Raw genomic sequence first — 267,740 nt, 5'->3', positions numbered from 1 at the left:
ACAAGGTAGATTTCATTCTAATGTTATAGATGAGGACACCTGATCGGGATCCAGTTTTGCTGAGGAGCAGAGCCAGAAGTGCAACTTTAGTATTCTGATTGGTCTTATCAGAAGAGAGGCTAAGAAGGAAATGTGTCTAAAAAATGGGTGGGATTGCACTTCCAAATGCAACTATACCATCTCATTGGCTTAAGACAAAAACACTTCTTTCCTGCTCATCTTTTCCAAAGTAGAGGCTGACTTTCCAAGGTGATTCCTCCCCTCCTCGTGACGCAAGAACTTACCTCTTCCTTCCGAAAGCTTCTTTCTCCTGGGTCTCCAGGGTTGTAATGGTTAATCTTGACTATCAACTTGATTGAGAAATACTTAGGTTGGTAAAGATGCCATTAGTTAGAGCATCAGTTGAGTGCTGGGAAAGGACAACACTCTGAAAGGTGGGGCCTGGACTGAGAAGGTCGGTAGTGAGTATGGGGAAGCTTCAGTGTCTTGCTCTGGCCTTTTCCTCTCCCCCTCCCTCCCTCCCCCACCCTCTGCTTCCTGGCTTCTGTCCTGTGAGCTGTTAACCCTCTGCTCTGCTGTGCACTCTTTGCTGTGGATTTATACGTCTGAAACTGGGAGCTAATTGTTTTCTTCCTTAAGTTCCTCCTGTCACATATTTTGGTTACGGCTTTACAAAAGGAACTGACATGGTCATTAAACATAGGCAGCAGCGTGGATGGAATCAGATGACAGGAGTCCTTCTCCATCACAGCTCATGAGTCCTGACTTTCTCATGGCCCTGCTTGACTGCAAGCAAACAGAGATGTATACGTTCCCTATGCCCAAGACTCTCTATTATACAAAAAGTAGTAGGGTGTGTATAGGACTTGCAGAATTAGGATGAGGTCCCCCAAGAACACTCAGAAAAACAGTTTAAAGAAGTAAACATAGAGCCGGGCGTGGTGGCGCACGCCTTTAATCCCAGAACTTGGGAGGCAGGGCCAGCCTGGTCTACAAAGTGAGTTCCAGGACAGCCAGGGCTACACAGAGAAACCCTGTCGTGAAAAACCAACCAACCAAACAAACAAACAAACAAAACCAAAAAGAAATAAACACAGAACACCTGATCTTTTTGAAAGCCTCTTGCTATGTTCTCCCACATCAATTTTTTTATTAGTTTACCTTGACAACAGTGTGCAAGGTGCCACCCATGATGTAAACCTGTTCTATGATTTAGGAAGTGGAAGCTTGTAATGTCTGTCGCGTGACTAACTTGCTCCAGAGGTCACACTAATAAATGAAGGAAATCCAATGCCCTGCCTTTTCTTTTCTCTGTGTCTCTTTTTTTTTTTTGTAGTGTGTGTGTGTGTGTGTGTGTGTGTGTGTGTGTGTGTGTGTGTATGTGTGCTTGTACACATGTGCATTATGTGCATGGCATTGTGTGCACTTGTTTTGGCAATAGGTTCTCTTCTACAATGTAGGTTCTGGAGTGCCCGCTCAGTTTCTTTACCCGCTGAGACATCTCACTGGCCCTTTACCCACCACTGATTTTGTAAGATGACCCTTTTTTGCATATCTCAGGAGTTTACTTATATAAGTGGAGGGGACAGCTAACAGAGAAGGATACACAGAGTATTGCAATTCAACTTGCTTCCTTCTACTTCTTAAACTGCATGATGAACACACAGAAGCCTGGGTGTAGCTTTTTAAACTCTTCATGCCTTAAACATTTCAAGGCACTTTTTAAAGGGGATAGAGGAGGAATTGAGTTTGAGTTGTACTTGATTCTTATGTTGGAAAGAATCCTTCTACTAAGATGTCAGCAAAAGATGGGTATGTAGGTATTATTGGTATTTATTGCACATATTATGTCCTAGATGACTTTAAATAACTTATTTACATGTATTTTTTTACCTTACCTAACAGCCTTAATACATAGTAATATCTTTCATGTCAGATGGAGAAGATGAGTCAAATTTTCAGATGAGGGTGAAAATCTTTTGGGCATCTGTTGCAGTGTGCCAGTTACAATCCGTAGATATTTGCATCCAGTTAAACTGACAACTCAAAATAGCTCTCCCGTGACAATGTTGGAGAATGGGCTCGTGCAGATGGCAGCAATTGTGAAGAAATGTTTCATGCATGAGACGACTCTTTTGCACTGGTGCGAGGAAGGGCTACGTGATTAATGTAAGGTTCTGCCTATTGAGAAAACTTCTTTGCGAGGAAGGGCGGGGTAGGGCTTGACCGCTGCAGCGTGGAGGACCACAGACAGGGGGCGGCCTCTCCCGCGGGGCCTCTTTGTCACGGGGCGCACTCCCCTCCCCTTGCTGCTCCTGGGGAGCTGAGAAGGCGGAAGCAGCGGCGGCCGCGGCTGGGGCTGAGGCTCCGGCCGTCGGCGGACGCAGCAGCCGCGGCCCACGAACCGGGAGTTTGGCGTCGGAGCCACTTGGTCTCGGAATGCCGTGTATGTAGGCGACGCGGCGCAGCCCGGGGGAGCCTTCCCAGTTGGTTGTGAAGTCGCAGCGTATACGATCGGTGAGTGAGAGGCTTCGAACTAGAGTTCCGGCGGCCGCGGGCCCGGGAGAGTCGCCCCCGGTTCCCCACGGAACAGGGACCTGTCGCCGCGAGCCCTCGCTTCCCACAGACAGGACTGGCCATCCCCACGTCCTCCCTTGGGTCCGGAACTCCGCCCCCTGTCCCCTCTCGTCTGGGTAGCCCTGGGACCCCCTGTCTCAGCACAAAGCCACCTCTGTCCCTGTCGCCTGACAGGTACAGGATGCGCCCGCAGTCCTCCCACGAGCCGGAGGCGCCCTCCGTGCCCTCCCCGGGACTGCGGGTCTCCCCTGCTCTAGCCCCACAGGTCCTGAACCCGCCCCTGGTTTAGGAGCCTCTCCTGGCGTTTCTGTCGCCTTCCGGCACGGCATCCCTCTCCCCAGCCCTTCTCTTCCTCACCTGGTGTTTTCCCCTTTCCGGGGAAGGAAATCGCCTGCTGGGTTTTCCCGTCCCTTCCAGCTTAAATTAAAAAGAAAAGAAAAGAAAAAATCCCTTCAAACTCCCAGAGTGCAGGGGGAAAACTTTTTGTGTGCCCTTTTAAATTCGAGAGCGGTTCTAACCTAAGCAGCAAGTTTAAAAAAAAAAAAAAAAAAAGTACGCTGACACCAGTGACCTCCCCACCCCTGCGCTCTCTGGATTGTTCCAGACGCCGTGTTGCTAAAGCTGTTCCTAGTATTTGGCTTCAGGGGAACTCCGGATGAGACTTAGATTGTCTTTGTGTGTGAACAGAAAGCACCTACCGCTTGGATGTATAGGATTTGCTTGTTTTCTGAGAGTAGTCGGCTAGCCTGCGACACACGTCTAGAAACGAGAACAACTTGTCACAGCCGAAGTATATATAGGCTTTGAGACTTGAGCTGCTGGCATTTTATACCTCCTTTGAGGATGCCGGGGTGGGGAGAGCTCTCTTTGGTTTTTGAGGTGGAGGGTAAAGAGGTGTCATGTGACTCGAGGAAAGTGTTTGAACCAGTGGCTTAGCCACATGATGGATACAAGAATCATATTTGCGTTTCAGCCTTGATGCCCTGTATATACTATTTCAGTATTATAGCCCTGTTTTTCTTGATATCTGCTCCTCGTCGATTTTGGTCACTTGACTTGTATAAGAGAGGGTCCAAATTCTTGGGTTTTAGAGAAGCAAACAATCTCTGAGTAAGGAAAAGATCCTTGAATTTGAGTTCAAAGGTAAATTACATCAATCGAATGTTTGTATTATTTCTTAACCATTGTAACACATTTTCGGGTCTTTGTATTTTAAGAATGGATTTTTAAGTATTTGGTAAATAGTTGCTGTTAGTAAAGTTTGGGTTTCTTTATTATTATTATTATTATTACATAATTATTTAGTGTGTGTGTGTGTGTGTGTGTGTGTGTGTGTGTAGGCCTTCTTCCATAGGCTTGCCTATGGAGGTCACAGGACGATCGGTGGGCCCCATCTAGTGAGCCCGTTATAGTAAAGAATTAAAGGTAACTTGTCAGTATTGTATTTTCTCCTACATAGTTTTGATTTATGAGTTATATGTTATTTATATATGCACTCCAGCTGACTTAGAATGTGTAGGCAGGGCATTTGACAGCATTGTCTCTGAATTATAAACTCTACCTAGATAGAGATCTGTAGATAGAAGCCAAGGCTTCTGACAAGGCTGATTTTCTTTTTAATGCACTGTGTAGTTGAGATAGGTTGGTAACGGTTACCTCCACGGCGTTTCGTTAAAGCCTGCCTTACTAGATTGTAAGGGGCAAACAACTGCAGTCATGAAGGACCAGATTAAAGAAAGACTTGAATTTCATTCTGCCCCTTCTGTTCATGGAGAGAGCCACCTAAACAAGCTCTTTTTTAAAAAGCTGTGAGAAATATTTATACCAAAACATATGAACTTATTTTAGTGACTTTGGATCCCAATTTTGTAGCATCTCATAAAGGGACTCCCCAGAGCATAATGTTTCTACACACACTGTTCTTACCTTATGTCCTTACCTCTGTAACTGTGTCCGCTCAGTCCTCCTTCTTCTCGTTAATGAAGACAGCCAATAAGACCTCAGAGAAAGGCGGGACTTAGTGAGCTCTTCCCCAACCCCTGAAGATGTTCCCCAACTTGGCAGTATTAAGGAGAGAATCTTTATCCTTTCAATTGATTTATTTATGTTTATTTGTGTAGGGGTGTGTGTGTGTGTGTGTGTGTGTGTGTGTGTGTGTGTATGCCTCATGAGTGTAGCCCACGAAAACCAGAAGGTGTCAGATCCCTTGGAGCTGAAGGGATAGTTGGTAATAAGCCTTCTGACATGGATGCTTTCATGGAAACTTGGGTCTTCTGGAAGAGCTACAGTTGTTCTTAGCTGCTGGGGTGTCTCAGCAGCTCCCAAGGAGGGATCCTGAGCAGGTAATGATAGCTACTGAGAGAGCTAAGAATACAGTAGGCGTGTGAGTCCCAGAAGACAGCGGTCCCCGTCACACCTTCCTGTGATCTTGCCACTCCTTGGTCCATGAATGCTTGTATAGGTTTTGGGTTGGCTTTGTTTGTTTTTGAGACAGGGTTTCTCTGTGTAGCCCTGGCTGTCCTGGAACCTCTCTATAGACCAGGCTGACCTCAAACTCAGAAATTTGACTGCCTCTGTCTCTCCAGTGCTGGGATTAAACTTGTGAGCCACCACTGCCTCCTGCTTGTCTATGTTTTTTCAGAGTGCACTTACAGCCCGGTATGGTAGCTCACGCCTTTAATCCCAGCACTGGAGGCAGAAGCAAGTGGATCTCTCTGAGTTTGAGGCTAGCCTGGTGTACAGAATGAGTTCCAGGACAGCTAGGACTGCACAGAGAAACCCTGTTGGGGAAGGAGAGGGTAAGTGCACTCCTTCAGTGGAAATTGTTGCTGTTAGGCATGTTTTCCTAGAAATATGTGGTTCATAAAAGTTCTCTTTAAATCAGATGACAGTCAAATCTTGACCTGAACAGCAAGAAAGCAGTATAGAGACTGTCTGTAAGCTGAATTTTAAATTAACCATTTGGCAGGAAAGGAAGACAGAAAGTTCATTCATGCTGTCATATGGCCAACACATATGAATATGTGCTGTGCAGCTTAGTTACAAATGTAAATGTCTCAGAAGTAGCTTTACTAAGCAAAACAAAATAGTTACAAAGTTAAGAGTTTAACTGTATTGTTATCAAAGTTATATTAAATGGACATTCTTATATATGCACTGTGGGAGTGAAGATTAGAAAGTCTTTGATATACATTGGCTAAGCAACATCATGTATCAGAAATCTTTAGAATTTACATGCCCTTTCACCCAGCAATTCTGTGTCTATGACTAGAAACCATGGGTAAGGAAACAGATACAAGAGTGTGCATGAAAAGGAACATAACAAAGGATATAATCCATAACTCTATGGCATAACTCTATTTTGTCCTCAGATATGAAGGCAGTAAAGAGGATTCTACACTCAAGTCTTTGGATGAGTGTATGCCCATGCAATGCCCAGTTCTGCTGTATGTCACGGTCTCTCATTCCTTCCTGTCCCCGAGTGTGAAGCAGCCTTTCCTAGAAGCTCACATTAGAAATGGCAAGGCTTTGGGAGATAATTTCAACTTTTAAAACTTACATCAAAAATAAAGTTAAAATAGTGTGAAATCACTGGTGAGTCATTGGAGTTATATCAACTCAATATAATAATGCTGGACAACATTTAAAAGAAATAAATCTTAGATTTTTTTTTTTTTTTGTCAAAACCCAGATACACACAATGTGGTGCCTAGGTGCCTAGGCTCTGCGGTCAGGTAGACTTTGGGTTTGATGGAACTCTGTTACTGTGCTGATGACCTCTGGCATGTTTTAAGCTCCATGGTTTTCACTCTGCTAAGTGAGAACTGTACTGGGTAAAATGTCTGAAAATAATAACTTGTTCTGATTGTCAGGTACAGCTCTCAGTGCTGAGTGCCTATTAACATATGTAATCCTTGCAGGAACTCTCAGGTGGAACAAGAGAGGAAACTAACGCAGAAAAGGATTATGCACTCTGTCCAAGTACTGACCAAGTGACTGAGAAAGGCCTACCAGGCTGTCCAGCCTAGCCTGAGCTCTGTGCTGCGCCACAGTACTGCCCATGCAGCCAGAGCACTGCCACCTTTAGGCTTTGGTTTTGTGGTTTTGTTTGTTTGTTTGTTTAAGATTTATTTTATTTTTAATTATTTGTATGTGTGTTTACATACATGTGAGTTCAGGTGCTTATAAATGCCAGTTCCCTTTGAGTCAGAGTCACAAGTGGCTGTTAGCCACCCAACATGGATGAAGGTATGAAACTCAGGTCTCCTGGAAGAGCAGGAGCTCTTAACCACTGAGCCAACCTTCAGCCCCTTCTGCTTCTTTGTAGGTGCCTATCAGATAGGGATCGAAAGACTTGCAGCTTATAGGAAGGTGTACGTTGTTAGTGGTGGAGAGCCATGAGCACCCATCTTTATTTCCAGTTCAGGAGATTGAACCTAGAGCCTCACATTGCAGGCGAGGCCTACCTCTGGGCCGTTTCACTAGCCTCCTTTTGACTGTTTTGAAGCAGGGTCTCACTATGTTGTCTAGGCTTGTCTAGAATTCTCTGTTCCCCTGGCTCAGGTTCCCTAGAAGTTGGGATAATAGACCTGTCCCCACTAGACCCAACTAAGAATTTCTTTCTTTTTATTATTATTGTTAGGGGGTTTTGTTATTTAATACATTTATGTATTGCTGGGTGAGAGGGGGGTAGATGTCATATGTATGGAGGTCCGAGGACAACTTGTGGGTTCCAGGGATTGAACTCAGGTGGTCAGGTTTCGAGGCAAGCATCTTTACCCACTGAGCCATCTCAGGGATCTGGTAGCTGCTGTTTAATCCTCCATTTGGCATAGTGGAAGAAAGAATTTTTGTATAGACAGGCATGGAGGTAATTGTCTGCCATATTGACTAGAGGTTTGAATTCTGCTTCAAGAATTAGAGTTTATGTTAGGGATTTTCCTCAAAGATAATTAGCTAAGCTAAAGACATGGTTGGTCACGTATGTAAGATAGCAGTTTAGAATTTGAAGGCATCCATCTGCCCCTGGCTTTCCATAGGCAAAGAGACCTCACATGTTTTTCCAGTCATTAGTAATACAACATCTGACCTGGCTGAAGGCAGAGGGAGACAAGCGTACACTTTTAAATTCCGCTCTTTCTATAGAATAGAAATCACCTGACTGGGCATTTAGAAATCCACATGGCATTTTAGATACAGAAAAAGTAAGTTGCCAGTGGTTCCAGCTAGTTGCCCGGGTCACATTCCCACAACTGACTGGTGTGTGGTCACTTGGCTCCCTGCCGTCTGTACCGGTCCCTTCAGTTCAGAGCCCCTAAAGGACCTTCAGTGATATAAAGAACTGGCTCAGGGCTGGAGAGGTAGCTCAGCAGCTAAAGGCTCAGCTTGCAGCCACATCTCAGTAGATGTCTAGTAAACATCGACTGTTGTGTGGAAAATCTTTGGCTAAGGGCTGGGCAGGACAGTAATCTCAGTCCCTGTAAACCGATGACAGAGGAAGGTATTATATTTGAAGTGCTTCACTGTTCAACCTTCTGTTGCTGCAATAGACCACAAACTTTCCTTGAAGGATCTACGTAGTCATCTTTGTAGTCTGCATAGGTGATTCATAAACATCTTGAAGGAGGGAAAGAGATAATTTACCATGAAGTTGTAGTCATGCAATAAAGCTCAAAACACTTAAAGCTATTTTGTAAATAACATTGAAACATGATGGTGAACTATGAGGTGGCTATATTAAACGGTATATTTGCATGCTAAAGCGTTTTGTCATTGTTTTTCTTGTTGCTGTGTTTGAAGATCGACTGACAACAAAGCTACTATGAGTCTCTTAAACTGTGAGAACAGCTGCGGGTCCAGCCAGTCGTCCAGTGACTGCTGCGCTGCCATGGCCGCCTCCTGCAGCGCTGCAGTGAAAGATGACAGCGTGAGTGCCAACACCGGGAACCTCTCCAGCTCCTTCATGGAGGAGATCCAGGGCTACGATGTGGAGTTTGACCCACCTCTGGAGAGCAAGTATGAGTGCCCCATCTGCTTGATGGCTTTACGGGAAGCAGTGCAAACACCATGTGGCCACAGGTTCTGCAAAGCCTGCATCATCAAATCCATAAGGTATTTGATTTTAAGAAAGCATGGTGCCCTACAGCAACCAAATGTAAAGAGCATGTTAGAAACAGGCCATCCCAAGAATAGGCAGACAGAAAACACTGGTCAGGAACACAGCAGAATGGACAGAAACCTGAGGCAGTTGGGGTCCTATCCCAGTTTGTACTACCGGTATGAACTGAGGCTTCTGTGTCTTCCCACCCAGCCTCCAGGAAAACTGCAAAGTACATAGCGACTTCTGCCTCAAGCAGTTCTATTGCAGACTAGGAGAGGATTCTATGTTTCATGAAAGTAATATTTCTAATTTGCCTTAAACTCGGCTACTGGTGCAGTGGTTCTCAGCCTATATGATTGCAACCCCTTTGGAAGCCAGACAACCCTTTCAGAGGGGTTGCAGATCAGATATTCTGCATGTCAGATATTTACATTATAGTTCATAACAATAGCAAAATTACAGTTTTGAAGTAGCACCAGAAGTAATTTTGTGGGCACGGGGGTCACCAGAACACAAGGAACTGACTGTATTAAAGAGTCTCAGCATTAGGGAGGTTGAGAACCACTCTCTGAGAAGCCCAACCAGATGAGGAATGCTGATTCTGTGAGCGATTATATATTCTTTTATTAGATGTGGTAAATTCTGTTGCCTCCTGTCTGTGAGAAACTGTAAAATGACCAGCATTTCCATAATCTAATCCCTTTTTTCTGCTACGACCTCACCCTCCTCACCCAGCCATACATTAGTGTGCTGCCTGACATCAGCTCTCACAGGCCTCCCTCCTCCTAGCCTTGCCCTCTTCCAGTCGCATTACAGAAGCCAGATTGGCCCTGGTGTACAAGGCAAATGTCATCTCCTTGGCTCAGAACAGCCTTCATGGATTATCTGAGAGTAAAATCCATGCGTTTCATTTTCTGCCCTCTCCCAGGGCTCATGCTCCTTCCATCCCTTTCTTCGTGCTGCCCATTGTACACGTTGGGCACAGGGCTACCTTGTGAGCTGGAACACACTGATAGGTGTCCTGGCTACTCTGTACCATGGCAAGTCACAACCCTACCTGCCTTCCAGCACACCACATCTTCCTTACCACATTATACTTTTCTCATGTTCCCCCTGGCACTTTTGCCCTTAGATACCTTGTAATCAATGTGTTTTGTTTGCCTGTACAACTGGAAAGTAGATCCTTAGGTTGTTATATTGGTTTTCTCTAGTTACAAGATCAGCCCCTTCCCCACAGTAGGCGCTTACTAAGTGACTGTTTTAAGTGGATTAAACTATACAAGAGAAAAAGATCGTCCTTTGGGTCAACTAGGTCTCACCTCCTAGGCTCTGTTACCTCCACACTGACCAACAGTCTGTGATCCACAAATGGATTAATCCACTGAGGAGGTCAGAGCCCTCGTGTAGTGCCAATCACATCTCCAACCTCTGCTTCGAGCATTGCTGCATTAGAAAACAAAGTGAAATGATCCCTAAGTAGGCTAAGGCCATCTTGGGCTGCTCGGTGGTCTATACATTTTTATCTCTCAATTTCTGTACCTGAAATTCAGGTGACCATATCCATACCTGGAGCTTGAATTAAATATAGGGGAGCAACACATCTCTTCAGTTAAGGAGAAATGTATTCCCATTAAATTAGTAAGAGCTTTAGGAGATAGGGTTATTTATTTGTGTGTTTGTTTTCCAGCCATGGCACTGTTAATATTTGAGGCCAGATAATCCTTTATTGTGGCAGAATGTCCTCTCCCTGTTAGGCCATTGGTTGTGTCCTGCTATGTGTTCACTTCAGTCCAGCATGTGAGGTCTTGGTGTCTCCTGGGGCAGATCAGGCTTTAGGCTCATCCTCCTGTATATGTTTTTTAAATTAGGTGAAAATGATAGCACATGTGACATGCTGATTTCTTATAGGTAGAACTGTGCACTGTTTTACCGAGTGTCCAGGAAAGTGGCTGGTTACTTTAGAAGTCTTTGTAGCAAAAGATTTCGGAAGTTGTAGGACAGTGATATGAAAGAGACAAATTCCACAAAAGGATGTCTGAGGCTTTATTGCCCCGTTTTCTTCAAAGTTAGAAGTGGCTGTGTATTACCACCTCAGTGCCCTTAAGAACAGCTTCTAAAAAGGCATCATTCACTGCCATTCAAGAAATCAAAACAGCTCTTTGTCTAATTTCATTTTCTTGGATTATTTAAAGCTATGGGTGATAGCTGTAGGCTTCCTTTATAAAGTTCTTACTTTCTCTTAGATGTGGATGTTTTACAGATATGCTCCTGACTTTCCGTGTTTTAAAAGAATCTGATGGTTTATTATGTTTCTGTTTTCAGACTGAATATGTAGACCGGGTCGTCCAGGAGCTCCCTGGGTAGCCCAGGCTGGCCCTGAGTGCACAGAGATCCCACCCCTGGCATGCATTCTATAGTCTTAGGCAGGCCCTGGAAAGATAAATCTCTGTACTTCACTTTGATTGGTTCTGTGCTGCTTGAGAGCAGACGCCATGTCCTGTTGGAGCAGCAAAAGCAGTGTTGAACGAATGTTTCTTCACTTCATTTTTATGTCAACCAAACTATTTTATTCAATGTTTTGTGCATTGTCTAACTGGAGCCGATGTCACAATCTACAACCTGTTGGCTTCCTCAGATAGGCAGCGTGGTGCTAGCTTATATTTATTTCACAAATGAATTCATCAACTTTACTTTAGTGAGAATCCTGGCCACACAGAAATATTATGGGAATGTGCTTTTGCTTTAATCCCCGGTCTGGGGTTTGGGGGAGACTTGGGACTGTCCACAGCAGCTGACTGTGATTTGCCTCCTGCTCTAGCAGAGGCGTGCTTTTGCCAACTGCAGATACTTTCTGCGATTGTGTGACATTGGGCACGCTGGGGACTTTTTCAGAGGATATATGGGAGAGGTAGAGCGGGTGGTGGTTGGTCGTTCATGGGGATTGGTTGCAGTTTGTTAATGGTTGTGCTCAAAGAAGAAACAAAAGGAAAGAAATTAGATTCAGGGGTCACTCCCCCCCTTTCCTCTCCTTCACCTTGACTTTGTAAAATCCTGAGTTTTTCCTCCTGTCCTCGTGTTCCCAGAATGACGACTCTGTGACTCAAATATATTTATAGATACCTCAGCCATAAGCTTTGGCTGTTCCCCGTTTAGATCATAACTTAATATCCCATTTATTCTAATCTAAGTTCTGCCACATGGCTTGTTACCTCTGCTCACTTCCCATGCTTCTGACCTCGTCCATGTTCCAGGGCCAGTCCTCCCATGCTTGGCTCTATCCCAGAATCCTTTCTACCTAGTGGATGCCCACCTTCAGTTCTACCCTTTCCTATTGGTCCTAGGGTTTTTATTAACAAGTGATGCAACCATACAGTACACAAGAGATTTTTCTCTGCGCCTCCCTATCCTTTCTCTCCTATCTAGTAAGAGGGGGTAAAACAGGGATAAAGGTTGGAAAAAAGGAGAACCTACAGAGTAGCAAAGGCCAGCTACACTCTATAGTCCGCATCATTCTGGTGTTACTGTGCCACGTAATGCATTCTGTTGTTTCAGATGGAGAGCCAGCTAGTTTCCATGTGGACGATTCAGGCTACTAACTCTAAGTTCCCTAATTCTTTTAGGGATGCAGGTCACAAGTGCCCAGTTGACAATGAAATACTGCTGGAAAATCAACTGTTTCCTGACAATTTTGCAAAGCGAGAGATTCTTTCCCTGACGGTAAAGTGCCCAAATAAAGGCTGTTTGCAAAAGATGGAACTGAGACATCTCGAGGTATTAAGGGTATTTTCTAGCTGTTGTCGCAATGTCGTCTCTAGAGCATAAAGCCTTTGTTCTGTTACCTGTGTTTTGTAGACTATAGGAATTGGCTAACAGGTTCTTGCCAAATACTAACAATCTTTTCATCATTAAATGCAAAAACTTAGGGAAAAAAATTTTTTTTCTGTTTCAACTTTGTCCCAGCAATAAAAATAAGTCTTGTGTTCTTGTAAGCTTTCAGATCAGGCCATCTACAGTGTAACTGTTGAAGAGTTCCTTAATTGCAAGAATTATATTTTATTCCCATAACTTTATTTCTCTAATTTTGAATTTTTTTTAAATAAAAATGTCTTCTAGCCATCATCTCAGCATCTTGTTTCTTTCTGTTTCTGTGTTATGCAGGAAGTATGACAACCTCACACTTTCTGTGTTTCTAAACTGCACATAGTACTATTCACTAAATATTTATATAGTTAAAACTAACTGAAGCAATGAGATAATTTTCTTTTTAATTAAGGTAAATCAATTCTTTGTTGTTGTTTTTTTAACCAGAAATCAAATATGGATAATATTCTATTTGAAATAAATGTTTAGGGCATATTTGAAGTCCATTACTCTTATTTAGCTCTTTCTCTTTTATAAAAAAAAAAGATTTGTTCATTTGTGTGCACGTGCACTTATGTGCATGTTTGCGTGTGTGCAGTGCCAGTGGAGGCCAGAAGAGGTACTGGAAGCCCTGCAGTTACAGACAGTTGTTAACAGCCCAGTGTGGGTGCTGAGAACAAAATTCCGATCCTCTTGGAGAGCAAGAGTCACTTTTAGTCACTGAGCCATCTCTTCAACCCTTTTTGTGGGAGTGACCTTTTCAGCACAGTTTAAAATCTAACTTCTTTCTAAAACTTCCCTAACTGGAAGTATAAATTTGACACTTCACATTCTTTTTGATAAACTTGACATCCACAATAATTAATTGAAAATTTTCATTAAGACCTTCAGACTGTGTATGGCTAGAGAACGTGGGCTTCAGTTCCTGTTCTTACTTGGTTTCTGTTGCTGTGATTACTCTGACTGAAAGCAGTTTAGGGTAGGAAAGGGTTTGCTTGACTTAGAATTCCAGATCATAACCTGTTATTGAGGAAGTCTGCTGGCTAGCTTACAGGCCTTTGCTCAGCCAGCTTTCTTATCTAGCCCAGGACCACCTGTCCAAGGAATGGTGCCATCCTCAGTGGGCTGGGTCCTCCCACATCAGTTAATAGTCAAGACAGTCCCTCAAGTGAGATTTTGTTCTTGAGATGACTTAAGTTATATCTACTTGACAGTTAAAACTAATTCTGAAAGAAAAAAATGTTTTATTAGAAGAGATTACCTTTAGAAAAAATTTTTAGGGTTTTCAAATGCTAATCAATTATTATGCTTTATACAGGATCATCAAGTACATTGTGAATTTGCTCTAGTGAATTGTCCCCAGTGCCAACGTCCTTTCCAAAAGTGCCAGGTTAATACACACATTATTGAGGATTGTCCCAGGAGGCAGGTTTCTTGTGTAAACTGTGCTGTGTCCATGGCATATGAAGAGAAAGAGGTATGTGCTAATTTAAATCTGTTCATTGCTTTTTAAGTGCATACTTGAAAGAGTTAGCAGTACATAAGGATGTAACTACAAAAATGAATTTATATTATCAGTTTTTAAAAACTAACTTTTAAGAAAGGAATGCAGTTTCAAGGCACTCACAGTCCGTAAGTGTGGAGTTGGTATTTGCATAGCCTTACAAAGCATTTTACTCGTTACTGAGAGTAAACGGTGAACACAGCTGCCAGCAAAGGCAGCTGCTGGCTTACTTCCCTGTCTGAACTTTAATGAAGGATTCGTCATAGACAAACAAGTAGTGTGATTGCTGTGTAAGATTTCCACAGACTTGTTTCACAAAGAGTGTGAGCTTTTGCATCTGTAAGAAAGACTTCATTAAATACAGCAAAGTGTGTTCCACTGGTGCCAAGTCGGTGCTCCGTTCACTCCTCAGTATAGAACAGTATGGTTCCCCGGCAGCCTCGTGCTGGTGGAGCGGTTTTCATTCTCCTGGGATGGAAGGAGGCCAATCGGTTTCATCCTAACAGTGTTGGGTTGGGCTGACATCGAAATCCTTGCACTCGGTTATTTCCTTAAAATTTTATCCTTCTAAATTGTTCCTCGGGAAATTGAGCGTTTTCTATTTCGTATGCTGATAAAATAGTCAAAATTCAGCCAACTTGCTACTAAATATGTAAAATCTCATTCATAATTGGAACAAATTGGTGCCTTTCTCAACCTGAACACAGTGGGTGAACTTGTGAGGAAAGTTACCGATTTCTCAGCATATCAAGTAGACCAACGTTACTGGGTTCTAGAAAATGGGGCTCACCCTTCTGAGAACTCAGGCACCAAAGCCTGTTTGTTCTTTTGCTCTAACTCACTGAAAACAATTGTAATTAACTTGTTGTGCTGCTGCTAAAACTGATGCCTTTGGAGAATCCCAACATCAGCAAGTGCACTGTGTGCTAACCAGGGGTACTGCTGTGAGGTAACAAGGACCGAGCTAACTCTGTTGTGTACGCTGACACATTCTTTGAAGACCTCTGAAGACTGAGTCTCACTAGCAAAAGCCTCACATTTTAACCATACATAAGCAAAGGCCCTTCCTTCACTTGCTCATGGTGAAAAAATGACTATCTATAAAAATCAGTCTTTTTACTTTTTCAGATTTTCTCATACATTTCTTAATTCCCTCTTACAACTTAGATCCATGATCAAAGCTGTCCTCTGGCAAATATCATCTGTGAATACTGTGGTACAATCCTCATCAGAGAACAGGTAGGAATGAATCTCTTTTGCAAATCACCATTTCCTTAAGTGCTTAAACAACTGCTAAGTTTTTTAAATTGACAATTTAAATTAATAAGGTAAAATTAGTACATGTCTAGGTAATCTGCTGTTCAAAATATTATAATAATATATACTCCCTTGGTTGGGAAGCCAGGTGGTATATGCCTTTAATCTCAGCACTCAGGAGATAGGTAGATCTCTTTTGAGTTCAAGGCCAGCCTTGACCACATAATAAGTTCCAGGACTACACAGAGAGACCCTTCTCCTCCCTGCCCCACTAAAAAGGATTCCATTGGAACTCAGGGGAGTAGAGAATTGACCTAGTGTGCCCAGGGCTTGTGTGATCCCTGGCACAAACAAAGAAATGAGCAAAAAAACCTGAACCAAACAGATAATTTTAAGATCAAAATATTCAAGGTAAAGACCCCAACTTGAAGACAAAACAGACTTAGAGAGGAATGTATTTCTACACTGAAATGAGGGCCTCCTTGTCAGAGACTGGCTGAGAACAAGGAAGCAGGAGAAACTTCATCTGCTCAGTAGCTCGGCTGGCTCCTGGAGTGTGCAGAGGCCTTCCAGGACCTGTAGCATCCCCGAGCCATGGTGAGCATCATCGAAGGCAGTGATTGTAATTGGAAAGAAAAGGCTCTTAGAATTATTAATCAAAAAAGAATTCCATCCAGTTGCTATCTGTTAATGTTTAGGGAGTTTACCCACAACGGATGAATATTAATCTGTGTGTGCCCAGACAAGTCTGTAAGTGAGGAAACTCACTGACCATCTTACTTGTAGGAAGAAGCAGCAGGACCTGCCACTTGACTGTATCCCTGTATCTGACAGAAGCCATAAATGAAACATCAGAAAAGTTGTACTTTGATCCTTGCTGTGCCATTAACCCCATCTCGACCCCCAACTATGGCTCAATTTCAGATATTAGAATGGCTACTCCAGCTTGTTTCTTCATACCATTTGCTTGGAAAATTGTTTTCCAGCCTTTCATTCTGAGGTAGTGTCTATCTTTTTCTCTGAGATGAGTTTCCTGTAAGCAGCAAAATGTTGGGTCTTGTTTGTGTAGCCAGTTTGTTAGTCTATGTCTTTTTATCGGGGAGTTGAGTCCATTGATATTAAGAGATATTAAGGAAAAGTAATTGTTGTTTCCTGTTATTTTTGTTGTTAAAGTTGGCATTCTGTTCTTGTGGCTGTCTTCTTTTAGGTTTGTTGAGGGATTACCTTCTTGTTGTTTCTAGGGCGTGGTTCCTGTCCTTGTATTGGTTTTTTTCTGTTATTATCCTTTGAAGGGCTGGATTCGTGGAGAGATAATGTGTGAATTTGGTTTTGTCGTGGAATACTTTGGTTTCTCCATCTATGTTAATTGAGAGTTTGGCTGGGTATAGTAGCCTGGGCTGGAATTTGTGTTCTTCTAGTGTCTGTATAACATCCGTCCAGGATCTTCTGGCTTTCATAGTCTCTGGTGAAAAATCTGGTGTAATTCTGATAGGCTTGCCTTTATATGTTACTTGGCCTTTTTCTCTTACTGCTTTTAGTATTCTATCTTTATTTAGAGCATTTGTTGTTCTGATTATTATGTGTCGGGAGGTATTTCTTTTCTGGTCCAGTCTATTTGGAGTTCTGTAGGCTTCTTGTATGTTCATGGGCATCTCTTTCTTTAGATTTGGGAAGTTTTCTTCTATAATTTTGTTGAAGATGTTTGCTGGTCCTTTGAGTTGAAAATCTTCATTCTCATCCACTCCTATTATCCGTAGGTTTGGTCTTCTCATTGTGTCCTGTATTTCTTGGATGTTTTGAGTTAGGATCTTTTTGCATTTTACATTTTCCTTGATTGTTGTGCCGATGTTCTCTATGGAATCTTCTGCACCTGAGATTCTCTCTTCCATCTCTTGTATTCTGTTGCTGATGCTCGTATCTATGGTTCCAGATTTCTTTCCTAGGGTTTCTATCTCCAGTGTTGCCTCATTTTGGGTTTTCTTTATTGTGTCTACTTCCCTTTTTAGGTCTAGTATGGTTTTGTTCATTTCCATCATCTGTTTGGATGTGTTTTCCTGTTTTTCTTTAAGGACTTCTACCTGTTTGATTATGTTATCCTGTTTTTCTTTAACGATTTGTAACTCTTTAGCAGTGTTCTCCTGCAATTCTTTAAGGGATTTTTGTGCTTCCTCTTTACTGTCTTCTACCTGTTTACCAGTGTTCCTTTGTATTTCTCTAAGTATGTTATTAAAGTCCTTCTTGAAGTCCTCTACCATCATCAGGAGATATGCTTTTAGATCCGTGTCTAGCTTTTCCGGTGTGTTGGGGTGCCCTGGACTGGGCGAAGTGGGAGTGTTGGGTTCTGATGATGGTGAGTGGTCTTGGTTTCTGTTAGTAAGATTATTACGTTTACCTTTCGCCATCTGGTAATCTCTGGGGTTAGTTGTTGTCGTTGTCAGTGTTTAAAGATTGGAGGAGAAGCTGTGTTCCACTCACCAGCAGTCTCAAAATCCTGTGGCGGGGGTCGTGGGTAGCTGGCGGGTGTCAGCCGACCCTGCGCTCTAGCTACCCCGGTGCTGTTCAGGCCGGAAGAGGCCTGTGGCCCTACTCAGGCCGGTTTTCTGTTTCCCTAACTAATGCAGTCTCAGGTCCCGCGCGCAATTTGATTGGAGCAGAAGCTGTGTTCCACTCACCAGAAGTCTTAAGATCCTGTGGCGGGTGTTGTGGGTAGCTGGCGAGTGTCAGCCGACCCTGCGCCCTAGCTACCCCGGTGCTTTTCTCTATGGCTCAATTTCTAGTGAAACTTGGGCCTACTTTTTCTGGGCAGGCTTCTTCCTTCCCTCTTTCTGTCCTTCCTCTCCTTGCTCCTTCTCCTTCCTCTACCCTATCTTTTCTTTTTTTTTTTTCCTTTCTTTTCTTTTTCCTTTCTGTGCTGGGGCTTTACATCCAGCTTCACACAGGCTAGGCAAGTGCACTCTCCCAGCAAGCTGCCTGTCCAACCCCATGATACCTTTTCTGTCTTTGGTTGGTTGATTTGTTTTTGTTTTTGTTTTTGTTGTTTTGTTGTGTTGTTGTTGTTGGTTGTTGTTGTTGTTGTTGCTGTTGTTGTTGTTGTTGTTGTTTTGAAACAGGGTCTCTCCATTTAGCCTTAGCTTGCCTGGAACTCACTGTGTAGATCAGGCTGTTCTTGAATTTATGGGAATCTACCAGCCTCTGCCTCTGAGTGCTAGGATTAAAGGCTATGCCATCATACCTGGCTCCCTTGGTACCATTTTTAAAATATGGCCTCCTTTAATGTGTCTCACCTGAAAGAAGATATCTTTGAGCCCTCGAATCAAAGTCCCATGGTGCATATGAATGTCCTAGCAGATGCTCTAAAGAACGTCCGCAGTGCCGAGAAGAGAGCCAGATACCAGGTCCTCTGGCTGTGCTCCAAAGCCATTCATTGTTCACTTCCTAACCATGATAATGAAACATGGCTACACTGGCAAATCTGAAAGCATTGATGATCACAGAGCTGGGAAAGTCGTTGTGACCGCCCAGGCGAGTGTGGCATGATGATCAACTCTAGATTTGACAGCTCAAAGGATAGAAAATGACAGAACAATCTGTTCCCATCCTGTCAGTGTGGCTTCATTGTACTGACAACTTCACTTGGCATCGTGGACCACAAAACAAAACAAACAAACACACAGGAGTAGAAAATCCTGGGGTTCTTTTTCTAGAGATGTTAAACACTTAATAAAAGCCTCCATGGTCTGTGCTCAGGGTCAGTCCTTTTGAACCTTTCCAGCAGAATAGCAAATATCTGGCAGTGTGGATTGTGCTGACTAGTGACATGTCTCTTAAATCAACTAGGACAGTCCTGTGACCAAACCTTCACTTGAATTGAGACTGAGGCTGGTGTGCTGTATCCAGTCCAGGATGTGTGTGTCTCTACCATATAATGACCAAGTTCCCCAGCAGAACCAAAATATGCTAGGGTTTCAGAGATAAGATGATTTGTAGAAGGTTGTCAGATGAGAAGTAATGGATCTATTCAGTGGTTTTAATGAATATATGACTCATCCCTTATTAAATGGTAGAGACCACAGAGAGGGCTTTGGGTTTACCGCAGTAATTGTCAGGGTGTTTTCTTGAAAAATGCCACAAGAGGGCACCAGTTCCCTACAGTAGAAACAAATCCATTTTAAGAAATGAAGTTTAGTAAATTAGGGGATAATATTGTAAGATGTTAATATTTAATTTCTCACAGAATTGTGAAGAAGCCATATATAGTTTTGCTTAGTATAAGTTAAATTTACTTTTAAATGTACTGACATTATCTAGAACATGATATGCAGGAGAAGACATTTTTCAGCCTTCCTTTTGATTTTCAGATGCCTAATCATTATGATCTGGACTGCCCAACAGCTCCAATCCCTTGCACATTCAGTGTTTTTGGCTGTCATGAAAAGGTACGTTTTCTTTGAATGCTAGAATATGAATTTTAAAATGTATACTCAGATCTATGGCCTACTGAAGAATACTAACGAATTTTAAGTTTTTATAAAACATTTATATAAACACCGTTGGTGTAAATTACTATGAATATTGATACTATTACATACAGATACTTAGCAATGACTAAAGTATTTAAGCATGCCTGAATGAACATGTCTAAATTAAATGTCTTTTTTTTTTCATTTCTCGTGTGTGTGTGTGTGTGTGTGTGTGTGTGTGTGTGTGTGTGTGCTCACGTGTGCATGAGTGTACATCAGTATGTATGGAGGTCTGTGTGTCCCATGCATGCATGTGGAGGTCAAAGGACAGCTTATAGGAGTTGCCTTTCTCCTTCTACCATGTGATTCCCTGGTAACAAAGGGCTATCAGTCATGGTGGCATTATCCATTGTGCCATTTTAACAGCTCTGGACTGAATCTTAACAGGTGGGAAGAACAATGTTCAGGGCAGCCCTGGACCATGGTTCCGTAGTTGCTAGCACCTGCCTCTATCAGTGGCCAGTGCCTCACAGTGGCCTGGAACTCTAGCCCCAGAGGATCCTCTGGCCTCTGTCGTACCTGCATTTCCGTGTACATTCCCAAACACAGACACACATGCACACTGATAGTTTAAAATAAAAATAAAATTTTACAAAAAAAAAAATCCAAGAAGACAAGGGAAAGGGCTGCAGAGATGGCTCAGCGGTTATGAGCACTGACTGCTCTTCCAGAGGTTATGAGTTCAATTCCCAGCAACCACATGGTGGCTCACAACCATCTGTATCAGGATCCGATTGCTCACTTCTGGTGTGTCTAAAGACAGTGACAGTGGACTCATATAAATAAAACAAACAAATAAATCTTTTTTAAAAAAGACAAGGGAGAATGAGTATGGTGATTTATTAAAGTATTTTTTGTTGTTACTGTTCTGCAGTTTTCTTTTTTTTTTGTTTGTTTTTTTGTTTGTTTTTTTGGTTTTTGGGTTTTTTGTTTTGTTGTTGTTGTTGTTGTTGTTATTCAGTCCAACAATAACATGGACGACTGAAGTAGAATAAGGAAAGGGAGTATCGGAGTTTCACTAACAGTCCCCAAAATAAGGGCAGCATGAAAGTGAGGGGAGAGAGATGTAGGAGCCCAGACATATTAACAGGGAAGTCTAATAGGAAATAAGTAGATAAAGATAGGCAGAGAAAAGGCGAGACATCCAGAATGACTGGAGCCTTAGTCACTGGCTCAGAGGGAAAGACTTCAATAAAAGCAGGGAACACAGGTGGACACTGACAAAGAAAGAGATGGTGTTTCAATGGAATTGAGTCTCCTCAGTGCTGGCACATTCGAGTGGGGATGGCCCACGTGTGGCTTGGAACACTACTTCAGGAGAGTAAGAGAGGGCAAAGTGGTATTTACAGGGTGGGTGTTATAGGAAAGAGAAGCAAACAGTATTCAGAACAAGTGATGCAATGAGCGGGAAGCCCCACCCCTGTCCCCAGGGTAGCCTCAAAAGAGGGTCACCCTGTGACGTGTCCGAAAGCTCCATGTGTGTTGGTCTCGTTCTCTCTGGGGTTGCAATTACATGTTTGCTTCTCCACTCTCCTTTTAATACATACCTCACAGTTTTAAAAACTAAAATAGAATGGTAACTCATATTTAAATGTTACAAGGAAATTCTGTATTGTGTACATAGGGGGAAAACGTGACGTGTATCAAAATATTAGTAAAGACAGATAGTAGGTAGCCTGTTTTCTTTTTACTCACCTGTATTTTCTGTTTCTGTAATATAATTATGATTATCATAGAGCATTTGGGACTTGGTGATCTTAGAATACTGTGACTATGGCAGTTAGCAAGAAGTCAGCACCATAAGTGCGAGCTGAAGACTTGACAGGCAGGCTTGGGTGGTTTAAACGAAAGTGAAGACAATGATATTGGCTAAGGGAAGCATGACCCGTAGAGGTTTGCCTTGTTTGTCGAATGCAAAGATTCTATCCACTGTAATCTGAGGAGGGAAACATTAGAGGAAGAAGGAGCTTGCGGAAAAGAGACCTGGGTGTTTGTTGTCTGAGTCAGCAAAGAAAGGGGGGTGGTGTAGATGCTGCTTTGACAGGTAGGAGGGAGAATCATCAGAGTGACAGCTCAGAGTGTTCATCAGTTGGCACAATGAAATAAGAGGAGTATTTCATTGGATCAGGAGACAACAGAGAAGTGAGAACAATTTGAGGGAAATTGTGGTGCTCCTTTTCCAACCTCTTGCTGACTGGCCTGGTCCTTTTCCTCGTCCTCGGTGACGTCCCTAGCTTACGGCTTGTGCTTCTTCATTTCAGATGCAGAGGAATCACTTGGCACGACACTTGCAAGAGAATACCCAGTTGCACATGAGACTGTTGGCCCAGGCTGTTCATAATGTTAACCTTGCTTTGCGTCCGTGCGATGCCGCCTCTCCATCCCGGGGATGTCGTCCAGAGGACCCAAATTATGAGGAAACTATCAAACAGTTGGAGAGTCGCCTAGTAAGACAGGACCATCAGATCCGGGAGCTGACTGCCAAAATGGAAACTCAGAGTATGTACGTGGGCGAGCTCAAACGGACCATTCGGACCCTGGAGGACAAGGTTGCCGAAATGGAAGCACAGCAGTGTAACGGGATCTACATTTGGAAGATTGGCAACTTTGGGATGCACTTGAAATCCCAAGAAGAGGAAAGACCTGTTGTCATCCATAGCCCTGGATTCTACACAGGCAGACCTGGGTACAAGCTGTGCATGCGCCTGCACCTTCAGTTACCAACAGCTCAGCGCTGTGCAAACTATATATCCCTTTTTGTCCACACAATGCAAGGAGAATATGACAGCCACCTCCCCTGGCCCTTCCAGGGTACAATACGCCTTACAATTCTTGACCAGTCTGAAGCAGTTATAAGGCAAAACCACGAAGAGGTCATGGACGCTAAACCAGAACTGCTTGCCTTTCAGCGACCCACAATCCCACGGAACCCCAAAGGTTTTGGCTATGTAACCTTTATGCACCTGGAAGCCTTAAGACAGGGAACCTTCATTAAGGACGATACATTACTAGTGCGCTGTGAAGTCTCTACCCGCTTTGACATGGGTGGCCTTCGGAAGGAGGGTTTCCAGCCACGAAGTACTGATGCAGGGGTGTAGCGTCCATGTACTTGTGTTCAAAAACTAGGAACTATATGGGAAAACCATGCCTTCCATGCCTGGCCCCAGTAAGCAATGCTCAAACAAGCAGTGGGAGAGGTGTAAGCCTAGCAGCAGATGTCATCAGTGAGGTCACGAGCCACTTCTTACTGTTAACAAATACCTGAGGCAGTTCCCATGGGAACCTACATGTCCCCTGTATCTTCAAAGCCTCAACATTTGAAGGGCCTGTGGCTCGTCTGTCTGTCAGGGTACCCCTTCTCTGTGCTTCCATGGGCTTTTTTGTCCATGTACTTTACTGTAAAAAAGGCCAGACAGTGTGCTGCAGCTCAATCGTTTAATAAGACCGGTGCCTTAAAAACTTGAGGGGTTTTTAGGACACTGATTACTATATTAAACATGAGAATCACCACTGCCTGTGCTGGTGCCAGTAGAGAAGTTACCGCTCTGGTGTTAAGTTCTCATTTAGTTGACTCCTGTGAATTTCAGAGGCTTTAACCATGATCCCTGGAAGGCTTAAGTTCTCAAGTACTCCCTCCTCTATAGTTCACTAAGGATCCAGGGACTGGTCTAACCCTTACTTACTTAGTGTGAATGTATTGTCCACTGAACACCAAGCATCCCCCACTACTTTCCTGTTTTGAAATATGCTCCAGGCAGCCTCTTACCAGTCTGTAATACCGCGGTCATGTGCTTGCCAACTGCTGAGTGTTACTGCCATGGGACCTTTCTTGTCTGTCCAGTGCAGCTTGGTTTCCATAGCCTGTTGTACATCTTCTGTTGCTTGCAAACACAAAATCACCAGCCCGAGCGAGTGATTTAGCTCACTAGCCATTAAATGGCATCTCGTGGATGATGACAGCAACTCGCCAGGAGACTTGAGCCCTCTTAACTACCTTTTGATTTAGCTTATAAGATTAATTGAAATAAAATTGATTTTTCTCAAGGGGTTGGAGAATTGGCTCAGTGGTTAAGAGCCTTGGCTGCTCTTCCAGAGGACCCCCAGTCTGTAACTCCAGTTCCAGGGCATCTGACACCCTCATACAGACACTCATGCAGGCAAAACACCAGTGCACATAAAACTAACTAACTAACTAAATAAATAAATATTGATTTCCTCAAAACAGAATTTATTGGAACTTGGGGAATTGTAGGTACCTGAGAGATGCCTAAACCAAGGTTGGCTATCACGGTTGTGTGGACACTCAGCTTGAGTGGTGGCTTTGTCCAGCTCAGTAGAGGTTCTGATGTGTGACCCTAATGTGGAGAGGTGACAGTTGTGCTGCTGTGTATTTGTTAATGTCCTGTACATATACAATACTTTGGAGTCCAGTTCTCAGGGAGTCCTCCGACTAGTTAGAGCCTTTGTAAGGAAGCAGAGGGGGTCCTCTACTGCTGTTTACACAAGATCAGCTAAGTGTTCTGGTAATAAGAAAGGCATTCGTGTCTTCAGCTGAACCAGAGACCCGAGCAGTGCTCAGACCTGCCCTGTTTCCAGAGAACGCTCAGAGCCCTCCACCAAGGAGTCTGGTTCTCAGCTGTAGCCAGCAAGGGCCTCTTTGACCTCTTCATTTTTCCCCTGCTTCTGTCCTACCCATAAAGGTGAGGGGAAGACCTTGTCCCCTACCATTATCACAAGCTCATCACAGGTCTCTTCTGTTGGATCCAGGAAATGTGTGTCCCTTAGCTGTGCCTCCAGCAACCCTGAGCCGCTTGTAGCTGCTTCTGCCTAAGGAGCACTGCATGGTCTTATACTGTAGTTTGTTTCCCAGTGGAGAAATAAATGTGGGCTTGTTTGTTGTTTCTTTAAAGCAAGCAGTAGCTGTGTCTATATTTATTTAGAAATTGCCTGAAGAAGATTACTCAACTATTTGAAGACTTATTTTCTATATGCCTTTCTTAATTTTTTTATGTTATATGTCACCACAAAAATATCAACTCCCCAACCCCCTCTCCGTTTTTTGAAAAATGAAATGACATTTAAGAACTTCCTAATCAGATTTCTCTTTTTAAAATATCTGTATTAGAAGAACAGTCGTTTCCTGCCGTGGTTTTAAAAAAACTCTAACATCTTTTAAGGTTATTTTGCATAAGTTAAACTGTTCCCAGCTTTAAATTGTTCTTCCTATAGGGCAAGTTGGACTAGGTGCTTCTAGTATCCGAGTTGAGAAGCCCAGTGCTGAGCCACAATACTCACTAAAAGGCTTTCCCCGTAGAGGTGTGACTGCCCCTACTGCTAACATGGATGGTTCACTGCAGTTTAATGTCCATCCGCTAGAATACACCTTAGGTAGTTTTAGAACTTGCAGCATTTGGTGTTTGTAATAAGCCAACCAGTTACTTTATGTTACTCAATTGCCACGAATGCAGAGTAAAAATAATCAAGCTGACATTCAAGGTCAACACTTAGTAAGGTCAACTCAGGATCGAGTCTTAGCCTCGAAAGCTGCTTTCTTTACTTCACCACTTCCCCAACTCCTGAACATTCTCTTTGTACCAGTGGGCCTATAAGAATCCGTATAGTCCAGAGTGCATTGGCCATCTTTTCTTACCAATCTAGAACACTGCTGAATTTAAAGTTGTTTCTTCTTAGGAAAATGCCCAACTTACTATTGAAGATTTTTCCCCAAGTCATATATTTCCCTCTTAGAAATCAGGCCAGATGGTAGTTCTAGTTTGGAAGTTAGTTACAGTCCTTTGGCTGTTACCATCTCTAGCCATTCTGCTTTCTTCTAGAGAATGAAGAGGAGAAAAGTGCATTAAAGTACAAAAGGTGTTCTCTCACTCTCGGAAGATCAACTGACAGGTGTTGGATGGTCTCCAACAAGTAAATTTTGTGACCAGTATAAAGTTGAATTTGTACCAATATCAAACAAAGTCTGACCAATGTAAATTATGTGTACAATTAGACTATCTTCTCCTTAAGGAGAAGTTGCTTATTTCTGCTTTATCTAGAGTTTCCTTCATTCTCATGTGACTGGAAAACGTTTTAACTTTAACTATCGGGGTTATTCTTACTTAAGACTTTGAAGTGCTTTTCTCTCTCTTTCTGTCGTTAACACACATCTTTTCCGACTTGACTCAAATTCTCGCCATTGTCTTAACGTAAAATGTTGTTACATTTTTTTATGGGGTGTTTGGTGATTCGTTTGCTGGCTGCCTTGAGGGAGTGAACAGGGCGCGGTCAAGAGTCACTTGGTTGTCTGTTGAAATACTCTTTAAATGTCAGCATTCTCAGGGTAACTGTCATTTGTTTCAACGTTGATGTGATTGTCTGGGAAATGGATTGTTGCTTCCCAATTCCCAGAATCCAGAAAAATGAAACCAGATGTGATCAACCTGAACTTGGGACACTCGGTCACAAGCCTTGAAGTCACTCAAAAAGGACTAACTAAGCTAGTTATTTCTCTGTGCGTCCTCTGTGCCTTTGATGTTTTAAACTGCTCAACCCCACCCCCCAAAATAAAAATAAATAAATAAATAATAAAAGAAAAGAATTGTAGTTTTTCACATTGTGGAATGTGGAGAGGAACTCCTTTTCCTGTCCTGTGTATCCTCAGCGGAGCCCAGCCCTGCCTGACACAGAAGAAAAGGGTGGCCTGTTGGTCACCTGCCATTCAGAATGTAGCCCCATCTGACTCCTAAAACCCCAATTTCCTTCAGTGCAGGCTCCAGAAGAGGGCAGAGACCCCATTCTGGTCACTGCTGAACCCCTGTTTTTAGCATACTGTGCATGGGCCTGGCCAGAAGTCACAAGCTGTAATGGGAGCCAGGGTGGAAGCTGACTGGCTGCTGGGTAGCCTACTTGTGATGTAAGTCAGTTGGTAAAGTGAGAGTGTTCTTCTTTCTGCTTTTCTCCCGGGACTTTACTATTGCAGTTCTCAAACATGGAAGTGAGTTTAAAGCCCAGTGAACACCTACCACCTAGGACCTTAAGTGACATTAGGTTTGCTCTGATTTAATGCTACTATAATGTAAATTCTAATTTCTCTTTAAGACTGTTCAATCCTGAAATAATTAAACCACTTGAAGTTGTATAAAGTTCTCCTTGGAAACTTGTGATATTTTATTGTAATTTATCTTGTAGCTTCTGCTTTATGCCAACTTAAAATTTGTGGAAATGTCGTGAGGAACTTTAGTCTTACTTCTTTGTCTACAGGAGTGTTTTTATAAAGGATTTATTTGCAAGTTTCTGGTTATGTAGAATGTTACTTTATTACTTGAGATAATTCCATGGGTAAAGGTATAATTTGAGACACATTTTGCTAAATATATGATTTCAGGATTATGTTCCCTGGGAACTGAAAATGACTGATTTAACATATAGCTACTAAATTTGGAATCAGGATTGTTGCAAGGGTCTCTGTAGCCTCTATAGCCAGCAAAGTGGTAATCCTCGGGAGGCAAGAAAGCAGTTCAGTTCAGTGCAACAAAGTACTTGTTGTTGCTTCCAAGTTCAGGAGTCTGACCCTGAATGGTTTATTTTTGGCATATTTAAGCCCAGCTCACCTTGGTGAAAACTTTTTTGGTGATAATTAACCCCAGCCTGTGTATATTACAATAAAGCATACATAAATCTCTTTGAGGAGCCAAGTGAGCTAAGGAAAGATTAGATATGAACACATCAAAGCTGTATGACATGCGGGTAACACCTTCTATAATGGGTTCTATAAAGGGAGAGGGTCAGATGTGCTCAGGTACCCAAGCTAGAACAGTTTTCTCTTCCCAGCCTTCTCAATGGATAACAGGTTACACATTCCTTCTCTGGAAAGAGCATCCCTGTATCCTAACATCCCATGTCCCCTGGTGCTGATCTGTGAACACAAGGACCTCCATGCTTCCTACAGACTTTATTGCTGACTGACCACTTAAGTTCAATTTTATTTCTGATCGTTTAGCTACCTGTAAAGTGGGATCTAGGATTTGAAATTTAGATATTATGAAGTATTTAACATTATTAATGCTTAGGTCTAATTTTGGAGGTATTTTATAGACTTAGGGAGACTGCTTATTTTATAACTATGAAAAATGGTATAATAAAATCTGACTTCAAAAAAAATCAAAATGCAGTGGTCAGATGGTCACAAGCACACTGTGCTCAGACTTCTCCTGCCGTGGAATTGGTAAGGGGTCTTTCTAATACTTCTGGACTTGGAGAAAATGCACTGGGTTGGGGGGGGGTTGTAAAAGTGAGAAACAAATGGTAATAATCTTAGGTTTCAATTGAGTAGGTTTGTTTAGAGACAGATTGAAACAGTTGTCAAATTCAGTGCCACACACTCAACCACACGTGCCATGGGATGCTGTGCCAAGCAAGCCCTGCCTGGCTCCCACCAGCTCCCTTGAGCCAGTGCAGCAGAGGGCAGAACTGACACAGAGGGAAGGTCTGAGCTTACTGTGCTGAGCAGGCTCTCTGCACTCCAGCTAATAGACATGGATGACATCTTTCCAAACTCAGGTCACAAATGTGCACTCACACTCATCTCACAAAAGCACCCGGAGTTCTGACTCTCATTTGTGTCTTAGCTATAAAACTATGACCAAGGCAACATGCCTTGAGCTTTATGAATATAGATACAGACCGACATACCTCTTCCCCCACTCCTTTACTTTCTTATCAGCTTGTATAATGCACAGTATCTTTACAAATGAATACCTAATTGAAATGATGTATATATGCAAATATCACAATGGTTCTAATAAAATAACTAGATTAATGTGCCTTAGGATTACTCTGGGGTGCTGGGCCTTGCTATAACAAGAAGAAAACAAATACCAGGTGCTAGTTTCTATTTGAAATTAAAAAAAAAAATCATGAATACCTTGGCCCTTAGGAGACAGTAGATGAGGACTCACTGTTGTTCCTAATTTTGGCAATGATTTCTGGCCTGAAGCTTCAAGTCTGACACACAAGCCCAGAGAAAGTTTTCTATAGCTGCTGTAGGCCCAGTGAAAAGCAGGTGACCACATGAATTTATTTCTAACAAAAATTGACAGGGGTCTCCATTCTCCCCATTTCCAATCCAATCCTGTGGGCTCAATCTGCCCTCCTCTTAGCAACCCCCACTAATGCTTTGTTTCTATGTATGGATGTTTACTGACATTCATGGCTGCGTATCTTGTGTGTGCCAGGTACCCTAGGAGGCCAAAAGAGTGCATTGGATCCCCTGGGACTGGAGCTACAGTTGACTGTAAGCTCTGGATTATGAGGCTGTTGTTTGTTTTTAAAGCTGCTTCTGTTACCGGGTTATTAAAAATGTTGTTAGAAGCCTTTCTATGTAAAACAAACATAGGATCCCTGAGTACAAAGTGAAAGCTGGTAAAGCATTTAATTGCTTTAAAAGATGCCACCGTAATTCTAAATTCCAAACACTGTTAATCATAGAATCACCTTTTAAAAAGACTTTTTAGCATTCCACTTCTATTTTTAGGTAAACTGTATATTCTATTGTACTGGCTGGTTTTGTGTGTCAACTTGACACAGCTGGAGTTATCACAGAGAAAGGAGCTTCAGTTGAGGAAATGCCTCCATGAGATCCAACTGTAAGGCATTTTCTCAATTAGTGATCAAGGGGGAAAGGCCCCTTGTGGGCGGTGCCATCTCTGGGCTGGTAGTCTTGGTTCTATAAGAGAGCAGGCTGAGCAAGCCAGGGGAAGCAAGCCAATAAAGAACATCCCTCCATGGCCTCTGCATCAGCTCCTGCTTCCTGACCTGTTTGACTTCCAGTCCTGACTTCCTTGATGATAAACAGCAGTATGGAATTGTAAGCTGAATAAACCCTTTCCTCACCAACTTGCTTCTTGGTCATGGATGTTTGTGCAGGAATAGAAACTCTGACTAAGACATCTATGAACGACTGTTTCCATATTTCTATTGAATTTTTTTGTTTGCATGTATCTATTCATGTGTATGCATGCCCGTATGTACATGTTAAAGATAGACATGCATAGATGACCATGCTGGAGTTACATCTGCAACATATATGCAGGTAGAGGCTGGAAGTCAGTTTCCAGTGCCTTCCTCAATGATCTCCTCCTTTATTTTTTGAGACAAGGTCTCTCCCTGAATCTGAAGCTCACAGGTTTGGCTAGATTGGTTCATGAGCTGGGGGGGGGGGTCTACTTTTCTTGCTGTCATCCCCCGCAATGCTGGAGGTACAGCCAGCCCCATGCCTGGCTTGCTTACATGGGTGCTGGGGCTTGAACTCGGGTCCTCATGCTTGTGCTGCAGGCTCTTTACCCAGCTGAGCCATCTTCCCAGCCGATTTCTATACTTTGTATACTAGGACTTGCATGGGTAAGAGTACCTCACAGTGTTACACAGTCTTACAAAAATAGTCTGTGAGTGTGCTTTCTCCACAGTGCCTGAGGCAGCCAGAGGGAAAAAGGTTTACTATGTCTCATGGTGTGGGACGATTCAGTCCATGGCTAAAGTTGTTGCTTTGGGCCTCTGGCTGCACAAGGGTCTGTGGTGGACCGGCACACATGCTAGAAAGGAGCAAAGGAGCAAGGTGGGCCTCAGAGTCCCCTCCATGTGCATACCTCTAATGCCACCTTCCTCCAACAGTCCCCACCTTTTGTTTGTTTTTTGTTTTGTTGCTGTTTTTTTTTCTTTTTTCTTTTTTTTAAAGATTTATTTATTTATTATATGTAAGTACACTGTAGCTGTCCTCAGATACTCCAGAAGAGGGCATTAGATTTCGTTACAGATGGTTGTGAACCACCATGTGGTTGCTGGGATTTGAACTCGGGACCTTTGGAAGAGCAATCGGCACTCTTAACCACTGAGCCATCTCGCCAGCCCCTGCTGTTTTTTTTCAAGGACAGGGTTTCTCTGTGCAGCCCTGACTGTTCTGGAACTCACTCTGTAGACTAGGCTGGTCTCGAACTCACAGACCTCTCTCTGCCTCCTGCATGCTAGGGTTAATGATGTGCCACCTTACTGCCCAGCAAGTCCTCACCTCTTAAAAATTCCATTCTCTCCAAATTTTGCTCAGGCTGAAGCACATGTCCTTTAGGGGACATTTTCAGATCCAAACTATAGCAGTCAAGGTAGAAAATTTTACATTTAATACAAAACTAGGTCTGATCACAGATTTCATACCACCAAAGCTAAATAATAAATCCACACTAAAAGGCAGATTTCCAAATCCTGAAAAATAATAACGATATGCTCATATTAATACCAAATGGGCGTGCATTAATCTTACAAAATCTGGCTGCTTCTTGTCTTTTAGCTAAGATCGCATGCAGTAAAACATTTTATGAAGCCTTAATGAGGGGACCAACGGATGTTACAACTTGTTCAAGGGAGAAGGCAAATGACAGACACACCACGTACTGGGATAGACCTGTAAACAGAGCAAGACTGGGTTCCTCTGGAGTGCGGGGAGGTAAGAGATGAGCAGAGCTTTGCTTTGCATTCAGCTATCTACCAGGCAGTCTTGTTTCGCAAGTCTCCTCAGAACTGCAGAACCCCAAAGCTATGATGTACTCAACTGAACGATGCCGAGTTCTCTGAGGCAATTCTCCCCACACCCTGTGCTAAAAGCTCAAGGAAATATATGTGCTGTAAGTAAATAAACCTGGGCCTGGTCTTAGAGCTACTCAGGGTGTAGATACGGGTTCAAAGCCTGCCAATGAGATGGTAAACCTGACATCCCAAGACATAGTAGAAGGAGAGAACTGACTCCTGCAAGATGTCCTCTGACCTCCACACATGCAGGCAGCCAGACACAATAAGTGTATTTCAAGATAGACTTTAAGATGAGGGCTATGGCACTTTTCTTACAGGTTTGAGGCTGGAGATTCAATTCCCAGAACTGAAAAAAAAAAAAAAATTTAAGGTTCCCTTTCAGCCTGTTATCATACTCCTCTGTCACTTAGCACCTGCAAAATTCCAGACTAGAAGATCACCTGACAAGACGGCAGAGCAAACCCAATGAACAAACAACGTAGAAGGTGCTGAGAGGCAGCTGCTCTTCCAGAGGACCCACCTTCAAGTCCTAGTACCCACGTGACCACTAGCAAACATCTGTAACTCCAGTTCCAAGGAATCTGATGCCCTCTCCCAGTTTTCGTGGGCAATGAGCACACATGTGGTTCAGATATAGTTGCAAGCAACATGCCCATAAAAATAAAATAAAAATGTATTACTCTTTTAAAAAAAAAGAAGAACAAGAACAATGCAGCAGTAGGTGGCAGCAGAACTCTACTCCTGGAGAATAGAGCCTTTCCAAAAAAAAAAAAAAAAAAAAAAAAGTGTGAAATAGGATTAGTCAGGGGGCCCTGTATCTTTAATTGCTCCGTACATTTTCCTGAGGTTGTACCTGAGAAGTTGTATTGGACTCATTTCTTGAAGGTGGAAGTCCTCGATTTTTGCTTTAAGGCCAGTGAAAGCTATGAGGTATTTTCTCCAACCATTGGAGAGCCTTATCCAATCATATCCACCAATAGGTTGCCAAATAGCTTCAAGTTAGAAATACTTGGGAAGTTATTAGATCATACCATACACTGACATTTCTGAAAGTCAATTACATTATGAGTTAAATTTTAGCTGTTCCATGTAATTCAACTTATACATACAGATTCATGGTCACCCCCAATCCCTGTTTTATCGCAGCTGATGGTGGGTTCACACTTAAGATCTGCTTTGTACAAGTTAGGAAAATGGACTATCTGGCTTTAGTCCATTCTGAGGTCCCAGTGTTTAGCTGCAGTTATCTCTGTCCCCTCTGAGCGAGAACCAATATGGCAGTAGCATCTTTGCCCATCCAGTTCACTGTGGCTTTCTCAAGGTGTTTGAGCAAAGGACCTCCCCCAAGGTGCTCATTCATTAAAATGCCTGTTAAGCAATAGGGTGTAGCTTAGTGATTAAGTGCTAGCCTAGCATGTACAGGGCTCTGGATTCTGTCACCAGCACTTAAGATAAAAAGAGAAGTAAGAGGAGAATGGAGGAGGTGAGAGGGTAGAGGAGAAGAAAGAGGAGTGTGAAGAAGAAGACCACCTATGGCCAAACCTGTAGCAAACAGGCTGAGTTAGACTCCAAGGGGCTCGGGCAAAGAAATCTTCATTCTAAGGATGCTCACGGGCATCTGCAGCAGGAGTAGGTAGTCACTAGCAATGGGAGGAGGGGTGAGTACAAACACATCAGCATCAAATGGGATTGTTAAAAGCAGGACTCTCGAGAAAAGCACCGGGGTAGCTAGGGCGCAGGGTCGGCTGACACTCGCCAGCTACCCACAACACCCGCCACAGGATCTTAAGACTTCTGGTGAGTGGAACACAGCTTCTGCTCCAATCCAATTGCGCGCGGGACCTGAGACTGCATTAGTTAGGGAAGCAGAAACCGGCCTGAGTAGGGCCACAAGCCTCATCCGGACGGATCAGCACCAGGGTAGCTAGAGCGCAGGGTCGGCTGACACCCGCCAGCTACCCACGACCCCCGCCACAGGATTTTGAGACTGATGGTGAGTGGAACACAGCTTCTGCTCCAGTCCAATCACGCGGGACCTGAGACGGCTTTGGTTGGGGAGGGAGAAATCTGGCCTACATAGGGCCACAAGCCTCTTCCGGTCAGAAAAGCACCGGAGTAGCTAGGGCGCAGGGTCGGCTGACACTCGCCAGCTACCCACAACACCCGCCACAGGATCTTAAGACTTCTGGCGAGTGGAACACAGCTTCGCTCCAATCCAATTGCGCGCGGGACCTGAGACTGCATTAATTAGGGAAGCAGAAACCGGCCTGAGTAGGGCCACAGGCCTCTTCCGGCCTGAACAGCACCGGGGTAGCTAGAGCGCAGGGTCGGCTGACACCCGCCAGCTACCCACGACCCCCGCCACAGGATTTTGAGACTGCTGGTGAGTGGAACACAGCTTCTTCTCCAATCTTTAAACAGTGACAACGATAACAACTAACCCCAGAGATTACCAGATGGCGAAAGGTAAACGTAATAATCTTACTAACAGAAACCAAGACCACTCACCATCATCAGAACACAGCACTCCCACTTCGCCCAGTCCAGGGCACCCCAACACACCGGAAAAGCTAGACACGGATCTAAAAGCATATCTCCTGATGATGGTAGAGGACTTCAAGAAGGACTTTAATAACACACTTAAAGAAATACAAAGGAACACTGGTAAACAGGTAGAAGACAGTAAAGAGGAAGCACAAAAATCCCTTAAAGAATTGCAGGAGAACACTGCTAAAGAGTTACAAATCCTTAAAGAAAAACAGGATAACATAATCAAACAGGTAGAAGTCCTTACAGAACAACAGGAAAACACATCCAAACAGATGATGGAAATGAACAAAACCATACTAGACCTAAAAAGGGAAGTAGACACAATAAAGAAAACCCAAAATGAGGCAACACTGGAGATAGAAACCCTAGGAAAGAAATCTGGAACCATAGATACGAGCATCAGCAACAGAATACAAGAGATGAAAGAGAGAATCTCAGGTGCAGAAGATTCCATAGAGAACATCGGCACAACAATCAAGGAAAATGTAAAACGCAAAAAGATCCTAACTCAAAACATCCAAGAAATACAGGACACAATGAGAAGACCAAACCTACGGATAATAGGAGTGGATGAGAATGAAGATTTTCAACTCAAAGGACCAGCAAACATCTTCAACAAAATTATAGAAGAAAACTTCCCAAATCTAAAGAAAGAGATGCCCATGAACATACAAGAAGCCTACAGAACTCCAAATAGACTGGACCAGAAAAGAAATACCTCCCGACACATAATAATCAGAACAACAAATGCTCTAAATAAAGATAGAATACTAAAAGCAGTAAGAGAAAAAGGCCAAGTAACATATAAAGGCAAGCCTATCAGAATTACACCAGATTTTTCACCAGAGACTATGAAAGCCAGAAGATCCTGGACGGATGTTATACAGACACTAAAAGAACACAAATTCCAGCCCAGGCTACTATACCCAGCCAAACTCTCAATTAACATAGATGGAGAAACCAAAGTATTCCACGACAAAACCAAATTCACACATTATCTCTCCACGAATCCAGCCCTTCAAAGGATAATAACAGAAAAAAACCAATACAAGGACAGGAACCACGCCCTAGAAACAACAAGAAGGTAATCCCTCAACAAACCTAAAAGAAGACAGCCACAAGAACAGAATGCCAACTTTAACAACAAAAATAACAGGAAACAACAATTACTTTTCCTTAATATCTCTTAATATCAATGGACTCAACTCCCCGATAAAAAGACATAGACTAACAAACTGGCTACACAAACAAGACCCAACATTTTGCTGCTTACAGGAAACTCATCTCAGAGAAAAAGATAGACACTACCTCAGAATGAAAGGCTGGAAAACAATTTTCCAAGCAAATGGTATGAAGAAACAAGCTGGAGTAGCCATTCTAATATCTGATAAGATTGACTTCCAACCCAAAGTCATTAAAAAAGACAGGGAGGGACACTTCATACTCATCAAAGGTAAAATCCTCCAAGAGGAACTATCAATCCTGAATATCTATGCTCCAAAAACAAAGGCAGCCACATTCATTAAAGAAACTTTAGTAAATCTCAAAGCACACATTGCACCTCATACAATAATAGTGGGAGACTTCAACACACCACTTTCACCAATGGACAGATCATGGAAACAGAAACTAAACAGGGACACAGAGAAACTAAGAGAAAATATAAATCAAATGGATCTGGCAGATATCTACAGAACATTCTATCCTAAAACAAAAGGATATACCTTCTTCTCAGCACCTCATGGTACCTTCTCCAAAATTGACCACATAATTGGTCACAAAACAGGCCTCAACAGATACAAAAATATTGAAATTATCCCATGCATCCTATCAGATCACCATGGACTAAGGCTGATCTTCAATAACAAAATAAATAATAGAAAGCCAACCTTCACATGGAAACTGAACAACACTCTTCTCAATGATACCTTGGTCAAGGAAGGAATAAAGAAAGAAATTAAGGACTTTTTAGAGTTCAATGAAAATGAAGCCACAACATACCCAAACTTATGGGACGCAATGAAAGCATTTCTAAGAGGAAAACTCATAGCTCTGAGTGCCTCCAAAAGGAAACTAGAGAGAGCACACATTAGCAGCTTGACAACATACTTAAAAGCACTAGAACAAAAGGAAGCAAATTCACCCAAGAGGAGTATATGGCAGGAAATAATCAAACTCAGGGGCGAAATCAACCAAGTGGAAACAAGAAAAACTATTCAAAGAATCAACCAATCAAGGAGCTGGTTCTTTGAGAAAATCAACAAGATAGATAAACCCTTAGCCAGACTCACTAAAGGGCACAGGGAAAGCATCCTAATTAACAAAATCAGAAATGAAAAAGGAGACATAACAACAGATCCTGAAGACATCCAAAACACCATCAGATCCTTCTACCAAAGGCTATACTCAACAAAACTGGAGAACCTGGATGAAATGGAGAAGTTCCTAGACAGACACCAGATACCAAAGTTGAATCAAGATCAGGTTAATGATCTAAACAGCCCTATATCCCCCAAAGAAATAGAAGCAGTCATCAATAGTCTCCCAACTAAAAAAAGCCCAGGACCAGATGGGTTTAGTGCAGAGTTCTATCAGACCTTCAAAGAAGATCTAATCCCAGTTCTTCACAAACTATTCCACAAAATAGAAACAGAAGGTACTCTACCCAACTCCATCTATGAAGCCACAATTACTCTGATACCTAAACCACAAAAAGACCCAACAAAGATAGAAAACTTCAGACCAATATCCCTTATGAATATTGATGCAAAAATCCTCAATAAAGTTCTTGCTAACCGAATCCAAGAACACATCAAAACGATCATCCATCCTGACCAAGTAGGTTTCATCCCAGGGATGCAGGGATGGTTCAATATACGGAAATCCATCAACGTAATCCAGTATATAAACAAACTCAAAGACAAAAACCACATGGTCATCTCGTTAGATGCGGAAAAAGCATTTGACAAGATCCAACACCCATTCATGATAAAAGTCTTGGAAAGATCAGGAATTCAAGGCCCATACCTAAACATGATAAAAGCAATCTACAGCAAACCAGTAGCCAACATCAAAGTAAATGGTCAGAAGCTTGAAGCAATCCCTCTAAAATCAGGGACTAGACAAGGCTGTCCACTTTCTCCATACCTATTCAACATTGTACTTGAAGTCCTAGCCAGAGCAATTCGACAACAAAAGGAGATCAAAGGGATACAAATTGGAAAAGATGAAGTCAAAATATCACTTTTTGCAGATGATATGATAGTATATATAAGTGACCCTAAAAATTCCACCAGAGAACTCCTAAGCCTGATAAACAGCTTCGGTGAAGTAGCTGGATATAAAATTAACTCAAACAAATCAATGGCTTTTCTCTACACAAAGAATAAACAGGCTGAGAAAGAAATTAGGGAAACAACACCCTTCTCAATAGTCACAAATAATATAAAATATCTTGGCGTGACTCTAACTAAGGAAGTGAAAGATCTGTATAATAAAAACTTCAAGTCTCTGAAGAAAGAAATTCTAGAAGATCTCAGAAGATGGAAAGATCTCCCATGCTCATGGATTGGCAGGATCAACATTGTAAAAATGGCTATCTTGCCAAAAGCAATCTACAGATTCAATGCAATCCCCATCAAAATTCCAAATCAATTCTTCAACGAATTAGAAAGTGGAATCTGCAAATTCATCTGGAATAACAAAAAACCTAGGATAGCAAAAACTCTTCTCAAGGATAAAAGAACCTCTGGTGGAATCACCATGCCGGACCTAAAGTTCTACTACAGAGCAATTGTGATAAAAACAGCATGGTACTGGTATAGTGACAGACAAATAGACCAATGGAATAGAATTGAAGACCCAGAAATGAACCCACACACCTACGGTCACTTGATCTTCGACAAGGGAGCTAAAAACATCCAGTTGAAGAAAGACAGCATTTTCAACAAATGGTGCTGGCACAACTGGTTGTTAACATGTGGAAGAATGCGAATCGATCCATTCCTATCTCCTTGTACTAAGGTCAAGTCTAAGTGGATCAAGGAACTTCACATAAAACCAGAGACACTGAAACTTATAGAGGAGAAAGTGGGGAAAAGCCTTGAAGATATGGGCACAGGGGAAAAATTCCTGAATAGAACAGTAATGGCTTGTGCTGTAAGATCGAGAATTGACAAGTGGGACCTCATGAAACTACAAAGCTTCTGCAAGGCTAAAGACACCATCAATAAGACAAAAAAAACACCAACAGATTGGGAAAGGATCTTCACCTATCCTAAATCAGATAAGGGACTAATATCCAATATATATAAAGAACTCAAGAAGGTGGACTCCAGAAAGTCAAATAACCCCATTAAAAATGGGGCTCAGAACTGAACAAAGAATTCTCACCTGAGGAATACCGAATGGCAGAGAAGCACCTGAAAAAATGTTCAACATCCTTAATCATCAGGGAAATGCAAATCAAAGCAACCCTGAGATTCCACCTCACACCAGTCAGAATGGCTAAGATCAAAAATTCAGGTGACAGCAGATGCTGGCGAGGATGTGGAGAAAGAGGAACACTCCTCCATTGTTGGTGGGATTGCAAGCTTGTACAACCACTCTGGAAATCAGTCTGGCGGTTCCTCAGAAAATTGGACATAGTACTACCGGAGGATCCAGCAATACCTCTCCTGGGCATATATCCAGAAGATGTCCCAACCAGTAAAAAGGACACATGCTCCACTATGTTCATAGCAGCCCTATTTATAATAGCCAGAAGCTGGAAAGAACCCAGATGTCCCTCAACAGAGGAATGGATACAGAAATTATGGTACATTTACACAATGGAGTACTACTCAGCTATTAAAAAGAATGAATTTATGAAATTCCTAGCCAAATGGATGGACCTTGAGGGCATCATCTTGAGTGAAGTAACACAATCACAAAAGAACTCACACAATATGTATTCACTGATAAGTGGATATTAGCCCAAAACTTAGGATACCCAAGATATAAGATACAATTTGCTAAACGCATGAAACTCAAGAAGAATGAAGACCAAAGTGTGGACACTGTGCCCCTTCTTAGAATTGGGAACAAAACACCCAGGGAAGGAGTTACAGAGACAAAGTTCGTAGCTGTGATGAAAGGATGGACCATTTAGAGACTACGGTATCCAGGGATCCATCCCATAATCAGCTTCTAAACGCTGACACCATTGCATACACTAGCAAGATTTTGCTGAAAGGACCCAAATATAGCTGTCTCTTGTGAGACGATCCGGGGGCCTAGCAAACACAGGAGTGGATGTTCACAGTCAGCTATTGGATGTATCACAGGGCTCCCAATGGAGAAGCTAGAGAAAGTACCCAAGGAGCTAAAGGGATCTGCAACCCTATTGTTGGAACAACATGATGTACTAACCAGAACCCCGGAGCTCTTGTCTCTAGCTGCATATGTATCGAAAGATGGCCTAGTCGGCCATCAATGGAAAGAGAGGCCCATTGGACTTGCAAACTTTATATGCCCCAATATAGGGGAATGCCAGGGCCAAAAGAATGGGAATGGGTGGGTAGGGAAGTGGGGGGCGCTATGGGGGACTTTTGGGATAGCATTGGAAATGTAATTGAGGAAAATATGTAATAAAAATATTAAAAATTTAAAAAAAAGCAGGACTCTCATACCAGTGTAGACACTGGAGCGTGTGCTCTGTGCTCTGTTCGTTAATTTGTGAATGAGCCATAAGGCAAAGCCGATTCAATGAGTGCTTGGGTAGAGAGGCTTACAGAACTCGGCAGGAGAAGCATGCTCAAAACAAATGAGAATACCAAAGTGAGATTACCTGGTTACAGATGAAAATGGCAATGTCCCTGGAGGCTGTTGGGGGAGGGAGAATATAACAAAATTTGACCCAAACTAACTAACACACAACTTCACAGTGTCCAGGCTCTAAAACAGAAACTAGAGAATCCAAGACATGAAATCCTAGAAAATGAAAACATTCTTGGGAAGATCTGTTAAATATTGGAAGAAGAGGCTATTTGAATTTAGCCTAATTTTTTTTAGTTTTAACTTATTCTGTTTGTGATTTTGTTTGTTTGTTTTGTTGGGTTTTTTTGTTTTGTTGTTGGAGACAGGGTTTCTCTGTGCAGCCCTTGTTGCTCTGGAATTCACTATGTTGATCAGGCTGGCCTCAAACTCAGAGATCCACCTGTCTCTGCCTCCTTAGTGCTGGGATTAAAGATGTGTGCCACTCCGGCCTTTGTGTGTGAGTGTGTGTGTGTGTGTGTGTGTGTGTGTGTGTGTGTGTGTGTGGTGGAAAGACAGCCAATTATGAAATGGCCTCCACACCTCTGGGTGAGAATTCAGGTTGGAGCAGTTATATTCAAAAACAAGAACCAATGGCTTAAGGCAGAGGAGGTACTAAGGGAGATTCAGTTTATGTCTGACCTCCTTGGATGTATGGGAACACGACAGTCACTTCTTCCTACTATTTAACTAAGCGACTTTTCATCTTTTCCTTCAAAACTAGTCATTCATAACAGCATCTCTTAGAAGTTTATCATAAAAGCTCAGTAAGCTCTCACATCCTATTCTTTGCTCTTAATTGGAAAATTCAAATACGTTGTTTAAACATCAAAATTATCCCCTGCTTTCTGTGACACAATATCCACCTGGGGAGTTAAAAACTATGGTCATCAAGAAATATGAGCGAGAAAGGCTAGATGTCCCAACTCTATACTCTTGCTCTGTGTATCAGGGGTGGGGGCCATGTATGTGCAGGTGAATGTGTGAGGGAGCCAGAAAGCATACTCTGAGGTCATTCTTCGGGCACCATCCACCTTGGTTTGGGACAGGGTCTCTTACCAGCCTGAAGTTCACCAAGTGGACTAGACTGGCAGACCAGGGAGCTCCAGGGATCCTCCTGATTCAGCTTGCCCGGACTCAGCCTGCAAGTGCATGCCCCCAAGTCTACAGACGAAGCATCCCGGCCCCTCATGCTGGTTTGTAACCTTTTGAGTCTGGAGTGAGGAGATGAGAAATGAAATCCCTGCCTGGAATGAATGCTGGAATTTGGCAGCTTCTGTATTTCAGTTACTTCTTATTTCAAATGAGATCAACATGTAGTGATACCTTTTATAGAGTGGGATTTCCAGCATGTCCTTTGATTCCTCCTCCTCCTCCTCCTCCTCCTCCTCCTCCTCCTCCTCCTCCTCCTCCTCCTCCTCCTCTTCTTCTTCTTCTTCTTCTTCTTCTTCTTCTTCTTCTTCTTCTTCTTCTTCTTCTTCTTCTTCTTCTTCTTCTTCTTCTTCTTCCATCTCCTCCTCCTTCTCCTCCTCCTCCTCCTCCTCCTCCTCCTTCTTCTTTAAGATTTATTTATTTATTATATGTAAGCACACTACAGTATAGCTGTCTTCAGACACCCCAGAAAAGGGCATCAGATCACATTATGGATGGTTGTGAGCCACCATGTAATTGCTGGGATTTAAACTAAGGACCTTCAGAAGAGCAGTCAGTGCTCTTAACCTCTGGCCCATAACTCCATACCCACTTTGATTCTTCTTTTGTAACTGTTTTCCTCTCTTTAAAAACAAGGCTTTGGGGCTGGTGAGATGGCTCAGTGGGTAAGAGCACCCGACTGCTCTTCCGAAGGTCCGGAGTTCAAATCCCAGCAACCACATGGTGGCTCACAACCATCCGTAATGAGATCTGACTCCCTCTTCTGGAGTGTCTGAAGACAGCTACAGTGTACTTACATATAATAAATAAAATTAATCTTTTTAAAAAAAAAACAAGGCTTTGTCTTTGTCTTGTCATTAAATTATCTTAAAAAGTCTTATTTTGGTGTCACATCAAACTCTGTGCCTCATGCATGCCAAGCTTGTACACTCTCACTGACTAAACTAACTGTAAAATGAGTTAATAAACTCATTCCACAAGACAAATTTATCATTCCTTCATTCATCTTTGTAGTAGCATCTCATTTAGTGACTCTTTAAATTTTGAAAACAAATCATTGGGCTAAAATAATTTTATTGAAGTATGTTCTATATTCATATATTTCTCCAATGGTCAGATGTCTGTATGCCAACAATCCTAACAGTATCATTCACAAGTAAAACAGGGGTTAAAAAAAAAGTCCAAAGTCCCACACTGGATGCATAGAACATTATGTATGCAATGGAATATCCTTCAACCTCAAAGATGAATAATTTTAAAAAATCTACAGTATGGAGATATCTTAAAGATGTTTTAAGTAAAATAAACCAGTCACAAAAGGATGAGAACTGAAAACTGAAGGATCCTACTTACAGGAATTATGAAGAATCATTCCCAAAAGTAGATTCCTACCTGCTAAGAGGAGAGGCAACCGGAGTCGGTGCAACAGGGGTAGGGAGATCCGGATGGGAGAACAGCGAAGCTCTGGCATGTTCTGGAAGTGGTTGTCTGGAGATTCATGACAATGTGGTTTGCCTAATGCCACAGAACTATAGGATTAAAACTGACTACAATGGAGTTAGACGTGATGGCATATGTCTGTCATCCCAGCACCCAGAAGGATGAGGAAGAAAAATCATGTGTGAGCCAAGCTTGATCCACACAGTGAGCCTCAAGCCAGCCTGGCTGCATAGTATGTGTACCAATTGTTTCATAACACTGCTTCAACATACACAGGTAAGGAGCCTCTGTGTGTGTGTATGTGTGTGTGTGTGTGTGTGTGTACTTTTCATTTCTCTTAAGTAGAAACCTAGAAATAAAATTGCCAAGTTATATAATAGCTCTTAAGTTTAAACTTCTGGGAAACTGCCAAATGCAACAAAGTGACTGCACTATTTCAAACTTTGGCCAAAGGTGAACCAGGGTTCTCATTATGTCACATCCTCCCAATGCTTGCTACTGTCTGTCTTGTTTGCTACAGCCAGCTGTTCTAGTAAGCATGGTGTCTTGCGGTTTAAAATTCACAGTTCACCCATACCCAGTCAAGTCGATCTTCATTTCACCGCATGCTTGTCGACTGTTCACATGTCTTCTTGGATGAACTTTTTATTCACACCTGCTTTTGGCCCACTGAATTCATGGTCTGCTTTCTAAGAATCCTTTGTAAGACTTGTGGCAAGGCCTTGACAGATACATATTTTGCAAATATTTCCTTTCACTCTGTTGTCTTGGTGGTGATTTTTGAACTGTGGAGTTTCTTCTTAATTATTTTAATGAAATCTAACGTTGTTGTTGGTGGTGGTGGTTTGCGTTTTGTTGTTGTTTGGTTTGAGTTGTTTGTTTTTTTGTTTGTTTTTGGAGGTTTTTTGGTTTTCTTTCTTTTTTTTTGAAGACAGGGTTTCTCTGTGTATCCCTGGCTGTCCTGGGATTCCTGTAAATCAGGCTGGCTTCTGCCTGCCTTTGCCTCTCTAGTGCTAGGATTAAAGATGTGAACCACCACCACAAGGCTGCCTTGCACATTTGTAAAAACAACACATCAAGAAGAAACAATTCACTATAAATACAAAGATTTTTCACCTCTTGGTTCTGTTCCATTGGCCTACGTGTCTTTCCAGGAGTAGCATATTGTCTTGATACTATGACTTTAAGCACAGAAGCTCAGACAAAGTCTGATTTGAATTGTGCCTTGTGTGTACCTTTGTCTAGCTATGTAATGTTAGGAAGCGGGGCTTTCACTGGTTCATCTAGTAAGACTGAGATAACTAAAATTTACTTCATAAAATTGCCCAGAAGACCTAGACAAAACAACTTATGTCTAATACTTGCAATGGCCCTTGACCTATAGCTGATGACTAATAAATGCTAATTTCCTGTATTATGATTCATATCTTCCTTTTGAATTATCATTATGAAATTTGCATTCTTCTAATTGGCAGCAAGTTTCTCATGATAAGTGTTATTTTTTGCATCCTATATATTTTTCCATTTTTTTTCTTTTGCTATCAGTCTGTTTTTGAGTATTCAAAGTGTATCTCTTGCTGGACATGGTGGCATACACTTTTAGTCCCAGCACTCAGGAAGCAAAGGCAGGTGTATCTTTGTAAGTTTAAGGTCAGCCTGGACTATATAGTGAACTCCAGGACAGCCAAAGCTGCATAGTAAAACTCTGTCCCAAAATAAGTAAATAAACAAATAATAAATTGTATATTTCTACAGATAGCATGCCATTATTTATCTCTTCCCTGACCATTTTTGGTTTTTTTTAATCAACTTGTTGAGTACATTTATATTTAGTGTGATATTAATGTAGCTGTGTTTAACTCTAGAATCTTGTTTTGACCATGTTCCTTATCTTAGAGTGAGACTCAATCCAGTGCTGATAATGTGTGCCAAAACCCCCAACCTTGGAAGGGCCTGAACCTCCTCACTAGTTTGTAGGAACTGGAGTGAGTTCATCTGCTAATTATGGTAGCTGCTGTTTTCCTTTCAGCTAGATCTGACAATTTGGGGCATGCTGCTATCTTCCTAGTGCTACGATAAAACACCCAAGATGAAAGTTCAAGTTTGGATACTTCAGGATTCGGTACTCGCCCTTGTTGTTTTGGATCCTGTGCTGAGTACTACACCACGGTGTAGGTACATGATGGGAACAAAGTTTCTCACTTAATGGTGGCTTGGAAACAATAAGAAAGATCAAAGAGGCTGGAGTCCAGTTTCCCATTCAAAGAGCATAACCCTCAGTGATCCAACTTCCTTCTGCTAGATCTCACCTGCTAGTGGTTCCCTGGCTCTGAACAGATCCTCGGGCAAGTCAGCATTAGCCTTTGGGAGACACTTGGCAGACACATTAACCATAACATGCCCTAGGAATCGGCCAACAATTCAAGGGAGACTTGTCCATGGATTTTAGTCATCCATCTCTATCATTTTCCCTGCAGCCTTTCCCCAGTCCAGAACCTGCTGCTACCCCATAAGTTTGTTGGGGTGGGGTGGGGGTGGGGGGGCAGGGCAGGTGGAGAACCAGGCTGAGTTTGTCTCACATTTGCTTTCGTGAAGTGACCAGATCTTCTCAGATCCCACCTGAACTGATTTCTTCAAACATTTGCTTTATGTACATATTTTTTTCATCACTAGTTTTTTCATTATTTGGCAAAGAAACTAAGGAGCTAATGAGAGGATAGCAGCTTTTCCCCCATGCCAAGACTGAAAAGCCTTATGCTGGTTTTGTTTTGGTTTGGTTTGGTTTTGGTTTTTTTTCGAGACAGGGTTTCTCTGTGTAGCCCTGGCTGTCCTGGAACTCACTCTGTAAACCAGGCTGGCCTCAAACTCAGAAATCCACCTGCCTCTGCCTCCCGAGTGCTGGGATTAAAGGTGTGCACCACCACTGCCCGGCCCTAGAATTCTTTTCAAAGGTCAGTAGACTGAGCCCAGAGAAGCCAAACAAATTAAAAATCCTTCCTAATGAGTGACTTGTGAGAAAGGCATTCTGAAGAGCTGCTCTCCACAGAACAAGGCCTACAAGAATATTTCTAAACTATGAAGCCAACAATTAAGAAGCCATAAATAGGACCTGTTGTTTCTTAGGAGCAGATGGAAGTCACCCGTGCTTCAAGAATGTCACCTGCAATTCAACAAGAGCTGTCACCAAGATTACTTCAGACGATAACGGGGTCCTCAGTGAGGGTAAAGTGAGTGTCTCATCTCTGTTCACACCTAAGTGAGTTACCCTGGTTACCTGGAACCACTATTGGATTCCGTAGGGAATGTATTTTCAATCCTGGTTCTTGAGTCAGGAGCTAATGGGGATAGAAGCCACTTCTGTTATGTTATGATCTCTCTCTCTCTCTCTCACTCTCTCTCTCTCTCTCTCTCTCTCTCTCTCTCTCTCTCTCTGTGTGTGTGTATACCATGTGGGTGGGTGCTCACAGAGGCCAGAAGGTATGAGATCTCCGTGGAGCTTGAGTTAAGAGTTGGCTGAAGCTCCTTGACATGGGTGTTCTGGGCCTCCCTGAAAAAGAAGGGAGAACTCTTAACTGCTGTGCCATCTCACTGACCTACATCTGTTACTTTAGCCCAGAGTTTAATGTAAGCTGTTATTAGGCTTTGAGAAACTAAAATAGCAAAGAGAGAATGTGGTGGGCTCACACAAGTGGCAACTGAAAGACATCAACCACCACCCTCACAATGAGGCAAACAAGAGAATCACTGAGACTACACAGGTTAGAGAGGGACCCTGAGAGCTGGACTTTAGACTCTGCAGAGGAGCCCAGGCCAGTGGGCACTGGTATGTCTGCAGGGCGGTGCTAAGGCAGGTTCTGAGAATGTGGGAAAACTGCTAACAGGAATTCACCACTGCTGCTGGAGTCAACTGTCCCTGCTAGGTTACACTAACAAAGACAGGATTCACCCAGCCTACCCTCCAGCCCCCAGTGGTGACAGCATCTATAGGGGTCCAACTGACAGCTGAAATCCTGTTTTTGCAGAATCCTGGCAGGCAGAGGCAGGCAGATCTGTGAGTTCGAGGCCAGTCTGGTCTATTGAGCAAGTTCCAGGACAGCCAGGGCTACCCAGAGAAACCCTGTCTTGAAAAGCCAAAGAAAAGAAAAAGAGAAGAGAGAACTCTAGCATGGATTAGTATTTTAGGTTAGGAAGGGACTTAGATGTAGCGGATATTTTCGACACAAGTTGACATTTAAGAACTAATGCCTATTTGTGACAGTTTTGTAAATCCACTTTGACTATGAAATTGAGAATTGACTCAGACTTGGGATGTTTTATGGTGATATCCAAGTTTACATAGAGTAGAATAAACTCATTTAATGAAACTTCCACTTTTCCTCATAAGTTCAATTTATCAGCTTCCATGGCACAGGATGCTTTTGCTTACAGCTAGAAAAACAGACATATTTAAAAGAGGTAGATTAAAACTGTACATTCCCTTAAACGTGCGTGAGGTGCTGGGCTGCGTTCATAAATGGCATTAAGCATTATTCAAAGTCTGCTTGGAAGTTACTGCTAAAATCTGCTAGGTTTATAAATAGAATAATCAACTCTGTCATCCAAATGTGAAAGCCTAAAAAGGGTCTTTGCATTGGCTTATTCACTCTAATGGCAAATAATATAATTTGTTACATTCATAATTATCACATTTACTAAATATTAAGTTTTAAAGCCACACTTAAACAAATAATATGGAAGGGAAAGAAATAAAAAAAATGCCCGTTATTCTGTGTCTGAAATCCCTTGTTCTCCTTGTCCAACTCTCTTTTCTGTGTCCCCTGGAACCACCAGTTCTCAGCTTCCCTAGGAACCATGAAACCATCGCTCACCTCATAGCAGGAGCTGGTAAACTCCTGGCTTGGCGATTCTTCACTTTCTCTCAATCCAGCATGCCTCCTAGAGCAGGAAGCTACAACACTAGATTTAAGGCTTGGGTTCCAACCACTCCAGTCTCCAAAGAAGTAGGTACCTTGGTTATTTTTCCATCATTGTATTCCTAGAACCAAGTAAAACATTTTACAGTAAAAGCATCCCCAAAGCATGATGGGTAACTCAGCAGGCAAATGGATGTGTACAATGGTATACCATCAAACCATGGTAAGCCAATGAGTAAAAACGAATACATTTGTGTTAATCCTGTAGTTCTCTAAGATCGAAGTCTGACCAGTTCTCACTGGCTAGAACCAAGGTGTCAGGGCTGTGTTTCCGTCTGGGAACTCCCAGGGATAATGTTTCCTTGGCTATGCAGCTTCCACAGGTTGTCCACCTTCCTCTGCCTATGGCTATCTCACCTCACCACTGAGGTAGAATGCCCAATGACCATGTACCAGCAAAACTACAGCGTAATTAATCAGCGGAGACAGCACCCCTCAGACACGTTGATTAAGCCTTCCAAGGCCTCAAACTAACCGCCTTGCTAAAAAGTATTTATGCAAAGAGTAAAACATTATAAATGTCTTCTGTCAAGCAGAATCAGAAAGAAATATGTGAGGAACCCATGATAAATATAATACAGTGAGCATCCCTTCTGGGTCAAACACTCTAGGAGGAAAGACTGGGCAGGTTTTTTTCTTTCTTTCTTTCTCTCTCTCTCTCTCTCTCTCTCTCTCTCTCTCTCTCTCTCTCTCTCTCTCTCTCTCTGTTTGGTTTTAGGGTTTGGAGACAGGGTCTCTGTGTAACCTTGACTGTCCTGCAACTTGCTGTATAGACTAGGCTGGCTTCCAACTCACAGAGATCTACTTGCCTCTGCCTCCCAAGTGCTTGGACCAAAGGTATGTGCCACCACCACCCAGCTTAGGGTAGTTTAAGATTGTGTTTTAAAAGAGGCCTTGAAGGGCTATTTTAGTGTTTTCTTATCTCAGCCGCAGATCAGATGCTTTGCCATGACAGAAAGAACTGGCCTAACCAGTTCAAGGATGGCCAATGAAACCAAGGGCCTGACTCTGGAGGGGAGACCATGGGACAAAGGAACAGGTAGCACACAGGCAGTGTGAGAAGTTTTGAGGGCAGAAGGCACCATGGCCAGCTTTACTGTGCTTGCAAATTCAACCAAAACACACTTGAAGCATTCTGGACAGCAGCACCCGTGACATAAACAATGTTTATTGTATCTATTTTGAAAACAGACGACCAGAAATGAGTTTAGTTTGTGAGTTCCTGCAGAGCCCAGAGCTGGGATTGTTCCCTGTCACTCACATTCAGCTTAGGGAAACCCTTGGCGTTCAATAGCAAGATGAGGCTCCACGGTACCAGGGGAATGAAATTTGGTTAAAACTGCTACAGGAGACACTCTTGCAATAGGCCTGATGGCTTAAATGCCCCAAAATGTCCATAAAATGTTTATGTGTATAATCTGGGAGATTTCTGTAATAATACCAGATGTGTCCAAAGAGAAACTTGTAAACTGTGTAAAGTCAGTAGCAATGAAGTTCTACAGCCTGGACACTTTCAACACAAGAGCTCGTGTATTAAACTGACAACTTCTGTCCTTGACAGAGACATAGAAGATAAGGAAAAAGGCATTTACAAAGTATGCATTGTTAATCTTATCAACAAAAAAAGCAAACCCAAACATGACTAATTACTTTGCCTCGATCAATAAATAATCTCAAGTGTGTGCTTGGTGTACTAACAAGAACCTAGCCATCAGTTAAATAAACTGCAATGCTCTGCCTGCTGACATGTTAATAACTTTATGGAGTTTAAAAAATTATTGTGTGTGTATGTGTGTGCGCCAGAGTGCACTGTCTAGTGCTGTGTTCATGCACACACACTATGTGCACTCAGATGCCCTCAGAGGAGAACAACATCAGAGTCTCTGGGTCTCGAGTTATAGGCATGTGGCTGTGAGCTGCCTGATGGGCTAGGAACTAAATCACATCTTTTGGCCTTCTGCAAGAGCAGCAAGTGCTTTTGAGCACCAAACCACTTCTCCAGCCCCCACCTTGTAGATGTTAGACACCACATACAGAGAGATTACTTTTTGTTTGAAATTCTCAAAGGAATCTGAACATTTCTTCTTGTGTATGTGGAGTGTGTGTGTGTGTGTGTGTGTGTGCACATGTATGGGTACACGTGTGTATGCAAGTGCATGGGCACGGTGTGTGCACATATGCAGACATTTCTCTTTCATCATTATCTCTGGGATGGACAAAATTAAAACTTTTTTTAAAATACAATTTCTAAAGTAGAACTCATCAACAGCACAACTGTAGTCATATTTCAGATCTTTGCCTAAAGGGAGATACCATCAAGGCTTAGAAGAGCTTGAAGCGCCTCTTCTCATGTTAACACCTTTTTTTTTTTCTTTTTTTTTTTTATTACGTATTTTCCTCAATTACATTTCCAATGCTATTCCAAAAGTCCCCCATACCCCCCCACTTCCCTACCCACCCATTCCCATTCTTTTGGCCCTGGCATTTCCCTGTATTGGGGCATATAAAGTTTGCAAGTCCAATGGGCCTCTCTTTCCAGTGATGGCCGACTAGGCCATCTTTCAATACATATGCAGCTAGAGACAAGAGCTCCGGGGTTCTGGTTAGTTCATCATGTTGTTCCAACTATAGGGTTGCAGATCCCTTTAGCTCCTTGGGTACTTTCTCTAGCTTCTCCATTTTTTTTTTTAAGATTTATTTCATATATGTGAGTACACTACTATTGTCTTCAGACACACCAGAAGAGGGCATCAGATCCCATTACAGATGGTTGGGAACCACCATGTGGTTTTTGGGAATCGAACTCAGGACCCGTGGAAGAGCAGTCAGGGCTCTTAACTCCTGAGCCATCTCTCCAGCCCCCTGTTGACGCCTTATGTATTGAGATTTCATCAACAAAAATTTCAAAGGCTAACCAGATCCTGATAGGCCAGCATACACCACAAACAGGGTCGGGAGAGACCTTCTATATTTTTCTGAGCTTCAATTAGCAAGACCAACCGATTAAGAGGAAGCCAGGGACTTAGCATAGACAAAAAGTTCCCTTTCCCCAGCCTGGAGGGAGCAGTAGTGAGAACCTAGCATAGTAATAAAGTCTGATGCTTCAAATAACAACATGAGACAGATGTGACAGGGATCCCAGACACTTCTGGGTACTTCTGTAATCTCAGGGAATAAACATCCCTCCAAATAAAACATGCCCACGTCCCTCTCTGTCTACTGTAAAGCAGACACAGTCCAGCCGGCCACAACACTTCCCTGCTCATGAGACAGTCTCCTGAGGCCAGCACAAACCTTCCCTAGAGGCCAAGACACTTACAACACAGGCCATTCCAGACACAGTGCTGGCTCCTCCAGAGCTGAGGTATGTGAGTCCTGCCCACTACTGATCCTTTTGTTTGGAGCTAAGCAGTAGCCTTTTGAAGGGGTCCACTTGTGTTTAGTCTGCAAACACACTCACTGGAAATGAACAGTGCAAGATCTTATGTGCAAATATTTGCAAACCTTTTTTTTTTTTTTGAGCAATACACATTTTATAAATTCAAGTGAAATCCAGGTACAGGTCTAGGTCAGTTGCTATCAGCCACCCTCTCATATACACAACAGAAACATGGCTGGTTCCTGAAACTGGAGTGACAGTAAGGCACCAGTGACTGAGAAGGTTCACTCCCAGAGTCTGGGAGGAAGCCTGAGACAGATGTGCTGAGAGGCGCAATGCAAGACAAAACTCTGCCAGCTTTGTAGGTTCTCCTAAGCCAAAGCTCATGATGTAGACAGCACATGACAACTGAACATACATAAGAGTGAACCCTCATCCACGGAGTAGCACAAGGATTTCCCAGTAACTCTGCAATTAAAGTGATGAGGGACCAGGACCAGGGGTGATATGGGCTGCAGTTGACTTCCATGCTATACAGAACCTCTACTGTTCTTTCCACCCATTGGCTTCTGCCCCCTAAGATCATAACGAGAACCGCAGAGGCTGGCACGTTTCAAATGCTTGTGTGTCATCCAACCTTCAGCTACAACGCCAGAACATTATAAACTAGGAGCATCAGCCAGTCCAATAATATGGGGAAGGCCCAAAGATAAGGATCCAGGTGAGTCAGGCAAGGCTGGAAGTCAGGAAAACAGTGGTATGAGGAGCCAGTCATAGACACCAGAGTGGGGAGGCCGACAGATGTTTCCCAAAGGCATGAAGACTTGGCTTGTGCCCTAAAGTAAATAAGGCAATATTGCCCAATGCAAGAGCCCCCTTGGTGATCCATGGAGGAGGAGAGGTGCCCTCATCCTAGCTACAAAGTAGGAACGGGTCCCTGGAGGTGGCGGCTCAGCTGAGGGAAGCACAGTTCAGCTCTGAGTCCTCCTGGCTGCCACTCGCCACGTCTTCTAGTTCCAGTTCATCGGGGCTGTCGAGGATGCTGGGTTCACTGGAGCACTGGCGGTGTGGTGGGGGGAAGCTGGGTGGCAGGAGCAGGTGTTTGTCCTCGCCGCCAGCCTCCTCCCCCAACCCTGAGTGCATCATGGTGGCCATCGCCAGCAGCTGGATGTCTGAGTGGGCGTTGGCCACTGTGTGCCGCCGGACACTGCCACACTTCTCCAGGTACGCCTCCCCTTCCTGTTCTGTTAGAGGGGTCAAGACCATCTCGTTCAGTGGCCGGCCAACCGTGGTCATCAGAGAGGCATAGTTCAGGACAGTCACCTTGGGCCGGACCCTGGAATGCCTCCTGGCTGCAAAAGAAAAAGCAGTAAAAGCTGTGATTTGGGGGACTGGTGGTAACAGTGACCAGAAACTTCCCCTGGAAGAGGGAGGGAGTAGCATCTGGGAACAGCTTTAGGTGGAGCCCTACTGAGTGCAATGGAGAACAGGGCCATCCAAATGTCATGCAGTTTTACCTGTTTACAGCAGATCCAGGTCATTCAGAAGCCTATAGTAAATGCTCACCTAAAACTTTCCTGGATGGAATGAACGTGCAAAGCCCCACACCCCATTTCTTGGTGCGGTCTGAGCTTCACTGAATTGGCCTTTAATCCACCATCTTCTCATAAGACATACACATTAGCCAGGGCTTCAGAAAGCTACTCAGGAGGGCTGGGGAGGGTACCTCAGTCACTAAAGTGGTTGTATTGCAAGCCCCAGGATCTAAGTCTGATCCCAGGAACAAGCAAGCTCAGGCCAGCTGCAGTGGTGTGAGCTTACAAATCTAGAGCTGGAGAGTTAGAAACAGGCAGAACCTTGGCTCTGGATGGCCAGCCTGCCTACCCTACTTGGCAAGTTCCAGGTTAGTGAGGGACCCTTCTTAAAAAACAAAACAAAGGAACTCAAACCAGAAACCAAATAAAAAAAAAAAAACCCAAGGACTGGGGAGACAAACAGTTAGTGGATAAAACAGTTGATGCACTGGTGTAAGGACCAGAGTTTGCATGAGTTAGAACCCTTGTGAATGCCAGGTGAGTATGGTGGCTACCCTGTAATTCCAGCACTCAGAAGGCAGAAATAGGAGATCCCGGGGGGGCAAGCTACCTAGCTAGACTACTCTGGATCAGTGAGATCTGGGTTCAACTGAGAGAGACCCTGTTTCCATGAATAAATTAGAGACCACTCAGGAAAACTCCCAGTGTCAACCTTGGGTCTACAACTGCTCCTGTTTTAGCTGTGTTCCAGAAACTGCTGAAGTTTCATATGTATGAGGCTCTAGAGTACCAGGCTGTTGTCCTAACTACTCAGGAGGCTGAGGCAGGAGGATCTCAAGTTAAAGGCCTGCCTAGGTGACAGAGCAGCCTGAGCAAGTAAGACTCTGTCTCAAAATAAAAAGTATAGAGAGGCCAGTGGTTTAGCTCAATGGTAGAGCGTCTACCTAGCATGTACGATGACCTAGGTTCAAATCTCATGACCACAAAAGAATTTAAAATGCTTAGCACGCATTCTGGACTCTTGCTAAAAGCTGAATCTAAATCACAGCATATTGATAAATTTACCCAAGGTCACACAGCTAGAACACTGTCAGGCTTGGACTCAGGTGAGTTCTCTATCGTTCCAGACTTTGCTTTTCCTAGCTGTCCATACAAAGCTTACCAAAAACCACTATAGACAACCTTGAGGAAAGGACAAGCCAGTGGAGTTCACAGGAAGGAAAAAGTATCTATGACAATCAGGAAACCTGCCAATGATGTACAATGGAGATAAGCCTTCAGGACGGCAGGAGGCCTTGAAGAGAATGGAGGAGGATAGCATGCTGAGTGGTGAGAACAGCTTGAGCAAACCTTGCAGGAACTCAATGTATAGGATCAATGAATTGTGCCTATCCAGGAAGGTAAGTGTGTGCTCACATGGCCCCGTGGTGTCAGACAGAAGCATCTGTGACACATGCGAGAGGCTGTGGAGAGGGCAGGATAGGGTGTGCTTCAGTAAAAGGTCTTACCAGGAGGTGGAGCATGGGCTACTGCCAGAGACACAAGCAAGAAAAGCCAGGGAGGGTGCCGAGACACAGGACAAAAGGGAAGAGCAATATCGGAGTAAAGAACAGGGGTGGCGGACAGGAGCAAGAATGGCAATGATGAAAGTGAAGATGACAATGGGGAAGCAGTTACTAAAACTACAGAGCTCCCGGGATGGGCGGAGAAGGAACGGGACTCAGGGTGATGTGATCCAGCACCCTGTGAACTCAGAGAATAAAAGGACCACCATGTCCCTCCGGTGCTCAACAAGAAGCTGGCTGAGGTCCTAAAGAGGGAATGAGGTACGGAATGGCAACGGACAATAAGAAGGAATTTATGCACAATACTTGTACCCTCAGAGACACACATTTCTATAGTGTTCTCACATCATAAAAATGGATACTTCTAAAATGGAAGTACTGGAATCCCTCACAGCAGCAAGGACCTAGCTAAGGGACCATGCTCCAAACAATGCCCCTAGGAACAACTTACTTCTCATACTACTTTTACAACCAAGCACCATGGATCAGCTATAGGGAAACTTCAGTCAGCCTAGCAGAAGCTGAGCCCATCACATTGAGAGGACACATATTAGAAGCCAGTCTCTGCACCTGAGGGAAAGCAGCCATCTGCAGGGTGGAGTGTGTGCAGAGACAGAGCTGGAGAGAAGGGAGGAGCTTTCCCATTTCAGTGTGAACATTCACTCCCAGGAGAAGAGGCATACAGAATGCACCATCACTGGTAAGAGACTGAGAATTTATACATGACTAAAACTGGGGCAGACAGATTCGCTAGGGTGGGCGGTCCAGGAAGAAAACAGAGTTGGAGCAGGGGCTGGGCCTGGGGAGGACACAGGAAAAGTTGAGAGAATGCAGACTTAATTTGTGTAGCTGAGACACATAAATTGGCTCTCTGGCTGAGAGATTTTCATGGGCCTCAACTTGCTGGAAGGAGCCCAGGAGAGGTGTCTCTGAGGGTTTCCTGGGCTCCATCCATCATTCACTGAGATCAACTGCGTGAAGGGCTCTACAGGCAGTCAATTAACAAAAGGCCACTTGGACTGTGACTGAAAAGAGCTGAGAATTGAAGCCAGGGTCAGACTGGACCAGCGCTGTATGTGTGCGCATGCTTAAGTACGTACGTACATACATGCATGCTCGGAACTATACCTGCCTTAGCCTTCAGCAAACAATTCTAGAGCTACACTATGTAAAATGCACTTGACTATTGAGAAGAAGAGAAGCATGGACTTGATGGGGGTGGGGAAGTCTGGGTCTACACACGTAGGCCTGTGCAGAGAGTGGAGGGTAGAGCCCAGCTGAGGCTCTGTGCTGGGTGCCCAGCTGGGTACTGTACCCCAAAGGAGATGCTTCACCAACCCGGTCTCTCTTGTTGTTCTGCAGATGATGAACATGAAGTCTACAGTCACAATTACTTACAAAGCCAAGACTCACATCTGGGACCCACAGCAGACCTCCTGCTTTTAGAGTAGCAGGAAAGGCACATTCAAGAGAAACTTCTGGTCAAGAGGAGAATGTCTCTGACCTACTGGGAGACCCAACGTTTCAGTGGGGCAGGATCTATGCCTTGGCCACGGAACTACAGCCGGGAAAGCAGGGTCACCTTTAAGCCATGTTAAAGAGACAGACAGAACTATTATTCCTTTAGTGAGCTACTATATTTTCCTACCTAGAAGCCCCTCCCCTGACACAATGCCTGAAGTTCAGCCTGGTCTGCCTACGGTTCTGAGAAAGCTGTAATTTTCCTGGTTTGTTTGTTTGGTTTGTTTTTTGATCTTTTATTCACTTTCTTTTCGATGCTGACTTAAACACACGGATACTTTTCCCGACACCGCAGGTTTCCTTACTCTTGTCCTTGCCACATGGCTGCTTGCTACCACAGGATGCACCCCCATTCCAGTAACTCAAACCGTATGCCCAGTCCTCTCAGACTTTTTCTCCTCCGGGCAGCTGCTGAAATTTATACCTTGCCTGTCCTGGTGTTTTTTCTTTTGTTTTTAATATTTTTATCTTCTTTGAAATTCCATATTCTGTGTTTTGATCATATTCACCTCCAGCCCCTTTCCCTAATTCATGCCAGACCCATCCCTTACCCTCCTACAACCCCACTAACACGGCTTTCAATCTTTTGTTTTGGTGGGTCCCCCCCACTCCATCCCCCAGGACAGGGTTTCTCTGTGTAGCCCTGGCTGTCCTGGAACTCACTCTGTAGACTGGGCTAGCCTTGAACTCAGAGCTCCATTTATGCTGCCTCCAGAATGCTGGGATTAAAGGCGTGGACCACACCACTGCTGCTAAGTCAAAGGACTTTCCCCCTAATAGAAATTTTTCATTTCAGCTCCAATAAAATTGTCCTTCAACTTCCTCTTAAAATTATTTTATTAATAAGACTAAGAACCCCAAGATGCAACCTTGGTTTCCCTGATATCAATGTGAAAAATGTCAGAGCAGAGGTACCAAGAGTATCCTGGAAATCGAGAGAACCGTGTGTGTGTGTGTGTGTGTGTGTGTGTGTGTGTGTGTGTGTGTGTGTGTCTGTGTAAGAGACATATATCTCACATGTACACATACATGTGTGTGGACATGCTTATGCAGGCTCTCTCAACCACTTCTCCACCTTAGACTTTTGAGACTGGCTCTCACCCTGAACCTGGGCCCCACCAATTCAGCAAGCTCCAGGGATCTCATTCCTGGGGTTAAAGTTATACCACCATGCCCAGCATGGATTCTGGGGTTAGGTTTCAGTCCTTACCCTTGGCAAGCACTTTACTCACTGAAGTATCTTCGTAGCTCCTAGAGAGAGGTCTTGAAGAAAGAGCACTTCAGATGGCCGCACAACTAGGGACTGGTTTATAGACTCAAGACACACAGACCTCTCTAGGGTCTGAGTACAAAGAAGCATGTCTCCCCTGGCTTGCACAGTTCGGGGAGGAGGGCAAACAAATCCCACAGCTTGACAAGGGTTTGAATCCAGGGAAAGATGAGTAGGTAATCCTCACACCTGGAGGAAGAGGGGGACAAGCTACTCCCAAGGGGTCCATGATGCGTGGCACTGCCTGCTTGGCCCCATCCTCAATGTTCTTTCTTCTTCACTGCTCCCAGAAGAAGGCCAGAGCTGGTGTTCAAGCCTCAGGCTGCTCCAAGAAGTTAGGTAGCTAACACCAGACTACACAGCTGAGGCCTGATCCTTGTAGTCACTGAGGCCCCACACTTTCCATGTAGCCTCCTCTCTTGCCCTGAAGGGACTTGCAAGCGAGGCCTACAGTTAGCACTCACTACCTTTCAACTCTCAGGAAGAATGTTTTGGTCCTAAACTTGCTGCTGGCAAAGCCAAGATCACACGGACCCCATGGTCTGCCAAGTCTGCTGGCAGACAGTGCTTCCTTGATGAGCTGCCAGTCACCAGAGCTAATCCTCAGAGAAGTCAGCTGAAGGGTGAATCCCTCAATCAACCCCACTGGGCTCCTTGGGAAGCCTGCAAGCCAAAGGCTGAGACCTGAGGACCATGGCCCCAGGGGAAATGGGGTCTCCCACGGAGGCACCCACTGAGATTGTCTTCCTAGGAACTCCTGAGACATCTACAGTCTGGGCTTTCCTTGTAAAGCGGCACTTTTGCAGAGGGAGGCTGGCCTGCTACCTCATCTTCCATAACTTTCTTTTGAAAGCCTTTTCCTCACAGGTCCCTAACCACGTCAGGCATTAATTTCTGTGGAAACCAGCAATGGCAGTTTCTTTTAGACTCCTAGAGAGGCAAAGCTTGGGTGGAGCAGTCCTTTGTTTGGGGACTGGCTTCCCAGAAAGCCTTTGATCTCCTAGGCTCCCAGAATGCCCCTGCCGTTTCGGGCCCACACGGCCTTTGTCATGCAGAGAAGGTAGTGTCCAGCTGTGGGGCGGGATAGGCAGAGGGCCCCAGGGATATAAAGGAATGAGGCTGTGGAGGACAGGGAGGGCTTTTTTTAGGGGAGGAATCCAGCCTCGGAATGTTTGCTGCAGGGGAGAGGTCCTGAGAGCCCCAGAAAATCCCAAGTAGCTCAGGAATTTGGGTAACTTGAAAGGTAGCACTTGGGACTGGCCTCCTGCACTGTGTGTGTGTGTGTTGTTGTTGTTGTTGTTGTTGCTTTTCTTTTAGACTCACTGCTACCTTCCTTACTTGATACTTCCATTGTCCTATTGTACTATGAAAAGAAAAAGTGGGGCTTTGGAGGGGAGGGCTTGCACGCATGTATGAACACACACGTGCGCACACACACAAACACACTCCATTTGGACCCTTGGATAGGATCACTTATCTATTGTTCTAAAGCAAGTCCAGGTCGGGCAAGACATTGCCTCGGTATCTCTGGAGTCCAGGATTCAGGGCACACAGCAGGGATATAGGGCAAGTATTGGCTTACAGACAATTCTGCTAGGTTCCGCCCAACAACTGCCTAGCAATAGCTTTGGTCATCAACCGAAGCCATTACTACCTGTGCCTCAGCCAGGGGCAAGCCTGGTATGGCAGCATACAAGAACTGCTCACTACCCCAGACACCTTCCTCCTCCTCCCTCACATCTTCTTCCGCCCCATCTCCCCCTCTGCTCCCACGTGTTTCCAGGTAGCCTCTCTTTCTCTCTTTCTGTTCTTCTCTATCACCCCTGCTCCCCCTCCCCCCCCTCGATAACCTAGGTACCTGCTCCCCCCTCCCCCATAAGCTTTCTTTATCCTAGGTCTGTCACATGGTGCGATTTCCCAGGGTGACACTTTGGCAGGGGCCTGCCTGGTACTCCCTCACTCCTACTGCATTATCTCACAATTTATATTTCATAACAGCAAGTCTCTACCTTTCTTGCCTGCAAAACTGGGGCACTTCTCAGGCACCCCAAGAGTGAGGGTGGCACCACCCTCCTTGGGCCATGTACATCTGCCAACGCCTGGACAGGAGTGTGCAACATGGCTGTTGGCTGAGTGGCCTTTCAGATGATGGTCCGGCTGCCTTGGCAATCTCGTGCTGGTCTCAGGGGAGACACAGCACAGCTCTGCCTCAGCTAAAGCATCTCTCATGATCCCACTGCAACTCTTAAAATTTTTTTCATTGACCATTCTTAAAAAGTTATGTGTGTCTATGTGTGTCTATGTGCAGGTATGTGCACACATGTGCACCTATTCACATGAAGGGTTAGAGGTATTGTAATCTCCCTGGAGTTGGAGTTACAGGGGCTTGGATTAGGTTCTAGAAACCGGACGTGGATCTTCTCTAAGAGCAATATGTTTGTAACCTTTAAGCCATTTTCTCCAAGATCCCAATTATTGTCTTAATCCCCCCTGCCCCAGACTTAGTGAATGCTACTTTCACATACATACTTATATTATGTATATGAGTGTTCTATTTTCACATACACCAGAAGAGAGCACTGGGTCACAGAAGGTTGTAAGCCACCATGTGCTTGCTGGGAATCAAACTCAGTACTTCTGGAAGAGCAGCCAGTGCTCTCAACTACTGAGCCATCTCTCCAGTTTATGAATGCTTTAGAAGTCTCTATCCCCAAAGGGTAAGGAGGTCTCCTCGGCTTTTAACATGTAGAGGTCTGGACAAATGTCTGGCCTGGGACACCTCTTGGACTAAGGATCACCTATGCCACTATCCCTTAATGACCTCACACCCTCAATGCTGACAGTTTGGGCATGAAGGATGGTGGACTGTCCAGGACAGCTGCAGAAGAGCTTAGCTTTCAGATTCTAACTAAAAGGGCCCAATGACTGCACACCCAGCACAGTGCACACAATTTGGCCAGGGCCTGCACTGCTTCTTGCTGCTGGTAACTCTGCACCTCTGAAATTCCTTTAGTTTCTTGAGAGGTCCATCTCAAGAGAGCTCTCCACAACCCTGGAAGTCCTCCCAATGGTCCTTCCTGACTGGGTAGCCCACCACCCGCTTTGTTTATTCAGCTAATTCTGCCCATTTTACATTTCCCCAAACAGACCCCACTTCCTGCAGGGAGCCTTCCCCAGTGTCCTGGGTGGGTAGGCCCTGCACTTCTCCCTTAGAGCATCTGTGTAATTTCGCTCCTCACTGGACTGTGGGCAGGGGCACACCTCATTTACCTGCAGCAGCATGCAAGGTGCCTGGCAGAGAGTCTGAAAACATACTGTCTGTGAAATGAAAGGATAATGATCTAAAAACTGCTTAAAAGAGAATGATGGCCACCCTTCTGTCCCTTTCAGGACAACCTTTCAAAAACAAGGACTGGGCTGGCAGAATGACTCAGGAGATAAAGGTGCCAGTCACCTACCCTGTCAACCTGAGTTCAAACCCTAGAACATACATGATCGAGGGAGAAAATGGCCTCCTGTATACTGTTCTCTTAGCTCCATACTTGAGTTGAGACATGGATGGGTGGACATTTGTGTGCAGGTGTGCACACACACACATTAACACACTAAATAAATAAATATTTAATTAATTTAATTTTTAAAAAAACGACACTATCCTCAATAAAAGTCTCAGGCCTCACCTTAATCTGACAACAACAGCGTGTATTGTTTTTATTTGGGTTGGAGACAGCGATAGCTCCTCTTAGAATTCTCACATCTACTCTGACAGAGTTTCTCTGGATAGTCCTGGTTGTCCTGGAACTCAGTCTGTTGTTCGGGCTGTCCTTGAATTTAAGAGATCTGCCTTCCTCTGCCTCTAGAGTGCTAGGATTAAGGACATGAAGTGGGACCTAAAGAGATGGGTTTTCAGTTAAGAGCACTGTCTGTTGGACCGTGAACGCAGCCTGTTTTGGTTGAACAAAGCTTGCTCTGGAAACCCAGTAGAAAACTCTACAAGGGAGGGAACAGTGAGCCACGTTCCAGAGATAAGTGCCTCTCCACAGAGCCCCCAACTCCATAATTCTGTGACTATCAGTCACACAGACAAAGTCCCAAGCTCTTGGCATTCTGGGTAGACTCCACCCTCACAGTTACCTGACAATAGCCAGGTCTGCTCCTCCCCACAGTTACCCTGCAACTGCAAGATAGCCCAGCCCACTATAAAAGGGGATGCTTGGCCCCTCCTCTCTCTCTCTCTCTCTCTCTCTCTCTCTCTCTCTCTCTCTCTCTCTCTCCCTCCCTCCCTCCCTCCCTCCCTCCCTCCCTCCCTCTCCTTAAGCTCTCACCTTTCTTACTCTCTAGCTCTCCTTTTCCCCCTCCCCTCCCCCCTTCTTTCCATGTGGCCATAGACGGCATCTCTCTTTCTTTTTACCTTCTTTTTTGCTCTCCTCCTTTCTATAATAAAACTCTAAAATCATAGACTGTCTCTGTTCATCAAGGCCCACTGTGCTTGAACAATGGAATAGGCTTTCCCCTAAAGAGCTGTGTCTAACCTCCTATTGGAAGACCTTCCTGCACTCCGGACCAAGGACTCTGACCCTCATGGGAACCACCTAGCACCTCCTCTCCCCTTGCCCTCTCCTCGCTTCGACCCTGGGGATGCCTGAGCTATCCTGGGGCCTCCACTTTGTTCTCAGCTCTTCTGAGACATACAGCAGTGTCTGGGATGTCTGAGACTGAGAACCTGTTATCTCTGGCTTCTGTAAGGCCCAGAGACCTCGGACTGCTCCCTGTCCACCCACCTCGGACTGGGTCCGTGGCTTCCCACAGCCAGACACCCACTTGGGGCAGTCCTCCAAGTCTGCCCACCCAGGGACACATGTTCTCTCCCACCCCCTTAATTCTCTCACACCCACTGCCCCACAACTGTCTGCTCTTCCAGAGAACCCAGATTCAATTCGCAGCAGCACAGGATGGCTGAGAACCGCCCATAACTCCTGTTCCAGGGAAATCAAAGCCCTTTTCTGGCCTCTTCAGGCACCAGACACACAAGCACGCGTGCACACACACAGGCAAAACACCCATACACACACAAAACAATAAAATAATTTTGAAAACATGAAGATTAGTGAACTAAAGGCAATGAAGAAGCAGGTTCAAGCTGGAGGATCAGAGATTGAAGGTCATCCTTGGCTACATAGTAAGGTTGAGGTCAGCTTGGACTACATGAGATCCTGGCTCAAAATCCCTGTTCTTTGTTAAAGACATTACATAAACAGGAGTTCAAAGCCAACTATTTGAAAACCACTTGTTCCCTGGATGTCTCTCCTGTATGCGAGACCATATATTTCAACACACTTGTTTGGTTTTCTCATTAATCTGTTGCAGGGATCTGTCCCAACTACAAGCTTATGGGGATTGAAGTAAAGTTTTGTTGTTGTTGTTGTTTTGTTTTTTATCTTCCCCTATGTTGGAATTAGGCCCTGACTATGTTGGAGTTCTTGGCATAACACCACTAACCTACTGGCATCCTGATATCTCCCTGGGTCCCCATCCCTGAAATGACATGAGGCCAGAGAGTAATAAAGAAGGGAGGGTCCATGGAGACAGAGGCAATACAGCATCCAGCTTAAATAAGAGACAGAGGGCAGGCAGGAGACTGCCTTCCTTCAATAGCTTTCAGATTTATGTGATGGGAGTGTGGAAGAGATCAGAGAATGAGCCAGTGAGACCTGGGAGGCAGCTGAATGGAGCCAGCCTCCTCCAGTCTGTGGCTGCTGTGGTAAAGCTAGTATCTCCAGAGAACAGGACCAGGGCCAGGAGAGCAGCCATTGGTAGGCTCAGCCTTCTACACAAAGAGGCCCAGGAAGGGCAGGCAGCATGCTCTCTAGAAACTGTTCCTTGTCCCCGTGGCTTTGAAGCTCAACTACAAATCCATCACAGTGGGATGAGGGCCAAGCAAGTGTAACCCAGGTGATATTTCTCATTCTGCACCTTTCTGTGAGTGCAAGCTGCCCTGGCTCTGGAGTACACCAGCCCCCACTGGTCTAACAAGCATGTTCAAACACCCACTCTATTGTGGCATGGCTGGATATCAGGGCCCAGTGTAAATGCTGAAGACAGAAACAAGCAAATGTTTGCCTGGTATGGTCTTACATCTTAGGCAGTAACTGGAGAATCTTTATCAAAAGTCTTTCATGAGGCTGTTTCTACCAAGGCCATGTTTTTGTTGGGAACTATTCTATAGTATATTGTACTATGACATCAGATGTTTCTACTGAGACTGTCTAGTGCTCTCACTGGGAGAAGGAGAAGATCTGATTCACCTCTAGATTCTATACAGAGACTAAGGCACTGCCTGGTTCTGTAGTACCATTACAGCCACCAAAACAGGAGAGCCAGGCAGAATCTATTCCCAAATCCAAGAGCCCTGTCCCTTGCAGTGAAAGACCTTATAGTACTTACAGAAGTAGAGTGGGGACAGTAGATGAAAGATCTGACTACAAAAGTGACATGATGGCTTCACATGGTGGCTACTGTCAAGGGAAGAAATATCATGGGTGGGTTTCCACTCAAATGAGTAACAGATGTTGGATTGGCTAGTTTTATGTCAACTTAACACAAGTCATCTGAGAGGAGGGAACTTCAATTGAAAAAAAGGCTTCCATAAGATCTGGCAGTAGGAAAGACTATATGGTGTTTTCTTAATTAGTGATTGATGGGGGGAGGACTCAGATCATTGTGTGTGGTTTCATCCCTGCACTGGTAGTCCTGGATTCTACATGAAAGCAGACTGAGCAAGCTATGGGGAGCAGCAAGTCAGTAAACAGTACCTCTCTACGGTCTCTACTCAGCTCCTGTCTCCAGGTTCCTGTCCTGTTTGGGTTCCTGCCCTCATTGCTTTTGATATTGGACTATTATATAGAACTTTGAGTGACATAAACCATTTCCTTCCCAAGTTGCTTTTGGTCATGGTGTTTCATTATAGTAACAGTAAGCCCAACTAAGGCAGGATTTATACGAAAATACAGTTTCTGGTATTAGATACAGAAGAACTAATGAGAAAGATCAAAGCCATTGCTCAAAGGAGTGGATGAGACAGGCATTACTACAGAGGTTGGAACCAGTCTCTGAGGAAGATTGGTAGAAGGGCAGGGTTGCTGCCACATGGCCTCAGAACATCTGTAACTAACAAACCAAGATTTACACTGGCATTCACTAGAACGAAGCTCTGGGCAGACAATTGGTGCTTGGAACCTCATTATAGGCATCATTATTCCCAAGCCTCTAGACTTCAGAGCTAAGTGCTTCTTACCTAGTGAGTATGTGGGGCCTGAGCAGCTGCGGTCCCTGCTGATGCTGAGAAAGGGAGACACCACTTGCTTCACCAGCTCCTCCAGCTGCAAGTAGCCCTCACTTGGGCCTGTGGGCTCGTGAACACTCTACAAATGAACACCCAAGACAGATAAAGGTCAGTGTAGTGTCAACACCTGCTAATGACCCCCCTCTGTGTAGAGGGCAGTGTGGCCACAGTCAGCCTCCCTGTGGTTAGAATGAAGGATACAGGTCAGAAGCACTGGGCACTTGTCCCAAGTCAATAGATGAAAATGAGAGAGCCAATAGATAACAGGAAATGGAGAGGAGGCAGGAGATGGGAGAAAGGATAAATGCAAGATTTGGAGCTGTGTGGCTCTCCTAGGGACATGGGGACATGGTTTACACTGAGCCTTTCAGAGGGAGCAGCCCTCATTCCTCAGGCCCTCTGCCAGGTTGCCTAGCAAAACACAAACGACAGGTTTTCCTGGTCCTGTACAAAATGAAGATGCAGTGCCCTGAACTGAAAATCAGTAAGAATATTGAACAGGAGATGAGCATCTATTAACGGACACTGAGAGACGAGTGTATCTCTGAGTTTAAGGCCAGCTTGGTCTACAGAGCAAGTTCTAGGACAGCCAGGGCTATATAAAGAACCCTGTCTTGAAAAACAATACATACATACCTGCATACATACATACATACATACATACATACATACATACATATGACGTTTAAGAAGCAAATCCAGAAACTGGGCCTTTTAAGAACAAAATCTGGCCAGACAGTGGTGGCACATGCCTTTAGTCCCAGCACTTGGAAGGTAGACACAGGTGGATCTCTGAGTTCAAGGCCAGCCTGGTCTACAGGGTGAGTTCCAGCACAGCCAGGGCTACACAGAGAAACCCTGTCTCAAAAAACCAAAAACAAAACAACAACAACAAAAAAAGAACAAAGTCTGGGTTCACCCAGGACAGTGTAAGTGGCATAGTCCCAATTCTCACTCTAAAGGTGAAGGGTGGTAAAGCCCAATGATTATCCCACCCCCAGAAGAGCTCACCTACAGCATGTAGGCATTTCACAAAAGCACTGAATATGAACAAACACACAGGCCTCCCAACAACCAAGGACAGGTCTCTCTTCCAGTGGCTACAAATAAAACCCAGGAGACTTAAGAAAGTTGCCTAATATAACACAGCCAATAGATGACAGAAACAAACAAACAAATCCTCCACTGGACTGGAACCCAAGCTGTCTGGCTATGAGCCCATGTGATCACTACTTGTTACCAGGTTAGGGAACAGAGAAAATGCACAGAAAAGTCCAGGACAGGAGAAAGAAGGCCTAGAAAGTGGTTCTAGGTGTGTCTCTGCAGTACAGCACAGTAGGTGTCCTCAAACTTGCATGTGAGGTAAAAACCCTGGGTAAAAGCCAGGTGGCAAAGACTCAGAGACCAGAAAGGACAAAGGCCTGGGCAGGGAAAAAGGGAGACATGACAGCCAAAACTGGAGGGGAGTTGTAATAAATCTGCTTTCTAGAAAACCAGCAGGCTCCTTGTGAACTGTTTCTCACTGCAGGGGGCTTGAAAGTATGCCCTCCTGTCGAGGGGTAGCAAAGACCCAGAGACCAGAAAGGAATAAGGGCCTGAGAGGGAAAAGAGACTTCAGAGGACTCTGTGCTTACCCAGAAAGAGCATCTCCTCAAATTTGCAAAAGAGATCCTGAATAGTTTTGCCTTAAAAAGCTAAAGCTCACCACAGCCCTTCCAGTTGTCTGCTGAGTGAAGCAGGTGGGGCCAACTCCTGCAGATTAGGGATCCATGGTGAGATGTGGTTCCCAAGTAAATGGGCTTTTCCTTGGTCCTTTTCTGCTATACCAAAGGAGGCACAGATGCCTGGGTGTTGGATGGTTTAAGGAAACAAGAAGCCTGAAAAGAGGCTACAGATTATATGCAAATTTGACAAACTATAAGCAGGGTTTGCAGTCTGAGACTGAAAAGGGAAAAGAGACAGATGTGGAGAGAGTGACTATCTATTGGGATGAGCTTGACTGTGGTGCTAGAAACAGGCATGGCGATTCTCCACCCCCTTCTGTCCCAGCTCTACCCTCCCTCCCTCCCTGAGCTCTGGTAGCAGAATGCTTAGTATTGGAAAGGCAGGGGGGGGGGGAGGAAGGAAGACTGAGAGGTAGAGAGAGCAAAAAAAGACAAGGACTGGTTGACTGACCCAGCTCACACAGTTCAGTTTATACTCCTGAGTGAGTTAGCCAACTAACTCTCTGACCTTCCAATACTCTGACGTGGGAAGAACAGGAAGATCCACAGTGGGGACTGTTTCATGGCCCAGTTTTCCAGAACCTCAACACAGCCATGGAACTTCTCAGGCTATATTCCACACTTCTAAAGGAAGAAGCCATCATGGGACTCAGGCCAGGGATCTTGGATTCTTCCTAACTGGTTCCATCACTTTCTGAGCCATGCTCAATGAACATCTACTTTGATGACTGAGGGTGCTGAGGGCACAGCATAGGGAAGAAGTTTAAGATTTGCTCTGACTTCTCTGGACAACAGTGTTTAGAGTAGAGAGAAAAATGAGCACCAAGACCCTAGCCCTGCAGGGACCAGGAAGGCCCCAGCACAGGTCAGCATTAGAGAGTCAGGTTCTAATGTCTGATGGAGGGATGAAGGGGCTTTAGGCCCAGGAATACACTTGAGCAGATTCCCTAAGATCAGCTGCAAAGAACTGCATTACACACCGTGGTGGGGAAAGGGGACAGGCTAGAGTAGATGGATGTTCTGGGACATCTTCAGAGGCTTTAAGTGGGGTGATGTCATGTATTGTTGGGTTGTTCCACACAAACCCCAGAACCTCAAAAGGCTTTTGTTACAGAAACAGGTCCTCCTGCTCCACTTTCAGATGGGGAGGGTCCTCAAAAGGCAGCCATGACCATACATGGAAAAAGATGTATGGTAGTTAAACTTGACTGTCACTATGGAAACACCCCTTGGGCAGCATATCTAGGTTAGGTTAGGTTAATAGGGGTGGGAAGACCCACCCACCTCACGCACAGAGCCATTGCCTGGGCTGTGGTCTCAGGCTGCATAGAAAGAGGAAGCCAGCTGAACACCAGCATTCATCTCTCTCTACTTGCTGATACAGATACAAGATATAGTGTGGCCAGCTGCCTCACCTTCCCGTTACTGTGCCTTCTCCGCAACGATGACTGTAAGCTTAAGTAAGCAGTTCCCCTTCTAAGTTGTGTTTGTCAGGTATTTTGACACAGCTGAAGAGGAAGTAAGTAATACTGGATGGCGTTATAAATCAAAACAGAAACAGAAAGTGGAGTCCAGCCTCCTAACCTCAATCCTAGAATCCTCAGGGGCTCCTATTTGGGAGCTAAGCTCCATATTTGGGAGCTAAGCCCTGAATTCAGCATTTCAGATGTAAGCTGCGGACGCTTTGGCATGCCCATCCTCCTTTCTACAAAAAGGCTAGCTCTAGAAGGATACCCACCCTTATCTCTAAGATGACCCTGCCACCTTTCTTATTACAGGAAAGGGGAATAATCAGAGGATAGTCCCAAGAGAGTCAAAAGCACAGCAGAAGGGGGAGGGGGTTGGCGGCCGGGGGGGGGGGGAAGATGGGGCTGGTGATATCTCATTAGTCAACAAGAGCCTGATGGAGGAACCTGAGACTGTACACCCATCCATGGGAAAGAGCTCCCTGGGGCATGTTGGTTCCATCTGACCACATTCAAGGTCACAGTTGATTGGGCAAACCGGATATCCAAGCCCAACATGTGCCAACCAGATAGATCCCTCCCTACAGAAGGGAGCAGGATGCTCACAGTTCTGCATCTGAAAATCTTACTACCTCCTACCAGCTGAGAAATTTCACTCAACTGCATAAGCGTCCTGTTTTTGTTTCCTCGTCTGGAGCATGGGAATAACAACAACGCTGACCTCATAAAAGGGCTTATTTGGACTGTTTAAGAAAAACAGAACATTTATAGTCCTTGTGCCTGCACCTGGCAAACAACCAGAGCCGGAGAAGTGTTAGCTCATCTTCCTGTTGCTGATTTAAGACTGGGATGAGAAGACAGGATGGAGCCATCTGGGTAGTGTCTCCCTGGAAACAAACACCATGGCATGTCACATCTAATCTGGTCCAAATAATTCCACACACAGAGAAAAGACGAAGTCCAAGAGCATCCAGGCAAGGCCACAAGAGACAGCATCAGAGAAAAATCAGGAAGAATGATACAGACACAGACCAAGAAGTGACCAGAGCTCGGGGACCTGGCATGGTCTTGCTTTTTCATGAAGCCCATCTAGAAGTTCTAGTTCTCTCTTGACTCAACGACAGCAGATACTTTGTCATTGTTTTCAATCCTTGGCTCCTTGGCATAGTTTAAGGGCTGACAAGAATGTCTACCCTTCACTAGTTGGCACCACAATAAATGGTTACTTTTGTGCTCAAGACTCTGGGCTGGGTGCTGAAGGTACAAGCAGGAGAAGAAATTTAGTATCTATCTTGGCTGTCCCAGACAACGGTGTTCAGGGCAGAGGGAATGTGGGTACCCAAATCCCACCCGAGGGATGGAGAAAGCCACAGCTCCCAGGAAATCAGGCTCCAGGTGTTTTGTTCTTCCCTGACTCCAAGACTAGCCCTGAGTAGAGCAATAGGGCCCTGACAGGTGCACAGCAAAGGTACACGAACTGGTGAACCAAGAAACATGGACAAACAAACAGAAGAATGCACAACTCTGCCGCATGGCTCTGCCACACCGCTCTGTGGTTCCACCTCCTCCCCACCTCCATCAGGGCAGGATCCTGGATCCTTTGGCTGATTGCTGCCACAAGGGACAGGGCCCCTCAGAGCTCACCTGCAGAATGAGCAGCATTTGTATAACAGAAGAAGGCAACTTGGACTGTGCCAACAGCAGCACGTCACCCAGCTTCACCTTCAGCAAGACCAGGTCCCGGAAGCCCAGAAGGGAGATCTGGCGGATGGTCAGTTCCTGTCCCTGGGGGAAGAAGACAGGTGAAGGGGTAAGAGGTGAGTGCCTGCTGGATCCCCACCAGCCTCAAGGAGTCCAGGGCAAGTGTACACAGTGCACTTGGGATGGATTGAGCAGGCATGGGCAAGGCTCCAGAAGACCAGGCTCCAGTTTCCTCTGGCATTAAGACAAGGTGTGGCTCAACATGCCTAATTAATCTGAAGACAATAAAATACCCATATAATAGGGACCATGGTGTCAGGAGATTCTAGTGGGTGGGAATCAGTGAGAGAAAGGAAGGTGGGAAAAGAGAGAGAAAGATCACTGCTCTCTCCTCCCCAACGCCGCTTCCTCAATTTCATCTGTTAAACATTTAAGTGCTCATCCCATGTCAGGCAATTGACCCTACATGGTTACGGAAGATGTTAGATTCTCACATAACCACAAGTAACTAATGAAGAAAAGTAGTGGGGAGCATGTGAAAGGAGTAAGAAGGAGGAGTGTGACTATTCCAGTGGTTGGGGCACTGGGTGGGGGCAGGGGAGGGCCAATAGTTACAAGAGTTTGCATTTGGTAGGCTCTGTGCCCTAGGCAGGACCCTAAGCATTTCGATATAAAGAGTGAGTATAATCTCCACACAGTATGCTGTGGTTTGTGTGTGTCCTTCTCATACTCATTTACTGGAACCCTGGGATTTAGAAAGACCGCTTCACATTTTTTGAAGATTTATTTGCATTTATGCATAAATGTGTGAAGCAGGGAAAAAGCAATTTATACCTCAATGTTTTACATCTTTCTTTCTATGCCATTAAGATGATTACAAATTACAAATGAAAAGTAGTGTTGAGCTGGGGAGATGGCTCAGCGATTAAGAGCACTGACTGTTCTTCCGAAGGTCCTGAGTTCAAATTCCAGCAACCACATAGTGGTTCACAACCATCTGAAATGAGTTCTGATGCCCTCTTCTGGAATGTCTGAAGACAGCTACAGTGTACTTACATATAATAAATAAATATATCTTTAAAAAGAAAAAAGAAAAGTGGTGTTACTTGATCTTTGTTAGGTCTCAGAGAGTACATATGTGCAGAAATAGCCATCATGCCTTAGCTCAGGCTGGACCAGAGAAGGATCTCTGACTGTCAGATAAAAGCCAGAATTCCTTAGGAACTTATGAGATGGGTTCCCACCCATCAAAAGGGACATATGACTCTCCATTGACAGGTACCTGTGGCTGGCCTCAGTCCCTATTCACAAGTACTTGTTATAGCTCAAGGCCAAGCCACACTAGCCACCAGCCTGTTCCAGATCTTTTTTTTTTTTAAAGATGCATTTATTTTAATTTATATGAGTACACTGTAGCTGTCTTCAGACATACCACAAGAGGGTATCAGATCCCATTACAGATGGTTGTGAGCCAGCATGTGGTTGCTGGAAATTTGAACTCAGGACCTCTGGAAGAGCAGTCAGTGCTCTTAACCGCTGAGCCATCTCTCCAGCCCTGTTCCAGATGTTTTTATAACAGCACCCCACCCCCATTCTCTCCTAGTCTCTTCCTCACAATTCTGTTTCTTGCTATTCTACTTGCTTCCATAGTCCTGGCTGTGTCCAGTTTGCTTTTTGTTCTCCCTTGGCTCTGGCCTCTGCCAGATGCCTCTGGACGTTCTCTCTGCTCCTCTTACCTGTGGAGCAGCCACCACAGTGGTTTCTTTACAGCACCCCGCATGTACAGTCTTATTCTCTCAAAATCTAAAACATTGGGAAGCTGGTATTACCCATGCTTGCCAGCTAGATAGCTAGTAGGGCAAGACCCAGATTCGTTGCTCTGTTTAGGCCAGGCTACTTAGTCATACAGGATGCTGGGGGCTGACAGAAACTATCCAAGTTGTGTCTATGCCCCTTATGTGGTATCAGTAGTAGAAGTGTTTAATTTAAATCATATAAGGCAGAAAACGTGGAGGCAGGAAAGGGCAGGCAGATTTTTTGAAACTAGTCTGAATGTCAATATGGAGGGAAGAAGAGAGAGCAAGGAGTAGGAAGGCAATTGCAGACACCCCCCCCACACACACACACACACACCAGTCACTGCATTACAACTTTGTATTACTGGTTTTTCTGGGAAGTCCCCAGAGGCTCCCCAGGCACTGGAGGCCTCTCCACTTTGTTTTGGATTTCACTTCTAAATCATTAAGTAATTAACATTTCTAGGCTAATATCCAAGCAGTTAAGACACAGTCAGGACAAGCAGATGCCACCTTCTGTAGCATTCTTGGTATCCATACAAGAAACCACTCTTCAAGCTGGGCAGTGGTGGCGCACGCCTTTAGTCCCAGCACTCGGGAGGCAGAGGCAGGAGGGATTCTGAGTTCAAGGCCAGCCTGCTCTACAGAGTGAGTTCCAGGACAGCTAGGGCTACACAGAGAAACCCTGTCTCTGAGAAGAAAAAAAAAAAAAACAAAAAAACAAAAACAAAAACAAACAAACAAAAAACGGAGGGGTGAAAAAAACAAAAGAAACTACTCTTCAAAAAAAATTCATCTTCTGAATTTTTCTAGACAGCCTCTACCTCTATAAACTTGCACACAGAACCTTTAAACACACAGAGGCCACACTCTTCATGCCTTTACTTAGCTTAGTGTAACTTTGCAAATCATCTTTGCGAATCAGTGTACCATGCTTCTCCCCTGCCCCGTACTACATTAAGGACACTTCGTATTCTGATATGTGAATACACTCTAACTGCCACAGCATCAACTAAAATGCCCCTCCCCCTTTTAACCACACCAATGCTGCAATAAACATGTTCATCCATGATTCTCGGGACACTTTTGTCAGTGTATGCAGATCGACATCAGTCTTCGAAAGAAAACGTACACTATCAACATCTGCCCTTACACTGGGATGTGGAGATGGCTCATTACAGTGAGAGCTGAGCAAGCACGAAGGCCTGAGGATGATGGAATCCACATTTAAAAACCAGATGAAGTCTGTCATCTTAGCACTGGATAGGCAGAGCTAGGGATTCCAGGTCAGTCAACCTAGCCAAGTCAGTAAGACCTTGTCTCAAAAAATATGCAGTCAAGAAGGGCACCTGACATTGGCCACACACACACTTACTTTAAGGATCCTGCCACATTCCCCTCTCAAAAGAATGCGCTGACTCATCTGTATCTGAGAGCACACTCTCTCAGACATTGGAGAGTATAGAAATGACTGTTTAAGTGGGCAAACACGGTAGACATTCAAGAGCAACCTATTCCAAACCCACCGGTACGATCAGGCCAGGGAGGCTGGGAACAGATCCAAAAAATTAGGGCAACTTCTCAAATCAACCTGTTTCTCTATTGCTACTCCATCCCTTCCCACTCCATCTCCTTTCCAGAATGTTCTCAGCAGTTCCTCTTCACACAAGCACCTGCAGTCACTTGGGAGAGGGCTAGGCAGGAGGGTCACAGCACTCTCCTGGAAAAGATGAAAGACTTCGCCTTCCAGTCTTCCAAGCTAAGGTTAAACAATACATGCTCAGGAAAGAAGAGACTCTGCTTAGTAAATGGCCAGAGGGCTGTATAGCATCAGTACCATCTACCTCCCTTGTGGAAATGTGAGTCCAAGCAATCCTAGACCAGAGTGGGAGACGCAACGTACCTCAAAACTGTCCTCAGTATCCCATACTTGTATATGGGCATGATACACATAATGTGGACCTTACATGGATGGTCCCAGCAGCCACACAGGCCTTTTCATGTACAAATGCTGGCCTCCCATGCTGTCAGGAAAAGCACTCAATGGAAGAGATGAGGTACCCAGTTTATATTAACAGAAACAAGCCAATCACTGTTTGGCTACCATTCATGACCATTAACCAGGAACCTGCTGTGGCTTCACTTCATAGTGGATCAGAGAAAGGACACCTACTCATCCAAAAGTAAAAGCAAGTCTATCTCCTTGTAACCTCTGTCCTTGAAACAGAAAAATCACCTCCACATTACCCAACATGCAGGCTGCCCACATAGCGTGCCTTCTGCCCATTTGTTCCAGATCTCCTCACCCCCTTTGAATATTCCACCTAATACTTTGAATCCGGGTCTCTCCCTCTCCATCTTGTCTAGCAAATAAAATGAATCAGCACAGATAGAAGCCCTTCAAGGTCAACAGGGAAGAGAGTGGCCAGGTGGGTGGGCCGCTTAGTTGGGGGGGGTGCAAGGAGTGGGATGAGCAGCCATGCCATGCACAGCCGATCGTACCACTTCTTAAGAGAATCCAAACAGAGCCATCCTAGGTCTCTATGACTGTGTTCCTGCCTGGCTCTGAGTCCCCTCAGTGCCCATCCTGACTCATACCCCACATTCCACGGCCATTGTCACATCCTGGCAGCTGCCGCACAAATGACCCTCACCTGTGTGTGCATCCTCTTCCTTTGGGTTAAAGAGATCGAACAAAAGATGCTGTGTTTTAGAGAGAGAGAGAGAGAGAGAGAGAGAGAGAGAGAGAGAGAGAGAGAGAGAGAGAGAGAGAACAAGAACGAACTAGGATATGTTTGGTAGAAACATGATTATGGCAAGGTGGGAGGGGATGCCTCTGAGGACTCATGCTGAGGCATCCCTTTCCCCAGAGGTACCAGTCATACAATGGATACAGTATGGAATAGAGTTTATTTAGGACATGGGGAGGGGGGTTGAAGAGGAAGTAGAGATAGAGATAGGCAGAGAAAGACAGATAGAGGGAGAAGAACAGAGATGAGGAGAGGAGAGGAGAGGAGAGGAGAGGAGAGGAGAGGAGAGGAGAGGAGAGGAGAGGAGAGGAGAGGAGAGGAGAGGAGAGGAGAGGAGAGGAGAGGAGAGGAGAGGAGAGGAGAGGAGAGGAGAGGAGAGGAGAGGAGAGGAGAGGAGAGGAGAGGAGAGGAGAGGAGAGGAGAGGAGGACAAGGAGAAGGAGCAGAGAGAGTAAGAAGGTGAGGAAGGGGCAAACAGACCCTTTTATAGTAACCCAGGCATTACTTGACTGTTGCCAGGTAACTGTGGGGCGCAGCCTAGAAGGAATGCTATCACAGATGCTGGCTAAATTCTTTTCTCATATGTCCGTATATCAAAATGCATTATTTGTCATTTATATAAAATTCAATGTTAAGGTAACACCTAGTATTTTTATTTGCTACATCAGCGAACCCTACCCTCAGGTCTGTCTTTCTGAGGACCTGCTGCTTGCTAAGGGGGGACAACTGCAAGTGAGAAGGAATCTGTGGACACACTGGTTCAGACTGAGCATGATGAGGGGAGCGGACTGCAGCCAGGCTTCTGTATTATAGGAAAGGCAAGTCTGCAATGGGAAGCGACATCACTGAGCAACATTTAAATGTTGGGTATGGAGTGCTCCTTTGAAACACCATCAATGAAGTGCAAACAATGGGGGGGGGGTGCTTCGCTGGGGAATAAGGAAATTCCAACCATTGTTGGTGGCTCTGCCTACTACACTCACACTTCAACAAGGCAGACCAGGAAAAGCCTTAACCCCAGGGGGATGAGAGGAATGTGAGCAAGCTGCAGGTATGTGCAAGCAATTTGGAGAGGAATAGCTCACCAGTTAAGCTAGGTTGGCTGGATAGCAAGACTCAGAGATCTGCCTGTCTCCCCCAACCACCATTGTGCAGCCACACCAACTACTAAACAGGAGACGAGGTTCTCAGCTCAGAGCCTCACACTTCCATGGCAAGCAAGAGTCTTCCCCCAAAATCTCACACTCTAGAAAAACACTTATTATTTTTATTACTTTAAATTGCATCTATATGTTTGTTTCTTTGTGTGAGTTTGTACATATGAGTGTAGGGGCCCATGGCGTCTGGAAGAGGGCATTGGATCCCCTGGAATGGGAGTTACAGGCAGTTGTGAACCACCCACTTGTGGGTGTTAGGAATCACAGCCAGAACCTCTGCAAGAACAGTGCAAACTCTTAACTGCTATGCTCTCTCGCCAGCGCTAAATCTCTGTCCCATGTTTTGCAGGGACTGATGTGCGTCAAGTTAAATACCCTTGACAAGCCCACACTCTAGAGCTCCAGCCTGCACATCCTCCTACCCAACTCGATTACATCATGTAGCTCTCTCTGGGTGAGAGTCCATCAGAGACCAAGGAACATCATTCTTTCCCAGGGCTTCAGGACAAGAGCAACTTGCTTGAAATGTGTTTCAAGGGTCCCAGCAGGAGGGGGAGGAAGGAGGGAGCAGCAACAGAGGGTAATAGGGGTGCAAACCATGAACGTGCACCAGACACACACGTGAAGCTATCCTGATGAATCAACACTTTCTGATCAGTGTGCTTTAAATAAATAAGGTATTTTAAAACTGCACTTCAAAGAGAAAGCCGGTGGAAAGGACAGGTGGGCTGAGAAGGAAAGAGAAGGAAAAAGAAAACTCACCTTGTTCAGTGTGTGTGTGTGTGTGTGTGTGTGTGTGTGTGTGATTTCAAAACCATGAAGGTAACAAGAACCTACAAATTGCTGGTAATATATAAGACCCTCTTTCACTTGAAGTTAGAGGTTAAACATAGACACAGAATGCTCAGAAGACCTCTGGAGCCCTTACTAACAAAGATGCCCCACCTCCAGACTATCCCCCTCTTAGCAAGAGGCTGATCACCTAGGTCAGTGGAGAAGACAGTCTGTTGCACTCCAGTGATACTGACCTGAACCGGATAAAATATTGCCTGCAGGGTAGGGAGAGTCTCGGTGAAGAAGTGGTCCCAGACTTCAGCCAGAACCTCAATCCGATTGTCACCTACACACAGGAGAGAAGACAGGAGAAAGAAGAGAACATGCCATTACTCACAGAACAGGCCACAGGACAGCTCCGCCTCAAATGTAAAGTCTAGTACACTAGGGAACTTGTAGTTGAGAGCTCGTAGCACCGAGGGAGCACAGCCACAGTGCTACAGGGTCTTTCTACCCTCGAACTCAGAAAAGAGAGATCACATGATAAACATTATCCATGAGTAAGCCCTCCTACCCCATCTTACAGACTCAGAGACACCAAGTAACCAGACCAAGAGTACAGAGAAAGTCAAAGATGGGGTCCCTGACCTCACATTCTTTACCTGCTTCTTCTGACGATTGTTTGCACAGCAGTACACTGATCCGTTTGCACAATTATACACAGCTGTGTCTGTCTGCATAGTTAGATACTGCTTGGTTTGCACAGATATACAACGGTCTGTGTACACGATTACAGACCGCTCTGTTTGACCAGTTATACACTTTTCTGTTTGCACCACTACACACCTGCTCTGTTTGCAGTTATATACGGCTCCGTCTGCAGTTACCCCCTGCTCTGTCTGCACAGTTGTTAGTCCCTGCTCCACTTGCACTCTTGTCATACACAGTTTGCAGTTATATACTCTGGCCTGATCCTGGGCTTGAACTGACAGGCAAGAAGTAGAAAGGAGATCTCCAGCATCACTTTCACCCACTGTTGCAGCTGGGAGGCACCTTCTGATTGTGCCTGCTCACCCTCGCACCAGGAAGCCAAAGGCCACCCACAGGCTACAGTACACAGGTCACCTCATGCCACTGAAGGGACCCGAGAGGGAGAGAGCCTGGTTGAGGTGGCAGCTGCTTAATGACCTAGATGTCAGAGCTGATGGGCTACTACTGTCTGCTCATCTTGAGCAGAGAAACTGGGTCAGCCAAGACAAGACACCAAGAGCCGTGTTTGGCAAAACACCATTAGTTCCGTGGAACAAATCTTGATAGACTCATTTAGTGTCTTCCGTCTATTAATTTAATGGCCAATAAAAGCAATGGCTGGGGAGAAAGCTCAGAACAAGGGCAAAGCTAGTCGCTAACAGCTGCTGGAAGGTCAGGGTGGATGCAGACTTGTGGCATCCTCTGCTTTCCCTGGCAAAGCACTAATCAAATATTGCTAGAATTGTCTTCCAATAGAGCTTGAGAGTCTGAAAGAGGTCTGTCCATGTGTGGAGCACCAAGCCAGACACATCAACAAACCACTATGGAAAAGCCTTCATGGCAAAAAAATGGCAAGGGCCAACTGTGCAGGCTGTTGCAGGTGCCAGGTCTATCAGCAGCAGGAGGCACCATCTGACCCAAAGGGGTGACATTACAGAGCAAGCCTTTCTATTAAGTAGGAACACTTTCCGTTTTCTCTAAGAGAAAGGACACTTCTACAAGATGGGCCACACAGCCAAGAGGATCTGTCTCCTTTTCCTGGGTCTTCATCCTCAGCTAGACCTCCCTTGGGCTTTGGAGTGTGGCTAACCAGGCTTGAGCTCTGCCCCTCAGACTCACCACGCTTCCTCACAGCACAGAGCCTCTGCCTATAAAAATTCTTCTGCCCAGACTTCTCTTGCCCACCTCCTCGGTGAACTTGCCTGTTGATCTCATAGATTCAGCTCAGATTTAATTCTTATAGGAACCTTCCTCCAGCCAACTAAAGCCCACCCTGAATACGTTAGCAATCCTAACCTTGGCTACACACCCCAAATCACTAACATACTCACACATGACTGACATATTTTAATATATGATAATTTGATTCATATCTGTTCCCATTTCCAGTTTAGCTTCCCCAGAACCTACAAAGGACCTGACATTCAATTACTGACTGATCAGCCACACAGAATCATCTTTCAATGTAAGTGATACTCATTCACTCACGGGTTGAGATAGGGACATTCGGTTTCCTAAATCCAAAATGAACCCCAAAGTGGGGTAAAGGCTGTTCTGACTGCTTTGTTGATAGCCCTTATCTGAAGCTTCCTACGGTGAAGGGAAGGAGGAAGAATCCTGTGGGGCAGCGCTGTGCCTGCTTCTGTGCTAAGACAGAGGCCTCATGAGTGTATAAAAGAGTCCTTCCACCATGGAGCTGGGAGGTACCTTCTGGAAGGTTGGATCTGACTGATGGCTGCAAAGATCAGAGAGGAAAGAAGGCTCCAGAAAGTCTTCTGTGAGAGCAGCAGACACAGACCAACAAAGGAAGAAAGAGGTAGCTTCATTTTCAGAAGTCAGAATCAGCTCCCTGCAAAGGTGAAGGGGTTTGAATGGAAGGTTCTAGATGTCTGTCATCAAATCTTCCCTTTGCTACTTGTCAGTGGCACACAGGATGCTATAAAAACATCCTGAGAAAGACGGTCAGTGCAACTGTAGAAAACAACATGGCGGTCCCTGCCCAGCAGTGGCTGTCACATACAGCTGAAGACAGCAACAACCCCGAGTGGGAGCAGGCATGAGGCTAGGGTGCCTTCACTAAGCAATGGCATGCACAGGGCATCTGGTTATTCCCAAACAAGAACCCCTTCAACCAAACAAAACCTTTCTTGAAGTTCTAATGCATGGAACCAAAGAGTAGCATTACTCTGTTTGAAGATGAGGACACTTCTCAAATGTCCTCCTAAGCTTGCTCAGTGTGCAGAAGGGGCTCCAACAACACAAACCTGACACTCAGGAGCCTCATGGAAACGCCTGCACTGCGTCACTGGTTCCCTGGCCATGCTTTGGGTTTATAGGCACAAAATCTTGGATGATCTTCAAGTCATCCCATTGACTCTCCATCTGTGGGTTTCCACTCAAGTCCATCTCTAATTGAGGGTCACTTGTATCCACACTTCCACCTTCCTGATTCAAGGACATCTCAATCTCACTCAGCACCTATTTCCTAGGGCTGGTTTTACACATTTCCAGGAGCTCCAATAACTCCCCAGAACTGACATACAAGATATACAGACTGACACACAAGCGGTAGAGCCAGGAACAAATGCTTCTTGCCCCTTCCTTGACTGGAGGGCCACCTTCCAATACCTGTGAACTAACCTGATTCCCAGATTCAAAGAACCACTAACTTCGTAGTCAAAACAAGTCACCACTGATGGATGAATGGATAAAGAAAACATTATCTAGCTATATACTGGAGTAATTGGCCTTAAAAAACCTATGTGACTTCTGACATGTGCCAACACACATGAACTGAGAGGTCATTATGTCCAATGAAAGAAGACACTTAACAAAAACACGATTCCTGTATTATCCCTATTAGTCAAAACCATGGAAGCAAGGTGTTAACAGTGGTTGTGAGAACACAAGTGTGCCAAGGTATGGCGTTTCCAGGTTCAGGGCAAAGAACTGGAAGCCATGACAGAGAGGAGAAAAGTCAGGGCTGTGAACTGTGACCGGGTGACAGGCAGAAATCATACATCATTTATTATAACTTCAAATGAGATCTTTAATTTATTTTTATTTATTTATTTGTGTGTGTGTATGTGTGTGTGTGTGTTTGTACATGTATGTGAGTACATGTGTACCACATGCAGGTGCCCAAGGAAGCTAGAAGAAGGAGAAGAGCGAGTCAGATCCCCTAGTGCTGGAACTATAGGCAATAGTGAACATCCACCTGATATGGGTACTAGGAACTGGACCTAGGTCCTCTGCAAGAGCAGCAAGCCCTCTTACTTGATGAAACATAACTTCAGCCCCAATATCAAAGAATGTAAAGCCTTGACTTAGTGGGTATTTATAGACTTAGAGAAACAAAAATTACAGTCTTTTTATGGTCCAGAGAAAAAAGTGTGCGTGTGTGTGTGTGTGTGTGTGTGTGTCCATTTCTACCATTGGTTATTTCCAAAGGTTGGGGGGGGGGATGGCATTTACTTCAAGACAAACACCAGAACTTTCTAGCATCTATCTCTTATTTTTCTTCCAACTTTGTCTTTCCAGGTGCCATAATATGGCGTCATTCTCAGGAAATAGGAGAAAATGTTGTTCACTGGACATAATGCTCTTCAAGTTTTTGAAGTCATATACTCTAGTATATGGTTAGATACAGCCCTATGAAGTCCATGTCTGGGCATCCTTCTGGCCTATCATGAGGGTATTTAGCTAGAGCACAAAGAAATGGTAGCTAGCCACCTGTGTGCAGAGTATGGTGTCATAGGTACGTTTTACTCGCAAGTCCTCACCCCATTTCATTCTTTTAACATTAGACTCTGAACTGGGGATGTAGCTCAGTTAATAAAGTACTTGCTTAGTACGCACAAAGCCCTGGGGTTTAATCTCTAACAGCATAAACCAAGCGTAGTGGTGCATATTCTAGTCCTAGAACTTGGGAGGTGGAGGCAGGAGGATCAAGCAGAAGTTCTAGGTCATCTTCCACTATGTGGTAAATTTGAGGCCAGCCTGGGATACAAGAGGAGAGAGAGAAAGACAGACAGCAAGAGAGAGAGAGACAGAGAGAGAGAGAGACAGAGAGAGAGACAGAGACAGAGACAGACAGAGAGAGACAGAGAGAGACAGAGACAGAGACAGACAGAGAGACAGAGAGAGACAGAGACAGACAGACAGACAGACAGATAGAGAGATTGGGAGGGAGAAATGTGCCAAGATTCACTAGAGAACCAGAGAACAAGCTAGCCAAGTCCCTAGAAACCCTCAGTGGAATGGAAGGGGTGGTCCACTCTTTCCTTTGAGACTACCACCTGACCTTTCTCTCCAGTCACTTTCTTTCTATCCAGTCACTTGGATTACAGACAGACCAAGAAATTTTCTTCATCTGTCAGATCACATAGCATTGAGAGCCTGTTTGTCTACTGTTCCCCAAATTGGGAGCACCTCTATCTAGTATGATCCCAAGAAATATTGCAATGGTGGATAGAAAACAGCTTGGAACAGACCAGATGGACCAGAAGCATCTGTGGTAGAGCAACTGCCCCTTTCCCTTCAAAGGGCACCCCCAGGATGCATCAGTGGGAAACCCCTTACCTGGGTCTCCACTATCACCCCCTTCCCAGCCCATTTTTGCAAAAGCAGTCTGTGCTGCCCTGACAGGGCAGCTGGTTCAAACCCCTGAAGGCGGCAAGAGGCAGGGGTGACTCACTCACTGGGAATCTGCTGCTTTTGGACAGATGTGGCTCAACCCTGCCAACACCAGAGTCTGAGGCAGAGCCCCATGCACCAGCTCCTCCTCGCCCTGTACTTGCCTTCACACAGCTTGATCTTCTCCTCCACAAAGGACAGTCCTTTTGCAAGAAGCTGGTTCTGCCAAGAGAGAACAAAGATCACTAGAGCTGGGTGACTCTGATCCAGGAGACTGGACTAGAGGCAAGCTACACTAGAGGGCATTTTTCCAACTCTTCCAATTCCCACTCACAGCGCAGACTTTTCAGGCCCCTTGTGCTAGTCAGGTTTCTAGGTGTAAGAAGCCCTTTGTCCTGGGAGAACAAGAATCTCAGAGGAAGATTGTGAGACACCACACAGCCCAAGGGTAGTAAGCCAAAAGGCCAAACGCAATCACCACCCCACTCACCTCTCAAACTAAGAGATGCAGAAGGGACCCAGTCCAATTCACTGTTAAGTCAAAAGCCCTTGAGGCTCTTGATGACTTAAACTCATATGGAGAGCCTAGACAAATGGGAAACTAAACAGAGTGAGGTATTGGGGCATTTGGACCTTTTTTTTTTCTTTTTAAGAATAAATTTGGAGCCAGACATGGTAGTGCAAGCCCAGAATTCTTGAGGCAGAGCCAAGTGGATCTACATAAGTTTAAGGCTAGCCTGCTCTACATAGTGAGTTTCAGATCAGCCAGGGCTACAAAGAAAGACCTCCATCCCAAAACAAACAAATTCAAGCAGCTGGGAAGGTGGCTCAGTGACTCTGGTCTTCCAGCGCTCCCATCAGGTGGCTTGCAATTGCCTGTATCTCTAGCCCCAGTAGGGTTCAACTTCTCCTGCTCTTGTTGACCACATACCTACACACACACACACACACACACACACACACACACACACACACACACTCATAATTAAAAAAATACAAATTTTAAAAAGAATAAATCTATGGTTCCCCATACTTGATACAACAGAAAGAGATCAAATGCCAACTTTTAGGCAGCCTTGATTGTGTGTCCATCAACAGGGTGCATGGGAGAGTTGTAGAGAGTCAGGCTAAGTTCTCTCCGGTTGGTTACAACTAGCAATGAATGAGTATCCCGCATCTATCAGGGAATTTGAATCCTTCATCGCTTACCAATGGCTGCCAGCTCATAGAAGGTAAGACATTCTTCCCAGTTGCAGAATCTAAGCTCTTTTCCACTCTACTCTGAAGCATCTCACTAAGACCTCCACCTTTTGTGTGTGTGTGTGTGTGTGTGTGTGTGTGTGTGTGTGTGCGTCCCTAACACACAAAACCACCCTATGTGAGCTACAGAAACTCTGAGATCACTGATGGCCTGGTACCTCTCTCTGAGCTTTCAATCGATTTCAATTTAAGACCATTTGTGTTTACTGTTTGCAGTCACGCATCTGTGTCTGTCTGGATGGGAATAAGAACACACAAATGCAGTTCTCACAGAGGCCAGAGGCATCGGATCCCCTGGAGCTGGAGTTACAAGCAGCTGTGTGTCACCCAGTGTGGGTGGCAGGAACTGAACCTGGGTCTTCTGCAGGAGCAGTGCACACTCTAAAACCGCTGAGCCATCTCTCCAGCCTCACATTTAAAAACGTTAACAGACATGTAACACAGTTGTGTATTTGTGACACTTCAATGCATGCGTGTCATGTGTAGCAACGAAATCACAGTACGTGGCATATCTCAGATGTTTAACATGTCTTTGCTGGGGAACATTTAAATTCTCATTATTATGATACCACTGGCATATCATTAAGTTCTTACAAAAGCTAATGATTATAGACACATACCACCATACATATCCTTAGTAATCAGTGACAGCGGTGGCAAGAGCTTAACATCTTCCCAGGAGTGAGAAGTAAAGAAAGTCAGTGACAGCAGGACTTTAATGGATATACTGAGGGTTTCTGGGGGCATGTGTGTTTGTGTGTTTGTGTGTATGTGTCTTCTTCCTTGCCTCTGTGAGTGCATGATGTCAGAGTAGCCTCTTCTCCATTTATTCTTTGGAGACAGGGTCTCTCACTGAACCTGAAGAACACTATTTCAACAATAGTCTTATTTAGCCAACAAGCCCCTAGCATCCTCCTGCCTCTGCCTTCCCAGCACTGGGGTTATAACATGCAACTAGGCCTGGCTTTTTCATGGGTATTGGGAATCCAATCTGACTGAGGTCCTCATGCTTGCACAACAAGATGTCTCTCCTACCTCTGTACCAAGAAAGTTATCAAAAGCGCTAGCACATTTCTGGGATAGGCACACATGATCCAGATTCTAAAATCCCACCAGGATTCAGATATGACCCAATTTTAAAGTGTAATTGGCCACTGTTTGATTTCAAGATGGCAGATGGAACTCAAATTAGAGTCAGAATAACACCATACTGAAGCATGCCAATTTTGTTGGAGGGGAAAAAAAAACTACTATGGACTGTAGAGGAAATTACAACACAGCCCCAACCTATTCTCCAGCTCTGGCCCAGAATGCATCCCGCCTCTGGGTCAGAAAGCAAGAACACAGTCCAGTGTCAGCTGATCTAGACCTCCTGGCAGCCAAGACGGATGAGAAAGATTGCTCAGATGAGGGGAAAGGACAGTAGTCACGCCACCTGAGCACAAATCCCACTGTGACCTTAGAGCAGTGATTCCCAACCTTCCTAATGCTGTGACCCTTTAATATAATTCCTCATGTCATGGTGACCCTCAACCATGCAATTATTTCATTGCTACTTCATAACTGTTATGAGTCATAATATAAATATCTACTATGCAGGATAGCTGATGTAGGACTGCCAATGGTGTCACACCTATAGTTTGAGAACCACGGCTTTAGAATATCTGCCCAAGCACTTCCTTTGAGCCAGACGAGGCTCTCAGAAAGGTCATCTCTGCACTGCTAAAGACTCCTGAATGTCAACACTGGTACCCCGGACTTCTTTCTCATCACCCTAATTATATACACTAAGGGGGGCCATGACAAACTAGGGTGCTAAAAGAAACTAAGAAAACAAAACCAAAAATCATTCCATGTTATGATATGAATTAATAAATACTTCCAGGGCTATGGACATACCTCAGTAGTTATGTACTTACCAGGCAAGCATGAGGACCTAAGTTCAAATATCCAGCATCCAGGTGGCAGGAAAGTGATAGTAAGTATTGATAGCCCCGGTGCTGGAAGAGGGTTGGGGCAGGAGGTTCCCCCTGAGGTTGTAATCTACCAGCCCAGCTCCAGGTTCAGTGAGACACTCAGCCACAAAGGATTAAGGTGAGGAACGAGAGACAGGGCATCTGATATCCGCCTCTGACCTCAACATGCACACGGACACAGGGACACACACATCCATGAATACTTGGACATAGCACACACACACACACACACACACACACACACACGCATGCATGCACAAACAAACAACACTAACTATGTCCATTAGGCTTTTAGATCCTGGAAGACAAGGACCACTTCTTACTTTAGTTCCCTACTCCAGCAGGATTCTGGGTATAGCTGGTGTTCTGCAAATCTTTGTTGAACTTAAAATCAGCTGCCTATTTTGGTGACAAGAATTATATTGTATTTTTAAGGAGTCAAGATAAGAATCAGAATGTTTTTAAGGGGGGTGGAGGAGGTGACATAGGGTCCCTAAATCTGTTCCCACTTTCTTCATTTGGTAAAAATTCCTTTGTCCAAATCAGAAGGAATAGATTCCAACGGATGGCCCAGAGCCTCCTTCCTGGCCTTTGGTCTTCTCCCTTCAAGGAGATATTAGAAGGAAAAATATGTGTTTCCAAGGAAAAGGAGTTATTTCTGGCTTAGGAGGGGAAATGACACAGAAAAATTCTTTCTAAGGCTCTCATGATACAGAGCACAGAAATTCTGTAGCTTGGATCAAAATAAACAAAAGTGTGGGGTCTGAAGGAGTCATTCGGGCCATATAGTCCTTGTCCCCACTTGGAGCCTGTGGTCCCCAGAGTCTGCTCACACACAGATTTGCTGATATTTAAGGGGCTCCATTTTCCAAGAAGCTCAAACTCCTTGAAAAGCTGCCACAAATGCTTTGATCTTCCAGGGACTGAGGTTAGGGTAGAGTTTCCTACCCCAGATTCCAGCCCACAAGAATGCAGCTCAGATGCCACTAGGAATCCTCCCCTCAGCGCCTGCAGAGCACTCCAGGATTCTCAGGACCCCCCAGCACCTAGCTTCTCCCCACCCCTAGAACGGGTACCTTGTCCTGAATTTCATTCACAAACACCCACACCACACCACACACACACACACACACACACACACACACACACACATACATACAACTCAGCCACAGCTGTATTCTTTGCTCAGATGCCAGGACAGCTCCTGTCCCCACCCCTCGCCTAGAACACCATAGGTCAAGACAGAATTTTCCCTCCAGAGAATCGCAGCCATACAGGCTCATGCATCTCTTAAGGTCTAGCATTTGAGGGGTCCTGAAGTTAGAATTTATTACTCTGCAGTTGCCCCCCCAGCCATCCCCCATGTGTGTGTGTGTGTGTGTGTGTGTGTATGTGTGTATGTGTGTGTAAGGAAGGTATGGCCAGATACTATAACATAAAACACAGGGAGTTTGGAGCCACTACCTCCCAGACAGAATGTGCACGCTTCATGCCCACGCCCACACGCACACCCTGACCTATTACTGCCACCCATCCTACAGTGTAGAAACCTGACTTGTGGTAACAGGGGTTACCTGACTTGTGTATGCAGCCGTGGCAGACCTGTGGGAAGGAGATGGAAGCCCACACCCCATTACAGCCACATGGCCTACAGATTTTGAAGATCACACCACTGCCATCCACTCTACCTAGGAAGATGCCAATTTGCCATCTATGGGACTTAGGCTTGCTCAAAGGTTCTGAGAGACAGAAACCAAGGAAAGGAGAGATCGGAAGTAAGAAGGAAAGGGGGGAGGAAAAAAGCAAAGGGGGTCAGGAATGAGAGAGAGGGGTACGTTTTAGCTCAGGTATTCCCTACTATTTTTCTAAGCATCTGTTCTTCCTGTTTCTCACCTCAAAGAATTCTCATCCCCGCCAAGTGCCTGGATCTAAAAGGTTCTGACAGACATTTGCTGCTAAATGACAGTGGCGACAGAGTTGGAGACTCTGCTTTTCTCATGACCCCTCCTAGCTCAATGGCTCTCTCTACCACCTCCCCGGCCAGCCTCAGATCACAAACCACCAGTTTATTAAATAGTAGCTCCTTAGGAAATGACTGGGGACTTGGCAACGGGCCGGTTGTTACTTAACACATCCTTCTGCCACACCATCAGCGAACTTGGCTATGGACAAAACAACACATTAATGAAGTGGCAGAAGGATCCGGAAGTAGAAAGAGCTGACATTTCCCCCTTAAGACACAGAGAAATGGGCTGCAAACAGAAAAATGAAGCTTGGGAAAAAACTCTCGACGAGGATGTTTGGAGGATAGTCACTAGCAGCTGACTGGGGAAAAGATCAGCTTACCCTGGGCAGCATGGGGCAGAATGAAGGTGCTGAGGAGAGCAGAGAAGAGGATAGGTGGGGGGAGGGGGGGAGGGGAGTTTACAGCTCGCCAACCATTATGTTACCTATCAAGCAGAGGACCTCCCAACCCAGTCAGAGGGACCCAGGGAAAAAAGTAATCAAGTAAGCTATGGGGGATAATGCCAGCCCCAGTTTCCCAGGAGGAAGAACCCCATGCCAAATAGACGGTGGCCTGCATGTATCACCATTCCTGGCTTCTAGAGTGGTAGGGATTGATCACACCTCCTCATGGATGCTTGCCCGGCACTCTGGCAGCTGAACCTTCATTATAACTCTCAGAGGGGGCAGAGGGGGCTTGCCATACTAAACAAAAATTCGCAACACCCTTTGCTTCCCATGACAATTGGATTGCTGACCGCGACTACTTATTGTACTCCCGCATGTGCAGCACCACAGTTCGCTGTGGCCCCGCTTTGCCTCCTCAATAACCCTGGCTCATACCAGTCCCTATCTGATCTCTACTAAATCCCTTGATTCCAATCGTAGCAGCCTCCTAACATATATTCTCACACAGAACAACAAGCCTACATGACAAAGAAACCCTGCTCCCATGGAGCTAAGATGGGTGATAAAGCCCTCTTAGCATTTTGTACCTATGCACAAATCCAGTGAAGCTAACAGCCCATTACCTCAGCACACCTAAGGGTTTTCATCTTTATCTAAAACCTATTAAGACTTGAAGTTATCAATTTCAAGATTCATTTTTCCACTTGTTTCATAAAGTATGAGAAAAAAATTATAAAGATAAACAAACAATTGCACAAAATTCATGTAACCACTTGGGAAACGGGGCAAGAAAGCTTCAGAAATCCCTGGCTGGCTGGATACTCTCTACCTAGTTAGCTCTATCTCAGAAGAGGTCAGAGTGGCCACCAGGAACTTCTAGGCCACTCCTTGTATACAGGCTTCACCTTGCCTTTGTCCTGAATACCATTCAAACCTCAATCCTAGTGACCTTTTTTTTTTTTTTTTTTTGGTTTTTCGAGACAGGGTTTCTCTGTATAGCCCTGGCTGTCCTGGAACTCACTTTGTAGACCAGGCTGGCCTCGAACTCAGAAATCCGCCTGCCTCTGCCTCCCAAGTGCTAGGATTAAAGGCGTGCGCCTCCACCGCCCGGCCCTAGTGACCTTCTTACCTAAAGAGAACGCAATCCTCACCCACCCTCCCTATCAGGCGCCATTGTGCCCCACGCTGAACCTACAGAGAATGCATGGAAGTCCCCTCCTTCCCAGCTGCCCACCTCACAGTCTCCATTTCTTTCTAGGAAATATGGCTTACTACAGAAGTCTTCTGAGAGGGATCAAAAATGGAAATCGTACCTTATCTTCCTCATCTGGTTTGGATTTGAAAATCGCAAGAGATATTCTCCTCACCCTGGCCCATCTTCATAATTATTTATCTTACTCATTTATATTTATTTATTCTGGATCTGATCTGAAGACCCTGACATGCATGATATCCATCGTCAGTCAGTGCCACAGCTTTAAACTCCATTCTGTCTGGGACCCCTAGCCCTGGGTCTCCTCTCTCGGCTACTGCCAAGAGCACGTTTCCCTGGCACAACGATGATCAGTCTCCTGGGGCTCTTGCAACCATCAGATAAACAAATTATGAACATACCTTTAAGTTCACAAACATGTGTACGCCAATTCACATGTGCATGTATGTATGTGCATGCACACACAGGCACACACACACACAAACATAGCCAGGCATCTATGACCTATTGACAACTGCTTTGTCCCTGTCCCCTGCTCCCCTAACAGTCCCTTGCTCAGAGCCCTTGACTTTAGTTTCTCTATGAAGCAATCCAAAAGAAATGGAACTTTCTGAGCTCGGGGCGAGACTTGTAGCAAACAGAGCAACCCACAGATGCAGAACTGAGAAACGGAGGTATTCGTCACCCCGCTCCCCCATACTTTGAACCACAGAGATACCTTACTAAGGAATCCAAGAATGCAGATCATTTTATAATATCCATTTTCAAACACGCCAGAGAACCAATTATCCCTCCAGGCCGTCACTGGGATAGAGTTCTACCCCGAAACCTCAATTTTCCTCTCAGGCACAATTCAAAACAGACAGCGGGGAGGGGGAAGAGAGTCAATGCTGGAAATGTCAAAGATTTTTCTGGCCACTGTCTCTCAGAAATCTATTCAGGTTCCTGCCGCCCAAACAGGCTGTCTTCTCTGTGTGCAGAGCAGAGATAAGCCGAATTTTTTTACCTGCTGTCTCTGCCCTCACCCCAGGTCATTTTCATTATTCTTCACTGTGGATGTTCTTTCTTTAAAATTGTAAAATAAAAATGCTTACTTGCTCTAAGGTAGAGACCCAGACAGCAAGAGCTCTGGCTATGACTCTGCAAGTGGCAAGCTCTCACCAGGAGAGGAGGGTCCCACAAAAGGGCAAAGCCAACTTTCAAAAGCAGGTTTGGGGGTGGGGAGGGTCATGCAGACCACACGCTGAGGTGGGGGGTGGGCATCGAGCAGACCTCACGCTGAGAGAGCTTGTTTACATTCTTCTGAAACAACGGGGGTTGAGGGACTTTCCTGATTGTCCTAGGGCTCGGCTTCTCAAGGCTCGCCCTCCCGTGCTTAGCTCCAGATCCTTTGTTTGAGCCTCTTGGGGCTTTGCCCCTGGAATGTTGTGAAGCTTCCCTGATCCCAGTGACTCCTTGTTGCGTGGAGATTTCTTGTGCAGATTTGAAAACCTCAGCAGTACCCATCCCCAGTCTTCCCACTTGAATGTCTCCTGAACTACCTTCACCACGGTGGCCACAGGCAGGAACACCTGCATTGTTATCCTTTATGAACATTTTTTTTCTTTAAGCTGCTTGTCAAAATTGTCACTGCGTGCTAAAAGAAACCGGTAGCAGCACCCCTTACCACTAGTGGAAAACTCGCTCAGAAATTAACTAACATCAAGGTTAGCTCCCTTTTTCTTAACTAAGGAGGCTGCCAAGTCCTGGAGAAGATGGCATAGACTTTCTCTGGCATGACAATAAGGGATAAAGCAAACATTTTCTAAGCCCACCTCTGATGTTATTCTCTGCCACATCTAGGCCCCTAAATGTCCCTTCTGATATGTATTGTTGACAACCCTAAAACGTTGACAGAGGTAAACGGAAGGAAAGTAAATGCTTAAAAACATTGGGGGGAGGGGTGGGGCTGGAAACAAACACCCACAACTTAAAAAAAAAAACAAACTGCATTATAAGTGTGTCTAGACGAGGCTTTTTCCAGTTTAGCACCCTAAATAAGAAAAATCCCGAATTCAAAGTTCTGAAAAAGCATTCCCCACACCACACCCCGAGAAAAAGACGTGGTGTTCACCAAGCAGCTTCTCTGGTTAGGTTCCTGGTAGGAAATGGCATGTGGTTATTAGTTTTGAAGTATCTGGCATCTTTGTAAGCAGTATTAGCCACCTCCCAAAACCTCAGGGCTTCCCATGTGCACAAGTCCCCACCAGACACACCCTTCCTACCGGCCTAGGGGTAGCCCCCAAGGCCAAACAACAGCTGGCATTTAAAACTTGACTGAAACCACAGGGACCCCATCTCTTTCAAATGTCAAGGCAGAAGGCAGCCCAGCCCGGCAGGCTCCTTTCTTCAGGACATATGAAGAAAAAAAAAACTATTTTCAGTAGCCTGCCTTCAAACCAATCAATAGAGACCACAGGGGAGCAGAGTGAGGTAGAGGCTGACCTTTGAGTGAAGGGCAAATAAGATGATTCACAGTTAGGACTCACTATCACATTCTAAGTTTTCATCCCCCCTCCCCCCAGCCCCCTTAACAGCTCCATGCAGCAGAGGGTAACCTGACTGAATTTCAGGTTTCCACTGGGTCCTGATCTAACTAGATTTAGGGTTACTGTTTCTCTCTCTCTCTCTCTCTCTCTCTCTCTCTCTCTCTCTCTCTCTCTCTGTGTGTGTGTGTCTGTCTATGCATGTGTGTGCAAGAGTGCACACACGTGAAAATACACACGTGTATATGAGCTTGCGTTTAGCTGACTGACATCTGTCATCCTTTAATAGTGGACATAAGAGTTGAATACTGCCGGGCGTGGTGGCACACTCCTTTAATCCCAGCACTCGGGAGGCAGAGGCAGGCGGATTTCTGAGTTCGAGGCCAGCCTGGTCTACAGAGTGAGTTCCAGGACAGCCAAGGCTACACAGAGAAACCCTGTCTCGAAAAGAACAACAACAAAAAAAAAGAGTTGAATACTTCCTGATACTGAGTCAATAAACAAAATGATGTCCCACTTTCTAACTGCAAAAATCTCTCCAAACAGTCTTAAAATTGTGCTCTACTTGGACACAAAATAACACAAAACAAACTACCACCAAAAGCCTATGTGTTTTTAACGTTCCTTTCCCATTCGAATGGATGGGGTTGTGCCTCAGCATAAGAAATAAGAACCAGGATAAATTTAACAAACACTTACTCTCTTATTGTGCTAGCCCGTAAGGCTTTGTAAATAAAAATGCATTTAGTTCCTACAGCAACCCTATATGGGTAGGTCCTAAAGGTTAGGTCCTGGTTTTGTAGAAGAGGAAACTGAAAGAGAGAGAAATGGCAACTTGCTCCCAGCAACACACTCAGTAAATGGCCGTGCTGGTTCCTGAACCTGGGTAGCCTGTAGCAAGGTCCATGATCATCACCACCATGTTATGTTGCCATGTTACATGCTATGTTTTGTTACATGCTACAACTAGCATTGTGTTCTCCACCGCTGTTATTTCATGTAGACCGCATAATAGGGTAAACTATATTTTTGTCTTCATCTTACAAACAAGAAAACTGAGCCAGTCAGAAATAAAGCAGCTTGCCCAGACCCACCTAGCAAATGAGTGAAAAGCAGGAGCTGACGTCATGGGAGGGCCACATAGCCGGCTACTCACTATCAACATCTCTGCTCAGAGGTAACGAAGCAGCTTATGTCTATGACTTAGAAACTGTCCTTTGCAAACACACACACACACAGGGGAGCAGACAGACAGACACACCCACACATACCTGGGACTTTGGATTTCTTAGCCCCACAACAATGCATAGGCAGAAGGGAAGTCTGCCTGTCATACCAATCCTGTTGTCAACAGAACAGACCAGGAGGCCTAGTGACAAGAAATAAACTGTTCACAGGGCACATAACCCAACTAGACACCACACATAGGCAGGCGGGATCTAGGGCAGTGGTGGAAGTCACGGTCCTCTGGTGGAAATCTATGTCTTCAGGAATATCAAGTGGATTCTGCCTTTTCCTGCCTGTGTCCCAGGGCTGGACAGTGCAGTTCTCCAGGGACTGCGTGATGTGGAATACACAATCCAGAGTAAGCAGCAGGGAGGAGAAAAGAGCCTTCTAGAAAGCAGGCCATGTGCCGCTCTTCTGGTTTATTCTGGAAACTTTTTTTTTTATGAAAAAAAGAAAAATTGTTTTTCTGTAAGTTAATTAAAGACGTATTTTAGAGCTTCCGAGGCACAATTTCTCATATGATAAGGACGGACAGATGGAACCCAAAGGAGCAATAGTCTCTAACAGTATAAATGAGTCCTGAGACTCAAAAGCCCGAGACTGCAAGGGATCTAACTGAGCTCCACTAACATCAGGGGCCAAGTGGGTGCAGCAGCTCCTGCAGCCCATGTAACTCTAGGCCCTGAAGGAGCAGGCACTGAGCATGGATGCCCCTCCCTGTGGGTAGGTGAACTGCAATGTAGAATAATGGGCGCTGGGACCTTCCAAGCTTACCTGGAAATAGTCAGTAATGAATGATCCAAGTTCACTCTTCAGCAGCCGCCTGGGGAGAGAGAAACACAGAATCAGACTCAGGCAGCTATTGATGCCATCATAGCTGCTGCTGATGGAGTCCAAAGAATAATGATAACAGACTCATCATGGAAGACAATGTGTGTACCATTAGCACAGGGCGGGGGGGGGGGGGGAACCGAGGCTGGAGGAAGGAATGCTCTCTGCTAGGTCCTGGTAGAGCCTTCCACCCCTGTGTTACTGCAGTGATAACATTTATAAGCATTTTTAAGTCTAAAACACATTTTTTTATACATTTCCCATCCAAAGATTTCAAGTATATGCAGGGTGGTATAATCGTTACAACTTTCATAGATATAGAAATCATGCCCACCTCCATTTATCCATTAGCCAAGAGTCAAGGTTCAAATCTGGACCTTCTCTGTGAACTGAACACCTTTTCCTACAATTCCATTATCTCCTGTCCTCTAAGTCCATCAGAGACACCTAGACTTGAAATCCACGTTCAGGATATGTTGGAATGGTCTTACCTCATCCTGAATGTACTGGGTCAATCTATAAAAGGGACCACAGTAAGGAGAATTGGGTTTCTGGTTACCTAGGCAACACATTCACTGAGTTGCCCGATATGTTCCCACAAATTGTTCTAGCATCAGCACAGACCAGGGTGAAAAGGACAGACAAGGTCTCTGCTCTCATGACTCCCACTCTCAGGTGGGGGAATGTAGATATTAATAAATGCATTCAGAAGGCAATATGAAAGCATCCTAAGGGGGCTGGTGAGAGGGCTCAGTGGGTAAGAGCACCCAGCTGCTCTTCCAAAGATCGGGAGTTCAAATCCCAGGAACCCCATGGTGGCTCTCAACCATCCCTAACAAGATCTGGCTCCCTCTTCTGGAGTGTCTGAAGACAGCTACAGTGTACTTACACATAATAAATAAATAAATCTTTAAAAGAAAGAAAGCATCCTAAGTGCTAAAAATATAAATGAATACATAGAGATCTGGACCCAGATTTCTTCCCCTGTGAAAAAAAAAGTGGGCCCCCTCCCTACTGATCCATCTCCCTACTGATCCATCTTGGATCTGATCCAGACAAGGTGAGAAAAAGCACAAAACAAGAAAAACAGGCTCCTGGAAGCCAGTGAGTTCTCTAGGGAACAAAATCTCCCCGACTCGAATGTTCTCATCGCCTCTCCCACCTGCTATGGTTATTAAGGAGCAAATGCTCACATTTCTGACAATCTTGCTGGGTATTAACTTCCCCCAAAGCTTGCTCACACATGTAACTGACGAATCAGCAGGCAATGACAGCAATATGCCATTATGTGCATGAATCAGGAACAAGAATTTGGGGACAGAAGAAACGCTCAGGTTTGAAATTTCCAGAAAAGTGTGGGAAGATGAAAAACACATGAAAAATACCTCCCTTTTCCCACAGCACCCCCTCCATTAGCGAACAGATGAAGCATTTTGAGATTCAATGTAACGACTGGCAATCTAAGAACCACTCACTCTATCAGTCCATCCCAGGGGTCTCTGAGTTGTGGACAAGTCTGATGAGAGATGGAAATGTACCAAAAGCTATTGGGCGGGGAATGAAGAAATGGCTCAGCCACTAAGAGCACTTGCTGCTCTTGCAGAGGACCCAGGTTCTATTCCTAGGACCCACACGGAGGTTCACAATAATCTTATTTTATACCCAGTCTTACGGATGCTGCAGCTGCAGCTCGCAGGAGAGGGCCCTTTGTCTAAGGCCTGCCCAGGTCACCTGGTACAGGAGAGAGTCTATCACCTTAGATTATAAATGTACAACTATCTGTGACTCCAGTTCCAGAGGCTCCTATGCCATCTTCTGATCTCCATGGTACTAGGCATGTATTGGGGGAGAATACAGAACTGAGCTGTTAGTACCACAACCATGGAAGTTTCAAACCAAATGAAGCAAGGAGTCTACTTATGACCAAGAAGCAAAAATGCCTCCTGACAGCCTCTGTGTCTGCTAGCAAGTCTCAAGACCCTGGGTGAAGAAGCCACACTTGTGAAGAAGAGCCAAGTCCTATCAGATAGAGCATGCCACACAACGCTGAGGGACTAACATAACACTGTGACCAAACGGCATGTTGTGGAATCAATGTCTGTGATTGTTAACCTTCATCATCAACTTTATGGACTATCAGTTCATCATAGAAACATGCCTCCAAGTATTTCCAGAGAGTCTTAACAGAGCAGAGAAAACCAGGTTACTAGTGACCACACCCCAAAGGAAAAAAAAAAAAACGATTCTCTCCTCTGTCACTAGCTGTCATAGCTCCTCTGATGTGGGAGTGGTGAGGAGTAGGTCTTAAGAGCCCTTTCCCCATCTGTGTTGGAATTGTGACTGGCTTGAACATGTGTGAGTCTTGTGCTGGCAATCTCTGCTTCTGGGAATTCTGGAGGCACCCTGAGTTTTAGACACACGGAACACTTTCAAAATAAACACAGAAAAACACAAGGCTCTGTCTGTGATCTCCTCTCCTTCCCCAGGGAACAGATTTGAGGACCCTGAAGCTTTGACTAGAAATTAAGGAGGGCCAGGCAACACCTTGGCAAACTGGATTCCCTGAAGTTAGATGGACTCACAGTCATACAAACATACTGTCTCATTACCCTAGTCTAATCTAGTCTGTGGTCCTTGGGAAGAAACCCCCATGAAGGGGCTTCTACTGGAGACATAGGCATGGCTCTGTATGACGAAGGCAATCCCCCACGATGGTCCTTGAAAAAGAACATAGTCCTTGCTTGTCCTAACTGCTTTATTCACGTCAGATGAGGATGCATACGACTTACTCAGGGTGAACCAGAGATTAAATACCTTTTGCAGGAAGCACATTGGCTAAATACTTGGGGCTTGTCTAGATACCACATTAGCATGGAGAACTCTAAGCTCTATGTTGTCATGGTCCTCTTAGTGGGGTGTTATGGTCATGTGCCCCAGGACAGGAACGTGGTCGGGAGCTAGTTCCAACTCCTGCCATTCTCAATTACTCATTTTATTGGTGTTAGCATTCTGTCTAAGCTCCGCCCCACAGTTACCTGGAAACAGCCGGGTATGCCTGACTCACTATAAAAGGGGCTGCTTGCTCCCTCCTGCTCCTTCTCTTGCTCTTGCCTTCCTGCTCCTTCTCTGTCCCCTCACCCCTTTCCCCCTCTCTCTACGTGCTCATGTTACCTCTCTCTCTCTCTCTCTCTCTCTCCCTCTACTACCCTCTTGACTCCCCTCCCCATGCCCTGAATAGACTCTATTCTATACTATACAGTTAGGTGGATGGTCCCTCAGCAAGGCCTCAAAGATGTACCCCTTCCCCCATACCTGACTATACCTCCACCGAACATACCCCTCCTCTCTTTATCTTTTTATAAACACATCAATCAGTGTTCTGAACTATTCTACTTCCTTACCAGTTCTTCTGTCAGCTGGCATGGCCCACTGCCCCAGTCTGAAACCCAAGAAAGGACTGTGGAAGTTAAGTTCCAAGCAAGAGTGTAATATCAGGAAGCAGGCAGGCATAGGGGTGACAGAATCCTAAAAGTTTGAGAACCTGAGCTTCCATCCCTCCCTGGGCTGATAACCTGAGGACCGCTGATCCAAGGGGACTCAGATGAGGAAGAGGAGGTGAGGAAATGGGGCAGGGCCAAGGGATGGGAGCAGCGATGGCTGGTCAGCCTGTGGGTAGACCACAGCCGAGTCAGGTTACACAGCTGCCTCTACACTGTCTACTCTGCTTGTCCTTGTCTATCAAGGAAAGGGCAGCTCCTAAAAAAAAAAAAAAAAAAAAAAGCTCTACTCACATGTCAGCCAAACTGAGAGTTAAGAGGTCTCCCATAGCCGGGCGTGGTGGTGCATGCCTTTAATCCCAGCACTCGGGAGGCAGAGGCAGGCGGATTTCTGAGTTCGAGGCCAGCCTGGTCTACAAAGTGAGCTCCAGGACAGCCAGAGCTACACAGAGAAACCCTGTCTCGAAAAACAAACAAACAAAAAAAACCAAAGAGGTCTCCCATATTTCCACCTCGGTCTATGGCCATCCTGACAATAAAGACATTTGAAAGAGACACTTGTATCCTTCCCATAACCCATCAGACTACGAAGACAATAGTCCTTAAGGAACTGGAATTTCCCCAGGAATCCCATGCTCAAATGAGGAAAATACAGAACCCAGGTGCCAGTCAAAGGGGACATTTGTCTTCCAGAAAGAGATTTCATGTAGTCTGCCAATTGTCAGAGTATCTTATAGTCCAGTCTGGATCGGAGACAATGGTGGGTTGTGATAATCAGGACCACATCTTGACCAAGACTGCTTAGTTATGCATACTTCTTGCCTTTATTTAAGCCTAAATTCTTATGCCAGGGACCCCAAAGATGCACCACTAGATCCTTTTGCTCTCCTTTCAGCATCACTATATTGAATCAATCTTTTTTTTTTTCTCCCTGCATTTCACCATTGCCTGTTTTTAAATTACCTATTGAGGATATGTGGCAGAGTCTAGCTTCTTAGGGCAGCCAGAGCCCAGACTCTGACCCTGACTCAAATGACACTGCCATCCCCAGGGGAATCTAGTAGATGCTGCCCCTCTTATGGCTATACTCTGTGTCCCTTCTCCGCTGAAACGGAAAAGAGAAACTGGCAAGGAGAATAGAAAGCCCACTAATCAACTATTCGATTTATATAATAATTTACTAGAAACCTGATATGTGTTAGATATGATACCAGGAGAGGAAAAGGAGAGGAAACCGAACTCAGGCAAAGGTCTTCTCCTCCCTGACCATTCATACAAAAGCTGAGATTTCTTTTCTTTCCTTTTCTTTTTTTTTCTTTTTTCTTTTTTTTTTTTTTTTTTTTTTTTTTGGTTTTTCGAGACAGGGTTTCTCTGTGTAGCCCTGGCTGTTCTGAAACTTGCTCTGTAGACCAGGATGGCCTCGAACTCAGAAATCTGCCTGCCTCTGCCTCCCGAGTGCTGGGATTAAAGGCGTGCACCATCACGCCCCGCTTAAAAGCTGAGATTTCCTAAGAATGACACTGGGCACCCGAGTTGGAGACTAGAACTAGACTAAAAAAAAAAAAAAAAAAAACAGGTGGCATATACTTGTAACCCCAGAGCTGAGGAAATGGGAACAGGGAAGAATCCTGTGGCTTGCTGGCCAGATCTGGTGAGGCCAAGTCACTGATACTCAGAAAACAGGATGGATGGCTCCTAAGAAATGACACCCAAGGTCCACATGTATGTATACATGCGCCTGCATACATATAAGCAGAGACACACACACATATACACAAATACATATGCACACAGACACATATACAGAGACACACAGATATACAGAAGCCCACGAACATATACACATATACATATACACTCAGACATGAAATATACATACAAGCACACTACACATACTCTCACACACAGGGACACACACACAAATATACACACCATACACATAGGACACACCTAAACACACCACACACATACAGAGAAATGTACACACAAAAACACATATACACACAGACAAGACATACAGAGACATACACACCACATACAAACACAAGTCATACACACCACACACACACACACACACACACACAGTCCCACACATACAATCAAGGCATCAGAGATACTGGTCTAAATCAGTCAAAGGTAATTCCCCTCCTACCCTCACTATCTGGCTCACAGTGTTTATCTGATCTAGTTCATGGGTAACGCATAGAAAGAAGAGAAAATTAGGCAGAAGATGGCTGGATTCATGAGATGGTACCCAACAGTTCCTAAGTTGCAAAAGGGATAAACCTCTGGGTTGCTAGTACCTAAACATGGGTTCCTGTGCAGCTCAGAAGCCTAGAATCCTGGGAACCTACCTTCTATTTTCCCCAGTTTGGCCTCAGATTCCTTCCCTGACAACAGCTTTTACTTGCTGTTTACTTGCTGGAACAAATTAAAATAATAAGGAATAAGCACGAACTGTACCTGGGACAGTGTCTCATTTTCTAAGTCAATTTACTATTCACAAGTGTCAGGCCCTGATATGCACAGCATTTGTATTTCTGTGGTTTAGCCTGAGCAGTATCTGCAGAGGAGCAGAAACAGCCCTGCTTCTAACCAGGATGACCTAAGAGACTGCAGCTCATTAAGTCTGGAAGCAGCTGCCTGGGTCTGAGTACTGATGGCCAATTCCCTGATACTGAGCAGGGAGCAGGCAAAGCAAATGCGTGTGACCTCAGTCCTCTGAAAATCTGTGGATAGTGAGACACCCACAGGATAGGATGGCTGCGAGAGGCAGTCGAGTTTGTCTTTTGTAGGTGGACTTCTGACTTGTGGTAAGGCTTGCAAGGGTTGGCCATAAGGATTCTCCAAGGTCTGGCTGACTCTGAAGCCTACAGCTCTGCAACTCCATCCTTCTCCTCCTTGACTCCTTCCCAGGACAGTAGAAAGGCCTTGCCCAACCTCAGATGTAGGCCCTGGGAAACATGTGAGTGGAGCAGCAGTGGTAGGTTAAGAGCATAGCCCTCAAAGAGTTAAAGGGTAGACAAGGCAAGGGGGAAAGGGCTGCTGAGGCTGGAGGCTGATGTGGAAGGGCATGTGGTCCAGGCCACACCCACAGTTTCACATTCCCAGGTCCCTGGCTTCTTCTGACAACAGACTTCTGCCCACAGCCACGCCACCACAAGCAGCTGAGTTAGAAGGAAGTTAGGGAGCCAAAAGCAATGGGAAGGAAATGTTTATGTGGGACATGTGAGCCCAGTGAAAGCAGAAATAGCATGAAGTTCAGTGAGAAGGCAGAAGGAGCTATAACTGGGAAAAAGAGGGAACAAGGTACTGGGCTCTACTGTCTCACCCTGAAACCTGCCCACCCTGACCAGCTGAGCTGCCGCCCCAGTTCACAGGACTTCCTGTGATGACATAGTCCAGGGTTTCTCAACCCCATGCGTCGAGACCTCTTTGGGGATCATGTATCGGATAATCCTGCATAGCAGATATTTACACTCTAATTCATAACACCAGCAAAAGTACAGTTATGAAGTAGCAACAGAACCACTTTACAGTTAAGTTACCATATGGCTAAAGGTTGCCACAACCTGAGGAACTGTATTAAAGGGTTGCAGTAATAAGAAGGTTGACCTAGACCCTGGATCTCCTCCTCATCCCACGCTGCCAACACAGTCTTCACTCTTGTTGGCCTGAAAGTAAAGCAGGCTGCTCCAAAGTCGGGTTCCAGCCAGCACAGGCACAGGGCAGAAGGGACTGTCAGAAGCTACCTGACTCACCAACCACCAATCCTCCCTGCATGTAGGGGTGAAGGGCTGAGGGGTGGAGGAACAGACAACCAAGCCCTTCTGTTTGTCAGCTTGCTTTAATTGCCTCCCCGGGTTAACATTAGAGATGAGCAGGCCACTTTGGGCAGGTGCCACCATTCAGCTAGGATGAGGTCAAGAGAGCAATACCAATTCTTAAATGGTTGGCTACCCCAAGTTCTCCCTAGCCCCTTTGTGGGTCCTGCCTCAACTGCTTCAAAAATCCAGGAACAGCAAGGTCCTCCAGGCAGGCTTCAAGCCAGGTGTAATAGCTGTACTCAGCCAACCTGACTGTTCTTCCTCTGAAGATCCTACCTAGCACCCACAACAAGCCTTGTTTGGAGGCAACAGCCTTTTAAGACATAGCATACAAAAGCTCGCCTTTCAAAGTCCTTTGACCTATTCCACTGGGATGCACTGGAGTCAGTGTCCTTGAATGGGGCACATCACTACCAGTTTCTACCCCAATGGGTATCAGTGAGAACACTGAAGAAAAGAAAGACACTCAATAATGGGCACAAGCTAAGTTCCTAGTTATGAGATACATGCTGTGTGGAGCAGCTTGCACACACTCCAGTACTCCAACAGCCTCTCAGGTGGGAATCTTCCATGTTGCCCTCCTCTGCCCATGGAGGCAGTACTCTATGTCTACAAAGGAAGAAAATAAGCTGGGGAGGGAGGGAGTATGGCTGTTGGGAACAAGGGGGGGGGGCACAATTCCTCTAAAATCAGCAAGCAAGTCTTAGGACCCCTGACTGGCCTAAGCCTGGGATGTGGATCTTATATTGCCAGACAGGAACTTTCCAGACAGTCTAGAGAGACCTTGAATTTTAGAGAAGAGGGGTAGATTTCTAAACAATTTTTAGACCAATTTGGTCTCCAGTTGCCACTTATTGTTAAGGATCTTCTGGCCCCCAAGGACAAGTTTCTCAACTACAGCACAAGGTGTGAGATCAGGCAGAACCAGATGAGCTCAAAAGGCAGATCTCAGGGGCCTGACCTGGTGGTACACTTGTCATCAGTCAAGTCATAAAGGACTTGAGAGGCAGAGCCAGGAGGATCTCTGGTAGTCTAAGACCAGCCTGGTCTTCAAGGTGAGTTCCACATTAGCTGGGGTTATAGAATGAGACACATCTCAAAAAGAAAGAGGAGAGGAGGGGAGGGGAGGGGAGGGGAGGGGAGGGGAGGGGAGGGGAGGGGAGGGGAGGGGAGGGGAGGGGAGGGAGGAAGACAAGGCAAGAAAACCTTGGTTCCACCCAAACTAGGGTTTTCTTTTTAAAGACATCATCCCACCAACCACACCTACTTCAAGATCTGTTAGTGAGGCCATACCCAGGTGTATCCAGCCAGAATGTGGCCAGTGACAACACTACAGGACTCTAGTGTCTTCTGACAACATGGCAAGCTGGGTTAAAAGTCCCAACACTTCATGCTGAGATGGCCCCAGCGAGCTAGTCTACCTCTGTGAACCTGTACTTTCACCCACATACACCAGGGAGACGGCATCCAACCTGTGAGCATGACGCTTGTACAAGGGTGAGTCCACACACACAGCCCAGCAGGGCCTGGCACATTCTGCTCAGCAGGTACTTGCTACAGCCACTGCCCCGAGGAATTGCTTCACACTGTCGGCGTTGGTTTCATTCACCACCCTTCGGTGGGACTTAGGATCCCCCTCTTCTCAGCCCCCTGCTTTTCCCAGCTGTGGTTCCCACTACAGCCAGCAAGCTCAGACAGATGGAACCCTCTAAGGTGGATTACCCTCTGGGATCTGAGCACTGGAGTCCTCAGATGGAAGTCTCAGCTCAGACTGGCCAAAGATCAACAGTCACCGGAGCCTCTTCTCCTTAAACATCTCTGGGGCTCCTCTCTTTATGCCATTACCTTCCTCCCCAAGAACAGAAGTGGTGTGACTGGAGAGAGGAGGAATGCACATGTCCCGCCTCAGGCCAGCTGCAGATAACTTGTCACCAGCTTCCAAAAGCCTTACCTGTGAATGTTTATTTTTGCAGACTAAGAGTCTTCCCTGGGAGCTGAGGATATCGGGTAAGAAACGGAAAGTTACATCCTTGCTGCCCTGTGTACCAGACTGCCAACTCCTTCAGTTTCAGTTTAGGGATCAATCCCATCTCCAGTCTAACGATGTGCCCATTTGCTGCCACCACATAAAACATCAGGCAATGTCTCCCTGCCCAGCTCTTCTTTAATACAAGCTCAGATCCACCTGTCTCAATGGATGCCCGGGAACATGTTGAGGACCAAGCAAGAGCCCACCAACAACAAACGATAAGTGAGTAACAGCACCAATAGTCCCTTGTGGGAAGCCACATACACCATTACAAGGGGGCACTGGCTACCTCTGGCCACCACCCATAAGTTTGGGTAAACAATCAATGTGCGCATGTGCAGTAGAGTTTTTTGCTGAGTCACTGCCTGGTCCAGGGCATGTAAATGAGGTACTGAATGCATAACCAATCGGGTGTGGACATGTAAATGAGGTACTGAAAGCATAACCAATCAGGTGTAGACACACCTCTCCTAGGCCTATATAAGCAGCGCCAGTTCTGGGGCTGAGGGGTCTTTTCGCCTCTGCAATCAAGCTCTCCCAATAAACGTGTGCAGAAGGATCCTGTTGTGGCATCTTTCTTGCAGGCGAGTCTGGTGCTCACAGTCCCTCTGCCTACGCACCCCAACCCAGGTTCTCATGAGAAACAGGAAATGGTGATCTTTATTTTCTCACTGTTCCCGCTCTTGCTAGCCACATAACAGTATAGTTTCCTAAGGAAGAATTCGATCCACATCAGGACTTGGCCATGCCTGTCAGGGGTGAACGTGGAATATTAAAACACCGTATCCAAGCTCCAGAGAATTTAGACAGCAAGGCATGCAACCTGAGCCAGCACCGTGGACAGTGAAGACTGGCAATCTGGCCAAAATCATTCTCTTCAGAAAGGTCACCTCCTTGCCTTTGGAGATATTGTGTCATGTTCTGCTTCCTAAGGCAGTTGCAAATAGAAAAGATTCTGATTTATGGTTTTCATATTGACAAAACAGGTGCCTTGTCTTTCATATGGAGGAAAACTGGCCACTCTGTTTTGGATGGACTTGCTCCTAAGGTCTGGAAATACTTGTCTATGAATTCAATATTATGTTTTAGAACTCGGCCACACTTGGAGCAAAGTTCTTCCCTGTACAACTTCAAAGGCTATCCGCAAAGACAGTCTTTTCAATGACACGTCTTAAAAGAAAAGGCCAACATTTGCAGTGACTGAACTGTAAGGCCCGGTTACACAAGTGCACCTGCTTTCTGCCCATCCTACTTTCAAGCATCCATTTCTCCCAGGTACATCCTAATTACATCACTAGAAAGAGAGTCATGAGAGCTGTCAGTCAAGTGCCGTTGCACACACACGAGGACCTGAGTCAGATCCCAAGACCCATGGAAGAGCTGAGCATGGTGGCCTGGATCTGTAATGCCAGCACTGGGATCAGGGCAGTTTCCTAGATTTCATTGGTACCCAGCTTATTCAAATAGATGTCCTGGGTTCAGTGCCCCCCCGCCTCCCCCTTCCCCTGCAACAACAACAACAACAACAAAAGGTGAAAACCCTAACATGTGTGTGTGTGTGTGTGTGTGTGTTTATCTGTGTGTCTGTGTCTATGATAGACCACATGCATGTAGGCACCCAAGGAGACCAGAAATAAAATTAATAAGATGGAAAGCAGTTAAGGAAGACATTTGATTTCAACCTGTGCCCACACCTCAAACGTACATACAGACATAGACAGCAACAGACAGACAGACACCACACACACACACACACACACAAAATGGCAGTGGGGCGGGGAAGATGGGAAGGTAGAGGAGAAAAAAGGAAGGGGGCCAAGCCTGGCTGGGATCAGTCTCAGGGGAGAGGATTTAGGACTTGGTGACTTGGGTGATCATCAAAAAGTTTTTTACTGCTTGGCTGAATAGAATGGAGAACCAAGAGAGTCATTTCCTCTTCAACTTGGTCTCCACAGAAAGAAGAAATAGCTGGCTGTCCTTGTAAGAACTCAGCCTCACCCAACCTTCAGTTCCAAGCACACACTCTTTGAGCAGCCCATCCAGCTCTCAAGTTCAAAGTGAGATTACCTCATATCCAAAACACTAGGGAGATGTCATGCTGGTTCTGTCCCCAGGACAATTCATCATTTGGCCCTGTGGGTTTGGTCACAGCATTTAACCTTTTATTATTACTCTTAAGCACTCATCACAATAGTATAGAGAAAGTCTAACATTCATTGAACATTTCTTTTGTATCAGACTTTTGGCTAAGGACACTTAAGCAAGATGAGGTTGATACTATTATTACCCACATTTAATGAAAGGGAAAAACAGACAGAAAAATTTAGCAAATTCCTCAAGCTGACAGGGCCTAACTAGTCTGGATTCCCCAGGCTCTGAATCCAGTAGTGTCTGGCCCTCTTACACTGAAGCATTCTATTGAGCCTAGAAAGGATAGACCACATAGTAGGGCTGATAGAATTAACTGAAGAGTGAGCCTGGGGACAACTCAGCCTTCCCTCCTAACACATCCTCTATGCAACATTCCTGTATTGTCCACCTTTATGCCCCCTACCATGTTAAAAGTACAGATCTATCCTGCAAACAGGACTTAGGAGAAGGACAGTCAAAGGTTGCGACAGTCAGACTGTGGGGAAAGCAGCACTTCCACTTCAGTACTGAGGTCACTGGGCAGCTGTGTGTGTCTACATACGCTTACCAGTGTGGAAGCACGTTGCCTGGCTTGCTTTATGGAATTTGAGGTGGCCAGGTGTGGTCTTTTGAATGAAAATGAACTCCATAGGTTTGTATGTTTGAATGCTTGGTCCCCCAGTTAGGAGGCATGGCCTTGTTGGAGTTCTGCCACTGGGAGGAGGTGTGCTTTGAAGTTGCAAAAATCCACTCCAGGCCAGTGCCTCTCCACCTGTTACTTGTGAATCAGGAAGCAAAGCTCTCAGCTACTGCTCCCATGCCATGCCTGTCTGCTTCCCATCGTGATGTCCCAGGACCAACCTTCTGAATTTTTAAGCAATGTTCCCGCCACCCAAATATTTTTCTTTATAAACATTGCCTTGATCATGGTGTCTGTTCACAGCAACAGGACCATAACTAAGATACAAGGTCACATACCCAGATGTACTCTATGCCTCTGTGTTAGGGAATCCTGTCTCCACTCCAGCCACTAAGTTAAAAGAAGCCAAAAAGCAAAAATGTCAGAGGCAAACAGAAGCCAAGCTCTGCTTTCTAAAAGCTACAGCTTATTCCAGGCTCAAATCACACCTGGGCTGTTGTTCCAAACCTCAACCTCTGTAGTTCCTACCAGGCTAAAGATAGAGGTACCTTCAATGGTACCCCTAAACTGTATAGAATATCTGTAGGGATCCTATTTCTTGGGGTGGGGGGAAGAACACAATAATTGATGGACTTACTAAGGACTTTTGGGTAAAAATAAAAAGGGAACATAAGTTCTCCCAATAAGACTTCTCCTAGACACCACAACATGGTACAGAGCAAGGTTTGGCTGTGTGCTGAACTATGCATCACTCCCTAATTCCTATGTCTAAACCCTGCCCCTCAGCATGATGGTATGATGGGGCCTTCGGGGATGCTGAGCTCCAGATGGCTTTTAAGAGTATAGTCCTCAAGGTAAAGTGGCATCCTTCTAAGGGACCCCAGAAAGCTGGCTTTCTACCTCTGAACATACAAAGAAGAGGTCATGTGAACTCATAGTGAGGGGGTGACCCCAAGCTAGCCAACATCAGAAGCCCAGCTGGTCAGCACCTTGAAATTCTGGGCTCCAGAACATAAAGAGATAAATTTCTGTTGTTAACGCCACTCTGCCTGTGGTGCTTAGTACAGCAACCCAAGTGGACCAGTGTGGATTTTCAGATGCAGGTGTTCAGACACGAGTTCAAATCCGGATCCACCTGTAAAGTTGTGCAACTGTGGGCAGGTCATGTGTTTCCTCTCATGTGTGGTTTTCTTATTTGTAAACTACATGATAAAGAGACACCACATACTGCCTTAACAGAAATGCCATTCCATAGATACTATGGCCCTTCTTTAGTGTGGCTTTTTGACCAGACTTGGAACCTGAGTGTTTTGTTTGCTCTGCACTGAAACTTGGACACATTTACATTTTTTAAGCTAACATTTGAAAGTCAGGTATACCAATAATTAAAAAAAAAAGAAAAAAGAAAAAAAGAAAAGATAATTTAAAACTTTTTCAAATGTAAAAGAGCTGGGCACTGGGCACTGTGGCTCCTGCCTTGAATTCCACTACTCAAGATGCAGAGGCAGGAAGCTCAAGATGTCAGCTTGGTCTGCAGTATGAGTTCTAGGAAAGCTAGGGTTACACGGTGAGAGTCTCAAATAATTTTTAAAAGAAACAAAAATATGAAAAAGTTTGAAATAAAAATCTTAACTGCAGGAGCATCACTACATGCTGGAGCCAGCCTCCCATTTGAAAGACCCCTTGGCAGGCAGGTGACATCAGGGCTGGCTCCCACCTTCCTAGCTGCCCACTAAGATCTTTGAAGTACAATGTCAGGATCTGTCTCCTGAGGTGAGAAACAATTAGCACATTCTGAATCCACTGACTTATTTATTTATACTTCTACTGGGGGCTGAGGAACCTCAGGAAGAGGCCAGGAACCCAGTGCTTGGAATAAGCTGGGCTCTTTCTTGCTAGTCTGTGGCTGGTGACCCAGCTTTGGCCCTGACACATACCTTCTCGGGACCTCACTTTCCTCCCCTGTAAAATGAGGCTTTGGGCTAGCCAGTCTCCTTTGTCTCTTTCCACATTTATGTAATTGTGACATGAAATTCAATGCATAGGAGAAATGTAACACAGATGTTTGCTTATGTGCTGTACAGGTTTTAATGAAAACAGAGCTCTTAAACACCCAGCTGACCTTAACACAGACCTTAATTCAACATAAACAAGGCCTGAACAATGGCCTTGTTTGTTGTTCTGCCCACTGCAGGGCTGGTCTTTAGCCTAGAGATTCTGTATTTAACATACCCACAGAGGAATTAAAAGGCTAGCTAATTCAACCTCCTAACCCTAGCTGAGCCCAAGGCTGTCATTTCACCAAGACACAAATCCAACTGTATTACCACCCCTCCTCCTGCACCCTCTGTATTTAGCTTTCTTTCCGTTCCTTGCTTATTGCAAGCATAGAACCTGTGCATTTTCTGATTCTTCCACCTGAAGTCCCCTTCCCCCCAAGGAATCCCTGTTGACCCTCAGATCATAGCATAAGCATCACCTCTGCTGTCCCTTGACTTCTTGACAAAACCAAGTCCTATTAGCACACTTTATCATATCAACTATGTTGTGGCTGGTTGAATAATGAGCAACTTCCCATCTGACTATACATTCCAGAGAGTGAGCTGGGCATGTGGCTCAGTTGACAGAATGTTTGTCTGTCCACTATGCAACAGGCCCTGTGCTTCATCCCCAGCATCTTACAAGCCAAGGATGGTAGCCGACACTTGTAATCCCAGCACTCTGGAGATAGAGACAGGAGGATCGGGCATTCAAGGCCATCCTCAGTTACACAGTAAGTACAGGGTCATCGTAGGCTTGTCTCAAAAATAAACAGACAAACAGACAATAACAACAACAACAACAACCAAGAATGCAAGGTTCACGTATGTCTTCTACTCCAACACTTGGCTATCAAGGAGATACTCTAATAACAATAGCAATAAGTCTCAACTAATCTGGCTCTAAGCACTAAATCATATTACCTAATACAATGCTTAATGGTTAGACAGAGCTCAATACATGCTTATAGAATTTGTACCAGCCCTCATCTATCAACCTGTACCCCTAGCACAAGCGCATTAGATACATAAGCATAGGCAACATTTCAGAATGAGAAGTCTAGATGGTGAAGGTCTCAGAACACAGCAACCACAAGAGCACTTTAACAGCAAACAAAGGAGCAACAAGGACCAAGCAGAGCTGTGGGGATGGGAGGTTGGGAGAACCCTAATGGGAAAACAGCACTGGTTTTGGCCAGCCAAGTACCTGATGCTTTCGTTCAGTGCATACAGCTCATTGCTCTGCAAGCCGCCCCCTTTGAAAACGTTGATCACAGCCGTCTGCACACTGCAGAGAGACAGAAACACATCCCAGTTAGGTGATCTGCCTCCAGGGGCCATATTTTCAAACAGCCCACAGGGAAGGCCATAGAAAGGGCTGGGAAGCCTAAGGCATACACACAGCTCTCTTCTCTCCCTCTCCTTAATGTCCCACAAGTACAAAGTACTGAGGAGGGTGAGGCAAAAGAATTCAAAGCTCACTGAGAACTGCCATCACTGGATTCTGCAAGCATCCAAAAAGCATTCATTGCCAGCAGGAGCTGACCCTGCCTGGGTTCTTATAACTGAGAAGCCACCTTCTCAAACAGAAACGATAACTGCCTTTCTAATAGAATTTTCCGTGGTCCCTTTATTTCACCCCAGAGAGGGATGTATACTAGCATAGAGTGTCATCTTTTAAAGGGCCACAGTCAGGGCTCAACTCCACATTCTGAAGGACCGAAGCCAGAACCATCAGCAGAAGGGCTTATTATAATCTTGTCTGTGCTGAGGAATTTTACAAAGGACAATGGTCCTCAGAATGTAGCTATCCTGAGCTGAGTGTGCCCGACGGCCAGTCACCGAAAAGGCACCCCAGAACGTTCAGAAATGCTTTCATTTATCCAGAGTCCAACACAGATTTGAAAACAAATAGCCCCCCGACTTATAAGGCAGTAGCGATTTGCTGATCTGCTCGGGGCTTGGTTAACAAAATCAGCTGGACAACTTCCTGAGTTACATCTCCTCCCCGACACACCAGAGGCTCAGGTGAAAGAGATTGTGGCATATGCCCCTCATTGAGTTCTGCACAGAAGCCACCCAAGCTCCCTAAAGGGAAACGGGTGATGTGAGGTCACTGAAAAGACTACTCCCTTAGATACTCACCCAGTGTAGGCTGTTCAGGGGCATGACCAGTAACTGTAAATTCTAACGCCATGATCCCAGGCTGGTAAAACTGACTCTGACAGGCCAGAAATCACAATGAGCTACTTTCTCCATACGAAAACAGGGGCACTTGTCCCATTCATCATCAGTACCATGATCAGACGTCATGAGCAACGCTCTCAGAGGCAGCAGATGCTCAGCCCACTCCCAGATCACCCCAAGCCCCTCCCTGGTGGTGTTGGTCCCACAAGCCCTTACCTGTTCCAGGCAGAGTTGGAACTTAGCTGCAGAGCCTGCCGGGCAGCCTGGAAGCGGGGCAGCTCGCTCAGCACAGGGGAGCTCATAAAGCGTGGTCTAGGCCGGCGGAAGGAGCCCATCTTGTGGAACTCAATGGGCAGGAGGGGAGCGAGGCCGCAGGTCATAAGTCCAGGTGAGGATGGAGCTGTGTCTTCAAGACCAGAAGCTTCTGGCCACCCACAGGAAAGGCGTCTCTCAACGCTGCTGCTGGGGTGTCTGAAAACCCTACTCAGCCAAGCCCTGAAATGAGAGACAGCCTTGATTGAGAACCTGGCTGAAAACACGTAACCAAGGGATGCTGGCTAGACTCTCTAGCTAAATGATCCTAAAAATCAATGAAGAAAGAGACACAGCAAGAGCCTCCATTGTGACTGAGGCTCCTGTCTCTCTGTCTGTCCATCTGTCTGTCTGTCCATCCGTCCGTCCATGTGTATGTGTGTATGTGTGTGTGTGTGTGTGTGTGTTAAGCATGGGACCTAGGGCTTAGTGTATGGTGGCCAGCACTCTACGTCTGAGCTGCACACATCAAGCCCCAGCAGAAAGCTAGCCTTTGTGAATACCTCAAGAAGGCAAAACCTCCTTTTCCTTGACAATAAAGACTGTCCACCCTCTGTCCTACCAGCCGAGTCCCAGAAGCATTTCACCATCTCTTCCCTACCCGCTTTGTGTTCATTCAGTCTGTCAGGACATATTTACTGTTTAGCATGGATTAACCATTGTAATGTGTCAAGCACTTAAAGTGTCTGTGGCCCAGACCCTGCCTTCCAGGGACTCAGACTCTATGGAGAAAGATGACTGAGTATCCCAGAACTATTCAACAAACACTTACTGAGCCTATATGCTCCAAGCACTGAGGTACTGGGAGATGATAAGAAGATGGCCACATGTCACTGTCACATGTGTCCCACTTAACTGCCCCAGGCTTCATGTCTTGCTTCTTCCTTTCCCAGGTTTCTGAGCTAAGTTTTGTTCTCCTTTACCAAATCATATTCCTTTTGCCCTATGCATTTCTAAATCCAACTGATTCTGCAAGGTTGGGTCCAATAAATTTGCTCCTAAGAAGGATAAGGTACAGGCTGATAATCTCAGCTACTTGGAAGGCTAAAGCAGGAGAAATGTGAAATCAAAGGCATTCCTAGGATACACAGCATTGAGTTCAGGGTCAACCTGGAAAACTTAATGAGACCCCCTACTCATAAGAAGAAGTAAAAAAAAAATTATATATATATATATAGTGTCCACAAGACGGCTCAGAAGGTAAAGGTGCCAGCCACGGAGGATGATAACCCAGAGTTCAAGCCTTATGATAAAAGGAAAGCCAACTTTGAAAGTTGTCCTCTGACTTCCCCAAGCTCACTACTATGCCCATGCGCACATGCACATACATATACTTTAAGTGAATAAATCTTTGTTTTAAGTAAAAAAAAAAAAAGGAGTCTGGAAATATAACTCCATAGCAGAGCAATTGCCTGGCATGCCTTAAGCTCTTCAGGTCCAAAGTCCAGCTATACACACACACACACACACACACACACACACACACACACATCTTTTTCCTTGTGGCAAATCACAAGGTGCTTTATAACTACTGGTGGACATCAATGGCTTAGTGATGGACTTTGGTTCTGAGTTTCAAGAATTAACTCGGCTCCTTCCAAGTTGTGTGACTTCAGACACACACTGTATGATGTTCTCAGATGCGAATGTACCAACCTCACAGGACAGGGGAAGGATGAAATGAGATTGGCTAACATGCTCAGCAGAGCTCCTGGGCCTCGGGAACTGCTAGCTCCCTCCCATGCTCTTGGCATGCTTGGACCAAACGTTGCAATCCTCGGTAGATTTGTCTGAAGAGTGGCTGTTTTTGCCTTTCTGATTCTTCTGGCCAAGCTAACTCAGATAAATCAGACAAGAGACCAATGAGGGAAGAAAAGGGTCAGCCTGCAAGCTGGCAAGAAAAGTCCTGCAGCAGTTAAGGGACAGGAGAGGGACACCATAGCCAGTACCATGACAGTGACAATGTACCTTGACAGGGGGCTGTGGGGGAGGTACTGGTGGCTAAGTGTTGGCAATGGGCCTATTCACAGTGGCTTCCTAAGACCAACCTTCAGGAGAAGGATGGCTAGTTCCCTTTTGTAACTTTGTAACAGGAGTAGAAGCAGGGTCCCTTGTCATTGCACAGTCTGCCTGGAAACCCTGTGCACTGAGCGAATCCACAGTTATCAGAATTGACCAGTAAGTGTTACAGAAACCTGTTATGTTCCAGAGGTTACAACAGGTTCCCAAACACCTCAGAATCTGGGAAGATCTGTGCATGCCAGTGATGAGGGAAAGGCAAAATAAAACCATGCATCCCTCAGAATGCCGACACCGGCTGGAGGAGGTTTCCCTTGTCAGGAAAGCTCTCTCTATTTAGACAGGATGCATCCCTGGGCCCAGCTTTGAAAGGCCTGTGAGGTGCAGCTCACTGTGTAATTACCAGATATTAACTCACTTTTGAGGACCTTAACCGGAGGCAACGAAGCTACCACCCACTCGGGTGCACTAGCTCAGGGAAGCAGAAAACTTCAGAAGCCACACTGTCAGGGGATGCACGCATGCATCTCCTAGGAACTGAGATTCCAGAGGATGAAAGGAGGCTCCTGCCCTTCCATGCCTCAGCTACAGCTCCTAGGTCTTCCATCTCCAGCTATCTGAGCATCATACACACACACACACACACACACACACAAACACACACACACACAAACACACACACACACATACACACACACACACAAACAAACACACACACACACACAAACACACACACACACAAACACACACACACATACACACACACACATACACACAAACACACACACACACACAAACACACACACATACAAACACACACACACACAAACACACACACACACAAATACACACACACATACACACAAACACACACACACAAACACACACACACATACACACACAAACACACACACACACCCCTAAGGCAGCCCTGGTCACACGGGACAGCTCCAGGAGTATGACCCTTATAAAACAAGAGTAATTTTCAGCCCAAAGGACAATGCTCACAGTGCCCATCCCCAAAGTCAAGGGCCACACACAGCAAGGGGCTCCTTCTGACTTGTTTTTCAGTCCCCAAACTCTTCAAATGATGACAGGATGAAGAGAGTATGTGGTCCACACCACCGCTGCTTGTCACAGAGCTAACAACCGCATGGAGACCATGAGAGGACTCTATGGGATGTGCTGACAAGGGCCTGAAGAGAGGATGATTGGCATACCCTGCATACACCTGCTATGGCTCTGGACCTTCAGGCATAGGCTTGTCCTGACCCAGAAATGACAAGTCAGAAATGTCAGGACAGATGGGGCCTGAAAGTACAGCCGTTTAGAACAAATGTGGAGCAAACGAGCACAAAGACGTATCCAAAGTCTCCAACATAGGATCAAGGACGAACTAGACCATCCATTCCCCAATGTCAGACCTGAGACATTCTGCAGCTCCAAGGAGTCACTCACCATGGAACACTCAAGCCTCAGCTCACTGTTCAAGACAAAGGTGGAGTTAACCATGAATGAAACACAGGCAGCTGCCTGAGAGGACGCTGGGCAATGAAACCAAGGTGATTTATTCAGCCATCCCAAAATGCCACCTAAGTTAGAGAAGTTAGGTAACCAACCTGAGGGCACACAGCTAGCTAGAGGCAAGTCACTGATAGGTGACAAGGTCAGCCTGCCTTCCCAGCCCCTTACCACTTTCCACTTTCCTCCTGAACTGGGTGAGACAGGACCCTAGAATCAAAGCCACTGAGTTTGAAATGTCAGTCGCTGGCCTTCAAATGAAAATCTAAATCTCATGCCCCTGAGATAAGTAAACTAGCAAAATCAACTCCACAGCCATCCATGATCGGGACAGGAGGAACAGAGAAAGAGAAAGGACACCAGAAGGAAATGCAGGCTGTGCCAGTGAGTCAGATAGCCACCCCTACCCTCTGTATGAACTTGGACAAGGTACTTGACTTCTGCAGTTTGATATTTCTCCCCAGGAAAGGGTACGCCAACAGTGAGCCCTTTAATGAGTGAGCAGTTGTAAAGCACTCACTGGAAAGGATGGTCTGGGATACACCAAGATCAAGGTCTCAGCACAAAGGAGATGCATTTGCAGCCGAGGAACAGAGGAGTGCTTCTGGATAGAGAGGAGACAGATGTGGCCGGTAGACAAAAGGCAGTTTATAAAGGGAAAGGGGGAACCCTGTATTTAGGACGAGTTGGTTTGTCTTGATTGGGCATGTTAATTAGGGCAGTCGGGGAGGGGGCTATTGATTTCTGAACTTCAATACTTGGGTAGCTGGGCCTTAGTGGTCACCCTCAGGAGGAAGAAGTGTCCAAATAAATACATGAACTTGGTGGCTAGCTTTAGGGATATAATCTAATGGTTTAGCAAGGTAAAGGGAATGGGAACAGAGGTAAAAGGCAAAACCTGCTGAAGCCACGTTCGCCATGCTGGGGCCTGTCTGAGCCCTTACCCACGCAGAACAGTACCCGACAAGTGGCGAGTGAGACTCAGGAGGACTGACCAAATCAATGAAAGAACATCGCTTGGCACCCTTTCTAGATTGTTCCACCCACACGGTAGTGGGAGGACAACAGTGCTTCCCTCAGTCTCTAGAGGTGTCCCCCAGCAGCTGCAACGCATCGCCCCCAGTCAGGACCCTGACCCTGTCACAGACATGGACTCTGTCTCTCAGGCCTCTGGTAACTCACAGCTTCAGATACCGAGGTGGTACCAAATTCACACATCCCCTGCTTCTAAGTCTCACCCAACCCTGGGATGGGGATCCACGTACCCTTTCCTGGGGAGAAATATCAAACTGCAGAGGTCAAGTACCTTGTCCAAGTTCATACAGAGGGTAGGGGTGGCTGTCTGACTCACTGGCACAGCCTGCATTTCTTCTGGTGTCCTTTCTCTTTCTCTGTTCCTCCTGTCCCGATCATGGATGGCTGTGGAGTTGATTTTGCTAGTTTACTTATCTCAGGGGCATGAGATTTAGATTTTCATTTGAAGGCCAGCGACTGACATTTCAAACTCAGTGGCTTTGATTCTAGGGTCCTGTCTCACCCAGTTCAGTCAGAAGAGAACCTTCCTAGCCCGAACTAGCACTGTATAAGCCAGTGCGATCGTGCCTGTCTGAAGTCCCAGTGGTCCAGAGGTGGAAACAGGAGGATCAATAGTGCATAGGGAGATCAAGGGCAGCCTGGGCTACAGGACACTCTTTTCTATAAACAAGTAAATACATATATGTACAAATAAACATATCACACCCAACCACAGGAAGCAGACAGAGCAGGGAGTCCACTTTTAGTAAAGAAACTGAGGCAGAGTGACTCACCCTTAACAAGAATTGAGCCAGGACTAGGTGGCTTTAATTATCTGGTCAAGAAAGGCTCTACTTTTTTGTTTTTAAAGATTTATTTTATTTATATGAGTACACTGTCACTGTCTCAGACACACCAGAAGAAGGCATGGGATCCCATCACAACTATCTAGTTGTGAGCCACCATGTGGTTGCTGGGAATTGAACTCAGGACCTCTGGAAGAACAGTCAGTGCTCTTAACCACTGAGCCACCTCTCCGAAAAGCTCTACTTTCAAGCCTGGCTCCATAATGTACCACCCCAGGTATTTGGTTTAGTCTCTTTTTCTCAACGATTTCAAAATGCTCTCACTCTAATTTACACTTGACAAGTGTGTATGCACATAAGCACACACTTCAATCTGACAGGGAACTGCCATCAGCTGGAGGAAAATGGCGTTGCCTCGGAAGGCCATGCTCGCACCTTCTGGATAACGGTGTATTTGCTTCCGTGGGATGAAAAATATTCACAGTGTTTTCAACAGAAGGGGCAAGGCCTGCGAAATTGAGGCAAGCTCCCCGAAAGCTGAAAGTACTACACATATTGATGCTACCCATGATGTTGTCCATAGTCATAGCCATTCAACACTTAATATGCGGTTTGTGCGACTGAGGGGTGATGTCTCATTTTATTTAACTTTGTGTCTGTGTGAACAAGATTACATGTGCACAGCTGTAGAAGTATGCTCCAGCTGCAGATGGTCAATCCACAGACACTTATTCTCTGCATGATGACCAGTGTCAGTTTCTGCATGAATCCATCTGCTGGGCAAAAGTGTTTCTCTGATGAGGACTCACTAATCTCCAGTTAAAGATATACATCTCTAGAAGGCACTTGGATACTATGTCTGCTCAGCAAAAACTCATAGAGGTTCATCCTTGAGGCCTAACAGCTCCCCAGCCATGGGCTTTGGGCCAGGTCTATGGTATTAGACATGTGTTTGATCCTGTGGAGTAAGCCTTAAGTTCAATCCGAGAGCAGTTTGTTACTCCTAAACATTCATGCCATGGGTGTGTTAACACATGGTCATATCTTGCCAAGACAGCCATTGTGCCTCACAGTGGTCACAGCTGCTGATGGCTTTCTCTCTCAGCAGCTTACACACCACCTCAGTTTTCATACCAAGAGACCAGCCTTTCATTGGCCAGACTTGGTTCACTCAGCTAGACTGGTTGACCAGTAAGACCCAGGGATCTGTCTGTCTTTGCCTTCCCAACACTGGAATTACAAGCACACATCAGCACACTTGGCTTCTTTACATGGGTTCTCAGGAGCAAACTCAAGTCTTTATGCTTGTGTGGCAAGCACTTTATCAACAGACAATTCTCTAGCCCTCACTTCATTTTTGATAGCCATACTTTTTAAAACAAGGATGAATGAGTAATTCTTTCTTCCTCCCAGTACACTACTGTGGTGGTCTCATTTCATTTTGTGTTGGTCTGCTTTACTAGCAGAATGGCAGCTGAACCACCCACTTAGGAAATTATTTAGCCACTCTCCTATGGAAGGACATTTAGGAGGACTCCAGGATTCTGGATGAATTCATTTGTAGGTCTTGGGGTCATGCGTTTCTGATGGCTGGATCTGACAGTTATTAGTCAGCTTCTCTCTGTGGTTTTAATATCCACCCCCACACCAGTGCAGAAATAGCACACAGGAAAAGGCTAAGGGGAGATGTGTCTGGGTCCATGGGATAAACCACCACAAGACTATGTCACTCTAGGCTATTGAGGATCTGTCATGGTGGTTCCTCCTGTCACTCAGAGGTAGGCACAAAGAATGACTGAGGTGAGGATACCCTCTAGACAAAACCTCACACAGCCCAGGTTGGCTTTGCATACACTATATAGCTGAGGATGACCTTGAACTTATGAGTCACTTCCCAAGTGCTGGGGTTGCAGGCCTGTGCCACCACGACAGGTTGATTTTTAAGGTCTTAATCCCTAGAGGTCATAAGTATTCTTCATACAGCAGAAGCTATGATGAAGTTAAGCTCTTAAGAGCAAGGGATTCTCCAGGATTGTGGGTTCTACATGGAATTCATGCAGCCTCAACAGTGGGGTGAAGAAGACAAAGAAAGAACAGACAGCACAGCAGATGGGAAGACAGAGGCAAAGACTGCAGTGATGGTGCCACAAGTCAAGGAATGCCAGGAGTCTCAGAATCAGGAAGAGGAAAGAAACCAGCAGTCTCCCAGAGCTTCCACAAGGATATGGCCCCAAATACAACTTGATTCTGGACCTTAGTTCTCCAGAACTATAGGTAAATAAATTTCTGTTGTTTTAAGCCACAAGGGTTGTGGTAACTTGTTACAGCAGACACTAGAACCTAATGCTTACTGCATGCATAGCCTTAGACTCTCTGAACTACAGTGTCCACATCAAAAATCAGGAATATCAAGGAGAGTTTCCTTGGTGAGGTGTTGTGAAGACCAGAGAGATTGACTAGGAGGTACATGACATGGTTCTTATCACTGTCCAGGGAATGGGCCAGGTAGGGAGGAGCCCAGGTTAAGAAACACAAAGGGTCCAGGAGGACTCTTGGCACAATGACTCGGGACTGGTATGAGGATTAGGTGTGGTGACAAGACAGATATACAAGAAGTGTCTGGTAGGTGGTATTGTTTATTTGTGCCACCTTTGCCACCATCACCACCTCTCTATAAACCTGCTCAATCTGATATAACAAAACACCACAGTCCAGGAGGCTCACACCACACCCATGGACTTTCTTATAGCTCTAGAGGTTGGAACTCCAAGACCTAGGAGTCAGTGGGGTTGGTCTTGCCTCTTGCTCTGGCTTACAGATAAATGTCCTCCAAGTTCTCATATCCTGAGTCTCCATGTGCCTGAATGGCTTCTTTTATGGGATGCTAATAAATTGGGTTATTGTTCCCTCAAACAGCTTTGTTTTAACTTAGTCACCCTCTTTACACACACCTGGAGGTACGCAGGCTATAGCTTCAACATGGAGACTTAAAAAGGAAGACACCAGTCTATAGCACCGCCACCATCACAGAGAGCTCAGGTCTAGTCTCTCTACATTTCTCTTCTGAAGGATCAAGTTACCTAAATTGTCATTTAACAGTGCTTTAAATGGGCAGGCTTAAGTGCTGAATGGTCCACTTCAGTTCTCTGGACATCTGAGGTACTGAGTCCACAAAGCACTGTGAGGGTCACAGAGCCTCTAGGAGGCATCACTGGCCTGGCTCCACATAGTTCCTCTGGCAAGCTCTTCACCCAAGTCCCATGATGGGATTCTTGGAAGGCAATTTGTTGTCCCTCTTTGTTCCCACAGTTGGCAAGGGACAAGAAAAGGCTATAGAGGGCACACAGAAGCAGAGTCTAAGCATGGGGATGGGGAGGGGTTCAAAGACAAGGGTGGGGATGAGGATGGGGCTGGGGCTCAGGGATGGGTTTGAAGAATGAAAGGAAGGGTAGGGATGGAATGGAGATAGGGATGGGGATGAGGACAGGATCTAAGAATGGGGATGGAAAGATGGAACATGAAGCCAAGGATGAGGACAGGGCCTGGGGACAAGGGCCAGTGGCAGGGAGTGATATCGAGACTGTGCCCACCACTACAAAGGCAAAAGAAGATAAACGTGCAAATGAAATCCACTAAGGCTCCAGCCTGGCCTCTGAAAAAGGAAGTAGAGTTGTGACACAGCAGCTTAAAATAAAGAAGTGTGTAGCTGGTAATGACTGGAGGCTTCCAGGAAAAAGCCACTTTGAGTGTAAATAACAAAGTCAAAGACAGAGCCACCCAGTCTGATGTAACCTCCTGGAACAAAAGGAGAATCCAGTCCCCAGGAAGACAGAAACAGCCCATTTCACATGCTCCCCAGAGCCCAGCAGCCCCTGACTTGCATCCTGAACACAAGAGCCAGTGTCTCCCAGCAATGCAGGGACTTCCCGAGCCTCAGCCCCTCATTCACAGTCATGGTTACTCAGCTGACCCATCCTCTGACTGCAGGAGAGCTGCCTTTGTAAGGATGATGCGAATGGCTGAGCTAGTGACTGGGGCCTGCCAGACACAGGCACTTGCCATGCCTACATCCTCCTCTCAAAGACAGACGGAGGAAGAGTGACCTGCAGGCAGGATCTGTTGTGCAGGTCAGGGTTTTGTCAATTGGATATAAGCTAGTGTCCTCCGTGAAGAGGGAATGCCAATTGAGGAATCACCCCCATCCCCTTGGCTTGTAGGCACATCTGCAATTGGTTGATGATTGATTGGGAGGGGCCATACCACCATGGGTAGCGACATCCCCTCCTCAGCCAGATTGCCTTAGGGTATATAAAGCAAACAAAACTAGCAATACAGGAGGAGCGAGCCCCAAGTGAGCAGTACTCCTCTGTGGTCCCCTTCAGTTCGTGCCTCCAGGTTTCTGCTGAGTTCCTGCATGACGGACTGTAAGCTCTATGATGAAATAAACTCTTTCTTTCCTTCCTACGGTGCTTTTGGTCATGGCCTTTATCACAGCAACAGGTGGCCAGCTACCACACCTCTACTCACATGGGCTCAAATAGAAATGTTTTTGTGTAGCAACCCAAAGATGGGGAAAGCCCTTGCTCTGGCTCGAGTGACCAGGAATCAGGTTTAGTTACTATGCCCATCACACAGAGAAAGCTGTGGGGGTACACAGTGACAAATCTATCTAAGATCACACACGTATGAGTGTGATGAGACAAGAATCCAACGGAAAAGAGTCCACAGCATACATGCCATTCATGTCACCTCACTCTAGACCAACCTCTAACACTCTTGACTCCAGCCACTGCATGCCAAATAACACTGGCCTGTGCTATTTCGCATTCCCACAGGCTGGGCCCTCTGCATAAAATATCTCCCACCCTGTTCTCCAGGCTCAAACCTGTCATCTGTCTTTTAGTCAGGAAAGCCCTCTTCTCCCCTTCACCCCTTGACTAATTGTCATCACTGCTGAAGATCCTCCTCCTGTGTTCTTATCATAATCAGCCTTGTGAGCACATGCAAAAATTTTTCTTTGTGAAGGTCCATGTTCTCAGGTACTCTGTGGTACCCCACTCACTGCATATGTTATGTAGTGATGCTATAGATAGATAGATGCTATCCAGGGAGGTTTGGAAATGAGGCTGACCACAGAGCTGTGCATAGATCAGTCAGCCATTGCCATAAAACAGCCTGGAGGTCTGCTTTATGTTTTTCAATAGAGCTTAAATGGACTCTAGAACCCTGGGCCAGACACCAAGAATGCTGGTTCCCCTTAGAGCTGTGACTGAGTGGCAGGCACACCAATGAAGTCTGTTTTGTGCAGGCCTTTCTGTGCTTTCTGAATTGAAATGTGAATTGGGATTATATATTCAAATAAACAAAGACATCAACAGTGACTCCTATACCCCAGAAAAAAGACGAACCAGGAAGAAAGGGTATCTTCTGATTTGTTCAAAGACAGTGCTCAGAAGGTGGTTAGGATCAGAACATAGCTTTGATCAAGATGGTGCAGGACTACAATCACAGTCCATTTATTTGTTCATGTGCTTGCTCACTTCAGTTTATTCACAGGCAGTCTACAGCAGGGCTGCTGTGGGTAGGAACCTGGGGGCCAGGAGTAAACGCTGATAGAAAGGGGAAATGAAAGATGAAGTCATTTCTCCCACACCAACCCCACACTGCTGTTGTTTTGTTTTGTTTTGTTTTGTTTTTGCAACATGTATCACAAAGTGACTCAACAGGACTCAGCAGGCTCTGGCCAGGACATTGAGTAAGGGGGCAACCAACTTGTCTTAGCAAACAGCACCTACCCAGGTCAATAAAGCCAGTCACTGCACAACCCAACCAGCTTGACATTGGGATATTAGCCCAGTTTTAGCTTCCTTTTCCAAGAAAAGGCTTTGTGTGTGTGTGTGTGTGTGTGTGTGTGTGTGTGTGTGTGTGTGTGTGTGTGTGATACTTACATGGCTATGTGGATGTACACACATACACACGCAAGCAGAGGAAATCAACTGCTGATGTCTGCTTCTATGCCTCTCCACCTTGTTCCTTTAAGACAGAATCCCTCATTGAGCTGGAAGCTTGCTATTCTGGGATCTGCCTGTCTCTTTCTTACAATGCCTGAGTTAAAGACATCGGCAGCCATGTCTGGCTTTTTAATATAACTGCTGAAGATTTGAACTTGGGTCCTCGTGTTTGCACTGATCCATCTCCCCAGACCTCAGATTTTCTTAAATGTGATTAAAAAAAAAATCAAACTGCTGATTACTAATTCAAAAATACCCAGCTAGCTGGGCCCTTTAGAGACCAAACATAAAGGTTTCTATTTTATCCCTTCATAGTCTATGGCCCCCAGCATTCTCTGACCAGGACAAGCCACTTCTCTTCTAATGGTCTGTTTGTTGACTGTTCATAAGGGTTTGAAAAACAATCCTTTCACTAGCCAGCTTTTCCTCTGTCTGGCCAGCTGCATGGTCACCTACTTGTTGACCCTACTCAGAAGCGTCAGCAGCAGGTTTTCTAAGAGATCCCCTCAAGAGCTTGACCCCCACAACACTGCACAGTCCTCAGTCAACCTCAGCTCATCATTGACTATGGCCCACCACTTCATCAAAGTTCACCTGTTAATTCCATTCCTATGTCTGAGCTCACCATCACTCCATAGTCTACTCCTCCACTGAAAGAAATCATCCTGTGATTTGCAAAGATACAAGGAGACAGGGTGAGCCCACAGGGCTCCAGCTATATCAGAGACACACAGCAAAGCAAAACTCCCCCAAGTCGACACAGAAACCAAATCCCCACTCCAGGGATGTTCCCAGGCCCGTCAGATGAAATGAAAATCAGGTCAGGAAGAAGCTGCTATTTAATAGAGTGGGATTGTTTTTTGTTTGTTTGTTTGTTTGTTTGTTTTTATTTTTTAATAGGTATTTTCTTCATTTACATTTCCAATGCTATCACAAAAGTCCCCCATACCCTCCCCCCCCCACTCTCCTACCTACCCTTCTTGGCCCTGGCGTTCCCCTGTACTGAGGCACATAAAGTTTGCAAGACCGATGGGCCTCTCTTTCCAATGATGGCCGACTAGGCCTTCTTCTGATACATATGAAGTTAGAAAAACGAGCTCTGGGGGGTACTGGTTAGTTCATATTTTTGTTCCACCCATAGGGTTGCAGACCCCTTTAGCTCCTTGGGTACTTTCTGTAGCTCCTCCATTGGGGGCCCTGTAATTCATCCAATAGCTGACTGTGAGCATCCACTTCTGTGTTTGCTAGGCCCCGGCATAGCCTCCCAAGAGACAGCTATATCTGGGTCCTTTCAGCAAAATCTTGCTAGTGTATGCAATGGTGTCAGTGTTTGGAGGCTGATTATGGGATGGATCCCCGGGTATGGCAGTCTCTAGATGGTCCATCCTTTCGTCTCAACTCCAAACTTTGTCTCTGTAACTTCTTCCATGGGTGTTTTGTTCCCAGTTCTAAGGGGCAAAGTGTCTACATTTTGGTCTTCGTTCTTCTTGAGTTTCATGTGTTTCGTAGCTTATATCTTGTATCTTGGGTATTCTAAGTTTCTGGGCTAATATCCACTTATCAGTGAGTACATATCATGTGAGTTCTTTTGTGATTGGGTTACCTCACTCAGGATGATGCCCTCCAGGTCCATCCATTTGCCTAGGAATTTCATAAGTTCATTCTTTTTAATAGATGAGTAGTACTCCATTGTGTAAATGTACCACATTTTCTGTATCCATTCCTCTGTTGAGGAACATCTGGGTTCTTTCCAGCTTCTGGCTATTATAAATAAGGCTGCTATGAACATAGTGGAACATGTTTCTTCCTTACTAGTTGGAACATCTTCTGGATATATGCCTAGGAGAGGTGTTGCTGGATCCTCCAGTAGTACTATGTCCAATTTTCTGAGGAACCGCCAGACTGATTTCCAGAGTGGTTGTACAAGCTTGCAATCCCACCAACAATGGAGGAGTGTTCCTCTTTCTCCACATCTTCGCCAGCATTTGCTGTCACCTGAGTATTTGATCTTAGCCATTCTGACTGGTGTGAGGTGGAATCTCAGGGTTGCTTTGATTTGCATTTCCCTGACGATTATGGATGTTGAACATTTTTTCAGGTGCTTCTCTGCCATTCGGTATTCCTCAGGTGAGAATTCTTTGTTTAGCTCTGAGCCCCATTTTTAATGGGGTTATTTGATTTTCTGGAGTCCACCTTCTTGAGTTCTTTATATATATTGGATATTAGTCCCCTATCTGATTTAGGATAGGTAAAGATCCTTTCCCAATCTGTTGGTGGCCTTTTTGTCTTATTGACGACGGTGTCTTTTGCCTTACAGAAGCTATGCAATTTTATGAGGTCCCACTTGTCAATTCTCGATCTTACAGCACAAGCCATTGCTGTTCTATTCAGGAATTTTTCCCCTGTGCACATATCTTCGAGGCTTTTCCCCACTTTCTCCTCTATAAGTTTCAGTGTCTCTGGTTTTATGTGAAGTTCCTTGATCCACTTAGATTTGACCTTAGTACAAGGAGATAGGAATGGATCAATTCGCATTCTTCTACATGATAACCGCCAGTTGTGCCAGCACCATTTGTTGTCCGTTGTTGGTGGTACACACCTTTTATCCCAGCACTTTGGGAGGCAGAGACAGGTAGATCTCTGAGATCGAGGCCAGCCTGATACAGAGTGAGTTCCAGGACAGCCAGGGCTATACAGATAAACCCTGTCTCAAATGAACAAACAAACAAACAAGAAAAAAAATGACAATTTAAATAAAGAGTGGAATTGTTTCATCAAATAAAATGCCTATCATGGCAAGTTTATTGTCATTATTGCTATTGGTTAGATTAACATTAACTATCACTAAAGTCTGGTTGTGATGGGCCAGGTCTCACTTTACATTTATTATTGTCAATAATTTCCACCAAAATCCAAAGGCTACCTTTAGTAGAATATTGACTGTTTTTTAATTCCTAGGTTGTAGATGGAGACTGAGACACTGGGAGTCACTTGCCCAAAAGCAGAAACCTAGCAAAAGTGTCCCAAAGAGATCTGACAGGACCCAACAGTCTGGGCTCCCAAACCCTCTGCTTTATACAGGCGTGTGTTGGCTTCAAAGGCTGCCAAGAAGCTGAACACCACCCTTCACTTCCGCCTGTGAGCATCACAAGGCTTTGAACATCACCTGGACAACTCTCATAGGAGAAGACCTGCTTCTCTAGACCATGCTTGGCAAGCTACCATCCTTGTATCTATTGTTCTTTCTGAGTATGACCAATCCTTTAAGGCAAAGGCTCCACCTGTGTCTTATACTGTAACCTGATACCAAGCAACAGCATTGGTACTCAGAAAGTACCTACTAGGAATGTTTAAATGAGGGAGGTGAAAAGGAGCTATCTAAGTCCCCAGGAAGAGAACCCTTCTCTCTTCAGAGGGGCCAGAAAATTCTCTTCACTTGGTGATCCATCTAAGCATTAACATCCACAGTGACGTGGGAGATCAGGACCACATGGGCAAGACAGACACTGGCTCCTACAAATGACATGGAAAGGGCCCGATTGGAAAGATGAGCAACTTTCTCAGCACTCCCTGGGATCCAAACAGAGAATCTACAAGTCCAAATTTGGACACTCTTCTACATCAGGAGAGGTCACTCTGTACAGGACTCAGGACCCTGGTAATTTAGTTTCACCTACAAGTGAAACTAATCTATATGAGGTTACTATTTGGAGCAGAAACCCACTGTATAATTACCACACACCCCCACCCCCTTCTTTGGTGCAAGTTAAGTGAAACTCTGGGAAATACCACACTTCTGTATGCTCACCTTGACAGCCACACTTAAACATCGAGTCTCTTGGTATGCACATGGCTTGGGTGTGAATGTCATCCCCAGTAATTCTGCATTGTCTATCCCATCCAGAGTAATTCTGCATTGTCTATCCTATCCACGGTAATTCTACATTGTCTATCCCATCAATGGTAATTCTGCATTGTCTATCCCACAGCAAGCCAGAAAGTCTAGACACCGGCAGTGACGGAGACACACCATTATGGAACAAATTACATTTCTGACACATAATATATATAAAACACTGACGGGCGAAGGAGCAGTCAAATACTACTGCCTGGCAGCCAAAGGCACTTTGATGTGCTGGGAAATATGTCCCACGTTAAGTGTGCTGTTTCTTAAAAACATCTGTCCTCTCTTGGAGATAAAATGCTTCTCCTTAAAAAATGAAGAGTGGTCTCAATGAAAAGAAGCAGAGTGGTTTCAATGCAGTCATTTCGTGGAAGGCAAAGTCTATATATCTCAACTGCATTCCAGTGTATGCCAAGACCTAAGTGAGGGGTGGGGGAGGGGTGAGGGGAGGTGGGAGGAGGGAAGCCATGGAGCAATAAAGAAGACTAAAGAAACTACCTGCAGTGAACCCAGGGTCTGTTAGGACACACCTAAAGATAATACTATCATTGTAGCAGGCCACCAAGGCTACGACTGAAGATGGTCATGTCAAATAACCAGAGGCAGGATGCTAGATTGCATTCAGAAATGGCCCATCGAAGGTCAACAGAAAGCTACAGGTTTTCCATCCATGCCCATGACACTGGAGCATGGGAACTAGGAGTGGGAAAGACTTTGAAAAGGGAAAACAGACTTTAGTAAGTAGGAGCTTTCTTTGTTGCTTTGTTTGTTTATTTGTTTGAAACAGGGTTTCTTTGTATAGCCCTGGCTGTTCTGAAACTCATTATGTATGTTGATCAGGCTGGCTTTGAACTACCAATTGCTGGGATTAAAAGCATTTGCCACCACTGCTCAAAAAGCGATGTCTTCTCTGCAAAATGAGGGTAGAATGACACTATGGCATCCAACGCCTATTCTGCTGGCTATAAAGACAATTCGTACAGGGAGCGTAGGAATAAGAAGAAAAATAAGAGAATATTTGGTCATGATTAATGAAAACGATAGGACACACACACACATACATACACAAAGGGCAAACTCAGTAATGGTCAAAGCCAGGAATGCAGGTAAGAGTAAAGAGGAGTACAGGACTGTGACAAAATAAAGAACATCCCCCCATCCCCCTTCTCAATGCTTTTTTTGAGACAGGGTTGCAATATGTGGTCTAGGCTGACTCTGGACTCATGATCCTCTTGGCCCTGCCTCCGGAATGCTGTGTGGTACACTGTATACCACTACACACACCCTTTCCAGAAAAGCTGGAAAGTTCATGTGTCAACTCTCTCAGTTCTTTTAAAAAAGAAAGAAATTATGCAAGCAAAATTAAAAGAAGAAGAAGAAGAAGAAGAAGAAGAAGAAGAAGAAGAAGAAGAAGAAGAAGAAGAAGAAGAAGAAGAAGAAGAAGGAGAGGAGAGGAGAGGAGAGGAGAGGAGAGGAGAGGAGAGGAGAGGAGAGGAGAGGAGAGGAGAGGAGAGGAGAGGAGAGGAGAGGAGAGGAGAGGAGAGGAGAGGAGAGGAGAGGAGAGGAGAGGAGAGGAGAGGAGAGGAGAGGAGAGGAGAGGAGAGGAGAGGAGAGGAGAGGAGAGGAGAGGAGAGGAGAGGAGAGGAGAGGAGAGGAGAGGAGAGGAGAGGAGAGGAGAGGAGAGGAGAGGAGAGGAGAGGAGAGGAGAGAAAAGAAAAGAAAAGAAAAGAAAAGAAAAGAAAAGAAAAGAAAAGAAAAGAAAAGAAAAGAAAAGAAAAGAAAAGAAAAGAAGAAAGAAATCTGAAGCAAAAGCCTGGGCCACTGAGCAGCAGTTTGAGACCAGTGTATTTTGAGCGTGTAGAGAAAAGTGTATCCAGTTCCTAACAGCTTAAAGGGATGGTGCAGAGAAATCCTGTGTCGGGTGCCGAGCTAGGCCTGAAAGAAAATGCACAGTACTGAGTAAAACAACTACAGCAAGACAGCAACTGAAGCAAAGGAACTCCAAGAGACGGGAGCATTACCACACCAGCTCACATCTGCACAACGCAGCGGTACCTAAAACCTCATTTCAGGTTATCCTGTGTGATCCTCCCAACAACCCAAAAAGGAGTAGGGAGGCTCTGAGCCTTTCAGCAACACCCCTGTGATCCCAGTACTGCCACATCATAGCTCAGTCCTAACATCTGCACCATCCAGAAGAGAACTACACAGTCTCCATTCCTTTTTAAAGAATACAGATGCCCCCCTCCTCTACAAGGAGTGTATTCCAGTACCCCAATGGATGCCTCAAACTCCAAAGAGGGATAAACCTTATGTATTCCATGTTTTTTCCCAGGCACACATACCTATTGTCTTAACTTCTCTTCCTATTGTTGTGATAAAGCAACTTGTGGAAGAAAGTGTTTATTCTAAGCAAATGTATAACCCATCATGATGGGGATGCCAAGGCACCAGGAGCCTGATGCACTGACCACAATGTCTCCACAGAGATACATGACAGTGCAGGAACAGAGAGTGCTTAGATATAGCTCAGGATCCCAGCAAGGGAATGGTGCCACCCATAGTGGGCAGATCACTCCACCTCAATGAATACAATCAAGGAAATCCCTCACAGGCATGGTGATTCTAGATTCTGTCACACTCAAGACACTAACTTATACCTATAACAGTTTAATTATAAAGTGAATAAAAAGATTGATAAAAACAGAACAATAACATACTGCATTAAAGATTTGCAGTTAGTGTACATTATTAGTAAAGTAAGAGTTACTTGTACACAAGCTTGTAACACTGTAACAATGGATCTGATATACCTTTGACACCTTCTAAATCACTAACTGGCAGCTAGGACATGCAAGGTACATGCTGGACAAAGGCATAATTCACCCAAGCAGAACGTGGTGGAACAGCAAGACTTCAACATATTTCTCAGAATAGGGGGGATGTAATTTTAAACATGAATTGCTTATTTTTGGAATTCCCCAGCTTACATTTTCATATTAGGGTTGCTTATAGTTAACTGAAACCATGAATGGCACCACAAATAAAAGGTGACAGAGCAGATAGATTCCTGGACTCTTTCCTGGGGCATCTGATACATTAGCGCTGAGGCTTGGTCCTGGTTTCTGTCAGATATCTCGGGTATACATGTAGCATTGATAAGATGGGACTAGGCCAACATTTTAAACCAAACAGACAGCCACCTGCTTCCCTAGGGAGCTGTCAGCATGTACTATGGATTGTTACCATTGTGGGGAACAGGGCAGAGGACAGCATAGGTATCTAGTGAATAGAGGCCACTCACATCCCATAGCACAAGAACTCTGCAGCTCAAAATGTCAGTAGAGCCAAAGAGGAGAAACTTTGTATCTTAGTCAGGGTTTCTATTCCTGCACAAACATCATGACCAAGAAGCAAGTTGGGGAGGAAAGGGTTTATTCAGCTTACACTTCCATACTGCTGTTCATCACCAAGGAAGTCAGGACTGGAACTCAAGCAGGTCAGGAAGCAGGAGCTGATGTAGAGGCCATGGAGGGATGTTCTTTACTGGCTTGCTTCCCCTGGCTTGTTCAGCCTCTCTCTTATAGAACCCAAGACTGCCAGCCCAGAGATGGTCCCACCCATAAGGGACCTTTCCCCCTTGGTCACTAATTGAGAAAATGCCTTACAGTTGTATCTCATGGAGGCATTTCCTCAACTGAAGCTCCTTTCTCTGTGATAACTCCAGCTGTGTCAAGTTGACACAAAACTAGCCAGTACACCTTGTTTCAAACCCCAGAGTCTAGGTACCAACACTATGTTCTGAGGTACTACATGATTGACAACATCCTGGAGAAGGGTATCAGACCAGGGTCCCACGAAGACCCACCAGATCCACAGATTGTAGTTTCAAAGGATTTTCTTGTGATCCCGCCATGTAACAACTTCCTGTGTATTAAAACATCCCATCAAGGAGAGGGGCTCACTAAGATGCCAGAAATAAGCAACTCCCAAGACTTAGTAAGTTACTGAAAGTCATTAGCACCCACTCCAACAAACTTAGATTGCCAAGAAAGACTGCTAAGAGTAAGAGACAGCCCACCCTGTCAAGCTGCCTGTCATGAAGAGAACATCAAGGTTTCCTGTGTTGGGGCAGGGCAGGCTTTGGGGGATGCAGCTGTCTTTGAGTCTTCCGTGCAGTAAGGAACCCTAATAAACTCACTGGTTCACCACCCTGGACTTTAGAGAGGTCATTACTCTGATTACCTGACTCTGTCATTGGTTCCCTCTGCAGGGTGAATAGGCATCTGTTCACATCTTCCCAGGAACAGTACCACATATCAGACCTGGGCATACGCGTTGAACCTCATCCTTGGCCATCTCCGGATGACCCTCTGTAACAGGTTGGTTTAGCAGGTTTGCAGACAGGAAAGGTGAAGTCTAGAACTATGGAGAAGATATGTCCCTGGCCAGAGTTCTCTCAAGGCATAACCTCCGTCAGTCTCCCAAGCTCAGTTCTCCAACCTGTGTGGGTCTCCCCAATACCAGTAACAACGAAGGTAACAGCTGCATTGAGACTGACCTTCAGCAGGTGTGTGTGTGTGTGTGTGTGTGTAAAAGGTCATGCCATGTGAGTTTTTCTGATAGGTGAAGGGTTTTTTTTAATCATCTCAAACACCAAGATTACCAAGTCCACCCACTAATTTTGCCTGCAGATATCACAAAGAAAATAGCCACAGGGCTCCATGTGGGTTGCAGGGAGACTGAAGCCTGATGCTTCAGAGCTAAAAGATTGCAGAAGTCTACTTGGTCTCCCGGAGACATCCGGGAAAGGAGGATGAGTCAGCTCCAAAGGATTTATGTAGCCCTCAACAGCAAATATGAAAGGGCTTACCCTGAGGAGTTACGCTGCTGAGGTCAGGAGCAGGTTGTGACAGGGTCTGAGGCAGCTTAGAGCCGGCTAATACAGACATATCTCAGAATGTTCCAGGCCCTGTTTAAACTGACACATACCCCAGTGCTCTGAACAAAGGCGCCCAACAAAGTCCTCTCCTTAATCCTTGAATTTGTAAGCAACCCAACTCCCTCCTCAAAACCAAGAACTCAGCCAGTGGCAAAGAGGACCAGCAAGGTTGGAAAAAGTTCTGTAAAGTAAGAAGAGGAGGGAGAAATAGGAGGTATTGCGGAACCTGAGCCTGATACGCGTGTGAGATTCTGCTACTGACACCTCAGAAGCGAGGAAGGAGCCTCAGAGCACAGACAAAGGCGTGAGTAAATACGCAGTTCCATGGAACGCATAATTATGCACAGAGCATATTGCACACATAATTATGCTGGGCAGCAGTTGGGCTAGTGTTTACCAAGTCGTCCATAGACCATGGCCAAGAGAGGAAGATGGATCAAGACAGTTCAGCACTCTCCAACACCCTTCTAGCTTATCTTGGGGAGCTGGGCTCTCCACAAGCTTCAGAATGTAGCTGAACTTGGCCATGAACTTGTGAGTTTTTAAATGAAGCCAGTTTGTAATGATGTCATGCATTATCCACTATGGAAATTTAAGACCTGGATGGAGTGATAGACATATATAGAGAATATGTCTATGCACTTAAATGTACTATATAAAAGTGTCTAAAATTCTAAAATATGTTACAGCAATACTGTATTTTTTTAAGCCTGCTTCAATTTAATAGTGTGTTTAAATTCTTAGTTAATGGTAATTAGAGACCCAGCAGCATTTCTTTAAACTCTGCTAGACAGACATTAATCCAATTTGGTAATCACTAACCTCTGGGCTTTTTCCCTCTTTTTCTCCGAAATGAAATCCAGGCATTGATCTACAAAGGCTATAAACTGGCAAAGCATAAGAAAAGAATATTTAAAGAGAGACTAAGTGACTGTTACCTCAAAGGGCCAAGTCCAATTAAAACGGAAACAGGTCTCCAGGGCTCCCTCACTTCTATAAACTGGCAGGGAATAACTAAAGGCACTCCCAGGAGGTGGGGGAATTACCTTCCCACTACCCTCCCACCTGAGACCCACATCAGCATGTCCACTGTATTAGTCAGGGTTCGCTAGAGTCACAGAACTTACGGAATATCTCTCTGTATTGAGGGAATTTATTGTGATTACTTAACAATCTGTAGTCCAACTAATCCAACAATGGTCAGCTGTGAATGGGAAGTCCAAGGATCTAGTAGTTGCTCAGTCCCACAAGGCTAGTTGCTTCAGCTGGTCTTCTGTAGAAGTAGATTCCCACAGATGTGCTGGCAAGTAAATGCAAGCAGGTGAAGAAGAGTGGGTCTGCCTTCCTCCAGTGTCCTTATGTGGGCCTCCAGCAAGTGTGGCCCAGATTAAAGGTGTGTAGAACCACTGCCTGGATCTGGGATTTGCATTGTCCCAAGCTGACTTGAATTCAGAGATCTCCTCCTTGCCTCAGGCTCCTGGGATTAAAGGCATGTACTACCTTTGCCTGAACCTAAGCTTTTCATAGCCACGATGCCTTAAGATCTCCATGCCAATACCCAGGTCAGAAATTTGTGTCTTCCAGCCTCAAGATCTGGATCACAGCTGTGCCCTCCAGATCTGGATTGTAGTTCATTCCAGATGTAGTCAAATTGACAACCAGGACTAGCCATCGCATTCGCCAAGTCTTATTTGGCTGTGTGACTGAGGGCCACACCTTCCCTATATAGTCATTCTCTATATCCACTCTACATCCCTTTCATTCCATGGAACTGTCGTTTCCCCCTTTGTAGGGCCCCCATGCTGCTGGAACACTGACTCCTGACTCGGGAACATCCATGGAAACCACTAGAACCATCTTGAGAAACTTGGGAGTCTGCCAAAATGTGAATTATCTCAAGTTGATCTCTGATGGTTTGTCTTTGTCTTGAGTCATCTATGTCCCAGGTCCCCTCTTGACTCCAGGGTGGAATCTTCCCTTATAAAAGTCATGCCCTCTGCTTACTAGGTAACCACTGTTTCCAGATTCTGCACCCACATCCTAGATAAGATACACAAAATATCTTGCCTTCAAATTTCAGCCACAGAGGTACTGATTTACTCTGCGGTGTTAGTAAGTGAGCATCATCTAAAAGCATTGCCTCTAACTTGTTTACAGTCTGCCCAGAGGCAGGTATCTCTACAGACCACGCCCTTCATGACAGGCATTGTAAGTGTGCAATTACAGAGACTCACATGCTAGTTCAATCCTATGCTGGTTTGGTTCTGCAAAAAAAACAAAACAAAAAAAAAAAGGGCTAAAGAGAGAACATCTGCAATTGAGAAAAGGCTGTGCATTTGTTTTACCTGGTAAAGGACTGTAATCAAAGCAAGGCCATAGGGGCACACATTCATATGACTACTAGGACAGAGAAATGTGTCCAGGGTGGAAGGATCACAACTCTTGTGCTGAGTTGCCCCTTCTCTAGATGAGTGGATGAAGCGTTGAACATACACTAAGTTAATGAGTAAGCTGAAGTGGGAACACTCAGGTAAGGCCCATCAGTGTGAGGTTCTCAGGTAGTCATTGCAATGGTATTCGTCAACAAGATAAAGAGCTTTTTTAGTAATTGTGCTGCTCTATGCCGTTTGGAAAACAAGGACTACAAAGATGACGATGATGATGATGACGACGATGCAACATGTGAACCATGGAGATGGCTCCATTGGTAAAGTGTTTGCCGCACAAGCTTAGGACCTGAGTTCGGATCCCAGGTCTCCTGTAAAAAGCCAAACTCGAAAACTTGCTGGAATCCCAGCAATGGTGCAGGTGTGCACAGGAGAGCCCAAGGACTTGCTGTCCAGCCAATTAGCAGAATCAGTGAGTGGCCCTGGCTCCAAAACTACAAATCTACTTCTACTGAGGAAGGCAATGACATTGACCTCTGGACTCAACACGCACAGAGACACACACACATGTAACCAACTATATGATTATCCAGTGAATATCTGAGAAATCCAGCAGAAAGGGAGGATATCTCCAACCTCCATACCTAGAGTGGCAATCGATTGCGACCTAGTCTGACCCCTATCCCCTGTGCATGTAACTTAAAACGGACTACTTACATTGTTTGAGCTTCAGTGTGCTCTCTTATTCAGTGGGCACACAGTAGTGCTTCACCAACATTTTGGTGAGGGTCAGGAAATATCACCAGTCTCGGTGCAAAATGTCATCATAAAGTGAGAAGAGATGTTTACAATTTCCCCTGTTTTCAGAAGCAGGTTTTTCTGCTTTGAAGAGACTGCTATAAAAGCACACCCACTGAAATAAATGCATACCCATGCCCCTCCAGATCCGGAAGAAATGAGCTTCAAGGCTTTGGAAACCAGCTAGACTCAGGTTAGACCTTACTGTAAGCAGGCTCATTTCTACTTCCAGCTTTCTTGTACACATTTATAGGTCCAGCTGTTAGAAGTGTGGTTAAAACACTAGAAAAAGTGGTGGAGGAACCACACTCTCCACAGTACCAGGGCCCTTTCTGGAGCTCAGTACTAGAATGTGGCCTCTTCTGCTCCAGTTCCACCTGGCAGACCAACTTATCCTCCTTAGCTGTATAAGGAATCTCATTGGGGACTAATTTTAAAATGAAGCTAAAGTCATTTCCCTCCTAACTCACTTGCAGCTTCGTGTTAGCAGTAACAGCACTTTCTACCACCAAAGCGTCTTAGCAGAATTAGCAATGACATTTTGAAGTACGTGGGGAAAGTATTAGTTCTAATGAATGGTCAAAAGAGCAGTCTCGAAGGCTGTTCGATGCCATGCTGGAAGCTGGCAGAGGCTTGGGGTTGGGGGAAGCTGATGGGATAGAAGGCGATTGTCCAGGACCACTGTAGTCCTTATCTGAATTTGCATGGGCAAGAATTCCAAAACTCCACCCAAGTTAGGGATGCCTGGAGACTTTTTTCCATGTGGGTCTCCGCAGCAGACTTGTAGCTGAGCCGCCGCGCGTAAGCATCTCGTCTTGTGGGGCGCGACGCAGCGCAGTAATTGAAACCTTGCACACCGCAGGATTGCAGTGGCGTCTATAAATACTCTCCACTTTACTGCTGACAAGCAAAACGCGGGCTTCTGGCACCGCGGAGGAAGAGGCGGCGGTGGCATGTGATCCCCGGCAGGGCGCGGGTAGGAATCGGGGAAACCCCTACTGCCAACGAGGGCAGCACCCCAAAATCTATTCCTGGAGGATCCTTTGTAAGCACACCTAGTCCTTGTCGCTATCCAGGCACGAACTCTGGGAACCGTAAGTCTGGTCGCGAGGTGCGGATCCCACAGCGCCCCCTGCGCGTAAAAACGCGCAGTGCGCACACGAGGCGCGCAGAGGAAATCCCGGCCCAACGCCCGGCGGGCGCGAAAGTCGAAGCGGAAAGGGGACACCGTGGGCGCCTGGCGCAGAGTCGCAGTGAACTGTCCCGAGCTTCTCACCACCAGGGGCTAGGTCTCCCTCGGGCTGTCCCCTGGCTACAGTAGCCTGCCCAGCGCTCCGGGCCAACTGGCCTCCCTCTACTACCTCGGCTCCCACGCCTCCCTTCAAGAAAGAAGGGGACGGCTGAGAGGATGGGTTTCTCAGGCGAGTAGCCTCCTAAGCACTCATGAACTCTGTAGATCTGCCCCTCTGGCCGTGGGAGGATGGTACAGATACATTCTTTTTCTGCCTTCTAGCTTACTAGGGTTCCACGCTTAGCAGGATTCCCCCAAAAAGGGTTCACAGCGCTTCCTCTCCCACCGTGACCCACTACACTCAGGGAGGCCTGCCCCTTCCCTTACCCACCTCTTGGTAGTCTACCTCCCCGCCTACAGCATCCGATGCGGAGGTTCCTTAACCACGCGGAGTCTCCCCTCAGTCTCGCTGTCCCCGTGCCCCCACTCCCACCCCCAGATCACGCCAGGCGAGTTATTTTCCGAGCCTGCAAAGTTGCAGAATGATGACTTCAGGCCCTCCAGGGACTTCCCCACTCACCCCCTTGGGGTCCCCGGCGTGAGTCACCCCGAGCCGAGCCGCGCACACCCACCGCTCGCCTCCGTCTCGGAGTCTGAGCGCTCAGGAAAAAGTTTCCGGTGTTCCAGGGAAAGTTTTCTCGCTGGAGAGAAACAAGCGATTCGGCTGGTTCTCGCCTCGCTCGCTCGCCCTCCCCAGGTCCTCTCCCAGCTCTGCCCTACGCCGGGTCGCGTCCTGCCCAGGTTTCTCTCTGCCGTAGCTCTCAGAGTCAGGCTGGTGACTGTTTCCCTCCTCTCTCAACTTACGGCCGCCTCCTCTCCTCCTCCTCCCCCTCCTCCTCCCACTTTTCCTGTCCGGTGCACATCGCTGTGGTTTCTCTCCAATGCCCCCGCCTCGCTTCACCCCCATCCCACGCCTCCTCCCCAACAACAAGGGTAGGCGGAAGACCCTGCGCTTAAATCCAATTCAACAATTTCAGGAAATCCAAGCTCGTGGTCCTAAAAAGCAGGGGAGGATGCTGCAAATCAGGGGAACTCTGCACTACCTTTCGCTAAGCCAAGAAGAGTTTGGTCTCCCACTGTTAAACCCAGGATAAGAAACGTCTCCAGGAGTCCAGAGGTGTTCGTGCGACCAGATACAAAAGGACCGGAGTTCTGCGGAACATTTCTGAGGCTGAGAGAGGTTTTGTTGCTGCTTTGGAGCGCGCACGCGCGAATGCGTTTTAAGGAAAGATTTTTCAAACCGATTCCACACTTGTTTGCGTTCCTTAGCGTTGTAAAACGAATTTAAGGATCTGGGATTCAATTTTCAGGAGAAGGTTTCACGAACATGACATATCAGAATTGAAACCACAGAAAACCAACCAGTTCGAAAAATTTAAAAATGTAAAATAACTTTGGAAATTCCTTGTTGTTGCTCGGAAGGTGCTAAGAATTTGAGCTGGTGGTGGAGCAATCACGATCCTAGCACAGCGGTGTTTAACTTGGTCGAGACTCCTTTGTGTGTGTGTGTGGGGGGGGGTGCCACATATTAGATATCTTGTATATCAGATATATACACAATGCATAACAGAATTACAGTTAAGGGGTAGCAACAAAATAATTTTATGGTTGAGGGCGGGGGGGGGGGTCACCACAACATGAGGATCTGTATTAAAGAGTCACGGCCTTTGGAAGGCTTAGAATCCCTGTAGCACTTTGGAGGTAGAGGAAAGAAGACCAAGAGTTTAGGTCATCGTGCTCTACACAATGAGTTCAATTTTTCATCCTAGGTTGTATGAACCCATCTCAAAAAACAAAACAAAACAAAACAAAACCTTTTTCTTTAACATTTCTTTTTCTTTCTTTCTTCCTTCTGTTCTTTCTTTCTTTCTTTCTTTCTTTCTTTCTTTCTTTCTTTCTTTCTTTCTTTCTTTCTTTCTTTCTAAAGATTTATTTATTTTGTATATGTGAGCTGTCCTCAGACACCAGAAGAGGGCATCGGATCCCATTACAGATGGTTGTGAGCCACCATGTGGTTACTGGGAATTGAACTCAGGACTTTTGGAAGAGCAGTTAGTGCTCTTAACCACTGAGCCATCTCCCATCTCTCCAGCCCACTTTTTTTTTTTTTTTTTTTTTTTTAATGCAGCTGTTTGTAGGACTCCCTGCTTGCCTAATTTTACCCTGTGGTTGAGAAGGAACTACTTTTAAAGCTCTGTCCGACCTCATATCAACATGCAAACTTTAAAACCACAGTGACATTTGATGAAAGAAAAGATATATTGCCCTTTTTTGGTTAAGACTAAGCATAATTTGAGCTTGGTCTTGTCAGTGTAACACTATGACACTTGTGTGCTAAGGTGGGGGTGGGAGGTGTAGGTGAACCTTTGAGCCCCTTACCTGTTCAGGAATAGTAGAATAACCAGGATTATAGAAAGCCCTTAAATCTTACCCTAAGAGTCCCTGCTGTAGCTGGGGAGGGCACACAGTCTAGCTCGTGGCACAGAAAGCAAGCCTTGGGGAGCCTGGGCAGTGATCAAGAAGTGAAAGCTGGCCTAGCCACCTAGGTGTCACAGGCCTTGAAGTCCAGCACTCAGGGAAGTGGATTGCTGCAAGTTCAATGTCAGCCTGCTCTCTACATTTCAAATTTCAGGACTGCCAAGGCTACATAGAGAGATCCTGCCTCCGAAGAAAGAGAAGAAGAAAGAGAAAGAAAGAGGAGGAGGAAGCCGAAAAGCCCGCAGACAAGGCTGGGTATGTACAGCACCTCCTTCCTAGCTTCCGGGTTTCAGCCAATTCCAGAAGAGTTGCCAGGCCTCAGTTTACTCTCTTGAAGTGAGAGTAAAAACAATACGCATCTGGGGTCATGGATAAGGAGGTAAGGAATTCACACTGAGGACTGCACAGAAGCTCACAGGAACTCACAAGACAGAATACTGTCACTGCTGTTATCCCTGCAGTAGGGAAAGTGTAGTGCCCAGGCATTTCCCTTGCTAGGGCTCCTCCCCTACAGTTCTTTGTTCAAGGAGACCTACTTTATTCTGTCTGCCTGTAAACACAGCACTTGCAGTAGCCAGAGAATCCCAAGTTCCAGGTCAGCCTAGGCTATGCAGGGAAATCCTGTCTCGAAATACAATAAATTTGCAGTTCATGCCTTCCTCCCAACACCCTTCACCATACCCCTATTTCCCTTTAGCACCCCCCATTATCATGTAATATTATTACATGTTATATAAATTAATTTTCCTCGATTTACTCTCTCCCCTCCCACCTACACACACATAGAGCCATCTAAAAGCCATTCATTCCCTTTGTGCAATGAGTGATATTGTCCAAGTTACTAGACCAGCACCAGGCACATAGTATGTCCATGGTAGAGACTTTAGGAATAAATTCCATGACTAAACTCATTCCACACTAACTGCCTATGATGAGTGGGGCACTGTACAATAAGGGAGAAATTACTCAACCTGTCCAAGGATGGGAGGAGTCATTCTTCCCATGGAAGAAATACTTCCCTGGGGAGTATTCTTGGTGAAGGAGAAAGGGGGTAGGGGACAGGGGGAAGTATCCAAACAGCTGGAGCAAACTTTAAAGAGGCTTTAACTTCAAGGTTTGCTGATTTAATTTTGTTTGTCTGCTTGCTTGCTTGCTTGTTGAGATAGGGCTCTAAAAGCCCAGGCTGGCATCCTATACCCTTAGCTCAGGATGATTTTGGACTCCAGATTCCCCTCCCTCTATCTCCTGAGTTCTGGAATTACAGGTGATCGCCACCACAGCCAATTTAGTATTGTGAACAAAACCTTCTTCAAACTGGAAGCCATATTTTGATGTAAATCGGGACTTCTCAAATGCCAGTCTCCCAGGCTTGTCACTTTGCAAATTAAAAAACAAACAGCCAGGCAGTGGTGGCACATGCCTTTACTCTCAGCACTTGGGAGGCAGAGGCAGGCAGACTTGGGAGTTCGAGGCCAGCCTGGTCTACAGAGTGAGTTCCAGGACAGCCAGGGCAACATAGAGAAACCCTGTCTTGAAAAACCAAACCAACCAAACAGACAAAACTGTCCAGTGAGCACTGTCTCTTCTTACCAAGAAACAGAGTCCTGTTTGGGAACATTCAACACAGATCATGCCATTTAAACATTCCCTCACTGGGGAGAAAATGCTTGCTAGCTCTTTATTAAGCATGTCACTCTAGAGCCTGCCATGTCCAGTCTTTGAAATGAAACTTGGCCCAAACCAGGCTTCAGCAAAATGGGTAACTCTTAGGCAGCCCTTTATGACTAAGAGTGGGAACCCGACTTGCCAAGTCAAGCCATAGATTTGTCCTTTGGCACACTCTGTCCCAAGATGCATTGACTAAATCATGTTCCATTTTCAGGACTAGAAGTAGAGAAAGAAATAGAAAGAGAGGAAGCAGGAGGCAGAAGGGAGGATGAGGAAGAAAAGGTAAAAGCATGTGTCTGCAGGGGGACGAGTTAGATGCAAATCATTTGAACTTCATGCTGTTCCATGTTCTTGAATCAGAAAACTTCATGTTAAAAACAGAGATTCTCAGCCTGCCATGAAGGACCTTGGAGCAGTGGTGTGAGCCTTCCTGTGGGCCTGCAGGACCACATGACCAGCTCTGCAGTGCTTTTCTCCCTGTTTGCCACAGTCCCAGCCACTCCCTGCTTCTCTGGTTCCTGGTCTGCTTTATCAATTCTCCACCCCACCTCACTCCCACCCCACCCTCACCCCCACCCATCACTGTAGCTTGAAAGGGATGCCTGCCTGTGCTAGGAGGGAACAGAGCTCTGAGCACACAGTTATTATGCAACAGAGTATCATGGGCATCAAATATTTTCCCTCAGCAAGACGTCCCACTGATTTCAGACAAAAATTTACTTTGAGTGACATCATTTGAGCACTACTAAGGTAAAGGCTGCTACTGTCTTGTTAGGGTTTTACTGCTGTGAACAGACTCCATGACCAAGGCAAGTCTTACAAAGGACAACATTGAATTGGGGCTGGCTTACAGGTTCAGAGGTTGAGTCCATTATCATCAAGGTGGGAGCATGGCAGCATTTAGGCAGATATGGTGCTGGCAGAGCTGAGAGTTCTATATCTCCATTTGAAGGCTGCTAGTGGAAGACTGGCTTCCAGGCAGGGTGAGGATCTTATAGCCCATAGGCACAGTGACTCACCTACCCCAATGGGGCAACACCTCATAATAGTGTCACTCCCTGGACCAAGCATATACAAACCATCATATATACACTTCTTCCAACGAGGCCACACCTCTTAAAAGTGCCATTCCTATGGGACCCATTTTCATTCAAACCCCCCTCACTGAACACTTCAGCTCAGCCTTTCAGCTGGGGTGGCAGGCAGTGAGCTTTAGGAATGAATCTCCCAGTCTCTTATATCACAGTACTAACAATTTCAGGCACAGACTGCCCAAATCCAGCTTTTTACATGCTCTCTGATCCCTCAGACAAGTGCTTTATGGACTAAACTCCCCAGCCTCCCTCCATTCCCTTTTTATGTAGAGGAAGGAGACTCTAAAAATCCCAGATCCTTTGGCACAGAGGTTATGAGAACCCAGGTAGGTCTCTGAGCCGTGTGCACGCTGGAACACCATTTTCAGGCCTCAAAGCTCCAGTCATAAAAGAAGTTAATGTGGTTATTCATGATAAGTCCCAGCCTGGCTAGAGAACTCGTGTAAGCACGCAGACATCCTCAGCTCTCTCCAGCCATAAAAGCAGGGCCATTTAAGTAATGCGCATCTGACTTGATTGCAAGGTATAAAATCAGCGACCTTTGGTACAGAGGGAAGGTTTAGCACACAGACTCTTCTCCATCCTGCTGGCAGCCAGCAGAAAATGCAGTACCTTGAAGTGGGTTTGGGGGAAGAGCAGGGAAGGTTTACATGACACAAACAAAGAACAAAAATTCCCTTCTACCCTTTTCTTAATAGCAACGGAGAACTTCTTTATTGGCTTTTAACTTCCTTTTTTTCTTTCTTTTTTCTTTTGGTATTGAAGAGAGTCCCTGTTCCCATCTAAAGCACCTGGAAATTAATTAAATCTGAGACTACTTTGAAAAGTAGATATTACAGATAGGAAGCAAGTTGGAGATCCAACATGATTAGTCCCATGGTTAAAGATTTCAATTATTCCTTTGCAGTCCCAACACTATTGGTTGGCCAACACATTGTCTGGTCATTGATTTGTATTAAGTACTAGAGGTGCAGGCAGGAACAAACAGGCATGGCTCCTACCCTCCAGGAGCAGGAGACAAACATACAAGAAGGGCACCACTTTGTTATTAGTTCATTTTTTCCCTTGCTGTAATAGAAACCTGACCAAAACAACGAGAGGGAGGAAGGGTTTATTTTGGCTTACAGTTTCAGGGGTATCAGTCCTTCATGAGGGGTGGGGGTTGAGGCATGGTGGCTGGAGTAGCAGAGGCTTCTCACACATTGGACTGAATCCTCAGTCTCCCCTATAGGAAGCCACTTTCACCAGACATGTCTCCCTCCTCAGAGGCTCTACAATTTCCCAAGATAGGACCACAAGTTGGGAGATAAAATGTGCAAGCACAATAGACCGTGGGGGATACTACCCATTCAGACTGTGACGAGTCTCAATACTGGTGAGCTTCGTGAAAAGGAGAACAGGGCACTAGTGACAAGGCAAGAAAGAAGTGCTTCATTTACTGCAGATGATCTCTCAGAGAAGATAACTGGAGTCAGACTAAATGACGAGGTGCACTCCTGGGAACATAGATGCCTCGAGTCAGGTAAGAGTTTGGCAAGTCAAGGAACATGGAAGAACACCCACATGTTTGAAACATAACAAACATGTGAAGAAGAGGGAGAGTGACTTCTGGACCAAGATCAAGGTCACATCACCTAGGACCTGGTGGTCACCAGTCACTACTGGAAGTCATGTAACTGTTTTTATGACAAATAGCACTGTAGTTTGGACCTTGAGTGTCCTGCAAAGGACCGGTTGTTAAAATCTTGGTTCTCAGTGTGGTGCTATCAAGAAAATGGGTGAGGAAGAGGATAATGTGCCCTTGAAGGGAACTCCAGTCCTTTCTTTCTCTGTTCACACAACCAGGCCAACCAACCAAACCAGGAGCCAAAGCAACCCAGCATCATAAACTGATCATCTTAGGTGTATGCTATTGTGACACAAAGCTGACTGACACAGGTGGAACTCCACAACAAGGCAACATCTGCCCATGTGTTAATCTAACAACACTTTTCCTGAAGAAACACAACACACATGTTCACTCATTCTGCATTAGAAAGAATCTCACTGGGGCTGGAGACACAACTTGTGGTAGTTTGAAAAAAAAAATGACTTCCATGGGTTCCTAGGAGGTGGCACTACTAGAAGGTGTGGCCTTGCTGGAATAAGTGTAATTCAGTCTTTTTAAGCTGCATGTGGACCAAGATGTAGAACTCTCAGCTCCTTCTCCAGCACCATGTCTGCCTAGAAGCCACCATGCTTCCTGTTATAATGAGAGTGGACCTCTGAAACTGTAAGCCAGCCCCAATTAAATGTTTTCCTTTATAAGAGTTGCTACTGTCATGGTGTCTTTCTCAGCAATAGAAACCCCAAATAAGCCATGGCTTGACTGTGAAGAACACTGCTGCTCTTATAGATGACCTGGGTTCAGTTCCCAGCACCCTTTTGGCACACACTGTAATTCCAGTTCCAGGGAATCTGATGACCTCTTTTGACATTCCTGGACACCAGTCACTAACGTGTATGTGTGTGTGTGTGTGTGTGTGTGTGTGTGTGTGTGTGTGTGTGTGTGTGTGTAGGCAACTATTCACATACATAAAATCAAAATTATCAATCTTATTTATTAAAGACAAGGTTGATATAGCCCTGGCTATCCTGGAACTTGATATACAGACCAGGCTGACCTGAAGCTCATTGCAAACCCCCTTCCTGAGCCTTCTGAGTGCTGGAATTAAAGGCATGTGCTACCATGCCAAGCAATTTTTTTTTTAAAGGAAATTCTCATCCAGCTAGAGATAAGATTGAGCAAGTAAGGGGGAGATAAAGATCTCACCAGATGGCAAGATGAACTAGAAAAAGAACAGCGGTGATCAGCAGGGTCACTTAGACTTTAAATTTTAGACTTAAAGAATTAAAACTAAAATTCTGTTTGTGGAGCTGGTGAGGTGGCTCAGTGGTTTAAGGCCCTTCTTTGCTTCTGAGCCTGATGACCTGAGTTGGATCCCTGGGACCCACATAGTGTAAGCAAGGAACAATACCTGAGAATTATTCTCTGACCTTCACACTCGAGCACACACACACACACACACATAGAGAGATAGAGTCAGAAAGACAGAGACAGACAGACAGACACATAGAGAGAGATAGAATCAGAAAGACAGAGACAGACAGGCAGACAGAGGCAGAAAGAGAACAAATAAATACAATTTAAAAAATTTAAGTATGAGGTGTGGTGGTACATGCTCTTAACCCCAGGACATGCAAGGCAGCATTAGCAGGATTTTAAGTTTCAGGCCAGCCTATACTATACAGTCTTGTCACAAACAAACAAACAAACCACATCAGAAACAGAAACTTGAGTCCACACATGGTTTAAAATGATTGACCTCTCCTGGTTGATCCACCAGCCCCCAGCAAAACCTGTTCAACCATGTGATGCATTCTTTGTTCCCTGGCAACCCTTGCTACTCTTGACCACTCTACTCCTTATGGCCTTTCTCCCTTTTTCCCTTACTGCAAAAGCAATAAGGCCACATCAGGGTTTCTTGGTCCCCTGAATGATATCACCAACTTATTGTCTCTCTCCCTTTTCCTGGCCCCATCATTTTCTCAAGAGCCTTCTGCCCCATTCTCTGGGTCCAATCCTTCATCACCAGCAAAATTCTAGAAACTCCAGCTTCTTATTGGCCTGTATGCCCAAACTTAGGAGCATTTAATATTTTGATCTCAGGACACTTGTAGTCATTTTTAAAAAGTGATTCAGGATCCTAAAGAGCTTTATTTGTCTAGCGTCTGTCCATACTTCCGATATGCAAAATTACAAGTTAAAATGAAAAATTTAATATAATCGAATCACTATGTATTTTATGAAAGATAAGATTGTTCAGAATGATAACATACTGGGAAGGAAGAAACCGTTGCATCTCTGTGAGACTCTTTTCTATCCAGTTGAATAGAGGACAATAGGAGTCTGCTATCTTTGCATTCAGTCTAGTCTTAGCTGTCCTGGACTCACTCTATAGGCCAACTGGACCTTGAGCTCAGATATACACCTGCCTCTGCCTCCTGAGTGCTGGAATTAAAGGCGTGCTTCACCTCTACCGAGCCTCCCATTCCGCCTTTTGCACTGACACATATACATTGCCTCCAGAATAGCAGCACACTTATAAAAACGTTGCAGTAAAGAAGGTAAATAGTACCATAGGATTTCTATGAAAGTGGTGTTATCTCATGGAGCTCTGGCAGGATCCTGGGGATGACCTTGGATCTTGGAACACCTGGAGAATGACAGTCCTGATTGGAATGTAGGCTGTTCCCTGTTTCCCCACAAATCCTCCGAACAGTATAGGTTGCTCTCCAGTGTTCTTTGAACTGCTGAGCTGGGGGTGAGAATGTTTGTTTTCCTTGTTATTCACGTTCCTGCCAGACTACAATCTCTCCCTCAGGATGGGTGCAACATCATCAGGTCTTTCTGTTCATGGCCTCTTCTCTCTGTGGTCTCTGTTGACTCCAGGGTCATCCCCATCTTTCCTCCAGTCTTTCACTTCTAGCTTATGGTCACTCTCCTAGCAATGGCTCATGCCACACTTCTTGATAATTTTCATATCCATAGAAAGGATCTCTGTGAAGCCATGGCAGATCAGATCCTTGTTTCCCAATGACCTTGCCCTCTCCTCTACAGCCATGGTTACTCTCACGGTCAGCCTTGACCTTGTTGCTTCCTGTGGACTCCCTCTCCCCCTCTAACCATCACATCCCATCTTCTCAGCAAGAATTATAACATTCTAACTCCACTGGGGCCTCGGTTGTAACTAATAGCTTTCCTTTCTGTTTTAGTGATGCCCCAGTGAAACTTACTGAACATATGTGAAGTGTTCGCAATGGCGCTTGGCGCTTGACACATAACATTGTATTTTTTAAAAGCAAAGGTAAATCTTAGATGTGGCATGCAAAGTGAGAAGAGAATTTAGAGACAGTGTCTCCAACTCATTATGTAGCCAAGGATGGCCCTGACTCCTCATCTTCATGCCTTTACCTCCTAAGTGCTGGCATTACAGATATTTTCAGTTTTAGGTGAGCCAGGGATCACCAAACCTAGGGCTTTGTACCTGCTAGTCAAGCAATCTGCCATCTGAGCTACATCCCTGGCCCCAAATAAGAAAAGTTTTTTAATTTATTGTTTGTGCTTATTTCCCTTGGTAAATAATCACAGTTCTTTCATGACCCAGTCCAACATCTGTTTATTTTAGCTTTTCTTCGCAATTGCTGCCAAATGTTGAGCTTCTGAATAATAATGAAGCTTAAGGAGACTTCAGTAAGTCAGCCAGGAAAAAAAAATATACATATTATACATAATATATATACATACAAAAATGTATATACATATATATGTAGGCTGGGTGTGGTGGTGTATTCCTTCCATCACAGTACTTGGGAGGCAAAGGCAGGTAGATCTCGTTAACTATGAGACCACACTGGTCTACATAATGAGTTCCAGGCTAGCTAGGGATACATTATAATAAGTCTTTGTCTCATAAAACAGTCATCATCAAAGTAAGTCAAGGCATTCATATCTTCCCCACTTCCAAAACTCACATAACTATAACATGAATAATGACATACAATAATGATCAGTTATAGACAAAAGCAGATGGACCAAACCAGAGGTCGTTCATGTTTGCCCATCCCTGTCCTGGAGGGAAGAGGGGCATAAAGGAGGAAGAAAGCAGAGAGAGAAGAGAGAAAGGAGTTCTGTGGCTCCTGAGGTAGAATTTTGGCCAGACGATTTCCTCTAAGTGAGTCAGAAGCCTGAGAAAAACTCCCCTAAGGAGACTGGGGAGATGGCTCGGTGGATAAGGCACTTGCCGTGGATCCCCTGAACTCACATAAGAACCAAGCGTGTGCAGGGGCTCCTCTGTAGTCCCAGTGCTCTGGAGGCAAAAACAAATGACCCCCACAGCAGCATGGCTGTCTACACGAGCAGGAATCAGGGAGCCCCAGGTTCATCAAGAGGCCTGGCCTCAAAATAGAGGTTAAAGAGGATATCCAGCGTGAACTTTGGGCCTTTACACACACATGCTGTCATGTACACACACCACACACACACACACACACACACTCCCTGAAGGCAACCTGGTCCACTTTCTTTAGTATTAAAGCTTCTTAGGCCTCTTTCTTCAAGATCAAAGTCCCATACACTGCCCTATTGCCACCATTTACTATGCCAGGTTCATCTGGTACAAAGTGCAATTATGGGATTAAGTTCTCCAGAGACTGGCATAGAAACCAGATCACTAATGAACATAGAACCTGTAAAGTCTTTCAGGACTTTGCCCAGAATTCCATTGATAAGTTATGTCTATTTATTTATTTATTTATTTATTTATTTATTTATTTATTTATTTATTTTTCCAGAGACAGGGTTTCTCTGTGCAGCCCTGGCTATGCTGGGATTCACTCTGAAAACCACGTGCCCCTGCCTCCTGAGAGCTAAGATTAAAGGCATGTGTTACCACATCTGGCTGATAAGTTATCTCTTCAGGTAAAATATGTTATTTATAGGAAATACATGGATTTTTCTTTGGTCTTTTGCTTCCTTAAGAAAACAATTCCTTGTGTGTGTAATATATACTCCCTGCCCCTCCTTTTCTCCCTTCCCTCTTCCCTCTCCCCTCTTCTCTCTCCTTTACCCCACATACACACAACTATGAAACTATATGTAACAAGTGTAGTTGGTACTAATCAGATACGCGCAATATGTCAACCCTGTTGAGGGACTTTGCTAGCATAGCTTTGACCCCTGGACAAGCTGAAAACGGCTGTTATTACTCCCATTGCACAGAAAATCACCTCGAACTTTAAAAAAAAATGGTTGAGACCTTTCACAAGCTCTCACAGACTATTAGAAACAGAAATAGCCATGAATTACATTATTTTATTTACTGTTGCTCAGTCTTTCCCAACTCCTGTCATCTTTACTTTGCAATTTCAGAAGAGGCAGTCATAGAACTGCCTGGGAAAAAGAAGTGTTCTCAGCCGATGCATCCATTCCGACTGTTGTGGGCAATGAGGGAAATTGTGAGGAACAGAAAATGAAAGCCATCAGAGCAAACATACTGTTGTCCCCAAGAACCAACTGGGTCTGCCTGAGCTATCGTGTCCAGCCCAGTCAAAGTGAGCCATGCCAGACAGGGTGCACAGCCGCTGCACAAAGAGTTCTCTGTTTATTCTCCACATGATCCAGTCATCCTTCAGTCCCAGCAGGAACCTAGACCAGCTCCTCACTCAACATTTCCTCCTAGGGACTGCACTTGGGCCACCTCGAAACAGTATTTCACACCCTGTCACCAAGGAAGTCTAGAAAGCCCTCTTAGACATCTGTTTCTGAGAAAGGGCAATACTGCAAGATTCTGCCACTATTACTGGAATAAGATACTCAAATGATTCTCAGAAATCCTGACTACAGCTGCTGATGTAACTCAGTCGGTGCGGTGCTTGTCTAGGATGTATGAAGACTGGTTCAATCCCCAGCACTGACCGAACCCAGTGTGATGGTGCACCTCTGCAATCCCAAAACCAGGAAGGTGGAGGTAGGAGAGGGTCATCCTTGTATACATGGCCAGTTGCAGCGCAGCCTTGATTATAAGAAAGCTGGGAGGGAGAGAGGGAGGAAGGGAGGGAGGGGGAAGGGGAAGAGAAGGGGGAGGAGAGAGACCCTGCATACAGTATATTAATTAGTAATTAATTACTAATTAATATTAGTATATTAAGACCTCAGAGGTAGTCTTCAGAAAAGGAACATTCAACAGTTTAATTTCTGCACATGGAACACTCTTAACAGCTTCACCCTGCAGAGCATAGCCGGGGATGTGTTGCCCAAGACAAGAGAATCCTGTCAGTCAAATGTGCTTTGCGAAGGGCTGAGGATGGTTTCAAGATCGAGGAGAGATCTTAATTGAGTCTACTTGGTAGCCCCTGCTTTCTGAAGTTTAATTTCTTGGATGACTAGTCTGCTGATAGTATCAGAAATTTACAGAGGGGGAAAAAAACAGTCCTGCTTCACTTTCCAGTGCAGAAGCAGAAGGAGTAACCTTGAACAATCTGGCCCCTTGTCCTGCTCAGGCGCCTCCTCCTGAGAACCCACCAGCTTCCTTCTGATAAAGCCCAAGTCCTACTGTGATGTGAGCTAAGGACATCTGAATGTACATGAGATGGTAGCCTCAGCCCAGCATCCCACCCCACCCCACCCCACTCCACCCTACTCTGTGCCTCCACAGTCAGTAACTGTGGAGTCCTCAAGGCCTGTCTGTGTTACACACACAACGTGAAACTGCCAAATGGAGGAGAGCCAGAGGTAAGTGCTCAGGGAGATCAGATTTATAAAGTAAGGAGGAGAGGAAGAAGGAAGTTAACTATGGTTTGCACACCTCAGCTTGCCCAACATCGCACCTCTAGCAAGAAGCACCAGGCCTCTGACACAGACCATCTAAGCGCTTTGGCACCTCAGCAAGCTGCCAGGACTTGTGGTAATGAGCAGAAGCCCTCCGCTGGTTTCACCTTCTCAGGGCATTGACTCTGGTCAGATTTGAGTTTGCATCAAGCACTGTGGTATAAGCCTATAATCCCAGCACTCTGGAGGTGGAGGCCAGAGGCCCAAGAATTCAAGTTCATTCTGGGCTTCCTATTGAGCCAGAGGCCAGCTTGGACTACAAGGAATCCCCCTTTCAGACAGCCCAGACTGTAGCTTGCATAATAAAATTGTGTGTGCAGATGACACCCCCTTTCTTTGTGCTTGATAGTAACAAGAGCTAAAATGTATTGAGCACTTAACACGTGTCACACTCCAAGGACTTCACAGAACTCGTTCCTCACAGCTCTATCCCCAGGAGCAAACACAATTACATCTTTACAGGCCAGAAAACTGTGTGTGATGGAAAATAGTTGCTTTAGTCTCTAATTCAGTGGTGGATGCAAATTTGAGCTGATGCGATTTAACCCCAAACTTCAGAGATAATCTAGAGACGCAAAGAACAGAGACAATGGGCCGGAGAGATGGTTCAGTAGGTAAGATGCTTGCCGTGAAAACTTGAGGCCTTGAGTTCAGATCTCCAGCCCTCACATAAAAGCAGGGTGCTACGGTGTCCAACTACAATGCCAGCATTAGGGAAGTAGAGACAGACAGACCCATGGGGCTCACTGGCGAGCCTGTTCTAGCCACATGGGTGAGCTATAGTTTCAGCGAGGTCTCAAAAGAGAAAGGTGGAGAAATAACTGAGAAGACAACGAATGTCACTCTGACTTCTACACACACATGAACACATACATACATGCATCCATAACCACAAATACATTAAAAGGAGTAAAGTGGAGCAATGAATGAAGACACCCAGCACTGGGCATCATGTGCACGTGCACATATGTACATACATGGCCACACACAAACACATGCACACACACACACACACACACATAAAGAACTCAGGCAGGCAGCACTCATACTTGGAAGGTTAGACATATATAGCTTATTAATTTGACCTGCCTTAGCCTGCCGTTATGTGTGTTATGCAGAATTCCAAGCTCATTACAAATAGTCACTCAATTCTTCTGTCATCAGGATGCAGCTTTGAGGCCACTTGTTTCTATGACTTTTCTCACTTCATAATGAACAAACTGAGTCTCAGAGGTACAGAGAGTTAACTCTCTTTGAGATTGAAAACCCAAGAATTCTGCCTCTCTAATCTGTGGAATTAGCCACTACCAACAAGAACATGACTGTGCCTTATTTGAAATCAAATAACCAGGCTAGAGAGATGGCTCAGTGGCTAAGAGAGCTGGCTTTTCTTCCAGAGGTCCCAAGTTCAAGTCCCAGCAAGGACATGGTGGCTCAAAACCATCTGTAATGGAATCTGATTCCCTCTTCTGGTGTGCATGCAAACAGAACAGTATGTATACATAAAATAAAGAAATTATTTTAAAAAATAAGATTAAATAACCTCCAGAGGCCAGTGGCTGAAAAGGAACGCAGGGACATCCGTATTCCTGGAAGTTCACAAGCTTCCTGGAAGTTCACAGGTCAAAGGTGAGCTGATCACTGTTCAGTGTAGAATTCCCAGCTGGATGGGATCCTGTTGGCCCTTCTGCAAGTTTATAGCCAATTGGGTAGTTTTGGTTTCTGTTTGCTGGAGGTTGGTTTCCTTCAGTCTAGCTGGTATAAAATTTTGCTGTCAGCGAAGAGGATCAGGAAAGTGGGAAAAGGCTGACTGTAATGGAACTGACTTCCTCTGCCCAGTGCACTTGACAGAGGTAGGCTCAATGCTGATCTAGGAGCTAAGACCCTCCCTCCTTTGCGGGAGATGTCTCTCACATCAAAGCCTCATTCTTTCAAAACTCCAACAGAAGGCCCAGGAAAAGGGGAAGCAGAAAAGACTGGTTGCCAGCAGGGGCCAAGGTTCAAAGGAAGCAGTGGGAAGCCTCCACCCCAGCAAGAGCAGGAATCAGTATCCGCTCATCCAGCCTGGCTGAGGAGTCCAACCCCAGAGACTGGGGCCCTGATGAGGCTGAGTTCCAGCGTGTGACTGTGATGTGTGTGCCCTATGTATAAGCTACATGATTCAGCACAGAAATATAAGTAAAGGTCCCTGGAAGAAACCTGTCCTGGTCCACAAACGTTTTAATTTTTCTGTTTGCTGACATGCCAGACACGTGATAATTGCGTTCCATGCACTCTTTCTGCTCTCCCTGCTTATCTTTGTCATGTGATCTGTCTGCTGGTTGAGGTGGGTGTTGCCAGTCACCAGACCCTAGGTACATTATGTAATCTCTTGGGCCTGGAACACTTTATTCTCTTATCTACTCCCTTCCTTAAAAAAATACTCCTTTTCTTAGGCTGGAGAGAGAGTTCAGCTGCTAAAGTTCTTGCCCTGTAAGCACAAGGTACTGAGTTCAATCCCCAGAACTCAGGTGAAAAATTCAGGCTTGGTAGCCCTTCCTCATGTCCTTAGTACTGAGGAGGTGGAGCAGGGGGATCCCTTGGGGCTTGCTGGCCAGCCGGCCTAGCCTAATAATAAAGTCCAAGGACAAGGAGAGATCCTGTCCCCAAATGTATGATGGACAGAACCTAAGGAACAACATCCAAGGTTGACCTCTGAGTTTCAAGTGAGCATACACACACACACACACACACACACACACACACACACACACACACACACACACACACACACACACACACTTACTTGAAGAGCTATAAAAGCATTGTCCCCATCTCCCCTTCATCCCAGGCAGCCCTGCACTAAACACAACCTCTCCCTTCAGTATCTCCCCCAGCCTGTAGCAATCATCAGGTTGCCGCTTTGTCTCCACTCCTCTCACCTCACCACATAGTAATTCATCTCTGGCTCACACTTCCAAAACAGAGCCTGGGACAAGACAGAGAACACATCCAGCCTTTACAGTGTAAAGGAGGAGACCAAAGATGCAGAAGGGAAGATGGGTGGAGAGGAGGAGGGAGATGGACAGGATTGATATGAAACCACAGGTATGGCTTGAGACATGCTAGAAAAACAGATTATCTGGAATACAGCCATTCTTTTTGTCCAGCATCTTGGAATCGTGGCTCTCACCCCCCCTCCCGCCACCCCCCACCCCACCCCCGTACCTCCTTCTTTCTTTTCCCAGAGTGACATGTGAGACCATGAACAGCCAGGCACCTTACCATTCCTTTACAAGATGAAGTTTTAAAAAACATGTGGGAGGAAGCCACACTAGAACTGTGGAGCTGAAAGTGGAGGAGAGGGGCCCCCAAAGGGAAGGGAGGGATCGGTTTCAGTGAGTCAGAGTAAAGGAGTGAGAACCAGCTCTTTGCATTCCCACCCTGCCCTCCCCTGTGCCTTTCTTGAGCAAGCCCTCCCTCAAGCTGGAGCTGGTGGCTTCTAATGCCTGGGGTGAGAATTTCTGGTGACTCCTCAACTGGTTTGCAGGCTGACAGAATGCCAGTGACAACTTGCCTCTGCACCCCCACTTTAGGTGCCTCTTTCCTGTGACTTCAGTCCAGTGACTTTGAATTTGGTAATAGCCCAGCCAGTAAAAGGACCTCGGCAGGCACTTCATCCTCCTCTGCTCTGTGTGTCGCCCCCCCCCCCCCCCCGCCTGTTCCCTTGGGAAATGTACAGCTGATTTTTGTGAGAAGCCACGGTGGCCACTCCAGCAGCACTGCCATCTTGGAAAGCTCCAAATGCCACATAGATTCCAGAACCTGCTGTCCTCAGACATCTCCAGAGGAGAAAATGAAGCAGATGCACGTGTGTGTGTGTGTGTGTGTGTGTGTGTGTATGTGTGTGTGTTAATTCTCAACAACGGACAGCCTGCTGAGTTCAAGGTTATGGTAAAGATAGCTTCTGTTGGTGTATCTACAAAAATGAACAAATATGATCACACTGTTTCCTCTTGATTAGTCTCATGATGGATTGTTTCCTCTAGCAAAAATAACTCCTTAAAAATCATGACGATTTCTGAAGGCTTTAGTTTTTCCAGATTGTGTCTGTTGCTACTTAATATATCAGAAATCGACAGGAACAACAAACTTATTTATCTGGTGCTAAAGTGCAAACCCAGGGCCTCAGCAGTGCCAAATACATGTCCTATCACAGCTACACCAGGACTGATACAGAAAACCATTTGATGGTAATTTATTAATTTACTTAAAATAATAGAAGAATCCATTCCAGAGTGTCATAAATAATACTTTTATGAGAATGTAATTACACTTTCCAAAACTAAAATATGAAGCAGGCGCGCGCGTACATGTGTGTTTGTGTGTGTGTGTGTGTGTGTGTGTGTGTTAATTCTCAACAACGGACAGCCTGCTGAGTTCAAGGTTATGGTAAAGATAGCTTCTGTTGGTGTATCTAAAAAAGATTTCTGCAAATCTTTTTAATGTCCAACTTGGGAAAAGACTGCTAGATTTCACATTTCCAGAGACAGAAACAGAGAAGACAGAGACAGAGAAAGGCTGACAGAGAGAGAGATAGGCATAGATGCAGACAGACAGACAGACGGACGGACGGACAGACAACAGAGAGACAGAGACAGACACACACAGACACACAACAGAGAGACTGAGACAGACAGGCACACACACAGACACACAGACACATGGAGGGTGGGGGGCAACTGTACCACTATGAACCAGTGTCTAGAGAGGTACCATGCACACAGGAGGACAGAGCATAGTTTGGACCTGACGGACAGCTTGGTGAGACAGCACTTGCTGTGCAAGGATGAGGACCTGAGTTTGGGTCTCAGCACCCATGTGAAAACCTGGCTGCAGCTACATGAATGCCTATCACCCCAGTGCTGTGGAAGGATTGCTGAAGCTTTCCAGCTGCCAGCCTAGCTCCAGGTTCCGTGAGAGACCCTGTCTCAAGGAAAAAGCCAGAGTGTGAGCAACCTCTTCTGGCCTTAGCATGCATGCTCCATACATATATACCACACATATATACATAAGCACAACCTATGTGGTTTTCCCCTAGAGTGCCCAATAGTAAGTCCTTTGACCTTCTTCAGCCTGTCAGTCCCCAGTAACCACATCCCCCCACACCCCTCAAGCTATGTTCCAAATGGCTACACCCAAGATAATCAGATACTTGTCACGGACTCTTGCTCTGTGTTTTGATTGTGGGCACAGGCTTTGATCAACACAACAGATATCTGAGCTCCTCATTTTCCTGTTTGGTGCCTTCCCATAGCAGGCACTCCACCAGGTATGGCCAATCTGCAGCCTGGGGTCTGCTTGTAGCCATACGGAGCCAAGGATAGCTACAAATGGGGCCCAACACACACAGACATAAAACAAAATCATAAACTTACTTAAAACAGACTCAGATTTTTCTTTTTTTGCAGTTTTTCTTTTGTATCTTGATTGCTCCATTCTTGAGATAGAACTTTGTAGATGAAAATCTCAACAACAACAACAAAATCCCAACAGAACAAAACAAAACAAAACAAAACAAAAAGCCACTGGACATACATGTAAGTATAGGATGAGTTGAATTTGACAGCTCTGGGAGTCAGGGGAAATTCTACTTTAATTGCTGACAGTGGACCACTAGTGACACAGATCATTACCAGATTCTCCTTCATGAGAACTGGACATGGAGGGAGATCAGAAATCCCACTAACAACAGGCAGACATGTGTGGTCAAAGAAGAGCCATGTGCTGCTCTGCAGTAACAAGCTGTGGTAGGTCGTGATTGCTCTGAGCTGGGATGTGGATGTGGCTGATAAAGGACATGAGATTCAGGGTTGGAGAGATGCCTCAGTGTTTATAAGCACTTGTTCTCGAAGAGGACTTGGGTTTAGTTCCTAGTATCCACATGGAGGCTCACAACCAATTGTAACTCCAGTTCTGGGGGATCTGATGTCCTCTGGGAGCGCCAGGCAGGCCCATGATGCACATACATAGCACGTTGACAAACACTCAGACACACAACATTTAAAAAAATTAAATGGCATAAATTTAAAAACAAGCTTTTATATTAGATTTATTTTTATAGAAAGGAGGCACACAGCCTAGCATCCTTAGGGTGCTGAGAAGACATTCTGCAGAGGTCTGTTTTCTTTTTCCACCTGTGGATCCCAAGGATCTAACTTCGGTTATCAGGTTGGCAGAAGGGTATCTTTCCTTGCTGATCCATCTCACCAGTTCCAAGGATATGTATAAAATTGAGAACAACAACCTTAGACTTCAGACAGCAAATCAACAAAATTTAATAAACACACACACTTACAAATACAATACAGATTGCTAATTTTTGATCAAATCATCTCTCTTCCCAGCATCAGGGGACATCACTGTGGCCTCTCTCTCATACTAAGCCAAAACCACACACTAAGGAGCAGTAAATTCCTTTCTGTCCACATCTGAAGTTGGGACTATGGCAACTGACAAGGGTGTCATTGATCCTGGGGTCAAATCTGTCCATTCTACCTGGAAACATGCTCAGAGACATGAAGTGACTTATCCGTCCAAGAGCAGTAGCATTGGTATCAAACCTAACAGAAGAAACGGACCAGCCACATCAGGAGAATATATACTCCAGAGCATTATAGGTCCAGACCACTGGAGATTCAGTCACTGGCCTCAGAATAGCTGACCCTTGACTTATTGCACTTGATCTTAGCCAAAAGGCCAAGAAGCGATGACCCTTGACTTATTGGAAGTCATGTCAAACCACAGAATAAGCCCTTCTGTGAATGTGCTGAACACCATCCCACCCCATGTTCCTGAGTATATGCATCCTACCCCAGCCTCCTGAGTTACCTTTCCTCCCTTTCAGCATATGCATCCTCTTCTCCCGGACAGAAGCTTCCTTCCTTATTCCCAACATATGTCCTGTCCCACAGGAAAGGGAAGACACAAACCTTGCAACTGGTTTCTTACTGTTGTGATTCTATTTGTTTCTAATTGGCTTTTGCCAGACTCCCAGCAGAGATATATACTCTGCATTTCTACTCATCACCGCCCCCCACCCCGCCCCATTGACTCCTGTAAACCCTTGCAGCCTGGTTGCCATCCCAGCGCTCTGCAGAAACCACCCACTCAAGGGTCAATGGTGCACTTGTCAAATGGCTCTCCCTTCATTGAAATTCTTGCTGTCCATGCCCAGGCTTCTGTAATCATGAGAGAGCCATTGTAATAACACAGACGCTCTTTTACTAAAAAATAGGTCAGGTATTTGAAGCTGTTAATAACTGCAGCTGAAAACAGGGTCTCTGGAGCCAAGCTGCCTAGTTCAAACCTTGATGCCCAACTGTGCTAGAAGCAAGCTAAACCCTGGATCCTGTATCTATAAAGCAGAAGCCTAACAACAGCTACCTCATTGGCCTTGGTGAAGGCCCTGCAATAGTCCTGTAACTGTCTTGTGTATAGCAGTGTTTTCACATGCCGTAAGACTGCCCCTTTGCTCTGCCTGGTAAGAGTCATAATGGTAGCCATGTCTTGGCTGCTGCTGTGTGCCAGCTCATTTCTAACTACTTGCCATAGCAGCACTGCTGCCACCATCCAATGCTTTGCCTCACAGGCACATGCAGCATTCTGCATTTCTCACTTTCATTATGAGAGTGCATCTCTTTTAACTAGCACGCTCCTCTCACTGCCTCTGTGTGCATAGGAAATAACAGGCACAGAAGCATTTATGACACCTTGAAGCTAACTGCAGCTACAACCCGTAGGCTGTTACTAAGGAACGGCCAGGTGACCCAAACTAAGGATATTTCCCTAATGCCTTGCCATAACCCTTGGATGGGCTTTTGCTGAAAGTAGGATTTTGCTCCTACATATGTTACAGTATGTGTGTGTGTGGGGGGGGGGATGTTTGACTAAAGAACATTCTGTAGGCCTGTGGGGTGTGGGGCAGATCCCTGGAGATGCAAAGGCTTTCCTGGTGTCTTAGTACCAGGTCTCCAGAAAAATCATGGGTAACTACTGTTCTGGTCTCCATTATACAGACAAAATAAGGGCAAAATGGGATCTGCCCAGGCCACAGTAGGCTTCCAGCACTGTGTACCTGCTACAAAGCCCTCATCCTATTTGATCTGATTCAAATACTTTGCAGAGCAAATGTACATGTCTGCCTACCTTCTGTGACATTTTCTGCTAATTTTTACAACACTTTTATGGTTATATGTGTTATTATTTTTTTAGCTTTTTATATTTATTTTTTACATTATTTTTATATGTGATATTAAAGTGTTTGACTATTAGAGAATATTCAGAAAAATAAAATGAGAAATGAGGACTATCCCTAATCGCATCACCCATGGTCTGGTAACATCAAATGAAAGAAAATGCCTGCCTAGCCTAAACAGCCAAATCCTGTGAATATTCTCATGTTGAAATGCACTCATTTTTACAGGAGATATTTACTAAGTGCCTACTGTGTGCAGACCTGAATACAAATGCACAAATAAAGCAAAAAAAAAAAAAAAAAAGACAAAACAGAACGGAATTAACAAAAATCCCTGTCTGGGACTGGAGACATGGCTCAGCAGCTGAGAAAACTGGCTGCTATTTCAAGGAACACTGGTTCGGTTCCCAGCACCCACATGGCAGCTCACAAACATCTGTAACTCCATTTTTAGGGGATCTAATGCCCTTTTCTGGCCTCCAAAGTCACCAGACGTGCACATGATGCACAGATATACATGCAGACAAATCATCCTTACATATAATTTTTTAGAAAGTAATTGAAAAAAAAATTCTCGGTCTATATTCAAGTGGGGAAGACAAGCTAGAAACTAAGTAACCAAGGGGAGTGTTGGAAGGTATTTGTTATTGGGAGAAAGAGAATTGTGCTCTGGGGGTGGGGACTTGGAGTGTGAGGAGAGGGATTTATCATTGTTAACACGTGGTCCCAGCATGCCCCATTGAAAAGCATTACATGAAGACATGGGGGTTTGAAAATCCAGGGAAAGGATATTCTGGATGGTGCCTGGGGTGGAAAAGCCCTGGCTGGGTGGCAGAAGTTCAGAAAGGCAGTGAGGGCTAAACAGACATAGGACACTGAAAAATGAGACTAGAGAAAGAAAGGCACCCAGGCATTGGGAGGATAGAGGGCCACGCCCCTGGGGCCTCACGAGAGCTCTGAGCTGGGAAGATAAGGGATAGGCAGAGAGACAGGGAGAGGCCCAGAGAAGCTACTGCAATCATCCAACAAGGATGCAGGTGGCATGGAGCAGGTCGTTAGAGGCAGAGGCATGAAATTCAGCCAGGCTCGGGCCCTTCTTAAAGGAAGAATATGCCTTCCCTGTGCCCCTGGTTTGGATAAGGAGAGGGAAAGAAGGTGCCCAGGCATTCGCTGCAAACAACCAGAAATAAGAAGCCATCATCACTGAGGTAGAGAAGATGACTGGAGGTAGAGTTAAGAGATGATTCGAAGCCGTGGTCCTTCTGATTGCCTGTGCGTTCTGGCACGGTAACGCTGGTAGGAGATTGCCATATGCATCAGAAGCCAAAGTGTGATAGTTAATGACCTTTCTCCCTTTACAAAATTAAGCCAAGTAGGGGCTTTCGCTTCCTGCCTTCTTGTAAGTATTTATTAATGTTGAGACAGAGCTTCCCTCTCTAAAGGCCTGTTTATCTTTACACTTCCCACCTGCTATCCAGTTAGTAAGTTCTCTGAAAGCTGTGATTCATCTTTGTGTAGTAAAAAGGCAAAGAACATTATTTTAAAAGTTAACTGGTCACAGCCATTCCTGCACTATGTGCCCATGGTGGGGGGTGCCCATGGCAGCGGTCAGAGGCCTGGGGAGACAGGATGATCTTTTGTTTGAAAAAGCGGGTTGAGAAAGCTTTGGGTACAAAGGATCTTTTTGGGGAAAGAGGGTCAGAAATAAAGGAAGGTAACTGGCCATCAGAATACAATGACAAAGCTGTTCTGTCTTTTGAATCTCACCTTGAACCACAGTCATATTGAAAGGATCTCCAAGTCACAAAAGAGATAGAAAGAAGTGTTTTTGAAGATAGGAGCCACCATGCACCCAGCAGCACAGATCCAAGGTAGAGAGGCTAAGGAAGGAAGCTTTTGTACTGCCTCAACCATGCCTACTGTGTACCAGTCCTGGTTCTGATGCCTTGCAAGTACCAAGTTACTTAGTCTCCATGATAGCACAACTAACAGGCATTATCTGTTACTTCCTTTTTATGGATGAGAATTCCCTCAGCTCAGAGAGGCTGCATGACCGATCAGCTTAGCATCTCAGAGCTCAGAGCAGAAGGCTAGTGTGTGCTCTCACCCCACGAGTCATTGTGTTGACTCTGTGATGGTACTGTTAGTCTACAACAGTCTGGGAAATAGAACTGAGAGATATTCGAGTTCATACTTTCACTCAGGAGATAGAGTGCTGGAGAGAGCTGGGTGTGGCCTGTAGCATCCACATACCTGTGATGGAGAAAAGCCAGCCTCGGAGTTCAGAACAGAGATGGCGCTGCTGCTCTGCCTCCTTGAATCCTCTGTGGGGCTTTTCCTGGTTACTAGAGTGTGCACGGAAACCTGGAAGCTATTGGGACGCTCTGGCCAAATGTGTGCACTTGGTGCAGATTACATTTGTTTGTTTGTTTAAAGAGAGCTTTTAAAATGTTAGGAACTGACGCCCAAGAAATAGTTCAGCAGTTAGGAGCATTTGCTGCTCTTGCAGAGGATCAGAGCGTTCAGTTCCCAGAACCCACACTGGGTGCCTATCAACTGTCTATAACTGTAGCTGCATTAAGTCCAACATCTTCTAGCTTCCACACATGCGTGGCACACACACACATACATTCACACACACACACACACACGAACATGAACACACAATAAATCGATTTTAAAAGTTAGGAAGCAGTGAGCTCTGGCCGATTGCCCTTGCCACTAAGCAGACACAGAGGAAACCACTCAGACTTGCTCGTATCACTACCCCCCAGCGCCTCACCTCGCCCCCACACCCACGGAAGGCAGACACGCTCATTATTCCTGTTTCGGAAAGAGCTGGTACCTCGGGGTTCCGGAGAAAGAACACTCAGCTTGCCTTCGCTCCCATGAACAATTGAGCAGAAGGAAGCAGGACATTCAAGCCTGGACTTCCCCACAGGAAACCCCTGCCTCCTGCTTCCCTTCTCCGTGGCCCTGGTGGAGTTCCAGGTGAGCTACAGCCTGCTTGATAAGCAGACTCCAAGGAGGGCCGGCGAACTCCGACGGACCTAAAAACATTTCTTTTAACCTTTTGCATTTAAAACAATACTCTTTAAAATTATTTTTATCATTTTATGTGTGCGGTTGTTTTGTCTACACATGTGTCTATGTACCTTGGTTGTGTCTGGTGCCTTAGGAGGGCATCGGATCCCCAGGATTGGAGTTACCAACGGTTGTGAGGCACCGTGTGGGTTCTGGGACTCAAACCTAGGTCCTCTGGGAAAACGGTCAGTGGTCTTAACCACTAAGCCATCTCTCCAGCCTCAACGTGTTACAGTTAGAATAGCAATTTTTTAAATCTCCCATTCATCGTGAAGGGTCATATTACCTTAAACATACTCTGTGTGGAATGGGGGGGGGGGGATTGGAAAGTATTAGTTCTTAAATACCCAGGTGCACATGAGTCACTTTAACTTTTCCCTGTACCCCACCATCCCCACAGAAGGAACAGCTACTCTACCTTATGTGGGAGTTACTATTAGTAGCATTAAATGCTTTTGAACAGGGTTTTAGTATGTGGCCCAGGCTGGCCTTGAACTCTCAATTATCCTGCCTTCCACATACTGGAATTAAAAATATGTGTCACTCCTTGATTTAAATGTCATTTCTGTGTGAGGATACCTAGCACTATAGTGACAACCTGATCTTGAATTTAGCACTCACTATTAACTTTTAATTGGTTACATACACAAAAACGTACCAGACCAAAATTTGAATTTGCTAATGAATAGGTCAGCTCAGGAACTTTAGAAAATTCCCCTCCCCTCCTGGAAGAGAAAGGTCATAGAGCACACAGGCGCCCCTCCCCTCCTGAAGGGAGGGGCTAATTACATCCCTCAGACCATAGGGGGACTGGGGAACCTACCACCATCAGCCACCTACAGACAAGGGAAGTCCTTGCCACCTCATTCCCTAAAGACCAATCAGTTTAAAGGTCACACTGCTCTGCCAATCACATTGTGTCTAATGGCTGCTGCTCTGAAAACTGTGTGAAAACTCGCCAAATAGGCTGCGTGGGGTTGTTCTCTCTCTCCTTCATGTGCAGGGTGACCCCAGCATGCTGGAATATTAAAATTCCTCTTGCTTTTACATTGATCCCCAGCTCCATGTTGTTTACTCAGGGGGTCTCCGGTAAGTTAAAGCTCATTCAGAGACTTACACTAAGACAGTACTTGCAGCTGGAGCCATGATGAACACAAATACAACCATTTAGGGTGCAAATTGCTTTGCACCAGTCAATGCACAAGGTGGATAGAAGTGTCTGGAAGTTTGAAGAGAAGACTTCCAGGTGGACGGAAGAGGTGGGGATCCGAGGTGGCTGGAGAGCGGGGAAGGTTTACAGCTGCAGACAGGTGAGGCAGAGAACTCCAGGCTCTGTGTCTTACACCATCCATAATCTTAGTCTGCTCTTTACTTGACAGTAAACAGAGAGCACCGTGTATCGCCTCCACCATCAGAAGCAGGAGACTAGAGAAGAGCTGAGCCTAGAGAAAGTCAAGTCATCATTTTGGTTATATGCAAACCCACAAGGCAAAGTGTTGTGGAGATAATATGAGAGACCTGCTCAACACAGGTTAAGAGGAAAGGGAAAAAAGAAATGTAATGGTTCTAACCCCAGTAAGAGCCATGCCAACCAGGGCCAACATTGACAAGACATTTATTTATCGTGGCAGGTACCATGGGAAGAACCGACTCACATGATTCTCACAGCGACCTAAAGAAAGAGATACTTACTCTTATTTGTATGCTTTTGAGTTTAGGATCCAACCTTGCTCCACCAGGACACTAAGTAGGACCTCTACCACTGAGCTACCTCTCCAGCCAATGTTATCATCATCACCACCACCACCATCAACATCATCACCATCACCATCATCGCCATTCTCTTCCTCTTCCTCCTCCTCCTCCTCACCATACTATGATGAAAGGAGAATGGAATGAATAGAGGGAGTCATAAACTCTCTTCAGCGTTTCAAATTTAGTCTCGTGTGCCACAAAGCAAAGACTCTGAGCCGTGGCGGGACTTTTCCCTCCTCAGTCCCTGGCCCTGCAGAGAACGGCTTTCTAGAATATTCTAGGAAAGGGGTATATGCATGACCTCACCCTTCCTGTCATGGCTTGGTGGCTCCTTAATAAGACAGGTGGATGGCAGGACTTGAGATGTATCCTGAAGCTGGGATGTGCCTGCTTTCTGCTCTACAGCACTGGGGTTAGGAGAGCAGCCGTCCTCACTTCTCCAGGCTAAGCAAGAACCACTCCTCCTGTCCAGACATCCCTTCACCTTTAGAGTTTCTGTCTTAGGAAATCATCTCGGCTGTCCATGTTTGCCTCACACTCCAGGAACCTCGAATAAGAGACCTAGGTGTGGTTTGATAGGAGGTAATCAATCAGTGGGGATGTCCCTCACCAGTGATATGAAAGTCACTCTCGCTTGTCTTACTGTATTGCTGTGTGATAAAGTGCTATGACCCAAAGCCACTTATAGAAGGAGTGTGTTTTGACTTACAGTTCTAGGGGAGTGGGGATCACCGTGGGGGAGGAGGAGTGTGGAAGCATAATACCAAGCAATAGACAAGGTGCTTGGAGTGTTCTACCACAACCACAAAGTAGAGAGCCACCTGGGAGCAGGGACACAGCCAGTCCCCAGGGACATACTTCCTCTGACTGAAACTTCCCCAGTGCCAGCATCTGAGGAGCAGGTTTCCAATACTAAAGCCTATGGGGCACATTTCTCATTTAAGTCACCACAATTACCGTCTTTTGAAACTGGGTCAGGATTGTCGCAGTGGCTAGGTTCTCTGGAGTTTGTGGTGAACAAAACCTCCTTAAACCCATTCCACACTTTCCCATCCCACTGGCAAAGGAATTTCGCTACAGCTGGCAACCCCAAATGCTCAATTACATCATTTTAGGAAATCAAAGAGTTTACAAAAGCAATGTATAGGTCCCATTTCCCATCAAAGAGCGCAGGGATTCAAAAAGAGAATAATCATCCCGTTCCCCCACTCCCACCCCCATTTCCCCACAAAGTAGTAGGTGTGAACAACTTGAACCCTTTCCTAAACACATAGACAATACACACATGTCTTTTGAAGCCTTTCCTAAATACATAGACAATACACACAGGTCTTTCAAAGCTGTGCCAAGTGCAAGCAAACCATACACAGCCTGTGGGCTGAATCTGACCTGCTGACTGCTTTTATCAATAAAGCTTTATTGGACCACAGCCACATCTATTCTCCTGTATACTGGCAATAGCTGCCTTTCTACTAGAGGCACAGAGACGAATCATTGTGACATGGGCCATGTGTCATACAAAGCCTAAAATAGTTATGAGTCAGCCATTTGCAGAAAGTGCTTGTCTCTTCCTGACCTGAGCCTTCCTTGCTCTCCCAACTCAGGTTTTCATCTAAGAAAACGCCATGACGGACAGCCTTTTAGTCACTAAGTATAGGCCTGACTTTCTTCTTTTGTCTCTACCCCTTCCCTTTACCCCCTTCTTCTCCCTTTCTCTTTCTTTCTTTATTATTTTTGTTCAAGAGATAGTGTTGCTGTGCATGTAAACCAGGTGGGTGCTAAACTCTGGTATCCTCCTGCCTCAGCCATCCGAGTGCTGTGATTACAGGAATGTATCGCTCTGCTTAGCTTAGCTCTCATCTTCTTTTAAAAAGCTAGCTACTTCCCCAGCCCGCACCCTCAAGTGGGAAACAGTAACTGTGGCCAAGCCTGATTGACCCCCAGGGACTCACAGGGTGGCTTGAGAGAACCAACCCCTGCAAGATGTCCTCTAACCTTTACACAGACACACACACACACACACACACACACACACACACACACACAAATGAATAAATGGAATACTAGTAGAATGATGTTGAAGCCATCCACCTATCATTTCACAACATAAGAGAATATTCCTAGTTCTCTGGTTTCAGCACCAGTGACCACCAGAGTGTTTTCTGGCTTCGGCCCTTGCAGACAATGCAGTGATAAGCATTTATCTAGAGAAACTGGATATGTAAGGGAATCCAAGGGGCTCTCAAGAGAGATATAGCCTCACCGAACACATGAAACTCCCACCATAAACTTCTTGAAGCAGCAGTCTGAGTCAGCCCTGCTGTGAGGAATTAGACTTTGAGGAAACAAAGCATGCCTCTAAGCAATGCCTGTGTTCTCATAGTCACGTGATGCTTCCTGGACGTCTCCTGTGGGTTGAGCTTTTGTTGGGCATGACTTGTTAGATGATCCATTCATGTCTTCTAAGAAACCGTCCAAACACTCCCAAGTGCCAACCATATCCAGACATACTACCACTAGCAGAGTAAGAGGTCTCTTGGAACAGAGCAGAAAGAGTTAGGAAAGGAATTTTCACAGATACTTATTCCTGTGGGTCAGAGTCCAAAGCCATAGCTCATCCCCCTGGAGGAAATACATCTGCGTTTCCCTAGGAATGCTGGTTAAACCCAGCTGCGCACAGAAGGCTACCAGTGGCTTACCATCTCCAGGTTATCAATCAGGCTTGAGGCCCACACTGCCCCTCCTTACCAAGCTTCCCTGGGCTCTTGTGGGAAGACACAGTCCATTCTCTGTGATTCATTAACACTCCCCTCCTCCTGCCGCTGACCTTGTGCCTGTCATTCCAAAGGTCTTCCGTGGGCTGGCAGTCACGTGCTCCCCTCTTCCTCCTGTCATCCTGTTTGGGAAGATAAACTCATTTCTGAGCTATCAGCCCACCTCTTACTGGGCAAAGATCAACAGCATGGGCCCCACCAGCCCTCCTTCCCGCTGCTGCTGTTCTCCCCATGACCTGATTTTCTAGCCTCCTGTGCAAGCCCACAAGGGAAAGACCATTTTATCTCCAGCACTTTGCCACCTGGAAACAAACATTCCAGAACATTCCTGAAAGCCACAGATCTTTGCAAACTGGGTTTTCCTTTCTGGACACTGCCAGTTGACCATGTTATTGCTAAATTTTAACAACGTAAATTTGATAAAACAAAAAACCAACCAACCAAACAAACAAAAACAAAAAAACCCTACAAAGGGTTTTTAACAGGAAAGGAGACTCTCTTTTGGTATTTGTGCTGCCCCCTACTGGATAGAAATAAGTAAATCTGCTGGTCTGTCTGCTCTTGGTCAAAATGTTCATTGTTTTAATTTAGGTTGACTTTAAATATCAGTCTTGGAAAGTAACACTCATCTTTGTTATTTATAAAGGCAGAGCATACTACGGTCTATTTTAGGCCTCCCCACATCCATTAAATTGATCTTGACCTTTGATCCAGTAATTTCCTTTCCAGAAATCTACCCTGATGAAATAAGAAAAGTAAACAAGAGAGTACTCTCAGAGTTGGCTGTACGGTTATTATTCACAGTAGCCAAGAATCAGAAGGAAGTTAAATATCCAACAATCGATGGTTCAGGATAGCTGTAGGCAGGCTAGCAGGTCCTTAAAAGCAATGCTACTGATGCTGAAGGCATTCATATCAGTGATAAGTCGGCAAGACTACCACACAACTGTATGATGTCATCTAAATAAGCATGTGAATAAGTTTGGAAGTGATGTGGCAAAGCCTCCTGTGGTTTCTTAGAATGATAACATTAAGCTCTTTTATACACTCATATATTTTCAAATTTTCCTGCCAACAGGAAACTTGTTTTGGCGTGGCAGGAGAACAAGGCTTTAGAGTCAAACAGCATTCTCCATCTTCATTCTGTGTACCAGGACAACTAACTCCAGCTGTGCAGACAGACCTGGTCTGTCAGCATTAAGTGGCAATCATAATAGGACCCATGTCTCTGTCAGAACCATACACATCACCCAGGAGAACTGCTCTTGGGCTCTTTTTGAGAAGCAGTGGATGTCACTCTCAAACTGGATAGAGTAGGCAAGCTGTTCCCCCACGACCTAAAACCAAGTCTCCATCCACTCTTCTGTGACATGCAGATTAGCAGAAATTATGTGGTTTCTACAAGTTGTCTTGCACGCTTTGGGAAGTCCTTGCTCTCTGCTTTTTCAGCTGCTAAACCAGCCGCTTTGCATCTTTTGCTCTCCATATTGAAACCACATTTCAGAGGCAGGTTTGTGGGTACTACTTAAAGCAGTGAAGAAATTATCCAACTAGCCACCAAAAGGGCTGAGAGTTCTTATACATATTTCACACTGAGTGGACTCAACAACAGCAGGACATTTTGGCGAGTATCTGATCTTGACTATCATTTATGGAGCATGATGGAGACCACTCTAACATTCATTAACACGCTATGGGTCTCACCAGAGAAAACTGATTAGCAAAGCATTCGATGTCTCTCAAAGGTGAAGGTATCTGAAGCATTTAAAATGACTTATTTGCAATGAGATTTCCCAGATAGAAAGCTGGCTGAAGGCTGGTTAGCTTGGGAGCGCTCCATGGGGTCCAACTTCAAATAATAAAACCTACATAAATATCTTACAGTGTGCGCTTGCGTGCTTCAGGGAGATTCCAGACCTGTAAAGCAAGAAAGACAGCCCCAGCAAACACCACGGTATGAGGTCTGAGCCCTTAAGGATTTTGAGCTGTAGTTTTCTGCCTCCTTTACATTGCTTCCTTCTCTCTCTTTCTTCTTTTGTCCTGTCCTCTGTCTTTTCCTTCCCTCTCTCTTCCTCTTTTTTCTTTTTCTCTTCTTTCCTGTTGAAACAACTGGGAATGGTGTTCTGACATAATTTGATTAACTCTGAGCCCAATTATTCAGCTGGCCATTGACTGCCCAGCCAGGAAGACTCGCGTGGGGTCTTTTTCTTTCCGTACATTAGCCCTTCACTTAACCTTATGAGTTTTGATTTCGAGCTTCAAAAGACTTTTAGTGGCTGAGATGGCTCAGTGGGGCAAGGTGCACACCACGAAGTCTGACAACCTGAGTTGGATCCCTAGAACCCACGGGAAGAAGAGGAGGAGCCGGTCAGGAGGAGCAGGTCCTACTGGCTGTTCGTTCTCTAAGCGTGATGAATGTACTCCCCTACACACACACCATAAAAATATAAATGTAAAAAGGGGGGCCTCCTCTTTCACAAAACAATGCCCTGTATTGAAACAACGGTGTTCTTGTTTTCAACTCAGTAATGCACTTCCTGGAATCCACTCATCTGTTCTGAAGGAGTTTTCATCAGTGTGGGGCATGCAGTGCCTGGCTGGTATCTAAAAGCACTTGCCAGCTTTTACACAGAGATGATGGGGGGAGGGGTGAAGTTGCAGAGTTACCCGATCCTGGAGGAAGAGTTCTATGAATTGCATTTTCTATTCCATACTGAAGTGTGGCCTTGTTTAACAGGTGAACGGGAGAGTGGGTCTTCACAAACAGAGCCCTCGTAGGAAAAACTGGGTGCTGTCCCAGAGGCTCGCAGGCTGGAGGAAGCACTCCACTTCACTGTCCCCTCTAGATCTGCTCCTTGGGAATTCCACACAGAGGCCCGCTTTGGTAATCGGAGAGTTCTCCATTTATGAAGGTTTTTTATCAGGGAAATCAAAACAGGAAGTATTTGACTCAGATGACAGCATTCAGAAATCACCATTCTTCTCATTCTGCAGAGAAACATAGATCCAGGCAGGGAGCTGGGGACTGCCAGTGTGAGGTAGCACTGTACCCTTTAACCGTGCCCAAGGCTAGATCTATTTTATTGTTGTTGTTGTTGTTACTATTACTATTTTAGGTTTTTGTTTTTGTCTTGTCTTGTTTTTGAGACAAGTTTTCTCTGTGTAGCCCTGACTATCTTGGAACTTGCTCTGTAGACCAGGCTGGCCTCACATTCAGAGATCCACCTGCCTCTACCTCGTGAGCACTGGAATTAAAGGCGTGCACCACCCTGCCCAGCTTCATTGGAGATTTTAAAAAGCCATTTCCTCAGATTGGACCCTGGGTTTCTCCAGCAATCATGTGCTATAATGGCATCCCTCCCGCTTCCCATGGGGGCAGGACTTACCCTTTCATCGTTCCCACTCCTTCTTGGTTCTGTCCCCTGTCTGCATTTTCAGACAGAAGTAACTAACTTACTTGCACAGGAGAATAGCAATGGCCGCAAGAGTGGGATTGGTGCTTATGGCGAATGCTCTGTGAATGGGAGTGGCCGAGGATTCACAGGGAGACTTGTTCATAGTCATTTGGCCAGATTCTGACTCCGGAGCTTGGGGAGGTTTTAACGACCTCTCATTCTGACCACATGTCCCAGTTGGGTCCAGAAGTCCCAGCTTCGGCCCATTTAAGTCACCTCAGGCCCTGTGGTAGGGTCTTAAAACCACCTTAACCACTCACTGTCACATGCATGGCTCTAGAAACCAGAAAGTGGAAATGCTCAATGAGCATCTTCAATTATTGGCTTGCGGGTACCACGCCACACACCTGCAGCTGCCATAACTCTTTCTGCCTCTAAACCATAGAGGTTTCCCCGTACAACTCTCCCCTGAGTACCAGAGTATAAAAATGGCTCAGTTTCCCAAGGCTATTGAGCAAAATAACCCGAACAAATTAATTTCTCTTGGTAGGACAGGTTCCATTTGTCAAACTATGAACTGGGTAGCCCGGGTGGAGGGGCGCTCAGGTAGCCTGGTGACCAGTGCGGATGTGCTATATATAAAGATGTTGAGTGTCTTGGTTCCTGTTAGTGGCTCAGCCCACCTCTTCAAATGATTTGAGTCCTCAGTCCAAGCTTTGCACGTGTTTACAGGCTGATGTTTTAAGTAAAAGTCAGACGCAGTCCAAACAGAATTAAGTTCTCTGTTTTCCAAGAGAGATAAGCCTGTTTATTCACCAGAGCCAGTTCTGAGGTCCCCAAAGGCACTGCCAAGCCTCACTTGGTCCTCTTGCTCTTCCACTCTCAATTCAAGTTCAACTTTGTTCAGAGCAAGAAAAAAAAAAAAAACATTTTTTTTTTCCTGCTGTCATGCTGTTTGCCTCAGAAAGGAGCTGTGCTGGTTGGAGTTTTCAATGTGTGGGCCTTAGGTGGCAGAACGCATCAGGACAGGTCTCCTATTTGTTCTTTGTCCTTTTAAAGCAGGGGCACACACATTAAGGCCTGCAAAGGGAGGTGTTTATATAAGACTTTAAAGCAGACTCAGAAGCCAGAATGCTAGCTATTGAGACCCAGCACCAACTATTAATGTGGTCCTTAATTTCCTGGGGAGAATAACAGTGCCTCTTCCACTGTGACACACAGCGTTAAACACAAGTACACTCTGTACCATTATTGTCATTTGAGGCAAGCGAGTAAGGAAAACTAACGTGGCTGCCAGTGTTCCGGTCATGGGAGCTAAGAAACTGTGTTGACCCACATAGAACAGGTTGTACTTGAACTTGGCATGGGCAGGCAGACTCACGATTCCCAGATCCCCTCGTGTTTCCAGAGCAGCCCCAAATTCAGATTCTGCAACAGGTTTCAGTCTGTAAATACTGACAATAAACTGAAACACATTATCAAGCCACGCGTTGGACTAAACACAGCATCTGAATGGGGTGTGCAGCCCGATGCTGTGCCTTCAGCCTTGGCTTAGTTACTCCATCCTGCCACCCAGGAGTGTTGGATAGGAATGAGCTCTGCAACCCCCAGATAAACAAAGCCACCTAGTGAATTTTCCTTCCTTCCTTCCTTCCTTCCTTCCTTCCTTCCTTCCTTCCTTCCTTCCTTCCTTCCTCCTTCCCTCCCTCCTCTCTCCCTCCCTCCCCCCTCCCTCCCTCCTCCCTCCCTTCCTTCCTTCCTTTTTATTATTTCAAGTTTCTCGAAGCAGGGTTTCTCTCTGTAGCCCTTCGTGTCCAAGAAGTTGCTCTTAACCAAGCTGGCCTCAAACTCAGAGATCCTGCTTCTTTGGCCTCCCCAGTGCTGGAATTAAAGATACACCCCCTTCCCTGGTGAAGTTCATTCCAGTTATGGCTCAGGTAGGGTTTTATTATTAAAAGGGAGTTGAGGACAGAAGTTGATAGCTGAGCTGCTAACGAGGCTAACAGTGGCTAGCAGTGGCCAGGATCGAGGACATCCCATCCCAAGACAGCTTCATGTTGGGGTGGGGCGGCAGGCATACTCCATAGGATTGATAGCAGCAGATCGTTGAACTGAGACCACTCTTGGTTTCTAGTCGCTCATTTAACATGGTAAGCGCTGAGCGCAGGATCAGTCCTGGCTCCATCCCTCCCTGGCTGTGTGACTTTGGGTAAGCTGTTTGCTCTCCCTGTACCATTTAGAGTTGTACACGTGAATGTGCTTTCAGGCAAAAGTGCTGTGGGTGCAGGGCTCTGATGTCATCACCACAAGAGGGGGGAGAAGCTCCACATTTTCAGCCGCAATGAAGGACTAAAAGGGACGGATTTCAGAGCTGCAGGTACTGACAGCAGTTTAGAAAGCAGTGTGGGGTGCTTGAGGGAAAAGAGCCATCAATGCTTGGCAAATGACTGGGTAGTCCCACCTTCTTTATCTTTAACAAAACACATAATATAGGGAGCTAGCAAGATGGCTCAGTGGGTAATGGCACCCGCCTCCATTTGGCAGATCAAGTTCAATGCTTGGGACCCATATGATTGAAGGCGAGAACCAACTACTACAAGTTGTCCTCTGGCACAAAATAAATAAATGAATATTTTAAAGTGTCTACTATATTGGCCTCCAAAGAAACCAACCCTGTTGGTTGAATGTGTCCATCTGACAGGTGGATGTACAAACTCGAACGCCATGGCTGGAACATTGGCAGCCATCTCAGAGTGTGAGGCAAGACTCTTCTTTCTCCTGAGTCTGACTAGGGTTATTTATAGGAGCATAGGTGAGGGGTTATCTGCGTGTCTCAGTAAGTGACTGGTGGCTATACCACAGATGACAATGTTCTTCTCTCCCTCAGCAACCATTAACTTCAGGGAGGCTCAGGGTCCTTGGAAGCCCCTCCCTAGTCCAGGACAGAATATTAGCAGGCCCATTCTTGTGGTCACAGTTGATGTTCAGGAGTACATCAAGCGTGTCCAGCCAGGAAGACATCATTCCACAGCACTCCTTTCCCTCTGGCTCTTTCTTTCTGCACTTTCTTCCAAGATGTTCTCTGGGAACTGGAGAAGCTGATGTAGATGTCCAATTTACACCTGAGCACTTGACAGGCACTTTTTTTTCAGCACTCTGTCCAGTTCTACGTCTCTCCAGTAACCCCTGCCCACTACAGACAAAGCTTCTGTCACCACAGCTAACAGCAGCAGTAGTCCGTAAGCATAACCATTTAGAAGCCAATTTGATGAGCACATTATACCCATTTATCAAAACATGGGGCCAGCAAGATGGCTTAGTGGGTAAAAGTGTTGGCTATGCAAATCTGGTGACCTGAATTTGATCCTAGGAACCCAAGTATAAGAGAGCCAACTCCACAAAACTGTATTCTGACTTCCACCTGTGTGCCCTGACATGTACGCCTTCATATCACACCCACATGCTCATGTGTACTCTTGTTTGCTTCACACGCACACACACACACATATACACACACTCAGAAACACACTCAAACACATACACACACACTCACGCACATACTCAGCCATGTACACACACAGACACATGCACACACACTCAGGCACATACACAAACTCAGACATATGCATGCATACACACACACACACACACACACACACACACACGGTTTTCTTTTCTTTTCTTTTCTTTTCTTTTCTTTTCTTTTTTTTTAAAGACATATCTTCCTTACTAGGGCCAATGACTTCTCTAGCCACAACTTTTAACCATTTGCAGAACTAGATGTGAATTCCCTCCTGTGACACGGGCCTCGAATACAATCAGGAAGTGCTTTGTTACCCTTGTGGCAGCCGCATCACTATTGTACTTGTGGGCATCTTGTGCCTGTCAAGTTGGTAGCAGACAGGGTCCATAGCTCAAGAACACTGGAGGACAATGCTTCCGGCAAGCCTCCTAGCACCTTACAGCACATGCTTTTCTAGTTTTTAAAAAAATATGTTTAAAAAACATACAAACATTGTCTTAATCCATTTACAAAATACCTTAGACTGAGTAATTTGTAAATGGTAGGCATGGGTCGTTCACACTGGAGCGTGGAAGTTCAAGGTCAAGGAGCCAGCAGATGCAGTGATGTGCATGTGTGCATGTGTGTGTGTGTGTCTGTGTGTCTGTGTGAAGCAAGCTCCTTCCAGCTCCTTGATAGGAACTCAAATCTACTCATTTAATTTCCAATCATTCAATCACCCACAAATCCCAGGTCTTAATACTGTCACTCTGGAGATCAGAATTTAACACGTCAATAGGGGGAGGGGGTGTGGGCATCAACCTTCAGGATGGAGCCCGGATAGTGTATGGATAATGTATGTCATGTCCATGGATATCCTGCTCCTCTCAAAAAAGGCCAGGCCCACTGACTTGGTCCAAAATTGAGTCAGTTCAAGCTGGACCACAAAAGGATGTCAGTCTCCCCATCCACCAAATTCCTGTGCTCTGCTGGCCTTGTGGAGCCCTCGCCCCTGTTTATCTGTGCTGGCCATAAACCTCATCCTTCTCACCTTCTCCTCTACCCTGAGCTCCCAGGCCCCGCTCCCTCCCTCCTCACAGCTACTCAACCTCCTCATACCTTGAATGGTGTTTCCACATCTGGCTTCCCTCACCCTGGCCATCTCTAGTCTGCTGCTTCTTCTCTCCGATCTGGACTCTTCTAGACTCTTCTAGCTGTTCTTTCTCCCATACCCATAATAAAAACATTTCACCCCAAATCACACAGCAGCCATTTTGGTGGTTTCTTTACTGCCCCCTAGCTTAAAACACATTTTGATAATACTGAGAAAAGTTATACTTTAAAAAAAAAGAAATCTGTCTTAAACTGACAGGTGAGGTGATTGTGGATGGAGCAGAGACTACTACACAACACAGTGAGATATTTTAAAATGAGAGTTCCTGGGTTAGATTGCTGGATGCTATTACTTATAAGTTCTATGTCCTTGGCCAAGTCACTTGCCTTCTCGGTGCCTTGGTTTCTTCCTTGCTGGTGTAATAGTTTCCATATTCAGGTTGCTGCTAAGGGTCTGCAGGTGTTGCCTCTGTGCTGCAGTGTGCCGGGGATACACTGATGGGTGGAAGCACTGGGAGCACATGAGTTTGCCTAGTGAGCAAAAAGACTTACAAGAAAGTAATGAGGTTGCTGGGTAGCACGGTGAAGCATGGCTTGTGGGAAAACCTCAGTGATGGGTGAGCAAGAGGGTTTTACCCAGGGTTAGTTCATAAATATTTATGCTTGTAATATATTTATAACAACTTAGAAAAATACAATTCCCCCATGGGTGACATTAAAATCTATCCATTTAAAAAACATTCCTTTAGTCCCTCCTAGGTGTTATCTTAAGCATCTCAGAGAGCAGAATACGAAAGTTCCCAACCTGCATAGTTTGTCCTGTAAATACTTTTGTTTAAAATAGAATCTGTCTTATTAAGTAAACCACGTGGGTGGCTAGGGCAAAGTACATGAAAGAAGCCATGAATGGACTGGATTGTCATCACCCAGTTCCCAAGGGAGGATGCAGGCTACAGCTCTCTTCATGAACTGAGACTTCCTCCCTCCTTCCCTCCCTCCCTCCCTCCTTCCCTCTCTCCCTCCCTTCCTGCCTGCCTACCTGCCTCCCTCCCTTCCTTCCTTCCTTCCTTCCTTCCTTCCTTCCTTCCTTCCTTCCTTCCTCCCTCCCTCCCTCCCTCCCTCCCTCCCTCCCTCCCTCCCTTCCTTCCTTCCTTCCTTCCTTCCTTCCTTCCTTCCTTCCTTCCTTCCTTCCTTCTTCTCTGGTGCATTGACCTTTTCTCCTGTTCACATTTCCAGTCTTCTATTTATTACTTCAACAAAAATTTTAAAAATATATTCCTTTTTAAACTTACAAGAACCCACTGATGATAGAATTCAATGACGCAATGTTTCATAAATCAAGGACACTTTGTATAAAGAATAAAAGCATAGAGAAACACTTTCATGTTTGTTTATGGTACAGTTGGCTGAGCAGGTATTGCCCAGTAGAGAACCTAGGCTTTTTTAATCTGTTAATATCCTATAATTATCCCACCAAAGCACTGCTGTTAAATAATGGCCTGCTTTGTATTTGCATTCAAAATCAGTACTGTACACTGGAGAATGACCAGCAGATCAAGGCTGCCTGTCCTGTCCATTAAAGGAACAATGTAAGCATGTCATAGCATGTAGCTGCTGTCCCCTGGGCCACCTGCTACACACACACACACACACACACACACACACACACACACACACACATCCTGTTCCAACCCAGAGTAATTCCAGTCCTCCTCAAAGAGAAACAGTAGATGATGAACTTTCCAGTACCTTCTATGCCCATGATCCTTATTCACTTCTCACCCCAGCACTGAAGCAGTATTTCCAGGAAGATTTCAGCTCCTCACCTAGGTGATGCCTTAAACGAAGATCCAGGATGGAGGACAAATGATGAAATGAAATAGGAAGCTGCTGAGCATGTCTCTCAGTGAGTGCTTGCTTGGGATGCACCATCACATGAACAATATTCAAGTTTTACATATGCAAAACCAGAATCCATTTAAAATGTACTCATTGGGGCTAAAGAAATGGCACTTGTTCTTTCAGAGGATCCAAATTCAGCTCCCAGCACCCACATCAAGAGGCTTACAACTACCTTCAACTTTACTTCCAGAGGTTATGATGACTCCTTCTGGTCTCTAAGGCACTATGCACATGTTTGGTGCACATACATACATGCATGCACTTACACGCACACATAAAAACATCTTTAAAATGTATTGATTGGTATGATCTGACTTTTCTATGTAAACCCTTCTAAAGACTACGACGACCAAGGTGCAAAAAACATTTCTGTTGCTCCCATCACTATCACCACCATCAACTACTCTGTCACTATTAGCTTCTCTTCACTTCCTAGTACTTTAAATTGAGTCATACAGCATGTACTCTTGTGTGTCTGGAGTTTTTCACCATGTATAATTATTTTGACATCCATTTATGTTGCTGTATCAAGTTTATTCCTTTTTATGATCACGTTGAATGTATAAATTCACCAACGCTGCTTAACAAGTTCACCTGTTGATAGACATTTGATACGGAGCATGGTTTGCTGATTAGGGCTAGTGTGAGCCAAACTGCTACAAACACTTTCAGAGACGTTTGCATCTCAGGAGGTAAATGGCCAGTTGCTTAGTGAGAGTCTGTGGAGCACGAGTAAGCATTAGGTACTTATGTGACTCTCAGGGTGCGTTCCTATGCCAGTGATCCACATCTTCAGAGATCTGCAACTGTCAGTCCTTTGAATTTTAGATATTTTAATGGGTTTCCACTTTTATACAAGGAGGAGGAAAACCTTGTATATTGTGCTTAGTTTGGCTTTTCTACTGCTCTCAGACAAAGCTGACTGATCTTCTGAATAACCAAAGCAAGACAGGAAGGAGGAGAAAGCACAGCTAGAGACATCTATGGTTCCAATACAAGGTGATTATAGTGGAGGGGCGGGGAGTGGATAGAAGGGCATGGAACTTGGATACAATGGCTTTAGGACTCATTAATGGTTCAGTTATGGTAGGTTAAGAAAAATCACTCAGGCTACAACATCATAGGAGCTGGGCTCAGACTCAAGTCTACTTAATGCCTGAGATGTCTTTCTAAGTCACATGTAGAACTGATGAGCACATAGGCTCCATGGCTTCTATGTTTGTTACCGGAGGACATTCTCATTTGGAGTGAGGAGGAGGTAGGTATCTTGAGGGGCTCTTTGTAACATTGTTACAGTTTTTGTTGTTATTACCAAATGGTGATTGTTATCTATTTCTATATGTAGTTCTCTTAACTTTAAGTCAATGGAAGAGAAAAAACAAAAACAAACAAAATAAGCCTATGTATATTGTATTTTGTATTATTTCTGCCACAAAATAGCTAACAATAGCAATGTAAGGAATGAAGGCGGGAAGGAAGGAGTTATTTGGCTCAAATTTTGAGGATGCCCTCCATCACAGTTCTGGAAGTCATGGTAGTCAGAGTGTGTGGTACTCAAGCACATTGTATCTGGCCAGAAAATGGAGAAATGAATTCTGGGGCTCACTAGGCTTTCCATTTCCCTTTTTATTCAGTCTAAGACTCCAGCCCATGAGATGGTGCCATCCACATTCACAGTGGATCTTCCTGCCTTGCTTAAATCTGTCTGGGAAAACCTTTAGACACACCCAGAGGTGACTAAGTGATGCTATATCCAATCAAGATGACAAAGAAGATTAACTGTCATGTCACCCTCATCATCTTCACACCTAAATATACTACTTTTTAGTCCATAACTTTCTACCCCTGACCTTCAAAAGCCTATGGCAGTCTCAGAATGCAAAATGTGTTTTATTTATTGGAGTACGCAACATCTTAATAGTCCCAACACTAATCAAAAGTCCAAGAAACTCTACGAAAAATAATAAAGTTTTGTATTTCCAATGTACAACTGCACAGAATAAACAGTCCCATTTCAAAAGGCACAGACCAGGTCAGAGCCAGGAAAGCTCAGACCAAAGTAAAACCAAAACCCCAAAGGGGAAACATCAAATCCTTCAGTTAGAGGCCTAGCATCTGGGGTTTGCAGTGTCATCTGCAATGTCATTGCAGTGTCTGGTAGAAACAGTGTTGGGTGTTTTCCCCATTTCTGGTCCAGTTCTGCCTCCTGCAGTGTTAGGAGCCATTTTGCCTCCTTCTGTGAAAGTCTGCCGATCAGGCAGAGTGAAGGCAGGTCAGGGTCTGAAGGCAGATTTCCTGGCCTGCTGACACATGGAATGATAAGAGGAGCTACACTAGGAGCTCAAGGTAAGGGGCTGAATGTTCTATTAATCTTGGTGGAAGGAACAGGGAGGCCTCCAGATGGGAACAGATATCCTGCATAGGTAAGCCATTGTATCTGCTAGCTTGTGACTTTGTTTCCCACGATACTGTAACGTGTATATAAAAGCAATGAGAAATATATCCGGGACTGACGTGGTATAGACTTCCAACCCTCCCAATTTCTAACTTTTGTCTCTGACTCTTCTTTTCCGTCTTCCCTATAATCATCCTCATGTCCCTCCTCAGAGGACTGTCCAACATCTCACCGGCAGGACCAGTACCCTGCAGTACATCTAGCATCTCTCCTGAGCTTTGCCTGCAGGTTTCCCACACAGACATCCCATGTTCCTGGTGTCTCCAACATTCTGGGTCCTCCATAGCAACCCCAGCCACATCTTCACTGTCAGCTTCATTCACGGTCTGTCAGACCCTCCTTGCATGGAATCCAGCCCTGAGACACATTCTCTGGCTTAGCTTGTTTCCAGAACTCTGCTGTTAACCTCCAGAACCCCATATGTAGCTCCTGTGTTTTGCATCCTGCAAAACCACGAGGACAACATTGCCCCATTCTGCCAGCTTGAGGCATCATCTGGCCCTCTTCTACCACAGTTCTGGGTGCCTGGTTAGCTAAACTGTGGAACTCCTTCTGTAGGCAGCTGTTTTCAAGCAGGGCGTCCCCTTGACTGACATTCCCAGTTCAGCCTTTCTCTGTTCAAGTTAATCTACAGTTTTATAACTGGAGTCCTCGATGGGCAGAGTCTTGCCTGTAAGGCATCTTTCCTAGTGTCCCTGTGAAAAGTATCCCCTTACAGCAATAGGACAGTGGCTAAAAGAGGTAGCTCAAAATTTTGTTTTGATCTTTTGTCACCCTTCTGGTTGATATCAAGTATAAATATTTTGTGCATGCTAAATTTTCCTCCATAATGAGCCATACTTATTTTATAAAGAGATTCTTTAAAAAGTTTACTTTTCAAGACTGGAGAGATGGCTCAATGGTTAAGAGCACATTGCTTTCCCAAAGGATTTAAACTCAGATACCTGCACCGGCATCAGGTAGCTCACAACTGCCTGTAACTCTAGCTTTAAGGGATTTGACACACTCTTCTGGCCTCAACGGGCACCCACGTTTACATCTGTAAATATAGACACGCAAACACATGAATGAATTAAAAATTACTTGTCATTCCTAAAACTCAACTACCCAGAAAAGCCAATCTGCCTACAACTACCTATTGCATAAATCTCAGAAACCTCTGGGCTAAGAGTCTTCCACCTGCTCTTGTGGCCACAGCTGTATATTATTCGCTTTGTTTGAAGGTGATAGAAAACTCTCAGTGTGTATCCATTTGCAAAACACAGCTTGTAGGAAGACAAAACTGCAATCACATAGAGCAGAGTTTAGGATGGAAGTCAAGGAACCCACTCATGTCAATTCCTTAATCTTGTCAAACTGCAGTTTCTCAGTCTGGGAAATGGGAATTTTTTTTCTTGGTTGTAGTACAAGGAAGAATAGGGCAAAATATGAGGGTAAAGGGACTTAGAACATGTACTTTTGAAGGATAATTTTCCTAGCAAGTCTTACCAGCTCACAAGCAGAGCCTCCCAGGAGAACCCAGCAGCTGTAAATCCTCTTCACAGAGGGTTTGCAGTCAGGCTGTAGCTACTGCTGCTACTTAAGAGGCAGCAAGTTAAGATCTCATCTAAATGTAGCTGTCTTGTCTTCCACTTAGTGTTTGAGCACCATTGTGTCAAAGATTAAAAGGAAAGAGGCAGAATGGTGGGATGCAGGATTAACTCAAAAAAAAAAAATCAATAGCGCACCTGTATACAAATAACAGCCTGAAAAAGAAATCAGGGGAAATACCTTTTACAATGGCCTCCAATACTATAAAATATCTTTGGATAACTCTAACTAAGCAAGTGAAAGACAAGAACATCAAGTCTGAAGAAAAAAATTTAGGAAGGTATCAGAAGATGGAAAGATCTTCCTTGCTCATGGATCAGTAGGATTAACATAGTAAAAATGGCCATCTTACCAAAAGCAATCTATAGATTTAATGCAATTCCCATCAAAGTCCCAACACAGTTTTTCACAGAACTTGAAAGGACAGTTTTCAGCTTCACATGGAAACACACACACACACAAACCCAGGATAGCTAAAATAATCGTAAATAATAAAATAACCATTGGCGGTATCACCATCCTTGATTTCAAGATGTAATATCAAGTTATTGTAATTAAAAACTTCATGGTATTGGCATAAAAACAGATTCATTGTTCAGTGGAATTGAACTGAAGACCAGACATAAATTCAAATGTATGTGGCCATTCAATTTTTGATAAAGACAGTAATACACACTGGAAAAAAATACAGCATCTTCAACAAATGGTGCTGGTCTAACTGGATGCTGGCATGTAGAAGAATGCAAACAGATCTATATTCATCACCTTGCATATAACTCAACTTCAGGTAGAGCAAAGACCGCAACATAATACCAGTCAACCTGAAACTAACAGAAATGAAAGTGGAGAATATCCCTGTATGGCACAAAACTTTCTAAACAGAACACCAATAGCACAGGCACTAAGATCAACAACTGATGAGTGGGGCCTCATGAAGTGAAAAGCTTCTGTAAGACAAAGAACATAATCAATTTGACAGAGCAGCAGCCTACAGAATGGTAAATATTTTAACTAATGCAACATCTGATAGAGGAGTAATATCCAAAATATATAAAGAACTTAAAGAGAATAGACTTTTTTTTAAAACCCCAATAGTCTAATTTAAAAATATGTTGCAGACCTAAACCGAGAATTCTTGATAGAGGAATCTCAAATGCTGAAAAACTCTTAAAGAAACGTTAAGCATCCTTAGCCATTAGGGAAATGCAAATCAAAACTACTTGAAGATTCCATCTTACACCTGTAAGAATGGCTAGGATCAAAAGCACAGTAACAGTTCATGCTAGTGAGATTGTGTGGTGCAAGGAGAATATTTCTCCAGTGCTGGTAGGAGTGCAAGTTTGTACAACCACTATAGGAATCAATATGGAAGTTCCTCAGAAAATTGGGAATAGATCTACCTGAAGACTCAGCTATACCATTGTTGGACATATACTCGAATAATGTTCCATCCTACCACAAGAACACTTGCTCAACCACGTTCATTGTGGCTTTATTCAGAATATCCAGATATTGGAAACAACCTAGATGTCCTCAACAGAAAGATAGATAAAGAAAATGTGGTGCATTTATACAATGGAATATTACTGTCATTAAAAAGAATGAAATCATAAAATTTGCAAGAAATGTATATATCTGAAAAAAATCACCCTGAGTGAGGTAACCCAGACCCAGAAAGACAAATATGCTATGTATGTAGTGAAAGCAGAGAAGGGGGTTTATTCAATATATCTAAATTGAGAAGAGAAACAAAGAGACCAAGGGACACTTCCCCAGAATCACTTATAAGTGAACATTAGCCATTAAATAAATGATAACCAATCTACAATCCATAGACTCAGAGAGGTTAGGTAAAGATGATGGGTTGGGGGTGGGGAGTAGAACAGATATTACATATGGAATTGGGGTGGCTGGGGACATGAGTGGGGAGATCAGGTGGTGGTTGGGGAGAAAATTCAGGGAGAGATGGCTGGAATTGGGGTCATTTGGGGAGTATCCTCTGAAATTCACATTGAAAAGTAGATCTCAAAGCCTTAAGGGCTACAGCATTTAGGGAATAGTTTGGCCACAAGATCTCCAGCCTCATGAATGGAACTACAGACTTTCTATGAGGGCTGAAGGGAACTACTCCTTCAGTGTGAGGGTGAAGCATTCAATATGCCATCCTGAAGCACAGATAAGCCCTTATCAGACACCAAGCCTGATGATACCTTGATCTTAGACTTTCCAGTCTCCAGAACTGTAAGGAATTACATTTCTTTTTTTTTTTTTTTTTGAGGATAATTTATTTATTTATTTATTTTTTTTTTTTTTGATTTTTAATATTTTTATTACATATTTTCCTCAATTACATTTCCAATGCTATCCCAAAAGTCCCCCATAGCGCCCCCCACTTCCCTACCCACCCATTCCCATTCTTTTGGCCCTGGCATTCCCCTATATTGGGGCATATAAAGTTTGCAAGTCCAAAGGGCCTCTCTTTCCATTGATGGCCGACTAGGCCATCTTTCGATACATATGCAGCTAGAGACAAGAGCTCCGGGGTTCTGGTTAGTACATCATGTTGTTCCAACAATAGGGTTGCAGATCCCTTTAGCTCCTTGGGTACTTTCTCTAGCTTCTCCATTGGGAGCCCTGTGATACATCCAATAGCTGACTGTGAACATCCACTCCTGTGTTTGCTAGGCCCCCGGATCGTCTCACAAGAGACAGCTATATTTGGGTCCTTTCAGCAAAATCTTGCTAGTGTATGCAATGGTGTCAGCGTTTAGAAGCTGATTATGGGATGGATCCCTGGATACGGCAGTCTCTAAATGGTCCATCCTTTCATCACAGCTACGAACTTTGTCTCTGTAACTCCTTCCCTGGGTGTTTTGTTCCCAATTCTAAGAAGGTGCACAGTGTTCACACTTTGGTCTTCATTCTTCTTGAGTTTCATGCGTTTATCAAATTGTATCTTATATCTTGGGTATCCTAAGTTTTGGGCTAATATCCACTTATCAATGAATACATATTGTGTGAGTTCTTTTGTGATTGTGTTACTTCACTCAAGATGATGCCCTCCAGGTCCATCCATTTGGCTAGGAATTTCATAAATTCATTCTTTTTAATAGCTGAGTAGTACTCCATTGTGTAAATGTACCATAATTTCTGTATCCATTCCTCTGTTGAGGGACATCTGGGTTCTTTCCAGCTTCTGGCTATTATAAATAGGGCTGCTATGAACATAGTGGAGCATGTGTCCTTTTTACCGGTTGGGACATCTTCTGGATATATGCCCAGGAGAGGTATTGCTGGATCCTCCGGTAGTACTATGTCCAATTTTTTGAGGAACCGCCAGACTGATTTCCAGAGTGGTTGTACAAGCTTGCAATCCCACCAACAATGGAGGAGTGTTCCTCTTTCTCCACATCCTCGCCAGCATCTGCTGTCACCTGAATTTTTGATCTTAGCCATTCTGACTGGTGTGAGGTGGAATCTCAGGGTTGTTTTGATTTGCATTTCCCTGATGATTAAGGATGTTGAACATTTTTTCAGGTGTTTCTCTGCCATTCGGTATTCCTCAGGTGAGAATTCTTTGTTCAGTTCTGAGCCCCATTTTTTAATGGGGTTATTTGACTTTCTGGAGTCCACCTTCTTGAGTTCTTTATATATATTGGATATTAGTCCCTTATCTGATTTAGGATAGGTGAAGATCCTTTCCCAATCTGTTGGTGGTTTTTTTGTCTTATTGATGGTGTCTTTAGCCTTGCAGAAGCTTTGTAGTTTCATGAGGTCCCACTTGTCAATTCTCGATCTTACAGTACAAGCCATTACTGTTCTATTCAGGAATTTTTCCCCTATGCCCATATCTTCAAGGCTTTTCCCCACTTTCTCCTCTATAAGTTTCAGTGTCTCTGGTTTTATGTGAAGTTCCTTGATCCACTTAGACTTGACCTTAGTACAAGGAGATAGGAATGGATCGATTCGCATTCTTCTACATGTTAACAACCAGTTGTGCCAGCACCATTTGTTGAAAATGCTGTCTTTCTTCCACTGGATGTTTTTAGCTCCCTTGTCGAAGATCAAGTGACCATAGGTGTGTGGGTTCATTTCTGGGTCTTCAATTCTATTCCATTGGTCTATTTGTCTGTCACTATACCAGTACCATGCAGTTTTTATCACAATTGCTCTGTAGTAGAGCTTTAGGTCCAGCATGGTGATTCCACCAGAGGTTCTTTTATCCTTGAGAAGAGTTTTTGCTATCCTAGGTTTTTTGTTATTCCAGATGAATTTGCAGATTGCACTTTCTAATTCGTTGAAGAATTGATTTGGAATTTTGATGGGGATTGCATTGAATCTGTAGATTGCTTTTGGCAAGATAGCCATTTTTACAATGTTGATCCTGCCAATCCATGAGCATGGGAGATCTTTCCATCTTCTGAGATCTTCTATAATTTCTTTCTTCAGAGACTTGAAGTTTTTATTATACAGATCTTTCACTTCCTTAGTTAGAGTCACGCCAAGATATTTTATATTATTTGTGACTATTGAGAAGGGTGTTGTTTCCCTAATTTCTTTCTCAGCCTGTTTCTTCTTTGTGTAGAGAAAGGCCATTGATTTGTTTGAGTTAATTTTATATCCAGCTACTTCACCGAAGCTGATTATCAGGCTTAGGAGTTCTCTGGTGGAATTTTTAGGGTCACTTAGATATACTATCATATCATCTGCAAAAAGTGATATTTTGACTTCATCTTTTCCAATTTGTATCCCTTTGATCTCCTTTTGTTGTCGAATTGCTCTGGCTAGGACTTCAAGTACAATGTTGAATAGGTATGGAGAAAGTGGACAGCCTTGTCTAGTCCCTGATTTTAGAGGGATTGCTTCAAGCTTCTCACCATTTACTTTGATGTTGGCTACTGGTTTGCTGTAGATTGCTTTTATCATGTTTAGGTATGGGCCTTGAATTCCTGATCTTTCCAAGACTTTTATCATGAATGGGTGTTGGATCTTGTCAAATGCTTTTTCCGCATCTAACGAGATGACCATGTGGTTTTTGTCTTTGAGTTTGTTTATATACTGGATTACGTTGATGGATTTCCGTATATTGAACCATCCCTGCATCCCTGGGATGAAACCTACTTGGTCAGGATGGATGATTGTTTTGATGTGTTCTTGGATTCGGTTAGCAAGAACTTTATTGAGGATTTTTGCATCAATATTCATAAGGGATATTGGTCTGAAGTTTTCTATCTTTGTTGGGTCTTTTTGTGGTTTAGGTATCAGAGTAAATGTGGCTTCATAGAATGAGTTGGGTAGAGTACCTTCTGTTTCTATTTTGTGGAATAGTTTGTGAAGAACTGGGATTAGATCTTCTTTGAATGTCTGATAGAACTCAGCACTAAACCCATCTGGTCCTGGGCTTTTTTTAGTTGGGAGACTATTAATGACTGCTTCTATTTCTTTGGGGGATATAGGGCTGTTTAGATCATTAACCTAATCTTGATTCAACTTTGGTACCTGGTATCTGTCTAGGAACTTCTCCATTTCATCCAGGTTCTCCAGTTTTGTTGAGTATAGCCTTTGGTAGAAGGATCTGATGGTGTTTTGGATGTCTTCAGGATCTGTTGTTATGTCTCCTTTTTCATTTCTGATTTTGTTAATTAGGATGCTTTCCCTGTGCCCTCTAGTGAGTCTGGCTAAGGGTTTATCTATCTTGTTGATTTTCTCAAAGAACCAGCTCCTTGATTGGTTGATTCTTTGAATAGTTTTTCTTGTTTCCACTTGGTTGATTTCACCCCTGAGTTTGATTATTTCCTGCCGTCTACTCCTCTTGGGTGAATTTGCTTCCTTTTGTTCTAGTGCTTTTAGATGTGTTGTCAAGCTGCTAATGTGTGCTCTCTCTAGTTTCCTTTTGGCGGCACTCAGAGCTATGAGTTTTCCTCTTAGAAATGCTTTCATTGCGTCCCATAAGTTTGGGTATGTTGTGGCTTCATTTTCATTGAACTCTAAAAAGTCCTTAATTTCTTTCTTTATTCCTTCCTTGACCAAGGTATCATTGAGAAGAGTGTTGTTCAGTTTCCACGTGAAGGTTGGCTTTCTATTATTTATTTTGTTATTGAAGATCAGCCTTAGGCCATGGTGATCTGATAGGATGCATGGGACAATTTCAATATTTTTGTATCTGTTGAGGCCTGCTTTGTGACCAATTATGTGCTCAATTTTGGAGAAGGTACCATGAGGTGCTGAGAAGAAGGTATATCCTTTTGTTTTAGGATAGAATGTTCTGTAGATATCTGCCAGATCCATTTGATTCATAATTTCTCTTAGTTTCTCTGTGTCCCTGTTTAGTTTCTGTTTCCATGATCTGTCCATTGGTGAAAGTGGTGTGTTGAAGTCTCCCACTATTATTGTATGAGGTGCAATGTGTGCTTTGAGATTTACTAAAGTTTCTTTAATGAATGTGGCTCCCTTTGTATTTGGAGCATAGATATTCAGGATTGATAGTTCCTCTTGGAGGATTTTACCTTTGATGAGTATGAAGTGTCCCTCCCTGTCTTTTTTAATGACTTTGGGTTGGAAGTCAATCTTATCAGATATTAGAATGGCTACTCCAGCTTGTTTCTTCATGCCATTTGCTTGGAAAATTGTTTTCCAGCCTTTCATTCTGTGGTAGTGTCTATCCTTTTCTCTGAGATGAGTTTCCTGTAAGCAGCAAAATGTTGGGTCTTGTTTGTGTAGCCAGTTTGTTAGTCTATGTCTTTTTATCGGGGAGTTGAGTCCATTGATATTAAGAGATATTAAGGAAAAGTAATTGTTGTTTCCTGTTATTTTTGTTGTTAAAGTTGGCATTTTGTTCTTGTGGCTGTCTTCTTTTAGGTTTGTTGAGGGATTACCTTCTTGTTGTTTCTAGGGCGTGGTTCCCGTCCTTGTATTGGTTTTTTTCTGTTATTATCCTTTGAAGGGCTGGATTCGTGGAGAGATAATGTGTGAATTTGGTTTTGTCGTGGAATACTTTGGTTTCTCCATCTATGTTAATTGAGAGTTTGGCTGGGTATAGTAGCCTGGGCTGGAATTTGTGTTCTTTTAGTGTCTGTATAACATCCGTCCAGGATCTTCTGGCTTTCATAGTCTCTGGTGAAAAATCTGGTGTAATTCTGATAGGCTTGCCTTTATATGTTACTTGGCCTTTTTCTCTTACTGCTTTTAGTATTCTATCTTTATTTAGAGCATTTGTTGTTCTGATTATAATGTGTCGGGAGGTATTTCTTTTCTGGTCCAGTCTATTTGGAGTTCTGTAGGCTTCTTGTATGTTCATGGGCATCTCTTTCTTTAGATTTGGGAAGTTTTCTTCTATAATTTTGTTGAAGATGTTTGCTGGTCCTTTGAGTTGAAAATCTTCATTCTCATCCACTCCTATTATCCGTAGGTTTGGTCTTCTCATTGTGTCCTGTATTTCTTGGATGTTTTGAGTTAGGATCTTTTTGCATTTTACATTTTCCTTGATTGTTGTGCCGATGTTCTCTATGGAATCTTCTGCACCTGAGATTCTCTCTTCCATCTCTTGTATTCTGTTGCTGATGCTCGTATCTATGGTTCCAGATTTCTTTCCTAGGGTTTCTATCTCCAGTTAGAGATTGCCTCATTTTGGGTTTTCTTTATTGTGTCTACTTCCCTTTTTAGGTCTAGTATGGTTTTGTTCATTTCCATCATCTGTTTGGATGTGTTTTCCTGTTTTTCTGTAAGGACTTCTACCTGTTTGATTATGTTATCCTGTTTTTCTTTAAGGATTTGTAACTCTTTAGCAGTGTTCTCCTGCAATTCTTTAAGGGATTTTTGTGCTTCCTCTTTATTGTCTTCTGCCTGTTTAGCAGTGTTCTCCTGCATTTCTTTAAGTGTGTTATTAAAGTCCTTCTTGAAGTCCTCTATCATCATCAGGAGATATGCTTTTAAATCCGTGTCTAGCTTTTCCGGTGTGTTGGGGTGCCCTGGACTGGGCGAAGTGGGGGTGCTGGGTTCTGATGATGGTGAGTGGTCTTGGTTTCTGTTAGTAAGATTATTACGTTTACCTTTCGCCATCTGGTAATCTCTGGGGTTAGTTGTTATCGTTGTCACTGTTTAAAGATTGGAGCAGAAGCTGTGTTCCACTCACCAGCAGTCCCAAAATCCTGCGGCGGGGGTCATGGGTAGCTGGCGGGTGTCAGGCAACCCTGCTCTCCTGCTACCCCGGCGCTGATCCGGCCGGATGAGGCCTGTGGCCCTACTCAGGCTGGTTTCTGCTTCCCTAACTAATGCAGTCTCAGGTCCCACGCAATTGGATTGGAGCAGAAGCTGTGCTCCACTCACCAGAAGTCTTAAGATCCTGTGGCAGGTGTTGTGGGTAGCTGGCGAGTGTCAGCCGACCCTGCGCCCCAGCTGCCCCGGTGCTTTTCTGACCGGAAGAGGGTTGTGTCCCTATGTAGGCCGGATTTCTCTCTCCCCAACCAGAGCAGTCTCAGGTCCCGCGTGATTGGACTGGAGCAGAAGCTGTGTTCCACTCACCAGCATTCCCAAAATCCTGCGGCGGGGGTCGTGGGTAGCTGGCGGGTGTCAGGCAACCCTGCGCTCCCACTACCCCGGTGCTGATCCGGCCGGATGAGGCCTGTGGCCCTACTCAGGCCGGTTTCTGCTTCCCTAACTAGTGCAGTCTCAGGTCCCGCGCAATTGGATTGGAGCAGAAGCTGTGCTCCACTCACCAGAAGTCTTAAGATCCTGTGGCGGGTGTTGTGGGTAGCTGGCGAGTGTCAGCCGACCCTGCGCCCCAGCTGCCCCGGTGCTTTTCTGACCGGAAGAGGGTTGTGTCCCTATGTAGGCCGGATTTCTCTCTCCCCAACCAGAGCAGTCTCAGGTCCCGCGTGATTGGACTGGAGCAGAAGCTGTGTTCCACTCACCAGCAGTCCCAAAATCCTGCGGCGGGGGTCGTGGGTAGCTGGCGGGTGTCAGGCAACCCTGCTCTCCTGCTACCCCGGTGCTGATCCGGCCGGATGAGGCCTGTGGCCCTACTCAGGCCGGTTTCTGCTTCCCTAACTAGTGCAGTCTCAGGTCCCGCGCAATTGGATTGGAGCAGAAGCTGTGCTCCACTCACCAGAAGTCTTAAGATCCTGTGGCGGGTGTTGTGGGTAGCTGGCGAGTGTCAGCCGACCCTGCGCCCCAGCTGCCCCGGTGCTTTTCTGACCGGAAGAGGGTTGTGGCCCTATGTATGCCAGATTTCTCTCTCCCCAACCAGAGCAGTCTCAGGTCCCGCGTGATTGGACTGGAGCAGAAGCTGTGTTCCACTCACCAGCAGTCCCAAAATCCTGCGGCGGGGGTCGTGGGTAGCTGGCGGGTGTCAGGCAACCCTGCTCTCCCGCTACCCTGGCGCTGATCCGCCGGATGAGGCCTGTGGCCCTACTCAGGCTGGTTTCTGCTTCCCTAACTAATGCAGTCTCAGGTCCCGAGCACTTGGATTGGAGCAGAAGCTGTGCTCCACTCACCAGAAGTCTTAAGATCCTGTGGCGGGTGTTGTGGGTAGCTGGCGAGTGTCAGCCGACCCTGCGCCCCAGCTGCCCCGGTGCTTTTCAAGGAATTACATTTCTGTTATTAATAAATCACCCAGGCTCAAATGGCTGTGCAGGAAAGACTGGAGCCCAGACAACTAGGAATTAATGACAGGCAGGACCACACCTTCATGAGGATGCTTAGGTATATGTGCTTCTTGCCTTCTCTCTACATTTAAACCTCATGTCACGACCCCAAAGATGAACCTGGGGAGGTGTCCCTGGTCTCTTTGTTTCTCTACTCAGTGTAGATATATTGAATAAATCCCCGTCTCTGCTTTCACTGCTGTCTGTTTAATTGGCTTGTTCAGCATGGGTAGCTAAAGCCAGCTTGTTAGGAACACCAGAGCCTAGGCTCTGATCCTAACAACTCCGCCAACACAGGCTCCTAAGGAAGCTAAGCAAGGAGAACACCATGAGTTTGAGGCTAACCTCTGCTATGTAGTGAGTTCAAGGCCCCCCTAAGATATAGTGTGATACCCTATCTAAACAAACAAACAAAAAAATCCTTGAAGTAAAAATATCACTTAGCCTCATGTGTCTTGTTATAGCAACAGCAATGAACCATGACACCTGGTTCTCCCATCTGAAGATGCTAAATTAAAGAGCTGACTTTTCTATGACAGCAGATTATAGCGCTGCATAGCTTTGATATTTATAAAGCAATTCCCTCAAGCAAACCATTCATCTGATTTTAGTTTCTATTCCTGCTTCCAAATTGATGTTCCAGTGACTGTTTCCTCAGAGAGTCCTGGATAGCACAGGCCCCAAACACTGGAAATCGTTGTGCCAGCACATCTTACTCATGTACACAGATGAATAGAGTTCTGCTTTTACTAGTTCCAGGATAATTAAGGCTACCCAAAGAAACCCCGTCTCAGAAGAAAACTACAAAAGGGGGCGGCTACTAGAATTTGTAGGGTTCCACATTTATCTTCTCGCCTTGTGGAAACACACTTGGTATTTGATATTCTATACCACATAGGAAGCATCATCACACAGGAAGAAATGCTTAATGCCCTCTGTGCCACATATGGCTTGTTACATGTTATTAGCTGGTAGATTTCAGAGATTCTCTAAGGTCCCCAGGAGGCTCCCAATGTCCTTGATACCCTGGCACTTGGTCTGGTGTGATGCTATTAGTTGTAGTTTTATATAATATCTTTATATTTCATATGTCAGGACTAGAGAGACGGTCCAGCTACGTTTCCAGAGGATCCAAGTTCAATTCCTAGTTTCCACAACTCTCTGCATGACTCCAGTTCCAGGGCATCTGATGCCCCTTTCTGGCTTCTGAGGGCACCAAGAACATACATGGTGCACAGAATTACATGCAGGAAAAACATCCAAAACCAGAAAAGGAAGTCACTTAAAATAAATAAATGCATCTCATATGTCTCAGAGAGAGAGGCAAGTTCCTTTCTGTAGTGCATATATGTATATCATATATGTTTATGCCTATAAGATCTCTAACCATGTTACCTCCTGCCTCATGTCATCCACAGTAGTTACACATAGATGCTCTTCTGAACACTCTTCCAAACAGCCTCAAGATGAAGTGATACACCTCATTAATTCTTTGGGAACGTCATACGTGTGCACAGGTGCATTTCGATCATATCCACCCTGTGCTTTGAAACCCATGGGAGGGACTATGACACTCAGGATGGGTTTCTGATGGCATTGCCTAAATAAGTTTAAGACTGAGTCAGCATGCTGAGAGAGAATTTTCTAGAACAAATGGAGTCATAAAACTACTAACCCAAGAAGAAACCCAAGAATTAATTCTGCAGTCTAAACGAAGTGATGAAGAACAGTCATGATTTTTATGGCCTGTGTTTGGAACAATTGTTTCTCTTTTAATGTCATACTTTGTGGATATAATGAGTATTCTTCCTCTTTTTCCCTTAAATTTTGTAACTTATACTTTTGTAAACCAAAACAGCAGATCCATGTCTACATGCCTATAGCATCCTTCCAGAGCCCAGAGACTATTACTGAGTCTCCTGTTTGCATAGTAATTTGTACAAGCTCTGTAAGACTCCGTCCCCTGGAAAGAGGGCATATCTGAAAATACTGACAATATTGCAAAGCTCCCAGTGATTTGTCATATTGGAGGATGGTGTATTCAGAGTCACATTCATGTAGCTAAGTCTCGTCTTTATGGAGCTAGTGCCTAGAAAGTCCTCTTGAAAAATAGCCTAGTTCCAGGATTACAAGGTGCTCTGCCTTCCAGATGAGTGATAACCTGTAATTTTTTTGACAGTCGCTACCTTCTGGGGAAGGAGAATCAGTTTTGAAGGTGTGGCCCCTGGTGGCCCCACACCTCAGAGCATATGAGCAGCACAAACCAGACAAACCAAAAAGAAAAGGGACACAAAGGTGGGAAAGGGAACAGAGCTGAGACTAGTAATGGGGGGAGCAGGGTGGCTATGATGAAGCTGTGTTTTACATATCTTAAATGGTCAGTTTCTGACAGTCTTAACAGGCTTAGATATGAATATTTAAAAACATATATGATATATAAAAATACATACATTATTCCAATATACATTCTGCATGCATCCCATATATACGTATACACACATATGTTCGTGTATATACACACCTTATAATACAGTTTATATTTTTTATATTTTTAGAGCTTGTTTGCGTGTTTGTTTTTGTCTTTTAGCTAGGTGTTGCTGTGTAGAACAGACTTGCCTCTAACTCAGAACCTTCCTTCTTCAGTCACCCAAGTTCTGTAATTACATGTGTTTTCTACCTAACCTGGTTCTCAGTTTAAGATATTCTCAGGACTTCAGCTGTGATGGTAAATCTGATTATGAGCTTGAGGAGATTTGGAAACAGACTCCTAGGCTGTCTGTAAAGGAACTTCTAGATTGGGCTAATTGAGGCAGAAAGACCCAGGCTCAAAGTTGATGACATCATACTGTGGGCTGAAGTGATGAACTGCATTTTTTTAAAAAGCTAGCTGAACACTAGTGCATGTTCTCTGCTTATGAACCATGGACACAATGTGACCTTTTACTTCGTATATTCCTGCTACCATTGATGAACTGTTTCCACAAACTGTGAGCCAAAATAGACACTTCTTACCTTCCTAAAGCTGTTTTTGGCAAGTATGTTGTCATAGCAACAACAAAAGTATCAAAAACCTCAATAAAAGTCAACTTCAACTAAATCTCTAGGTTCAAGTTGATTCTGATAGCAAATTTGGTTCTTGGCCTCCTAATCCCAGAAGGATTTTAAAGTCTGATCTGAGACTCCTTTAAAAAGTTCCAGTTAAGGCAAACTTTAAAAGGCTTATGTGATCAATTACCATTTTTACTACACTTATCCAAATGTTCCGGCTAAATTTAATGAGGCTGTAGAATTCCTTTGTAAGCAAGAGTAATCTAACTTTAATTGTCTTTGATCAGAATGGGAGCAATTATGGACTAAAATGTTATGTTTGGTGGAAAACTCTAACCCACCCTCGTAGGTTATTAGATGCTAAGCCATATTCATGATCTTTAAGCTATGTCTGCCTCTTTGTAAATTGAAGACTTCCATCTAATAGTCTATTGGTAATTAACGTTCCCAATATTTCTCCCATCAGTGGAAACGAAAACTCCCCTTTCCCAGAGCCCCAGTAGCTAATAGTGGACAATTTGATATAACTTTAAATGAACTATCACAAAAAAAGTTTGGGGCATGCCAAAAGTTCACCATAACGAACCTAGTATATTGTGTTCTATCTACATCGGAGACACACTATCCTCACTCCACCATCTAGAAATACTTCAAGCCCAACATCTGGAAATCTCTTTGGCTGGCTGCATTATGGATTTCAATGTCCTTACTGAAATACTCAACTCCCTATGCGCTCCATAGAAAGACCTAACTTCCAAACCCATTATTGCCATCTGCAGCATTGCCTTCAGACCACGAGCACAGTTACGCACCTTTCCCAAACAGGGGGTTGGTTTTCTGGGCTCTGGAGCAATCAAGTAACTTGGCCCCTTACTGGGAAAATTCCGATGAAGCAAGTGCAGAGATCCAGCGAACACCAACATAAGGAGTCTTTCCCGATGAACACCCTTTAACTGTGTGAGAGCAGAGCTTCCCAAAGGTACTCAACAATCGTGAACTCTCTAAGAGACCTTTGTTTTTTGCTACAGCGGAAGACTAAGTTCTGTCGCTGGACATGAAAAACTGGCTCAGTGGAAGAAATCAGGTAAACAGATATTGTCACACACTGAAGTGGTTTGAAAAAAAAAAAAAAAAAAAAAGGTCCCTTGGGCTCATAGAGAGTGGCACTGTTAGGAGGCGTGGCCCTTATTAGGAGGCGTGACCGTGTTGGAGGAAGTGTGTTTCATCATTTCCTGATGTCTTTCTTTTCATAGCATAAAGCCCTCACTCAGGCACAAATCATCATGCTGTCTCATTTCTATCATGCTGGCCTATAATCTTTCCATAGGTCGTTTGATTTTAAGCATCCTTTACTGCGCTCATTCTGCTGGCATGTTACAGAAGACCCCACTTCTAACCACTTCCTTGGGGCACATTTTTTCATGACATTTCACATAAGTGAGGAAATCTTGCCAATCTCCCTCCCCACCTCTCTGTATAAGCCTATGTACACGTGTACTCGTGTGTACTTGTGAATGTGAAGACTAGAAGATAGAAAATAGCCTCCAGCTGTTGTTACTCAGTTACTGTGCTCCTTGCTTATTGTAACAGGGTCTCCAGCTGTTGTTACTCACTGTGCCCCTTGCTTATTGAAACAGGGTCTCTGCCTGTTGTTACTCAGTTACTGTGCCCCTTGCTTATTGAAACAGGGTCTCTGCCTGCTGTTACTCAGTTACTGTCCCCCTTGCTTATTGGTAACAGGGTTTCTCATAGTCTGAGGTTTACCTAATTGCTAAGCTGGCTGGTGGGAGAGCCCAGGGATGCACCTGCCTCTGCCTCCTGCTTTGGGATTACAAGTGTGTGTATGCCACAGCACTCTGCCTTTCATCTGGGTTTTGGGAACGCTGATCCTCATGCTTGTAGGGCAAGGCCTTTACTAACTCTGTCCTCAGATCACTAACCTGTGTCTTCTCAGCTTAGTTTAAAGCCTTCTAGTTACCTAATGTAAGAGCTTGAGGGAAATTTTTCCCTCTTCTCAGGATAAGTGAATCAGTCTATCCCACAGGCAATATGAAATCAATAGCTACCTGTAGTCTAATGATTCTTTTTTTTTTGTCCACTGGTCTCAGCCAAGTGACTAAGTAAACATGGAAGAAATGATTGTTCCCACCCACTTTGGCTTGCCTGGGAGATTTCCTATCACCTTGCTCCTCCCTCTCCCCAGCCTCTGCAGGAGTCTGCCAGATGCCATAAGCTGGCTTTAGTTTCCCTACCCCTAGCTAGGCCTGACATTTCATTGGGTCCTTAAGAATGGTTTAGATTTCTAAGATAGCTGTGACCTTTCCAGGGGCCATTTAACAGTTGGTTCAAGAGTTTAGCAATCTTGCAATGGAGCTTCTGCCAAGATAACTTTCCTTGTGAGCATGGTGGAGATGTAAGAGGAACATGTTGAAGATACCATAGGGTAGCAGCCTGCCAAGTGAAGAATACAGGGTCTCCTGAGAGACAAATGATTGACCAAAGGCCTTCAATCAACTGCATGGGGGATATAAGAGTATTAAGCAGGGAGGGGAGGCAGAGGGATGGGACTTCAGGAGGCTCTAATTCAATGCTGATTTCTTTCTTAATTCCAATAAACTGAATGGTTAAACTCAGTGGTGAGTGTGAATGGAATGTGATATAGATATGAAAGATTCAGTTAGAAACGCATCACAAATTGGTTGTATGTGACTAACTTTATAATAACAACCACATCGTTCTCCAAAGAAGTCATGCTATTTTTCTTCCCACTAGCAAATAATTTGAAATATTACATCAAGAGTAATAAAAGATGTGTTTTACCTTGAAGGAAGGAAGGAAGGAAGGAATGAGGAAGGAAAGGAGGGAGAGATGGAGGGAGGAAGGGAGAGGAGAGAAGAAGGGAGGGAAGGAGAGAAGAAAGGTGAGAGGAGAGAGGAAGGGCAGGTCTGCACTTTTGCAAGTCTCATTTGACCCACAGAAAATCTTTCTAATCAATGACTTTGGAAACATAGAAAGAGCAATAAATGCATGGTTTTTTTCTTCAGGGGGACTTCTAATGTTAATACATGAGAAACAATCTTAATGTCCATCAAAAATGAATTTAACTTATAGTGAAAAGATACTTTGGTGTATTATACCAACATGGAAGATAGTGTTGAATATTTACTATTCAAGAAGCACAAAATAATTAGCTTACTATATTAGAATTTTATTAAAATTAAGAGAATATAAATAATAATATTCAAAAGTCAGGAATATTTTTTCTCTAAATAATGAAATAAGTATGAATAGCTTAAGATTCTTAATGTTTAATACCATTGTACAAGTTTAGAAAGGACTGGTTCTTCTCCTAGAAATTTTTTGTTACTTTTTTTTGTTCTCTAGAGTTTTCTATTTCCATGATAACATGCTACAAGCAAAGAGTTCTGCTGTGATTGTGATGGTTGATATAGTAAACTTGACAGGCTGTAGATCACCTAGGAGACCAGCCTCAGGCATGCTGGTGAGAGATCTAGTTTAGTTAACTGAGGAAGGAAGACCCACCACAACAGTAGGCAACACCGTTCCATGGACTGCAATCTCAGATGGAACCAGACCGAGACAGAGAGCTGAGTGTTAGCATTCCTAACTATGGGGGGAGTTACACAGGCTCCTGCCTCTGCCACTCGCCTGACAGAATAGACTGTGTAGTTCTCCACTGTAAGACAAGAGGAATGTTCTCCCCTTGCTTTGCTTTAGTCATGGGCTTTGTTGCAGCAAGAGACAGCGTGGCTTTTTATGTGTGCCTCTGACCAGACTGAGACACAGAGCACTGCATGTATCAGAGTTCCCTTCTCACTCTTTCCTGGTGGGCTCTCACTGACCATCTTACAAGTAACTATAATTTTGGCACACACAAATATTCAAACATTTATGCTTCTTTTTAGCACCATATAAATGAAATTATTCAATACATACATTTTTGTATGTGGTTTTATAATCAAATACAATATCAGATTCATTTATATTCTTGTATGTGTTTATTTTTTTCTATAAACGAATTCCACTACAAAAATATACAATAGTGTGTTTATCTATTATTTTGTTGCTTGGGTATTTGGACTATTTCAAGTTACTGGCAATTAGAAATAATGCTATAAACATTTTAAAATCTTTTTGTTGACATATCTACTTAGCTCTCCTTGGTTAAATAACTGGCTAACTTTATAATAACAACCACATCGTTCTCCAAAGAAGTCATGCTATTTTTATTCTCACTAACAATGTGCCAGACTCTCAGCTACACCCCACATAGTCAACACATAAAACTCTTTTACATTTTAGTCTTAGTAACTTTGAGGACACAGTCTCCAAACACTCAACTAACTGGCAGCTAACAACATTGAATACCCCAGGAGCATTTTCATTTCAGATGACATACTCTGAGGTCAAAATGGTGTCAGCAGAAACAGGGACTACTGGTTCCTAACACTGGGAGAATAAAGTTGGCTTTTTTCTGTTCATGTCATGGCACGCATAGCAAATGATCACAGAGCCCACAGAAGAATCTTAAATTGAGTTGACTACTGTTGCAATTGGAGGCAGACGGCTAACCACGGCCAGAATGACTACCAGGCAGAAGGAACCAACATTTCAGGATAATGATAACCCTGATGTCCTTAGTGGCTGGGCTAGAAAGCTCTGAGCAGGTATAAGGGGTTGTTAAGGGAAGCAGGACCATAGGTAGGACTTGAAATTGATGATGTCAGAGACCACTTCCTACCAGCCCAACCCTTGTCTTGTCTCGTCTCCTTGCTTTGGACCTTTCTTCTCTTTAGGCTGGGGATAGTAGCCACACTAAATCCTCAAGTTCCATAAACATCTTAACATGAGAATGAGTTTTATATTATATTAGGTTATATTGGTTACATATATAGTAGAAAACTTCCACATGCTGGGTAGCTTTTAAAAATAGAAATTTAGCCTCTTATGACTCTACAAACTAGCAGGCTCAAGTCAAGGTGTTGCCAGCGATACATTCTCTAGGGCTGGAGAGGAAAATCTCTCCATCTCTCTTAGCTTTTGTGTTTTGGGCAACCATTGCAGCTACTTTTGTAGGGGCTTGTAGCATCATGGAAGCTAGCCTCCATCCTCAAGGGGCATTTTTCTCATGTATTTCTTCTCCTCATTCTCTAAGGACATATCAGAATATGTCATAATATCTCTAGTCATATCAGAATAGGGTCCACTGTTATGTAACAATATCCTCTGAGAGAAAACTTTCCACATTAGAGAAGCTCCTTAAGCCTCAGGGTGTTCTAAAGCAGTAGCTCTCAGCCTAGGGATCTCGACACCTTTGGGGTCTCGTATCAGATAGCTTGCGTATCAGATATTTCGATTATGATCGTAACAGTATCAAAATTACAGTTACAAGGTAGCAATACAATAGTTTTATGTTCGTGGGGTCACTACAACAGGAGGAGCTGTTGTATTAAGGGGTTGCAGCAATAGGGGGATGAAGCATCCCATCCTGCAGGGAAGCTACCGTAGTCAGGGTTGCTGATGCTGTGATAAGACATTATGACCAAGGCAACTTGGGGAGGAAAGGGTTTATTCCAGCTTACACTTATAGGCAGCAGTCTGTCACTGAGGGAAGTCAGGGCAGGAGGTCAAACAGGGCAGGAGCCTGGAGGCAGGAACTGATGCAGAAGTCATGGAGGAGTGCTGCTTACTGGCTTGTTCAACCTGCTTTCTTGCCTTTCTCTCTCTCTCTCTCTCTCTCTCTCTCTCTCTCTCTCTCTCTCTCTCTCTCTCTCTCTCTCTCTCTCTCTCCCCTCTTCCCTCCCTCCCTCCCTCTCTCTCTCCCTCCTTGCTCTCTTCTCTTTTCTTTTCTTCTCTTCTCTTCTCTTCTCCTCTCCTCTCCTCTCCTCTCCTCTCCTCTCCTCCTCTCCTCTCCTCTCCTCTCCTCTCCTCTCCTCTCCTCTCCTCTCCTCTCCTCTCCTCTCCTCTCCTCTCCTCTCCTCTCCTCTCCTCTCCTCTCTTTTCTTTTCTTTTCTTTTCTTTTCTTTCTGGCTCACAAATTGTTAAGGAACTTCAAGCCTCTCACCTAGCCAGGAAGAGGCCTGAGTCATAGAAAGGAATCCAATTAACTAAGTTTCTTTCCCTCTGCTGCTATCAGCAGGAGTTAATTGCTCGAAGCCAACAGCTTTTGGCTCTGGAACAGCAAGAAAGAGTTAAACTGCCAAAAGTCAATAACTTTTAGCCTGAATCCATACCCTTCACTGCTCTCCATGGGGAGCTGGATGTTGGGTTACCTCCATAACCCCAGCAATTCTTTCCTCCCCAGGAGTATATAATCCAGAAAGACAGCTGATAAACACTATCAGAAAAGCTGGGCCACCTGAAAAAGGCAGAGACAGGCTGAACTTTCTGGAAGAGTTGATATGTGCATTGAGTTCCACGATTAGCTCTTGTGAGCCATTACCCATGTTGAGGTAGGCTTCTAATGACATCTTTGAGTCATTTCTCCTCCTGGAAATAAGCCCTCACCCATTCTCCTGGAAATAACCACAATATAACTCATTGATTTAATAAGTTGACTTTGGTAGTATCTTCACTTTGATCTGATGTGAATATCGCAAACCCCCCACCCTCAATATATTAGTCAACCTCTTCGTGTTACTACAATGAAATACCTGAGGCAATTAATTTACCGAGAAAGATTTTATTTTGGCTCATGATTCTGGAGGGTCCAGTCCAACTCTAGGCATCTTCATGTATTTGGTTCACACTAGTAGAAGCCAAACAAGGTGCTTGGATCATGAACCATAAAGCAGGGAAAATACCAGAAGAGGAGGAGAGCAGTCTCATAATCCTGATTGAAGGTACACCCACAATTACATAAGGATGCATCTTGTATAGTCTGGAGAATGATCTGGAATATGTGTGATTTTTGTTTTGAAAGGTTGAGTTTAAGTATATAGCAAGCAAAGGTAAATAATAATGACTTGTTGAAAGAAGCTGGAGCCAGGTAGCAAAAATGATCAAACTAGGTGCTCACAATATCTAGCAGAGATGACTGGAGTCCACCTGAGATCAAACAAAAGGCAACATGATCAAATCAGGAGCTTAGCAATACCCAGAAGAATTCAACTTTGAAAGACCCATTGCTGCAGCCAGCTAGAGGTATTGAGAGTCCTGAACCTTCAGAGTGAGACTTGCAAATAAAATAACAAATAGCAACATATAGGTAACGTTATGAAGTCATCACTAGCAGTTATTGACTAGAAACCTACTGGGGAAGCCAAGGCAATCAGCTGGAGTTCCTGATGATCCAGACAGTTTTGGGCAGAGGGTCCTCTATGTCCTCTTTATGGATAAGTTTCCAGATTTCCCTCTCCTCTGTAGGCATTTTGATATTATATGGTAAACAACGGTAACTGTGGTTAGAAATAATTCATCTCTTAGCTGTTCTCAATAATACAACTCTTTCTCTTTCTTTTTCTTTTTTGTTGTTTGTTTGTTTGTTTGTTTGTTTGTTTCTGTTGTTGATGTTGTTTTCAAGACAGGGTTTCTCTTTGTCTGCCCTAGAACTCACTATGAAGACCAGGCTAGCTTTGAACTCACAGAGATCCCCCTTCCTCTGTGTCCCAAGTACCAGGATTAAAGGTGTGCACCAACACTGACTGGCTACAACTGTTTCTTAAATTTATTTTTATATGTGTATATATCTGTGCCTTAGTGTACATATGTGCACCATGCATGCTTATGTATCTTTGGAGGCCAGAAAATGGCGATGGATCCCCTGGCATTGGAGTTACAGGCAGCTTGAAGCCATCTGAAATGGATGCTGGGAACTGAACCCCAGTCCTCTGGAAGAGCAGCAAGTATCCTTATCTGCTGAGCCTTCTCACTGGCTTCCAACACTTCCATTTTAAATATACTTAGCTGCTTCCTAGCCTTATTCCTTGTTATGAGTTAGGGAACCATCCTGCCTTGGGATGGGGAGGTTTGAGGAAGACAAAGGAGGATCCACTGGCTCCCAGAGTCTACTTTCCATAAGGTGCAATACTACATGGTGATTTACCAATAGAATGTACATTAAAAACCTTCTGCTAGTCCCCACTTCCTAAGGGTTCCATCACTTTCCAACAGCACTTCCGTTGACACCAAGCCTTCATTCAACACAGGGGCCTTTGGGAAGCACTACTGGCATACATACACTGACCAAGTGTGACCTCATGCTAATCAGTCTGGTTTACAGCCCCAGAGACTCTCTCTCCAAAGAAGACTCCATTCACAGATACCAAGGGTTAGAACTTCAATCCATTTATTGGTAGAGGGGCACAATTTAACCTATAAGAGGAGGCTACTCTATCTCTTCAATTTCTAATGTCAGGGCAATGTCTAATCTAAGCTGCACGCCCATTGCTTTGGCTTCCCACCATGTAACAGTAAGCTCAGGCTGGGTCACATACTCGAGAGAATGAAGAATCCAGAGATGGAGGGTGGTAGGCAATGAAGGTCAAGTATTCAAAACTCGCATGAAATAGAGAAGGAATTCTTCAAAGAGTCCAAGAGTCCAGTTTATAGCATACTCAAGTATGGCAGTCAGCTGAAAATAGTATCTGCCACAATTCCAAAGCAGAAGTTAAATTATTGTATTGTGTTTTGTTTTATTTTTAGTGTTACATTATTATGAACTTGCTTTTAGGGTTCATTATATGAGGTATATTGGTACAGAAATCTTAGTGACAGATGCCCAAACTACTATAAAAACATCTGCTTTTAAAAATTACTAGGTGTTAGAACACAGTTTGTCCTTTAAGAGCACTCTCTGCTCTTCCAGAGGACCTGAGTTCAGTTCCCAGTACTTACATCATCTAGTTCCCAACTGCCTGTAACTCCAGCTCCAGTGATCTGGTACCTCTGGCCTCCAAAGGTACCTGCTCTCTTATGCTCAAACCCACATGCAGATGTACACATCTATATATAAGTTAAAAAAAAAACCTTTAAAAGATATTCGTAGGATAAACTTTTCAGACACATAAAAGGCTTCCTGACTCTTGAAAGAATTTCAATATTCCTTTATAATATCTGAGGCAAAAATCAGCATAAACTCATTTTAGAAGTATTTGGGATGGAACTGAAGAAATGTCTCAGTGGTTAAGAGTGCTTCCTGCTCTTCAAAAGGACCTGAGTTCAGTTTCCAACAGTCTGCACCTCACGGCGAATGCACTTGCATGCTTTTTTTAAGGTTTATTTTTATTATTTTTAATTATGGATAAATGTGTGTCTCTGCATATGGGTTTGGGCACATGAGGGCAGGTACCTTTGGAGGCTAGAGGTATCAGATCTGTTTGAGCTGGAGTTACAGTACCATTCCTAGTACCTTGAAATGAACCGGGAGTTGGAGAAAGGACTTAACATAAAATGAGGTCATACGGGTGGGTCTGAGCCCAATGTGACAGGTGTGAACATAAGGAGAGATTATGACAGGCACAGATTAAGGGAAGACAGCCATCTATAAGCCAAGAAGGGAGGTCTTGGAAGAAACCAGCCCTGCCAATCCTTGAGCTCAAATGTGTAGATTATCATTAGAAAAAATATTTCTTTGTTTAAATGTTCCCACCCCTAGGCCCTACTTGCCAAACGTATATTACTTTGTTGTGACAAGCTGAGTGAGCAAATATGAATCTGAACATTTAGAAAACTAATATGGAGGTGTCAGGCAAAGGTCAGGCAAAGGCTTTGGTCACCACCCAGTCACTGAATTTCGCTGGAACATGCCTCTAGCATCCTGGAGCAGCCAGCCTTACAGACTGGTATAGCTTATCTTAGGCATATTGGTGACAACTTCTGTGGGTGCAAGTTTTCAAGACTTGGCTCCAACCACTCATGTCAATTTGGGCTTGGAAAAACATTTGTTTGAGGCTTCAGGGAAATAAACATTCTTACATTTTGGGCAATCCCATTGAGAGAGAAAGCTTTGACTCTTTATATAGGATATAGAAGAAGAGAAAGACCCTGGATGGGCTGACAACCACCTTGTGTTTGTGCGCCAAGATGATTTACTGTGAAATGGTCTCATGAAAGAGTAAGGAAACAATCTTCATAGACATTGGTGGACTCCACACTTAGATATCTGTGTAACTACATTAGCCAGTCAAGGCCTTTTCTTAAGTAAGCCTGTTACTATGCCAGGAAATATTCAACTGTAATGGTTAAGAACTTAAGTTGGCATTTTTTTACTTTTGTAACAAATATAGAAGAGCAGCTAAAAAGCAACCAATAACATAAAACCACCCAAAATCATTTTTCTTAATTCTATAGGAACAATAAGAGAGATCAAATTTATCTAAAATAAAACTCCCTCGATTATAACAAACTATAGTATGAACAGGACCATATGGCAAGCCCTATACTGAACATGTTATATGCAGTATCACATGGGAATCCCATAAAAAGGAATTTGGAATACTCCTATTTTACAGATAGGGAAACCTCAGAGGTTCCAAGGGTTTAAATGCTCTGTTCAATCTTGCACAGTAAGAACAAAGCAAAACAAAACTGGAGTCCTGCTATCCCAGAGTCCAAAGCCAGCCTCAGCACCAGTCCAGACACAAAGCTGAGATTCTAATCCCTATACCACTTTGCAAGGGAGGAGGACTGATCCAGGATGAGGAAACGGACACTCACAGAACATACAGATCACAGCAAGCAAGACCGTACAGCTAGTGATTATGCAAAAAGGTGAACTGCCGGGCACTGGGTGTTGCGTCTCGAGATTAACTGGCAAGATGATGGATATCTGGAAGGGAATGCCAGAGCTTGGCACTCAAGAGGCCTAAATTACTAGGTTCTCATTTTCTTTTTGTTTCTGAAGAATGAAAACCTAGAGGAGCTTTGGAGCGCATCCAAGTCAAAACAGCAAGTGATTGGCAGCAGTGTGAGGAGGACACCGGTCTTCTGCCCACTCGTGGCTTTTTCTCAGGTGCACAGCCCTGTGGTTGGTGAGCCATGTGTAGAGCTGGGCTGCTGCAGGTGTGTGGCTTGGGAATCTTCCCTGTCCTCATGGAGACCCAGCACCCAGAGCCTGTGCACCTCATTTTCCTCAGAGGAAAAAAACTCTCCTCTCCTGCCAGTGGCTGGGGGCAGGGGAACAGGTTTCCTCTCCTGGACATGTGACATGCTACACCAATTTAACTCTCTTCCCAGAGAATCTGAGTTGTGGCTATTTTGGTATTGAATTTGTCATTTTCATTACAGAGACTGCTTTAACCTCCTTTTTCACAACATAAGACCCTTTATCAACAGGAACCTTGAGCCAAATACACTAAAATGCACTCAGTTAGACTTTGGCTCCTAAACTTCTTTCGGTACACGCACTTTCCCTGATGGTTCGATTTTTCTTGTGAGATTTATGATTTTTGTTTTAGTTTGCTTGATTTTGTTTGTTTGTTTGTTTGAGGCAAGGTTTCTCTATATAATAGCTCTCTCTGTCCTGTGTAGACAACTGTCCTACAAAATGTGTCCTCACTGTGTAGACCAGATTGGCCTTGAACACATAGAAATCCACTTGCCTTTGCTGCCTAGTGTTGGGGTTGAAGGCGCGCAAAGCCATGCCTGGCTCTTCCTGTGGAACGTGAGGACCTTTGTCTACTGCTTCCTCAGCACACCAGCCAGCCCGCTCGTCCTATGGGAGGAGCTGTCACTATTCTTCCATTCTCCTTAGTGTGGTTGGGGAGAACTGGCTCTACCTCCATGCTGGATCCTGACCATACACTGCATTAGTCTACATCAGACTATTTACTGTGAGACTGGATAAGGTGTTGCCACAAGACCTAGCTTGGACCAATGAGAAGCTGCTATTGTATAGTCCTTTTTTTCTCTGGTAAGAAAACGCCATCTTGGACTTTGCCATGAAGGCATAGCACCTAGAGCAGTGTCCAGTATCCAGTAGTATCCAGCACTCTGGTTATGCTAATGGGGATACACTAACATTCCCTAGAAGACAGAAGAAAGAAGGGTCGGGAGATCCTCACTTGAGATCTCTGCTTTGTTCCTCTGCTCCTATCCAGGCAGTGCAAGTGATCTTGGGAGATGCTGCTAGTAATATTCAGGAAGTGAAAGGTTAATTAAAAGCAGGACTCAGGGATGCAGCTTCTATGAGGTCATCATCCCTGATGACAGGGAACGTGGTGATGCAGATGTCTTGCGATCACCTGTACTTTCGTAAATAATGCCTCATTTGTGGTTTGAAGGGAAGCCCAGTGAGTTCCTCGCTCTCACCAGGTTAGACTTCGGGGAAATCCTACTTTGGCTTGTGACTGCTGCCCATTTAAGGTGAGTAGGCATTTTAAAGCACACATTTACGTATGCAGCTGAGGTTTTATTCCCCCCTAGAAGGACAATAATTAGACTGTAAGGTAGTCACTAACAGTCTGGGCTCCATAAGAAGTATTTTGGAGACCAAAAAAAAAAAAGAGAGAGAAAAAAAAACCAATTACATTCTGTAGCCAAATGCCACAGAGCCAGGCTATTAGATCCTGACCTAAAAAGATTTCTCTGGCACCTCGTCCAGCCACTCTGTGCTCTAGCACAGGAGCCTCGAACACATGGCAGTTCAGAAAACTAGGTATACTTCAAGTTCTGGGAAGTTGGGGTCCCTTCCAGATGAGCCTAACCTGATGGGACAAGGCCCTCTTGTGCTAATTAGTCATTCTTTCCCTTCGACTCCCAAGAGTGAATTCCCAGGTTCACCATGCCAGAGTGAGAGGGCATAATAGACTCAAACAAGCCTCTAAAGGCCATTGAGCTAACATCTGTAGTTCTAGCAAAACTATCTGTGAAGATAAATTAAAGTCAAGAACTATAATTTTGGAGATTTAACCCAGCCAGTCGACCTGCTTAGCTATTGGGTCCCTTCATTCTGGGCCTCTAGTCAAACAGAACACTACGGTGAAAGATGCACGTGAAAATGCCTGCACACCTAACGTGGATGGAAAAAGAAAGTAAGAGACAGAGAGGGGGGCTTAGGAAAAGACAGAGCCCTCAAGGACAAGCAGCCAGTGACTCACTTCCTGTCAGGCCCCACCTGCCAGGCCCCATCTCCAGCTGGATCCTCAGAGCACACAACCCCCCTTTGGTGGGTACTTCCCACCCAAACTGACAAATGTGCCTGTGAATTGAGACCAACATACTCATTAAAGCTAAAGAGAGTCAAATAATAAGTAGAGACAGGCAGTAATTCAAGTTCACTTATTCTCCTACTTGGTCTTACCAGAAGTTCAAATCACATTCCCCACAATCGTATTATAACATAAAACACTAAGTATCAGTTTGCTTGCTTAACTGTGTTTTGGCCTGGATTCCTGGGGATATTAAGTCTCTATTTTCTGAGCTACTTAAGTTAGAAATGTCAATTTTGTTGATTTTATTCGTGCTTTATGTCATATTTAGATGTGTTTTAAAAGGTTTCAGTGAAACTATTACAAATAAAATAAAATAAACTGAAATCCAGCCATAGTGTTACAGATCTAGGGCATTTTGCTATCGAGAGTTTCACTCCACTAATTAGGAAGGTACAGCACTCCCATCAGGCCAAAATGATTTCAAAGAATGGCCTTCATCCATGCACACTTCAAGAACAAGAACCAAGATGTCTCAGCGGGGCTTATTTGCTTCGAAGTGAAGCATGCACCTTTAGGAGAAAATCCTATTCTAACACATCTTCAATGTGTCTTTTGTTTTATGTCTGTTTAAGCTTTGGAGAAAACTGGTCATTTCCAGAGGCCTTCCATTCAGCATCTTTATATTACACATGCTGACCATGTCCTGTCCACTGTATTAACTTTTCAAAATATGACCATGAACCAAGAATGCTACAAAATGCACCTGTCATCTTTCCACCTTGAACTCTGACCTTAAACTAAGTATGATCAGAAATGTACCTTTCATTATATAGGGTCTCTAAATAAAATCTCCACACTCCCCTCATCTGGAGAGAACAAGACTTTTGGAATCACTCCATTGTGCATTCAGGAAGCTTCACTCCAGTCTTTCATCTCCTGGTCGTGCTCTCTGGCTCTGCACTCAGAGAGACCCACTCTGTTCATTACAGTGACACCATTTGAGCTGCCAGAAAAGGCCTCATCTGAGGGCAGCACCCATTCCGGACATCTCCATTATGGGAGCTAAAACCTTCCTCTGATGCTTGGAGTGTTCATGTCAGGATTTCACTTTCTTACAAGCAGGAGCTCCCAGCTTGATATAATGGAGCCTCCCAGCATGACCTAAACGGAACTCTCCAAGATTTCGATCCTTTTAGGCTGGACTAGTTCCATCATCTTGATATAAGAAACATCCTTTCACAGTGCTTGCTGCTGATTCTAAAATGCTTTCCTTCTCTTTATTTTATTTATTATTTAAATTATTTAAAATAAATTTATTATTTATTTTAGGTGTCAACTAGATACAAGCTAGAGTCACGACAGAGAACAGTGCCGCTGAGAAAGTGCCTCCATGAGATCCAGCTGTGAGGCATTCTCTCAATTAGTGATCAATTCCAGGAGGGCCCAGCCCCTGGCAGGTGGTGCTATCCCTGGGTTGGTGGTCCTGGGTTCTAAAAGAAAGCAGACTGAACAAGGCACGGGAAGCAGCCCAGTAAGCAACAGCCTCCATCAACTCCTGCCTCCAGGTCCCAGCCCTGCTGAGTTCCTGTCTTAACTTCCTCCAATGATGGATTGTGATCTGGAAATGTAAGCCAAATAAACCCGTTCCTCTCTAACTTGCTTTTTGCTCATGGTGTTTCACACAGCAATAAGATGTTGACTAAGACAATTGCATAGAGTACCTTAGAGTGAATGGTCCATTTTACTCCCCTTCAGGAGGGGGAAATAGTGGATATTAAATGTCTCTGTTATCAAAACAGCCTTGTTATTTTACCATTAGGGCCTTCCAACGAAATAACTGGGGGCAAAGGTGTCAAGATATGTAGCTCTTCTTAGGAAAAGGCCCCACCGATGACATCATTTGCTTTATTTGAGCTTCTGATAGTTGTTGCTACAGCTGAAATCTTCCCTCTGCCTTCTTCCTTGCTTTCTTGTCTTTTGAAGCTCTTCTGTGACTCACTTCCTCACAATTTCTCTCCATTTCCCTGGATATTCTGGAGTCTTCACTGGCTCTGTTCCACAGCTATCAAATCACTATCTCATACCAGGTAATTTCCCTTCTGAAATCCTGTTCTCTTGCAGGCTTGTGCCCTCATAGACATTCATCTTCTCTTTTGTATAACCACCCTCAAACAAAGAGAATCGCACCCAAGCATATATGATCATGCGACAGCAGCTATGTACATCCATCCTCACGTGCGGAAAATGAACTAGATTGAAGCCGCTGGAGTTTCATGGGTTTGAGAAACCTCCATAGCAAAAGGAATTTATTAGCCCAGTGGTTCTCAGATGGTGTCTATGAGTGCCAAGTAGTATAAAGCATTAGGATCTAAGTGCTAGCTCATTATTTATATGAGTCACTGACTTCAAAAATGAAAGCAAAAATAGATACGTAGAACTATTTTTAAACCAAGGGCATTTCTTCACCAATAAATATTTGTGAGAGCAAAAGTTCTCAGATTACATAACAAACATCTCCAAGTCAGTATGAAAGGCTCCATTTGATGGGGCGCTGTATGAATGAGAGCATTCAAACTTTGGTTAAGTATACGAAAACCCACATGAACTCATAACTCACTAAAAAGATGCTAGTTAAAACCACCAGAAAGCAGAAAAGCAAGCAACTGGAATTGACAAAGCACTGTTCAAGAAAAACACAGACAGCTAAATCCGTTTTCTAAAACCAATGAATGTTTACTAAGCGTTTTGTTATCTCCTATACATGCACAGCCCAGAGCTGAATGCGCGCATGCGCACATCCTACGCCACAAACCCAATCATAGGTACTTTGTGAAATCAGCTCACTCTGAGTATGGACCAAGTTTTTGAGTGGTTTTAAATCTTTATGAAATGTGATAAATTGTCTCAAATCTTTGTATTTCCTTTCAATTTTTTGAATGCATTTAAGTACACACCTACCATTTATATTAAATAGCTTACTCCCAAAGTTCACCCAGCCCTCCTGACTCTGGGGTAGGTCCAATCATTCCAGTTGCATAGATGACTTAGTAAGACAGGCTAACTTGTCAAAGAACACATTTAAATCAAGAGAAGAGATTCACACGTGACCCTGGTCGGTTTCCATCTCTTCCCATCCGTCAGACCTCTTCGTCAGCTGCTTACCTTCTGTGTTGCTTATTTCTTTCATGGCTGAGGCAAAACCCCCAATAAAAGAAACTTAAATCAGGAAGGACTTTTGTCCCATGGTTTGGGGGATGCAATCCATCATGGGAGAGAAGCCATGAAGACATGCAATCCAGGGTGGCAGGGGTGTGCAGCAGGGACACACCACCTCCTCATATCTCGGGGAAACAGAAAATGGAGAATGGAGGGGGAGTAGGGCTGTGCTGTAAAATTCCTGCTTCTAGTAACTCACTTCCTTCAGCCAAACAGTGTCTCCTAAAGCTTCAACAATTTTCCAAAAAGAGCACCACCATCTGGTTCAAACTCATAAATACTTCATATTCAAACCACTGGGCTCAACATGGCTGTGGCACACAAGAGCTCCCTGTATCATTGTTACCCACAAAGACCTGTGCAACATCAAGACAATTAAGCATTCCACTATAAATCCTTTGCCAGCAATCCCCTAAAAGGGCCGAGAAGAGACATATCTCATCATGCCCTGGTCCTGAGCAGCAAGCTCCCTGGCCATCCTTAGCTTCATCTCCAAAGGGAGGCATCTGGATACTCCAAGTCCTGGTACCTTCCGAAGGGCTCCACGTTGCTTTCTGCTTCTCATAGGCCTATCCCTTTACTTTGGGGGTTAATTCTACATGGTCTTGTTTGAAGCAGAGCAACTGTAGTCATCTCCACGGACTACATATGTGTCTAATTACCACCAGGCATAATATTGATTTTGCATAGCCTTTATAACATCACATTAAGTTTGTTGCAAGCTTTATTTGATCTTGGCATTAAACTCTGCTCATGCATTCGCAGTCCATCTTCGTAACTAGTTGCTTGTGGAATATGGCCAATTGCTAACAATTTACACAAAATCAAAGGGAACACTGGCCAGAAGTGCTGGGCTATTAGCTCATACCCCAAATTAATTCTGAATGTGTAGCTGATGAAAGGAAACCACTACAAAGCTAAAAGGCCCCAAAGAAGTTGCAATTTCCTAAGCCAAATATCAAGAGGGAGCCATTAGTACATTTATGGATTGTGCAGTAATTTTCAACCTCTAAAGCTAACGCTATTAGCCTAAATTAAATGATTTCTGTCTTGACCAAAGCTTTCAAGAAAAAAAATAACATTAGGATTGCTTAAATATATCTGAACCTTGCAAACTCAATTTTATACTGGGAAAGATAGCAAATATACTTTCATATCCTAATAGCTCAATTCAAGGCATGAGCTTTTAGTAATGGTTTCTAAAAACTTGTAGTTGGACTTGCTGTGTTTTTACATGTATTATCTCACTTAATTTTCTCACACACCGTACGTAAACGCAACTCTCCACATTTCATAATGGGGGAAGCTAATATAGAGAATGATTAAGTAAGCTGAAAAAATTTCCACCATCATTTGTGACTCTGGGTGTTCCATAGGATTCTATACACACACCCCATACAAAGGTTTTAGTACTCACTTTGTATTAAGAGAAACCCCACTGGGGCTGGAGAGATGGCTCAGTGGTTAAGAGCACTGGCTGCTCTCCCAGAGGACCAAAGTTCAGTTCCCAGCACCAAAATGGCAGCTCAAAACTGTCTAGCTCCTGTTCCAGGGGATCCAACACCCTCATATAGACATATAAAGTCAAAATACTATTGTACATAAAAATAAATAAATAAATAAATAAATAAATAAATAAATAAATAAATAGAAGCCCCACTATGTGTGGCATGGGGATATCTAGTCATTCACAAAGCATGCACTAAGGTTCTCTTACACACTGTTTCCCAGGCACTGGCTTCCCCAGAACTCTGATAGTGCCGCCATTACCTCTGTTCCTCAGACAGCTTACCTGAGACTGAGGAGATTGAGAAAATAACATGCCCCAGGCCCTGGAGTTAACAAGCAATAGAGTGGGTGTTTTCATTGTTGGTCTTGGGACCCCTCAGGAAAGGGCCCTACAGAAACACTGGTGGACTGAGTCACACATGTCGGGCTGGCAAGTGTTTGATGTAGTGAGACTGTGGGAGGAAACTGGACCAGGGCCCAGTGACCCTGCTTACTGAAACGAGTGAGGAATTTGAATTTCCCAAGAGGTAGAGAAAGAACAGGACTAGCTGCTGGTATAAGGAAAAGGGCATGGAGGGAAATCCTCAGAGCATTGCCAAGTGGAACTTCGGAGAGAATAAACCCCGAGAAATGTCAAAGCAGTTTGCTATGGGGTGTGTGTTTGTGTGTGTGTGTGCATGTGTACTCATTATAAACACACAACCTCCATCTTTCTCAGAGTTCACCAGAGCACTGTAAGCAGAGTCTACCCAGCCTGCAGATATGTAAGGAGGTTCTTTTACAGCAGGTCACTGCACAACCCTGGGTCTGGATTGTAACCAGGAAAAACAAGAGGCTACTCTCTCGGGCATGGGAGCCACCAGCTTTCCCATCTTGGACCTCTCATCCCAAGTTTTATAAGTAATTCACAAGGAATTACTTCGATGACCTCATGCTAATCACATGTTTCCACTGAGCTATGCATTCTTGCGTACCAGGGACTTTAAAAGCACCAGAAAAGGAGTTATTAGTAGTTATTTGAGACAGAGTTTCTACACTGCTCGTTAGGAAGGTTATCTCTCCTTTTTAACACATTCAATCCCTACTACAACCTGGCCAATCAAGTGTAGCGTCACCAGCATTTTCAGTGGGAGACAGACTGAAGCCGAGAGAAGGCATGTAACTGGTCAAACCACACAGGTGCTGGTAAGAAGCTCAGCTGGCTTTAAACCCAGGTCATACGGCTCCAGAGACCCAAATCCAGACTTCACACTCAGCTGCACCATGCAGGGATCTGCTATGGCAGGGACTGCAGAGCCCTTTATCCCCCCTACTCCAGTTCTAACATGACAGTACCTACACTGTTTAATTTTTCCTCGAAGCAGATGCAACTGGCAAGGCAATCAGGTCAATGGGGCTATTCAGGCGGCAGCCTGGCTGTGGCTGCACTGTGACTTGGAACCTTTTTTCCTGTGTTCATACAGGAAAAGACCTTAGTGATAAATTCAGACCATATGGCTCCTAGGTCCCTCACTACTATCCCCTACTTGTCCACGTGGATGGGTAGGCTCAACTGCTGTTCACTTACCTGGTGGTTCAGGACAAACTACTTGGTGGTACAATAAAGCAATATATGTCTGTCCAGAACATAGACCAAGACAGAAAATATTTGAGACAGCCTTCACTGCTTCCCACTTTGGTTGTGACCTCTTAGCTCAAGTGATCCTTCTAGTTTCGCCTCTTGATTAGCAGGGGTTACAAACGCTCTCTTCTCTCCTTTCCCCCTCCCCCTCCTCCTCTTCCTCTTCTCCCTCTTCTTCCTCTTTCTCCTCTTTTAGTCTTATTGTTCTGGCTTGGTTTGGGGTATTGAATCCAGGGTACACTCTAGACCATCTATACCTAGTTTTGTATTAAACACTTTAAAAACTCAAAACAGGCTGAACTATTTGGACTCCAAATGTTGGCGCAAGTTGAAATTTCTTCCTCCAGGCAGAGTAAACCACATCACATTAGCAATGGAGAATCCTTAATAACTTGGCTGACATCTACTTTACTTTTAGTTGCTTCAAACAAGATTTACTCATCACAAATGAAACTCCAGGAAGCTTCTGATTAGGGTACAGTAAGGTCCACTGCTTCTTTCTACAACTTACAATCCCGTGTGACTGGAGCAGGCAGAGGGCTTCTCTATTAGAAGAACCATTAGCTTTTAGAGCTATTTTGAAACCACATTAAGCCATTTACTTAGCATTCCCATAGGGAATAAACACTGTGTGAGGGGGATGGTCTGAGAACACAGTTGCACAGACACATCTGGAATAGCCTCTGGAACCCTAGGGGACCCATCTGCCAGGAGAGCGGTGCCTCAGAGATGTCCAGGCAGGGCTGTTGTGTGATGCTATGGAAGCACAGCTACCATGTGGAACACCAAAGACAGAGAGGCTTGTGTTGTTCTGCTCTGCTGGGAAGCATAGAATTGGTACTTCCTTAAGTACAGTGAGCCAGAGTCTGTGCTCCTGACTGCAAGCATTGCTGCTAGAGGAGTGAAAGAAAGCACTAAAGGTGCTTTGGCATCTAGAGTAGACCAGATCCTGACCCACCTACTGAGACACGCTTCATGAGAGTGAGGTGGGAACTGTCACTCCTGTTTCATAGGTGTGGGAATGAAGGTGCACAGTCGTGAGGCTCACCTAGGTACTGAAGGTCAAAGACAGGACTTGAATGTAAGTTGATTCTGTCTCAGAGCAGTGATCTTAACCATCCCCCGTCCTGCCTCCCAATGAAATGGCAAAGAAGAGCAGGCCCAGCAGACTTTACAGCACTGCAGCTGGCTAACACCTCAGCAGCCACATTTCCAACCACCTGCTCAGAGGAAAACACATCTGCTGCAGGAGATGTGAAGAACCAAGGATGTGCTTACTCTCCTGCCAGGCTGAGTGCTCTGCTTCTCTCACTTGTACTTTCCTGTCTCCTCCTCTGATCTCTCCTCTCCTCCCCAAAAGTCCAGATAACGGTCATCCCACTGAGTTATGGTGTGCACAGGGCCATTTATCCTTTCTACAACTTCCTCTCTTTGGGTTGTGTGTGTGTGTGTGTGTGTGTGTACATGTAGGGAATATAAATTAAAGTTTCTAGAAAATGGTATCTAATGAAAACTTTCTCTCTAGATTTGGGGGAGGGAAAGAATATGATAAAAAATACATTGCATTAAATTCTCAAAGGATAAATAAATAAAATTATTTGTTAAAGATAAATTTTCTCCCATCAGGCCCCTGTCGACCTTATTGCCATCCTTTATCCTGATTAGTGCATGCCATGGCCACTGTTCTATTGCTGTGAAGAGACACCATGACCAAGACAACTTTTACAAAAGCAAGTATTTGACTAGGGGCTGGCTTACTGTTTCAGAGGCTTAGTCCATTATCATCATGGCAGAAATCAGACAGACATGGTGCTGAAGCTGTAGCTGAGAGCTATATCCTGGGTAGGCAGAGAGGAGAGGGAAAGAGGGAGGGAGAGAGAGGGAGGGAGAGTGAGAGGGGGAGGGGAAAGAGGAGGGGGAAGGGGGAATCTGGAGAGAGAAAGCCCGCTCCCAGCAACTTACTTCTCCAACAAGGCCACACCTCCTGTTTCTTCTAATCCTTTCAAAGAGTCCCACTCCCTAGTGGTTAAGCATTCAAATATATGTGGGCTGTTTTTACTCAAAGCACAACAGTCCTGTCGTATTTCCTTTTAGATTTCATTGTCTGTGTGACCTGGTGAAGCATGCAGTCTTTCCCCCCCCCCTCCTGCCCAGTCTCATGGCATCTTTTCAAGAGGAATCATCTGGGAGACCATATCCCTTCTCCTTCTATACCTGATAGCATCCCATTTTGTGGCTGCACTATATTTAATCGGCCCCTTATCAATGAACACAGATTATTTCTAATCTCTTGCTACGCTTAAGCTGACAATTTAATTTTATGTCTGTGCCTTAATTGGCTTTAACGCAGAGAGAAGAAAGAAGATACCATCGCAGAATTCCAACACGACCTTCCACTAAATACTATCTAAAAAAGGGAAAAATAAATAAAACACTCAAAAGTCTCCCTGCAAAAATAATCTAAGTTTTACTTACTTAGTAAATCTTACTAAGCAAGATTAATCTTCCTAGGGGAACTGTTAAGCCCACTCACCCTACCTGAGAACCCTTTTCTCCTCAGACCAGAAAATAAAAACAGGCTAAGCTAAGTCATCTCTCTGGCTGTGTTATATCTTAGAACCATTTTAAAAGTAACAGACCTCTTCAACTTTTCATTGTACTTTCAGTGGATTCATTAAGGTAACTCAAAAGTTAACCTTGCACAGCTTAGCAACCCAAGGGCAAGCAAGGGGGCTTCCCTTCCTAGGCTGGGGCTGTAAAGAGCCAAACAACAAGCTCTCTGCTAAGATATTTGTGTCCCGACCCCTGCTCCATGCCAACAGAGGCATTCCTCACACCAGTGCTAGATTTGTGTATTTCTTTTCTGTAACTTCTTTAGGGTTCTTACTAGAGAGCTATGCTAATCAGCCACTACTTTACATGAAACTAACACCAAGCAATGAAGTAGGAAATACCCCTGACTTCTGACATCTTTGCCTTGTCCAAATTTAGTTACTGTTCTCAACTCTTTCCTCTGCATGTTCAGTAAGTAATCCCACCATTTGCATCATCTCGGCCAATGACTGAACAAAGATGGTTTAAACAAATAAGCCAGATTCCACCTCACTTGGTTGAGATAACCTAAGAAACACATTTTCGATTGTTTTCCAAAGTTCTCCAGCAGGACTATGCATATTCTGGTAATGCACTTGGACAGTGTAGCAATCCCTGGCTTCTCCGGACGTTGGTGCTTGTAGAGAGGATAGCTTATGTATTGTGTGGATGCATCATCTGACAATTAAAAAGCCCATTGCAGGCAAGAAATAAAGGTAGGACATCTGGGAGGCAGAAAGGATTCTGGGATAGAGCCAGGTGGGGGAGACTTGCAGGGAAGATGTGATGAGATGGATATAGAGTCCCAGAGCATAAGTAACCAGCCATGCGGCAGAAGGTAGGCTAGAATAAATGAGCTATTTTGTGCATATATCCTGAAGTCAGAGAAGTACTTGAACACATTCTAATGTACCTGAGCCCAGTAATAACTGTGCATGGGTAACTGTCATACACTTATATCTTGACCAAGTCACAGTAACTAGAAAGTCAAATCCCTTTGAGATGTCAGCCTGTGATATCTCATTAATTAAAAAAGCCAATGACAACTTCTGACTATGGTAAAGAATAGTAGTATAGAAGAGGAGATGATGGTATAGATGGTATACAGATGTAGGTTTGTAGGTCATATAGTTAGATCCGCCTCTAAAGAGCAATCTCTATTCACCAAGGTCACTATACTCAGGCATGTGGACTATACTTCCATAAAACATAATGTCCACAGAAGTATTCTCAACCATCCACTGAAGAAGCTGGAGTAGAAATAATCACGTTTGTCTTCTTCTTGAGTTGGAAAACTCTGAAATGTGCGCTCCCCAGTGGCTCTCAGGGTTTCAGAAGTTAAACGACAATCACCATTACAGGGATAATTTTCCTGATAACACCACTTTTATGGGCCAGTTTTCCTTGCCTTCTCGGTTTCCTGGTTTAGTAATAGAACTTCTCTTCCTGGTGCCCTGTGTGGACTAGACACATGGGAGCTGCGTAAAGATGTGCCGCCAAGTTATGATCAAAGGATGAAGTGTTAGCAAGTGATTGTCTTTATTGTATGCTGTCGAGGACTTGTGCACTGGCCAAGCCTCGGCTGAAGAGTAGTTTGGGTCCAGTGCGCAGCCCACATCAAGCCATACAAGGACAATCTTCTGAGGTTGCTTTCAGATCTGGGTGCAAATATCTAGCTCTGCTCAAACACTGACACGGAGGCAAAGAGCCACACACAACTCAAGGATAACTGGATGGCTGAACACTGATGCTTACGAGACGGTAGAAATAAGCCAGGCATGGTGGTGCATGCCTTTAATCCCAGCACTTGGGAGGCAGAGGCAAGCAGATTTCTGAGTTCGAGGCCAGCCTGGTCTACAGAGTGAGTTCCAGGACAGCCAGGGCTACACAGAGAAACCCTGTCTCGAAAAAAACAAAAACAAAACAAAACAAAAAGACTGTAGAAATAACAATATAAGGATAGCTGAGTTGTTGGGTGTAGTTGAATCTTCTCATCCTTATATTGAGCCTAATGGTATATATGTGTGTGCATGTGTGTGGGTGTACCCACACACACGAGTCTGTAACTATGGCTTTCCAATTACAATAAGTAACAAAGACCTAAGGGGCAGAGAAGGTGGAACCTTTTCTTCACCACTGCCACCTCCTACATCTTCATTCTATCAGGGTTTGTTTGTTTTTTGTTTTTTGTTTTATCCAAAGCAGGCTGAAGAGAACCCTAAGGGTGCCTAGTAGGAACTTGGCAGGTTCAGCCAATAGTGAAAGACTTGGTTCTAAATGGTGATTGTTTATATTGTAGTCAATAGTCAGTTTTCCATGTTAACGTTGTTTGAAAAGAAAGCACAGTTAGTAAACTAGGGATAGACATGATCCTCTTATTCTTACATCAACCTCCAACTTGCAGATAAGGACAGTGAGGTTCAAAGACACAGACTAGATACAAGCTAGATTGCTGTGTGCAACTGTGGTCCAGTCCCATGCCACACCCATCACCCTTTCCTCTACATTCGCCTGCGTGTGAGGGGTGATGATGAAATGCATGGTTTAGCAATGTCTTGGCCATGAAGTTTGTTTGGGTCACAAGGGGTCACAGAACAGTTTATAACAAGTGTAGGGTTTGGGTTCTTTCAGGAAACTCACCAAGTCCATTCCCATGATGAGCTCTAGTCAAGGCAGCTGCCCTAAGAGCTGCTTTAATGGGACATATCCTCATAGCTTGCTCTCCATGTCTTCACATTTGAGCAATGCTCCCAAACATCCGTCTCCTATTGTTCCAATGATGTTATGAAGAAAGAAAGAAAAAAGAGAGAAAATGAAAGAGAGAGAAGAAGAAAAAGAAGAAGAAGAAGAAGAAGAGGAAGAGGAAGAGGAGGAGGAGGAGGAGACAGAGGAGAAGGAGATGGAGGAGAAGGAGAAGGAGGAGAAGAGAAGAGAAAAGGAAAGGAAGCCCATCCTTTGTCGTCTAAGAAAACAAGCACTGGGCTGGAGAGGTGGCTTAATGGATTAAACTTTTGCTATGCACAAGCATGATGGCCAGAGTCTGGATCCCCAGAACCCATGTAAAAAGGACGGCGTGAATCCGTAATCCCAGTTTCTCTGTGGCAAGATTGACAGTGAGACCGGAGAAGCCTTAGGACCTCCCAGAGAGTGTGGCACACCAAGTACCTGCCTCAAACAGGGTGGAAGGTGGAAATTAACATCAAAAGTTGTCCTCTGACTTCCACAATTATGGCATAGTATTCTTACTCCAAAACACACACACACACACACACACACACACACACACACCCCAAAGAGAGGTACTGTGTCTTGCTTGAAGGTCTGTAGGTGAGCTAGGACAATCCTCCTACACATTGGGCTCGGTTCTGCCTCCTATAACTGATTCTGGGGTTGAGGGAGAAAGGGCTGTAGCCACTGGCAGCATATTCTTCCCTCTGCAGGTATACACAGCCAAGCACACTGCAGAAGCAATACTTTGCCCTTGTCATATGCTATCACATCCACCGGCAAAGGAAGTCTAAGGTTGAGTCCAAGCTTCAGACTGTCCCACAGTGCCGAAAGTGAATGAAGATTTTTTCTGGCTGACACCCCTGTCTCTCATGTCAGGTTAAGTATGTGCTTCCCTGAGAGAAGGCGAGGTGTGCCTTTCCAGAGTCCTTCAACCCCAATCCCCAATTAATTCTCCCAGTGAATCCTGCAAGGTGCCACAGACCTATCATCCCTATGGGACTTCTCCTGAGAGACTTCAGAGAGTGAAGGCATCCCAGCCTAGAGGTCCTCAAGAAGGAATTATTCAGCTGATATAGGGATACTTAAAAAGCACTTTGTTCCTATTATTTACCCAAACCAAGTCTTCAACACCCTGCTTTGTAAAGATTCCAAGCTCTCCATTCTAGTTGTTAGCTTTCTCAGCATCATGGCCTTAAGGGAGGAAGGTTTACTTTGGTTTTTCATTTCAGCCCATAGCCACTTGCGCCTGTAAACTTGGACACTTCGTGGTAGGCAGAAACAGCTCACTGGGCATATTAACCACACTGAAGGGTAGGTACCACACCTAAGAGTAGATGGCTAACACAAAGCTAACTCAATCTTATATTGCTTTTGTAAGTATTTTTTGTCTTATTGTTCTTTTGCTTTTTATGTTATGTTTTCTGATTTTGTTTTTATGGTGTGTGTGTGTGTGTGTGTGTGTGTGTGCGCGCGCGCGCGCGCGCGCGCGAGTGCGCATGCACGTATTTCTTGTGTTTTTTGTTTGTTTGTTTGTTTTATTCTGTTTTTTTCCCCTTGGTTGTTGTTGTTGAGAAGACAGAGAAAGGAGGGTATGGAATTGGACAAATGGGAAGGAAGAGAAAATCTGGGAGGACTTAGGAGATGGGAAACTGATCAGAATACAGTGTATTTCCATTAAAAACATATTTTTAAAAGGAATACTGGTTAGTACAGTTTTTTAAAGAAAGAAACACTCTGTTCTGTCATTCTTGGTTTGTAGTAAAGGTGTCCGCAGCCACCTACAAGTAGCGTGTATTCTAGTTAGTCGGTTAGTAGCCTGACTCCACTCACTCGGCTTTTGCGCTAGCACCCGTGCTGCAGAACTGCTTTGAGGGGCAGATGGCACTGCGGAGGAAGTCTCTTCGACCTGACAGGGCATGGCAGCTGCGCAGAGTGCAGTGCCACACGGGCGTGATTTGTATTACAGGAAATTTGGGAACTTTCAAGAAAATACAGGTCAGAGACTGTGGCTACGTTTCCCCCCATCTTTAGTTTGTCACCCCCTAGCGGCTGTTTCTAAAATTCATTCTATTCAAGTTGGGAATCAGCTTGCACCAATGAAGGCTTTTATGCTAACTGCTACCAAACCCGCCATCTATGGGGACCCCAGGAGGAAGATGGGTAGGGCGCTTTTATTTTAAAGCATTACACAAATCTATACGTGTTTTTTTTAATATATATATATGAAAAAAGGTACAAGAGAAAGGAAAGACAGTCTACGGCTTCCATTGCCCTAAGGAACCATGTGTGGTCTCCCAACAGTTTGGTACTGGCTGCTTCTGAGAAGAAAAAGAAGCTGATAAACAGCCAAGTTCCCATCAGTAGCATCTCATACCACCTTGGAGAAGAACCTGGTGAAGTTTTTACAGGAAAGGGCACAGTAACTTGGTACAATTTTTGAAAAGAATAATATACCTACCCTTTGGATAAGCAAAGGGTCCTGCTTGGAAGGAGGGGCAAAAATAACAACAAAGTATAATACCAAATATTTATGAAGAGGCTACATACAGTGAAGCCCATTACTTGTATGGTAACTTAATAAAATTAACCTAGAGACGAGCTTATAGGACCCTGAGTCCTGGAGAGTATGTACACACAGCTTAGAGGCTGCAAGAAGCTTTCTGCAGTCTTTATGTCTGCCCTTCAGGAGATAGTTAAAGCAACCTTTTAAAAAGAGAATAGGTTTGTTGAGGTATAATTCACTTGGTGCCCTGGTCTGTTGGGGTTCTATAACTGTCACCATCAACTGAAAGTGAAGATGAATCTCCTGGGGCTGGAGTTACAGTAAGTCATGAGTTGCTACAAACTTGTGCTGGGAACCAAATTCAGGACCTCTGGCAGAACAGACAACAAAACCACTGAGCCATCTCTCCAGCCTTGCTCATGACAATTTACAGCAGCTTCGTATGCTTGTCTGCAGGGTTTATCAAAGATGGGGAAGGTCACATGAGATGAGCGTCAAGAAGACACACTGCTAGTAAAAAACCAGACTCAGAGCCACACATGCATCATGAATGTATTCACCTTAGTGAATGTATCGGTTGGAAGACTGCACACCAAATTGTCACAAACTGCCTCCATGGACACAGGCACACATGTTGCACACACACACAAACACACACAGAGAGAGAGACAGAGACAGAGAGACAGAGAGGGGGGATTCACTTGCACACATGAATAAAAATAAAATCCTAAAATTAAGTTAAAATTTGTTGTCTCATGTATGGATATATCACCAATCCTTCACACAGAGTGTGGCATAGAATAGTACCTAACCAAATATTTGTTGTTTAATGAACAGTCTATTCTGAGAAAGGCATGGTGGGAGGGTATTATAAGAGGAGTTGGGTGTTCTATTCTGCAGACTGTGTTCTCTATGCACAAAACCACACAGTGCTTGCTTGTCTTTTCTTCTCTCTCTCTCTTCTCTCTCTCTCTCTCTCTCTCTCTCTCTCTCTCTCTCTCTCTAATACAGAAAAATAATCAGGAATTCTTTTGGCCTTAAAAAACCAAAAAGAATTATAAAAGGAAACCCTCAAGAGACAGTTGATGTGAAACAAAAAAGTGGCCTTAGCGGCTTGCAAGGGTGCTACTGATTCTTCTGGACTATGGGTCGCTACAGGTCGGATGGGTGCAATTGGCTCCTTGTACAGCTCTATATCTGAAGACTGATCATTTGCCAGGAACGAATCCTAGCCACTGGAACCCCCACCTGATCAATAAACCACTCTGTGAAGAAACAGGAATTCAATGTCAAGATCCTTGCACGGAATCTTGTTTTCATGCCTGAGAAGATCCTACAAATCAATAGGCATTAGACGACATGGCTATGTTCTTTTCTTTCTATCGTTTTTTCAATATTTGCTTAATTCCTCATCCCTGTTAAGCGTTCTGAAGAGGCCCACGGATCAAGGGCTTCTGGTGAGCACACACAGATGTGTGATCATGTCATCTAAGGCTAAGGCCGTGCTTGCCATGTTGAGAGACCATTAAGAGAAGGGACCAGGAACCATGGTTTGACTATGTTGCCAATCAACGGAGGGTACAGGGATGACCTACATACTATAGCAGCTGCAGATTACAGGGTGCAGAGAGCGCAAATGACAAGTTGCATCAAAAGTGACGGTTAGCAGAGGCCAGGACAAGAGGAATGTGCGTTGGCTTCACAACAGCCCACCCCACACAGTGGGAGCGCACACTAAGGGTCTGTTAGTGCTTTCCTAAGTTTTTAGTGAATAGAACATTTCCACGCTCCTTTATTCTGTCCTGTTTCTCAGGCTCATGTGATGCAAGCTTGGATTTTCAGTAGGGAACAAATTGACCTCTTTTTTGACTTTCCCCAAAATGACAGCTCAGTCACAAATACCTGTTGAGATTGGTCCCCTCTCCTTTGCCTCCATCTCTACTGCTACTACCCTAGTTCAAGACTCCACTGCCTGCTGCCTGGACCTATATAACTGTTCCATAAGAAGGCTTCTTGCCTGAAATTGTTGACCAAGTTCACATATGGAAAGATGAGTGGATTTGAGCAATGCTGTGATGTGATGGTCAGGGGGGCATAGGTCTTGAAGTCAGGCTACCTCAGTTTGAATCCTGTGTCCTTCAGATCTATGGTGACCTTGGACTGCTACTTGATACTTCTGAGCCTGGTTTGCTTATGTCTCAAAGAAAAAAAGCTAATGTGCACATAATTGATAAGGGCAAAGCCAAAACGAAACGAAGTAGTATAGATTAAGTGTTTGGAACAGGAGCGACTGGGCCCTTGTAGCCTCATATCAGTTAGCTGGCCTCTTCCAGAAACACACCCCTCCTCTTTACAATGTGCTGAGAATAAAGTCCAGATGACTCCCTCCAACACACACACACATGTACATACACTCACATGCACACACACACATATCCATACACACACACACACACACAGACATGTACATACACTCACATGCACACGCACATATGCACACACACACACACATGCACATACACTCACATACACACACACACACACCTACAAGCCCCATGGGACCTCATCTTCCTGCCTGTCACCTTTCAGTGACTAAGCCCCTGTTTCCCATTCCACATTGTCCTTGAATGTACGCTTGTTTCTCTAGGAAGATGAGCCCTCAGTCTGCAGACACTGCTCTTTTTGCCTGGAACTGTCTCTCAGTTTTCCGGATCCACTGCTACCTGTCCCTTGAGTCTTAGGTGGTATTTCTTTGGGATGTTCATGTCACTTGTGTCAATCAGTGCCCCTGCAGAAACATCCTTTCCCATCCCATCAGGAAATGTCCTTGACACTTTGAAATTTAAGTTTTCAGTGTGAACTTAAACGTGCTGCTCGCCCAGCAATTGAGATTGGTTTTCATTTCTTTTTTTTAAATCTCCATCTCTTTCTGTAAATACTATTCCCATGTAAATTACAAAAAACATGCATTTCCCTCATCAGTCTTCAAACTTATACTCCCCAAAAGACATAAGTGAAGAGTTGTTCTCCCAGCTAAAGGCAGTATTATTACCGTACTTTAAAATAACCGACTCTGTGGTATCACTCAACTTGGTCGTCTTTCATATTCCTCCAATTGTTCCCCAACATCCCTTCAATCTCTGTGCTACTCTTCCTGTGTGCTGGATCAGCTCTGAGAGGCATGGATACTTTGTATTTTTCATGCCCAGCACATAACTCTGTGTTCATTTCCTGAAAGAGTAATTACCATGCTTCAGTTTGTCCCACTAGGAAGGATCCTCTCTTTATTCCATTCACACACACAATCACACATAGACACATGCGCATGCACACATTCATGCACACACACATTCGTGGACACACACATTCATGCACACACACACACACACACATGCATAGATGCACATGGAAGAACTTGAGCCAGTGCATGTACTTTCCATGGGCTTCCGGGGCTTCCTCTGCCCCTCGCTTGGCTGATCTCATTGATACCCACACTCTGTCCCAACCCCTTTGGCTTTGTTTCTGCCTCTCACAGCTTTTGCTCACCGTCCACAGCCTTGACCTCTCATTTTTCGGTATGACCCTTCTTTGCCTCAGGTTGACCTTTCCAATAGGAAATCCATTCATTTTGGGGGGTTTTGTTTTTTCTGTTTGAAGCCATCTGCGTTCATACCTAGACCAGCTTCCGGTATTAACCTGGTGGCTTCCATGTTCTTCCTGCTTCGTCTTATAACCCCTGATGTCCACTGAGTCTCAAAACAAGTCACACCATGTATCTCTGTGCCTCCATTCCTGTCACCTGAGATGCCCTCCTTTCTGCACCAACATTCCCCTGAAAACCCAGACGCTAGCTCATAAGCCATTAGCCAACTACCTGCTTTTTCCTGGTGAGGGTTCACAAAAGCCTCTGACAAAATGCATCCTCTCCCTCTTCCCTGTCCCTGCTAGCTGCAGATCCAGCCGGTCTAGGTCCTGTTGCTTGGATCTCGGCTTCAGCCCAGCCCAACCCAGCCCCACACTGCCATTAGATAATCCCCTGGGCATTATGGCTGCTGTGGCATAATGGTTTCCAAATAATAGAGCCATTCATGGTCTCTCTTTCCCTAGAGGGGCAGGGGCGAGAAGATTCTTAGTCTTTTTTTTTCTAACTTCCCAGTACTGCCCCCCTTCCCAGTCCCACCTTGAAGAGTTCTCCACCCCCCCACCCCCCGACCCCCGCCCAGTCCCTTTTGCCTCTGAGAGAGAGCACCTACCAGTACCCTCCCCACCCTGGGGCATCAAGTATCTACAGGACTAGGCACATCCTCTCCCACTGAGGACAGACAAGGCAGTCCTCTGCTACATATGTGCTGGGGACCTTGGACCAGCCAGTGCATTTGCTTGGTGGCTCAGTCTCTGAGAGCTCCCAAGGGTCCAAGTTAGTTGACACTGTTGGTCTTCCTGTAGGCATGCCATCCCCTTTAGTTGGACTCAATGCAGGTGACCTTAGCAGAAATGCCCAGTAGCGGGGACATGGAACCTGAAGAGACCACCTCCCAGACACAATCCCCAGGGGAGGAATGAGGACACCAACTCACCTAAAAGACTTTTGACCCAAAATTGCTCCTGTCTAAAAGAAACACAGGGACAAAAATGGAGCAGAGACTGCAGCATTAGCTGACCAGTGACAGGCCCAACTTGGGATCCATCCCATGGGCAAGCGCCAACCCCTGACACTATTAGTGATGCTATGTTGTGCTTTCAGACAGGAGCCTAATGTGGTTGTCCTGAGAGGCACCACTCAGCAGCTGACTGACACAGATGCAGATGCGCACAGCCAAGCAGTAGACAGAGGTCAGGGACCCCTATGGAAGAGCCTTTTTATTTTTAAAATGACAGAATTTTTGTTCATTGTTTTTGTTCCTTTGTTTGTTTTTTAAATTATTATTTTTAAGTAAAGAGTTTCATATTTTGAAGGTGTCTAGGTAATGATCTTCTAAGAAACCTTGGGATAACATGGCCCCTCTGCCCCTTTAGGGTTCTGAGTAAATGTCACTGCTTTTACATGCTTCTACAAAGAGACACTCCACTCCTGTTCATTATCCCACCTTTTAACTTACACTGTGTCGAGAAGAAAAGAGTTTTCAAAAATCAAAGACATCTCCTTGGAACAAGAAACTCGTCTTGTATTGTGCCCAAAGATGCTCTTGATGCACCTGTCATGATTGTCACCAGCCCTACATCACAGGCAGTAATGACCTTTACCTTGGAGAATGTTCAGCAAAGGAGGACGCTTATGCACTGCACCTGTAACTGTGACAGGCACAAAAAAAAAAAAAAAAAAAAAAAAAAAAGCTTCAAGACTCCCAGATGCTGACAGCCCAGAGAAGGGTAGATGGATGGGAGCTAAATCTGGACTCTTAGCTTCCCTCCTCCACTTAGCAGAACACCCCATCTTGGGTGAATTCTTTAACCTTTCCTAGCTCCAGGTGCTTCTCCCATCTGTGGATAATAATATCCTAGGGTTCTTTGTGAAAGCAAAATGAGGTGTTGTTTGGGTAGCAGGATGTAAAAGCTATTTTGGTCTCAGTTTGAACTGAATAGCCAGCACATTCCAAAGCGAGCTGTGATGCCATGCTGGGGTGCAGGAGGAAGGACAGCAGAGGCGTGGAACTTGTCTCCTCTTTCTCTTATGACCTCCAGCACACGGGGGGACGCTGGACAAGGGAACTGCTAGAGAGAACAGGAGGAGTCTGGGAGAAAGCAATGAATATGCTCCAGCTCCACTGTTCACTCTTTTCTTTGCTCCCAGAGAGTGGCTCAGAGGAGCACAGTGGCCCAGGACCCACGACGTTACCACGTGCTTTAGAAACCCCAAGTCAAAGAAGCCCAGAGAGAAGGCAAACAACCAGAATAATGAGGAGCAGTCGGATTTGGGCTTGCTAGGGTAAATTATAATTATCTTTCCATAAGTCTGAGATATGCCATGGGTAACCTGAGGACTCTGTAGTTTCTTGTTTATTTGCCTGAGACAGGCTGGCCTTCGATTCAAAGCAATCATCCCTCTCAAGTGCTTTGAGCATAGTAGAAATTCTTCTATCTGCTAGATGTTGAATGTATGTCTTCCAACTTCACAAGCTGAAGTCTCTGTCCCCAGTGCCTCAGGATATGGCTGTATATGGAAACAGGACTTCTTTTTTTTAATATATTTTTTTAAATTTATTTACTTATTTTATGTATGAGTTCACTGTAGCTGTCTTCAGACACACCAGAAGAGGGTATCAGATCCCATTTACAGAAGGTTGTGAGCCACCATGTGGTTGCTAGGAACTGAACTCAGGACCTCTAGAAGAGCAGTCGGTGCTCTTAACCGCTGAGCCATCTCTCTAGCCCGAAAGAGGACTTCTAAAAAGCTGATTGTGTGCCAAAAGGATAGCTCAGTGGGCAATCATACTCCTGCCAGTCCTGATGACCTGGCTCTTATCCTAGGAACCCACCCGATGAAAGAAGAAAACTGACTTTCACAAGTTGTCTGCTGGCCTCCACACATGCACTGTAGCGCGCATGGAACACACACACTAAATCAATACTTAAAAAGTTGATTATGTTAAACTACAAGGTCCTTACTAGTAGATCAATGGTTCTAAACTTTCCCAATGCTGCAACCCTTTAATACAACTCCTCATGTTGTGGTGACCCCGAACCATTGACTTTTTTGGTTCCTACTTCATAACTATAATTTTGCTACTATATGAAGAGTAATGTAAATATCTGTGTTTTCCAGTGGTCTTAGGTGACACCCGAGAAAAGGTCATTTGACACCCCCCTCCCCCGGAGTGTTGTGACCCACAGGTTGAGAACTGCTGTGTAGATACTAAACCAGTGTGCATCAGGGATACGCACACACAGAAGAAAGGCAAAAGGAGAATACAGCAGGAAGGTAGGCATCTGCGAGGCGGGGAGAGCAGCCGTGGTCCCCAAGCTTACCCCTTGGTCTTGAACTTCTAGTCTCTAAAGCCCCATGTTGTGGAGCATTTATGGCAGAACCTCCTGATGCTGAAGAGAAGAGGGAGATTTAGGCAGCCACTTCCTGGAGGGTTTAGAGATCCTCAGAGTTCACGAAGGTGGAAAACTCTCTGAAATGCCCACAGTTGTGCTAAGAGATAAAGCCTACAGTCCAGCCAGTGTCACTGTCTAGAGCTTAAGTGTCCTCTAAAGACCATATATTCGAGGCTTAGTCACCAGCCTGAAGTGGTATTGGAATTGAGATGGAGGCTTTGAGATGTTGAGCCTTTCAAGGAAACTGGGTCTTCAGAATTGTTCCCTCAATGGAAATTCTGGACCTTAGCTTCTCCCTCTCTTATTGTGGATGGTTTTAATATCACTGCACCACACCTTAGAACCACCTAAAGTAAAGAGCCTCACCTAAAAAACTATCCTGATAGCCTTGACTGAGCTGCGAGGGCCCACCCTGATGGTGGTAGCAGCCCAGATTAAAAGGTATTTCAGGAGGAATGTTGACTTGCCTTTTGCTAGATTGACCTTGCCTCTAGCCTCGGGTTGAGTTGTCCTGTTGTTTAGGCTGCTGCTAATTCCTTCACCAGCAGCAGAAGCAGCCTGGCATAGGGCCCAGATGGAAATTCTGGACTTCCAGCACCAGATTAGAATTACTGAGGCACCCACCATATGGAATAAGAGGCAGCGGTTGTGGGATGACTCGACTGTTGAGGCACCAGTTTCAAGTGTCTGCTCCATTTCCCCAGATTCTGGAAGTTAGACAAAAGCCAGGATTCCTCATTCTTTAGGAATTTGTGAAGCTGATTCCCCACTACCAAAAGAAGCCATTTCCCTATCAGTGGTGGAAGGGACAAATGACTGTCTGTGGTACCTGATAGCATACCAAGGCACATGCTGGCCTCATGTTCCCTCAGTATCACAAGTACTTATTACACCTTTCAGAGTCCATAGCTAGCACGCTAGCTCTTCTCACCTCCTCCCCAGGCCTAAGCTTCTCCAGCTCATGGGTGTCGGTCCCCACAGCTCCCCATTCTCCTTGTAACCCTCCTATCAAAATAAGCTCTCTGTTTTCCCCGCAGTTCTTTATGTCTTCCTTGCTCAGTCTCCCTCTCTGTCTGTCTCTCCCTCCCCTCTCTCAGCTCTCCCACACTCTCCCTCTCCCCCTTATGTTAAATTACAAGGTCCTTAGTAGTAGATCAATGGTTCTGAACCTTTCCAATTCTGCAACACTTTAATACAATGTCTCATGTGTGGTAACCCCTAAACCATAATGGTTTTGGTTGCTACTTCATAACTAAAGTGTTCTCTCTCTCTCTCTCTCTCTCTCTCTCTCTCTCTCTCTCTCTCTCTCTCTCTCTCTCTCTCTCTCTCTCATCTACAATAAAAATCTTCCCTTTAACCATACCATGGAGTGGTCATATCAAGTTATACATCAAGGACCTGACAACTACTGGGTTCTCAGTGATTTGGCTGTTGTTACTATTTTCAAGCTGCCTTAACAAATTCTGATATATATTCTGTATATACACACACAGACACACACACACAGACATACACACACAGACATACACACACACACAGACACAAACACAGACAGACAGACACACACACACAGACACACAGAGACACACACACAGAGACACACACAGACACACACACACCACAGAGACTAGTCTCCAGTTATTTTCCTCCAGGGAACCCCAACTAAATATCTCTTCTCCCTTTTTTCTAGCTCCTGTGAAGTGAACAGATTTCTGTCATGAGGAACCCCATGAAAGTAAGAGCCAAAATGAAACTTTGTCCCTTAAATGTTGATTTCTTCAGGAATTTTGCAAAAGTGATAGAAAGTTAACTAACATACCATAGTATGCTCCAATTGGAAGCTTAGTAGTGTATCTGCTTACCCTCCACCCTCCCAGGATTCAGCTAAAAGCATCCCATTGATCCAGGGGAGGCTTTGGGGAGATTTCCATCCGAGATGGTGTTGGAAGTCTGGCATCCCCACAGGACTGGAGGCATAGGTTTTTAGTTGACACAATGTTAAAAGTATAAGGAACTAGGAAACATTTGGTTCCTGAAGGTTACCCAGGAGAATTACAGACTTGCTTTAGTTTTTACTCTAGAACAAGAGTGAGGCCCTACAAAACAGAGTGCTAAGCAAATATAGTTGGCTTACTGAATATACACCACAAGTCCTGTTTATTTAATACATAAGAGAAGGTATGTCTAATGTATACATATGGCTCCTTGGTCCATCTACAGGCAAGCAAGCACTGAGTAGTCATTACCATTCAAAATTCCCTCCCTGTCACCATGGAGGAATCCCATCTTCCTCAGGCAAGACAATGTTGACGGCAGCAGACCAGTCACTAACAGTTCTTGACTTCTCCAACTTTCATTTTGGGTGCAGAAATTCTATAAAGCCAAGGCGTAAATGCTACTTTCTACATACACCAACCAGTTCATAGAGCAACACTAAGGACCATGCAGGAAGCAAGCTGGGCAAGCCTCAAATTCACATCAGGCTCCAGTGAGGACTGAGTCCAAGTCTGGCTTCCTTGTTTAACGGTTTTTTGTGACCCTAGGTGAATGGTTTCACTTCTCTGTGCCTCTGATCTCCTCATCTATTAAATTGGGGGTAAATAAAGTATACCCTTGACTAGGTTATCATCTAGAATAGATGAGGAAATAGATGTAAAACTACTTACGACAATATCTAACCCGGGCAAATGATTCAGTACACAGACTTAGCATTATATCACAAGACTTCTTAGAGGGAAAGCGATGATGACCTCAGTCTATTGGTAGCATGAGGAACTGCTGATGGAGAACAGATTCTAAACCCAGACTTCCTGGGTTTGAGTTATGCAAGAATGGGAAACATCACTGTCTACATGTTTGCTTTGACTGCTGTTAACATTGTGAAATAATACAGTAATGCCTATACGTATACAGTGCATATAGTAAGAGCTTAATAATAACCACTGCAATTTAGAAAAGGTTGCCTCAATAAATCTGCATGTCCCTGAAGATTCTGGTTCCTCGGAGGTCACAGAGGCATCTGTGGTTTACTCCTTCCTGTAAACTGTTGGTAAAAGATCTCCAGAATCTTCCCAGGTTCCATGCTTCCTAGATACCCTAACCTGTTGTTTGCCACTTGAGGCTTGGGTGTCCCCTCTCCCCCTTTTGGGGCATATGTTTCAGTTTGGAGAGAATATTGCCATCAGGTAGAACATGCCATCCAACAGGGAAAAACACCTTCACACACAATAGGAAAGGAATAAATCTTTAAAATGTGTTTTAAAAGGCACAGCTCCCTTACCATTAGCAGAGGATTGGACTCAGGATCCCTGGGTACAGCAGAATCTGAGAATGCACAGAGCCCTTATTTTTTTTAAAGTGATACAACCCTTTTCAATAAACTATGCACACCTTCCCATATGCTTTAAGTCATCATAGATTACCACCACTGCCACGTATAACATAGAGATTCTGTAACTTTATTATTCTTTGTTTAGAAAACAAGGACAAGGACAAATGTCTGTGTATGCTCAGGTTAAATGGAATTTAAATAATATATTTTTATCCCATGTTGGTTACACTCTTAGATGTGAAGCCCATGGACATAGCAGGCCGCCTCTGCTTTCCTTTTGGCAGGCTGTCAAACTTGACGACGCTTGCCTTTCCCTGTGTGAGCAGGAGGTGTTTCTCAAGTAAATAGGGTGTCTTGAACCCAGAATCCCATCCTCCTTGGACACTTCCTGTAGTGTTTCCACCCTAAGCTCTCAGTCTCTGTCCAGGTTACCTGTCTTGTTCCTTCTTCCAACGTGGCCCCTACCTTTCCCAGGAGGGATGAGGTATCCTCTCCTTCCAGTCTCCCGAGGTGATGCCATGTTGACAGTCCAGAGGACTCACCACTCACTGACCCTGAAGATGGATGGTAAAGAAAACAGCATCTGAAAGGCCGCCCCAGCTAGCAGGAAATCATTGTTTTGCCAATTCCAGAGCTGAGAAACAAGTGTAATACTGGAGGCAGGAGGATACAGTGCCATTCAAGGCTATTGTCACAGCCTCTGCTCTGTGTGCATGAAAGAAACAAAAGGGGCCTGTGTACAAATACAGGGACAATGCCGTTGTGTTACCAGCTGCTTCTGTTACTCTTGGGGACAGGATGAGAAATGAGGCCATGCTGCCTTTCTTGATTTGATGTGCTCTGAACTTACCGAATCTTAGCAACCAGGCTATTCAGGGTGTGGACAAGACACAACACATTCAGTTCATGGTTTCTATGGGGGAAGCATGGGTCATCACCCCAAAAGTGATGTACTGCTTACAAGTCATTTTCAATACATGCTAAATCCCCAGTGTCCCTCTCCCCTTCCCTGAACACCAAAAGAACTGTAGTAATCTTTTCACGACCTTCAATGCTTGGTTTTCAGGGACACCAGCAAGCTCCTATCCAATTTTCCAATTTGAAGTATTTTATGGTTAACTTCCGCATTTCCTGTGCATCCCTGCCCCAGTTTTTTTAAACTGATCAGTGGGAGTTTCCAAACTAAGTATTTGTGCTGGTTCATGGTTGGTTTTTAGATGTCAAGGTGCTGCAATCTAAAACCATCTGAGAAGGGAGTCTTGGTGGAGGGATTACCTGGGTTGGGTGAGCCTCTGTGTGTGTGTGTGTGTGTGTGTGTGTGTGTGTGTGTGTGTATCTCTAGGGAATTGTCTTGGCTGTTGATTGAGTTGGAAAGGCCCACTCTGAATGTGGGGCGCACCACTTCCTCGGCTGGGTGCTGCTCTGTGTAAGAGTGAAGAAGGCTAGCTGAGCGTAAGCAGCAAGCAAGCAGCAATGTGTGCACTTGGTTTTCTCCCTGCTGTGACTGTGCCTTTGGTGTGGCCACAGTCTCCAGCTCCTGCCTCAAGGATGGGCTCATATTTGGAACCCTTTCTTCCTGTATTGTTTTCTGTTGGGGTAATTTTCACAGCGACAGAGATGAAACTAGAAGGAATGTGCTCTGCTGCACTTACATGTTGATTGCATGACTTAAGAAATAATTGAAGTCTGTGATAGTTTGATAACTTAAGTGTATCTATGAAGGAAAATACTCTGTCAAGATGTGCTTTTCACTGGAACTAAAATAAACAAACAAACAAACAAAACAAATTCATCCATTCAAAGTAAACTTTAAGTTTGGTAAACTTTAAGTTTGGTAGATTTCAGTGTTGGTCAGTCTATGACAAGCATGTCTACCCTTATTCCTACACAGCTGCTCAGCTTCCAAGTTTAGAATTTTTGGAAGCCTTTTACTTGACCTTTTTATCAGGCTGATATCTGGCACACTCCACATTGTCTCCTGCCAAGTTCTGAGCACTTACAGTTCTCTAACCAAACTATAAGTTTGGTTAACAGCATCTGGAACACTGATGGTGGAGTCTGAGGTAGCATTTGCAGCAGCTGCTGAAGCTGCTCCCAGACAACAGGATGCATCAGGTTGGTCTATACTCTTAGCACTTTCCCTGAAACGCTGGTAACTGTTACCCACTGGTAACCCTCCACCAGGCTGGGTTTATTCAAGGAAGAATGACATCTTTAAAGACAGGTAGCTTGGAAAGCCCAGCTCCTTCCTTCACAGGTTTCTGTTTCTTTCTTAGTTCTGGAAGCTGGAGTCACTCCCCATCTTGCAGTTGAAGTAGATACAGTACCCAGCAAAGAGGGCAAGTGCCAGGGGAAATGGCTGCTTTGGCTGTCATCATCGCCCCATCTGGATGTAAGCTTTCCCTAGTAGCTGGCAAACAGAAGTTAGTACCTCATTCTGGAAGCTCACAGCCTGCAGCCACTTTGAATCAAGACATGGAAAGGCTACACCTAAAGACTTATACAATATTTCAAGGCCAGAAACCCTGGGATGGCTCAGTTGAGTAGTTATGCTTTCAATTTCTCAAGTGCATTGGTTACTGGTGTGTCACTGTGACAGGAACTAGATGGAAACGACTTAGACGAGGAAGATTTATTCTGGTTCATGGTTTCAGAAGTTGTTGTCCAACATGGCAGAGCAGGGTGGCAATAATGTACAGCCAAGACTTCTTACACATGCAATCAGGCCAGAACCAGAAGCAGGGTAACCCCCAAAGGCCTGCCATTAGGGACCTTCACTAGCAAGGTCCCGGATCCTAGGGGTTCTAACACTCAACAGTCCCACAAGCTAGGGATCAAGTGACCACAGGATGAACCTGCGAAACAGATTTTAGACTCAACCCATAGCAAGGTTGTAGTTAAGCCTTTGACCCATCGACTGCCACTTTCAGACTCTCTGAAGGCTGGAGGGTCTGCCTCTGAGGAAGGTGTTGTCAGGTCTTGCTGCATGACCCTCAACACTCAGTCCACAGAGCAAGAGACTCAAGGGAAAGAGTGCAGACAGAAGAGACCATGCCGGAGGTGCTCAGCGCTAAGATAGTCAATATCTTCACACACCTTCTTCCTTTCTAACTCCTTTCCTAATCAGCTGCCCTTCAAACCAGATCTCTTCTTGGACCACAGGAAAGTTACTAAGAACCCTAAGTGATTTAGCTTGACTGGATAAGGCTAGTTACAGTGGAAAGCTCCTATCTCTCCACAAACAGAGAAGAAACTATATGCCTTGAAGCGTTGTTTTTTGTTTTTGTTTTTTTTAGGGAGTACTGCAGGCATGTGAACATACGTGTGTGTGTGTGTGTGTGTGTGTGTGTGTGTGTGTGTGAATTCCAAGAATTCAAATAGGCAGAGCTTCATTTAAATCCAGATGGTGAGTAGGCAGATCACTTCTGGGCATCTAAGTTGCCAAGGTGTCTGCCAAGTCTGCAGGTGCATTCACCAGATCAGCCAGCCTACCCAGAGGGGCAAAGGCAAACCCAGTTTCCCTGACCTAGGAAGTCCAGCCAGTTGTTCCCTGGAAATCATTCTATATCCGAGTTCTCTCAGTATCTCAGCCCTCTGGTCTTTGAGTTTAGTCATACAGGAGTAAGACTTGCCGGTTCTTTGCACGCCATTCCCGCCAGCCACAGTGAAGAACTACAACTCCCAGCATGTCCTGCGAGGGGTCACGAGGCACGCTCCGCTTGCTCCGGCTGTCACGTGACTCCAGAAAGATGGCGGCCTTGACAGCGGAGCATTTCGTGGCGCTCCAGAGCCTACTGAAGGTATCTTGAAGGGGTGGGGACGCGTGCGGCCACCGTCTTAGGATCTGGGACTTGGTGCAAAGCAAGAATTAGGAATAAACCGGCCCTGACTTGGAGCATTGTCCCACTCCCACCCTACCCGCCGCGCGTCAGTGCTTCTCTGTGTGACCCTGAGAAAATCGCTCAGCCTTTCTGAGCTTTTAAACAGGAGCAACAAAATTAATCACGCCCAGATATTCAGGTAGAAGTAAAAATCAGATAGTCGATGTAAATACACCCAAGAATTAGTGACTACGAGTGGTTTTATACATTGGAGCACTTGGATGACAGTCACCAGTTCCCATTTCATCCCCGTCTTTACACCTCTCTCTGGGAAATCCTCTCCCTCTTGTCACCCTAGTACTTCTAGGGACGTCATAAAGTTTGAGTTACTCCGTAGAAGGGTGGCTTTGCATTCTCTCTTAGGACTTATTACTAGCACACACCATGGATGTCTTTGTGTTCTTTTCTGAGGAACATGATTTCTCTTTCTTCTTGTTTTCCTTTCTTTTCTCTTATCCAGTTGAAGATCAGAAATGATCCTCGTGACACTGTCATTATTAGTCACACATATAATGCCCTCTCCAGTATCCATCTTCCTAGTGTGCATTTGCTCAGTCCACTCCTGAGCACTTTGACTTCATTGTTCACAAGCCTATGCCAACAAGAACAAGACCTGGCACCCAGTATGTGCCGAAGAAATAGCTATGAAGTGCTTTAGTATAGTGGAGCTGTGACTAGGATCCAAGAGTTCTCCTTAGCAGCTTTTTCTCTTCGTTGTGATTGATTTAAGCCATTGCTTCTCCATGCCTGCTTGTCTTAGGACATTTTCTTTTCCTTGGTAATAACATATAAATACTGAAAAGGCAGAAATCATTAGTAATTCTCTTAATGACTACACACTCCTGTAGCCAACACCAGACCACAGACCGAGACACCAGAACCCCAAGTGGCTCCCTGGCTACTTACTTCACTTGCCTTCCCAACAGTGCATGGCTTCGGACACCGTGTAATATTACTCAGTCTCTGCTCTTTTTTGTTTGTTTGTTCTTTGTTTTTTTCGAGACAGGGTTTCTCTGTGTAGCCCTGGCTGTCCTGGAACTCACTTTGTAGACCAGGCTGGCCTCGAACTCAGATCCGTCTGCCTCTGCCTCCCAAGTGCTGGGATTAAAGGCGTGCACCATCACAGAAATGGAACACTTCTTCATATCAGTGTTCACATCTGGCTTCCAGTCATGATTATAGCAATAGTTCATTTTCGCTGCTCTATTGTTAAATACACTTTATTAAAAGCTAGCTATAATATCTCCTGTAGTTGTGAGAAATAATGCAGAGAGATTTTTTTGTCCCATGTCCCTTAATGGTGACTTCCTGGCTGTCTACAGAACAATATCACAGTTGGGGTATTTACATTGATCCAGTAAAGCTCCAAGGCATAGCTATCTATGTAAGACCCCTGGGTTGACATCTTACAGCCAAGCTCACTTGCAGTTGGCCTCCAGAACTACTTGACACTTCAACGTTCTTGTGTCATTAGTTTTCATTTCAAGAACATTTGTCAATCTTGGTGTAGATGATGTTTGTGGATTGGCTTTCCTCACTAAGCCTAATTCTCAAGCTGTAAATAGAAACCCCTTTGTGGTTGCATATCAGTTTTCCTGCATAGCGGATATTTACATCACGATATAGCACTATGAAATAGCAATAAAATAATGTTATGGTTGGGGTCACCACAACGTGAGGAACTGTATTAAAGGGTTGCAGCATTAGGAAGACTGAGAGACCACTACTCCAGAGAATCATACAAATCATATATATTCACAATTGCTTCCTTTTTATTTCTTCGAAGTGTTCTGTAGTGTATTCTATTTGTTTGCTCATTGGTCTGTTGAAAAATGCATAAAGAGTATTTCTAGTACTAGTTTTCCTAGGCTATCTGGAAATTATATGATTTAAAGACATCTCCAAACTCTTCCAGAGTACCTGCACTACTTTACACGTGTATTTGTGTCAGCATCAACATTTGGGGTTGTCAGTATAGCCTACCTGAATCATTCTGATGAGTGTTTCTCCGCTCTGTGTATGTCTACATTTGTGTTTGTGGGTGTGGACATGTGGTCAGAGGACAAGCTCGGGTGTCAGTTCTGCCTTCAGTCTTGCTGGAGGTTTTCTCATCCTTTACTGCAACATGCACCAGGCTCATGCCATGAGCTTCTTAGAATTCTCCTTCTGCTTATTATTTTCAGACGGGGCCCTAGGACTTCAGGCATGTGCCCTACTTAAGCTTTTGTGTGTCTTCTGGGGATCCATCAAGTCATCGAGCAAGTGCTTTACCCACTAAGCTGTGTCCCAGCCCTCTATCTATCTATCTATCTATCTTTTATATTTGAGCCTGTAATCCACACTGAGCCGATTTTGTATAAAATATATGGTACATAGGTTGAGTGTGCTTAGTTTAACGTCAAATTGTTTCAGGACTGTTTGTGAAAAAGAAGATTTTTCTTCCACTCAATTGCTTTTGCAATTCGAGAATGCCTTGGACGTATTTGTGTTGGTTTGTTTTGGGGTCTCTGTTGCGCTGTTCTGTCTCCTCATCCCTCTGTGTGAACACAGGCTTGGTTGCCCTAACTGTATAATAAATCTCGACATCAGACCAATTCCTCCTACTTTATTGTTCTTTCTCAGAGTTCTTTGGCTAGGGATGAAGCTCAGTCAGTAAGTCAGGTGTCATACAAGTGTGAGATGTGAGTGTGATACCTGGACCCCAAGTGAAAAAGACAACGTGATGGTGTGTGTACACTTGTAACCCTAGCGCACTGGGGCAGGCTAGGCAGCCTTGGCCGTGTGGCTGGTCTAGACCAGTGAAAGAACTTGTTTTAAGGAGCAAAGTGAATGGGACCCAAAGACCCACAGAGAGATCGTCTTCCACCTCCACATGTGTGTACACACATGCATCTCCCAACACATTCACAGGCACATGCACGCTTGCAAGCACTGCTAGCTGCTCTACTCCTTTGCCTTTCACTATGCATTTTAAGTTCAGCCTGCCTGCGTGTCTGTGTGAGTGTCAGATCTTGGAGTTACAAACAGTTGTGACCTACCATGTGGGTGCTGGGAATTGAATCTGGGTCCTCTGGAAGAGCAGTCAGTGCTCTTAACCACTGAGCCATCTCTCCAGCCCCTCTAATTAGGGTATTTTAAAAAACATTTTCTTGGTTTTTTTGTGTGTGTGAATCTCACATCATGCACCCCAATCCCACTCATGTCCTGCTCCCCTGGAACCTGCCCTCCACCCTTTGCACCTCCCCCTCGACAGAAAAGAAGTATCTTGTGGTGGAGCTGCAGTGTGTCGCAGTATGTCCCACAGCATTCCCTTTGGTCACACTTCTTTGCTTGCAAATGCTAATTAGGGTATTTTAAAGGCAGGAAGGATGTCATCCCGTGCTATGTTAAGGTGGGTCTGTGTGTAGAAATAAAGCTAACTTTCGTGTGTTGATTTTATATCTCCAAACTTGTGAGACTCACTTACACTACGTTTTGGCAATGTTTTGGGTTTTTTGGTTGGTGTTGGTTTTTTGGTTTGGTTGCATACACACACACACACACACACACACACACACACACACACGTATGAGCGCACATTCCCATGCGCTGTGGTGCAGGTGTGAAGACGAAAACACAACTTGCAGAAGTTGGTTCGATCCTCCCACCGTGTGTGTTCTCAGAGTCAGACTCATGTCCTCAGGCTTTGCAGCGCTTGCCTTTCTTTACCTGACAAACCATCGCCCTAGGAGAGAGGATTGTTTGTTTGTTTGTTTGTTTGTTTGTTTGTTTGTTTAGGTTTTAAAAATCCTAATGTTTAATTTTATCAAACATTTTTCTTGCTTTAAGATGTGTGCCAGCCTCCCTTGATCTGTTAAAATTGTGAGTTATATAGATTTTCAAATATTTAGCCAGATTTAGATCCCCAGAATAAATCCCATCTGCCCATAGTATATAATCCCTTTTATGTATTCTTTATATGTTGTTCATTTCTATATGCTAATATTTTGCTGAGTATTTCTGTGTCAGTTTTTATGAGAAGATGCTGATCTGTAATATCCAAACTGTCTGGTTTGAATATTAAGGTAATTTTACCCATAAAATACATCGGAAACTGTTCCCCTCTCCTCTGTTCTCTAAAAGAGATTTATAGAATTGATATTTTTAATCTTGAGATGTTTGTTAGAATTCTTTAGTGAAAAATGCCTTGGTCTAGAGATTTCTTTTCCTGAGTTAACATTGTGGATTCAATTTCCTGACTTGTGACAGCCGTTACATATCTGTTTCATATGAGGGCACCGTGATGGTGTTTTTGAGTAATTGGTCCATTTGTGGGAGCCGTCGGGTTTGTGTGTAGCTCCCCTTAGCCTTTCACTGTCTGGCTCATCATTCTTGCCAGTTCTTTGTTTCACTCACCCCCTGTCCTCTTACTGGGGAAGCGTTACACGGATGTCAATTAGAATGATGGATGGTGTTGCTGAGTTCTTCTGTATCCTGTTTCATATCTGGCTGGTTCTATCAGTTGCTGAAGGAGGGGTGTTGCTGTGCCTGTAGTGTTTGGAAAGTCACCTGCTTCTCCTTACAGTTCTTTCAGTTACTGCTTGTGATTTGCAGTCCTCTTGCTGGGTTCATACTCACTCTGGATGTCTTCATGGTGGACAGAATCTTGAAGCATTTTATAATATGGTCCTGATAATTTCCTTTTTGCAGAGCATGCTTTATCTGGCTTCGGTGTGGCAATTCTTGCATTCCCTTGATTAATATTTAAATGGCATTCTTCGTCCATCCATCTACCTGTTGCCTGCCCATATACTTGAAAGGAGAACCTCGTATTTAGCATTTAATAGTTTTCATCCACTCTGCCAATTTCTTATTTTAATTAGAATATTGAAGTCAGATAATATAAATACTACCATGCTAGGACTTAAATCTGTTCTTTTTTTTTTCTGCTCATTCTTTATTTTATTTATCTTTTTTACATTTCTCTTTTCTCATGGGTTATTTGAACATTTTTAAAAGAATTCTATTTTGAGGGCTAGGAAGATGGCTGAATGGGTAAGAGTGCTTGCCATGCAATCGTGAGAGCCAGAGTTTGAATCTCCAGCACTCACTTAAAAAAACTAGACATGGTCACACAGCTTCCTGTAATGAGAGCACAGTAGACTTCAGGGACAGGAGGTCTCGAGGCTTCTGGCTACCAGCCTAGCTCCAGCTGCAGTGAGAGACCTTGTCTCAAGGGAATAAGGAGGAGAGTAATGAAGCAGAACACTGCACATCCTTGTGTACACACACTCACACACACAGACATACACACTCTTGTACATAGTGGCACACACATATAACACACACATATGAACACATACGCAGACATACACATACTCTTACACACCTGTACACACATTGGCACATACACACCTGTACACTCATACACATATATACACACAACACACATTCCCATGTGCACACACACATATACACCCACATGCACATATATGCACAGACACATTCACACATACATGCTCACATGCGCACACAGAATTTTATATTATCTGGGGTTCTGATGCACTTGTTTTTAAAGAATTATTTATTTAGTTTATGAATATGAATACACTCTAGCTGTCTTCAGACACACCAGAAGAGGGCATCAGATTCCATTACAGATGGTTGTGAGCCACCATGTGGTTGCTGGGAATTGAACTCAGAACCTCTGGAAGAGCAGTCAGTGCTCTCAACTGCTGAGCCATTTTTCCAGCCCCTTATGCATTTTTTAATAGAGCCTTTCCAGTCACACTATGTGTAGATAGTTTATTATAGTCTGTTGGTGTCATCATTATATCTCAGGATGAAATCTTATAACATTCATATTAAATATTTTTTCCATTACACTTAAAGCGCCACCAAACAGTATTATAATTTTTACTTTATCCTTCAAATGTAATACAGAAATTTTTTTTTTTACATCTTTACCTGTTCTTTTCTATTTTGTGGTGTAGGAAAATCTATAAAAGCACTGACTACCATAGTCAGAAGGTTGCAGAAGACTAAAGAAAAGTGTCAGGCATTTGTTGATGCTTGTAGTGCCAGCATCAGCTTGTGAAGCTCACATACCAGTCTAACAGTTCTGTGTGTCCCTAGGATGCTAGAAATCTGGGGGGAAAGAAGCCAGGGTTGCTCAGGGCAATATGCAGTAACGACCAGAGCCAGAGGCGGTTTCAGTCAGGTCGCTGTGGCTCCCCACACTTCGGCCATTCCTTTTCTGTCAAAAACTTGCCGTAGTCCTCCTTCACGGCAGATCCTCTGACACGCTGGCTTGGTTTCCTTTATTGCTGATAGACATTTTACTAGGCTGGCTGGGGGTTCTAGGTTGACAGTTCATTCTGCGTCTGAGAACTATGCTTTCCTGCCTCTCTTGAGTTCCCACATGAAAACCATTGTTATTCTGAATGTTTCTTCTTTTTTTTTTCTGGATACATAGTTTTTATTTTTAATTTTGGTTCAGAAATATAATTTCATACCTATGATGCCTTAGCCAATATTCAGTGCACAACCCCACACCCTCCCTAGTGTAGTTTCATGGTTTTTTTAATTAGGTATTTTCCTCAATTACATTTCCAATGCTATCCAAAAAGTCCCCAATACACTCCCCCCCAGTCCCCCACCTACCCACCCCCACCCCTTGGCCCTGGCATTCCCCTGTACTGGGGCATATAAAGTTGGCAAGTCCAATGGGCCTCTCTTTCCAGTGATGGCCGACTAGGCCATCTTTTGATACAAATGCAGCTAGAGACAAGAGCTCTGGGGTACTGGTTAGTTCATAATGTTGTTCCAACTATAGGGTTGCAGATCCCTTTAGCTCCTTGGGTACTTTCTCTAGCTCCTCCATTGGGGGCCCTGTGATCCATCCAATAGCTGACTGTGAGCATCCACTTCTGTGTTTGCTAGGTCCCAGCATTGTCTCACAAGAGACAGCTATATCTGGGTCCTTTCAGTAAAATCTTGCTAGTGTATGCAATGGTGTCAGTGTTTGGAAGCTGATTATGGGATGGATCCCTGGATATGGCAGTCTTTAGATGGTCCATCCTTTCTTCACAGCTCCAAACTTTATTTCTGTAACATATTCACAAAGGAACTCACACAATATGTACTCACTGATAAGTGGATATTAGCCCAAAAACTTAGGATACCCAAGATAATAAGATACAATTTGTTAAACGCATGAAACTCAAGAAGAACGAAGACCAAAGTGTGGACACTGTGCCCCTTCTTGGAATTGGGAACAAAACACCCATGGAAAGAGTTCTGAGTGTTTCTTATAATGCTTACAATTTTTTTTTTAAAGTTTAATTTCTGGTGTGTCTTAGTATAAAGTTGTTAAATTATACTCTTTAGGGTCCACTTAGGTCCTTGAAATATTTACCATTAAGTCTGTGGTTAAACTTAGAAAGTTTTCTTAAATGTTATCTATAATCTGTCTGCCTGCCTGCCTGTCCATCTGTCTGTCTGTGTAACTGCTATTTCCACTTCTTTCTTGTTCCCTGACTTCAGTGGTACACTTGTTAGGTCATTGGTGGAGCCCTGCAGGCCCCCCATGCTGAGTTGACTAGTTTTAGCCCGTTTTTCCTCTTTTTCAACTTGACAAAAGCACAAACTAAATAGAGTCATCCAGAAAGACTGAACCTGGATTGAGGAAATGCCTCTATCCAGTTGGCCTGTAGGCAAGACTGTAGGACATTTTCTTGATTAATGATTGATGTGGGAGTGGCGCTGCCTCTGGGCAGGTGGTCTTGAAGTTGTATGAGAAAGCAGAAAGCGGGCTGAGCAAGCCATGATGAGCAAGTCAGCAATCATTGCTCCTCCATGGCCTGTGCTCTAGTTTCTTCCTCCAGGTTCCTGCCTTGGCTTCCCCCTGATTGTGGACTGTAACCTGTAAGCCAAATTAACCTTTCCCTCCCCAAGTCGGTTTTGGTCAGTATTTTTATCACAGCAAGAGAAAACAGAGTGCTGCCTCATTAATTCCATTAGAAGTCGAGGTCCAGACTCCCATAGAGTAGTAGTCCAGGCCAGTAGGAATGAAGATCCCAGCTCCCCCCGCATCCTTCCTGCATACCACTCTAGCAGAGTTGTTTGGGATGCTGTGCTATAGAATCATGGGACTTGCTGATCACAGCGAGGCTTCCTCTCGGCCGTTGCTGGTCCTGGTGATGTATGTTCATAGTTTCTTACGTGACAGTTGTTTTTGGCTGAAATAGAGTAGTTGTTGTCGAAAGTTTTCTGTCTTAGGAAGCTGCCCCTCTGGGGCAAGGTCTGGGATCAGCGAGGCACCAAAACCCTCAGCACCCGAGTTGTTCCCTGGGCCTTATCCTAGCAGGTCTGGCTCCTCCTCCCCCGTGCACAGTTAAGTTTGTTTTCCCTAAGTGCCCAGGGATGTTAGTTGATCTCATCAGGAAGAATATGGAAAGGTGCATCTATCTTCCCAGAAACAGAAGTGTCCTGTGAGCTGTTAGCATCAAACTCTCCAAAGTGTCATAAAATAACCAACACAAATGTTTGCAGACTGTAACTGTGTGTTTACCATCTGTAAATTAACTCCTAGGCCTCCTCAAAAGATGTCGTCAGACAACTGTGCCAAGAAAGCTTCTCCAGTTCATCCCTTGACTCAAAAAGCCTCCTAGATAAGACATGTTCCAGCTTGTCTGTGCCCCAGGAGGAGGCAGAGCAAGTAAGTGTGGTGAGAAGAGCCCTGCGCCACAGCCCTTACCACTTATTAGCCTTTTTCTTGACTTCCCAGTCAGGCGAACGTCCATAGACCTTTTCTCCTTACACATCAGTTGACACTGTAGCAAACTTCAGACAGATTTTAAAAATATTAACAAACTCTAAGGCCTTTGTCTTTAAGCCGTTTTTTTTTTTTTATGACACATAAGCCTCCTTATGATAAATAACCAGTTTGGCCACATTCATTTCAGACTTATTGCCTAGGCAGTGTGCAAAAACTGACCTTTTGTGATTTTTGTGCACAGCATGTGACTTGCGGGTGCTGATGAGTTGTCAGCTGGACAGCTGAGGACAGACCTTGTGGGATATCATTATGCTGAGGCACGGGGGCCTGAGTGGCATTAGAGAGTACCCATTGCTGGGCTCAATCAGGCTCCCCAAGGGATGCTGTGTTCCCTATACCCCATGCCCCCACTTCCCTCGGCCCCTGCATGTCTTCTGCTCAGCTCATGTGATTTTCATCAGGCAGCTAAGAGGAGGCCCGAGCGTCTCAAGGTAAGCTACATGGCAGTGATGGTTTGTCCATCCAGGGTGCATCGGCTTGACTAGGTATCTTCATCCAGTGGTACTGTTACTGTCATTATTTTTCTTTAATCTAGAGCTTTCTTCATAGAAATCAACTAAAGGAAAGTAAAAAGCAGAAGTAGGATTGTAGACTTAGTTTGGATACCCTTAAAATATATGCTGAAGCCAGGATTTGGGTACAGCTGGGTGATTCTAGAAAAACAGAGGAAGGTGTAAGGGAAACTGTAGAGAATGGAGACAAACCCATTACAAAGCAGGTTGATGAGGTGGTCACTGCTGAGCCCCAATGGCCACAAGCTTCACTTCTCTTTGCTTCTGGGCTGTGTCCATTGATGGTCAGACAGTGTCCATGCTGTCAGATAAAGCTGCAAAGTGGAGAAACAGTCACCTCCAGAGAGCTTTCTTGGGTTCAGCTAAACATGGTTAAATTCATACGTGAACTCTAAGTTAGATTCTGCTGCAGATCTACAAGGACATGGGATAGTTTGCTGGGAGTGTAGCTCACTGATAGAGTGCTGGCCGCTGTGCAGAAGCCCTGGGTTTGATGTGCAGTGCCTGCGATGATAGAAGGTGGAAACACATAGCCAGGCAGGGTCCAAGACTCCTCTTTCACAGAGGGAGTCGCACACTGGGCGGGAACTGTTTCTCTTTGATCTTCCAGGTGACGGTGTAAGGATAGGGACATGAGCTGCCTTCCACTCTAGATTGAAGCCCTCTCTCCAGGGGAACCAGTGTCTCCTCTAACAACTCAATAAGCACGGGTTCAGAGTCTTGCAAGGAGGGTGCAGCCTCACTCAGGGAAGTGCACCCTAGTGTTTACACAGTCTTCTTAGTCCATTGGGCCAATGCAGGGTTGCCTAGTAACCTGGTTGGATTTCCACTTCTTTCAGGTTACCAGGGAAACAGCATCACAAAGTTAAGTGGAGGTCACATTTCTTCTACAGAAGGCAAAAAGATATTATTCCTTTGCCCACAACTAACAAGTTTCTGACAAGCTGATGTCTTCCTACATCAGGCAGCTGCCTCTGTCTTCTAAAAGTACCACTGAACTAACAGAGTCATACTGAGTGTCAGCATGTGTTATGGAGGCCCCCACACTGCAGTTAACTCATTAATGTGACTGGTAGTGTGCCCCTGGGGTGAGTGTACAGAGCTCCACCCCTGCCCCTCTGCATGCACCCTCCTGCCCCTACCCTTCAGCTACAGGGCTGCCCTCTCTGTCTGACAGCTACTCCAGGCTCTGCACCACTTCACCAGGCTGGTGGCCTTCCGTGACCTGTCCTCTGCTGAGGCGATTCTGGCTCTCTTTCCGGAAAATTTCCACCAAAACCTCAAAAACCTGCTGACAAAAATCATCCTGGAGCACATGTAAGTGTGTGTTTTTGGAAGTCCCTTAAACTTTCATATTTCTTGTTATTACTATTCTAGAAATGTAAGTGTTGTGGTTGAAAGTGCATACTGTAATATGATAAATGATGAAAGAAAATAAGAGCCTGTAGCCCCACACCCAGAGGTTAGTTGCTTTAATGGAAAGCTGTTCATCTCTTTGCTTATTTCTGTTATTTGAGGAAGAGTCTCATGTAGCTGAGACTGGCCTTGAACTCCCTTTTTGGCCAAGGATGACATTGAACTTGTGGTCCTTCTACCGCCACTTCCCAAGTGCTGGGCTCCCACTCCTGGCTTGAAGGGGAGAGCTGGGCTGTTTCTCTCTGCATACATATGGAGAAGCTGATCTTCTGGTTTTCTTTATAACAGACAGGACCTTGCCATTTTAGAGCTTACTTATTTTCAGCAAACTATTAATATTGGTGACACTTCAGCAAATGACCTGAGGGTTATTTTTAATAGTTAAATGTAAAATATATTCTAGTCCATGGAGGAATTCAGTGTCATTTTTTTAAATTCCTTAAGGTTAGCCATTTAAAATATTGGCAGTTTCTCCCAAAAACAACTTGGAATAGAAACTTTGTTATGTATGCAGTTATTCACTTACTGACTTAAAGGCCCTGTGCATACTGGGACATACTGGGTTTTGCCTTATATTGTCAAGTTGCCTGCAATACATTGTTCCAACGTGTTGTTGTTGTTGTTGTTGTTGTTGTTACTTATGTTTTTGGTGGCCATTTATTTGTGTGAGACTAGGTCTCCCAATGTAGCCGAAGTTAACCCTGTGTGTGGAGCCTCTTGTGCCTGCTGCTGTGACTACAGGCATGCACCACAAAGCCTGGCCTCGAAGCAGGGAGGTTTCTTGACTTTCCCCAGCTCTATGAATGAGAGACGGTTTCTCATTTTTAGCTTTTAAGTTTTTGATATTAGAAATGTTGAGTGTCTTTTTCCTGTGCTTATTGGCCACTTTTATTTCTTTTGTGAATTGACTGTGTCTTCTAAGCTGGGAAGATGCTTTTCAACATGAATCTTAAGTAGAAGTGATTGTTGTCTAGCTGACAGCTTGAAGGGGTCCAGCAGCGGGAACTGGTAATAGTTATTTACCAAGGGCTTTGTTGCTTATTTAGAACTCTCACACGTGACCACATTTATTCTGACTGCTTGGCACCTCACTCTGATGCTGCTTGCTCTGGCATGTGTGGTGTGTTTTACATAAGATGTGGGACTCAGGGTCGGTGCTCAGGGAAGGGAGAGTGAACTGACCTTTTCTGTTTTGTCTTTGAGACCAGTAGCGCAAGAAGATAACAACGCATTACACATTCTGTTTTTTTTTTTAAGGTTGTTTTATTACACTTATTTATTTGGAGATATGCAGGGGATGCTATAGTGACACTGAGGTCAGAGGGCAGCTTGCAGGACTTAGCTCTCTTTTTTAACTCTATGGGTCCCACAGATTGAACTTGGGCTCCGTCTTAGGGCCACTGCCCTTTTATGCCTTTTTATGTTGGTCTATGTTTTTGTTTTGTTTTCATTTGATTTGGTTTGGTTTGGTTTCCCTAAGCTATGAAAACTAACAGTACTTGGGCCTTGCTATCACTGAGCTTTGCAAAACAATGAAAAACTGCCTCTGAAGGGAGGGCCACAAGCTGGGGACCCTCATTGTTTCTTCCCCATTTTTCCTTCCTAAACAGATCGACTTGGAGAGCTGAAGCCCAAGCAAACCAGAGTGAGTACTGAGGCACCTCCCTCTCCCCTGCCCTGCTTCTCAGTGCCAGCACTGAGTGCCCCAGCCAAGAACTTAACTGCAAATCAAAGAGAACCATTTTGATCCCAAACCCCACTCTGGGTTATACCTTTTAAATTTCACATTATTATTATCACCACCACCACTACTACTGTTATTATTGATGTTATGATAGAAGCAGGTTACTAAAGAATACAGAAACACCCGAGTAGAAAGTGAAGTACTTAAAGTATATGTCAGCTAAGACAAAAATAAAATGGGAACAGAGTAGGCTAATAGGAAGGGGAGGAGGAGAGAGAAAGAAGTGGGTGTCAGGTGGGATATGCTTAATATATATGCATATGATGGTGACCTTAGGTTACACACTACCATATACAATGAATAATAACAATGGGACAATGACAATTACACGTGTGTTCAATTTGCAAAGAGGAAAGGTGGTTGCGTAAGAGCGTGCCGAGTGACTGTCCTTGCACTTACTTTGAGCCAGTCACAGAACCTGAGGTCTGTGTCAGTGTAGACTCAGCCAGCCCTTCCAGCAACCCTACAGTCCAGGCTTCCAGATGAGGAAGCAGGCTCCGGGGTTAGACAAGTGAGGGCCTTGCTTCTAGGAAACAAAGATTCTAGCACCATTGCTGAAGTTGTCCTTTCTCTACAACTCAGACCATAGCTGCATCTCTACATTGTGTCACTTGTCATTCTGTCCCAACTTCTAGAGTGCTAGTGTCTGGAGATGCACCCACTGGGAGTCGGTGCTAAAGACAGGTGGCACCAAGCTGTGTGTAAGGCACACAACTTGTAGGTCTCAGGTCCTTCTTGTCTCTTTCTGAGCCTTGCCTGCAGTCAAACATATTGTGTGTGTACACATTCCTTATAGCCACCTGTCATCAAATAAAAGCTTGGGGAGACAGGTAGTATATAGCCTCTGACCAAAGCTGTCCCCTCCACAGTCTCTCTGCCACGCCTGGTGGACCTGGACTGGAGAGTGGATATCAAAACCTCCTCTGACAACATCAGCCGCATGGCTGTCCCCACCTGCCTGCTCCAGATGAAGGTATGCTCAGTGTCACACTCCTCAGGAGGCAAGAGGGGATGCTAGTGAGTTGGCCTCCCCCACCCCAGTCATCTAAAACACCAGCAAAGTAAAAAGAATGATAATACTCCCTCCCAAATGTGGTGCTCATTCATAGATTATACCTGTAGGACCATTGGTCATAATAAAATAGTTGTTAAAAGCAGAAGTTTCGGAGGACAGATGCAGAGATCATTTTTAGATGATGTGCTGATGTCTGAAGGTGTCCACCTTTAACAGCAGGGTTGCACATGTACGTGTCAGCCCCCGGGATCCCTCAGGTAGCCACTAGCTTCCGGTCCAGTAGACTTGGGCCATCCCTGCAGTGGCACACCCAAGCCACTGTTGGCAGCTGAGTGGCCAGCACTTCCATAGTCACATGCCCTGTCTCATTGTCTTCCCTTCATTGTCATTTTCTGGAACTTCATAAGGGCCTGTGCCCATTTAATAGTATTTGGGTAGTTAAAATTAGAAGGGTGCAATGCTATAGCCACTTCCCCAGGCACCCAGCAACTCAACATCTGTCGATGATGAAGAAGGATCTTTAACAGGTCCCTTTCAAACTATAGTAACATTTCATTTCCTCATTTAAGACCAAATAGCTGTATCTGTGTCCAGTTGCTTTATGCATGCCATAGAGCCCACTTGTCAAAGTGTGGTGCGAACAGGTAGTGTTTTCTCACATGAGTACTGATACCCAGTATCGGAGAAGCCAGTGAGCCTCACTCACCCATAGCATGTGAAAAGAAAGTGACTCAGGCCTTTGGAGCATTTCCTTCACTACCTGCTGCTCAGGAAGGGAAGGCCAGGATTCTCTGTTTCACTCAATAGCGACTTCTCTTTAGGAGCCCATACAGCTGGGAAGGGTTCCCTTCCGGGAAGAAACAAAGGCAGGCAGCTTTGACTTTCTGGGCCACGTTCTTCTTGCAGATCCAGGAGGATCCTAGTCTGTGTGGAGAGAAACCCTCCATCTCTGCTGTGACCATGGAGCTGAGCAAAGAGACGCTGGACACCATGTTAGATGGGCTGGGTCGCATTCGGGACCAGCTTTCTGCTGTAGCTAATAAATAAGGCAACCAGCTATTGGCCTGCGAAGGTGTGGTTGTCCGCACAGAGGCTGACGGTGGGCAGACAGTGGGATGGAGGGGCTGCTGCTACTCAGAAGGCTCAGTAGAGGAACGGAAGCCCACGCCCATCGTTCCTCTCTTCTCTTCCTCCTGTTTTTCCTGAAGATGAGCAGAAGCCTCCATCTCTGAGAAGGCCCTGTGTGGCGCTAAGCTGCCCAGCCGTGGCAGTGCGAGGGAATGTGTTCTTTATCAGCCGCCTGTGTGTGCTGCTGTGGAGAGCTCAGGCCGGCACCGTAGCACTCACCTTGTGAGGTTACCTCCAGCATTGGCTTGGGTGAGCTCACTTCCAGCCCTGGAATACATGGAGGGGATTAGGGGTGAGGCCAGCAGTGCCTGCTTCCCGTCAGAGGGAAGTCAGCAGGCAGATAGCAGCACGGTCCCCTCAGACCCTTCTCTGAGCTTGCAGCCCTGCTGGGCCACAGCTCCAGTTCAGAAAACTGGAACACACCATTTGCCACTATTCCCGGGCTAGGAAGTAGAAAGGATTGGAAATAAATAACGGTGATGGTTCTGACAGTCATGATGCTGGTCATGGTTCTTTTCGTTTGAGTTCATGTCTTCAGCCCTGTCGACCTCTCGTGTGGGTCAATGACCTCAACATCTTAATTCCAAGTGAAGCTCACAACTGCATGGTATGAGGTGATACAAGGTTCACGGGCCTCACAACTCTCTGCTGTTGTCTGTCATGTGACACAGATAACCAGAGTTAACAGTCAGTGAAGCACTCCTGAGAGTCTAGCCACACAAGAACATCTCTCTCGGGTGCCTCACGTCATAGGACGCCATGTCTTTCTCTCCTTCAATATCTCCACAGAACAATGATCCCCACAGTAGCACAGTGCAGCCTGATGTGTGTGTGTGTGTGTGTGTGTGTGTGCTCTCGCGTGTGCATGCTGCGGGGAAGCAGCCAGGGGAAGCAGCACCATTGGTGAAGAATAAAGGTCTGGCAGCTAGGCAGCCAGTCTCAGAAGATGGCCCTGCTTCTTGATGGACGAGGTGCTTGACCTCTAAGGATCAATTCCTGCCCATCCCTCCTTCCCTTCCTTTTTTTTAATTAAGTAGACACATAATTGTTTCTTCCTTATAAGACTGTGAAGATGAAATAGTCTAACACACCTGAAAGCACTTAGCACTGGGACAACTAATAGGCTCAATAGCATTAGCTTTGCCTATTAATAGGAACAGCAGTAGGAAGCTCTGGGCATCCGTTGCATTGTCTGCCCAGTGGGGTTGGTATGGGGATAGATGCTGTTTTCCTCCCTTTATGGATGAGACAGCCAGCTCACAGAGGTTCGCTCACCTGCTGGTAAATGGCCTCATTAGGATGGAGGGCCAGGTTTCTCTAGCTTGCTCTCTGAGCTACAGGACTGCAAGAGATGAAGATCTTTAACTGGCTTGGTTCTGAATCTGCAGGAAAGATAAGAAATCTAACCTCTGGCTTCCCAGTGAGATACTGGGAAGTCAAGACAAAGCTGCTTTCTCATGGTGAGCAACCCGATCTCATAAAGAAATATTTTTATTAATTTTTTGAGGATTTCATACAGTCCATCTTGGTCATATTTATACCCCCTTCACCCCTTTCCCACCCCCACCTCTCCATCCCCTCCCAATTTTTTGTCCTTTCTTTTGGTCTTCTGTTTTTTTAAAGATAACCCATTAAGTCAAATGTGTGCTCTCTATACATTTATGGGTGTAGGGCCATTTCTTGGTAGATGGTTGACTTAACAGGGGTCACGCCCTTAAAATGGACTCTTCCTCTCCCAGAAGCTTTTAATTATCTCTAGGAGTGGGGGACTATGGTCCCCACCTCCCTCCCTTCTGGATTGGTGACTGGGTTAATCTTGTCTGGACAACTGTAGCTGTGATGAGTTCATCCGTACAGGGTCCTGTCATGTCCAGAAGAGACTCTGAGTCTGGTCCCCTCTGATCTTTGGCTCTTAACAGTCTTCCTGTCCACTCTGCAGTGGTCCCTGAGCCCTGATGGTGGGGGTGTAATACAGACGTCCTGTTTATGGCTGAGAATTCCACAAATTTCACGCTGCACTTTGGCCACTTGTGAATTCTGCGCTAACCACTGTCTACTGCCCAGAGGAACTTCTCTAATGAGGCCTAAGAGCTACAGTAAGCTGTGTGTACAGGGATACAAAATAAGGAGCCGTAGGCTGTTCTTAAAATTGTAGACCTGAATTCTTTGGGGTCACATCTAGAGAGAGAGAGACTATTGATCCTGTCTGTAGAGACAAGACTATTTCATAATTTTCATTCCCCAGCAGGTCATGGACCTTAACCCCCAGCCCACTACTTTGTGTTGACAGTCCCTTGCTGTTCTCAAGTAGGATTCAGCTTTGACTGGAATTCATCCCTTTTTTTCCTTCCCACTCCTTTAACCTGCTGAGACCCTACATCCCTGTTTCTCAGGTTCCTACCACCCATTGTCATTCACAAAGAGCTCAATACAAGGAGCTTATGGGTGTCTGGGAGATTGGATATTGTATTTGAATGCAAGGACACTGTGGTGTGAGGTCACACTGAATTTATCTGCATACGTCCGGTGCTCTTGCATAATCTGCTTGTGTAAGGGACTTGATTGTGTTGCTGTTGTTTGCTTTGCTTGCAAGAATAGACTTGTTTTCTGGTACTTTATTTGGGGTTGGGCCAATACGATTTCAGAAGCACCTCTCCCCCATTGATCTCTAAGGAGGTTCTTGCTTGGTGATTTTCTGGTCCCTTCCCCAGGGTGTGGGAATATTTGGGATGTAGACTCTGTCCATCAAAGGCTGACAATCAATCTCTGGGGTGACAGTGCTCCTGGCTGGCCACCACATCCCACTTGCACAGCACAGAGACGAGCAGCTTAGTCCTGATCAATGTATCTGTCACTGAGACCATAGATGTGCCTCACTCCAGAAAGCCAGGCTGCCTTTCCCTGCCAGGATCAACAGAGCCCCTGGGCTTTGACAGTGAGGCAGGAGAGCTGAGACCTGTTCTCCTGGCACCCAGAGCTCACCAGCTGCTTCAAACCACCCAGACCCCAGAGGTTGAAAAAGGAGATCAGGGTGTTGAGCCAACCCTGTGCCTCTTCCTGTGTCTGCCCATGCTGCTGGATGAGGCTGTGTTGGAGTGTGTTTGTGCATGTGGAGGCTGGAGCTTCCTCAGCTCGTTTTCTGAGACGTGGTCTTGGATCATCCTTGAACATGCAAGGCAGATGGGCCAGTGAGTTTCAGGGATCTTCTTCTCTTCCCAGCTCCGAGATCACAAGCATGTGCCACCACCCCGGCTTCTTTCTGGGGACCTAAACCCAGGTCCTTTACTATCTGAGCCATCTCCCCAGTGCTGCCGATTCAGTAGCGGAAGAAAATTTGTGATTTTCCACAGGTGACCTAAGTTTGCCTTGAGTGTGGTGACTTCAAACCCTCCTAGGTCAGCCCTGCCTGCTGCCTCTGTGGATCCTGATCATTGTCCTTTGCCTTCCGTTTCTGATGATTTTCAGTGTGAAGACAAATGGACACCCGAGTGAGCCACTCAGTGAGGTCTCTGCACACACACAGGCCCCTGCCCAGGCACTGCTAGTCAAGCTCTCTGGCCTGCTGTTCACAAACTTCCAAGATGTGAGTCCAGTGTGGTGAGAATGTTACCACAAGCAAGGAACTTTTATTAGTTATCATTCCTTTTACATTCGTTTCTTTTGTTTCTGTTTATTTTTGTTTGTTTGTTTGTTTTGGATTTTCAAGACAGGGTTTCTCTGTATAATCCTGGCTGTCCTGGAACTCTCTTTAACTACCAGGAGGATGGCTCTGTGTCTGTGTCTGTGTGTGTGTGTGTGTGTGTGTGTGTGTGTGTGTGTGTGTTTTAAAATGATGGACTTAGTTTTATGTACATTGTTGCTTTGTCTTCATACATGTATGTGTGAGGGTGTCAGATCCTTCGGAACTGGAGTTACAGACAGTTGTGAGCTACCATGTGGTTGCTGGGAATTGAACCCAGGTCCTCTGGAAGAGCAGTCTGTGCTCTTAACCACTGAGTGACCTCTCCAACCCCTTATGCTCTAATCTAGAAGCTATTTGCCATCTAGAACTTTGAAGGTTTTCAAGCCATTAACCTGTTTTCGGCCTGTATCCACTGACTTCCACATCCTGATAATTCCTGAACATTCTTTTTGTTTGTTTAGTTGGTTTTTTTGTTTTGTTTTGTTTTGTTTTTCGAGACAGGATTTCTCTATGTAGTCCTGGCTGTCCTGGAACTCACTTTGTAGACCAGGCTGGCCTGGAACTCAGAAATCCACCTGCATCTGCTCCCGAGGGCTGGGATTAAAGGCGTGTGCCACCAAGCCTGGCTCCTGAACATTCTTAACTGCATACTGTTGATCTTTATACAATCCGATCTTCTTTGGTGCTCACATTTCTATGGTTTAATTCCCCCCACCCCCTTTTAAAGCAGTTTTGAGAAAAGAAAAAGAAAATTGCTAACGGTAGTAGTACAGGGATGGTGCCAGAGGACCCTAATCTCCGCAGAGAGAGTTTGTAGGCCCTGAATGCTTGGGAAAGGCCCGAGTGGGCTTTCTCCTCTGCCTGATCTTCCCCATTGTTTCTGTGGTCCTGCCGAATGCGTGTGCCTTTCTCCCGCCTCGTCCCACAGCCTGAGTACCTGGATGATGGGCAGTTCCTGTCGGTACCGAGTTTCCAGCTATAAAGTAATAGCCTGTCTCTGGGATTAATTTCATAAAAGATATCACTGGTCACGAGGTTTTACCATCTTCAGAGGTGACTCAAAAGAACTAACTATAAGGCCTAAAACACAAACAGGAAGGCAATCGCCGCCTGCTGCTCGGCTAGCTGCAGCTGGAACTTGCATGGTAAGCCCAGCAGATGGCGCACTTGTTCTCTCGATCTCATCTGGCTTAGTAATGAAAACAAAGACCCGGAAAGGTGAGGTGGCAGCAGACCTCTCCCAGAGCCCCGTCTAGGGAGAGGCTACCTGTAAAAGAGGCCCTCAGATCCAGGCCTGTTACTTCGTTATCTCCTCAGGGCAGCAAAGGTTGGAAGAAGGAGTAGCAGGGACAGACTCCCAGGGACCCCTTTCAGGACTTTTCCCCTAATGCCCCCTGATGCATCTGCCACAGGCTAATAAATCCAGGAATCTGTACATTAGGACCGGCCAGACACAGCTTAGCCAAACAAGGTTTGTGCGCGGCAACCACAGGTCCAGGATTCAGCGAGCAGAGAACTTTCTGTACCGTTGGTGGATAGTGGAGGCAGGATGCAGGTCTAGGGCTGCTTGAACTAAATCTCGATTTCTTCATCTGTATAAGAAAGAGATTAAGCTTAACTCTTCCTGACAGCACTGCTTGGAGGAGGTTAATTATGTATGAAGGTATCTGAGTCGGGGAGGGTGCCCATCCATGGCGGTTACATGTCTGCTCTGTGTGCTGCCTCTTCTAGGTAAGGCCCTGTGCAGAAGGCTCCAGTTCTGATGTGAAGGGGGTTTGCTGTGTTCTGACCCCCACCCCCATGGCTGATGAGGAGCCCCAGATAACTCTCTGGACTTCCTTGCTTCGGGCTCACCCCCCCCCCCTCCTTCTTCCTGCTGCACTCACTGTCTGACTAGAGTCTAATGGCATTCCCCTGCCCCAAATTCTTAATGGCTCCTTAATGCCCCAGAATGAAGGCTAAACTCAGAATTGATACTCAATGTCCTTCATAACCAGCTTTCCACCTACATTTTAAGCTTTTGGAACAAAATTGAAGAAATTGACTTAAATCTGAATTAACAGGGTAGAGTTCTGAGGATGGAGGGAATAGAAGTTGTTGGTAACAGGCATGGCTGGTCTGGCTACCAAGAATGGAGTCCCCCCTACTTCTCATATTGTGTATTTTTTTTTCTTATTCTCTTACTGTGTCACAAAGTGTCTTGCTATATAGCTCAGGCTAGCTTCAAATTCATGATTCTCCTGCCGCAGCTTCCTCTGAGGGTATGGTGACTTGTCCTCTTGATGTGCCTTTCCTTAAGCACAGAGTCTAGGTTTTGCTAATAATTTTGTCCCTAGCAGCTAAGACAGTGTCTGCAGTTATAGATGCTCAGTCGGTACTCACTGGAATGCATGCAAGCATGAATGACTGAGAATGAATGAATGAATGAATGTCCTGAATGTGCCAAAGGTTGACTAAGCAACTATCTCCAGTGTTCACTAGCCTTTTCTAACCTGAGAAGCTGGAAGGGGGGCGGGGGAGGGGCATTAGAATGGTGCAGACAAAAGCAAGAAACCAGAGCATTCTTGATCTAGCAACAGGGGGACGTCATGATGACAAGGACTACAACTGTTGTGCCGACAGCCTCTTTGAACACTCCATCCTAAACCTCACAGGAAGGTCAACCTGACTGTAGGGCTCTGGTCAGTCAGAGGGTGTGCTTGTCCAGCCATCTGTTTCCCAGGATACCATTTCCCTAGCACAGATGGCACCCGGACCTTCCTCACTGTGTCAGCGAGCTGCGGAGGACCCAGCATTGCTGAGGCTCAGCCTGGTCTCTTTCGACCCCGTTTTCTCCATCACTCGCCTCCCCTCCACCCTCCATATGGCTGCCTCACTTCGGTGTCCTCCCAAAAGAACTCCTCCTTCTGTCTGGCTGCTGAGCACCTCACAGATGGGAATCTAGAACATTTGGGAGAGGTTAAAAAGCAGTTTCAAACTCTGTCTGTTTTCTTTTTCCCAAGCTGGGGATTGAACCCAGGGCCTTGCATGTTTGACAGGTGGTCTACTGCTGAACTCTAACCCTGGCCCCCAGTGCCCTTGTCATTGCTTAGGAGGGCCTCTGTTTCCCTGCCACCATCCCAGGAATCCTTTTCTCACCTGGAATCCTGGACCGGCTTCTAATCGGGCTGCCTGCTTTTTCTGCCCAAATTCATCCTTTCCAGTCAACCTGAAGCAGGACAGATTTGTGAGGAGAAGAGGAAGGGAACGGAGGCCCCCAGCCAGGAGTCCTGTTGGAGTTTCACAGCAGCTGACAGTTAAGAACTCCAGGATAATTAAAGATTGTCTATGTAGAGACAATATTCCTTTTATATGAAGGCATTTCAAATGAGAATGTTAAAACATCGATAAATCATACTTAAGATCTACTGACCTTGGATGGCCCTATTCTTTTCCTATATGAGAACTTGCAGGGTTTTTTTTAGGAATCTCACAAGAATCTCCATTTACCATAAAAGGCATGTCAGGCCCTGTGTGCAGCCCTTGTGGCCCATGGTTTCTAAACAGCATACAGTTCTCTCCAAGGGACCTCTAGAGCAGCCCTATAATCTCACGGAGGAACAGCGTGGGGGAGGGTTCTTCTTCTTCTTCTTTGTTGTTGTTGTTTTCTCGAGACAAGGTTTCTCTGTGTAGCCCTGGCTGTCCTGGAACTCACTCTGTAGACCAGGCTGGCCTTGAACATAGAGATCCACCTGCCTCTGCCTCCTGAGTGCTGGGATTAAAGGTGTGCACTACCACGGCCCAATCAACAGGGGAGAGGCATTCTCAGCGGCCCTTTGTGGTGTAACTGAGAGCTACCCAAACGATCTAAGTGATAAGACATTTCTGTGTGACTCTCCCTTGAGAGGCTCACACTCACACTTGAGTCTGTCCACCCCCGCACGCGTGTTCCTCTTTTTAATCACCCCTATATATAAACCCCTGTGAAACAGCTTCCTAGTAAAATCCAGCTCCACCTCACGTTGGCTCATCCTGAGATTCTTTTCTGGGGCTAAGGCAAGAATCCTAGCTTTGTCTGAGTACAAGACCGAGGAGCTAAAGTAGCATCTTAGGTAGGACTGTGCCTCTGGCCCCTGCCCACACTGCCACCCACAAACCAGGCTTCTTTATCTTAGTAAATTACAGCCTCAGCTCTTTTCCTACTAAGTGCAGAACAGCTTCCTGCCACCTCCTTTCTCTGCCACAGCCTTTCCCTCAACTCTGTTTAATGCATGAGCACACCCCAATGGTCCTCTATCTCCTAATATACTCGGCTTGGCCCATTCTTCTTTATCTATGTCCCCATGCTGTCACAGCACAAAGACATCCATCAGCCTCTGCCTCCCAATATCGTTGCTTCCCACCGCTTCACTCCCCTGCCTGTCAGTTCCAAGGCATCTCTGTATTTCCAGTCGCAGAGCCTTGGTGCACCCCATGCCCACCCCCACACTGCACCTGGACACCCCCTCCTGCTCTTCACAAGAGCGGCTTCCTGTCATGTTTCAGGCTCTCCTGGAAGACTGCTTCCTCAGAGAAACCCCAAAGCAGCTCCCTCCGAAGACAGTTCCTCTATGGATTTCCAGCCCTTGTTTTTTCCCCCCATCCTAAAATAAAATTGTATTAATTCAGCGAGTTCACGTGTATTGTAAGTCGTTCCTCATGTTCACTGTATGTCTTCTTCTTGGATGTTCCAGGTGGCTAAGAGGCTTGGTTTGTTCACAGTGGGCCTACAAAGCCAAGCATTGGCTCTGCCCCAGAAAGTCTCATGGAGAACCCTTGTTACATGCAGTTAATACGTGACAGAAGATGCACTGTGCCATCTGTCACTGCTCTGCAGGGGTTCTCCGTTATCCAAATTCCATCTGACCCCTTAGCATTTCTGCAGGACCTCACCTGGGCTCACTTTCCGGATCCCCTTTCTAGGTGCTTTGCAAATCAGTCGAGAGGGAAAAGCTTACAGGACCATGGGTGCCACAGTGCAGCCAAGGGCTCCAGCCAAGGGGTGAGCAAAAAGGGTGCGGGGCAGGTTGGTTTGTTTCTAATGATCCCAGGCAATGCCTTCACTCTATGATATTCGAGTTTCTATGATACCATGAGAGAAATTGAATTCTGAATCAAGGAGGCAAGAGAAAGTCCAGAACAGAAGCAGCTGCTCTTAGAGTCTTGGTAACTGAGAGGCTGACTTAGCAAGGCCAGTCTGTACTGATTCCCAGCAGAAACAGGTTCTCTGAGAACAGGGGTGAGTCGCATACTGATGGTCAACTTGATGGAATTTAGAATCCTGACAGAAACAGCCTGGGTGGGTCAGTGAGGAAGGTTCTGGACTGGGTTGATTGATTGAGGAAGACCCACCCTAAACAAATATGAGTGGCGTTATCCCATGGACTGGCACCTTAGGGTGAATAAAAGGAAGGCAAGCTGAGCACAGCATTCATCTCTCTCTGCCTCCTGACCACAGATGCAGTGTGCCCAGACACCTTGCATTTCTGCTGCGTGGCTTCCCCACCGTCGTGGACTGTGTCTCTTTGAACTGTGAGTCAGAATAAAGTGTCCTTCCCGTAAGTTGCTTCTCTCCAGGTCCATAGTCACAGCAGTGAGAAACATAACTGAAACACTGGTTAAGTTCACACTCTCTGCTCATGGCCCTCAGCATATGACTGGCCGGCCCTCTAGAAAAGTCAAGCAATAGCTTTTGCCATGGGAACCAGGAACAGCGCCGCTCACATTCATGCTGAGATGTAGCAAGACCTCAGCAAAGATCCTAAGGTGGTGTTCTCTTCTGGATAGTGGTCTCTCTGATGACAGTGGAGGACACCTCTGCTCCATCTCCTCCTCAGAAGTGCTCACCGGCTGGTGGGTTTCCAGACGGCCCAGCTTCTCCTCTGCTCTCCCACTGCTCAATGCATGGTGGTCTCATCTCACTGGCTCCTTGCCTGCCCAAGTCTCTTAATCTGCCTTCCCAGCTCAGCACTAAGTAGCTACTAGTATTGAAGAAGGTATTTGAGTTTCTTAATAAGCCACCCTCAGAAGGCCTTTCCCAGGAGCATAAGTGTGTGGCTCTGGGCTCTCTCGTCCCTTTACATGGCTGTCTGACCTCTGGACAGTGGGAATACTGGGGTCATGTGGGGGTTTCATACTGCAGTCCTCCTGAAAGCAGGTACTCTCAGGACCTCTATGGGCTCCTGATGATCCACCGAGATCAACCGACTACCAAGAGGGTGTATCTTCATTTCAGCACCTGCACCAGAAGCCACTGTGCAAAGCATGCAGCAAGTACATACATTAGGTCCTTGAATGTTCACAACATTTCTAATTGATGTTTTCATTAGTGTTGCCTGTCTGATTTTTCATGCCCACATACTTAGACCCAGACTCATAGCTAAGCCTTACTGGTCATACAGCCCTGAGTCCAAGTCTGGTAGAAGACACAGCATGAGAAAAAAAATCACCCTCAGAGGATAAACATGTCAGAATCACTGGAAGATGCCCCAGAGGAGTGTGGTAATCAGAGACCATGGGTACCAGTCCACATTCCTGCTAAGACCAACTCAATCAAAATCCAAAGGGAACTAGAGAAGGCTCTGGGGACTTCTGGCTTCATGGTCTCAGGTGAGAATAGAGAAGAAAACTTCACTAATATCAAAGGTCATCCCATGGAGTTATGATATTCCAGGCAGAGGCAAGGCTGAGGCTGGGACTAACAGGAAATGCTAACTGTTTGGGGGCTGTCTTTGACTCATGTCAGTGCACAGAGGGTGTCTCTGACTAGGTTTTGTGTAACTTTTCCTGGGAGACATGGACTGACATCTCACTTCATATAGGACACAAACAACAAACCAAAGACATAATTTCACCCACCTTCAGCTGGTAAAGCACTGGATTTCTTAGGGTTACTTACAAGACCATTGGTGACTCAACGGCAGCTGTATTACTGAAAAACTTGCTTTAGCAATGGTGACATCCCATGTGTCATAGTTAGGGTTTCAGTGTTGTGAAGAGCCATCATGACCAAGGCGACTCTTATAAAGGACATTTAATTCAGGCTGGCTTACAGTTTCAGAGTTTCAGTTCATTATGATCATGGTATGAAACTTGGCAGCACATGAGTCTGCCTCAGCTGACATCACTCTGCTAATCGGCCGGAGTCCTCTGAAAGCAGTGAGAAGCCATAGCACACCACGGGAAGTTTTTTGATGCATTTCTCTCTATGGAGTCTTAACAAAAGGAGCTCAATTACACAATGTAAAGCAGACCAATACATGCTGGTCATTAGCAAAGAATCCATCATGTGTCCTTTCAGGTGTTTGCCTTAGCAGAACATCCTCTCTCCTGTGTCTGCTTCAGAGAAATGTTCTTTCCCGTGTTTGCCTTAGCAGTCCATCCTTTCACTTGTTTCCACCTCAGGAAAACACTCCTTCATGTGTTTGCCCCAACAAAACACCATCCTACACAACTGACTCTCCAAAGAACCATTAAGTTTCCACTTCAGGGGGAGCATTATACATTTCCTTTAATTCATGATCTCATGATCCTCTTGCATGCCTCCCAAGAGGATGCTTCAAATGAGGCTATAGCGCCAGAGCACTAGGGAATCCACTGTGGGTTCCATGTTCTCCCTTCAAGTTTGCTCAGCCACGTTTTCCTGTGAGATTTGCTGAAGGTTCATGGCCCCACCCAGACCAAGGGCCAGAGTCATTTGAATGGCCTTCCTTAGGGCAGAGGCTTTAGGGTCCAGGGCACGCTGTGACTGAGAACTGAGCCCCCAGAACATGCATATTCTGGCCTTGTTCCCCTTTCCAACTTCCCAGTGCTTCTGACTTCCCAGACTCTCCATTCATAAGCTTGTCTGGGAGTACACTCACCAGCCAGAAGGCCGGCCATCAGCTGCTCAGACTGGAGGCCAGTGCCCCCCACCTCCCACTGGTAAGACGTACGATGAAGGAGAATGGCTTGGTGTTTGTGAGATAGTACATGACTGGGTGTGGTCTGTCGTCTTCCCTTACAGTCACATTGTTAGCAACATCAGTCAAGGGCTCTTTGTGGTCGTTATTGAAGATTCATAGGGAAGGGTTCTGTCCTCTGCGGTCACAACGTTGACTCCAAGAATCTCAGTTCTTTTTGGTCTACTATCCACCTTGGATCAACTCCCTCTCTTATGCAGTAGTTCTCAACCTGTAGGTCATGACCCCCCACAGGGGTTACATACCATATATCCTGCATGTCAGATATTTACATTACAATTCATAGCAGTAGCGGAGTTACAGTTACGAACCAGCAACAAAGTAATTTTATGGTTGGAGGTTACCACAATATGAGGAACTGTATCAATGGGTCACACAGAATTAGGAAGATTGAGAACCACTATAGAATCTATAGATTTCCCCTACTGACAACATAGCCCACCGAAATCTATCCTACATTTGGTAATCAAGTGATCGTTTTAAACCATCTCATGTTCTCAATCCTACTTAATCCCTTTCATTGGGCTTACCATACACCTATGTTCCTCACCCCATCCTTTGAGCCTGGGGTGGACCCTTCACTTTAACAGAGCCACCCATTGTTTTCTGCTGTTCTCAACTACACCAAACCCTTCTTGTATTCTCTGACCCCAGTTCCGCTGGTTGGTGCTCAGGTTCCACAGCATATGGAGCATGAATGCCTATGCTCACAGATATGCACATGGGGAATCTGGAATGGCAAGCATACAGGGTTGTTCCCTCAAGGGAAGGAATGCAAAACCCGGTGTCTGCCCAGAAGGCTGAAGCAGATGTGCTTCCTCGCCTTCGGACCTTTGTACTATCTGTGTGCACAGAGATTTCTCAGCACTGGATCCTTTCCCAGGCCCTTACCATGAGTCTTTGAGTTTTTCCTACTTAAGCTAAACCACCTATCTTTATTGACTGTACAAAGAGGTTTGATATAGTCATGTGTGATCTGTATGTAGCTTACTTTGTTCCTCATGGAGATTCACATGTGCTTTGCTGTGTATGCAAGACTGAGTTAGCTGTCACCAGAACAGTTTTCACCAAGTTGTGCTGTAATTAAATAACCCTCAAACAAACCTCTTGGAGTCAGAGTCCTGATGTTAGAAACAATCCCCATACTGAGTTGGTTGAGCCAGACTGCCTTCTTGCATCTCACAGTGGCTCATGACTATGCAGGCTGTGAAGGTTGCAGAGACCTCTGCACCATGGAAGCAGTGTCTAGATGATGCTCCTGCCCCAAATCTGTTCAAATAGAACCTTCCCTGGATAAAAAGCCCAGCAGCCCCAGGCTTCTGCTTTCTGTAATTTACCTATTCACAAATTAAAATGCAGAAAATACTCCAGCTGATTGATGCTTTGTATTTGATGCCAAAGCCCTTTGATTTCCTCTGCCTGCTGCCCCAAGTTCACTCCATCCGCACCCATCTACAAGGACAGAACCCTGGACCTCAGCACTTCTCCCTTTGCCACTCCCTATCAAAGGAGAGCAATCCACTCAGGCACACTAAGCTTCTTTCAAACAAAGGGAAGTTGGAAATGGAACCCAAAATTAAGAATTTGGAGAAAACCAGAAAACAGTTCAAGGCGTAGTCACAGAAGCCAGATAAATAATGTTTGCCAGGTAGATGCCTGGCCCAGTGGCTCACAGCAACATACGTCAGCTTGCTTAAGTGTAGTGTCCATCACTCTCCACCAACCCCAGGCATCTGGGGAAAGCACTAGAAAGTTGTTTTAACACCAGCTTCTCCTTACCATTCATTGTCTAAGACCAGAGATTCAAGTCTGAGCTGGTCATGGATCTCTTTATATCCTTGTCCCTTTGCATTGCCCTTGATCCCCATCTCTGAGCAGTTATAATAGCTAATATTTATGAGCATTTGTTGCAAGCCAGACATTGTTCTGAGCCTTTCATATAGTTAGAAGAGTATATAATTCATACAATAGCTCCATGGAATAAGAATTGTTATTCATATTTATAACAAAGAAGAAAACAGGTCCAGGAAGTAACTTGTCCAAGGTCACACACTAATAAAGAAAGCTGAGAGTTGCTCCGAGGCAATCTTGTTCCAGAGCTTGTGGTCCTCCTCCTATCCTCACCCCCCCCCCATCTTGTTCAAGCAAGATAACAGTGGTGAATTAACCTTGGGAAAAGCATGCTCCTAGCAGTTCTCTTGTCTCTGTTAGTATACTTCCTCCCCAGGGATATAGAATACCAGTATGAATCCCTTCCCTCTGGAAGCCAAGTGTCCAGTACACAGCTTTGCAGAATAAAGGACACATATATGCCTTTGGAGAATGCTTGAAGAGGAATCAAGTGATGGAGGAGCTGGGGTTCTGGATGAGAGGTCACTGATCACACTGGTTCTAATACATAAAGCTAATGTTTACCAAGTTCTAATGTGTCAGGTATGGTTTGGAGTACTTCAGATATTAGCAGAAGAAGCTATGCTATCCAGCCTCACAGATGTGAGACCACCGACCCCATGATTCACCCCTGCAATTCTTGCCCTTGTCTAGTTGCCACCCATGCTGAATCAGAGTTGACCTGTATCAATGAAAGATCCTGAGTAATGGTGTGTAAATCCATCACCGCCTTCTCCTTGTTTTCTTGAATGGTTCTTTTTTTTAAAAGCCAGCTACCACATAACAATATCATTCATATGGTCCTCCTCTGGGAAAGCCTATAGCCAACAGCCATATGAGTAAGGCCACATGGAAGTAGGTCTTCTATCCCAACGTAAGTCTTCAGATAACAGTATCAGCCAACATGTAGCAGGCCTTCATGAGACTGCTTGAGCCAGAACTGTTACCCCTGAATTCATGACCTTGACTTTAAGATATATAAAAAGGTTTTTGTTATTTTTGTGCCATTAAGTTGGGGGCAATTTATTACTCTCCAATAAATATTATATTAACTTAATCATTATAATAGCTGTACAAAATATATTTTCTTAAGTGCTAAAGGTGAAGCAGTTTTTTAATTACTAAAGTGACATAGCTAAGAGAGAGAGAGAGAGAGAGAGAGAGAGAGAGAGAGAGAGAGAGAGAGAGAGAGAGAGAATTCTTGCCAAGGAAATTCCACCCAGAGCCTACCCTCTTAGTGGTCATAGACAATGACTCTGTTGCAAGTGGTTTTCAGGTGGAGGTAGAAGAAGTTTCCACTATGTGGGAAGCCTATTACAGGGCTCCCCAAATTTAGTTAATCCTTAGAAATTCCTTATTAAAGATTAATTATCTCTAGTACATTTCCTAAATAAGTTTGTCTTGCTGGGTCTAGAATGTGCCCTTTGGGTGATTCATAATTCAGAATGTCAAAAGGTATTAGACCAGGTAATAATAGCTCTAGTTTTTGAGCTTCTGTTCTGTGGTCTGACACGTGTTTCAATACCTACTGATCTTTTTGGAACGCCTCATTCACAACCATGATGTCCTCATTTGTCTGAGCAGAGGAAATTAGATAATATTGTAGTAACCAAGGATCTCATGGTGTGACCCCCAGAGATTCATTTCCCTTTCTTGTCTCAATCAGATACCGGCTGAGCTGTCTTCCTGTATCTGAAGAGCATCATCTGGAGCATACAGCTGTCATAGTCACTGCTGCAAATCAAGGGAAAAAAGGAACACACTTGTTCATTAGGGCTACACCTACAGGAAGCGTCTTCCTTGCCCACCTGCAATAACTGGCCAGGTTCAGTCTCAGGATATAGCTGCAAGGGAAGCAACAAAATATGGCTCATCACATAGCTGCAAAGGAAGCTACAAAATACAGAGAGCAAATACATACCAGGGAACCACTGAAATGTCTGCCATATACGTTATTTGATTATAATGATTACTTATTTATTCATTCACTTGCTTACTGTTGTGCCAAAGACTGAATCCAGAGTTGTGAGCATATGAGGCAGATTCTGTTCACTAAAGTACATCTTGCTCCCATTGCTCATCTTGATTCCTTAGCTAGAGGAAAATTATTTAAGGTCAAGGATATCCTTTAATTTGTTCCCTGTGGGCCTGACACTTAGTCTTTGCTAAATAAATTCCTCTAGTGCTGTCATCACTCTAAGGAAGTGGACTGAGGTATGGTGACAGTCTGCCAGAGTTGGGCACACCTTGGTTCTAACAGATGAGCCTCAGTTACTTTGTGTGCAGAATAGGAACACCAGTGAGTGCCTTTAAAGGAAGAGAGAAACATACATCACCACAGCCACAGAACAGAAGCTCAGAAGCTATTATTACTTGGTCTAATATCTTTTGGCATTCTGAATTCTGAAGAGAAGACAGATGTTACAAAAGTGAACACTATTAGAATCTACTTAACCAAGGGTGTGAGAAGGATGAGCTTCCGGGGCTCCATGAGACCCTTGAAAGGATATGCAAATATTCTATGTAGGCATGAATGCATAGGGACTTCCTACTCATCTTTTCTAATTTGTTTATAAAGACACACACATGAAGTCCTCATTGTGAGATGTTTAGCCATTAAGGATTACAAGAGCTAACATGAATTGAGGACTTACTGTATTCCAGGTAGGGCTTGGAGTATGTCGGGGATTCCATAGTTCATTTCACTCTCATGGGAACCCCATGGAGTGCTGCTATTTTCATCTGTTTTATAGCTGAGGATCCTGGCTCAGAGAGGTTAAGTTGCCAAAGGTCCCACCACCTATTAAGAGCTGAGCTGTTCTTTACTCCGCCCCAGGCTGCATTTGGAGTGACTGAAGAGCCCAAACCCACTGACACCAAAGTCACAGTCACTTGGGGTTCTGTTAGAAATGCAGACTCTTGCTTCCCAAACCCCTAGACTTGATGAGGCAGAACTGTGCGCAGGGTGTGTGTGTGTATGTGTGTTTATTTGTATGTTTGCATGTTTGTGTGTGTGCAAGTGGGTACACAAGTATGTTTGCTTAAGTGTGGAGGCCAAAAGCCAGCCTTGGGTGCTGTTCTTCAGGTACCATTTACCTTTTTGTGCCTCTTGAGATGGGGTCTTTCACTGGCTTGAGATTCCCTTAGCTAGCTAGGCTGGTTGGCCAATAAGAATTAGGGGCCACCCACCTTTGTTTCCCCAATGCTAGAACTACAAGCATGCCCAGTTAAAATCAAGACAAAAGAAAATTGTGTCCTGGGGATTAAACTGAGTGTAAGCACTTTTACAGAAGGAGCTTTCTCTCCTGCCCAGAATTCTGTTTTATAATGAGCTGCCCAGGTGTTTTCCAACACTGTAAAAATTGTAGAAGCCTACATTCTGCCATTGAGTAGCTCCTCTGTCCCACCAGCCAATCCTCCTGGCTCTTAGTGTAGGCCTGTATCCTACTAAATAGACAAATGAACACTGTTGCCTACTGCCAGTTTTTGTCGAAAGCATTAAAAGGAAAATACTCACTCCAAAATATTTTAGAATATGTTTTCTTTGCCCTCTTGGAGTTCTTTGCATCTTCAGCTATCCTCAGACTGGAAAGCTCAGTCATCAGAACAGATGATTGATCCAAACTGAACCAAAGCCCCCACTCTGTGCATGTGAAGGAAAAAACAGGGCATGTAACATAGCATGTAATGTAAAATAGCACTGTAACGTAGGGGTGCTATTTCGTTGCCAAACCTGTGCATCTCAAACTCCTGTGCTACAAACAAGTTGAGACCTGGACTCTTCTAGGCCCTGTGCTTCAGCTGTTCCTGCTTTGCCCCAACCCCCTCTGTATGTTCCCTCTGATATCCAGATGGCAGCAGACACAGCAGCAAAGGTCGCTCCAGGCAGCAGCTCCCGGGCAGCAGCTCCCAAGCCAGCTGCATATTTGATTAACAAGAAAGCTGGCCAGATGCATCCTATCACAGAGGCAGTGATAGGATGCCAGCCTGTTTCATCTCTTCTCAGCCAGAAGAAAAAAATTTCATGTTATCCTGATACCCGGCAAATGAGGCTATAATGACAGCCATGGTGACTGAGCATGGGCTATGGGTCAGGTATCTTGTGTTGTAAAACCCTTTGGTAGAGATAGTGTTTGTTCCCTAATCTACACATAAGTACTCTGAGGACTAGATTGGCAGAATAATGTATCCAAGGGGACAGGGATGAGGAGTAGAAATGACAGGATCAGATGGGTCTATAGGCTCTCTCTATGTATTCAGCTAATCATTGTACTAGTTAGTGTAAATCAGGATGATAAAGTTGAACTTGGACCAAGCCTGGCCAGCAACCATGCCTTCTGAGCCTGCTGAAAATCCAAACAAAGTCTGCTATTGGTTCACAAGCATTTATTGAGCAGAAATACCTTGTGGTATTTTTTCTGTAATTAATTTTTTTTTACTAATATAGAGTTTTAAATATATTGCACTAAAAATCCTGGGGGAGATGGCTTGGTTAGTATACTGTGTGGCACATAAGCAAGAGAACACTTGAAAGCCAGGTACAGCTTTGTATCTATAACCTCAAGTCTGGGGAAGGGGACGGGGATAGACAAACCTCTGGAGCTCATTATCTCGGGAAGGGGACAGGGATAGGCACTCATTGGTCAGTCAGTTTACCCCAACCAAAGAGCCCTAGGTTTAGAGAGAGACTCTGTCTCAAAAATAACATGGAGACCAATCAAAGAGGACACCAACTCAGATCTTAAGTCTCTATATGCACATACATATATACACACTTGCATGTGCACACACTCACAAGAACACATATTTATACCACATGCACATGCATACATGCATCTATTATATAATTGGAATAATAATTATTCTGGTTACTGAATTTTCTGGTGCTCCCCTAAATCTGGGTTCAAGACTCACTTGACCTGCTGAACCATACAAGGTAGACTCACAGGAAGTAAACTACCAGACATGTTTAGATGGGGACACTGAGACTTGAAAGGTATATCAGGAAATATACCCAAGCTCACGCTGCAGGTATCTGAAGCTGGATTCAGTCCCAAGCCTCTCAGACCCCACAGCAACTTTTCTTTTCTCCCCCCCCCCTCAAGCTTCCTTAGGGCCTTTCTCCATCCAGACTCACTGGATCCCATACCCTAAAGGAAGACTGCGGCCCAAGGTCAAGAGCTTTGCTCTCTTGACTGCCCCAGACACCCCCTGGCATTTTCCTGGATTTAGCCTATGTGGCAGAACCTGTGGTTCACAGAGCGTGGTGACTGTTCTCTGGCCTGCAGCAGCCAGGGGATGAGAAGGAGAGGCTGTCTCAACATACAGGACTCTGAGGCCCTGAGGGAGGAGCTGTTCCGCCTTCCCTGAGGTTGGACTGAAGGTGCCCAGGTAACCCCTCTATTTCCTTCTCCCTTCTCCCAGCCCCCAGCAGCAGCAGCTTGTGGGAGAATACAAGCCTCAGTTCTTTGTCTCTTCTGTCATGAGTTTCCCAGCTATCCTCTGCAAAGCCACATAATTTGTCGGATGGTAGCAGTGTAGACATTCTTTCAGGGAGCTGATTTGTTTTTCTTCTGTTTAGGGCCTCAGCTGGGTATTTAATGTTGCCTAGGAAACCATGGATCTTGGGGAGACTGGAAAAAAGCCCAGTTTCTTCCCCATCCCTTACTAGCATCCTATGTCTTAGCTCTAGCTGAGGGTCAGAGGGGTCCAGAGCTCTCTGCAGGGTCCACTTTTATTCAATGCCAGGAGCTTGGGATATATTAAAAAAACAACACTTTGCTAGCCCACTGGAAAAGGCTCAAACATAGGACCTAGTAGCCACAGTTGTCCAAAATATAAGCCATTCCCCTCATTATCAGGATGATTAATAGCCATCTTTTCATCTGAGAGCCCTAGATCACTTTCAGGAATCTTTGTCACCGTCTCTCAAGGTAATGCCACCTCAGTTCCAACGATTGGCATTACATGTCTTTAGAGGTCCAGGATTTGGCCTCTATCTGGAAAACATGTTCAAGCCAGGAAGTCTTTCACAGAGATATAGTGAAGCTTCCGATTGATTCCGGACCTTGAAACACAAAGTCTGAAGGATGTGTTGGCTCTGTCACTGTGAATGCTCAGCCCAGGAGGGCCGGCCTGAATGCTTAAGGAAGCAGAAGAAATAACATTGAGGTGATATGTCATTTGGCTGTGTACAGTCATCTATGGACACATAACACGTTGCCTCAGAACTTAATGACTCAAAAGGAACATATTTATTATCTCATGGTGTACTGGCTGGTTTGGTGTGTCAACTCGACACAAGCTGGAGTTATCACAGAGAAAGGAGCTTCAGTTGAGGAAATACCTCCATGAGATCCAGCTATAAGGCATTTTCTCAATTAGTGATTAAGTGGGGAGGGCCCCTTGTGGGTGGTGCCATCTCTGGGCTGGTAGCCTTGGGTTCTATAAGAGAGCAGGCTGAGCAAGCCAGGGGAAGCAAGCCAGTAAGTAATGTCCCTCCATGGCCTCAGCATATAAGAGAGCAGAATGAGCAAGCCAGTAAGCAACATCCCTCCATGGCCTCTGCATCAGCTCCTGCTTCCTGACCTGCTTGAGTTCCAATCCTGACTTCCTTTGGTGATGAACAGCAGTATGGAAGTGTAAGCTGAATAAACGCTTTCCTCCCCAACTTGCTTCTTGGTCATGATGTTTTGTGCAGGAATAGAAACCCTGACTAAGCCACATGGTAATTGTCAATCAGGAATCCAGATAGTTCAATCAGGACTTCTGTCTCAGGTCTCTCAAAGGCTAAAATCAAGCTGGCAGCCACATCTGAAGACTTTTTGGGAAAATTTTCATTCATGTGACACTTAAATTCCATTTCCAACAGTCGTTTAAGGTTACTCACAACTCCTTGCCAGACAGCTCTGTCCTTCAGATAAATATAATGCAAGAAAAGAGACAGAGATAAAGACAGAGAGACACACAGAGAGACAGAGACAGACAGAGAGAGAACCAACTAGTCAGAGGGCATTGCCCTTTAACCCAATCATGAAGTGATACCCCACGACTTTTGCTATATTCTACTGATTAGGAGCGAGTCATGAGTCCATCCTACATTCAAAGAGAAGGGCATGCACAGTGCCATGAATATCTGGGAAGCACTGGGGTCATGTCAGAATCTACTTCCTGTAGCCTGTTTGGACTGAGGAGACCACATCTAAAACTGTGCCTCAATCTTTTTAGGGATGGTCAAATACTTGCTGGGAATTCTTTATCCTTGGTGGCCCTGCTAGACAGTTCACGACAGTGGCCATAATGGGTTGGAGCATGGTGGGGTGACTGAAGGAAAAGAAAGCAGATGGAATGCTCAGAGAAAGACCCAGGTTAATGACTTATTTTAAAAAATGGGCAAGGCATTATTAGGTATATGAAAGTCCACACAACAGGCACACCCCCTGTCTTCATAGGGCACGATAGAAAGAAGTGTTGCTCTGCACAGAGCAAAAGCAATAGGCAATGGCTAGGAAGACCAGGAGCTAGGAAGGTCAGCAGTCACCATAGGAAAACATTCATCTTAAGGAAGTGAGAAGAGGGAGAAGGTGGCTCCTCTTCAGTGTGGGAGGAGTAGAGGAAGAAGTAAGGTGTAGCTGTGGGAAGCCTGGGCGTAAGAGGAAGTGAGGACTTGCTCTACTCAGAATCAGCTTAGCATCCTATAAAGGCAAGCTACTGTAGAGCTAAGAAGAGCTCAGAGCAACCTAACTTGAATCTCATGGCCACTATTGAAGCAAGAGCATGGACCAGCCACCTCTCTGTCCCCTACTAGACTAGAGGAGGAGGGTCAGGGAGCCAGGATCAGCTTCATTTAGATCAGTGTAAATGACCAGTGGTAGTGGTACCTTCTATCCGTAGGTTATTCTGTCACAGGACATTTATTCTTGATAGCGGTACCTTCTAACCATGGGATACTCGTTCTCCTAAATGGCCTTTCTGCTTGGTGCACTTGTAGGCAATATTCCCTTTGTCTTTTTGTTCTCCCCTCCCCCTTCTTTTGGCAATGGTAGGAATTGAACCTAGGGTCTTGTGGGGGTTAGGCAAGCACTGTACCACAGAGCTATAGCCCTAAGTGATCTTCTGAGCACACAGAGCACGTTCTATGACTATAAACAAGATGTGTATCTCTATTTCTATCTTATTTAACCCTGCATAAAGCTACATTTCCAAAAGTTTTCAAATTGACAATTTTCCTTACAATTGATCATCATCATCATCATTATTATTATTATTCAGAATGCAATGGAATAAGGAGACTGAGTAGCCTTTGACTTCAGCTGAGGCTTTATGGCAGAATACAGAAGATTTCTGGAGTTCCTACTGATTTGTTTGACTTGGTTTGTAACTCCAAATCTCCATCCA

The 267,740-nt window shown here is 44.8% G+C and overlaps 3 protein-coding genes and 1 long non-coding RNA gene across 7 annotated transcripts; 2 read left to right on the top strand and 2 right to left on the bottom strand.

The window, feature by feature from the left end:
* Positions 1-2,340: 2,340 nt before the first annotated feature.
* Traf6 (TNF receptor associated factor 6) lies at positions 2,341-26,415 on the top strand. Its single transcript, XM_021156616.2, has 7 exons — positions 2,341-2,517; positions 8,377-8,688; positions 12,298-12,448; positions 13,857-14,015; positions 15,210-15,281; positions 19,658-19,735; positions 22,081-26,415. The coding sequence occupies exons 2-7, from the start codon at positions 8,399-8,401 to the stop codon at positions 22,915-22,917; spliced, it is 1,587 nt and encodes a 528-aa protein (XP_021012275.1). The 5' UTR covers positions 2,341-2,517; positions 8,377-8,398; the 3' UTR covers positions 22,918-26,415.
* LOC110290133 (uncharacterized) lies at positions 8,655-45,561 on the bottom strand. Its single transcript, XR_003835969.1, has 3 exons — positions 45,438-45,561; positions 9,997-10,120; positions 8,655-8,716 (listed from the first exon to the last, which is right to left on the bottom strand). It is a non-coding gene; the product is annotated as an uncharacterized LOC110290133 (long non-coding RNA).
* A 4,224-nt stretch (positions 45,562-49,785) lies between these two features.
* Positions 49,786-227,810, bottom strand: Prr5l (proline rich 5 like). 4 transcript variants are annotated; one of them, XM_029474407.2, is made up of 9 exons: positions 227,744-227,810; positions 108,675-108,953; positions 107,479-107,559; positions 92,053-92,101; positions 80,830-80,887; positions 75,535-75,626; positions 68,748-68,888; positions 63,866-63,992; positions 49,786-52,032 (listed from the first exon to the last, which is right to left on the bottom strand). In XM_029474407.2, exons 2-9 carry the CDS (start codon positions 108,836-108,838, stop codon positions 51,632-51,634), a joined length of 1,113 nt encoding a protein of 370 aa, XP_029330267.1. In that variant the 5' UTR covers positions 108,839-108,953; positions 227,744-227,810; the 3' UTR covers positions 49,786-51,631. The 4 variants fall into 4 exon arrangements, with proteins under 4 accessions (XP_029330267.1, XP_085690747.1, XP_021012242.1 ...); XM_085834621.1 differs by lacking the exon at positions 227,744-227,810 and adding an exon at positions 162,955-163,011; XM_021156583.3 differs by lacking the exon at positions 227,744-227,810 and adding an exon at positions 133,984-134,214.
* Positions 227,811-230,949: 3,139 nt separating this feature from the next.
* On the top strand, positions 230,950-246,287 carry Commd9 (COMM domain containing 9). Its single transcript, XM_029474412.2, has 6 exons — positions 230,950-231,078; positions 239,732-239,857; positions 241,667-241,806; positions 243,516-243,550; positions 244,519-244,622; positions 245,571-246,287. The coding sequence occupies exons 1-6, from the start codon at positions 230,965-230,967 to the stop codon at positions 245,709-245,711; spliced, it is 660 nt and encodes a 219-aa protein (XP_029330272.2). The 5' UTR covers positions 230,950-230,964; the 3' UTR covers positions 245,712-246,287.
* The last annotated feature ends 21,453 nt before the right edge of the window (positions 246,288-267,740 follow it).

Source organism: Mus caroli, unplaced genomic scaffold (assembly GCF_978045245.1).
Source record: "Mus caroli unplaced genomic scaffold, Mus_caroli_1 scaffold_2, whole genome shotgun sequence".
NCBI lineage: Eukaryota > Metazoa > Chordata > Mammalia > Rodentia > Muridae > Mus > Mus caroli.
The sequence above is the reverse complement of the archived record's forward strand: the minus strand, read 5'-3'. Positions and strand labels throughout refer to the sequence as shown.

Coding starts and splice junctions, on each gene's coding strand:
- Commd9 (XM_029474412.2), top strand. CDS start 230,965: ATGTCCTGCGAGGGGTCACGAGGCACGCTCCGCTTGCTCCGGCTGTCA. Junction 239,858..241,666: donor CCCAGGAGGAGGCAGAGCAA/GTAAGTGTGGTG, acceptor TCTGTCTGACAG/CTACTCCAGGCTCTGCACCA. Junction 244,623..245,570: donor CCTGCCTGCTCCAGATGAAG/GTATGCTCAGTG, acceptor TTCTTCTTGCAG/ATCCAGGAGGATCCTAGTCT.
- Traf6 (XM_021156616.2), top strand. CDS start 8,399: ATGAGTCTCTTAAACTGTGAGAACAGCTGCGGGTCCAGCCAGTCGTCC. Junction 8,689..12,297: donor TGCATCATCAAATCCATAAG/GTATTTGATTTT, acceptor TAATTCTTTTAG/GGATGCAGGTCACAAGTGCC. Junction 15,282..19,657: donor CAATCCTCATCAGAGAACAG/GTAGGAATGAAT, acceptor TTTGATTTTCAG/ATGCCTAATCATTATGATCT.
- Prr5l (XM_085834621.1), bottom strand. CDS start 162,992: ATGGACTGTGTCTTCCCACAAGAGCCCAGGGAAGCTTG. Junction 107,560..108,674: donor TCCAACTCTGCCTGGAACAG/GTAAGGGCTTGT, acceptor GTCTCTCTGCAG/TGTGCAGACGGCTGTGATCA. Junction 68,889..75,534: donor CAATATTTTATCCGGTTCAG/GTCAGTATCACT, acceptor TTCTTCCCCCAG/GGACAGGAACTGACCATCCG.